The sequence below is a fragment of the Megalops cyprinoides genome, chromosome 12 (genome assembly GCF_013368585.1).
Source record: "Megalops cyprinoides isolate fMegCyp1 chromosome 12, fMegCyp1.pri, whole genome shotgun sequence".
NCBI lineage: Eukaryota > Metazoa > Chordata > Actinopteri > Elopiformes > Megalopidae > Megalops > Megalops cyprinoides.
This window is the reverse complement of record NC_050594.1, coordinates 19,383,435-19,671,792: the sequence shown is the minus strand read 5'-3', so window position 1 is coordinate 19,671,792 and position 288,358 is coordinate 19,383,435. Positions and strand designations below refer to the sequence as shown.

General features: G+C 42.0%; 6 protein-coding genes across 11 annotated transcripts; 4 read left to right on the top strand and 2 right to left on the bottom strand.

The window, feature by feature from the left end:
• Positions 1 to 10,305: 10,305 nt before the first annotated feature.
• zfp36l1a (zinc finger protein 36, C3H type-like 1a) lies at positions 10,306 to 16,608 on the bottom strand. Of its 2 annotated transcripts, none has more exons than XM_036542626.1 (2): positions 16,518 to 16,608; positions 10,306 to 12,714 (listed from the first exon to the last, which is right to left on the bottom strand). In XM_036542626.1, exon 2 carries the CDS (start codon positions 12,703 to 12,705, stop codon positions 11,674 to 11,676), a length of 1,032 nt encoding a protein of 343 aa, XP_036398519.1. In that variant the 5' UTR covers positions 12,706 to 12,714; positions 16,518 to 16,608; the 3' UTR covers positions 10,306 to 11,673. The 2 variants fall into 2 exon arrangements, with proteins under 2 accessions (XP_036398519.1, XP_036398518.1); XM_036542625.1 differs by lacking the exon at positions 16,518 to 16,608 and adding an exon at positions 15,259 to 15,581.
• A 64,262-nt stretch (positions 16,609 to 80,870) lies between these two features.
• plekhh1 (pleckstrin homology domain containing, family H (with MyTH4 domain) member 1) lies at positions 80,871 to 113,448 on the top strand. Its single transcript, XM_036542530.1, has 30 exons — positions 80,871 to 81,039; positions 87,582 to 87,747; positions 95,451 to 95,513; positions 96,619 to 96,768; positions 96,857 to 96,940; positions 97,385 to 97,466; positions 98,434 to 98,610; positions 99,028 to 99,686; positions 99,967 to 100,045; positions 101,610 to 101,701; positions 102,020 to 102,170; positions 102,429 to 102,577; positions 103,192 to 103,302; positions 103,598 to 103,684; positions 104,099 to 104,257; positions 104,756 to 104,836; positions 104,961 to 105,140; positions 105,395 to 105,506; positions 106,052 to 106,164; positions 107,604 to 107,780; positions 107,956 to 108,053; positions 109,706 to 109,883; positions 110,271 to 110,426; positions 110,589 to 110,686; positions 110,826 to 110,967; positions 111,053 to 111,195; positions 111,308 to 111,437; positions 111,686 to 111,772; positions 112,430 to 112,576; positions 113,260 to 113,448. The coding sequence occupies exons 2-30, from the start codon at positions 87,604 to 87,606 to the stop codon at positions 113,446 to 113,448; spliced, it is 4,218 nt and encodes a 1,405-aa protein (XP_036398423.1). The 5' UTR covers positions 80,871 to 81,039; positions 87,582 to 87,603.
• Positions 113,449 to 116,727: 3,279 nt separating this feature from the next.
• On the top strand, positions 116,728 to 223,053 carry slc25a21 (solute carrier family 25 member 21). Of its 4 annotated transcripts, none has more exons than XR_005005365.1 (11): positions 118,595 to 118,864; positions 119,146 to 119,234; positions 178,471 to 178,519; positions 199,337 to 199,420; positions 211,937 to 212,003; positions 213,533 to 213,592; positions 216,030 to 216,137; positions 216,526 to 216,690; positions 220,014 to 220,195; positions 221,340 to 221,657; positions 221,916 to 221,944. XR_005005365.1 is itself a non-coding variant. In XM_036542646.1 (11 exons), exons 2-11 carry the CDS (start codon positions 119,165 to 119,167, stop codon positions 222,167 to 222,169), a joined length of 900 nt encoding a protein of 299 aa, XP_036398539.1. In that variant the 5' UTR covers positions 118,595 to 118,864; positions 119,146 to 119,164; the 3' UTR covers positions 222,170 to 223,053. The 4 variants fall into 4 exon arrangements, 3 of the variants coding, with proteins under 3 accessions (XP_036398538.1, XP_036398539.1, XP_036398537.1); XM_036542646.1 differs by lacking the exon at positions 221,340 to 221,657 and adding an exon at positions 222,108 to 223,053 and having other exon boundaries at positions 221,916 to 221,968; XM_036542645.1 differs by lacking the exons at positions 118,595 to 118,864; positions 221,916 to 221,944 and adding an exon at positions 116,728 to 116,907 and having other exon boundaries at positions 221,340 to 221,730.
• A 6,685-nt stretch (positions 223,054 to 229,738) lies between these two features.
• On the bottom strand, positions 229,739 to 240,553 carry pax9 (paired box 9). Its single transcript, XM_036543070.1, has 4 exons — positions 240,398 to 240,553; positions 239,093 to 239,722; positions 236,306 to 236,445; positions 229,739 to 230,459 (listed from the first exon to the last, which is right to left on the bottom strand). The coding sequence occupies exons 1-4, from the start codon at positions 240,399 to 240,401 to the stop codon at positions 230,205 to 230,207; spliced, it is 1,029 nt and encodes a 342-aa protein (XP_036398963.1). The 5' UTR covers positions 240,402 to 240,553; the 3' UTR covers positions 229,739 to 230,204.
• Positions 240,554 to 258,075: 17,522 nt separating this feature from the next.
• On the top strand, positions 258,076 to 259,170 carry nkx2.9 (NK2 transcription factor related, locus 9 (Drosophila)). The gene is made up of 2 exons (XM_036541530.1): positions 258,076 to 258,235; positions 258,641 to 259,170. Exons 1-2 carry the CDS (start codon positions 258,082 to 258,084, stop codon positions 259,168 to 259,170), a joined length of 684 nt encoding a protein of 227 aa, XP_036397423.1. The 5' UTR covers positions 258,076 to 258,081.
• An 18,367-nt stretch (positions 259,171 to 277,537) lies between these two features.
• nkx2.1 (NK2 homeobox 1) lies at positions 277,538 to 279,488 on the top strand. 2 transcript variants are annotated; one of them, XM_036542971.1, is made up of 3 exons: positions 277,538 to 277,904; positions 278,815 to 279,278; positions 279,348 to 279,488. In XM_036542971.1, the coding sequence occupies exons 1-3, from the start codon at positions 277,538 to 277,540 to the stop codon at positions 279,486 to 279,488; spliced, it is 972 nt and encodes a 323-aa protein (XP_036398864.1). The 2 variants fall into 2 exon arrangements, with proteins under 2 accessions (XP_036398864.1, XP_036398863.1); XM_036542970.1 differs by having other exon boundaries at positions 278,815 to 279,488.
• Positions 279,489 to 288,358: the final 8,870 nt, after the last annotated feature.

Sequence of the window (288,358 nt, the reverse complement as noted above, 5' to 3'; positions counted from 1 at the left end):
AGTACTAATTTTTATTATTTTTATTATTAGCAGTGATATTGATGTTTTGTGTTGATGTTTGTTTTTGTGTATTGATGTGTTCATGCGTGTGTGCATGTGCATGTGTCTGTGTGTGGGTGTGTATGTGTGTGAGCGTGCATGTGTGTGTGAAAGAGAAAAATGGAGAGAGCACAGAATGTTTGAGAGATAGCTGCAGTTTGTTGGGAGCTCCTATAGTCATCAAGGTCATTCTTTTTTCTATTTTTATTTCCTGCTCCAATGTCTCCAATGTGTCTGTTTGTATGTCTGTCTATCTCTTACTGTCTCTCTCTGTATTTGTGTGTGTGTGTGTGTGTGTGTACTAAAACAGTGTGATCTTTCCTGCTGCTCAACCAGTTCTTTCAGTGTCAGTGAAGACATTTTGCAATTGCTAGTGTTAATGTGTTCATACATTTCCACTGCAAGATATAGCAGTACATGAATGTATTAAATACAGCTGCAAGCAGCGATTAAACAGAGGCCTAGCACATGAGCTAAATGACTGTCAAACTATATGACTAACCTTGTAAATGTAAAAGACAAAAATGTCTCATGATGACTTAAACATGTGCATAACATTTAACATTATTCCACATATGAACATAATTAAAATTCCACAGCGATTAAAGACACAGCACTGTTCATATAATCAGGCCTAATGGCTTCAGAAGAGCTGATATTTAAGTGAAAATCCAACATCTGAATTACAGATAAAATAGAAAAGTATCATTATCTACTACTGATTAGTCATACATTTAGTTTATTTAGTTTTTATAACCAGTTGAAACTAGTCTTATTTTATTGAATTTATTATATTAAACTCTATTAAAATTTAAATGTTAAATTTAGTATTTTCATTGGCATGTGGTCAGCACACAGATGAGAAATACAAAAACCCAGAGTATCTCAGCCTTGAGCTTCATGACTAGTTATCACTAAAGAGTTTTATACAAAAATCAAAATGGCCAACAAATATTAAATGTATGTGGTAGACAAAATGAAATTATTTCGAATGCAGGGTGTTCTTGGAAAATACTAATTTTAGATCCCTGACATTTATTGGCTTTCAAAACTAGAGTAAGTATAAAGTAATAATATGTAAATAATTAAATAAAAATGGAGAAAATATCCAACATAGTTGCTGATAATGTAATCCCAAATAGAGAGAACTCGTGCCTTGGCCTTCTCCAGTCTGGAAAGGTTCAAGAGTTTTTAAAATATACAGTCTCAGTTTTATGGCTGTTTTATGGCTGTTTTGGCAGAAAAAATGGGAACAAAAAAGTCATCTGAACAAAAACAATTTCTGGTGCTAGGCTCCCTACTATGAAAGGAGAATTCAGCTAAAACAGAATCATAATTTGTCATGATGTTCCTTCCCTTTAAAATAAATGTAAAAGTAAAAGTTCTCTTACGTCCAAAGCCTATCCCAAAGAAACCCATGTCAGAGACACAGAGTAATGCAACTGCTCTCTGCACTGCTTCCTGTCAGGGGAACTGAGTCTCTGATGCACTGCATCATGGGTATGAAGATGCTATGAATGGACAATGATGCCTCGTAGAGCAATCTATAGCCAAGAGATAAGTACGGTTGGTGCTATTAACATAACCGTGTGGATATTTGTAATATTTTTGTGCTTTAGCTCACTTGAACTTACTGTCCAAATGTGCGCTGTGTGAAGGATGAGTTCTTGCAGATAAAATGGAGTTTGAAAATGGTATTGTTCTGAACACTCTCTGGGCTGGGCTAATATAGACAACAGATCTAGATTCTTTTCAAGCAGTAACTGTGACAAAATGGAAAAAAAACACCCAGACACACAATTCTGTGAAGAAACTGAAAAATATATTTTAGGACCTGAAAGTAAATTCTTGGTTTGGGCAGACATGATCAGGAAACAGATGTAGCACCCAAAACTGACATTGAAAGAATTGTGAAAATAAGCCACACCAGACACTTTCCACATGGTTTAAGAAAATGAAAAACTTAAATTGCAGCGATGAAGGTGTTATTTGGGCTCCTACAGGTCTGAGCTGATGAGGGGAGTCCTTGATCAAACCAGTGGTTGTATTTTTGTCTTGGCAGTGCAGGGTCTTTCTGTATAATGTTGGCAGACATCATCTTGAGAGGGGTGTGACTTGCGCGCACGCACACACACATACACACACACACACACACCAATCATCCCACAGGTGCAGACAAGATGTATTGATTGAGCTGGAACTCAAGGCTCAGGCAGAATCTGGAAGCATTTTTCCAGATCCCCTGAACTGTGGCCCTCACAGGAAACCAGGGTGTCCTTAATTGCAAGGGATCATGCCCTTCAATAGTCTGATCGGCCTGTCGAAATGAAAAGTAATGTTATGAAAGAAATCTAATGCACCATGTTATGTTTCTCTCAGATGTTGAACCGAGTCTACTGTAAGCTCTTAATCGTTGTCTCTAATCAAGTCATGTCTTTTAAGTGTGTTAAGCACCTAACAGGAGTCAGCTGGTCTTCCATCTCTATGATGCCCTGTAACACAAAACATCTGTCGGTAGCTGGCCTGCCTAGCAAAAGGACACCTTTGCCACCAACCACACTGAAATTAAAACAAAAAAAATATAGTTTCATCAAATATATACAGCATGCAACCAGCAAAAATAAAATAAAATGAGGATAAAGTGATGTTGTTGCCAGTTGCTCTGCTGTTAGCTTTAATGGGCTCAGTAAGCTATGAAATGGTAAAAATGGCTTTTTCCATTTTGCTTATTTATATATTATTCTTTTTTCCCTTTTTGGAATTGCCTGTTGTACACTAGGTTAGTTTTATGGCGGCAACCTCAGGAGCACCGAAGGGAGGTGAATACATTCCCCCAATACAGCAGCCAACTGCTCTCTGACACCGCAAATCCCACAGTGCACTACAGTGAAGAAGGAGCCAATTGGAGGATAGATGCTCTAGTGTGGCCCATAGACACATGTCAAGTTGCAAGGTATTTGAGAGTGGAGAGACGAGTAAACCATGCCAACATACCCAACCCTACACAAAGAACAAGAACAACAGTACCAGAACAAATTGGCAGAACAAACAATTTGTTCTGTTACTGTAGGCCCTCAGTCATTGTCAGATGATGACACAACTGGCATCAAACGCAGGCCGTAGGGCTCAGCCTGCACTCATGAAGGGCACCTTATCATCTTTTGTGCAGATTTTAGAAAGAATCTGACATTAAAGACCAAAAAGGGCAGTGCACTGAAGTGGTCACCCCATCCCAGAGAAACAAAGCCAATTTGTCTCACCACTGTGTGCTCCCAGTCGTTGTTGGCTGATGACACAACTGGGATTGAACACAGGCCATAGGGCTCAACCTGCACTTAAGATGAGCGTTTTGCTGACTGAGCCATTTGGGAGCCTGCTTTTTCCATTTCCAAAGAGATGACTGGAGACCAAGATGGGCAGTGCATTGGAGTGGTCCTTGAATGATTGCTCCGATTCCCAGCACTCTATGACTCAGTCTTGCCTTTCTTCCTCTTCTCCCCGGGATGATCTGAGACTTCTGTGGTGGGTGGCTGCTATCACTCTCTCTCTCGTAAATGTGCACACACAGACACACACAGACACACACACACACACACACACACACACACACACACACACACACACAGACATACAGAGTTTTTTATAGTTTGTAAAGGAAGGTGGAGTATTTATCTTAATGCATATATGTAACTTTTTTGCATGTATTTTATCCATTTGTTACATCATCATACCATTACATTGCCATTAATTCAGGGAGGCCCTGCATATGTGTTCATATTATATTCACATGGTACTATCTTGTCAGGTACAGTATATTGTGTTGCATGGCTAGGTGTACATTTGTGGTCTGAGCCTTGGCTGTTTGACACTGGCTATTCATGTGTTGATGATGTTTACCTTGTTTGTGTAATGTTTTGTGTCGTCGTGCTGGATGCCTTTTGTGCTTGACTTCTGGATCAGTGATGAGCAGCGTTTGGGCGCCAACGATGCAAATATAAGTTAAATGCACTCATCTTGTATGTTGCTCTGAATAGGAGTGTCTGCTTGATGTCAGCAATGTAACTATATCGTTAAACGCACACATCTTGTACATCGCTCTGGATAACAGCATCTGCTATGTGACAAAATGTAAATGTAAACGCACGGGTAAAAGGGAAGTGTGAAAGGGGAACTCGGCAACCCATGACGACTGTGATTGCAAAGTGGCTGAGTGACCTTATAGCTGAGCTCAGCTTTGTCTGGCTGCACTCCATCTGGACACTGTGGTGTCATAATGAGTCAGAGCAGAGCACGAAAATCAGAGCGAGAGGGCAAAGATTATCAGCATTAACAGGATATATGCCTCATTATACAATATTTTACAATCGAAGTTCCGTACCTCCCGCTGTTGAACCGTAAGTTCAGCACTCACTTTTAGTTTGGCGACTGAAATAGGAACCTTCACTCCCTAGTCGCACGAGGAAGGAATCTAGTGTGTGCAGTCTCCCTAGTGATAAATGACCTCTGTGTGCTGTGTCCCCTTTAGCCAGTCAGAGTGCACAGAGAGGACATCGTGCTCTTACGCTTGACGTGTGCTGGTGAAGGGAGCACAGGCCATGACTGCTAACGTATTGGATGAGAAACTAAAAAAGTTTAGTTCAGGTCTGTTCTCAGTGTTGCGCACCGTCCTGTGAGAAAATTCCCAAGTGCTGACAAACATCTACAAAGTATCCAACAGCACAAGCTGTCTGCTCTGGTGAAATCTGGAGACACTTCTTGATACAGCAGTGTGAGTCAGTAAAGTGCGTCCAGATACAGTTTATTTTTTTTTCCACACACCACCGCACTAGCCTGGCCATGAGAAACCTGCACCAGACCCATTAAAAAAGACTGCAGTCTGTAAATAAGTATTGTGCTCTGTTTTCTTTGCCAGCGGCAGCATTTGAGGACTGGCCTGTCTCAAGTAGTTTGACAGCAGATCTCACAGGCCAATTGCAGCTGACACACCTTTGCTAGAGGGGGAAAGGAGGACCTCCCAAACCACAGATTTCAATCATTCTGCAGCCTACGTTTACATCTTCTTTTCTTTTTTGTAGGTCAATGGCTGTTCCTCAGCCCTGAAAATATATGGCGCTGGATAGTGCAGGGCGAAGGTTTACACGCATGGCTGGAGAAAAGTATGTCATAATGACTATGTAATAAGAGCATGTTAAAGAAGCAGTGCAGTGGGTGAAGTCCACAAGATTAGCTATGCTCTGCTGACTTATCTGCCCTTAGAAAATATTGTTTCTTTCTTTAAAAAAAAAAAAAAGTAGGAAACAGTTGAACTCAAACTACAAAGGTAAGGTACTGGAATGTGTGGTTGAACCACAGCTTCTACTCCATTACGGAAATCCAAACGCCCTGGAATTCTTCCTTTAGCCTAACTAGTTTGTGCCACTGTTTCACCTTAGGCATTGTACCCACTCTTGACCCTGGCCTTCCCTCTGTGCACCCGCCCACCCCCCCCTCCCCTTGGCCCTGACAGAGCCATCAGCTGGGGCATAAGATAAGACAAAGAGCAGAGTGTGCACTTTTCCCTCTGTTTGCCCTCTGCCTTCTCAAACACAGGGGGAAAGAACCATGATACAACAATTACAAAGTCTACTGCAAAAGCATTGCTCAACTACCCGCGTCTGCGCCTCTGCTGCAGTTAAAGGAGCAGTGTCATAATCCATTCCGAGAGCCATGGCTGTGCCTGAGGAGGGGTAATAATGCCAAACTGCGAAGGACCAAGGACTCCCCTACAGTCTCAACACTCTCTACTGAACAGTGAATAGATAAAGGACTAGGACCTGGGCTCAATTATTAATCTTCCTTAAATTAGACTAGGAACTGAAAACAAGTACATTACATTACATTACATTTTTTTCTTCACAAACATGGTTACAAAATTCATACAAATCCACACCAAGATTAATAAAAAAAATTTGTATTGAAAGAAAATTGCATTTATTAGTTGACGTTGGGGAGAAATATTGATTCCAGGCCTAAATTAATATAAACAACGACTTGTTTATATTCTGTAATATTCTGTGTCCTGTACGGTGTGAACACATGTACTATCATATTCAGGGAGGTTTTACTGTACTTTTTCATACACATAAACATATACTGAAGGTGAAAATCAGTGTTGCTTCTGGAGGCAACTCTGACCACTATAAAAAGATTTTGCACCCTGTCTCCACCCTTCAAGGTCTATAAACCACTTCCTGGTGTGTTAAATACCCTTTAATGCACCAGCGTCACAAACAGGAAGTGGCACATCTTGTGTCACGCAAACTGCATGCTCTTGCTCTTTGATAAGGTGCAAAAGAAAGTGCAGTTCTGGGGCACAGCTCCTCTGTACTCTCCTGATCAAGAGAGAGATCAAGAGGTTCACACCTTTCTGTTCATGTAAAGCAAGCGACATTGCAGATATTACCAATTATTAATCAATATGAAATTCACCCAATATTTACCAATAATTCAGTAGGAAATTAGGTGTGTGTATGTGTATGTCTCTGAGAGAGAGTGATAGCAGCCACCCACCACAGAAGCCTCAGATCATCCCAGGGAAGCAAGAAAGCAAGGCAAGACTGAGTCATAGAATGCTGGGAATTGCAGCAATCATTCAAGGACCACTGCCTGTCTGGGTCTTCTCTTTCAGCCTCTTTCTAAAATGGGAAAATCATTTTACTATTTCTTTTCTCACAGCTCATTCAACTCATTAAAGCTAACAACAGAAACTGCAAGTGACATCACTTTATCCTTATTTTAATTTCCGCTGCCTGCTTGCTTTTTTACATTTTGATTATTTTTGGCAATTTTAATTCATTCGAAGCCTGAGAAGTAGTGCACATGAAACAAAGAAAACAACAGTTTGAACAGAATGACACAGAATGGTATCAGGGAAGGAAGTTCTTCATTATTTTACTTGAGATAATCAGAGTAAAGGGGTCCCCCTCTTAAATGCAGAAAGATATTGTTTTCATATAGGGGTAGGAGAGGTATTAACAGATAGGCCCAAATCCCTGGGCCTAGGGGACCAAAAGCCTCCCAGAGCTGAGAACGAGGTCAACCAGTATAGAGTGACGTAGGAACTGGGCAATTCATCAACAACAGGTCAGATTAAAGAAGGAACAGGTCAAGTGACTAGGGTCAACACTTCTTTTGTGAGGAACTGACAGTTGGGTCTTCTTTCCACTAGCTACTCCATCATCCAATGAATCGCAGAGACAGAAAGCAAACTCAATATATGTCAACTATATTTGTCCATTCTGATGAAAACCAAAAAAGAGAAGCCAAAATCCTAATGGGTAGCAGCTAGAGATACCATGCAGCACATTTTGAGGGCCATTATATAAGTCCAGCAAACCACAATGATTCTGACATGAAGTAATGTCTCTGATGAGAAGCTCAGTACAAACATGAACTTGCCCAAACTTATGCTCTTCATTCTCTGCCTACGTACTCCACCCCCCCTCTGTGTCTTCAGGAAGAGTGCAGATTTCCTGTTCAGGAAAACAAAGCTGTAATTGGGAGTGGGTTATATCAGTGACAAAGCTTGGATGCGTATCTCCTCGTGCTAAAGGAGAGTAGGATTCAGCATTTTTAAACATGAACTTGAACTAAATTATATATTTATTTATGTTTTCCCTTTTGACGTACTGTATGTATCAGGAAAATACTCAAAAGGTTGAACCATTCAGCAGCATACTCCAGAGTTCTTCGATCTCTAGACACGTTAATATTGTGGGTATTTTGAAAGAGTGGACTGCTGTACAGGTTGGCTTATGCTGTCACAGACATCCATGTGATAGCTGAGCTGGTAGGAGTGAATCCTGGCCCTGAAATTACAAGCACCCCATGTGCAGCTAACAAAACGGTGTTTCTTCTCTCTGGGGGGAGGTGGGTACTTCCTGCATCTGCATAGGGCTACTGGCCAAGCGGTCACACAGCTATGCATTATCACCCCCTTCTTTTCTTTCTTCGTTCCTTGGTGCTCCTCTGCTGTCTCCTCCAAATCTGGTAGTGTGTCACCCAAGCCTCAGGGACACAAGGAAGGAAGCGCCAAGTGAGACCCTTCAAAGTTTGCTTGAACAGTCTGCCGATTTGCAAGAGGAAGTACAATGAGAGGAATGTGAAAAGCTTGTGAAAACCCTGTGATTTTTTTTTTTTCCAACATTTCCAACCACAACCATAGTATTTATCTCACATTTAGGAAAGACAGGCACTTCACTCTGTTAATACTGATGTGTTACAAGCCTTGAAGAACAGTGATCCTGTTGGAGGGCTTAAACGCAAGAGTACACACACACACACACACCTACTTCTGTACTGTGCTTGAGGTTCTTCCATGCTCAGTAGCAGCTGTGGAACATTTTCACTCCTACAATCCTCACAGACATTCATACCAACTAGAGTCTTTGAGTAGTGTTTCTCACTCAATATATACCGAGCTGAACGGGTAAAGAATTTTAATATCACAACCATTTACTGGAGAGCTTTTGATCTCTCTTTGGAAGCTACCATTAGAATTCCAATCTGTAGGATAGAGAGAGGCATTGCAGTGTTTTCTATGACACACAGCGTCTACTGCTGTAGGAACTTGAAGGCAATGGACTTTCCCCTATGCTCCAGCAGTACTGCTCATTTGGCAAGGCTTAATATATTTGATCAGCCGTCAGGTCAATACCCCTTCAAGCAATCCCACCAATTGCCACATTTCTCCATGTAACTCCCTCGTCCTCTCATAACCACTCCAGTGTCCTCTTGCCACGCAACTATCTGTACTGGAAACGCTATCTGCAAATCTTATTTCATTCAATATTTCAGCAGAATGACTTCATAACCTCAAAGACAAAAGGAAATGCAGTTTTTTTTTTCAAAAATATGGGGTTTATTGGTTTTAACTGCAATCAGTCGTTACAAAAACTCAATTTTATATAAACTCACATAGAAATTACTGTAGTGAACAGCAACGGCTGTAAAAAAAAAAAAATACATTCAACAGTTTACTTTCTTTGTGTCAGTCCTGTTAACCTCTCCATCCTTAACTACAAGGAAAAACAGAACACGGGATTTTTTTTTTACAACTCAATCTTTATCACAAAAATATAAGGCATAATTCGTCAGCTACCTGGAATGTATTCAAAAAGAGGCACTTGAAAGTTGGGGGGCAAGTGATCCAAACATCCAATCAACATAAGGAATGTGGTGTGCGCTCATTTGGTCAGAGTGCCTGTGATTGGGTGGGTTTGACAGTGTGAACTGGACACCTCCATCAACAGCAAGACCCGACAGCTAAAAACTCTGCCAACCACATTTTCTTTTCCATTTGACATGAATGCAGCATTAAAACTCACTTCAGGGTGATGGGTTTAAAAGAAACAGCATAATGCAGACTCTCCGCATCACCACTAACCCAATCCGTGTGTCATCTTTACAATTCTCTGCTTCTGTCACTTCAAACCCATTGTAAACAGGTAACTTTGTGGAATAAGCAGATTTGTAAGTTATCAGGTGAGCCAACTGGTTTCACGACTGGGCCCATGCTGTTTCGCCAATTATTGCATTTATTTGTTACATCCTCCCCCCTTTTTTCCCCTCTTTTCTGAGCTCAAGAAAACACCTTAAGAGGAAGGCATCCATTCCAGCTTATGAAAATGGGACTCTGGCACTCTGTGTCGATTGTCAGGGTCACCATATGAAAGGCAACTTTAACCTCTGAAATCTCAAAATGTAATGAGAACTCCTGAAGGATCATGGGTAACCAATAAAAAACCAGCTGGCACGTGGGGCTTTAAAACTAGGCATTCCTGTTAAGGATAGCATTTAGAAAAATAACAGGAGAGTACTGTTATCGTCTAGGCAATAGATAGATTTTATGTTCTAAAAGGTCCAGAGAGTAAAGTTGAGGAATGAAACAAGGCAATAATAAAGATCCTGAAATTGCAGTCCAACAATGAGAGGAGCAAAAATAACTAAACAAAAAAAATCTACAATAAATAATCAAAACGCAAAACTTTTTTGCATTTTTTTTTTTTGCTTTAAATTAAGTTTCATTTAAACAATGTGTAGTTGCAAACGAAAGTCATTGTAGTATAATATATTAAACTGTGAAAAAAAGGAAAAATGACAAAAGTCTTCACAATCTTTAGATTAATACGGAAGATCATAATTTAACATAAAAGAAAATATATTCTATCGTTTCATTATCCAGATAAATACAAACAAAATTAACAAAAAATGCATATGATCAGCAATAAATATGTTTTTTGATAAGTTAAATAAGCAGTGACAAGCAAAACCTTCCGTTTTGAAAGTTTTTTCCAAACAATAACAGTAATAATAATAATATAATAATAATAAATCAAAAAAAAGAAAAAGGAGGAGACATGGGGGGATACAAAGTGCTCCACAGACTGGAAACTATGGGAGAGCGAATTGTTCAGTGTTCCGATCTCAGTGTACAGGTTGGCCAACTGCACCATGGGAGTACAGGCCTTACCTGCCAATGACAAATCGGGGGGGCAGACAATCTAAATGTTCTATAACCAGAGTTTACATATCAAGTTTCCCTTCCCAACAAACAGTGACCAGCAACAGGAGGAAAACTACACAAAAAATTTTAAAGGCCTCACATCTTCTTGGGTTGTTGTGGTGATGGAAGAAGGGATTGAGCCCGTAGCACCAAAATAAAGAGAAAGTCTTTTCCTGGCTGATTCCCGAGCCCAACCTTAATCTGTGAAGTCCTTCCTGCAAGCTTTCCACATTCACAATTTCAAAAGACAGGGCAGAGCTCTCAAAGAACAGGGGGAGGGGAATAAGCTACCAAAGAAAAAAAAAAACAAAAAACAGTAGTCCTCTTGCCCCAGCACATGCAGGCTTAGCCCCAGGCACTTTAAATGTTCTTTTTTTTCTTAACATTTTTGCTTTTTAACTGGATTTGTAAATAAGGCTGTAGACGAATGTACATTTCTGAGCACACTTCTTGTGGCTCAGGAATGAAGCCTTGAAGTGGTAATGTCAAGCGCGGCTGGTAGAGAACGTGAAGCATCCCCCAGGCCAGGGCAGCTCCTGCACTGCTACACGTCAAGAAGAAAAGCAGATGGCACCTGGCCCGAGTCACTGTCCAATACCTTTCCAGCAACTCGTGCTCTTTCCATTCTTTTTTGGCACTGTCACACAAAGGATGTGTCAGGGGTCTAGGAAGGCTGGGGTGGTACACTGGGGGAATGAGTGGGTTTGCGATGTAGAAATTTTGTATTTATTGCTTTTTTCAAGACTTTTAATATTTCCCTTAATTCAGTGAGTGTCCTTATATTACTGCAATCTGTGGGGAGGGAAGAGAGTGAGTGTGTGTGTGTGTGTGTGTAGGGGGGACTGATGGGATCTCTCAGGTCCTGACTGCCACTCCTGAGGGAGAAAACTTAGCAAGCCTACCTTTCAACTTATCCTGATTTTTCAAACAACATTTTATGTATAAAAAAAAAATCCATCCCATTTGTCAGCATGTAAACAAGGCCAGGAAAGGGGGGGGGCGAAAGGAAAATGGGGAGGGCTGGAGGTAGAGGGGAGTGCCAATTTCTCATACTTTCATCTCCATCTCAGGTGAGCATGTATGTGTGCGATTTAGTCGTCTGAGATGGAGAGTCTGCTGAAAATGGGGAGCCGGCGGGTGGTGTCCAGGATGGGAGACTCTGACCCGCTCAGGCTCCCCGAGCTGCTCTGGTAGCCCTCCTGGTCGGAGAGAGAGTCTGGGGGGCTAGGGGGCGACTCAAACATCTGAGGCGACTCGGACATGGGCCTGAAGTAGTATGGTGTGGTCGGGGAAGGCGGGGCCGGGGTGGAGGGGTCGGCGCCGGGAGGGCCGCCCAGGCTGGGGCCCAACAGGTTGGCCAGCTCCTGGCTGGAGTAGGTGAAGGGGTTGCTGGGCCACTCAGTGAGGTCCTCGGCGGAGAAGATGGGCGGCGGGGTGACGGAGGTGGGGCTGTCCTGCAGACTGCCCGTGCTGGAGAACCCAGCAAAGCTGTAGCTGTGCTGGAGGCGGGGGCGCTCCAGCTTGTTGGAGGTGGAGAGGGGAGGGGGCCCCCGGCGCTCATCGGCGTTGTGGATGAAGTGGCAGCGCGGGCCGTAGGGGCAGAACCCGATGGTGTGGAACGTGCGGCACAGCTCCGTCTTGTACTTCGGGTGACGGCTCAGGCTGCGCAGCTCGTGGATCCCGTGGGCGAACTGACACTTGTCGCCATACTTGCAGGTGCCGTTCTCCTCGAAGGGCCGGCACAGTTCCGTCTTGTAGCGGCTGGAGTTGACCTGGCTGTTGCTGTTGCCGCTGGCGCTGCTGCCGCACTTCTGCAGTAGACGCTCGCCAGTCTCAGAGTAGGAGCGGTCCCGGAATCGGTTCTCCTTGTTGCTGCCGCCGCCGCCGGAGGTGAGAGAGGGATCCATCTTCAGGCTGTTGAGGAACTGGTTCTGGTTGAACTTGGAGCTGGGCAGAGTGACCGAGTGCCGACGCTGGTACGCCCCTCCCACGGAAGGGGTCCCCACCGCCTTCCTGTCCAGCAGGGCCCCGGTGGAGGTTGAGATCGGGGGGTTGGCACCAGTGCAGGGGACAGACATCAGATGGGGAGCGCCGACTACGTTGTTGTTGTTGTAGTTCAGCATTTTGCTGTTCTAAAAACAGAGACAAAAGGGTACACCGTTAATCAAAGCTATGAATGTAAAAATGCATCCAGCAGGCTCACTCCAAGGAGGCACACTGATCTTGGGGGCTTTGGGGATTCCGTTTTTGAAGAAACAATTGAACGACACAATTCTCATTCGACCACCAATTTGGTGCATTGGAATTCTTAGCCTGCAAAGTAAATGGCACAATAAAGAATGGAAGATTCTCCTTTGGGTGTAGAGAGGGAATTGTGGGATATCACACAATGAAACAGCCCTTAGCGCAGTTTTTCATCCGGTATGAAACTCCTCCTGAGCACCCGCGGGAATTATGGTATGTGACAGCGTGCACGATTATAGCTGCACAATGTGGCCTTGGCAGCTGCAGGTGACGAGGCAAACTCAATTCAGTTAACTATTTCCGAGCTGAGAGAAGGAGGGATGAGAAGTCTATGGCTCACTGCAGGACTCAAAAAAGTCTTTTCGTTTTATATCATAGTATCAACACATCTGATTTTCAGTGTATCATTTCTCCTGCTTTGACGTGAGACAAAAAATATTTTAAACTCGTCCTCTCCACACGCAGTTAATGTGTTTGTGGAAGAGTTCTTGTACAGTTTCTTCAATGCTTCAGTTCATTGGTTTCTCGTTCCTTCGTAACAGACAACATGCTCAATTTGTAATAAAATATCATGCATTTGATGTAGTCAAAATCTGACTCGGAGAAAACCGCCACCCATTTCAAATGTCTGTTTTATCTATACTCATTTGCATGAGCTAAATAACGTTAATCTGCAGCGTATAACAGCGTCGAACGTCCAACGAACACAAACCGTTTTTGCGGTCAGACACAATTGCACTCCTTTAACTTAAAGGTCAAAATGAATGGAGGGTCTTTAATTATTTACAGCAAATTCTGCACGCTTTCCAAAGCAATACAAGCTAGCTACACACTTACTCTCCAGCCATTGAAATCACAAGAGATTTCGTTTAGTACAAGCCACTGACACGCCTGCAAACATATCAGTAACCAGTAATGTTAGCTAACGTTCTGGACTGCGAGCTACTGTCATAATCAGTGCGCAAGAGTCTGCATGTCATGTGTATAACGTAAAACGCTGCCTTTGCTACCATCGATAAAGCAAACGGTTTTTCAGCAAACGGTTCACTATCAAATGAAGTCTGTTTTGCCATGCAAGTTAACTACAACGTAAAATCTAGCAACTGTTTATCTAACTAAGCACGTAAGCTCACCTAGGCAAATTATTATACAAGTGGTTAATATTTACAAACGTAGGTAGCTGGGAATACGAATTGCATAAACCTCAGCTATACAACTAAGGCGAATGCTCAATCTATGTAGCTAATTACAGAGTCTGCTATTGCAGCCCATTAGCAAGCACTGTTCCGAATTCCTGTGCACAGCGGTGACACCATGTTTGCATTTAAATTTCAGCTTTCTAGCTACATGGGACAGAGCAAATACACATATGAATGAGGTCTACTGCATTAAAGCAATTAAATTTCTCAGCTACAACTTTCCAGATATACATACACCATAACGATGTACAGCAACATCTTTAAACTGTACATATGTTAAACTTTGTGATGACCCAGTTTAACGTTAGAAAAATCAAAAGTGCGCCATACGATTCAATCATGTATTTATTCAAGAAGCTAGATCGTTAGCTTCATATCACAACCCGAGTTTGAACTGAAACGGAAAACAACTTAGTTAACGTTATCGACGAATTCGCAATAGATTTCGAATGCCTTAATGCAAGTTAGCTAAACATTCCAGTACATTTTTAAGGTTGAATGCAGAGGTTAGCTGACCAGGTAGCTGCAAACAAAAAAAAGCACTACTCCACAATCGTGGACGTCATCAGATAGATATGTCGCATACCTAAACAGTACAGAACACTACAGCTATAATACATTTTAAAGTGTAGATTGATCAATAAACAATACTGGTGCAACCTAAGCGCAAACTCTTCTGGCTCATTAGCAATCACTGACATAAGCAGAACTAGTTACTTAGAAGTTTAACAGTAATTATATTCTATAGCTGTGTAAACTGTTCCACACTGATACCCAGTTCGTAAAAACACAGTGAAGAAATATTTACATCTAAATCCACTTGCAAGACAGCAACTTAGCAAATTAGGCTAGCTAACCAGCACTATCGGTCAGTCTAACATTACATGGCTACCTTAGCTAATCAGACCAGCACGAGACTTTGATAGCTGGCGCCGGGCTCGCTAGTTGACTATGTAACACTCGCTAGCAGTAGCTAAAAGTTTTCTGGATTGCTAACTACGCTAGCTCGCGAACGCAAAACTATCTAAAAGTTCGGTGCAGATCATCGCGCCTGAGAATGCATAAGACGCAATCCAGGAACATCATCTTATTTGAAAACCCGAATATGTGTCACACAATGAACTGATCCCCGAAATACAACTAAATATTAAAGTTCGAATTCCTTAGCTTGCTAATGTTAGCATAGTAAGCTACCTAGCAAGCTGACAACTTGGAAAAAACTTTGGCAACTACCTTGTTTATCACTTCGCTGAAGTCGAAGAAAGGCGACACCACAGCCGTGGTCATCTTTGCTGCGCCGAAAGATTAAATATAAAAATAATACAAAAAATATAGCTAGCTAAAGTTTGTAACTCACAGATTGACGGGTTCCACCTTTGTGTATTTTGCTGCCCTAACAGAGAACCCCCTCTGTTCTGCTCCAGTTCTGTGCATTTCCTTTATAATCCGCTGCAGGAGGGGCTAATGTTTGATTGGCATTTTTCTTGTGAAGCAATCTTTTTTTCTTTTGCCTTGCACTTTTGTTGCAGTCTATCTCCCTCCTCCCTCCAACCGCACCGAGTGGGAAAGGAAATGCAATACTTATTATTCGAGTGGAAAAAAAGAACTTGGTTCGAGATTTCATAAGTTTAACCGTTGCCGTTTCATTCAAAAAAGTTTGCCCCCATCTGTCCTTTCTCTGCTAACAAGACAACCCTCGTTTTATTGAAAACTTAAATTGAAAAAAGATGTTTGCATATCTATCTGCTAACTGAACCAGCGATTTTGATAGCCTGATTTCTAGGAGGAAGGCGATCGCCATGTTTTCTTCAAATCAGTTTTCCTCGACAAGAAATGCATGCAGAGGAAAGCAGCATTTATTCACTTGCTAGCGCGACATGTGGGTATTTGAAACACCTGGGATTGTTTTTAATATTAAACTGAGTCGTATCATTTGGGGTAAATGATATGGCATAACTTCAAGTAAATTGAATACCTTAAGAAATAATCAAAGACTTCGTCTTTTAAAATGGGAGACGAATAACTTATTTTAGAAATCTGGCGGGCGTGGGCAGGTTGAATTTGGAGCAACGGGCAAGTGCGTGTGTGTGTTGGATTGTTAATTCCTTCACACCGTCTTGGTACTGGGGGTAAATCACAGTCGCTACTATTCGGAATTCCTGGCACGGGACTGTATGTGGGAATACCCCAGATGAATTCGCCAAACCAAGCAACATACTTTACTATTTTACTTCTTCAAAAAAGAAAAGGTTCCAACACAATTTCGTTTAAATTAACCTAGTCAAACGCTGTCCCTGGGATCGCACTATTGTTTTTACGCTGTAACATTTACGTTACTCTCGAAAGTATGAATTTAAACACACCACACGCAGATAAACCCAGCGGTTACGTATGTGAAAATCCACGTTCAAAATCACTGCATGAAAAGTCTCTGGTCGAATACGAAGACTGCCCTACCTAACCACTCATGCCGATTGTAAGAAAGAACCAACCTGTTGTTCGTCAGAGCGAGGTGCCCTGCGGATGGGACTTGTTTACTTGACTCAGTAACTCAACACACAGCTAGCGTTCCTGGAGCTCTGATCCGCTCTATAATTAATATGCTTATAATTGTCAGGCTGAAACGTCATTTATGGGACTTTCCGGTGGGCTCAACAGGAAAGCAAACTTAACCCTCTGCACACCTGCGAATCTGACGTGCGCAGTCCGTGTCCGGAGTTGGGGTCCGTGCGAGATTAGTTATTTGTTGGCCACAGCAACGAGTCGTCTATTTCCGGGCTATGTAGATTTATGTAAACTATTGAAAGATTTCTCTGTGGGATTGGACAAATTCAAGAAGTGTACTCCGGTAATATAATTGCGATGTTTCTGACTGTTTTCACTTTACACTTGGTTAGCGTAGGACTGGAGACCAGAATGAACTGAATTGCCTGAAAAAATGAATAATCAGCCTCAGCGTGTCATTCCTCATAATTGTGATTTGTCCTTAATGTACATGTACTTAATGTTCTCAATGTCTTAATGCCCTGAAAATTCCTGTAATTAGTGACTTACCTGAGGCAAAATAAGATAGGAGTTGCTGCTTAAATTAAGTATTTTCCCCTCAAGTGCTGACTAATCTGCATAAATACAGGAAAAACCTGATAACTGAATGACACTAGACTGTGAAATGTATATCAGGTTGACTAATATTTTTGTATGCATATTTATTTGAACAAGCAATGGAAGTGCAACACATGATTTGGTGCTGTCTCTGCTCATAGCCATTTTCGTATATACTTTGTAAGTCACTCTGAATAAGAGCAGCTGCTAAAGAATGAGACATAAATTTAGGTATATATAACTCCAGCATTGCCAATCTCCATCCCCCTTTAATAATCTGTGACAAAGCATCCACAGGCCATGTGCACAGTCAGTGTCAGGGTTGAGTGGTAAAAGAAAAAAGGAGGATTGGAAAAAAAAGTTGTTAAAAAGTAGTGGAGGGAATGGCGTGAGGGAGAGATTTATGGAGGACATTTATTACAACACAGCAGACCCCTGGGGCTGGAGGGACTAGGGGCAGGGACTGAGGGTGAGAAGGGGCCAAAACATTCCCCTATCTAAAACTCATACCAGAGCCTGGGGAGGTTTTGGCTTTTCGTTGTGCTGAAGCTCAGATGTTTGAGGGTCCATTTTATGACTGACTGGAGTGACTGGAAGGTGGAAGCCTTTGAGACCCTTTTGTGTGCAGTGTGTCGTCATGCACAGCTGTCAGACAGACATAGGCCCTCAGTTTAAACTTGGCCAGCTTTCACTGTTTAACCTCTAATACATGCACAGTCAGTTGAAAAACATAAAGATTAAAAGAGATGAAAATATGTGCGAGCTAGAGAGGTTTTATGACAGACAGTGAAGACATTGATTTAAAGCAGAGTTTTACGAGTTTTAGTTGTATGGAGCATATTTTCCCCTTTAGAGTTTCTTAGCTGCCAGAGTCAAATGACAAATCCCCTGGAAGCCATATCTCCTGTTCAAAGCTCCTGGACCTGATTCATTAATTAGGTCAGAGAGTGAATGATTGTGTCCCCAGGTCAGGGCATTTCTCAGCATCAACAACAATGAAGTGACTTCAAAACATCCGTTAGTCATCACTGTATAGCAAACACTAGTATTACTATATCTACCAGTAATGCCACACAGCCATGCCACAGGTTCCCAGAGGCTGTCCAGGGTACAGTGCTCTGGTACTGAGGTTACTTTAATTCTGGGCTGTTTGAAAGAAGTGCTTTCTGCCCCCCATCACAACCAACAGGCTTCACTTTTGAATGATGAGAAATCTGCAACCTCTGACTCCTGCCTTGAACTTGTAGTTGTGTCAATGCAACATATGAAAACTGTGGCGCTGTTAGCTCTGATGGCTGGTATGAATAGGGGCTTTGGCCTCTTGGTAGTGTTCCTGCCACTGTTAGATGTATTTCTTCCTTCTTCTCAGATTGCTGTGGTGCGGTGGTCACTGTGTGGATCTGAGGATTTATCATTGAAATGCACCCTGAAGTCTTGCATTTCCCCCAAGGCCCTGTGGGTGGTGCTGTGCCTCCCTTTTCCCTGCTCCTGCTGCTCGCTCTCTCAGGGGAAATGTGGGAGAGGAAGGCATGGTCTTGGAGACCTGCACACACAGACAGAGGGCACATAAACACTCGCCAGACATTGATAGATGCACACTTTCATGGTGGGTTTACAGTCACCCCCAATCTATTGTAGTAATGGAGGTGTTTCATATCCTCTTGGATTGAGGGGCTGCGCCAGCTTAATTAACCAGTCAGTACTAACAAGGCAAGGACCAATGCACCGGAGGCCTGGTTAACTTCAGACCCAAACTGCTGTTAATTGCTCCAGCCCCTGTGATCTGCCAGGGGATAACTCACACTGCTGCCGATGAAGATTAGGCTGTGAGTTACAACCTTAAATTAGAACAGAAAAAACAGATCCTTTTTGGGCCACTTGATTATATTATTCCCCTCCAGTTTAACAACAAGAACATAAATCTGTCTCCTCTCATCCCCCACACTCTTTCTTTGGTAGGTTGGGGGTAGGAAGGCAGCTGTGTAACCTGAGCCCAGGTACACATATTATATCTTTATTACGCACATAGAGCTCCTGTAATTGCACAGGTAGACAGCTCTTCCTTCATCTTTTGGTGCTTTGTAGTCCTTGGAGGATTCTCATGTACTGAACATTTACTTGGTGGGGATTTCAGTCCTACTGTGGGCTGGATTTCTCATTCCACTTATTTGTGTGGCAGGAGGATGTTTGAATTATATTAGAATGACCAGTTAAGAGGTCATTGCCATGGATCAGAGGCTGCTTTGTGCCATTATTGTGAGATTGTGTGATCGTCACACACATGACTGCATCTTCCTGACATGTGACAGTCTGCCTTCCTCTCCGTCTAAAACATTGTGCAACGGACCTGTATGACTTCTCTGTTTCTCCATCTACATAGGAGACCTGCATCCACCTCTCACCTCTGTACAATCCTGCACCTTTCATCCTGTGTTTCCTCTTCTCCTTTTTGATCTGATGTTACTTAAAACTTTCTTTAGCTCTCTCACTCTCACCGCACTCCCCCTGTTACCCCTCACCCTCCCTCATTGTTCAGATGCTCCTCAGGCCGATGGTTGCTGTGTGCATGAATCTAATGTGCTGTTTGTTTTGGTTCCACAGAGTGTTTAATACACAACAGGTACTGGGTCTCTGTTCCAGAAAAGTGAGTAGTCAGCCAGGGAAGCAGAGGGAAGCAAAGAATGAGGCTGATGTGCATCTGGCACACTTAGATTAGATGATTACATTGGGGCTGATTGGCCAAGTGTCCCAGAGGAAAATAATACCTAATGAGGGGGATTTAATAATTCCAGCTGATTCATTTGGTTTGAGCTTTTATCCCAGGCAGCGGCCAATCTCAGAAATCCTTTTCTTTGGTAACTTCACTGAGTAAAGCACCTGGCTCTGGGGCACAGCAGCAGTGTCTACACTTGGGATTTAAGCCAGCAGCCCTGACCACTGTCCATGCTGCGGTCAAGCAGACCTGGGGGGTGGCTGTGATGAGGCAACTGGTTTTCTGAGCGCACAGATGTGCAATGTGTCATTACCAGAGGGTACGAGCCACAGTGAGCTCAATCCTGTACGCAAATGAAAGAGAAGCTCTCCAGTTGCTCTCGTCATGTCAGGCAGCAGTGTGCGCCCCGAGGTGCCTGTTGAGACACGGACTGTGTGGCTGACTGTGTCGGCTGTGATTGTGTCTCCGTTTTGTGCAGCGCTCCTGTTAACATTGTTGTTACCCCCTTTTGTGTTACGAGCTTAGGTAGTACGGTTGTTCTCCCGGGACTCTGTTCCCTCAACACTCTCCCCATCTCTGTTTCTCCTCACAGCGGTGGACGACTTCTGCCGGCCCCTCCCAGTGTGTAATGTACTGTACTGTATGTTCATGATCACATAAGAGATCTGGTTTCTGTTGTTTTTTTCTCCTTGCACTGAGGCGGATTTGTTTTCAAGAGGAAAATAAAATTTGAAAAAAATTAATTGACCATAAAAGCTTGCCCACAGGTCGTTAGCGGTATACCGCCAGCTCTCTTCAGTAAAGTTGTTCCTGTGTAAAACTCAAATGACCATGTCCTGTCTCACTGCCCCCTTCCCCCCCCCCCCATCACACAAGGGGGCCGCAGATGCATGAGTCGAGGCAGATGTAGTACCACTCTCTGCACAAGGGAAACTCTAGTTCCCAGGTACTATTCAGCTAGGTAAGCTGAGAAGATGATCATTGTCTGAAGGGCAGTGTGGAAACATATTGGAGCTTTCACCCCTTTGATGAGTCGCAGAGACAGAATATAATTGTAACAAGGGAAAGTAAAGGGTGTCTTGGCAGTTTGTGGTGTGTCAGCTTTTTGACAGTGCAAGCTTTACCGAGGCTTTAGATCAGCAGTAACTGGGCTGTTTGTTTGCAGATGAAGGGGCTTAGCAATGCCTCCTCCTCAAATCACTGCACCTCTGCCCATCTCCTATGCCCTTTTCCTTACCTCTGCCTTTCTGGATCCAGAGCTGACAAAGCACGAGTGAACATAGTGTGAAAAAACTGAAGGGAGACAGAGGGGAGAGAGCCAGGGAAAAATATTGAAAATGGCACTGGTTTTTCAAACTATTGAAAAATTCCTCAACAGGTAAAAAGTAAAAATAGATATCACTTACTCGTTGGCAGAATATGTCCCATTGGGCTTAACACGAAAAATTAAAAAGGCCGTTTCCTCCTGCTGTTTCCTGACCTAGGCTTGGTTTCCTAAAACTTCTGCTCTGCTCAGGAGATTGTACATCATCACATCAACACACACACACACACCACAGACACACACCCACACCCACACACACACAAATATGTGGAGCCTGGGGTGTCCTACAACAGGGACAGGCCAGACCTAGGATCAGGGGTCATAGAAACGGCTGTAGCTGCTGAAATGAGATATTTGCCCCTTTCTCACTTGACATAGAAAATCAATGAGTTTTATGATGAGGAACAGCGGAGGTCTTTCTCTTTTCTCTTTCCCCCCATCTCCAAATATTCACCAGCTCCATCTGTCCCTATGGCCTACAGACCCCCTCTGTGTGGTCACGCTAGGACTAGTGTTACATTGTCCATGTGTCTATTAGTGGATAGCAGACAAGTCAAGATATAGGGAATATTGTCCTTCACTAGCTTACCTGCACATAATTCCTCTCATGATACAGAAGATCACTGACTGCACTGTTTCCACGGCATTATAAACCCAGTTTCCATTAACATTTTGTAAGACCTAAGTGATAACATTAGGCCAGGATAATTTCCCTCTTCACATAAGGCTAAAATGCACATGTCAGCATCATCACTTCAAATCTGGGATAGTTTGTCCATCTAAAGGGCAGCTGGTGAACTTGCGTTTGTTTGGATGGGACACAGAGGTGCGACGGGGGCGTTTTTCAGCTCTCCTCACATGACCTCTGCTGTGGAATGGAAGCTCTCAGTGCCGTCGGTTTGGGAGTGATGATCTGTTTGTTAAACCTGCGGTTTTAGTGTGCTCAGTGCTTCCCAATAGGTGTCTGTCTCCATTCCCAGCACTGCACTTTCAGTCTAATTATAGTCATCTTCAATGTGCCCGAGTGCTCAGCTCCTAAACACGCACTTGTGCTCCACAGTTGCGCATTTGTCCCAATTAAATTCTGAGTGCTGCGGATGGAGGGAGGCCAGGGGCTTTGTTTATTGTTCAGGAGTCACTTTAGGCCATGCTGGTAATTGGTATTTACAGTGAATTCAGTTTTAAAGGAGCAGTGGGCACACAGAAGTGCGTGGAAAATTGCAGTCACCAGCAATGACCCACTGCTTGTTATGTGTTCTGGTTAAAGCAGTGGGGCAGGAGTTTTGGTTTTAGACTGTCCTTCATACATCATTCCTGACAACAGAAAACTGTCCATAACACAGCCAACCAAATGCGTTTTCAGTCTGAGTGCAATCTTAATGTTCGGATGAAATCTTTCTGCTGTTTGAGGCTTGTGTTCCCTGTGAACTGATGTGACTTGTGCTCCTGGGGAGTCATTGTTCTTGTGAAATGTTCTATTTTTCCTCTTTAATGATGATGATGAGGAAACAGCCCAATGAGCAACACCAGAGGTATGCAGGGTGCACTGGGAGCATCCGTACGGAACAGCAATGCCAGAAACTGTTTTCCCTTTTTAACCAGAGACAGAGAGAAAGAGGGAAAAAAAGAATCAAGTTGGGTTTGATTTGCGGCTAATAGCATACTGAATCAAACCCAGGCCAGGCCCAGGGAGGATGAAAGAGAAAGAAGGAAAGCTATAAAAGAAAGAAACAGAAAGTTTAAGAGAGAGAGACTTGGACAGAGAGAGAGAGAGAGAGAGAGAGAGAGAGAGAGAGAGAGAGAGAGAGAAAGAAAGAGAGACTTAGAGAGAAAGAGAGAGTGAGAGGAGAAGTGACTTGCAGTTTTTGCAATGAGAGGGAGTCATACTTTTTTCCCATCAGGAAACAGACTGTCACCAACACACACAAGGAGAGAGAGTACATTTTTTTCTTTTTTTAGAGCAACAACTTCTATTTTCTAAACACTCATTTTCAACATCAGATGAAGCAAAATAGATTCCAGTTTTTTTATTCTGGTTGTGGCTTGAATCAGTTCTATGGTTTGAATCAATCGGTTTCCTTTCCCTCACCTGACTGGAGAGCCCCCCCTGTCCCCCTCTGGATGTGGGAAGTGGGATCACTCATTTTCGCTGCAGCTCTGTCAGGGTCATTCTGGCCCAGGCTGAGACCAGAACAAGCGAGAAATCAGGCCTCCAGCTCCCTTCACTCTCCCTGGAAGAAAATAAAAAGCAGCTGTGTGGAGTCCTTGGGACTGAATTAGGAAAATAATCATCCTGTGTTGTACACTTTCCCGTTCGAAGCAGTAACACGCTTATGCTGCCAAGGCCGCATCCCTTGGCCCAGTGCATCCTGGGAAATTTCTGCATTTGACTTCATTGTGGGGGAGAAGGACTGCTCCTTGGCTTTAAGTAAGTTAACACAGTTAGCACACCCCCTGTGCTTTGTTCATACAATGTTTAAGGCTGTAGTTTGGTAGTGTCTCTCCCCCCTTTGGATACGCTTGTGTCTATGTGTGTGTTTTCTTGTAGCGTAACATCAAGTCTGACATGTAATCCCTGCAAGAAGAAGAGAAGGAGAGAGAGAGGAGGTGGGGGGGCGGTGCGGTGGGGGGACTGGAGTCAATTAAGTCTGTGCAATGTGTCCATTGTGAATATCTCAACAAGATGATGTTTGCATTCCCATACACACACACCACACCCATCCCTCCCCAAATAAACACTGGCCTCCACAGGGGTTCTTTCCTGCAATGCTATTTTTTTTTTGTCAGCAGTTTTTTTTTTTTTTGTTTTCAGGGATTGCTTTGTGTCCCCATTGTGTGACAGTGGAATATGGAAATCCTTTTTGTGCTTTTATTAGTGCCTGGTTTGCATTTTTTATGCCTCAAGCGCTCATGTGCACTGTATAATTATTTAAAACAAAATAGTTACCCAGGACTTATGGTTTATTGCTCCCTCACCACCCCTCCCCTCCAAAAACATTCCCTTAGCTTGAAGCACCCTCCCACCCAAAACTCCATACCCCCAAATTACATACCCCCTCTCTTCACAGACTCCATAGTTGACTACTCTGCCCTGTTCTCCTTTATGGGACAAAAACATTCATCCCAGAGGAGCAGTGATACAGTCAGCCCTGCTGAATGTTGGGTCAGAACTCCATCTACATCTGCTGTGATAGGGTGAGGACCATGGAGGGTGTCTGCCGACACAGTATGGGCTTGAGATGACATCATCGTCATCAACCCTCATAATCTCCAAATAGCTTTTGTTCCATTTATTTGGTTACAAGTGTGCTTATGATTATTTTCTCACAGTTTGGGATCCTTTTCGCATGTGAAATGCATTGTAAAAATGGTGGGTGGATGTGATTTAAGCATACTCACACACTTGCTCCTCTGAATGAATGCACTAAGCCGCCTGCAAAGCTGCGTATGAATTAGAACCGCATATGCCATGGAACTAAATCAGGTACTTTACGACCAGTCAGCTCCACTTATTTCTTCATTTTACTTTTTAAAACTGTTTTCTTTGTGAGTTCACCGTCACACGCGCAGTGTGGTCCAATAAAATCAAGCCTTTTAAAATTATATTTAAAAAATCAGAATTGATTCCAGATGTAAACAATGTCTACAGGGGAAAAAAGCTATTAATAATATGTTTAATATGTTGACCTGGATTATTCACCTTTCATGAATAAAACATTTAGTTGAGCTTGCAGCTATTTGGCCTGCACTTGTGTTTCCAGGAATCAGATGACCTGATGGGGTTTTAGAAGCTCGGAAATTCACTTTCAGTGGTTCTCCATCATCTGGAGCTCCAGCATGTTCTCTTTATGGTATTGAGAAAGATTACAGTTTCATTTTGGTATGATCAGTTAATTGTCCTCATTATCTGTCTGTCAAACTCAATAAGTATATTCCTCCCCTCATATTCTCTGTCTAACTGTGCTTTTACCAATGCGGTCTTCAGCACAGTGACTCCTTTTTGAAATGGTAATCCAGCACATGTGCCTACTGGGACCCTGTAAGTCTGAATACTTCAAACTGATGATGAAGAAAAGGATCAGTGGATGTAAATGAGCACCGAGAAAACAGCAAGGCGCGGACTTCCTCAGGCTTTGGAAGGGCTTTCCGGGAAAAGCCTGTTTGCTCGAGGCCTAAGAAAATATGTGGCTTTTAAACATGCAATTTAATACAATTTCCTTTTTATGTGTTTTCTTTTAATTCCAGCAGTGAAGTGGGACTTCCTCAGTGGAGGTGTGTGTTTTCTTGCTCAGGCTACTGGCGTGTCTGTGCCGCAGCGCACTGATTCGCTGCGTTCCTCGGTCACCTGACTGCAGGGCAGGACTGAGACTGGCTTCGGATCATTTGCAGGGGAAATGGAAGAATGAACCAGGGTGTGGACTGAAAAGAGTAAAAGAAGGTAATCTGATGCTGAAACTGGGAGTAATTACCAGCTCTCTGTATTCTCTGCATATGACCACCCTTGCAGCCCTTTTTTGTTGCTTCATGTCAATAACTGGCCTAGAAAAAAAGCGCTATAAAAAAGATAGCCCTCGATATGGCTGCAATAGAGACTGTCAGCAAATTGACGTCACTCAGAATCTTGCAGACTTTTAGCTGGACCAAAGTATCACAAAGTTTTTATGACCAAGGTTTCTGCTGGTTCTTGCTGATAGTCCCAGTTGATTATAATACTATTGTGCTTGTGAGACTTGTGAACAAAGATCAATACAGAGAAAACTGCTGCTACAGTTGGGACAGTAAATGAATCCATGCAATTACAGACTGTGGTTGGGCCTCAAAACTCCCCCTTTGCTTCAAGGAGAAGAAAAAGCTGTGTCACTTGTGATCGGTAGCTCAGAGACCCCAGGGAGAGTGTTGTTGTCATGTCAGTGAGAAATTTGTGAAGCCAAGGGTCAGTCACGCTCCAGACAGACTGGTGAGAGAGGACACCTAGTATTTATAGTTACAGTTATCACAACTCAGTAGGTGTCATGGCAACAGATGTGGACCCGGTGGTTTCCTTGCGGCGTTGAGGGAGGAGGGAAGGACAGCTTCAGGGACAAGGGCCTCCAGTCGGTCCTGCTTCCAAACCCCAGATAACCTCTCCTTTCTTTCTCACTTTCTTCCTTTTGTCAGTTTCAAAGGAATTTTGGCACTAATTTCTATGAGCGCTCACAGATGTTCTTTTCTTAAGAAAATGTGTAGAATCTCAGAGCTCGTTTAGTGGTTTTTTATTTCCTGTTCTGCTCCCTCTCCTCTGTGTGGTGTGGGTCACTCTATTAGTCTTCAGTGGAGTAGGGGTAAGGCCAAACGATGTTATGAGATAAACGGAATGAGGCTTCTCTCTGAATCCAAAGTGAGAATGATCACTTGCCATGATAACTTTTTCAGGGCAGCTCTTGCTGTGTTTGTCTTTAAACGGTTGAAATTTATTCTGTTGCTTTTTCCTGGCCCTATCCTGGACTAAACACCAACACAGACGCTTGGATTAACACCTGGTCACTCCTATACAGACAGAGGATGAGAGGGCCAGTGAGGGAGGGCAGAACTACAAGGCTTGAATTTGACATGTTGTTGAGAGGTATGTTGTGCATGGCAGAAACACAGGTCTCCCCTTCACTGTCACTGATACAGGGCTGTCAACATGAGAGACAAGGAGAGAAGAGGAGACAGACAGACTGTGTATGTGGGTGTGACTAACAGTAAGAGAGAGGAACGTGGCATATTGAATCACCTTGCGATTAGTTTGCAGTGTGTAAGGTTGGATATATTACTGAGAATGCATATCATAAATGGACACTTTCTCACTCATTCAACACAATGAAAACCACTGAATGACGTAACTATTTGATCTCACGCCTGTTCCTCCTCATTATAGGAACCTCTGGAACCTTTGCTTTTTCTGTAGATATCACCCTCTAGCCCAGGGCTGGTATCTATTAGCACAATTACAGTGCTTCCATTATGACCTCTATGGGCTGTTTTCCAGGTATTGCCATTTGTAGACTTTTACCTGATGGATGTATGTAATGCCAGATCGGGACCAATTGATGCACAAGGGTGGACATCAGAATTTAATCTTGGCCTACTGAATCCCCCTCACTCCCTGAGAATCTCCCTGAGTTTTTGTGCAACTGGCGCGCTGTGTCCCGAGTTGCCGTCTTTCTCCTCCAGGCTTGGCTCTGCCTCTCTGATTTTATCATCCATTTCAAATGTTTTATTAATATGTGTTTTCTGCTGTTCTTGGAAGCTCCTCACTGCCGTTCAGTGTTTCGTGACTCTGAAATCGGTCCCTGTGGTTCTCTTTCCCTCCATCCAGCAGCGAGAGCAGCCCCCCCCGACACTTCATCCACTCACTGGTATGGGAGGGGAGATGGCTGAGTGTCATAAATTATGCAGAGACAGCTGAGAGGCTTCTGAGAAACAACTGAGAAACATTGAGCAATATCAGAGAAAAGAAAGGCAACACAGGAATAGAATGATACACAGCAGCAATGCTGGCAATGAATGTGAGAAAGGATTCTTTTTTTCATCTTGATTTTCACTTTAAAGTGAATATGGCACAAGGACCCCTCACATATACAGCACTTCATAGGGGAACATTTCAAATCAGAGGAGAAGAGCTTTGCTTAGATGTTTAATCATCTCCTAACAGCAGAGACCAGATATGGGTGTCAAATCCAAATGTTCCTCTGCTCAACTTCCCTGAGAAGCAAGGACAGCCATGGTTTCACACACCAACTTATCAGTGAGATAAACACTAGCTGCAGGCCCTGGGGGAGTCCCATGATGATGGCAATGCGCTTGTGTGTAGGTTTTCAACTGTCCCCGGAAGATACAGTGTGTTATCTTCCACTGTGGGCTGCACCCCTGCTCTCTCCACAGATAGAGAGATGGTGGAACATCACTCTTCACTGTACCTTCAGTGTGCTGCATGTAAAAATGACTCACCCTCTGGTAGATGCTGTACCCAGTAATAATGTACAGAGGACAGTGGAAAAAGGGGCTCTAAGAGTTATCTAGTGCATTGAAGTTTTATTCTTTCTGACTTTATTATTTATGAAATTTGGTTAAAATCAGCATGCTGCTGAAATGTTCAAAAAGCTCTGTCTGTGTGAGTGTGTGTATATATGTGCATGAGTGTACAGTATGTGTGTTTAAAAATTGTAGCTGTTACCCTTTTTTAAAAATAAATAGTGCGGCTAAATGGTATGTTATTCATTTAAATGATGTTTTGTTCTCTCATCTGCATGAAATGTGATGCACAGACATGTGGAGCTCTTGGCAGCAGGCTCTTCATTTCATGTGCTGGTGAGAGACACCTTCATACTTTGTGTAAACATGTGTCTGAGTCATCTAGTGAGGGGTAAAACCATTGCCGTGTATGAGCAAATTGCCTCTGCTGGCTTGATTATTCGAAGTGGACATGCTCTATGACATATGTTTGTCAGTTAATGTGCGAGTGTGAGTTTCTTAGCCTGTTTACCGATGAGTGTAGTTGTGGTTTACACCTTATGATGCTCCCCAGAATGGCATTGCTGTTTTCTATACGTGGCAAACCGTGTGCCAATTAGTCAGAGTAGAACAGGGAACTGAGCACTATGATCTCAGCCTTTCTGCTCCTTTTCACAGACAAGACAGGATGTAATTACAACAAAGGCCGATGTTTAAGCTACATAAATAATAGTAAAGACATTTGACGGTAATTTAAGATGATGTTTATTCGTTGTGCTGGAATGTACTGCTCATTTATGATTGTGTTCATGTGTTTTAATCTCTGTGGGGGTTGCTGTGTGTGTGTCTGAGTGTGTGTGCACATGTGTGTGCATGTGCGTGTGTGTGTTTACATTTTTGCTTGGTCATCTGCAGCCTATTTTTTTTAAAGGTCTGGACTGGCTGTTTTCCGCCCACACTGGAAAAACATGGCAGCGCGCCGAAGAAGGGAGTTGAAGGTCCAGACTAAAGAACAGTTCCTGCTCTGTCATTGCTTTAAGGACAGGGGAGAATTGCTCAAATTATTTCTGAGCATCGGACCACAGTACAGTGAAGAGTGGGGAAGGCAATGTTCAGACAGCATGCTCAGGGACTGCGAGATGCTGTGGAAGTTTCAGAACCCCTGTCTGATGTCGTTCAGTTTTAGTGGCAGGCAAGATTTAAGAAACTGAGCTGAACAGACACACGCATCACAGCTGGGCCATTGCTAATCAAAGGTCAGGAGGGTGGGACATTGTGGATGTCCTCAAAATACCTGCAAGGCCACGAGCAAGGGGAGACAAATAAACCCATCAACCCCTGACTCACTGCCCCTGTGTCACTCTCCCATGTCGCGCACCGCACAGCCGGCAAACACTGTGGTTTTCAGCACAAAGGGTCAAGCACCTTGGCATGAATCACTGATTGCTTTGTGCATGTTGACTGAGCGGAATTTTGAAATCAAAGTGCGTTGTTTTTTTCATTTATTTTAATCTTTAAACCGTGATGTTGAAACTGATTTTTCTCTTTTGAGTCCTGTTTTGTTGTGGTGTAATATCAAGCCTGACATGTAATTCCTGAGAGAAGGAGGGAGAATGAGAGGGAGGGAGGGCAAGAAAGAGAGAGATCGGGAAGGAGGGAGGGAGATGAGAAAGGAAAGAGAAGAGAGGGGGAGGACAGAACTTGTTTAAAGAGCACAGCTATGATTTATTTCAGCTGAAATGCTATCAAGGAGGGCGCCCTGAAACTGTCTTTAATTTAACAAGATGCCTTCTGCTGGATAAGAGCTTCCCATTTAATAACATGATTGATGAAAACGTTCTGCCTTGTTTATGATATTTGATGTAAGGCATCTGTTCGCCTTTGAAATGGACTCAGGCCCTATTATTTACACTATTCGCCTTTTTGAGAAATAAAATAATAAGAGTTTAATTTGAATGGCGGATGATTTAGAGGCAGGAAAGAGGTAGTTAAACTAATTTATGAGGAAGTTTTTCTTTCTTTCGAAGAAGAAATTGCCCTTGTGCTCCTTAATAAGGTTGCAATTTTTAAAGCAGGCAAAATATATTGCTCCACTTCGCATGTCCAATCCAAAATGACAACAAACTTCACCAAGCTCCCAAAAAAAATTAAAACTAAACAAAACAATAATATTAATATTGACCTCCGGCATTTTTTTATCGGCAGAGAGAACCAGACACATGTTGCTCGTCTGGAGCAGAGAGCAGTGAGGGTCCAACGTGAGCAGGGGACACTTTGCTTGTTCCTCAGGCAGGCGATGGTTCACTGAAGGTACGGCTAACATCACTGTCTCAAGACACAGCTGGAAAACAAGGGGATGCATCAGAGGCTGCTTGGTGCACAAACCTTCATCCATACTCCCAGTTATTTTTGTTTGGTAAGATGGTGCCAGCTCTCACAAAAAACAGCTTTTTGCCAAGGGATATACATGCACCAGTTAGAAAGATCTGTGAGAACTAACAAACAAATAAATGAAGATGCAAACAACAATAAGAGCTCTCCAGCATGCTGTTATTATTATGAAGGCATTTGATGTGTAGTAAATGTTGCTGTTCTGCAGTGTGGTGTGGGGTGGAGTAGGTGGTGTGCTGGCCAGGCTGGTTCTGTTTGAGGTTCTTCCTCATGGGAAAACAGAAGTGGTGCATTTTTCCGAAGTGGGGGGAGTAGGGAGTAGGGACCAATCCATTTGACCCCCCACTCCCCAGTGTGAGAGCAACCCTCATGGCCTGTCTCTGCAGTGAATGGGTGCTCTCTCACAGTCTCACACCTCTCTCCCCCTACCTCTCCCTCTCTCTCTTTCTTTCTCTTTCTCCCTCTCTTTCTTTCTCTTTCTCTCTCTCTCTCTCTCTCTCTCTCCCTCTCACACACACACATACACACATACCACTATCATTCTTGAGTCTCTCTCTCAAACATATCACTGACACTGATAAAAGAGATGCATGCTTGTGTTTATATGTGTGTGTGTGTGTGTGTGTGTGTGTGTGTGTGAGGGAGAGTGTTTGGATGATTCGTGCAAGTGTGGGTGTGCCTGCATTTTTAACTTAGATTTCAATCCATATTGATGGTGGATTGTATTTTTACATTAATGCTCATTGACATCCAAGCATTCCTGTATATATTACAAAACTGACAAGTTGGTGTAATACATCCATTCATAGATATAAAGTAAATGGAATTAGTAAATAAATATAAGTCATACAAATGCCAGGTAAAACATTTATGCATTCATGGCATGAGGAGTTTTGGCAAGCAGTCTGCTGGACTGACAACAATGTCATAATTCATACAAATACTGATATCATAATAACGTGTGACAGGGATCATAGCAGCGAATGAGAAATTAAGAAGGAAATTTTATCTCTTTGATGTGAGTCCTGCAGGTGTCCATTAGGAAAATGGCAGGGTGAGGCTACTGGCATCCTCATGTACCCCTTTATCTCCATATCACTTAGTGATCACAACAAAGGACAAGGAGAGATACAGAGAGAAAGAAGGAGAGAGTATGAACAGAAGCAGAAAGAATTAGGAAGAGAGAGCCAGAGAGAGAAGGGGGGGGGGGGGGGAGAGACGACTCGAGGAGAGAAAGTGCGCTGTCATGCCTCAGGAATGCTGGAGGGGTGATTGCTGGCGTGACGGCCTCATTTTTCACAGCCGTAATCTGAGACAGCTGTCAGTGTGCGGGCTGGGAGGTTTGAGGGGGAGGGCGGAGGAGAAGGGGGTGTCGTGCTTGGTGGAGACCGAGTTTTTATTTCCGTGTTTCTTTTTTCGGACAGGAGGAAAAAAACAACAAAACAAAAACTTCTGTCCACCCTCCCGATGAAGACCTGAAGTGTTTTAGCCCTGAGGGCTCCACTCTGTTCTTAAGTAGGCTGAGGGCAGCACCTTTCATTTTTGCCTCCTCCTCCTGAGTTGGCTGACACTCATATGACATGCTGAATGTTGCAGGACTGGTGTTTTCTCCACATGTCCACAATGCCCCCTCCGGGCCTAGTGCTGTTGTTGTACCTGGCCAGCTGTCATTGTTGGTCTCATGGGGACACAAAGTCTTTTTTTGTGTGACATCCGTATTCACCCTCCGCTAAAGCCTGTAATCTTCTCAAATACCATTTCAACCTGCAAGGACAAAGTCACTCTGCACATGAGAAATTCAAAAACATTCCTCAAGCATCCAGGATCACAGTTGTGATACATCACGGTAACGTTAAACTAATATACTGGTAATGAATGCGCTTTGCTCTACCTTTGATTTACTTTGCATTGCAGAAGTAGACCCTCCCCAGCTGCTGGAAACGGAGTTGATTAGAAGGTTCCAAATGAACCACGTTGCATGAACCACCGTGGAGGCATGAGATTTGCAGAGATTAGCTTACTCATGCTTTCTTTGTGCTCTTGAGTCTTATGCTCAGACCGAATTTCCTGCCCATGATGGTCCAGTGAAGAAGAAAGTCTGGCAAACAGGATTAGAGCAGAGCATGTACATGGTGTGTGTAATGTGTTTCGGTTATACCTTTTTTGGCAGGAGGGAATGTTCCTAAAAACAATCTCTGCATTCTGGACGAGGCCTTTTGTGTGTGTGTGTGTGTGTGTGTGTGTGTGTGTGCGTGCATACATGTGCACCTGTGTATGTGTGTGTGTCTGTGTGTGTGTGGTTGATTTACGCAGAAAGCATTCATGAGCACTCTTGAGAGTTTATTTTGAGACACAGCCCCCTCCTGTTCCTTTTTGCTGTTTTGTCTGTGCTGGGGTTGGCTTCACCGGGGGTCATCTTACTACTGACAAGCTCTACAGAACCTGCAGCAGATGGCATCAGCTGGTGTTGGTTTGCACGACAATATTTATCATTTCCCCCACTATATAATAGTAACATTAAACCTGCAGGGGGAGAGAGACTAAATCTTTCTCTGGGAAAGAGAGATGCCTCTTGAAAGAGAGAAAAAGATGAGAGGAAGTGAGGTTGGCCACTGATGACAGCCCATAGAAAGCTCAGTGGGACCCGAGATGAGAGAGGAGGGCCTGCAGAGAGCAATTGGTCATGGTTCCCTCAACAATGGGTTGCGGTGTGGAAGACAGAGCACTCTCCCAGTGCTGTCCGGCTGGTCACACAGACACAAAGCTGGCCTATAGAGTGGGCCTACTCATGCTTTGCGCTCTTCTTTGGCGGGAGTCGACAGGATCACAGAGCGAGATGCTACAGGATTATCTGCTATTGTCGGGATTCAATGGCCATCCTGGGCCCATTCAGTGCAAGCCCCCCCCCCACAATCAGAGTTTATCTTCCGCTTTAGGCCCTCTTTCAGCTCGTTCGAAGTCCGTGCTCACTGTGGTGTGCAGCCGGGGTTGTGTGCCAGTGGGTCACTTGTCGTCTGAGCTCTGGATCAGAGTCACATTCACTGAGCGTCACAGTAAAATGTCCTGGATCAAATTAATGAGTTATTTTATTAACTGCTGTTTTATTTTCATTTTAAAATCTGTATTATTCTATCAATCTTTCAATGCAAACCAATTGGAATCTTTTCTGCTGTTTTGTTCGTTTTTTTTTCCCTCCTGCTATTTTCGATTTCAAGAACTCCCCTGGCCACCCACTTCCTTTTCTGAGTCAAAGCGCAGGGTTTTGTTCAGATCTTATCAGACACCATCACGCTGCGTGGCTCCTGCCTCTGTGTGACTTCTTTCTGCTCCTGTCCTGAGCCTAATGTCACAGGGGCACTCCGCGTTGTGTTTACTGTCTGGCTGTTGCTTTGAGAAGCACTACAACACACTTGGCTGCCTGCTCTCTGGTATTGCCAGACGTCTGCCCATAACAGACCCTTGTTATCAGCAGAGGGGTCACGCTGACCCTTTCACGAGGCACTGTGCTTCCTATTAGATGTGAACTGTGACTCACAGTACACTGGCTGTGGGGTGACACTCGAGGTGGGCAGTTCATGTTGGGGACAAGCTCATGTAGGGCGTTTGTCTGATATGAGCATGAAGTCTGGTGACGCATCTTTCTAAACCCCTTCTAAACCCTGATATATGACAGGGATATCGATTCTGGCAAAGGCAGTAACAGGGAAAGTTAACTTGCCTGTTTGCTAACTTGCCAATACTTGTCTTATAAACGATGTAAGTAATGCGTACCGAAACAGGTACTTTCACATTTATTCATGATAAGGGCAGCCCTTGTTATTGTCACATCCTATTTCACTGTGTCAAAGTCTTCATTTTATCAATAGGATGAAGCAAGATAATTTTCCCTCTCGCAGGGGAGGTTCTTGGTACTTTCCAAGACACTTTCTCTCATTGGCAGCACAGCTTCTTGTTTATAAGATGTGATACGGCCAGACGACACACAGCTCTGAGTCAGACTGAGAAACTGGCACTCAGGAGCGGCGCTCAGGTTAAATATTAGGTTTCACAATACGTCTTTTGTTCACGTTCTTTGTTCTGCACCTCTTTCACCTCCAAACGTTTTCATTGTTGCTGCTGTAGCTAGCGTACTTTGTTTTAAAAGTGAGTCAGGCATGGTTGATTCTCAATCTTCACCACTGTACAGTGTCCTGATTTGCCCTGTTTATGACTATAGGTCAATATAAGCAATAGGTCTTGCTTGGGTTGTACACCCAATATGTGACATTATTGTCATTTATCAGATGCTCTTGTCTACAGCAGCTTACATAGCATATAATTTTTATGTTATTCATTTATACAGCTGGATATCTACTGAAAATGTTTACCGAGGAGCAGAGAATTGAACCAGCAACCGTTTGGGTATGAGCCCTGTGCATTATCTTTATGCTACACTGTCACCCTGAAAACTTATTGGCATGATCTGCACCATACATGATGATTGGGTATGTGCCCCCATTGGAACTCCACAATGTGACGGGCATATCAGTATCTGTGGGCCTTTTCTACATTTTAAATTGAAGATCCAAATGCAAACGCGCACACAGCAGCCCCCTGTTGTTCTGTGCTGCATGGAGAATAGACTAGCATGCTCTGAACTTCCTGTGATCTGTGCTCATGCTCCAGCAGGGGCTGACATCACTGACCCGAGTTAGGAAAGCACCCAAAAAACAGAGGCCCAAAGTGGCATGAACATGCAACACGAGGCTAAATGCTGAGTGTTGTCTTTTTATTTATTTTATTTTTATTTATAATCTAAAAATATCAAATAAAGCCAAAGGGCTCATTTCCACTCATGTTTACATATTCCCATGTAAAGGGGTTATATGAGGGGGTTATATGTCTGCCTAGAGATCACAACTAAATTATCAAATGTCAAATGAGAAAGCTTAAAATCAGTATTGATCATTGTGATTTTTATTTTTGCCCTCAGATCATCAAGGTTCCTTGCAGAGTAGATTATATTTGTCAATATGCGCAATATTGAGAAAACCTCTTGTACAACTGTGAGACTATGAGTCATTAGTGGTCCTCCAACTTATTCTTGTCCTTAGTCAGTGTTTTCTGTTTTACTGGAGCTGACAAGTCCATGGGAGTGACACAGGACGTTCTGTCACAACGAAACACACTCTAACAACCGCCCAACGTGTCTGAGCAGACACAGCCATCCCCGCTTAGAGGAGCGCATCTGTGTTTCTGATGTGAGGTGTGGCATCGCAATCCATGATACCATCAGAGATCAAACTGTATGTGGTCATGGGAGACAGGGTGAGAAATGGGTCAGAACATTCTGTTCTTCTTCTTCTTCTTGGAGCCGTCTGGTGCCTGGTACCTGTCTCACCCACCAGAGTTTCAGTACGTCAGGCGCCGCCAGGCCTTCAAAGCGAGCAGTACGGAACATGCAGAGGAGGAGAGAACCGCTCAGCCCTTTAATGTCACACTGTATGTGTGTGTGTGTGTGTGTGTGTGTGTGTGTGTGTGTGTGTGCGCGCGTGCGTATGTGCCAGATATTGTGGGTCATGGCGCAGATGTTTAACCCTTTCCGTGCCCACACAGGAAATTGTTGTCGTTTTGAAAGGAACCGAGTCTGTGTGTTTATTTTAACTGCTGTTTATGGGAAGCCAGGTGACCTTTTTTCTGCTGAACTTCACATTTTCTCAAAAATGATTAAAGTAACTGATGTTTGCAGAGAGCTGGTGAATCCATGTATTCAGAAGTGACTTCTGACTCTATGGGGTCTCCACATCTATAGGCCCAAATGCAGGCCTACTGATTACTAATGCACCCATACTGTATTGCCACAAAACAAATGTATTCCTCACTATCAGATCAAATCCTGTCCAAATTTTATCACACTGCCATTAGAGACAACTTTCTAACGTCAAAGTAAGATTTCTTTCTTCATCAGCACCTCAGATTACTCCGTTTATTGCCTACTTATGTTTAAATTTGTCTGGTTTGATCATTATTCAATTTATAAAAAAACAAATTTAAGAGAGAGGGAGACAAGAAGGGTGTCCTGGGATGACACTTGCAAGTGCCACTTGGAGTTATTGCATCTGTGATGATATTCTGCAGCAAACCATGAAGAGACAGAACACAGACTCAGAAATGCACGCACACAGCAACCAGGGCAGCTGCGAGACTCACACCAAGAGCTACTGGCCACACTGACAATGCAGGCTATTTCTCAGCTATTTCTCTTTAGGCTTGGTGATTCATTAATCTGTGTAATGACAGCTCACTGAAATGTATTTTTTATGTTCTGCCATCAGTAATCACACAGTCGTTTTGAGAACAAGCAGTAAGCATCTGAACCTGAATATGGTCAGATATGTCCCCTTGAGCATGAACCGGGTACAACCAGCTAATCCCCTACCACTATTCACTAACATGCCATCCCAAATCATTTTCACAGAGGTGATTATGGGAAGTAAACAGCATTGGCGCTTCTGTAATGGCCCCCCTTCCCCTGCAAAACACGCCAGGCTGTTTGAGCATTGAGACTCGCCGTTGATGTTTGCCCTGACTCTTGCTTTTCACAGATCCTCCTGAAAGCATTTTTTTAAAAAAAAACTTTGTTTCATTTCATAATTCACCAAAATGAATGAGTGGTCTTAATAGTTATGTTTCATTACTGCTCATCATCATAATCCTCAGCTGAAGGGAGAAAGGGGAGAAAAATTCAGGGATAAAATGTTCAAAAAGTAATGTCCCAAATTATGCAAACAAGTCGAACTCATTTCCTCCAGTGAGGCTTTGAATCAGCTATTTCTGCCTTGCCCTGTTTATTTTTGTATGGAGGGAAGCAGACACACGATCCACCCGGAAAAGTGATTTATTTATGAATCCCAGCTCAACCCTCCTGAGTGAGAGCCTGCCAGAAGTCACTGGCTGTGTTTACAAGGCTGGATTGGCCATTTCCCATGGTGCCGTCTGCCTGCGGTGATATCTTATTTATACAAGGCCTGATATGGGAGAACAGAGCGGTTTATTTTGGGATATTCCCGATGGATGGATCCAATTTCTCCAACTGGAGCTATTTCCTAAGTACGTGCTAGCCTTCAGGTTCTAGAGCATGTCAGCTGCTCACAATCAAGGATTCTAAATTGACAAGATAGAATGCGTCATTGTCTTAATGTCAAAAATTCCTTCACCATTTGAGTAGCGCACTTTGAGATCAAGCATCCCAAAAATGATAATATGCGTTATCTCTCATCCCTTATCTTTACTGACAAAATATTATATTTTGATTTGGTCAGGCCGGATGCTGCTTGTTGTCCAACTTAATTTGCTCTCAGTCATGTTTTGTGGTTGGTGAGAAAATTAATCCTCAAGCTAAAACTAAACCTTCATATCAAAAGGTAGGGATTTACACAGATTCTGTGATTACCTTTTGACAGAGGGTTTTTGTTTGGCTGAAATGACAAAATCCATTAGGCTGCATACTTGTGGTTCTCCTTGTAATATGGTCTCCTTGCACAAGGTTTAATGAAATGCTCTGGAGTAGAAGACTAAGTTTATACTTGAATTGATGATGAAGTTTTTAGTGTTTATGATCTTTGTTATGTATCATAAAATGTTCATCTGCAGAGTTCCTGCCGTTCGTCTATGTGGACTTGGTATGAATAAGCATCAGTGATATCAGAAAATATATTTTCCTACTCAACAGGAATGAATGTTTGAGGTTTTGCATGAATCACAGGATAATATTTTGTTCATGAAAAGTAGGACACATCAAAGTAAGACAAGAGGAACATTCCTGCATGAACTTATTACGAGGAATTTTGGCATCTCACAGCATCTCTTAGCACCCCAGAATCCTTTGTTCTAATGAAGATAGGAAAGACAGCCAAAGTTTCCATTTTGTAGTGTATGTCACTGACTTGGGTGGCAGGTGGAATGGTTGGAGTAATAAAGTAAAAAAATCTGTCTGGAACAGAACAATAGGGCTCAAGTAGCCTGTGGCATGGCTGAATTTACAACATAGAGGCGTGAGCACAAACCTGTCCTACCACTTTGATACACGACCAAGCTACCAACCCAGAGCAGAAAATAGCATTGATCCCTTTTTGTGCTTCATATTTAGGGTGTACCTGACAGAGGAAAACATCTCATTCAGTGTGACCCTGAGTGTTTCTGTCTCCCCATGCTTTCAAAACAGCCACAACATGTTGCACTGAAGTGCAAAAGAGAGCAAAAGAGATAGTGAAGGGGAAAGCGTGGTGCAGAGGAAATTCTGTCTGCACACATATTAACCACAACCATTGGTTGGTATTTTAGCTCTGAAGTGGGTCACATTGTCCAGTAGTAAGAGTGACAACCAGACAACATCCAAGACCAACATCTACTGTGACACTCTTTTCTGTTAAATGACCTGGTCTGCTATAGAATTTCAAAAAGCACGATCATTCCACATAATTTTGAGGTTTATGCTTCCAAAACAAGACAAAAATGGGTTTGAGATGTATTCTGTGAACAGATATAGACTGAGAGGAAATGATTCAAAGCCACGGTGGTGCAAGATGTCTGAATGTGTGTAGGGGCAGCTATAAGCTGTGGGAGCGTAAGCATGAGTGGGCACAAAGTTCAGGGAAGTCCCCTGAGAGTAGGTGCCGAGTACATTGCCGAGTAGGTGGAGACGTTCAGAGCACAGTACTGTGGGGTTTTAGCTTGAATGGTCACCCACTGACTGCTCAGGGAGATTTGAGGGGCTATTTCGCACTGTGGTGTGGACATGTTTCCTGCTGTGTTACAGGGCCACAGTTATGCGCAGTGTTGAGACAATCCACGCACCCCTTCCGTCTGTGACATCATTCATTTCTGCCCACATGCACCTACTATTTTATGCCATAACAGTGTGAAGGTGGGCTGGTTTTCCTGCCCAGCACCTGTATTTCTCAGAGTGTGAGTCATGCATTCGCCAGAATGGCCTGCAGGTCAATCCAAAACTTTCCTGAGCATGAGTTTCTCAACAAATGTGCTTTGTGTGTCTTCCACATTAATTCTGTGTATTCATTGATTACTCAGAGGAACTAGTGATTAATGAATTGACATGGGGGTGGGCTGAGGGAGGGCATGGAAGGTTTCAGGGGAGGTGAGCAGGGGGTGCTCAGGTTCATTGGGTGATGAGAAAGAGGAGGAGAGGAATGATATAGTTCTAAACACTCTTATCCCCCAGTGGTGTCACATTCGGCTCTCCTTACAGAGAGTCTGTCAGAGTCATTGCAGTCCCTCAACATTGAGGACTGCCATGTGTGCACACACTTTCACTGCTTTTCTCATCCATTTATCAGGGGGAATCAGCTGAAACTAGCAACAGCAAAGTATTACATACTGAAAACAAAAATTTTGCACTTAAAAGTACCAAAGTGAGTTATTGTTTATAACAAGTAAATACATTTTACTTGTTATTGTTTATAACAAGTTAAAACACAAGGACTTCAGTTTTCATACCTGATACCAAATTCTTGCAGTATTGATAAAGTTCTCACACTTGCTTCCTGTTTTGTAAATGTAGGACTCAAGCAAAAACAAACAAAAAATATAGTGCATATTTTCAGCAGGAGGCTGACATCTGGGTTTTATAATAATGTATGTCATCCTGTGTATGGGGGTTAGTGGGTGTTACGCTTGACATACTCTGCAGTGTGGATATTCCCATTTCGATCGATTTTGCGACATTCTCTCACAATAATCTTTGACGCAGGGAGAGACCCTCACATGAGACCTCTCAGTGAGATAATGGCAGCAGGAAACGATATGAAGTTATGTTGATCTGCACGCAGCTGTGAGTTCCGATGGCTTCTCTTCATCAGCCTCATCGACAGATGCGCGATGCTGAGTGTTTGTTTTCCGTCCCATTGAAGAATTTTAGAGCGGTCTGCCGAGGACTGGCGGGGCCATAACTGCGTTACCAATTTAGGAAGGAGAAGCCGAGGTGGCAACTCCCCAGCAGCAACATCTGGAGAAAACACACTCCGGTCCAGTGTGTAGATTTATGAGGTCTGGATGGAATATTTACAATCTGCCTGTAACGCAGCTTTCCTAAACATATCATCCAGTGCAATTTGTAACACCCTGGCTCCACAGACCATTAAACAAACTGGATCTAAAACAGTCCCATGGAGAAGGTCTCCATTACAGTATGGTAATAGTATCTGTTGGTTGTGTGATTGTGGCAGGAGTAAACACTATTGTTTCCATGTGGGCCTGCAGTATAATATCATACTCTGTCATCATTGCTTTGTTAGCCTTGGTCCCAGGGTGCTGTGGCTCTCTGGCCATTTATCTGGACCTCACAGTCCCCTGTTTTCTTGGACGAATGTATTCTTAGGTCTTGGCTTCCAGCTGGACGTATGGGTCTGCATCCTCGGCATGCTCAACTCTGTTGTGGGCTGGAACATCATGGCGAGCTCACTGCGTCATTTCACACCTCATTTCCAAGCACATTACACTGTTCCTCTGGACCACACAAGAGCACCCACATGCACATGCTATACACATACACATGCACACGCATGTGTGGGCGCACACACATACACATGCACGCAAACAGGTTTCGATCGGGTCCTGATTTTTCTATCCCACCTTCAAGACACCCGTTAATTTTGCATCACTTCTTTCCTGGAGTAAGACCACAGGAGATATGTTCCTATGCTTGCTGTTCATCTTCTACATGGAAATGCATCATCTGCTCTGTTGAAGAGTCTTACTTCATTAAGGCTGTTGGATGGAGTAGTTAAAAAAAGTGTCCAGATGATTTTGTGTTAAACTGGAGGAGCTGGTTCTCAGAAGACTTGGAACTTGTAACAAATAAGAATGGCTTTATACATCAGTAGGTGCAAATTTTAATGTGGAATTATAAGAAGTTCCTCTCCACTTTTGGCATGACTGAAATTTGTGGTTTCATTTGAATTAGACTTGCTACACAGCATTTTACCTGAATTATTCAAATACAACCTGGCTGTATGAACAGGGACTCAGATGAAGCTCCACAAGTTCTGCTGTTTATAAGCAGCAGTCAGATGTATAAAGGAGTAAATGAATTGAGTTTATCTTATCCTTGGCTTTGGGGTCAAACAAAAGCATTTTGAAGTGGTTTTAACATCAAGACCAATCTTTTCAATAAGTCTTTTTGTTGAAAAAAATAATGCTTTAGGGGGAAAAGGGGTATTTGTGGTGGGAAAAAAACAGTAAGTTTACACAATTCTTTATTGAAGACATACTTTACATCAAATCAGTATGAACCTCTCCATTTCACTGAAGCTTGGGGAATTTTCTGATCATATGCAGTGTGTGTGTGTGTGTGTGTGCGTATGTGTGTCTGTGTCTTTGTGTGTATAGATGTTTTTGTGTTGGCAGTGAAATTTATAAGTTTGAGAGCCTGTGAGATGGAAGATCTCGGTTTGACTTCCTGTCAGTTGCTTCAAACATTGTCTGTGACCTTATAAAACTCACTAACACTAATAGAGCAGGACTTTCCAGCTTTTTAACCTAAGAGTGTTGATCTCTAGAAGAGGAACAGATTAAACACATCAAATTGTGGCCTCATTAACCTCTTGAAACAAAAAAAAATATCACTTCATTCCTTAACTGTGGAAGCACAGTTCTGTCAAAATGAATGCAAAGCAAAATAAAAATAATTTTGCTCACAAAATACATTGTGGGTTTAATAACTCACCCTATAAGTCTGCTTTTACTGAAAGTAATTGCTTGGTATCTGGTATTTCTGATATATATATAGAAATACCAGATACCAAGCCATAAGCTAAAGCAATACAAAGATACCACAGCAACTCACCCAAATGATATGCTGAGTGGTCTAATATGGTACCATGCCATGTACACTGTTTCAAAAAGTTGTTGGAAGCTTTTGTCATGACTCAAGTCCAGTAAGAATACTTGAATTTCCCTACTTTTTTGCCTGGACTTTCCATAGCTATAAAGCCAATAGTTATGTAAGGTAGAAAATTTGTGATATTAATTATGAGGTTAGCAATGTACAGAGAAGTTTGAAGCAAACACTGGGGTATTCATTAATTGAACCCCATTTGGTCCACAGACTTCTGAGAAATCATGTCTCATCAGATCACATTTACTGGAACACAGAACTGTCGGCAACTCTTCCAACCACGGCCAGACTGTAAATGAAATTTGGAACCTGCACTGTGATCAGCAAATGTTAAACAACACGAGTATGAATGAGGCTGACGCATTTAGCTACATCATGGTAAAATTTAACATTAGGAACGATCAGTTGTCAACCTAAATCACACGGCAGCATGTACACACATCCAAAAGTTCTGTGGTCACAGACTAAGAATGAAACTTCAGGCTTGATGATATATAGTGTAAATAAGGTGGCACAAATCTCACTTTTGACTGCTCAGGACGTCTTGTTATTAGATATCCAATCATCTGTGTTTTAAAGCATATTTTAATCTTGTTTTCCAGTCATAATTTTCTGAGTAGTACAGGAAATTGTTTTGATCCCACCATAGACGACACAAAAAAAGACTGAGCATGAATATGAAATGCCAATCAGTCAATGACTCACCAATGAGTTAATGTCAGTTTGTCATATTTGTAAACAAATGAATGAAGCTGCTTTCATGCTGCTGGTACCAGAGCGTGATTCCTTTCCCCCTCCCATGTCCATTAAGCGGATACTTCTGGTGGAGCTAAATCTTTCCCGGAATCTGCTGTCTTTCTCAATCCCCCAGGTTGAGGGTGTGTAAAAGCCCCATGTGGGAGTCTGTTTGTGTTCCCGTAAAGCAGACCCCGCGCACCCTCTGCGTCGGGCTTGGGCCCAGCGCGGAGACGGCATGCTACCCTCCCCCCCATCCCCCCCGACCCCCACACCCCCGCCCTTGTTACTGCCGAGTGCCGAGGCTCTCGATTGCTTCCACATGTCGGGTGGAGGAAGCGCATCTCACTGCACATGCTCCATCCAGAGATTAATCCCTGCAGGAAGTTACATGCGAGAGGCTGACATTTAAAACGTGAAGGCCTTTTTGCGAGGGGATAAGGGGGGAATGGAGATGGATGGAGAAGGAGCCAGAGTGACAGAATGGCCAGACTGGGAACCAAGGGCCTCTCCCCAACCACAGGCTTAGCAGTCATCCGCCGTGCATAACCAGGCCTGGCCCACTGGACACTTTGTTTCTAATTATTATAAATGGGACTCGGCACATTTCAGCATTGCTCTTGAAGTCAAAACATTGTCCATTAAAAATGATGGAGGAGGTACAAATCATGACTTTTATTTATTTTTTGTGCACTTTCCACGACTTTCCCATTGGTTTTGAATTTCCCTTTCATATACCCATAGAAACGCTTATTTTCATTGTCGAAAGATGCACTCATTTCTCTTTTGTTGGTCTATCCTGTTCCACTTTTTTGACCACACATTTCTCTCCCCAGCACTTTGGCCAGCTGTTTTACTTTTGCGTCCTAGTATCAGCTCCACGGTAAAGGATGTGAATCATCACATTATGTCACTCTGTTCTTGTTTGTGATACTGGTATGCTTGTGTTTGTTTAAGATCTGCCTTTGGTTTTGACACCCACTAAAAGCCTTTTGTTTCTCACAGTATCAGTATCAGTGCATTCACCAATCAACATCTCTCTTCGTTGAAAAACTGTGACGATGTCTAAGAAACAGTTTAGTCCCTAAAAGCACGGGTGGTATTAACAGTAAAAGTGCTGTCATCCCTTGCTTTAAAATGCTGTAGTTATGACAAGTTAATAGCACAGGAAAATGTTATGTTAAAATGTTTAACCAGAGGACTTATACATTAACCTAAATATTTTACAGCTCTAGATTAAAAATTAAATCGCATTCTGAAAGATGTCTGGATTTATGTCATAAACAATGGTTTCACTTGTAATGAAACTGACAATATTCTTTGTTCGCCCCTATAAGCATGCTTTCCACCGCATAATGCATGTGAGGATATAGAGTTTTAACTGTAGAAACATTACAGGCTTACTCTGTATATCTTTTCCCGGATCATAGATGCCCAATATATAAACAAGCACACTGCAGCACTGCCCAATGCCAATCAAGTGGCCTTAAAGAATCAAAGTGGAAAAACCCAAAGTAGCTTTAATTTTCCTCGTTTCCTCCCAGCTTGGTCCCACAAAACCATAGAAAGATGGAGAAAGAGATTGCCCCCCACACACACTCACACCGCATCCAGCTTATGATTTGGATTGATTTTTCCTTTTCATTTTTTCTAATTGAGAGAGAATGAAAACTAATTGAGACAGACTGCATGTTTGTTTCAAGGACCGAGACAAACAGTTCTTTTACTTCAGACAGTTTTCTGCAACAGCTGAAACTAATCAGGATTTGTGTCTGTCTTTTATTTTTTTTCTTTTCAGCATCCAAGGATCACATCTTGACCAAACAACACTTTTGAAACCAAAAATATGAGAATGAATCATTCATCTACTCCACAAATGGTCTGTGAGCTGGCAGTGTTTGTGGTGAAGCAGGCATGGATCAAACGTGTTCAGTCCTCTGCACGTAACAACTCCTCCCCCATACACCTCCCTGTATACCGAGCTCTTATCTTAACCAGTGCTAGCCCGTGCCAGGCTCTCCAACCCGCAACAGGAGGTGTAGGAATTCCCTCTGACTATATAAGCATGTGTGTGTGTGTGTGTGTGTGTGTGTGTGTGTGTGTGTGTGTGAGCGTGTGAGCTTGTGTGTCTGTTATTATGGAAATGTGTATTCTGGGTAAGTGGTATGTTGCTTTTTTCACAGATACAAGGAGTGTTTGTCAAAGAACATAAATTACATGGTGTCTCTTCACTGTTTCTGAAGCAAACATTGGAAGTTGTCCAGACTGATGTTGTCAAAGTGGCGTGAGAAGGTCTAGTTGTTACAAGCATATATATAATTAACAGCTGCTATGATGAGAGATGCATATGCATGTCTATACACACAAATTCACATGTGCACACACTTGCTGCCCAAGGTTTTTGTGGTTGGGGGGGGGGGCCTGGGGGGCCACTGGAACACAAAACATATCTCACTGTGATGAAGCCCACACGCTTACACACTCCCCACGAGCCCATCAACACATACAGTACACATCCCTGAGACACACTTTACACTGTGAATGAAACACTGATGGTTGGAATCCAGCTGGAATTATTTGGCAAAATACCTTGGAAAAGATGATAACTGTGATGAAGATAATGATGAAGATAATGATGAATATGACGATGAGGAAGATGAAAATGATAAGATTGATGGTGAAGATAGTGACAAAGACAATGAAGATGAAGATGAGGATGGTGCCTGTTTTCTCTTGTTTGTATCTAGAGCTGCTCCTGAGTTAAGGGGTTTTACCCACATGGTTTCTCATTGGAAAGGTCCAGTTACAGGCACTTAAGCCATGCCCTACTTGGGAGAGGAGCCAGCAAAACGTGTAAGCAGAACAGGTTCTCCTTCTGAGGCTGGTCTCAAAGCTCAACACCAAGGAAATACCTGTATTTACACTCTGAGATAGATGAGTGGACATAGCTGGTGACGAGGACATCTTGTTGTCATAGACCTATAATCACAGGAATGCTCTCTTTCATGCTTTGTCCTGTGGTAAGGAGACAGACTCTCCATAGGCAGCTCCAGCAAGGTGCTTCCGTTGAACTGACAGGCTTATAAACTAATGAACCAATCAGAAGGGAGAGAATTCCGGGCTGAGCTCAGAGAGAGGATGTTGTGACCAGCCACACTGCATGGTTTCCCTAAATGGCCTCCACCAAGCGAGCAGTGGAAAAACTATGTCTTTACTTTATGTCGGTCACCTCACCAGAGAAGCCAGCTTGGCCAAGCTGACTGAGTGAACATGCATTTTCACGGCCACATTTGGGCTCCCTTCAAATCCGCGTTATTTGAATTTGCGGATGAGTAGCCCTGACAGGGTATGTGCTGAGAGGACTGCCAGTCAGCGTGAGTATTCTTCAAGCTGTGCTCTGTAGAGTACAGGATGTACATTGGATTCATAAGGACCGTAAAGGCCCCTTCCCTCCTCCCCATCCCCTGAACCCCAGGTCCAGTCAATGTGTTCCAGCTGTCAGTGCTGGAATACTTCTGGGAGTTTACAATACAAGCAGGGAGGACTGTTTACTGGCGTTGTGCCGAAGTTGTGGCATGTCCAAACGTCTTCCTTCTCCCTCTTTTTTTGTTTAATTTGTGGAAAAAGCCATAAACATTTGTGTATGATTTGTTGAAAGCAGCTAAGCCCAGAGGGTGCGATGACTCGCTGTGGAGTGGGTGTATGTGTGACTGTGTGCGTTAGGCTTGAGCCAGTGTTGAAAAATTCACACTGTCACGGTGTCTTAAGAATAATTGGGATGCGTGGTTGGGATGATGCATTTAACATTACTAGAGTTTCTCTCTGCTGCATCATGAAGTCAATTAACTCGCTAACTTCACTAAAGTTAGTGAGCTACAAAACTGATATCTTTGGTAAAAATGTGCTGGCTAGCAAGATAACTTCAATGACCTGCTCCATTTGTTCCTATGACAGTGTTCCTTTCTTTTCATTTTTGAGGTCGCATGGCTAGGTAGCCAGCTACTGAACTGCACAATTTCTTACTAGCATATGGAAAACAGTTAAATTATACTTTGTACTGTTCCTCATTGCCCAATTGTTGTTGTGACCAGTGCTGCAAATTTGTCCCAGGTACCTCAGAGGATGTTCATTTTCAGAAGTACTAAATTTACAAAATGCGTACAAGTTAAGTGAGCTAAACATCCGGTTATTGTAAACAACCATGAATTTCCTGGCAGATGCACACTGGCCCACTGTATGCATATGCCTATGTGTGTGTGAGAAAGACCAAGAGGGAAAAAGAGACAAAGAAAGAGAGAGTGTTTGTTGATGAGATGCTGAGAGTACATTAGCCTCATTGTAGTTGCAGTGTGAAGACAGAGAGGTTGGTCTGAGGCTCATAAATGGCAGACTGAACTTTAGAGTGGTACTCTGCGTTGGTGAGGATATGTATTGAGTGTGTTGAGGGTGTGGGGCTTTGTGTTGGAGACAAAGAACTCTGTGCTGGAGAGGTGTTGAGCGCTGTGTTGGGTGTGTGTGCAGCTCTGACATGCACTTGGGGAGCTTAGCACTGTAGCCTTGCAGTGTGGAGTGCTATATATAGCTGAGATTGGGTCAGCTGCAGGGCACAACTTGCGTCATCCTCTGGGGTAAATATTTCTCTCTTGGCAGCAGACCGCATCTCTCTTTTTTTCTGAAACTCAGGGACAGTTGACATGGTTGAGTTACAGACAGGGTGAATGTGATGTGGTGACTGAGTTTTGTGGAGCTGGGGGTGGGGTGGGGGGGTTTGGAAGTTTGATACTAAAGGTTTGTGACTCTTATTAGGGACGTCATGACTGGTTTCCATCAACCCGAGGGAAAAAGGAAGAGACCTTATACGGATTTAGCTTTTTCACTGATTGTGTCTCATGTGGCCCATTTTAAAAGATCCAAGCATGTTGTTCCCTGAAAATAGCAAGATGGAGGAGAATTTCAATATGGCTTTGGTGTGTGTGTGTGTGTTTGTGTGTGTGTGTGTGTATGTGTGTGGGTTTGTGTGTGTGTGTGTGTGTGTGTGTGTGTGGTTTGGGGGGGCGGGGGGGGGGGGGGGGGGGTTGGTGTAGTGTCATGCAGACTCTCTGGCAGAGGAAATGCTATAGCTTGGGCAGAAAGGAGAGACCTGTTTCCAATAAGAGTTTGAGAGCTGAGGCAGAACCTCATCCTGTCATGAGTGAAATGAGCCAGCTTCCTCTCTTCTCTCTTGTATGGAATGGAGGGGGTTTAGATGACTGTATGTGGACAGAGTGGGGGTGGCCCTGGCATAATAAGCTGCAGTGTCTGTCTTGAGGAATGCCATGTCAGAGACGAGGGTTTAATGTGTCAAATAACCCTGTACAAAACGCAACAGAGGAAGTGTGAGAACTCTGGCTGGGCTCCAGACTCGATCTCTTTTCATGGGTTTTTTGCCACCTCTTGGCAAGCCCTTGCTTTCTGCTGTCACCCCTTTTGCTGAACTCAAAACATGCTGTGCTATGCAAAGAACCATAACAGCATAGTGGACCCATGTTCATTTTCAATATTACTATTTTACTCAAACTCTAACTCTTCCTAATGTGCAATGTGGCTTAATATGCTATCTCAGCTTCTCCTCATCATACACTATTTCTCACTCTCTCTCTCTCTCTCTTGCTCTCTCCCTCACACATACATACACACACACACACACACACACACACACACACACACACACACACACACACACACACACACACACACACACACACACACACATGCACACACACGCACACATAGAACCCCATCTCTCCTGTCTATCGACTGAGGTTCTTGACCCCTCTGTTTACATGAACCAGGAGTAATTACTATGACAGTGTGTTCTCAGCAGGGTCAAAGGTCGGCGGGGGAGCCGGTAGGATGTGTCTCATGGACGAGTGTTTGCTGTGTGCTGATTGAGTGTGGAGGAGTAGACATGTCAAGCCAGAGAGTGGAGGGTTGGGCTGGGGTTTAGAATCATTGATGGGTTCTTGCTTCTTCTTTTCCAAGACTGATTTTAGTTGACCACTGCACTCTGAAATTTTGCTCACCCTGTTGAACCACTGGATGGAAAAAATCACACATATACCTAGGACATTTTCTAATATTATAAAAATGTGTTTTAGTCAGTGGGCTGGAAACACTATCAGAAACATTGTTGCGTAGCAATTGGATAATTATAGTACATTGTGTTTTTGTTTATGTGTGTGTGCATGCATGTGTAGTTTGTGTGTGTGTGTGTGTGTCTATGACTGTGCACATCCACACTTGTTTGTGAGAGTTTGTGTGAATATCTTGGCTTGTGGCATCTGGCCTGAGGGTGGCCATGCAGTTTGCTGTATATAACCTCACATATGGGTCAGCGTCCTGCTGTCCTCACTCACATGCTATCATAATCACAGGGATCGGGATTCTCCAAGAAACTGGACCCTGTGTTGTGTTGGGTGTGGATTACGTTGTTAATTTGTAGACTTTTACGGTTAATTAAAGTTGCCTTCACACCATGTGTGACTCAGTGTGTATTTCTGTATGTCTGTATGTGCTTGAGTCCCTCTGTTTCTTTTATCCTTCTTTCAGTTATTTTCTGTTCCAGATACGGGGGGATCATTTTTCCCTCATGTTTAGCATACATCGTCATTGCACTCCAAGAGCTCCTCTCACTGCGAGTTTGTCTTAGGGTCTAATTACACCCTCTGCCTGCATATAATTGCAATGTAATATCATGAGAAACCCCCACAGTAAAACCTACCATGCAGAGTTAATGAGTACAAAAGTACACTTCCATAAAATCATACAAAAGTCATACAGGAGCACAGAGGCACTTTTGTAATGGTAATGCTGTTTGAGGCTCGAGGTTTAATTATCAGGTTTAATTTTAATCGCATCCAAGGACAGCCGAGGAGGAGCAGAGTACTGTTAGTGTTGTCAACTCTAGTCATGTGATATTTCCTCTCCCTCTCTGCCCTTTGCTGAGGACCAGCAGTGCTGGACTCTCAGGTGCCCGTGGCTGCTGGCCCAGGAAGAGAGTAGATCCTATCGATTTGCGTAAATTTGGGTAGCAGCTTCAGAGTCTACCAACTGCTGGTGAAAGTGTAGTGCTGCATCTAATATACTGTATTCCATCAGCATGCTGTGTGTGAGTTTTAGTTTTTACTTTAGTTTTTACTGCCCTGAATAACTGTTGAGTACCATCTGATTATCATACAAGTGCTGACTCTGATGTGTGGAGGCCCACCGGTTGGACACCACGCTACTCAAGCTCACCTGAACTGGTGCACTGCTGAACGAGAGTACCACTGACTGGGGACTGTGCTGTGGGGGTACGGATACGGGTCGTAGCTGAGTATGTGTGGGGATTCGGGGGGGGGTTGGGCTGGGAGCGGGGATCGAAGGAGAGAGGGTCAGTATGTACTCTGTCCGTCAGGGTCTTGGCGAGGACAGGTGTCCAGTCGGTTGGGCCGGCAGGCCTGGCTCCGGTGCCATACCGGTCAGGGTCAGAGGTTAATGGAAGAGCCGCAGTGCTGGCTATTCATTCTGCGGGATCCTGTGTGGATTTGGTAAACAGTGAGCCTGTCACAGCAGATTAACACTGACATGGGGGAGGGGGGGGGGGGGGCAGGGGCTTAGAAAAAAAGAAGGGGGGGGAGCAGGATTTCAAGAAAGAAGGGAAAAAGAAAAAGGCACAAATGAAGAAAGGAAAGAAATAAAATGTGTTTCTTACAGTGTTGGCTGCATAGAACTATTGGTGATGGAACTTGTGTTGAGATTGCATCCCACACTCTGAACTGAACTCCTTATCAGCGTCTGTGTGACTTCGGGCTATGTCTGCTTTGCACATGAACATTAGTTTTAAAGATCTATATGCTGTACTCAGGCTTGGTTTTCTGTGTGTGTGTGAGTCTGTTCAGGAATTTTGTAATTTCCCAGACATTTTGGATCACATTTGGCTCAGCGTGACTTTCCATTGTACTCCCCCACAAATACCTGTCAGGGATTACCTGTCTGTGACTAGCAGGGCACAGGGGGCTACTTGCATGTTTGGGTGACACTGGGAAGATCAAATGTCAGCCATTTCACCTCAGTCAAAGCCAACAGGGTTTGGTCAAAACCGAGGTCGAATTTTACCCAAAAATGTAGCCCTGAACTCACTGAATGGATTGAGAGGTCAGGGGTAGAGGGATGTGAGGGTGTGTGTATGTGAGAGCGTGTAAATTGAAGAGCACTGTGTCTGTGGTATTACTTTGCACCAGAAGGAATACTGCTCTTCAGAATGATGCTGGGCTGATCTCGTTAGGCTGCGGTAAGTGTTCCTGTGTCCTCATGGGCCTGTCAAGAGACAAAAAGAGAGAGAGACTGGGAGAGAGATGGAAAAAGAGGGAATTGTGAATATTAAAATGAAAGGCTTACTTAAAAAGCTCAGATTTATGAAGGAAGATTTTGAAATCAGTGCTTTGATGATAAAATTATGCTGAGAGTCTGAACTGAGCGTACACTACTGTGCTACCCAGTGTTCCCCCAAATTAATTCCCCCGTCCTGCACCCCACTCCACAACTCCCAGCAACAGCCCTCATTGTGCTGTCTGCACAATGGCCCGGAGCCTTTGATCTGACAGAACGAGGCTCAAAATACCCAGCGCTCTCTCTCTCTCTCTCTCTCTCTCTCTCTCTCTCTCTCTCTCTCTCTCCTCTCCATGTCTCCATGCCCCTTCCGATCGACTTGACCTTACACTCTGCACAAAGTGTGGAATGATGAGGTAAAAAAGGATGGACTGATGAAAAAACAGATGTATGAACGGCAGAAAGGGCAAGAGAGAAAGAGAGCAAAATGGAGAGAGAGTAAGAGAGCTGGTCAGTTCAGAAATAAATGGAGAGAATAAATGGAATAAATGGAGCACTGTTTTTTGTGTTTGTTTTTTAAAATTTTGCCAGGAATGGTTTCCACATTCTCTTGGGCCCACTATCTCTCAGCCTCTGGAATTCACTCCTGTAGCCCCATGGGGTAGGACAGTTTAGGATGGGAAGTGGAGGGAAGGTATGGATATCGGGGTGGGGTCGGGGCAGGCCTGGGACGACCTGCTTCAGTGATCAGGGCCAATGGCAGCCCAGCCGTGGAGGATGTTGACAGGTTTACAGCCTCAATAGGCCTTGGCTCAGACATAATCCCAAACCCCAACCCCACTCTTCCTCCTCTGCCCTGTCTGTACAAAGATGTAAAAGACTTCAGTCTCCAGCTGCCCCCTTCCCAGCCTCCTGCTTTCGATCACTCCCAATGGCCGAATGCTCCAGTGAACAGCTAAAGACAGAGTCCAGAGCTGGATAGTGTATTATTGTCCCCCTTTTGGCCAGCAGCCAGCACTTTGCCCAGTGTTATAAAAAGTTGTAAAACTCTTCCAGCTTCCACTTTCTTTTCTTCTCTCTTCACTTTTCTTTTTTTCCTCTCCTTTCAAAGTGCAGCCAGTGAATGTTTTACTGATGTGAGGGAAAGGAAAGGCATTGTTCTGGTGAATGGAGAGAGAGGGAGGAAAGGAGGCAGAGGAAAAAAGGAGAGCTGAGTGCTTTTGCTGGAGAATGGCAAGAGGGGAGGTGGGGAGACATGGAGAACAAGAGAGTTCCCAAACTGCAGAGAGGAGGTGTTTTCATGCCTCCCCTCCCCCCCCCCACTCCTTTACATGTGGAATATAGTTCAGCACTGAACCGAGGAAGCCTTGTTCAGTTGTTCAGGCTGAGTCAAACATCCAGGCCTCCCTAATGAATCCCAGGCTTTAAAACATGTAGAAAAATCAGAGGTGTGAGGAGCTTGTTGTCCAGGTGTCTCTGGAGACAGGAAGTGCAGCCTCAGGCCATCAGCAGCCTCTCATGTTGAAACAAAACACACCGAGAAACCCCCTCACAGGGGCTGGGTCGAGACTCATGAGACAAGAGTGAAGTGCAAACAGATCTCCATTTCTCGTCCCCCCCCCCGCCGTTCCCCATCCCACACCTCTGTGTGGGTGGAAAGGCCTTACCCCTCATCTTTTCATCACTGTACCCATCACAGCGGCCAGACAACAACAGCGGGTGTCCTCTCAGACACCCCCTGTCCACACCAGCTCCAAATATGGGTGACAAATGGGATGGGATATCAGGTGTCAGAATGGAAGTGCCACCAAAGATTTATAATGAGGCCAAGAAAGGCCAACACAAAGAGCCCCCATCTACGCCCTAACAAAAAGATCCCCCATTACTGCCGCTCTTATTTCATTAACTGCAGGCAAAATCACTTCCACCGAGGTCTCTCAGGTTCATTGCATGATGCAGGCTTTTACTGTGCTCAGTGTAATTTCATATCATATGTTTTTCTGCATGAATTCCAATATTCCTGCTGCAGAAGCTGCACATTGGTCATCAAAATTTTGAGTTAAAACAGAGGACATGTGGTAAAGTGTTAATGTTGTGGACATTGTTATTAGCCTTCTGGCCTGTGTTGCTGCGGATACAGAGGCACTGTACTGTTGACCATTGTGTCCTTTTGCCACAGGAGATGTTCAGGAGCTGGAGAGTTCTGCTGCAGGGAGGAGGGGATGGTTGGGTTGGTGGTGGTGGGGGGGATGGTGTTGATTGTCTACTTATACCTGCTAGACTTGGCACATATGAGTACAAATATAATAAGGTAATAGGAAAACATCATAAACAACCTGAACATGGCTGTGCTGGCCTGATTTATTTCTTTAGTGTTAGAGAACAAATGTTTTGAAAAGATTTTGGACCAGCATCTACAGTGCACCCTTTAAAAGTGGCATGACGCCCTCCTGTCTGCAATCGACTGTTTTGTTGAAGCTGTAATTGCCCCCAGTCCTTGGAGATAGTGTGAGTGGGTGACCACCATCTTGGCTCTGAATGCTACGGTCGAGTCTGTCCTGACTCAGAGGGCTGAGAAGAAAAGGCTGACGGGAGTTTTGGTCACTGGTCTGACTTCGCCCCGTGGTGTGTGACTCAACTGCTAGCACAGCCAAATTTCTCGCTGGCTTCACAGGAGGATGTTGAGTCAGGGTGGTGCTGTGTAGCATACTCCATTTCTGAAGCTGAGCTTCCCCCTGCCTAGGTCAAAGAGAAGTCCTCTGCATTTCAGCAGTAATAGATATGTACATGTGTGAGGAGGCTTCAGATGGCCAGGCAAACCAGATTCCTCCACTGATTCTCTTGAGTATCCATGGCGAGGGAATGCATACACACACACATTACATTACTGTCATTTGGCTGAAGCTTTTATCCAGACACACGCACACACATACGCATATGCATGAACTCATCTGCCCACACAAACACATGCACATCTATCTGCAGTCACACACGCACCCACACACGCAGATGTGCATGTACAGTGACAGATGCCAAGGCTGTCAAAGGGAAAAAAAGTTAATAAAATTCCGCTTGCATTTAGAAACTGTGCTGGTTCCTCTTTTTGATTCTGTCCTTGTTCTTTTTCCATCCGACGTATTCTCAGCGATTTTCATCTCAGCAGTTGTCACAGACCGAACAAAGTGTACGCTTTGTGGGACTTTCTCCTCCTCTTTGCACAAAGACACCACAGTAACGTTTCGGCCGGAGCGACTCTTACACATCACGTCTGCGCGTGGGTCCGCTCTGCCCCGTCTTCTGATTGGGCTTTGGGTTTCCGTGTGGGAAAAGCCTTGCCTGCCCGAGGAAAGGGGACACTGCGTATCACGGATGCTCCCTCGGTTCCGGGCACGTGAAGGTGCTGCATGCTGCGGCCCGAGCGGGAAGCACAAACAAGAGCACAAAGCCCCCCCGCACCACGGCTCTCTGCGGAGCTGAAATCAGAGCCGTATCCCTGCTCCTCTGCTCCCTCCTTTGTCCTGCCACAATGTACAGTGCACTCTGAAACCTTGCCAGGGAGAGTCAGGGACTCATCTTTCGCTGTCGTTTTTTGTCACACTGCTGGCTGTTTCTCATAAACAGGTTATTTATGGCAGCTTGAAAGTGCCCCTGTTAACCCCACTGTAGCTTTCCCTGAGAGAGAGAAGGAGAGTAAGAGAGAGAGCGAGGGAGAGAGAGGGAGACAGAGTGTTGAGGAGATGTTATAAGAATACATAGAATACACTAGACTTGTTATGGAGAGGCACGGTAAAATTAGTGTCTAAGTCTGTGGCACGTGTGAACAACAACCAGCAGGTTTCTTTGAAAAAAGGAAGCAGGGCACAGCATGGTTTCTAATGCGATCCTCCTGAATCTGTGTGACCTCAAGATAAATCTTAGCTGAATCTGAGCTCTGCACTCGTTTTAGGTGGACAAATAGGAGTAGATGGTAACTGGACATTCACTCATTGTAGGGATTGACTTTTCACTCCTCCTCTTCCTTAGCTACTCTCTTTAGGAAGAGTTTTCATCCTTTACACTATGGCATAAATGACATAAGGAAGTTATGTCACTGACGCACACCATGATCAAATCTGATTTCGGTTGAGTTTTCTTCACACAATTCACATAACTTTACTCCTCACCCATTCTGCCCAGACTCAAATGGTGGTCCGTAAGAGGTCCAAGGAGGTCCATCGACGATGCAGTCTGATTGGCTGTTGAGGACGTGTGTTGGCTGTGAGTGACAAGCTGTCAGGGAATATCTGTCAGTGGACAATGTGCCCAGCGAGAGGTTGAAAGTTCATGCCGACGGCAGGGGTTAATAACTGTTTGATTGGAGGAGTTTTCTTTTCTGTGTGGAGCAGCTCTTTCACATGTGTCACTGTGACCTGACATGTGTCACTGTGACCTGAAGCAAGCGCTCCCAGTGCCAGGAGTGAGAGGCAAACTTCAAACGTATGTGCTGCAAAAACACAAGCAGAGATAATCACAAATCGCTCGCTGACAGATCCTCACCTGTCCGAAAAGGCCTGCCCTAATTGTTCTCTCACAGGGATTATTCAGATGTAATTCCAACTGCCAGAGAAAACTAAAAGGCTTTTTGAATCAGTGCTTATTACTCCCTTCTTCATTATGCTAGACTCTGTAACATATTGCCGGTGTGCCTTTAGGGAACTATTAAGGTAAAAAAAAAATAGGATGATCATTGCATGTGCTCCATCTACCATAACTGCGGCAGTTTTTTGTTTTTGGAAAAGACTCTGTGTTTTGGTTTACTGCCCTTGAAGGCTTTGCATGAACCTGGCAATGATGAACACTGAGCTTGAAAGCTTTTCATTGACTTGGCAACGATGGATTGATCCATTAAGATCAGGTATTTCATGTGTGATTTGTATCCCCAGCCAGTGTTGCATGCCTAAATATGAGCCCGTTCTGTCACGCCAGCAGCTTTGCTGTGCTGATAAGAAAGCGGCTGAAAGACCTGGACGCAAAGGGTGCGGGTATGGGGGGGGTGAGTGCAGTCGGACCAGGGAAGACTTGGTAACGTTCTGATGGGATCAGCAGAAATCATGCTGAGCTGCATGTCGGCATGAGTCACTCTCAGGGTCTGGAACTCACAAATCAGTGGAGTGAGGGACTGAGAGGGAGAGGAGAGGAAAGAGTGAACATGAGGTGTGAGAGGCGAGGAGAATAGAAGAGCAGGAAGATGTAAGCAAGGATGGAGAGAGAGGAAGAGGAGAGGAACGAGTGAGTTTGAGGCGGAAGAGGGACTTGAGCAGGCTGATAGTGGACACAGCTCTCTTGTGTTTCCAGGCTGAGAGCAGGGCTGATCAGGATGGGTTGGTGCTGGCGCTTCTCTGCAGTGACCCAGGTCTCAGGACAGAAGAAAGCGCTCCTGTGTCCGGCTGTCCCAGGCCCTCGTCAAGCCCGGCCTTGTTCTGTGCTACTTGTCCCAGAGATGTTTGTTCAGCTGGCCTGCCACCAGGGATGACAACGACTCAAAGCTCCCTCTCAGTTCGCTGCCCCTGCCCGGGCCGGACACCACCCCCCCCCGCCTGCCCGCGGAGGTCGCAACCTTTGACCCGTCTCCTAGGGTTATTTGTTCTGAGGCGATCATTAAAGAAGGCCGTTTTGTTCTGCCTGCGTTCCCTCTGAAGCCCGGGCTTAGCTCATGTCATCAATGCCATTGATCTGCTCCAAATGAGCTGATTAGGGGCCTGCAATTTGTTCTGTTCAGTGGGGGGAAGGCTTTGAGTCGGGACAGAGGGGTCAGAGCTCACACAGCGCCAGCATTGTGCAGCAACGTCAAATTCATTCTAACAATTTTGTTTTAATTAATTCCACCGAATCGGCGCAACACTGGCCACAATGTCCCCTTTAAGGCCATTCCCAAAGCGGCCTGATTCATGCCCAGTGGTGGCTTATTCCACATCCTCGTTGCATATTTCTGGAGAAAAAGTTTGAGGGTTCTGTTGAGTGAAGTCCAGTGTTGTCGTAAGTGTGGTCTGATTTAGAGTGAACAGTTTGTGCATAAAATTGTTGTACAGCTGGGTCATGTATTTCATCAGGGACTGTGCAGTGTGTGCTTGTACAAGAGCAAGTTCTCATTCTGCTTTGCTGTGTGCTGTTAGTGTATTTTTGAGATTGCTCAAGACCCTTGTCTGGCTGAATTGTGGAGACTTATATTTTTCTGATTAGTACAGTATGTTGCAATGTTTCTCATTGTGTTATGCAACTACAGGATGTTAAATACACAAAAATGGAAAATTCAACAAATATGCCAAGGATTCAGCACAGATAGTAAAAACAAGCCGCTAAACGGTATCTGCAAGAGGAAAAAAATAATGGGTTATTTAGAGGAATAAATGACAGGTTATTAGAAGGATCCTGGAGCTAAGTGAACCAAAGTGATTAAATCAGGCGTGAATAGAAGGAAAATTAGAGGGGAAATGCAGTGGTTTTCTTTAAAGTGGTGTCTCTTTAGGAGTGCCAAAATGTACATGTAATATGAGACTGTGTATTTGTAATGCTGGCAGGCGATCCATTCCGATGCTGGGGAGGTCAAGAAAAGAAAGTATGTGAATCAGGAAGAGGAGAATGAGAATAGAGGAGATGGAAGAGATTGCTTATCACGGTCTGTGATCTCATTAAGATTTGGTTCGAAACTGTGATTTACTGTCTGTGTTTGCTCAGGGCGGCTCTCAGCTGTGCAGTGCTGTGGTCTGCTTGAGTGCGTTTCGTTCAGCCTCTTTCTGTTTATTGCTCTGGGCTGTGTGGTTTTGTGTTGTATGTTTTGGGCTGTGTGGTTTTGTGTTGTATGTTTGAGCTGTGTGGTTTTGTGTTGTATGTTTTGGGCTGTGTGATTTTGTGTTACGTGTGTGGGGCTGTGTGGATTTGTGTCATATGTATTGGGCCGGGCTGTGTTGTATTGCATTGTGTTATATGTGTTGTGTTTTGTTATTTGCGTTATGCTGTGTGTTTGTGTGGGGCACAGCTCTGTTCATAGGGCCCAGATGATTGGGATGAGCCTGTAATGGGAAGGATTTAGTGTACTGATCACTCTCTGATTCTCAAACAAGCTGGGGGCCGGAGGGTGGGGGGGTGGGGGGGGCTCTGTTTAATTACAGACTTGGTGTAACTGAACACTCTCCTCACCCCTCCCTGAATTAACTCTGGATCCTCTTTCCCCTCATTCGTCTGGGATTAGGGGCTGCATGGTCTTGGGTTGGTGCTGAACTGTGTATAATGCTGCTGAAGGTGGGGGAGGGGGTAGAGGGGGTGCCTTTTGTGTTGCGTCAAGGGGAATGTGAGAGCTGAAAGATTATAGATGTCATCTGCTTGGAAGAACCATGACTGTATTTTAATACGCAGTATGACGTAATGGGTCCCTGTGACAAATGCATGGATTTTGAGGCAGTATATGCATGACACTATATAACGAAGAATAGTGTAGCTATGGGCTGTAGTCACAGAGATACATCAAGGAGCCAAAAACATTGTTCTTTCTTATGGGTCCAACAGAATCTACTGTTTACTGTCATTAATCATACCAGCAGAAATGAACAAACAAATGAACTAGATGATCAAAGTTGCAGTTTGTTTATTGGGAAACTACATGGGAACATTTCTGGAGTTAACAAATCTAGTTTGATTAATAGTAACTGTTTTTTTCTTTGCATAGGCATAGTAGCCAGTAAAAACCAAAAGGAAGAACACTTTCTGCCAATGTTCAGCATCTGTTTAAATGCTCTGTTGTAGAAGGAACAGGGGTCAGAGGTTAAAGGTTCAGAGGTGGAGTTCACATATACTGTACAACATCATTCCTGTCTGGAATCTCTCCACTTCTCCACTTTGGAACCCAGCATTCTGGAGTGTCCAACTGCCTCATAAATAAAAATAAAAACATGGGGAGAGAGCATTTCAGCACTGGAAATAAAATTCAAGAGTGGACGGAACTGTAAGCAGGCAACAGCTCATCTCAGCCTCAAGACTTTTTTTTATTAGTGTCATATTCTTTAACCATGTGCGGCCTTGCTGTGAAACACGTAAAACGAACTTCTTTGGCAGTGAAAGCAACATTGTTGCTCTGTGCTTGTTTGTATTTGTGTTCAGGTTTTATTGGTCAAATCCAAGTAACCAAGTGGGTCACAGAAATGGGTTACCTAGTGATATTAAGAGTCTGTTTAACATGCCAGTGGTAAGTGGTAAGTTGTTTTAGTAAAAACAAAACAAACAAGGTGAGAGATTTGAGAGGGCTGTGTTATTAACTGGGTTCCCCTGGACAGTCATGATTTGCGTGCTCACTTCCTGTGGGCACACCTGCTTCTATTTACAGTCCTTCTCCTTCATCCGAGGCTCATGTCTACAGTAAGAGGCTGTCTGCAGGGTCAGAGGTCACTTGAGGCTGATTGCAGTAGCCAAGCGTCAGGACTGGATCAGACAATGGCCACCCCCCTACACAAACACACTTCCCTGCCGCTCTCCTCCATGATTTCATTAGATGTCTGACCTCCGTGGCCCATGAGCCAGCACCGTTAGGCACAGCCTTTGGGCTGGGGAGGTGTGGGGTAAGGTTTGGGGTGGTGGTAGCTGGACACCAGGAGTGCATGAAAGACAAAGTTCATATTTCAGTCCCCCTCGGTGACAAGAGGGAAACCGGAGTGCGGCTGGCAGTGGCCACCCTGAAAGGCCATGTTTACATCGTGGTCTGTACCAGGAGGATGGGGACCAGGCTGGGCGGACCGTGCGCACAGAGACACAGTGGGGTTGAGAAAGCTCTGTGCTGTGGCTTGGCTGAACTCACCATGAACCGAGGCAGATTTATTTTCTCCGAAGCCGTTCCTTTCCAAAGAGAGCCAGATTTACACGCCTCTCTCCCTCGGCCTCGGCGAAACAGTGCGTGGGAGTGGGGAGTGGGGGGTTAGGTGGTGGTTCTGTCTTGTGGTCAGCTGCTGAACTTTTACCTAACCTCTGCCTCTCTCTGTCCCAGCGTCTTTGTTAAATGCGCTGTTTGCCCTCATGTTTTGTTTTAAAATTCTAAATGAATTCTTGTTGAGGAGCTCAGTGCTTTGTGGTCTAGAGGCATTTCCAGCCCCACAAGAGGTGTAGCTTACTGGGACCGCACACCACGGCAACAAATATTTGCCTTTGCCACCCTGACTGAGGAGATGCGTACTGACAGCGTGGATTACAAACTTCAGACAGCAGCGCCTAGCTGCATATGTTTTCAGCAAAACTGGATCACAGAAAAACAGCTTTAAGAAATGTAGGAAATGTCAGATGTTTACTGCTTGAAATGGTTTCTTGTACATGTTCTAAATTTGATTACGATCATATAATATGTATCTTCCTTATGAATCAGTTATGCCGTGTACTGTATGTAGTACACGACCTCCACAAAGTCCAGTCAGAATCAAGAAAGTAAACAGGAAGAGTGCGTCTGTGGAAGAGCTAGAGGGAACAATGCCTGACCATCTGTTAAGTATTTATTTTGTGTATTTTTGATGCAATGTATGATGCGGCCAGGTATGATGTAACACAGGCTGAAGTTACTTGTTTAAACATTTTACTGCTGTTTAAAGAAATTGAACAAAATGGAACTGGCGTGATTCCCTCCTCTTGTACAACACAAACAAATGCAGGGCTCAGATTCTTGCTTGATTTATGACGAGAATGTGAGCCTTCCATTCTTTGTGCAGACAAGGGGGGGGGTTAACGTGGTTGTTCTGAAATTGTAAATCCGTGTTTTGAAGCGAGGCAATTTGCCTTGCTTTCCCTTCGAAGCAAATGGCTGCCATTGTTCATATACGCCACAAAGTCTGGAGGCAAGAGACCAACTGAAGTTCACCTCCAAGCAAATGAGCATATGTGAACATCACCCTAAATCATATAAAATCTTGGTGTTGAAAAAAACTCTTGTGCTCAAAGCATCAGCAACCTTTTCGCTTTCCTTCTGTTATTTTTGGCACTTATGCAAAAGAAAATATTTGCTCATCATTCATGTATTCTCAACATTCCTTGAACACAGCCTCAACAAAATTTTGGAGTGAGTGTCAGACATGATTTGATGCAAAAGGTACAGTAGCCATGTTATGAACGACATAATTATGACTGATAGATACAGTAATCTAAACATACGTACGTATAATATAATTAAAGCACACACACATTTGTTATTCATAAATATGGCATCTTTGTTTTTCTTCTGTGAGATGTTTCCCCCCATGTTCAGAGGAAATATGCTCTGTTAAATTTGCAGAATGGGTGTAAACTTTTTGCAACCCTGCAGAAGCATTGGAATTACCCATTTGATAACTAAGTTTTCATTTCGTGTTGAGATTTTATAAAATGGGTTTATAGAATTTTGCTTTGCAAAAAAAAATAATAAATAAATAAATCCAATAGTCTGGCTTTGCCAGTCTGTGGGACTTTTTAGTTTTAGAGACAAATGAATTATTGTGGTGGACTTTACAGCTATATTTGCAGTCAGAGGGTTTAATGAGATTTTAATGCAGAAGGGATTTTCAAGTCTCTGAAGTCAGAGTGCTCATATGAAGTTCATCACTGAAAGCCTGAACCCACTGTGTGGAAGTCCAGTTCTGACCAACGTGCAGAACGGAGCTAAAATGCAGAGATGGCTTATAAACTTGAGGTCTCTGGGTTGGAGTGTAAATGACATAAATGCTTGTTTCTGATGAACAGTCATTTTTTCTGCCCTTAAAGTAGAGAATTTTGCATTCAGAAACCAGAGTGGTGGACTTGTTGTTGTTGTTGTTCTGAATTGCATATAAATATTCCCACCCCATACTTATTGTGGCATGGAGCAATACAGACCCTCATGATATTACTGGTGAGGGAAAAGCACGCCATTCCACAGCGTTGGCTCACACTCTCTGTGAACTTTGTGTGGAGTGGAGGGTCAGCATTACTGGGTTTCATGCAGCTTCCCCTTGACTCTCATATTCTCCTTGTTTTTCCTGGGAAGTCAATGGACTTAGTGAGGTCTGCCAGGGGTGACCCCTTGGCTCTAGTGATCTTAGCTGCTCTTGCAGCTTGACAGGTAATTCTCAACACCTCTATAAAAGCACTCTGGTGACCCCTGTGACCCCTGGTCAGTATATTTGAGAGGGACTGCAACTCCCTGTTTGGGTCTTGCCAGCGCGCTTGTGTGATTCAAGCTAAAAGATACAAGGGAAAGAAGGAGCACATATTAAAGAACCTGTCATTTACAGCAACTCGGCGCAACAAGCATTCAAACAGGGGATCTCCTTACAGAAAACAGAGGGAGAAAGAAAAGGCTGGCTTTGGGGGGAGGGCAGGAGGATGAGAGGAGCAAGAAAAACACAAAACAAGGAGGAAAAAGGAGAGGAAAATGATTAATTGCTATAATTACAACTTGAATCTTTCACTGTCATTCACAGAGTAGAGAGAAAAGGGGAGAGGGAGGGGAATGTGGGGCCTGTCCCACCCCTCCTCCCCCGCCTCAGTTTGAGGTGCAGCCTCTGAGCAGGGAGGTGTTTAAATGGAACACACACTGGAGCGCTCAGGGCGATGAGCTCCAGCCAGAGAGAGGCCTTTTTTTCCTTCACAGCACTGGTATTCCTTAATTACCATGAATGATGTGGTTTCTGTCTGAGTGAAACTGAAGTATGAAAGCGCGGTGTTATTATCTTTATCTGAGAATGTACTCTCTTCCCTTCCACCAAAGCCACCTCTGTTCCTGGTGCTGCTCCGCGCAGATCCAGAAGCCGCTGCGTCCTTTAATATATTCAGGGACGCCTTTTGAATTTACTGCAGGAGCCAGGTATAACTTACAGAAATGACCCGCTCAGAATACAAGCATATAGACACATATGCAGAGGGGCAGAGGTCCAAACCGCCTCTGACTCTGTGTGGTAGTGAGAAAGCAAATGTATGTGTGTGGTGTACAGATTGTGTAAAGTCTCTCTGCTGTCCAGGACAACTGCTGAATTTAGGGCAAAGAGTAGGCTGACACATGCTGAGACATGCTAAAGAGCTCCAGTCTTCGAACCTGCAGACGATGTCAGCCTTTTTTCTTTTTTTTTCCTTTTGTTGCAGCACCTGTGATGCCTTGAAGATGTTCTGTCACAGTTCTGATGACTGAACATGCATTAATGCAGCTCATTGCAATATGCGTGTGATCAGCTATGAGGTGTCTGATTGTGTCATTAGCCTGGAGGAAAGGAGAGTAAGAAAGGAGAGGGGGTGTGTGTGCCCTGGAGAAAAACACATTATGAGGAAAAGAGGAAATCAGAAAAACAGGTCGATCACCTGACTTACTTGGTAACATTCCCCCACCTGTGTATTTCCCCATCACTCCCTCTAAAGGTGTGATTAATGTCACAGCTCCAGGGCCTTTTTCACCATGCAAACCTCAGGTCTTCTCTGCTCATACAGAACTAATAACAACAAAAGACTGCTCCAGGGCAGCTGCATGAACCCAGAAGCATCTGGAGTGATGGGACGGGCCCCATCGATGGGCCATTATTCAGGCCAGGGTGCGGTCATCTGTGTCTGACTGCTTCATGCGATCAGTTACATGAAACCAGGCGCACGTTTGACCGTCCATGCCTGGACTACGCTCCACCAAACAAGAGCCTTCAGCACACATTAGGCCTTACCCCCATGCCCTGGGTATCCTTCATGGCACTGATTGTCTCTCACTGGACGTCCCACATTGGCATGATGAATTGTGTAGGATGTGGGTGGGTGCGATGCGGTCCACCCCACCATTCAGATGTGGGCTCACTGACGCCTCAGCCTCCTCGGCCTCACCCCAGCGCAGTGCATTGGAGGGGGGGGGTCTATAAACCACAGTCTATGGTACAGCCAGAGGAATGTTAACAGATCGTATACACTGTGGAAACTGAGAATATGACTGTGAAGCCAGTTTTAATCCGCCTGCAGTCAGGAATCTGAAAAACAAGCCCCTGGCCCAAGCCTCCTGCACCCAGTACCTGTGTAAATATGTTTGTGGTATGATTTGTTGAGTTTTTTTTTTCATTTGGTGTACAAGGCGGTTCTACCTCCTTTCTACCTCATGTTGTCAGGTACTTTGTGACACAAACCACACGAAAAAGCTGAACAACTTTGCAACTAAACAGGAAGAGAGCCCCCGTTCCATCTCTCCTCGAGATCTGGCTCTCTCAGAATGCTGTTAATGCAATCAGGGGGTTTTAGGTTGTGGATCAAAGGTGGAGGTGAAGTATTGGTACACGTTACACTATATCTGTCTCATTGTTATGTTACATGCTCTGAAAATACAGTAGTGTAACAGGGTAATATTCAAAGTGTAACAGGGTGAATGTGACCAGCACACCAGCTCATCCCGTGGCAACAGCACATCACTGGCACCTCTCTCTCTTCTGCTTGTTGATTGAGACATCACTCTTTGAACTGGCTCTGGAGAAGGGCCTGGACTGGGGCAGATGTGAGGAGAAATCTTTTGGATGGGCTCCAGGCGAGGCTAGTGCTCCTGATCACCTCCCTCTGGGATTTGTTATCGCTGACCGTATTTATCTGTACCGCTTGCGCAACCCCTCCCCCTCTCGTATTTCACTTGCTGATGGCAAAAACAAATGCTTTCGCCGGTGCCAAAGGGTTTCCTCCTTGTTAATTCCTGTGGGGCTCTGGCAGCTGTGCTGGTGGGCGCGGCGGGTTTGTTCGCCCCTTTGCCTCAGACAGATCCCCTTGGCCCCAGTGTGAGTCAGGCCACGGTTGAGTTGGTCTGGGCAGTTCATGACCCGGCGTGTTGTTGTGAAGTCTTAAGAGCTGATTTGCAGGTTTTGTACTTTGCCAGCACTGAGCATGCTAAAGCTATCAAACTATCTGTCTGCTTCATCTGTCCGCCAGCCTTAAGGGTAAACCAGTATACCAGAGGGGACCGCGGCAGGAAGCCCGAGAGCTGTCTAGCACTGCGCCTGCCGCGTTCCGATTGGCCAGGCTGTGTTGGTTTAACCATGGATTACATAATCTGGGCATGATGAGCGTTCGCTTGGGGTCAGAAGCCATCAAGCCTTGTTTGAACAGAGCTGTGGGAGAGATCTCTCAAAGAGCTCAAGCATTCTCCCCGGGACCCACAATTCATCACTGCTCCATTCATACAGGCCTGCAGTCACACACCGGCCTCCACCAGAGCAGTACCTAATGCCTCAGATTCTGCTCTTCTCTTCAGGCTCATACTATCATTGTTGTAATTTTTTTTTGTGTATTTCAGTGGAGACGCTGTAGGGTGGTCAGGACCTGAACACTGCAGCTCTGAGCAAGCACAGCTGGTCGTTTTCTGTTACAGAGAAACACACAGACCACAAGTGCCACCTACTGGAGAGATTGGAAACAGTGCCTATGGAACAGAAGAAGGGAACAGTGGCACTGAGAGGATTTTCAAAATGTACAAACAAGAAAGAAAGAATGCTAAATGCCAAAAACCCCAATTCCTGTCCTGTACATTGATCTCTTTTGGGCCAAGATTTCATATTATGAGGACAGAGAAGAGTCATTTTTACTGTGATGCCAGTCCTCTTTGTGATTGTAACAGTTGGTTACTGTCACCCTTGGAGAGGTGGTCAGTTTGTAAGAAAGGGGTGGTTATCACTTTGTTCATGGACACAGGGAATGTTACTACTATTGGCTACTGGACCAATCAGCAACTTAATGTGCTAAGAGCTTCAGACTTCAGACAGACATTCTGTAGTAAAATGAGTCATGGTATCACAATGCAACAAAAGTGAATGGCAAGCTTTTAACAGATCTACAGATCTGAGGTTCCCTGAGGCCTTATGTATGGAGGTCAGACTGTAAAGACAGTATTTACAGAGGACTGAAATGCTGAGCCGTCCTCTCAGAATCATCATACGCAATGGTATCTGTTGTGCTAGCCTATCAGAACTCTCCACACAGGACGAGCATGCGTGACAAACCACAGGCCCTATTGCACTGATAGCATCAGCTGCCTCCCGAAGCCTGAAGCAAAGAAGGTCTTACAGTTTGAATGGCTTGCTTTGCCATACAGTATTAATGGGACGCTTCCCTACTCCATGGCAAAGATCACTGGAGCTCCAGGACAGAGAGCCGCTGCAGAGACAGGCCACTCCCTGCCTCCACACCTTCCTCCGATATGCCGGGCACTGTTTGGAGCTTTTCCCCCTCACTAATGAACGCTCTCCGCTCTCCTGAGGGGGCAGCTGTGCTCCAGATGTCAAAAGCGTAGCAAGCGAACGGACGTCTCGTGTTCCCCTAATGAAGAAAACAGCCTACCCCCTTCTCTCTCTCTCTCTCAGATTACTTTGGCTGCATCGCCTGGTGTCACGAGCAGGTTCCTGTTTCCACGCTCTGGAACTGGCAGCACTCTTGCACCCCGAGACAGCGGTAATTCACCGCCGATGAGCGCGCTGAATGGGATTCTCAGAAAGCACACTCGCGGCCCCCGACACATGAGCCGCACATCTGTGGTGACCAGGTCCTCTCCGGCCGCAGCGCTCTCCTAAAGCCATCTCACTTGTCTTGGGTTGCAGGGGATCTGTCCTTGATAAACGAGAGCCTTGTACAAGTTCATTTCTGCTGACATTTACATCTCCTTATGTAACCAGTGAAAAGGACTAGAGGATGAGCCAAGAATTTGTTCAGCAGATGAGGCCAGATGTATACAGAAAGCAATACAATGCGCAGCCTTTTCGCTGTGTCTCCAATGGGGAGATATGACCTTCTCTGTCTGTGAGAGTGCTCAAGCACTCTTGTTAGAAATGCATTTTCTTTGACTGTCAGGAGGTCCTGTTGAAAACTTGATTGATTCAGTCCCAATTGTTGAAACTTGATACAAAATCCCAAACCTCCCTCTAGTAGAAAATGCTCTTAAGACAAAACTGTAATTCAAAAAAAAAATTATTAATATTATTACATCACTGTGAAATTGTTCAGCCAAAATGATACATCACTCCCATTAGGATTATCATATTTATTTTTAATTAATAAAGTGCTCTAATATATGTATAAATGAACTCTGTGAATTCTCAGAAGTCTCATGTGTTTCAAGTTTCTCATTCGTTTGTGGCTGCTATTTGACAACAGCATCATAGCAAATGTTCTCATTTGTGGTGCAGCATGGAAAAAATGTCCCCTGACTAATGATTAATGTGTTTTTTTCCATTGTTCTTGCATAATGTCATGGCATATGTCATCCATTTCTTGCAGACAGACAGATGACAACCAGTTTAACCCAGGTTACAGAATAGCAAGTTTTTCTTTTTTTTTCTTTAGTATAAATTGTCCTGAAAAATACAGAATGCTGAAATTCTTCTTTAATAACTGATTTTGTTTTTAATTGCCATGTTGAACTGTTGTGTAATTATATTACTATTCCCTGCTATTATGAATCATTCACTGTGGGTAACATTCAGACAATTGGTGTTATATGCCTACTTGTATATTATACAAAGTAGGCATACAACACCTTATGACCACAGTGAATGCATTAGACAAACTACAAATATGCAGTACTGGAATCAATACAATAGACTTTGAAAGGCAACTTACCTAATCAAAAGTAACTTCCCCTGAGCTACTTTTAGAATATTCACCTTGCACATATAAATAATTCCCCAGTTTAGATTCTGTAGCCTTTCTTTTAAAAGGCTACAGAACATTTTTTTTTAAATGTTAGAATGAAGTTATACCTGTGTATGCGGGTTTATTTTTCATTTTTCTCACTAAAATCTGAAAGCTGTGAGATTTGTGTATGCTCTCTCTACTTGAGAATATGTAGTTGTTGTGCGATGTCCAGTGCCGAGATTTACGTTACGAGTTTTAAAACATGCACCGGCAGCTCCTGGCGGGAAAGATGGCATGTGGAGCGGCCCAGCCGGGAGGGCAGATACAGCTGCTGCCGTCCAGGTTAAAGCTCCCAGATGAACGTGCTCTCTGTCGGGGCTCTGTGGGGCTGCGGGCTTCCGTTGCGGCGCCTCTGAGGGTCCCCACAGCTGGCTCTGACAGTGACACGTGGAGTAGCGGTGCTTGGGCCACCTGCTGTAGGGTCACGGCGAGGGGACGCGAGATGGAAGCGGAGGGCAGGGACATATGCACTGTTCATTATACCAGAGGCTGCACGACCATAATGCCTCCCTTTATCTGGGAGGGGGAGAGAGGGAGCTTTCATTCCCGTTTGATCAAAGTGTCCGTTACTCAATGAGAAGTGACACGCAGCGAAGCGAGAGAGGGAGAGAGAAAGAGGGGAGAGGGACAGAGAGAGAGAGAGAGAGAGAGAGAAACAAGAGAACTAGAGAGAGAGTGAGATAGTGTTCTTTGTCTGTTTTCTTTCTTTTTTATGATGTGAATATCCCCTGGGAGGTCAACCTGTGAGCCATGACCTTTGACCCCCTCTGTAGTAGGAGCAGTTTGGAGGTTTGCACTTGAAGGACATTGGCAGGCTTGTTAACTGTCAAGCTTGTCTGTAGAGGACTCTATAATTGTCTGTGCCATGGAAGCGCTGGTGTTTCTCTTTCTTCCCTTCTTTGTTCAGGAATGACCTGAAAGAAGGGCCTCCATTCATTCCAAGCTTGCGGAAGAGTGGATTAAAGGAAAATAAAAAGAAAGAAAAAAACGAAAATAACTGCAAGTGTGTGTTTAGGTCTCACAACATCTGTCGTGGAGACACAATACGGAATAAAGGGTCTTTTGATTACAGAGACAATGAACACCCCCTCCCTTTTCGGCGAAGCTCAGGACAGTTTAGTTTTGAAATTATGAAGAGCAGTATGTTAAATATGTGCTTAGCTCCAGGAGGTGAGGTTAAGGCATGGTATTCCTACCCCATTGTTGACCATCTGTGTTGTACACATTTATTTTTGCCGTTTAAGTCCACCCATCACCCACGGGATAGTACAGAAGTGCAAACCATTAGCAAGGATGCACATAGTTATGAAATTAAACTTTTCATTGAAATATTTCAATAGTGTATAACAGATTTTCCCATCCCTCTGGTGTCCTTATCTAGCCTTTTCTCATAACCCCCCACCCTTACCCCCACCAACCGATGATGTAGAGCCTGTCCAGTATTTCTCTCCCCTGCGGTACCCACCCCTCACTATAGCACAGCGTAGAAATAAAATATTCCCCCACTATCCGCACACCATTAATTACTTACTGAGGATGTAATCACAGCATCATGTGTGAAATGTGGAATCATCTGTCTGTCTTGTGGGCTTTGTCTGAAGATAAATGTCAAGATACCCCCAAGTGGATCTGAGTTCATCTATTTGGACTGTTAAGCATGGAGGTTCGCCATTGATTGATTAATTGCTTATTGTCATCCCCAATGGGGAAATTTGTCTTGCATCCCACAAAAAATTAAGCATGGCAATATAACATAGTCCTTATAATTTTAGTTATGGTTAATTGATCCCTTCTATGAATGTACAGTGTTTTCGAATGGCTGTCTTTTCAATTATACAAAGTGATACTTCTATGTGCTTTTGTTCTGCTAACAAATGCTATTCTCAGCTAACCCGCCAAGTGTGTTGGTGGTAGGAGAGAAAGAAAAAAAAATGTTGGCTGTATCTTTCACCAGAAAGTAATGAAGATGAACGCCATTGTTTGGAGTAAACACAACATTTGGTCTGAGCACCCACAGAAAACACCTTGCATTTTCAGCATAATGTTCTTGATGGTTCACCATCCAGACCTCTGCTTGACTGCATTCTGGAGGGGACAGAGAGCTTAACAATGATGCTGCCTCTCCCCAGGTTGCAGTCAGGGCAGGTAACTATTTCTAAAGTTTCTTTCGTGGTGTATGTTTCCCTCCTGAATCCATACTAATTTCTCACAGCTGAATGTGCTGCTATTGAGAAAAAAAGGTAAGCATCTTCTAACAACACCCTTCAACGTACAATTTTGCAATTCATGCTGTGAAGCTGATCAGTCTTAACAAAATCTGAAAGGGAGATACAGTGGTGATTACTGATGAGGTCATGAATTATATGAATACCTGAGAGCTGATTTTCATCTGATGGCATTTGAGTTTCCTGTGAGTGCAGGTTTTTTCCACTCAGGTAGATTAAGTGTCAGATTCTCTAGATGTTAAAGATGCTTCAATTGCAGAACCTGTTTCATTTCTGGGGCATGTTTTGCATGTTACAGTACCCTTCCACTGTGTTGCTGCTGGGTTAATAAACTAGTTCAAGGCAATAAAGGTAAAAATTAGGGATGATCCTGTCCTGTCCTGTAGAAGTGAACTGTTTAATTTCCAGTTTCTTAATTTTAGGAGTTATTGAGGAAATGGACCAAAGTATTTATAGTAAGCTGTGGTCTAGAATGTTTATGTGGCTATGAAAGACATATCTTTGTCTGATGGAATTCCAAAGGCATCTGGGAGATTATAATCATGAGGAAACATATTTAGTGCCAGAATAACCTTGTTAGGAAATGTTGTTGACTTCCCCATCCTATCTTTTTCAGGTTTCATTACTATGTTGAAACCCCTTCCTAAATACATTAATGGTGGTTGTATGTTAGTATTTGGATTATACAGTGACATATTTTTGGTTTTGGTTATGGCCATCAATGTAAAGGTACATTCCCTGTACAAAGGTACATTCCCTTTTAATGGCATGTGTCTGCCCACATTTCTGCCCATGTGCCTTTCAGCATTGCCACTATAAGAATTATAGTCTTAAGTGTATAAATGTTTTCATGGAAAAGAATATCTACCTCACGTATGTATGTATACCCAGTCATGACATAAATTACAGTTATCCCTTCTTAATACTTAAAAAAACAAGTAATAAAACCCATCTATTTTAACTAGTTTTGCTATACTATCTTAAATTTGATTTAAATTGTTTTTATTGTTGTAACTGTTTTGAAAACTTGCTGTGTCTCGTTCCATCACAGTCTAATAATGGCTTTGGTGTGCATGACGTGGAACCCATGTTTTGAGTTTGGTTATTCATTGCTACATGTGTGTAAATGAGGGATAGTGTTCAGCTGAAACTTTACAGGAAACCTACTATGAAATCCCAATCTGATGTTTCTCTACACTTCCCTTGGCCTTTCTCACCCCCACGTTCCCCCCGAAACTTCTCTTCTGTATCATAAGCTTCTCATACCTCCTCCTCTAACCTACCCTGTGTGGTTGCTATTCTACTCCTTCAAGGTGTTCCTATACATGTGTGTTCTTACACAGGTACGGACTCGCTATTTAGAAGTTGCCTGAGGATGTGCAGCACTGATATTCTCAGCCATTTTCTGTCATTACTTCAAAAGGGACTTTGTGAGTAATACTGTTGGTATCATATGTATACTAAAATGAACTCCTTTTAATCCGTACTTCATTATAACCCATACATTTATGATGTTTGAAGAATTGGCCACACACAGCAGAAAAGGAGACAGAGGAACCCATGTATACATATTGGAGGTAATGAGCCCAAGAAAGAAGCTCTTTATTTGATATTTAAACTGGGAATGTACACATAATAATATATAGTTTGTATTATACAGTATACATGAATACATTCACACATGCACAAAACCAGTATATTAGACTTAAAGCTACGTCAACACAATGTACTACACATTCATTCCTTCTTTTGGCTCAGTTGAAGTATCACAGTTCTGATTGGTATTCATTTTAATTCACGTTAACTCAGTATGAACAAGCTATTCTGAACCAAAAGTCTAAACTGTTACCCTTAATAAAAATACCCTCCTCTACTTTACGATGGTAAACTGAACTCTCCTGAAGGACATTTTGTGTAATGTCATGTGTAACAATGACATGTGGAAACTTATTCACTTTACTCATTTGCTTCATATTTTCCATGTTTTTATTTCTGGTGAATCTTGTACAAATTTTGCACTGCAGAATATTGCACATCTTGACTGAGTTAAATTCAAGATGAAACGTGATATTTCCTGTTTTGAATTTTACAACTGTACACATTACAAAACCTTATGGTGATTGCCATGCATTCGGCCAACAACCAATACTTGATCTGGAAAAACTACAAAGCACAGATGAAATAATAAAACTGGGTATTATGTCAATAATGGCAAATAAAGTGCTCATTTAACAGACCAAAGACTTTCAGTTGAATTTTTTGCCTCTCAGAGTCATGATTGTCTGAACCACAAGGGCGTCCTCTTGTGGTAGAATTTGGGCATATGTAATTTCTCATCTGTACAGCAGGTGGCAGCAATCACTTGAAGGGCACATTAACGTCAACATTAAACTTTGCGAGTAGTTTTAGCTTGGCTTGGAATTCTTGCCAATAAAACAAAGTTTGTAAAATTGTTACTGAGTGTGTACCTGTAACACCTGTGTGCACACTATTGTGTACCTGAGTGTGTATCTTTTTTATGTGTATGAGTGATGGTGTGTGTGTGTGTGTGTGTGTGTTGTGGTACACAAACACATATACAATCACTCATACACATACAAATGCACACATAAAAACATGCACATGCATGTACAAATGTAAATGCTCATAAGCGCACATATACAGACACACATCCACATGCTCAATCACACAGATACATATTCAGATACATATTCTCTCTTTCCTTCTGTTGCTCTCACACATACGATCCATGGAATGCGTTCAGCTAAAGCAAAAACTCCTTCTTTCCAATAGGATTGGGTTATGTGAGGCTTTAACCTTGGGCTTGGATTACCTCATAGGGACCCACCCACTAATTACAGCAACAGGCCTGATGCCGATGGCTGCTCCTCTCCTGTCAGAGTTCTGTCTCTGCACGGAGGCCCATTGATCCATCGCACATCAGTGTCAGAGCATTGGATGGCAAGTGAGACACAGCTAGGAATGTCCACAAGCGGAGCACCATTCATTCCATGGAGTAACAAAGAGATCTTACAAAATCAAAAAAAAAAGAGAAAATCTTGGTGCATTTGATCTACTGCTTTAGGCTCTTGATGCTGGAGTTGCAAATGCATGTGGATTTTTTACACAAGCACACACACACACACACACACACACACACACACATACTCACACAAATAAATTGCTCTTGTGAGGTTTACATTAGGGTGGGGAGAAAGTCCTGATTTAGGCTAAACTGTGGTGTGGGTTGAGGTCAGATGCACAGACAAGCACTGAATACACTGTATTTGTGTGTTTGTCTGTAAGCGAGTGAGTGATTTGTGTGTATGTGCATGTACTGTGTGTGTGTGTGTGTGTGTGTGTGTGTGTGCACTCATGAGGCTAGTTGAGGAGGCTGTAGCCGAGTAAGCCTGTCTAGACGTATTGTTGTGTAAACTGAAATGGACGCCACTTTCAGGTTTACTGAGTGTGCTGTTTTTCCCCTCCACTTTCCAGCACTTATTTCTTCCACCCCTCAGTGTCTGGTAAAGCCATCATTTGGCCCGCCCCCCCCCCTCCCCCTCCCTGCCTCTCCTTCCCTTGCTTGCTACATGAAATCCCACTCTGTCGGCTTCAGAGGACAGCAGACGTTGCAGACTGACAGCTGTCCAGATGACTGGCCAGGAGTGAGAGCTTTCCCTTTGTGCAACGTGAGTGTTCTGAGATGAAAGGGACACCTGATAGTTTATAAAGCAGGGCAAGAGGGAAGACTGTTTTACGAGTCCACGTATCCAGTTCCTGGTTACAAACCAGCCCGCGTAAGATTCCAGTTTGGCCTCCGATCACAAAGAGAACTGAGTCTGTATGTGGTAATGCCAGCAGCCTGTGCAATTACCACTCTGGTGTAAGAGTGGAAGCGAACTGGTTGCGCTCCAGTCTCAACAGCTCAGTGATGCTACTGATCAAGTACAGCAATGACTTATTGTTTAGCAAATGCATCACCCCTACCCTCCATGCACACACACACACACACACACACACACACACATACACAAAGGATGCTGAGAGTGTCCAGGTTTCTTACACTGGAAACAGCTACAGAGGACTCTGGACTGGACTTCACTCTTGGCTAGTGGGGCTTGAAATAAAATGCTAGTAAATCTAGCACAAATGGTCACAAAATCAAATTTAGTTTTCTTTTGAACTTTCTTTTCAAGATGGGTGAATTATACTCAGATCCATAAAAACTACAGATCTGAAACCCATTTTAAAAACACAAACCTCTGTATCAGAGTGACGTTTTCACACAGATTCCCTAAATTTGCAACCAGCAGGAAATATTTCCAGTTGGATTTAGCTTCGTATTTCAATTTAGTACATTTTAAAATCATTGATTACATCTTTGCACCTCAAGAGAAAAAATTCACAACACCACAGCTGTTAAGCTTGGTCAGCTTGGATGAAATATCAGTAAGTGCATTCCCATTTCTAGACATGTTGTATCCCATATCTCTATTCTATTCCACTGTAAAACAGCTGAGATACTGGTGTTCCTAGATGCAGTAAAAGAGTGGGTCCTTCCACTACCAGAGGCAGTTTTGACAAGGCATGAGCTGAGTAACTTTGGTCCTGGTATTGCCCCTGTAAACTGGATTAGCACATGCAGGTCCCTCAGTGGTGTCCCACCAACAGTACTGTATTCATTCACTTACAGGCCCCCATAGAGGGCTGTTTCCCCACATGACACTTGCAGGGGAATAGCGGATGGTCCTGACCCCCATACACAGGAAACACTTACCCAGGCCTTGAATGTGGCATGTTGAAAAGGGACAGTTATATTATGTCATGGAGTGACCTGTAACAGGGGCATTCTTTCCTCCATGTATGGCAAGACAGAATATTGTCTATGATGTTGATGAAAAAGTGTGGCCTGACAAAACTCAGGGTGTAAATAATGGCGAGTAGGGCTGGTAAATATTAATTCAATAACAAAGTAAACATAGTGCATCATGGAAACATTTGGAGCTGATATTTTGTTAAGGATAATTTATATTTATACAGATTTTTACATCTTGAAATGAGGTTTTCATTCGATGCCAATATTCAAAATGTATCGTTTAATTTCTTGCTCATAAATATGAATCGATTTGTCTTGCTTGTTTGGTCACACTGTGTTGACGTGACCGTGTCATTTTAAGAACTATCCCTGCAGTTTTCAAACAACAGGGCAAATGTGTTTTACTGCTTTGTGGAAGAAGCGCATTGTTCCAGGAAATATGTTTAAGCAATGGAAAAATACTGTAAGCAGACTCGGGCATGTGTGTGGAATAGACAGATTAAGGCTAGCTACTAATGTAATCTAATCTTACGCTGCGGTACCTTCTCTTGGGGGGTGGCACCATGCACAGTATCTTTTCTGCAGGATACATACACAGAAATGCCCTCACAGCGGCACATTGAAATGCTCTTTCAGGGTGACCTGTCCCAGGGTACAGTATGCAGTTCCCCCTATTTCCTCTGCGATGCTTTGCTGAATGTGTCGCTAATGGAGGCTTACAGTCATACATGCATGCCACTGGGAAAAATACCCTATTGCTTCAGGGCAGATGAAGGCACACTTGGTATAACATCACACACAAAGCTGTGAGGTACAGATTATGCAGTACATTGAACTGGGGAGTTGGTAGGAGGGCCTAACTGTCCACATTGCCTGCAGTATGCTTCTAGATCATGAGGAGACAGCAGGGGAGAGAGAGACAGAGATAGAGCAATGGGGGAGAAAGCGAGGGAACAAAACCAAGTAGGAAAGTCCAGCCATTAGCACACTGCATTATAAATCTTCCCTTATTGTCCATAGTAGGGACTAATAGTGCACAGAGGGAGCCAGAATAAGGCTGATACCTATACATTAATGATCTCAGTGTAAATTGCACCCACCTTGAGCTGTTCCTGAGTGGCTGAAAGGTTTATAGTCCCAGCATAACAGAATTCAGTCAGCATATGCTGTGCAAGACTTACGTGTCTTCAGGCATTTCGTCTCCATTATGCATCTATTGTTTCTGAGGGGGACAATATAACAGTCGCCAATTGTCACAGAGCTAAGGGAGATATCGTCCTCAGGGGTAGTGGGAGGGCTCTACACATTACAGTCTTTGACATTTTTACTGACCAGTTTTATTGTGGACAGGACTAAACTTCAACAAACCCAAAACAGGTGTAGATGGGGGATTGGGGGGGGGGGCTGGGGGTGGGGTTGCAAAGCTCAGCATGAGTCTTAAACCTCAACACTGATATTAACACATGTGCACAAACATACACACACACACACACACACACTACAGACAGCCTAAGAACAGTCCCTGTAGAGAAAAAGCAGAGAAATAAAGAAAATGAACGTTTGTTAAAATTGCTCGTGGCGTCTGAGTAAAAGCACTCGCCAATGGCTGGGTGTCTCCACTGGCGTCTCCACACTGCAGCTGACAGGCATCCATGGGGAGTGATTTATCAGCTCAGGATCTTATCGCCTCTCTGCTACACTTTCTGTCTCGGGGCCCTGACACCACACCCGCAGCAGATAGGCTGCCAAAAACACAGCCCTCCTTTGGAGAGCTCTGCACTGGAGCTGTTACCACGAGATAGAATAAAATTTACTGTCTTTGCTCACACTGTGTAAACTCATACCTACATGGTTATGTCCTCTCCTGTATCTCTGCTCTGCTCTGGGATAAACTGGTGCCAGACCATGGCGGATGTACGTATATGAATCACCCTCTTGGCCACATAAAAGTGAAAAACGTTTGTGCTTGGCGGATTCATCGTGTGCCAGGTGATTCAAGGGCTGGTTGTTGTGGGCCAGGCGTACCGGGGTACTCCATGTGGCACCAGTGGGGTGAGTAGGATGCCTTTGATGCCCAGAAGTGTACCAGCCAAAATGAAGTTTCCAAGTGTGAGGAAGGAGACCCCTCATGGAGATCTTGAGCTCTGCCTCTACCATTCCAACCTTCCCATCCTCCCTCCCTCTCCCTCTGGCTCTTTTCTCATTCTCTCTGCCCCCCACAATTGTTTTCCTCATGGTGTGTCACTGCAGGCCAGACTGGGATTATACAGATGGGAGCTAGCTATCTAAACTGGTAATGGCGGGGGGGGGTGTTATGTCTGTGAGAAAAACAATTGCTAAAGGTCACCAGGATGCCTCTGTATGTAAACACATGTTTCCTCCACGTCCTTCACTCTAATTGGACTATTATGTTTGTATGCCTTTGCAATTTTTTTTTTTTAGCATTTTTTTGTCATCCCAATACATTTTTTGAAAAATTGATTTATTGCATAATTGTGCAACAGCTACGACCAGATGCAGCCCCTGCTGAACCCGGATAATTGATTGTGAACATGGCCAGTTCCTGGTTTCAGCCAAATCAACCAGATGTGAACATCAGGAGCTGCTGGCTGTAGTTGACCTGCCGTCGGTTTTGAAAATGTGCGGGTCTGAGCTGCTGCTTCTGGCTGATCAGTGGCAGACAGGGAAAGAGATGTTCCAGACTGAGGCTCCTTTAGCCACTCTCCACTCAATAAATCCAGAAAATGTAGGTGTTGTGGTAGAGCTAGGATCAGTGCAATCATCAAAATATCTCTCTCCAGAGCCGTCAGGGCCAGGAGACACACAACATGCGGAGGAGACAATAACAGCATCCCAGTAAAATGCAGAGGAGTCTACTGTAATGAATACTTGTGAGAAAGCTAAACAACCTGGAGCTTCTCACCCTCTGATTTAAGGATCACTGGCTCACCACACTCCTGCTGTCTGCATTCAGAGGTGATTGTTTCACTTGGATATGTGTTTTCCCCCCAGAGGAATCCTGCTTAAAGATACAGCATGTGAAGATTAGAAAAGATTTTGGTGATAGACTGAGGCAACTAAGCTACTGCCCTTTGACACTTGTTACAATTGGCTGAGAGTGGATGCTTGAAGCGCATGAGAGTGTGACTAATTTGGGGGGAATATTGTTGTCAATTACATGTACATTAAAAAACAGTGCGTGAGGGACAATGACAGACTGATTTTCAGCTTCAGCACCTACAGCCCCAAAAGCAGTCTCTTAAAACATAAAGTGACTATATCAGCCATGCATTTACCTGGTTTGGAATACGATTGTTAAGACAGAAAGGGAGTAAAGTGAGTTTGGCTTTGTCAAGGGTAGGATGAGGTATGTGATCTATTTTGCCAAGGAGGAACGCACATGTGTATCTTCTCCGCTTTAAATATTTGAATTCTTATTCCACAATACTCACACCTTTGGTTGCCCCCTCCCTTTGTCAGTAGTTTCTGTTATTTACTTTGTGTTGCCTCTTTACGGCAGTTTCCATCATGTTCCACTTACTAGGCGGTTCCAGCAAGACTGGCCAACATGCAATGAAATGCTCAAAGGACTTTCAAAGGAAAGAAAAGCCCATTTGTACCCATGAACAAGCTCCCATCCCCGAATCAAAGCGGCTGAAATGTGAGGCTTGAGATCATTGTGGTACTGTCCAATCATGCTGTGCCCCTTGATATATTGCCAGTTGCGTGACCAATCATGTTTGTCCACACAACACATCAGTAACTGTGCTGCCCAATTCCCCAGCTGGCTGTGCTGGATGTGAAATCACTAATATATCATATTATTCACAACTCCTTTCTCCCCAGGAGGTTTATCTGGCACATAAATAATACATCATATCTTACCAAGTAGTACCATTTGGATTTGCCTCCTCCTATGGACACTCTCTCATGGTGACCAGTGTAAGGTTAGGGGAGAGGTGTCAGAGGTGAGGCGTTTATAAAACACAGCGCTCTTGGCATACAGCCCCTTACCCATTAAGATCAGGCAGCACTGCAGTGAAACAGCCGTGCAAACAACACTGGGCTGACTGGGGCTGTTTTGACGGAGAGCACTGACTCATTCTCCAACATGACCCCCCTAAAGCCCTCCCTAAACTTTGGGCTTGAACAGCCACCGCTGCAACGACTCGGTTCTGCCAAGGCTAAAGAGCAGGGCAGACAGACTCAAAGTCTTTTTCTCTCTCTCTCACTTTCTCTCTGTCTCACTCAATCTCTCTCTCCCTCCGGCACACGCATGCACACACTCACTCATTCGCTCACATTTACCAGCCTATAGAAGTAGGACATAAAAAGTAATGCATATCACTTGGACTGCAGTGAAATTTTACAGGGGGTGAAGGCACAGACAGGAACAGTAATTTTCAGACTAAAAGTCACTACTGCTGCTGGTCATCAGTATCCCTCCATGGTTGAAGCCCTACTGTGGTGAGCATGTTTGTCACAAACTGCCACTGCAATTTCCCATGGCCTTTCTACTCTGACCATAGGCAATGAACATCTGGACAGACCTGCCTGAATGAACTGCCGGCCTTGTTTTTGTACCAGAGTTAAGGGTAGTAAATACAATGGAATTGCCCCACCTTGAAGAGTGTCTTTTTTCAGGCATTTGAACATGCACACCCCCCCCTTACATAGTGACACAGATTATGTCAGATCTGCACTTCACAGATATTTTTGCATATCACTGGGGCAGTGATTGAAATGCTCACATATCATAAGTTGTTCCAGATGCATTTTCAGAAATCTCCACTTGAGTACATTTACCCAATGAATTCACAGTGAGTAACTTTAGCAAACCCCAAATAAATCTCAAAATAACATGTCATAAAACCACAGCGGATTAATGTTCATTATTTTGGCCAGAAACAATGCATATTCGACGTTGCAGCCCTACATGCTTTTATAACTTTTGGAATGTTCTATTTGAAAATGGCAGCTGATGTTTGTACAAACTTGTGGTGACTTAAATTGTTAACCAAGCTGACCTGATGTGTTGAAAGTGGGGGTTCAAGGGATGTTGGGTCTCTCTGTGCTGGAGGTAACACAGCCATGACTTCAGAAATGCAAAGACTGAAAGCTTCTCTTAATTGTCCCCTCACAAAAAGTTTTATTGCCCAGATAATGACTCATTCACACCAAGTGAATGAAAAACAGCTTGAAAATATTTGTGCAAACATGTCCTTCTTTTTGCGCAAAATATCGTGTGGAAAGTAATAATTTTCACATCCATATTCCTTGACTTTGGTAACTTTGGAAGCGTGACGATTACACAGTTTGGAAAATAACACTTCCATCTGATATAAGTTAAATCAAGAAACTCAACTGGTCCGTTGACCTTACTGAATGAAAATTTTAAACATTAAGTAGCATTTCAAACTGAAAACCATTCGATCATTTGTTCAATGAATATCTGTGCAACAAGTGCACTGACACCTTTTGAATGTAATGAAAGCTTAATAGGTAACGCAAACTCTGATGCAATATCCTGTACAGTTTATACACAAGGGGGTTTGGCTCCCGGCGTAACCCGATCCCGATTCTCGCCCTTTAAAGGAATACGAGATGATCCTGCTGAATGGGGATCAGCGGCGCGGCGTAACTGTCCCCTGAACTCTGCATGTAAGGGGAAATAGTGAGAAAGGGGTAGGAAGGAATGGGTGCTTAAAGGAGAGCTTTAGGAAGCAAGGGAGAAAGAAAGCGAAGGAGTGTGTAACGAGGATCCAAGTGCCGTGATGTGATTTGCGGGGAGAAGGTGTTGGCGTGGAAGCAAGCGGTCAGAGAAAACGCAGCAAAACTCACAAGGTAAAGTTAACCAATTTAATGTGTTACAGTCTTTGAACCGAAGAAGTCTTCTACAACCGTGGTGCAGTGCTCTTACTTCTGCGATAGCATGCGAGGCTCTCTTCTCAATCGGGCACGGGATTGTCTGGGAATTTGGGATGGAACTCTTCATCTCACGGCTTCTTGTAATGAAATCAATGGGAATGGTAACACCAGAGTAGCAGATTTACTCCCGAAATGAGCGAGAGGTCTAGCAACTGTGTTGTAATCAGACGCTTTATGGTAGCTATAAAGAGCATGTTTTAGTTAAAGAGCCTGATATCTGATACACCTGTGCACTGTTTAGTATCTTTGCAGAATCAAAATAACAGCAACCGCCTCTCGCGTAACGTTAAGCGCATTTGTGAAGAACTTTGTGCGTGCTTCAGCTTCGTTGCAAAAGTTTCAGGAACAACCCACTGTTTAACTGTCAGAATACAATAATCGTGTAATAAAACTCTTAGATGTAGTTCAGTACTTCAGGTGGAGATTTGTGATTGTACAAACATAATGAAATAACATAACAAATATGGAAGCATAGTGATAAAATATTTTATCTCCATATCTCTTTATGCACATATATCTGGTGTCAAGACTCAAACACTGGTGCAGGGTCATGGGGAAGTTTATAGTTTTGTATTGACTATGTAAGATTACTTTTCCTCCTGAAACATTCTGGTTTAATGTCTGGTTAATGCGGGTTCTTTTAGGTTGTCACAAATGTAAGATAGATGTGGAAACTCTTAAGTGTTTATGTGCAGCATTCTCTTGCAGACCGAGGTGAAGCAGGGCCGGTAACTCCGCCATATACAAGAAGCCTGAGGGTTGGTTACTTATCCAACACCAGTTTCAGCAGTGTAATAAATCACATAAGTTTGTTTTTGTCACTGGTAATGCCTTTATTAAATTAAATTTACAATTTGTCTTTTTTCATGGCACTTATAATTACAAAATAAATCAAACCACAAGACGTGTGATTCTTGCCAGTTTACTTATTTTCTTTCTCCAACGCATAACCCAGCCTTTTATGTGACCCAGTTAATCCTGTCGCTTCAAACCCTTCACCTGCACATCCTCATCTTTTGACGTCCTTTGTCATATTAACAACCAGCTCAGACCAAACACTACTCTGTAGGTAATGCTTCTTGTTCCATACATGCACTTTGTTGCTCATTGTTGACTTGAGGCTGGGTAAGTGTTTCGTGTCTGTGTGGTGGACAGCGTGGAAGATGTTTACACCTCAGCGGAGAGGAATGTCTTAGGCTATATTTACTGCTCAGGCTGATAATGAGTGTGGCCAGTTTACAGAGGCCTGTCATTACCCTGTACGCACAGCTTCCTCTGAGGGGAAGGTGGGGGCTCCCGCCGGCTCCCTCAGCGCATGTTGCTGACAGGCTGCAGCTGCCATCTTTAAAAGAAGCCGTTAGCATTAACTGAGGGACAGTAGTCTGTTATGCTCATGTGTGCAAGCTAGCTCAGTTCACGTTGCTTACATGGCTGGCAGACGCATCTGCGCTGTTCTTAAATGCGACGTTGCAGTGCCACAGTCAGACCAGTGGCTCCAGGGTTGAATGCCACGGCTGCAGGATTGCTGGACCTAGCTGAAATGCAACGGTCTGCCTGTGACGCTGTGATGTTTATACAGCATGGTGACACAGAGAGAGAGAGTGAGAGTGCCATTTGTTAGCAAGTTTTTTTTTTTTTTTTTTTTTTTTTTTTTTGCAAGGGTCAGTCTTATAATGATGGAACGGTGTGTTTGCTTGCAGTATGTGTCCTCTCCATAATGGAGTTAATGTTCATTTATGAAGTCCGTTCATTTATAAATCTGGTACAGAAACAAAATGGAAAACCAGTACTCTGTTGCGGAGTCTCCTCAATGGCTATAACAAACCTACGGTGATGTGTGTGTTGTTGGGGGAGATGAGGGGGGGGGCAGCGGCAGGAGGTTTGGGGGTTGGTTCAGGCTGTTTTTGTGGGACAGGCTCTGTCCCATGTCATGGGTTGCTGTTGTGGGACTGATGGTCATATCCGTCCACGTGTGCACTATTTAACACTATCCAGCTACCCTACTTTTGTACACAGTAACTCAGATTTATGCATGCTTATTAGTCAGTTCTTGACAAAGGTCATAAAATAAGCATTTGAAATGTCTAGTGGGATGATCTCATTGATTTGCTTAATTGCTTACATCACCACAGCTGCAGGCTCGAGTGAGAGAGAGAGAGAGAGAGAGAGAGTGAAAAGTGTGTGTGTCTTTCTCTGTGCGTGTGTGTGTATCATACACCAGAGAGCTCTGTCCGTGCCGTTTCACGGCCCTGGAGATCACCTCTCATCTGACTCACGGCTGGAAAAGCAGGAGGAAAAATCGCCGGCTTTACATCACTTACAGCTGCGCTTCAGATAGCTTGGACATTCATGGAGCGTTACAAGAACGTTATAGTATTTTTTTCAAGAACTGACACTCTTTTCCCTTGTTCTGAGATTTTGAACAGTGAGCATGAGCAAGTTTCTACACATTAACAGTAGTAATGAGGACAACATACTCAACATTAATCTTTTTTGATATTGGTGTTTTGGATATTGTCATGAAGATCCATTTTGACACAGTTTTTATGTTGCTGTTCCAGAGTCTGGTGCTGATGACATCATCCTCCATTATGGTCCTGTTTTACTGCTGCTGTCTTAATGCCCCTGCTGTTAGGGGTGCCGGTCCTGATAAGGGGAGAATGGCCGAGACTCTGTGGACCCTGTGGTTTTCCTCCCAGGATTAGATGAAGGTCACAGTTTCTCTGAAGTTTGCACTGCAAGCTCAGATTTTTGGTGGGAAGGTTTGATGATGAACTAGTCTTCTATGCATATTCGTTGCAAAAGACGTTGTTCACTGGTTTAATTTCTCAATACATAACGGAATAATTTATGATGTGTTAGACTTCCCCTCAGCTGTCACCTAGTATTTTCGCTTGCCACAGAACCTCCTCAGATCTCTCATCACTCAGCTGTTTAAGGGCAATTCTAGCCCCTCTCCCAGAGTGAGAATGAATCACCATTTTCACTCTGTAAGCTTATACCTTGTTTGGTGCTTCGAGGACCTCATTGTGAAACAAAATTCTGACTGTATGAGAAACAGTATGAGAAACAGTCTTCATTTCTGTTTCTACCAATTTCCAAATTTACTGACAGCGGAAAACATATTCAGTGAGTAAAACAGGATACTTGTGCTACAAAAGCAAGGGAGAACGTGAAGGATACCAAAATAATAAAGTGCCATATTTAATGAAATATAAAGTGGAGGTCCATGTTGTAAAATGAGGGGTTTGTATCCACGGCACACCAGTTAAAATGTGTCTGTTGCTTCTGAATATTTCCCTGTCTCATTTTAAACCATTAGTGCAGCATTTTGAAGCTTACAGAGCACGCTGGTGTTTCAGGCCAAGGAAGCTGTAGGAATTGGGGGTAGAGGGCAAGAGTGACATTCAGCTGCTGTGATTTACATCTTTTTGGCTGCTATAGTTCTTATCCTGAACATCAGAGCATGTGTATCTTTGGACACACTGTGGAAAATTTCCCTGCTCATAGCTTCAGCCAAAGGAAGGTGCTTCTGTAGGCATATGAGCAGCGAGGACCAAAACTTCTTCAGCACTGACCCTGGAGCTGGTTGGGACAAAAGAGTTGCCATTTCCCATGTTCTTTCAGCACACAAGTGTGGTGGACTGTGCAGGAAGCATCCCGGGCGAATTAGCACATCCATGCTGAAAGTGTTTAACCAGCGAGTGGTTTGTTTGCACCCAGCTGTCATCTTGGCAGCATGCAGAGGCCTCTGTTGGTGGAGCCAGCCTCCTTTAAGCTTTCCCTCGTCTTTCCCTCTCTCTCATCTGCTCGCTGTCTTCCTCCTCTAGCTCTGTCTTTATTTTCCCAGACTTCTGACTTTAGCACCATGAAGAACAACAAAAAAAATCTGTGGAAAGAGTGGCTTTGCTGTACAAATGGAACCTGTTTGCTTTTTTCAAGCCAGTTTTTTATACCGCTTCTGTAATTTGTTAGCAAGCCTGTAGTTATAACCATGATAATTGCAGAGCAATATGGCAAAATTTATACGCTGCACTTTGAACCTCTGCACTGCTGGACTCTCATGTTTCTGTTTTCTTCGGCGTCATTTCTTCTTTGGAAATGCAGCAGAATGCATCGCAAGTAACTTTATTGTCCCCACTCAAGCAACCAAATTAAACCAGACTTTAAAGGTCTGCTCTCTGTTGTTAAGTTTTAAAATTTTTTTACTCAATTTTTGTTCAAAGTGTCATGCCAAACATTTCCTTTAATATCCCTGTTCAAACACTTTATGAGAGTGGAACTTTGTTTTTGCTTTGTTGTGTATTAATTTCAGACATATGGTTCGTAAATGTGTTTTGTTTGTGGTACGGTGTTGTAAAGGGTATTTATAACTGTTTGGGATCAGCACAGTGGAGTTCAGGCAGCTCAATACAGTTCAACAAGTTCATTCCTGGCTTTGTGCTGCACTCACCAGCCCTGAACATATTTTAAGTATGTGAGGCTGTAGGTATACACACCGCACCGTGTGCAGTATATCTGTGGAATGAGTGAGCGCGAGTGTTCAGTCAGCGAAATGGCTGCCACTTATTCTCTCTCTGGTAAAAATATCTTCCCGCCTCAGGTTCCCACATTCAAAGCTCCACATTCAGTCTCGCACATTCTTCCTCTTTCTTTACCCAGGCTAGCTCACCGCCTCCCTAATACCCATAATGAGACTGTCATGCAGAAAGACACTCACCCCTATTGTGTTGCGTTAGATACCATTTCACCCATGGCTTGTAATTAAGAAGGGATTGGATTGACAGGGATATTTTTTGGGGTGGGGTGCAGTGAGGTGGGGGGATAGTAGCAACAGAACAGAGCTTGACCCCCCCCCCCCACTCCCCACCTCCCTACCTTGAATTTGGCGTCCTGAGGCCATTCTGACATAGGCAAGGCGAATGGGGGATGCCCCCTCTGCCCTGTGGGAATCCCTCTCAGCCTGCCCCAGATACAGTACTCCCCACTGGCCTGGCTGTTCTCTGAAGCTGAGGCCCGAGTTCCCTCTCTGGCCAAGGGAATTGTTCAGTCTTCTGTGTGTTTTACACTCAAACAGGAAGCTTTTGTTTAACTATGTCATCATGATCTCATAGCTGAAAGCTGACTCTTTTGCCATTTCCTAGGTGAGCTGTTAGAAGTCCACTCATTTTGGGGGGGGAAAAAAGGAGTGAAATATAAACCGGCTCTTGTTGCTGTTTTCTGAGATCCAGTACAGAAAAAAATGTGTATTTTTTCTTTAGAACTGACTTGTCAACAGTGTCTACTCTGTTTACTCACATTCATACCCTGGGATGTTTCAACAGAGTTTATGCAGGGTGACAGGGCAGGAAGTGCATTGGCTCTTTGAAATGGAGTGTCAGAAAACAGGAACCTTGTCCTCAGGGAAGCATGGAGAGTCGGAGGTCACAATGGCATTGTTTTCTTACATTTACATTTACATTTATTTATTTAGCAGACGCTTTTATCCAAAGCGACTTACAAAAGTGCATACAGTAGGTACAGCGACAGTACGGGGACAGGATGTGTACAGTTCCACAATGAGACAGTTCTCAGCTGAGAGCAAGGTCTGTTTGAGGACGCAGTACTATCAGATTTGTACAATTACAGCCTAAAGGGTAACTAGTACGATACACTTTCGAACGGCAAACTTCAACAACTTCAAACGGCACAATGAGCGTCAGGGTAAAGGCGGCAACAAGAGACAAATTTAAAAGCACAATTTAAAAAGCACAGCAATTTACGACAGCACTGATGGGCGGGGGGGGGGGGGGGGGCAGCAATTGTGAGCTGGGTCAGTCCAGGTAGAGTCTAAAGAGGTGCGTCTTCAGGCCCCGTCTGAAGGACTGGGGTGAAGAAGCTGTCCGTAGCGAGACCGGGAGTTCGTTCCACCACTGGGGAGCGATGTAGGCGAAACGCCGGTGTCTGGCAGAACGAGCACCTCCTGCCTTGACCATGCAGGGAGCAAGGCGTCCAGTTGCTGCTGAGCGCAGGGGTCGGGCTGGTGTGTAGGGCTGGATGAGTTCTTGGAGATAGGCAGGGGCTGTCCTGTTGACTGCAGAGAAGGCGAGGGTCAGGGTCTTGAATCTGATCCTGGCAGCGACAGGAAGCCAGTGGAGGGATTTCAGCAGGGGAGTAACATGGGAGAATTTGGGGAGGTTGAAGATCAGTCGGGCAGCTGCATTCTGGATGAGCTGGAGAGGGTGGGTGGTGCATGCTGGGAGGCCTGCAAGGAGAGCATTGCAGTAGTCAGTAGTTCTTCCTTTAAATCTGCGGATTTTCCTGAGCTTTCCGTGCTTTTTGTCCTGCGCCCATAAAGGTGGAACTGGAAAGGAGAATGTTGTTGACCTGAACAGTTAGAGCTGGGTATTGGCCTAGTTCTGCCTGCTTTTTCACAACCAGCACAGCTGGTGACCCTGTTCTGTGTGTCTCCACGGTAGTGGACACGGAGGGCTGGACTCGATGGCGGAGGTTGTGGAGAGCGGCGGCGCTGGGATCGGCGGGACTGACAGCGTCGACTGGCAGAAACGATGTGTCACCCTGGAGATGCAGCTGCTGAAGTTCCGTCTGCAGGCCGGGAAGATCCGGGAGCTGCTGGCGGAGAAGGTGAGCCAGCGTGGTGTGCAAATGACATGTGCATGTGATGCCAATAATTCCCCAAAATGCAAGACAGTACCACTGCTCTGTCCTGATTGTTACATCTGAGCCCTGTTGTACTTTTATTCCACATGGGTTATTACATCTGCTTACTGCTGTGTCCTAGTTTAGAGGTTATTCTAAATTGCTACTTGGTTGAACTGATACAGATGACATGACAATTTTGTGATTCAACACTCCCTCCCTCATGCACACGTGCAAATTCTTTACCGTGTCAAGCTGTGTTGACCTCACTGTTGTAAGAAACGGTTAACTGTAAAACTTGGCGGAGAGCCCTGCAGAGAAAAACCACTGACTCGTGCGAATGTGTGTTTGGGTGGAAATACAGCACTTGGCATGTTCTAGTGAAGATGCTGTTGTGTGTATGTGTGTGTGTGTGTGTGTGTGTGTGAGAGAGAGAGAGAGAAAGAGACAGAAAGAGACAGAAAGAGAGAGAGAGCACTATCTGGGAAATTGATTAAAGCTACAACTGATGTGAAATAGCATTAATGGAAAATATAAACATTACTGGCTAAGCACAATCACTAACTGGCTAGGTGGTATTGCTGTTATCTCTTAAACGCCATGTCTAATCATCTGTGTTTTCCATTGCATGATTACAGGATCAAACAAACACTGGCTAGCACACTATTCCTGGTATTAGTTAATGATGGTAAAACATAATTAGCCATGACCACCTGGGTCTAAAGCACTTGCTGTAAAAGAGCAAAATGTCTTTGTTTTTGAGTTAGAGATTTTCCTTGAGAAACAAATAATACAGTTAAAACACTGAGCATTATTGCCACATGAAGTGGTCTAAATGAATTCAGCTAGATGTATGTATGTTTGAGTGGGTGAGCAGACCATGTTACATAACTCCATCATCTAAAATGTTGGTTATTAATTGTTTTCAAAAGTGTTAACATTAGTGTTTTGTGGCTTATTTGTCGGTAAATATGCAGAAAAGATTTAACCGTGTATAATCCAGTGTAAGTGATGATACTATGATTATTTCACCGTTTTATAGACGTTTTCATCATATACTCTGTCTTGTATAGGAGTGCCATAATGTTTTTTAATGTTAAAAGTAAATAAAAAGAAAATAAAAAATTAAGGGTACTCACATTTAACATTGTAATAATCAGTTATTGTTGTGTTATCTAAGAGGTTAGTTAATCCTTCTGATTATTTTTTATAGACTAAATTTTGCTATGTTGAGAAAAATAATATGCTTTTGAGGCTTTGTATGTTTCGCTGGGATGTTAATAATTGAAAAACTGAGTTACTTTCCTGACTGTATTACCATTATAATGGTAACAAACTTTAATTGACCTGATTAAAAAGGTGACATAACCCACTAATTATCATACCACATAGACCAATGTGGCATTAAAGTGCACTCAGAGAGTACCACCACCTATAAAATCCCAATATAACCCCTAGTAACTGTACTGTTTTTTTTCAAGCACAATTTTTGTCTTCTAAGCAGTGACTGTTTTTCTGTGGTTCTAAACCAATTAAAAGTGAATATCAATTAAAATTCAAATAATTTGTGATCCTTGCGTAATTGTGCTGAGCTGACATGTGGAGTAGTTTGCTCCTCTGTTCCTTTGATTAGAGGGATCACCAAAGTAGGATTTAGAATAGAGACATTAGAAAGGTCACGAGGACCGAGTGTGGGCCTTAATATTCTTTACCTTGTGACTGATTTCTGGATCAGGTCACCAGCAGAGTCTGCGGTTCTGCCCATTGTTATTTCAAAGGAGAAATAAAAGACAGCTCTGGGGAAAAGTGCTCAGGCTGGGTCTCTTTCCGCGGAAAACCACAACCATGGGATTAAAACCACAGGTGGGGGCGGAGGAAGGAAGAAAGCTCAGCTAAATTGTGGACCGCTGTGGAATGGAATGGAACGAAACGGTCATTTTCCCGATGACCTGTGTGTGTGTGTGTGTGTGTGTATCTGTGTGTATTTGCATACGCAGTAGGCTGGCGATCCAGCCAGACTGGACTGGCACACTGTAAACAGGCCTGAGCCAGAGAGCAGCCCGGCTTGTAGTGACACGTTGGCCGAGGTGAAGGAGGGAGGCCACTGCAGTCTGGAGAGAGCGCTTTTGTGTTAGCATGTAGCACCATGCACTTTTCTCTCTCAGCATGACCTCTCACTCCTGTGGTGAAGACCAAACTCCAATCTAAAGGGGATTTTCTGTCTGGTCTACAAATGTGGCCCCTCTTGGTGTGTAATTAATGATTGAGCTGTAGCTCACAGTAACCATTAATAGGCTTATCTGGGAGGGTTAATAATTACAGGCCTGTATAGGTAACCCATGATGGGCCTGGTGGAATTCAAAGCAGGACAGCGTGTAGGCTGAGGTGACATGCTTATTACTGAGCAGTCCTTAATTAAAGATTTGCAAAAGAGGCTGACCCCAGGGTGAGATTCATGGCATTCATGGCAAAATGGCTTGCCCAAGCTTCCTGACTCTTTCTGTGCATACATGGTGTGTGGTGGAGCTCTCAGTGTGTGCCTGCTACCAGTGTATAGGCATTATATTGAAGTTGTATTGGTGATGGGTGGTGTCACAGTTCATGACTGACTTTAAGTCTAACTTTAATCTTCACCCTATCCTGCATAGGTCATGTGAGAGCCTGGCCTGATCTAATGGTGCTTCCTGAATGCTGGGGCTAAGCATAGTTTGCAGTTTCTTCAAGTACGGTGCTTGATGCTGGGTGACACCAGGCTGGCATTGAGAACAGTAGGTGCTAGCACTGTGTCTTCTGCCCTGTTATCAGCTGTCACTGGACGCTGTTATCTGCCCTGCGGCTGGGGTGTTATCTCTCCCCGCTGACTGTTATCTCTGGCTGGCTGCCTCCTTCATTCCTTCTGTCTGCTGAGCTCAATGCTCTGGGACGGAAAGCTTACAAAATCCAGCCTGCGGCCAGACATGTCAGAGACCATAGGGCAGAGCACCGGGTTATTGATGCTGTCAGGTCAAAGTAATCAAATGTTTTCATGATTAGTGCACGGCATTGACAAAACCTGATCTGTGTATTGAAGCAAACCACAAGGAAGAGTAATGTGTTGAATTTACAGGAATCAGAAGTTCGTATTCTCTCTTTCCATAGTGTCTGTCATTGAACTGTGTCATTGAGTGGAAAGTTTGCAGAAAGGAGCTGAGCTGAAAGGTTTAGTATTGTCACTTGTACAATGAGCTTGTTTGTGGATTACCTCAGTGAGGTCAACTCCATGGGTGACTGGTGGTGTTTCTCTTTTGTGATGAGGAGTTGACTGTTTTTGATGAAATGAGCCTCATGCTCTTACTGGACAGTGCATGTGGTGCGTTGCTGAATGTTCGTGGTTTGTGTCTCATTTGGGTCTGTAATCCAACCAAAGGACCCCTGATGAACTATTGGCAAAGTATGCAGAATGAACCACACCAGGGCAGACAGGACTTATGTTCTTGTCATGAATCATCTCTGAGTTTGTTTACCAAACAAAAGTTTAAATTTACAGTGATTGCCTCAAAAGATGAATAGAGTTTGCATAAGATGTTTTATCCGCTAATTTCTTGTAACAAGTCAAGCGTACTGGCTCAGTACTGAGAGACTTAATTCTTGCGGCCATCATTTTGACTGCAGGAGGTGTGAGTGACCACACCTGAACCCAAATGGAAGCGCAGTAGAGAAGTCCGATTTGGGGTGCTGGTTAGTTCATGAGTGTTTCTTCTGAGTTTCACAACAGCACGGGCTGTCTGTGTGGTGCTGCAATCTGTGTGACTAATGTGATGTTATTTGGCAGTAGCGTACACCTGTAGATAGTGGGATTTTGGTCTCACGCATAATCTTGTTTGCTGTATTTGCTCTGTGTTTGTTATTTATCTAGTCCTGCAGGCTAGGGTCAAGTCATGTCACCCCTCAGCAGTGTTAGCTAATGCAGCCATGTGCTTACATTGAAAAGGACTGCAGTGGTGCTTACTTACAGAATAATGTCTCTGCAGTGTGCGCTGTTTCCGTGTAAGATAACACCACTCTGCCCCTTCATGGGTTGATATTCAAGCTGAGTTAAAGAGGATCATCCCCTTTCCAAATTTTCTTAGCATGTTGCAACATGTCATTCGATAGCCACATTCTCTGTTCTCTTAAGCAGATGCAACTCATTCACACCCACAGTAATGTGAGACTACTACTATTACTACTGCCACTACTACTAATAATAATGACACAATAAGCACAGGCCACTAGTGTCTGTCTGCAGATAAACCCACTGCTGTTCTGTGACCAGTAGTACCAGCTTACCACATTTTTATGGCTTTGTTTCAGATTTTCTTAGTGGTAAAATCTTATTGTGTGCTCCCATACGAAAACAACCCTCTCCCTGATTATTATTTCTGGGTCTGCATTTGTATTGAAAGGTACAGCATTCACTGCTTTGCAAGAGTACGTCATTGTTTCACTGAGTTCACAGTATGAAATGTGAGACTTGGCACATCAGCGGAGCAGCGCTGTGATATCAGTCATCTCTCTCTCTCTGTCTCCTCTCTCTCGGCTGCATCAGGCCTTTGTGTAAACACTGCGGTGCACTTGGATTGCCCTTTTTACCTCTGTCTCTGTTACCACTGTCGCTGCTTCAGCTCACTCGGGGAGACGTCCATAATGGAGGGCAGTGGAGAGGAGGATCTGGTGTTTTAAACAGTGAGAGGGCCCCTTGCTCGTCTCTCCTCAGTTTTCTGCCCGGTTGGTGGCAGAACTGTAGGATTGTGTCTCACCTGTGGTAAGAGCCCTCACCTCTTGTCTCTTACGTTCTCAGCCAAGGACAAATGCATGTAATCATCAATAAAGTATACCTTCTCATCCTTTGAGTACAATGCCAACCAAACCAAGGCAAAAAAAAAAAAATATATATATATATATATATATATATATAAATAAATACCTATAGTTCAACCAGTGGAAGTGCAACTCCAAAATGCTGTGTGGTCAGAATATGCATCAATAAACACCTGGGTGTGGTTGCTGCTGCGATGCAGTGTCCTCACCTGTTGAGCTTACACCTGACTGTCATGTAACCTGGTTCCCCACAGAGATATGCAGGTAGTGCTGTAGAAATGGAAATGATAAAGCAATATTTTAGGGGGGGAACATCAGCCGTTGAGGGCAGATGATAACCAGGCAGTTATCTAGACACATGCCAGTAGTTTGGGGGAGCATGTACCACAGCTCTGATTATAACTACCATGATGAAAGAAACAACTCTGCAGGTCTGGAGTCCGTGTGCTTTAGAATGCCCAATAGGTTGTTCATGAAAGTGTTATACGTGTTGAATTGACATTAAAGATTTTCCTTGACAAGTTGACAGTATTGCATGGAAGACATTATAGGAGGTTAATTTCCATGCAATGGCATAACAATGTTTCAGCATGAAACAAAGTGCAGGACAGTATATCTGTAGAAATCTGAAATGTATAAAAATGGGAAAAAGAAAAAGTTGCGTGCTGTGTGGTCCTCAGTGGGTTTTCAAAATATATTTAGGAAATTAAAGGAATTTTAACTGTACCATTGTAGAGTATATATTAATTAAATATAGCATTTACTTCATAATAGTCCTTTAGTCCTGATTTCAGATTCTGTAATTAGATGGTATAGCCGTTTTTGCAACAAATACTTCACACTTATTCCTGAATTGCATAATTTTATATTTGATTATTGTTGAACCTACTCAAAATTGATGTGAATTAGATATGCCCAAAACATACAATGTTAATGTGTGCATATATAAAATTTTGAGAGGCAATATACAAGTGAAAATATACAAAATTAAAAAAGAGTATTTTATAGAGTTTGGAATCATTGCATTAGTGAGATACAGTGATGGTTTAGAGATTCATTATGATTTATTAGATTCAGATGTGGTTTTTGTGGTCTCAGCTGTTCACTTTCCATGAAATGTCCTTTTAATGGTGGGGATGGAATGTTATGGGACCATGCTCAGCAGTGTGGATTTGCCGGACCTTGCCCCCAGTGTGTTAATCTGTGTGCGTGTGGCTGTTGATATAGTGAGTCAGTGCCGGGAATCCATGCACACTGCATAATGGGAACAGGGCTGCTGTGCTTCTGAAGAAGGGAAAGAATAGATTCGGAACAAAAGAAGAGGAGGATCTAAGTGCCCAGTCAAGGGCGGGAATCCATCAAAGTCTTTCTCTGTTGTGATCGGGTCATTGAACTTTCACAGGGCACAGTTGGTCAAATATACAAGCTGGAATCTCATTGGTTGTGTGTGTGTGTGTGTGTGTGTGTGTGTGTGTGTCTGTGTGTGTGTGTGTGTGTGTGTGTGTGTGTGTGTGTGAACCTAGCTGACATTGTAAAATGAATGAATTTTGTACTTTGAGTCATGTTCTACTGGCTGCATCTTTTGCTGGCACCTTACTGGCACAAATCGCGTTTTGTGAGGAAGACAGGCCATTTGCTCATTGTAATACCACTCTTAAAGGACTGTTGTACAGCTTTGTTTGAGAGGGTCTAATTACAGCTGGAAGTATGTGTTTACCTTGCCACATTGTGGAGCTCAAGTGCCTGCATTATCGAAATGTGAAAACATCTGATCTGAAGGCAAATGTTTTATCACTTATCACTCATACCAAATACCCTCTGCTGGGAAGTCTCTCTCAGAGCACTTCTTGTCACCTGTTGAGCCTTTTCTGTGATTATTATTTAACTTTGCTCAATGTTGTGGTGGAGAGAGTGCGCTCTTTCACGGCGGGCTGTTTTTCTCTGTGTCTCTCCCCTCCCTTGCACCCTCCTCTATGTGTGGTTGCCCTCCTGACAAAGACACAGAAATTTGACATAAGCCAGGATTCCTCCAAAAGAGGAGTGTGAGGAGAAGGAAGTCAACGCCCCCACTTTGTGGTGTGGTGGTAATGGGGGGGGGGGGGGGGGGGGTGTCGCCTCGCCTCAGAACTCCTATAGTGGCGGATTAACTTGGGGGGTGGGGGGTAGGTTTGATGCACTGTGTGGATTAGACGTGGTTCTCGGGTCCCCTGCCCCCTCAGCTGCCATGGTGGTCTGATGGGGGCGGGAGGCAGATTGCAGAGTGTGTCCTGTCTGAGCCTGTGTGATTGTGGGAACCCTGAGGAAAGGAGGCAGCTCACAGCTGACAGCGCATCACACCACTGCTTTGTCATTACCCGCAGCAGCTGTCAGTCTCCTTCCCATTGTAATAGCACGCTACAGAAGTATAGGCCTATGCATTTTGAATGGAACATTTCTGCACAGTTATGTGCTGTTGTCTTTATCTGTAATTGTGTGCATGTATGCATGCCTAGGGGTGGGTGAGTGAGTGTATTTGCTGCTTTATTGAGTCCACTTAGATTATGGATTTTAGTTTTAATGCAGGGGTGTTTGCAAAGGACTGGTGACTCTGACTTATTGACCCCCTGTGTCAGCTGATCTCTGTCAGCAGAGACAACTGTTAACCATGTTAACAAATGTTAACCATCTCCTGCTCTCTGCCCCCTCTCTATCTCTGCTGTCCCCTGATCCCCTCTCTGCTCTGCACCCTTTCCCTGAAATTCTTTCTCTCACTTTTTGTCCTCTCCACCTTTCTCTCTCACTCTGTCTTCTCTCCTTCCCTTTCCCCCCCTATCCCTCCCTCTGTCTGCACTCCCCCCAACCCCATTCAGATGCAGGAGCTGGAGCAGAGGGTGACAGAGGCCGACCAGAGGGCAGAGAATGCTGAAAAGCAGGTAAATGTTCTCCTCTGTCCTTCCCTCCTTTCTTGCTGCCCCCTTTTCTTTATTGAAGGCATGCAGCTGGGGCTTGTCTTTGGGGTCTGTTTTCTGGTTATCTGTCTGCTGAGTTGTGCACACATTGAATATCACATTGATCATATTGAACAGGATTGGACAAGGTGCACAGTCCTAGATTGAAATAAAATTATATGATTCTTGATATATAATAATAATATAGATTCTGCAGTATATATAATAATATAGATTCTGCAATATATATGCAGAATACTGATAGGCAACCACACCTAGAACGATGAGTTCTTGTTTATGACTATACATTACTGCTTGTACACATAGAATATTGTCTTTCCACTGCCCCAAGGAATCAACTAACAAAAGGACTTTGCCACAAATGGAATTAATTGTAAAATATTATTCACCTAATGCTGGTCTGAGTGGCAATGCTGACCCCAGGGCTCTGTTAGGGATCTGCAGGTTTTATGGGTGCCTGTCAATTAGCAACCAGTTATCAATGGGTGTCACTGAGGTGACTGGTGTTAGGAGCCTAAACCCCCAACAGTAGTGCTGCTCTGACCAGCTCTGCCTGTACTGTCATAGTTTTACAGAGCGTGTCTCTCAGCTGCTGCTACTACTGCCCTGTCTCTTTACTAGAGTACACCACATGCCCTCAATGGCAGTTGCTTTAGAGAGATGATATTTTCCTTGCATAGGATCTTCAGCTCTAGACAGTAAGGGCATTTTGGTCCACTCTTTTTATTGACTATTCAAAGTCATTACCTGGTATTCCAGGTGTTGAGATGCTAATTGAAAGGTGCACTCTGACATTAAAACCTGCTGGATTGCTCCCCCCATGAGCTGGAGTTTCCCCTCACTGATGTGCTGATCCCTCCCTCTGTCTGTTTGTCTGTCTGTCTGTCTCTCTCTCTCTGTCTCTCTTTCACACACACCCTGTGCAAAGGAATGATATGTATAAATATATGCTATGAGGGCATCCAGCTAGCAAATAAATAATGCAATGTAAATTGGATGTTCAATACCTTCCCATCTGTCAGAAATGAGTCATTTGCTATGAGTGATGAATAGCTGACGTGTATTACAGGTACATGTAATGGAGGAGAAGCTGAAATCAGCAAATGTGCAGCCTAGCGAATCAGAAAACTCTTTGTATAGAAGGTACCAAGAGCTGACTAATCAAGTGGAAGAAAAGGATACAGTGATAAAGAGGCTGGAGCTTCAGTTGGAGAAACAGGTATGGAGATGGTTTTTCAGCTCAATACGGGGTTGTATACAGTAGAATAAGATATTCAGTAGATGTTTTTCTCCCTTTTTATTTTCAGAATGTGGCCCGAGCCCAGGAGGCAAAAATCATTGAAGAGAAAGCAGCCAAGATTAAAGAGTGGGTCACCCTTAAATTCAGAGAGGTAACACTGTAAACAGCTTTTTCCCTTTTCAGTCCATGCTCAGAAAAATCAGTTGCAGTTCTGTAAAGGGCATAGAACTATTCTGGACATTAAAATCGCCCTAAACTCAGTTTAGGGTGATTTTAAGTAAAAATATTTCAAGTAAAAAAATATTTTTTTATCAGACAAGAAAAATCAGATCTTTTTCCCCACTCTGGTCTTTTATGCCATTGATCTTTTCTGGCATTTAAATGTTCCCTAAGGGCTCTGGTGGAAGAAATGTATCATCTCTAGCGGTGCCCATTTTTATTACATGATGTAACCGTGATTTTAAGGCAGAAAAAATACTTGAACCGTTCAGAAGTTTTTTTTTTTCTTGTTCTTATCTCTGATCTTTCCATTAGTATTGCAGCCTCTCTCTTTCCCTCCTTTGTCTTACTCTCTGACTTTCTGTCTTTCTACTAGATGGAGATGGAGAACCAGCAGTTGAAGATGGCAAATCTAAAGCAAGCAGAACAGATCCTGGTGCTCCAAGACAAACTGCAAGGTAAGTGAATCTTAATGGCCACATTACGATGACTGCCAGATCATGCAGATTTGCGCTGTACAACATCAGAGAAGCCAGGCCATGCCTATCTGGGTATGCTGCACAGCTCCTTGTCCAGGCTCTTGTCATGTCAGGACTGGACTACTACAATGGCTGGTCTACCTGCATGCACTATTAAGCCTCTGTAGTTGATACAGAATGCAGCTGCACGTCTGGTTTTCAACCAACCAAACAGGGCTCATGTCTCACTCCACTGGCTCCCTGTAGCTGCCTGCATCATGTTCAAGGCCTTGATGCTTGCGCTCAGTACAATCAACAAAACTGCACCCAAGTACCTGAGCTCACTACTACAAGCTTGTGTTCCCTTCTGACCGCTATGCCGGTGTCTGGTGGTCCCGTCGCATCACGGTGCAAAGTCTGCCGTTGTCTCCCAATGGTGGAATGAACTTCTACGCTTCATCTGTTCTGCCGAGTCCCTCTCTGTCTTCAAAAAACATCTGAAGACACAACTCTTCTGCTCTCACCTGAACACCTGAAACACTTCCCCCCTTAAAGGAATTTCTCATGTCTCAATCTGTTTCCTATTAAATTATTTTAAAAAAGTAATCTAATGGTTTAATGCACTCGTTATCTCTACCAGCTAGTTTGTACCTTGCCTGGGCGACCATTGAAACCTGGTCATGCAGCACTTCTAATATTGTGGATTCTCTATGGTTTTCTGCTTGTGTTGTACTCTGCCTCACTTGTAAGTCGTTTTGGATAAAAGCGTCTCCCAAATGAATAAATGTAATGCAAATGAATCAGGTTGAAAGTAGTGTTTTGGGTATTTTCGCTATGGGCAATAACTTCCTAGTGCTTCAACATGATGACTGTTTGTGGTGATTTTTCTATTTGCCCTACAAAGGTTGACACTCTTTACTTGCCCGACTTGAGTGTAACCCCTGGCTCCTCTCTCCTTTCGCCTTAGCTCTGTTAGAGTGCCCTGCATCTCCAGGAACCCCAATGTCTCCTCCTGCTGACTGTCACCTGGTTCCCTGCAGCCCAGTTTACCCCCCAAGTAGTCCCGGTTCCCCAAGCCCCCTAGAGGAGAGCTGGAGACAGCCCAGCCCCCGCCAGCCCCCATCTCTAAACATCAGCAGCTCAGGTATGTATCATCTCATTCAGTTTCTTTATGTTTGTTTGTACACCCTGCCCTTTATGGGTCATGCGTAGTTGTACCTGTTTTATTTCCTTATTGTTATTTTTCAGCATTGCCTCTGAAGAAGCAGCATAATCACAGTTGTTTTTCCTTGATACCACACAACCCTTCTCTTGTCCCATCCAGATGTGAAGAAGAAGGTTTTGGATAATGCTGCCTGTGCATCCCATGGTGTCTCCGTGCCCCCCTCCTTGCTAAGATCCCCATGCCATGAGAGGACAGACCCACTGCTCTGCTCCAGCTGGGACTGTCCTGGCCTGGACAGGGACGACCCCAGCGCCATGGTGGTGATGTCAGACGCCCATGTCCCCGGGGGGCTCAGAGAGGGAGTCCAAGGCAGCTGCATGGCTATGGGAGTGGGAGGGACTGAGGCCATCTGTGGGCTGGAGACAGCAGAGGCTCTGACTCCCAGCAGGCTGCACCCAGAGATGGGCAGGGGCAGGCCGGAGGCAGGGGCATCGCAGAGATCAGACAGGGACCACTCCTCTGACGAGCTCAACAGCAAGTTCCGCTCTCAGCGCCTACATTCTTCCTCCTCCTCCAGTGAAACCACGCCCCCCAGCCCACCAGGAACACCCACTCTTACCCCAAAAAGCCCACCCCCGTCCCAGTCCCCTCCCACCCTCCCCTCAGCACCGCTCGCCTTCCCTTCGGGCACCAGCATGACCCTTCCGAAAGTGCGGACGCCCCTCACTCCCCGGGACAGCATCCAGCTGGTGAAGAAGCACTACAGCCAGCCGCAGCCTGGGCTGGAGAGGCTGCACCACATCAACGTCAGCATCGACATCGGCTCCCCGCCTTTGCTCCGCCCCTGCTGCTCTACAGCCTCCCCGGCCCCCCTGCAAGTGGAGGAGACCGACATCGATGAGATGCCCGACACCATGGAGGTGGTGGAGGAGAGCGATGGAGGCGGGACGCCCTACGACAGGGTCTCCTTCGTTGGACTCCCGGAAGAACTGGAGTTCCTGGACCCGGACATCCTGAAACCACCCACCCCTCCCTTGCATCGCTTCCCTTCCTGGGTGAGGGAGACTGAGGGAGGGATGGGGATGAGAAAGTATAAAGCACAGGTGGAAGAAAATTGATATCTAAACGGTGAACAGATTCAATGAGGCAATGAAGGTTAATGCTTAAGAGATGCAGGTGCTATAAGCCACTAAAATGTTACAGTATGTGAAGTGGAATGGTATGGAGCTGAGAGTTGTAAGAATTGTCTGTGGAACAGTGCATGACTATTAATCTCCTGTTGGTGGGAGAAACCTAAAGCTCTGCACATGCTCAGGCTTACCCTCTTTCTTTCAGGAGAGCCGCATTTACGCTGTTGCCAAGTCTGGCATGAGGGTGTCAGAGGCGACCCCTGGAACATGGTCCCCAAATCGAGGTGAGCCTCCATGCAGATATTGCAGTTTAATTCCTCCTATTGCTAGAGGATTGTTCTACACAGATTAAACCTATTGCTATATGGAAGGTACCTTTTTATATTTGTGCCTAGTGAGTTTGGTTTTTCCAGTTTCAATGTATAAAATCAACTTTGGTGCTTTCCTGAAGGATAACAGTAGTCTGAAAATGGAAAACAAAAGAAGGCGTTGTACCAAATTACACAATTTCAATGAAAAACACTAAACAGTTATTTACTGTATGTACACTTTATGCAAAATTACATGTTTTAAGCATAATTTCACAATTATCACCAAGCTATACTCAGCTCTTATTGATGGGTATGTATCTTCCCGTGCCTTTTTGAGTTTTGTGAAATTAATGTTTTTCAATGTTCAACAATAAAAATCCTGGCTGGCCTAGCTGTTCTACAAGCATGAGCATCTCACTGAAGCAAGAGTACAATACTCATGAACTGAGTTGCAGCCCCCGTGGCATCCTCTACACTTTGAGAGCTGTGGAAACACGCATGTGCATGTACACATTGCCTGCCTGATTAAGAGAGGTGCGCTCTGCTGTGATGTCAGCTGGGATACACTACTCAGGGAAGGGGGGGGTAGGGTTTGAGGTGGGGGGGAGAGGGAATCTCATGTGGACATGTGCTCTTGCATCTGTTATCACTGCTAGCCCAGAGCTGGGGGCCTCAGCTGATGGGGCTACTTTGATGTCACTTCCTCTCACCTGAGGCAGCGCACACCTGTGCAGGTGAGACCCTGGCTCTGGGAAGCTTTTAAGAGCTGTTTAAGAGATCTAAAAACAGGAGGGGAGGTCGAGGGGAATGTAAACTGTGGTCTTTAATCTACTGTGATGAAAGCATGGCAGCCAGGGTGTAATTATCACAGTGCTGTGCATTATCTCCCCACTGAATGAAAGAGAGGGACTAGCCTGAGAAGCTTTGCATTCAGTCCTGATTATGGAAAGCTGCTTTGCTTCCCCTGGCCTAGACAGTGTTAGATCAATCAATCAATCAATCAATGTAAATTAGAGTGTCTCTCTCAATAGCTAGATGCACTGCTAGTATTGGTGTGGAGCTAAAAAAAAAAGACATAGTGAGGTAGAGGCATGTAAATATATCAAGACAATACTACTGATGAAAACAAATGAGAGAATAATTCAAAGCTTACATAGAATTAAAGCACTTTCATTTGAATCATATTGATGCTTCAGATCAAAAGGGATCATTTAAATGGGGATCTGGTTCTAATATAGCCAAACTGAAGGAAATGAAGACCAAATCATAAAGTAAATACAGCATCATTTCAATCAAACATTCCAGTTTGACATAAAGACTTTTTACGCCAAAGGTAGAAAGGTATTTCCTCAAAATGCCATTATATTTGTACTTGCGACAATGATATTTTTGTCAGTTCTGTGTTTCTGTGATGTTGTTTCAATACAGTGAGATGATATGATTTTGAACTATATTATGAACTATATTTGAGTGCAAAAGTGAGTGTAGAATTAACCAGTCATGCTTTTTTTAAATATTTTGCATGTGTTGAATGAAGTCTCCAGTCTGCCCCTATACCCAGCTGCTGGCCCATTCACACACCTGATCTACAAGAATGTCAGTGTGCCAGTCTACACCACACTCAAAGGGGTAAGCTCACACTGGGGCGGGGGTAGGGCAGGGGTAGTTCAAAAACTAAACATATAGTCACCTGGGGTTTCAATGGATATGGATTTGGTCAAGGGTCAAGAATGTAACTGGGGTGGCAAGTATCTCTGTGTGTGAGAGAGAGAGCTGTGTGTGTAAGAGAGAGAGAGAGAGAAAGCATCTTCCAGTTTTGTATAGTGAAAGGTTGCGTATCTTGGGACTGAGAGTTAGGAGAGTAGAAACTTTGGAAAGCAATGGCAGTGGCTTTTATTCACCTGCTATAGAAGTATGAGCTTTGTTTGCCCTGTGGGTTGATATCAGAAAGCCACCCAGATCAGCACTGTGCCCCTCCCTGATGAAGACTCTGGGTCTGAAGATGACAGTGGCTCGCTTGCCAGTCTGCGCACCTCCACAGTGGGGCAGGACGGTAAAAAGGGCAGCACCCCAGGGAGCCCACGTGCTGTGAAAAGAGGTGAGGATGGGCCGATCTCATGGGTGTTTTAAGGTTTGTATAGTGTGAAATTAGTTACTATTAGCGTGACAGTGGTCACACTCCTGTCTAATTCAAAACATTGAAAACATTTACTTTCCATGCCAAATACTGAAGCATAGTCAGCATTTCAACTGAGTCCCATGAAATCCTGTCAAATTTACACACGTGTGTCTGTGCAGACTGACATGATTGTTCCATTGTGTGTGTGTGTGTGTGTGTGTGTGTGTGTTCTGTCAGGCATGTCCATGTCCTCCATCAGCTCAGAGAGTGACTACGCCATCCCGCCTGATGCGTACTCCCTGGACAGTGACTACTCAGAGCCTGAACACAAAGTCCAGCGCACCTCCTCCTACTCCTGCGAGAGTACCGGCCCTGGCAGCGGCCCTGTGAGTGGGCATGACACTACTCTTTCACTATGAAGTTATCTGTAAAACCCTTATTGCTCCCCTTCAGATAAGTCTTTTAGCTCAATTCTCCTGTGACTCAGTTTTTTGTCAGGCTGATGATCCTTCAGATCTGTATCTTATTCTGAGATTATGTACCCTTCACATCAGTTACTTTTAGACCAATTGTGCTACCAGTTACACAATTATTCAATTTTTGTCATTAATTCTGCCTGTACAGGAAGCTCTCACCACTCAGTGAAACTGTTTATACTATTAACATGATAAAATCTGTGAACAGTGTCCCAATAATGAAGACTTACGTGCAAAGGATTTTTTTTTTTTTTTACCAGAGCTACCATTTCTTTAACATAAAAGCAACATAGGAATGTAGTAAACAAGATTAATATGTATGTTTCTGTACTAATGCTATAACCATATGTAATATGTGAGCTAAATGTAACAGAGTGTGGATTGGCACTGTGCTCTGTGGCCCAAAAACAGGGTGTTGCAGGGAAGAGGAAGGGTTGCCTGGTGCAGACTCACTTTGAGGCATTTTACTGAAGTCTGTTCTGTAGGTCTGAGGATCTCACACTGCTTCTCTTATTTCTCTGCAGGAGACCCTGGAGAAGTCGGGGTACTTGCTGAAAATGGGGAGCCAAGTGAAGGCCTGGAAGCGACGCTGGTTCATCCTGAGAAATGGAGAGATCCTCTACTACAAATCTCCTGTGCGTGGCTTTGATATGCTACAGACAGGGACTGCTACAATAAAATATTATTTAACAAAAAAAATTCATACTGAAAACGTGTACAGTATCAATATTGTATCTCATTATGATGATAATGATGATGACTGTCAGTGTTACTACTACAACCAAAACAATGAAAATAGGAATCATAAAATCTTTCTCATGCACACCATTATTGCGCTATTATTCGGATTATCATTATTCATTGATGGCCTCACTTAGTGTAGAGATAAATGGGAGTCAGTGGGCTGAACCCTTGGTGGTATGTTCTCAGAGTGACGTGATCCGGAAGCCCCAGGGTCAGATGGAGCTGAACTCCTCATGTCGGATTGTGCGTGGGGAAGGAGCACAGACTTTCCAGGTGAGTGAATTTCTGTTCCTCTCTCCACATAGACATGATTGACAACCAGGAGTACACATCTAGAGAGAAGATACTACCTGTGATGACACAATCTTAAACCAATTTTTTTTTTAGAAATCTATAGAAAGCTACCAAATACCTTTAAGTTTTCTACGACTGTTGATATAAAATGGAAGCACAATGATATTGTGTCATTTTGTAGCTACTTAGCAAACAGTGAACACAGAACACATACTTTACCATAAATTATGTCTGGATGGTGCTACAGAGGTTACACATGAATAGTATGCCAACTCTTTGTCCTGAAGGTCAGCTTTATGACAATAGAGATATTAAGATGGCTACTCTGTGGTTAAAAGGTGAAGGCTAAAAGGTTCAATTCACCATTCATGGTTTATCCTGTTCTCTTTTTAGCTGATTACAGAGAAGAAAACTTTCTACTTGACTGCTGATTCTCCCAACATTCTAGAAGAATGGATCAGGGTTCTACAAAACATTCTCAAGGTCCAAGCCACCAGTCCTATCGCAGCAGAGACCACAGCTAAACCCACAGTGCGAGGCTGGCTAACTAAGGTCAGTGCTGAGAGAGGGTCATCAGTCAACACAGCACAAAGACCAGGCACTGCCTCTTTTATAGTTCAAGTGGGAGTCCTGCAAGAACTGAATGAACTCTGCCCTCAGTTTAAGTTAAACCGGAGAATGGCTGAAAATTGTTGTCTTAACTTTTCAAACTCCAGGAAACAAAAGAATAAAGCACTTCTTTCTTATGGAGACAGAAGTAAAATAATAGGCAGAATGATGGCTTTGAGTGAGAGGAGGCACTTGGAATAATAGGTCTTGTTTCTTTGAGGGAGAGTGAGAGAGGGGCCTCAACTGATTCCGAACACTCCTTTGGTGTTAGGACAGGGTAGGGGTTTAAGGCCAGTGGAATGTGGGAGAGGCCTCCCTGAGATCTCACAACTAAGGTATATCTGTCAGTGAAGGGATGGAAGACGACCCTGAAATTTTATTTTTAAAAGTTTGATTGATGTTCCTCTGACTACTAATTTAACCTTAATTTCTGTCTCTCAGGTGAAGCATGGACACTCCAAATTGGTATGGTGCGCCCTGATTGGCAAGGTGTTCCACTACTACCGTAACCAGGATGACAAGGTATTCTCACTATAAAATGTACTTGTACCTGTTGGTGACAGGAGCAGAACCTTCATTTATTGCCAGTTGGTCGTTTATGTGTATATTTGTGAGGCAGTGTTTGGCTTTTGGTGTCATGTGACAGTTTGCACTGGGGCAGCTGCGCATGCGGGAAGCAGGGGTGGAGGAAGTGGACCGGTCATGTGACTCTGACGAAGACTACGAAGCAGGGGGGCGGGGCTTCTTGTCTTCTCACTACACTCTGGTGGTTCACCCCAAGGAGCAAAGCCCCACCTACCTTCTCATTGGGACTAAGCAGGAGAAGGTAACATTTCCAAAAAAAACAAAAAAGAAATGGAATCAAGAGCTTTGAAAGCAGGTCACATATGCCATTAGATGGGCCAAACAATGCCAAAAATGTCTTCATTGATCTTGTTCTTGTGCTGTCCTGAAATGTAAAAAATGGTTTAAACTGAAGTTTTCTCTCTGCTGAGATACAACCAAATCAAACTTGTGCCTCCTGTCCTTCTCAACACACACATGCATGCACACTTATGCGCTTATGTGTATCCATACTAGGACACCTGGCTTTACCATCTGACTGTGGCAGCGGGCAGCAATGCCAGCCTCAACGTGGGCACTGAGTATGAGCAGCTCATTGGGAAACTGCTGGACGTGGATGGAGATCCAGGTGAGGCTCCGGGCTTAAATGCCCCTTTGTATGAGGTTGCATTGCAATTAGCCATAACATGTAGACCCAGTAACACAACATGTCCTTCCCCTGGTCCCTGTTGCATGGCAATCTCTTGCTTGTAGCCCATCATAGACCGCTAAAGACCATCCCTCTGGTCACCTGAGTTTCTGGAATTGGTGAACTGATAGATATATTCATGTGTATGATTTTTTTGTTTCTGCTGTACCGTCTTCTAAAAATTTCTATCTGCTGGCTTTTCTTGGGGTCGGGGAATCATTTTCCAGTTTTCTCTAATTGGCACAGGGTTTTTTGGATATTCTGGTCAGCTCCCTTTCGGAGATGCACTCTGTTCAGTGTTTTGTGCTAATGCAAGTTGTAAAACTGTGTAATAAAAAACCCATACTGTTTAATTCATGGTATTAATTTAGATCCTGTATATGGATATGTCTGTATAAAATCTAAATGGATACTGTGTTAGTTTTCAGAATGACTGTGTGTGCCCTGATGTATCACCATGTGTGCCTGCTTTTGTCTGGCTGTAGACTCTGTGCTGTGGAAGAGTGCCCCCTTGTGTTTCAGTAAAGAGGGTCTACACTCACCACTGACCACCCTTCCCTCAGAAGCACTGCAGACAGAGGCCCTGAAGCTGTTCAAGGTGAGTGCAGCAGCCCGCCCCCCCCCCCCCCCCCCCCATACACACACACACACACACACACACACACACACACACACACACACACACACACACATTCCGCGTTCCCAGCCTAACTGAGGCCCAGCCGCCGGGCGGTCTGTCCCGACAGCCCCCCCCCTTCCACTTTGAGAGGCTCTATACACACAGCACTCTGCTGCCGCATGCCAAGGGATTAAAGCTGGATGGACCTTGGTGCAGGCTGGACTAGGGTTGCAGCCTCATTAGTGTGGTAAAAAGATAATGGATTTTTTTCCTTCATTATTTTCTTGAATATGGGGTAAAAAGGGTAAAGGATGGAAAATTAGGGGAGGTGCTAGCATGGGCTGATAGGCTGTCTGGCCCAGGGGGACTGTGGATGGACCTTGACCTTGTCCTGGAAGGAAGATTGTGTTCCACTGATGTAAACACACTCCCGTACTCTCCCTCTGTCCTTCCCCTCCCCTTGACATTTTTCCTTTCCCTCCCACTGTGCACAATTCTGTCTGTTTGGACTTTACAGTTGTTTCTTATTTTCTCCTTAATGACCTGGTTAGGTGCTCTGGACTTAAGAGATACTGTGCACGCATGTTGGGGGGATATCATGGTAAACGTGGGAATAATTTAATGCAAATGGGGCAGAAAAAGACTTATGTCTGTTACCTGAGCATAGATTTTTTTTCCTTGACAAAATGGGCTGACTTGCTCAACAGCCAAACCTTGTATTGATTTGCTTTTAAGGATACCGTTATGAAGACGCTGAAATGTACTGGTGCTGAATAGCATTTACTGTTATGCTCTGAATTTCAGATCTGACAATGGCATAGGGGGTTTTTGCTGCCACCTTCTGGAATGATAGGACATAAAACTCTGGCAAAGTGCTATAGTTTCCCTTTCAATTTGTTTGGAGTGCTGTACAAACCAAAAAGCCTTCTGATCAAACAAAAATCCCAGCCACAAGGCACTGTGACTCACAAGAAAGCTTACTTACAAAATGGCAGCCATTGCTAGACCATCACCCCAAATTATATGTGTAATAGTGGAGGGGTAGTGCACAGCATTCATAAAGTCTCCATATGTGTGTTATGACTCTGAACACTTCAAACTTTGACCTGTACAATAATTACTGATCTACTTCTTGCAGGCATCTTGTCTGAAGAGTTATATTGGCATCCATTCTGGGTTAATGTTTTGTGATTAGTGGGTGGGTCAAGGTTTCATATTTAATTCAGCCTCTCACTTCTCAAGTTTAATTCTGCTCCATGTCAGCCATTTCATAACTAACCAAAACAACCCAAGTAATTTCAAAGTCAATGTGCCTGTATCTAGAATGCTGCTTTTTCCCCCACCGAAAGGCTGACTGTTCAAGTATGGAACTTCAGTATAATTTCAGTTTGAATGATAATGACACTTTCCTCTTTCAGTCATGTCAGCTGTTCATCAATGTCCTGGTGGAGTCGCCTTCCATCGACTACCATGTGTCCCTGGCCCAGAATGCACTGCAGGTGTGCTTGACACACCCTGAGCTGCAGAATGAGATGTACTGTCAACTGATTAAACAGACCAGCTGTAGGACACCTCACAACTATTCACTTACACAGGTGAGTCACTGACACAACTGTTACCCACTGATTTAGAAGTAATATGCTAAGGGTACAATTTATTTCCTCCTGTCTGCAGGTCGGTGTATTTACTACTGCAATGTGAACACGTCCTCTACTGCCTTTCTGTGTGTGAGATCATCTGTAATTAATATCCCTTCTCTCTCCCTCCCAGGGCTGGCAGCTTCTGTCAGTGTGTGTGGCCCTCTTCCTGCCACAGCACCGCTTCCTGTGGTACCTAAGGCAATACCTGCAGCGCCATGCTGACCCAAGGTAACATGACTTCACATTACATTACATTACATTACAGGTAACACTCCTGTCTGACTTCCCTGCCTGTCATACCTGGATACGTTCATCCCCAGACCTGGGTTTCCCTTCAATTTTAGCATGGTCATCAACACTGGCAAGCAACTGACAGTTTATAGCCGTTAGCTCAGTTTTAAAGCAAAGTTGTAATCTCAAATTGTGCTCACCCAGCCTCAAACCAGACGACCCTGAAATAAAAAACTGTTCCAGCACAGCATTGGTCATTTCTATTTACAGCCGTGTGGAGCAGATAGTATTGCAACGTAACTGATGGATTTTATATATTATCCGGTTATACTGACACTGGGGACTAATGTAGAGCAGTGACTTACTTTAATGATCTGAGGTACAACCACAAAGCCTGATAGTGTTAGAGTTTCAAGGAGCTGAAAAATACATAGCCATTTGCCAAAGAACTGGTGGATAACTGCTCTAATTCAGACTTGAAAACTAGAACATCTAAAAATTCAAATGAAACTCTAGCAGTTAAACCACTTAGCAGTGCTGAAGTTAGTCAAGTAAATTTATTTTTGCAATCGTTTTGAGTCTTCTCAACAACATTTTCAAATGTTGTGATCCTGTTCTTGACAGACCTTGAATCTGGACACCACTATGTGGTTTTGTGGGTTTTAACCCTGTTGTCTCTGACATTCTTCTCTGCTGGTCTTCCTCCTTCTTTACTGCCTTACAGTCAGGCTTCTGCCAGCTAATATACTCAACCTTGTCCCAGCTGCTCCTTTGAGGGTCTGTCCTTCCTATTCTGGGTGAAATTGGTCATTGTCATCTGCGAATGTTATTACCATTCAAAGCCAATAGAGTCCCCACAGTTAATGAAGTGGTGCCTAAAAAGTTAGAGTGCAGTCACTGGAAAGACTGAATCAGAGGAGCTGAGGTAAAGGTAAATCACTTCAGCCCATCTTTGGCAGAGAGCTGATTGGATCAGGGGACTGGTAGAATGAACTCATGAAGAGGTAGTTCGGTCCACTTATTTAAATACATCTGTAGTGATGTATGTATTAATTATAAGGATTAAACTACTATTGACTCTGGTTTAGAAAGCTTTCTACTCAAGGTAGTACTGCAATTTATGACCATTGAGAAGTTACGTGTAGTTTGAATAGTTTTTTAAACATTAACATTTTTACTTGGGTGGAGTGAGGGTAGAGCAAAAAGCTGGCTCAAACACTGTTCCAGTGCACATAAAACAGAAAAATAATGCTCAATAATTGTTCAGATCTTATGGATATTTCCTGAATAGTTGAAAGTTATGCTATAATCAGTTTGATCTAATGTAGGATGGACTGTGGTATTAGTTACATTATATTATTTCAGTAAGTATACAATTACTGTTGTCAAGTGTCTCTTCATTACAAAAGGTGAATTAATTGACCTATGCCAAAAAAAAAAGACCAAGAACAGATTTTAAGGACTGAGACCCCTCATTTAGATTTATAGTTTGGGAATGTCTAAGAACAATCATCCTGTTGGTTTGCGATGAGTGACAGGCAAAGCTTGAGTTTAGTTTTCAATCATACTGACCAGTAAATGAGAAGTGAGTGAACTTGCTCTGAGTTGTTTAACTGGACTGATAGATCGTGTGTCTCTGTGCTGCTCAGAAGCGAGGTGGGGAAGTATGCGGTGTACTGTCAGAGGTCTGTGGAGAGGACACTACAGAACGGTGAGAGGGAGGCCAAGCCTTCCCGCATGGAGATCCTGTCCATCCTGCTGAGGAACCCCTACCACCACTCCCTGCCTTTCAGCATTCCTGTGCACTTCATGAATAACACCTACCAGGTACTCTGCTGGCGCCCTCCTCTCTCTCTCTCTCTCTCTCTCTCTCTCTCTCTCACACACACACACACACACACACACACACACACACACACACACACTCATTACCTCTCCTCATGCATCAGAACCCTTGTTTACTTCGAGAGTAACACCTACCAAGTTTTTGGGGTTCGCTGTCTTTTCTCTGAGTAATTCATGCCCTTCTCTAACAAGAGATGAAGAGTTAAGTTTCAGCGATCTTCCTCTTGTCATCTTCTCCATCTGGTCTCCATACTCTCACTGTCTATCTTGTTCTATTTTGTGCGTGGATGTAGGTGGGTTCTGTGTCCTTGAGTGTGATCAGTCAGCCTAGATCCATAGCCATAGTTTTCTTGTCTCCTTTGTGACCAGGTGGTGGGGTTCGATGGATCCACCACTGTGGAGGAGTTTCTGAACACTCTGAACCAGAAGGCGGGGATGAGGAAGCCACTTGTCTCAGGGTTCGCCCTCTTCACCGATGACCCCTCTGGGAAGGACCTTGAGCACTGTCTGCAGTCCAGCGTTAAGGTGAGGGGAGAGCGTGAGGGAAGAGGGAGGGCAGGCCATGAACATTAGGGTCTGACAGGGGTGGGGGTAGATGTGTAAAAAGGATGGGACAGGATTTTGGAATACAGTTTAGTCATATGATACTTGAACGGTGCACTTATTGCCTTTTTTCTTGGGGGACAGATCTGTGATGTAATCTCAAAATGGGAGCAAGCCCTGAAAGAACTGCACCCTGGAAAATATGAGGGAACCCGTATCGTTCGCCTAACCTACAAGAGCCGGTACTCTTTCTCTTTCCCTCTCCCCATGTGTGTTTCTGCTCAGACACCTTCACAGACCAAATCATGATAATGTGTATCCATTTATTGCTAAGGCCTGCTTAGGATTACCTTAACTTATTGTGTGCTTGTGTGTGTCCAGGCTGTGTTTCCGAGCTCAGGTAAAGGGTGAGACTGAGCGGGAGCGCCTCCTGCTGGCTTATCAGGTGAATGATGAGGTCCTGAAAGGTCACTTCCCCGTCAACAAGGAACTGGCCCTGGAGGTGGCAGCCCTCATGGCTCAGGTGTGTGGGTGTGTCTATGGGAGGGTCAGGGTAAGAATGTGTCTGTGTTGGAGAATGTGGTAATGACCATGGACCACATCCACAGGTGGAGTACGGTGATCTGGATCGTTCTGCTTCTTCCAGCCCTAGTAGCTCCTTTCAACCCAAGGTCCAGCAGATCCTGCTGCAGGTTCTTGAGCGGTTTTACCCCAAACGCTACAAACAGGACTGTAACCTGGATCAGCTCAGGTATTGGTACTACTGTATACGCACACACACACACACACACACACATAAGTACTGTCACACACACGCACATGCAGGTACACAGAGTCAGTGCTACTAAACTCTGTCACCTCAGGGACCTTATGGAACGTCTGGCCACGAAGTGGACGGTCCTACGTGGGTGCAGCATATCTGAGTGTGTGAGGATCTACTTGACAGTCGCACGCAAGTGGCCTCTGTTTGGGGCCAAGCTCTTCAGCGCCAAGGTTAGTATGTGTACATTACTGTGTGCTGGGTGTCAAACCAGTGCTTTTTGACACTGTTTGACAAATGTTGCTTGTTCCTATTTTGCTTTACTGTCTTTAGGAGATGTTTTTAAATATAGACCTTCTCATTTTTAATGTCCATGTCACATAACCGTGATACGTCTGAGGTGTATCAGCATTAAAGGCTGAAACTGAAGTCACTTGCTGACCTGATATGGGGTGTTCTTCCTCTGCGCTCCTTTGAATAGCCAGTCCCACCATCCAGTATGGAGGAGACCCAGCTGTGGCTGGCAGTCAATGAGGATGGACTGAGTGTGCTGGAGTACAACACCATGGTAAGTGAGTGTGTGTCTACATTAGTTTGTTAAATGTGAATCACTGTATGATTCATGAAATCCTTAATAGATCTCAATGTGCTCTAAATAATGTCAGATGTTTGTTTTCTGTGTTTTCAACAGTTTTCAGGTTAAAGCTTTTTTTAAATGGAGCATTAAAACATTGGGTTTGTGATTTTTTTCTCCTGGGTAAGGGCTAGCCAGCCCACAGAAATGGCCAGTTGTAGAAATTCTGGTCTGGAATGATTTTTTATTCATACATTTCAAAGGCTGGAACCTCACAAGAAAAAAAAATAGCTCCACTCTGATCTGACATGTTCTCCCCAGGAAGGTCCAAACAGCTCAGAAGAGAAATAAACAATCTCAGCTGGAGCTCTGTAATTTCGGCAAGCCTCACTCCTCCATGTCATTTTTGGTTTGGCCCTCTCGCTCTTTAACTTTCACAAGGTCCGGATAAAAAACACATCCGAAAACGTGTCACACAGATTAAGACACAATTCAAGTTGTTGAACACAAAACAGCAGCAAAATTATCAGTATGCAAAGGCAGACATCTTCAGTGTTTTCCATTAAGAGAGAGTTGTTACACCAGCTGTTCATTGTAATATCAATTTCACACTATCTCTTGACCAATCAAAACTCTCCATCTCTGCCTTAGCACGTGTTGGTGACTTACCCCTACCACTCAGTGATCACCTTTGGTGGTTGCTGTGATGACTTCATGGTGGTAGTAAGCCAAACGAAGGAGCAGGGCTTGGGGAAGAGGACTGTGGACAAGCTGGTCTTTTCCATGGCCAAACCCAAGGTACAGTGAACAGGGTGTCTCCTGGGTCTTTAAGGATTGTCTTTAAGGACAGTTTGGTTGAAAAGGTCAGATGTTTGTGTGTTTATTTTGGACAGACCATGACTGCTAGACCAGGACCTAAACAACACTCCACCAGACCTTTTTCCTATGAGATACCTCACTAATTTATGTGCATGGAACCTTGACAAGGTGTTCACTTGTCTGTGTAGATGAGAGATAGTGCAGACTCTGAATTTATAATCTGCAAGGAGGATCACACAAGCCAGGTGAGAGTGTGCTGTGGTGAGGTGATGCTAGGTAGATGCAGCACAAAGAACTCAGAAAGTAAAAGGCCAATGGCTAGTCTGGGAAAATGCCTTGGATGTAAATCTGTGATTTTTTTATGTGACTTGTGGTGAATTGGGTTACACTGTCTGAGACTGATGTGAATATCAGGTAATTCCAGCACTTTGAATGACCACAGTCAATCTGTGGCTTTGACCTTTGGTTTTGTAATTTTTTCAGGAAGTACTAATAAGATTTACTGTATTTACATCAACTTCTTTAACAAGTTTCCGTTTTCTGTGTTTTTCTCATTAGTGTCAGTACAGTGGGTAGGCCACTTGTTCCCTTGAATCCAGTGAAATACAATAACTTCAAAATGGTAAAATAATTTTCTTCTTTCATGTCTTCTGCTCATGAAGATCCTAGAACTGACGCTCCTGATGGCTAGTTACATTAACTACTGGGCCTCCACCGTCCCACCCTGTGGCACTCAGTCTCCGAGCCCCTGCACACCAGTGAGAGCCCGAGGAGACAGGAAGTTGTGGGACATTGACAGCAGGCACTTCCCTTCCATGACACGTACCACCAAGGGCCCCACACTACTGTGAAACATCAAACCCCAAGGCATCATGGGAACCACAGAATGAGAACTCAGATCCCAGGGTATCATGTCAGCTGCAGCAGATGTTGTTTCCAGCTCAGGTGCTGCTCTTGATGTTACCAAGGATTTGATATGCCTTACTGACAAAAGAAAAGCAGGTTCATCTTCCTGCTGCGAGCCTAGTGTGATTCAGAGCAGAGGAAGTACCACTGAGGGGAAATTCCAGGACATGGTGATCTTGGGAACGTAATATATAGACAAGAAAGTAAAGAAGAACACAGCCTTTGATACTGAGTTGTGGGGACTGCTGTCTCAGCTTGTTAATGTTTGTTTATTGTCTGTTTGTGTGACAACAGAGCAAAAGAGCTACTCTTTCTACTCAGCTTAGAAGTAGGCCACTGTATTGTAGGTCTTGTGGACTTTGAGATCTAGTACTTTTTGACAATGAATTGATTTGATATAAGGGTGGACCTAAGCGACATGACCTTCAGCAATATCTGCTAGGTAGAGCTAATCAGAGATGGGGGCTGGTGGGTTCTCCTCCCCAGCTTTGGCCTTGACTCTCTTCCACTGCTCATCTGTGCCAAACTGCCTCTTTTTTTTCTTGGGAAAGGAATGCAGTAAAAAAGGGAAAATGATTTTGTTTGCTCCCCAGTCCCTTATATGGAGTCAGTGTGCATTAGATATTCCTTAAAAGAGAAGGCCGGTCTGCCTTGGGCCAATGCTAGTGAGTCCGTAAGTGCTGCAGCAGCTGTCAGGCAGCACGCCTCATATTTTACACAAAGTCTAAAGTACCTTTTAACACAGGCTCATTTTCTTACATTTGGATAAATTACATAAGTGTAGGAGTCTGTCAGTCAGATTAATTATATAGCTGTAGGTTGTTTGTTCTTTAAAAGTTATAGGTGTCGTTTTTTATAGGATGCTTGAAACTGTTACATTACTGCTGGTGTGTGTCTATGAGGTCTGTGTGGAATAATTATGAACACGCTACATTGTAACTCATCCCTTGATAGTGAGAAGGAGCACAAATTAATTTATGTGATCGCTTGAGCTCTCCCACTTACTTTCCATATGCACCAGATGTGAACATCTTCCTCCTCCTTTATAAAAGCGCACTCACTAACCTGAGAGGAGAACACTTAGGTCACATGTGCATTTGTAGATATCTGGCTTTAAGAAGGCTATTTTCCATCTGGAGCAAGCATAAATGAGCTATGTTTGTCGGATTTTTTACTATTTAATACCAGTTATCTGTCTTCTCTTGGGTAACATGGAAATGTTCACAGATGTTTGGACACAAGATCTGTAGCCTCCAGTGTTCTGCATTTTTTTTTTTTGCAAGATTTATCTCAAGATGTGCAAAATGGACAATATTGTTAACTACAGAATTGTGATGACTTCATTGGGTTTGAAACACAGATGTATCCATGCACAGTGGAAGTTCTGTCATTCCTAGTATAGTATTATTATTATCAGGTATACTTGTCATCTACATTCTCAAATTCTCTCTGATCTGAGCCAAGTCCATACCTTGAAACTCTCAATTCTCACAGCAAAGGGAGAAAACTGTTTCCTGAGAACAACACGTTATATTCAGTGTAGTTATTAATTAATTAATTCAGTGTAGTAATGCAAGCTGTCAGAATAATCTGTTTTCATCCAATTTATGGAACATTGCCACTGTAAAGATGTAGGGTTCAGACAGCAGCAGTAAAAAGGTCTACTTAATACAAAACAATACAAAGAGTTTTAGACCTGTCTTCAGTCATGCCTGATCTTTAACTTGGAGATGAAACAGATATTTTTTTAGATGGGTTTAGGTCTGTGTTAAATGATGTTTACCTTTACCTTGTGTGTTATCTTTGTCCAGCAATTTCTTGAATTAATGGTACCTGTGTTTTCTTTTGTACTTTATTAAGAGGACGGTTTTTTTTCAGCAGCAGACACGTATATGTAAGTAGGACACGGCCTTGTGGTGGCTGGATGCTAATAGGACGGCTATGGTGGTCCCTGTTGTACACCTAGAACAAAAGACCAACACACAAAAATGGGATTTGCTCCTTCAATGAAGTACAGAGACAGACCAAAAACTGTCATAATGCTATTAGTGACTTGAATCTTTTTTGTTTTTGGGTTCAAACCACTTTTTGTTTCCTCTATTTATTTTATTTCCACTGTTATGCTGTTTTTTGGGAAAAAAAAAATGTTTCCAGTAAGCAAAAATATGTTAGATGAGTCAGTCAGCTTTTTAAATTTAACCTCATCTTGAGTGGCTGGAGTTGTAGCAGCAGAATCCATTAACAAACTGTACTTGATACACATGCTGTGTAGTGTGTGGAAAAGAAACAATGTGTTAATGTGTTGTATTCTGTAGACCTTGTGCATTAAGAGAAAAAATTGTGTGCTGAAAATAAATTTATTACATTTTATTTACTTTTTATCTCCAGTCAGCCATCTCTCTTTATTCCCCCTTTTCGTAAAGGATGTGTCAAATGCTGCTTGGGAACTGGGGTGTGTTCATGTGCTATCATCACCTATTTGATCAACAATCCATGCAGTCAGATGGTCAACCTGCAGCACCAAATACAGGTGCTTAATTCCTGGCCTGTATGGATGGCATCTGCCTGGTGTTCATATAAATTATAACTAAGTACTACTAAAAGCATCACTGGTGGGCTTCTGTGAGCTCTATGTGAATAAAACTGGTCGAAGTAAATATTTTACCTTGTCAATAGCCAGTGAGAAGGAGCATACAGTAATGTACATGATCACCTGTACTCTTTCTCTCTGTACACTCTACTACTTTCTGAAGCACAAGAGGTGAACCATGTCTGTTTATTTATTTATTTATCTCCTTTATTTAGAAAGACATCTCCACTCAACTGGGAGAAGAGTACCCAGGTTAGGCCATGAATAATCACTAGGCAATGGTGTCTTATCCAGAGTAGGACAAATACCCTTGGAACATCTCACTGTCCTCCCTCTCGCCTGATGCACTTTAAACAGGATTAGGGATTAAGAGAAGCAAATGAGTAAACTAAGTGAAGGAGTCCTAATCTGGGATCAAGGCCAGACCCTAATAATTTAGCCATCTACAACATTTCTAATATTTGATTGGTGAGGAGGAAAAAATAATGAACTTATTGCATGAAAAAAGATCAAATGCTTACATTGGAAAGGCTACCTGACAGGGGTAGAAACTGGCGAGAGAGAACATGATCCGACTGATTTATTACACTGGCCTGCCAAGAGCCCTGTGTGTTCATACAGGGACAGAGAGAGATGGGGGTGGAGGGCTGGTTGATTTGACTCACTGAATCCAGGCAGGTCAGAGTGGTTATGGCGGTTTCCTGCCAACAGTGTGCTGTAAATCCCATTTTTATTATATTCTAAGAAGTTCTTTGTTTGCACCTCACACTCCTATGAAGAGAGGGGTCTCGTAATTGGATTCTCTGCTGAACCGGTACGTACTTCTCGCACATCAGGAAAAGTACAGCAGAGTTTTGTTTCCTTCTCTTGAAGGAACACCAATGGCATGCCGCTGGATCAGGTCCTTTGTTGACGTTTTTAAAAATATTTATTTATTTCCATATGAATGTAAATGACAGCTTTTGTTTTATGAGCTGTTTTTCTTCGGATGTGGTGTTAAAAAGGAAGTTTCATGACACAGTTCTTTCCCCTGTAAAACGAGAAAACATTTCTAGAGAAAACACCACACAAATCCATGCTTGCAAGAAAATTAGCCCTGCGCTACACACTGTACAACTATAGAAAAAATTACATGGTGGACTTTGACATTTAGTGTACGACTCAGCTTTATTGTCAACATTTCTGAGAATCTGGATAAACATGGATACGTCACACAACTTTTAATTAAAAACGCGCATCGTGGTGTCTATACAGGTCTACACCTGAACAGCAAATTAATTCTGCCAATAGTTTTACGAAAAACGTACTGTTTGAAATAGACTGCTCTGAAGAGCGCTGCGAAATATATTTACATTTATAGACAAGGCTGCTAAAGCTACAGTGGAAAAATAAAAAACTGTGCCAGAAAAAAAAAACAAATAACTGTGCCAAAAGAAATGGAAAGCTATATAAACGTTGAAATAAAACAAAAACAAAAATACTGGCCAAGCTTAATTTAGTTTCTGAATGCTACGGTTTTCCCAAATGGAAGATATTTTCACGATGTAACCTTGTTGTTATTTTAATGCGGCAATTCAACAAATGGTATATATATATTTTTTTTGCTCAAACTCACAACGCTGGATAATAATACTAGTGGTTAATATGGGATGCATTGTACAGTTACGTTCCACATGCCTAATTCTGCTCATTGATTCATGACACTTCGAAAAGAGTAGACTACATTTTATGTAGTCTACTTAAAATGTACAGTAAGATATTCTTTAAATTATAACACGCGCTGGCGGACGTGAGCAGTTATGCGTCACGTGCTCCGTTAATCGCCCCGGGATTGTGCGATTCAACATTTAACTTTATTTATACTATAACTACACCTTTTTACATTTTAGTATGCTTTCGAGCATCGACATTACTGGTGTTGTGACGATAAAAAAGCCGACAAGTAACTGCTACTAAGTGACAAACAGTATTAACGTCTGTTCTAAAAGTTAGTCAACTGTCAGTCGTTACGAAATTCTCAGAATCGACTTGTTTTGACAGTTGGACAGTGTGTGATGCTTACATAAAGCGGCGATGTTCTGTAAAATTTAGAATATGAATTTAAAATTTTTGCTATATAATATACCATTTGCAGACTATTCAAACGTCAGAATAAGTTACATTTGCATACGTATTCACTTAACACTTTTACTATATTATGCGCAATAATAGTCATCCGTTTTGGGTTTGGATTATCATACCCTAAAATGACCATTTATTTTGTTAGTAATCTGACAATGCAAAATTGAAATGGGCAATGTTAAACGCATACATCCCCAAAAGTAAAATATATTCCCCAATGTTGTTATTATACCCAATTGCCACTGTAAACAGTAGGCCTATGATTTATTTACTCTAATAACCCATTTGCTATTCTTGAGTCTTTTCACGATAACCATGGACCACAGTGTTTTAATTTTTGACAGCTCAAACGTCTACAGGTATTAGTGTTGTGCCGCAGATTTGAAACGAAATAGCTAAACTACTACTCATCTAACTCATCTATGCTTGGACAGACATAGGTTGCTAGCTACTGTAGCTAACGCTGGCTGAGCGCAGCGCCATCCGCTTCTAAGAGCGTTTAACTAGCATAACTAGCAAGCTAGCGGTTTATAACGTTGCAGCAAAGACCAGACACTACTGGCGACTCCAATCCACACAGTTCAATAATCCACCTCCACTGTGATCCATTCCTCGCAGCCGCCGAAAAAAGCAAGTAACCGACTAACAACGTAAGTGTGATCATGGTCTGAGTACCCGCAACTCGACATAAGCATGTGTACATTCTGTGTAATACACAATAAAACACAAATAGTGTGGGTCAATTTATAATATAGCTATCTGGCTAGCTACCCCATATTCACGATTTTCATGAAATTATAGGAAGTTGTTAACTTGCAGGCTAGCTACTGTTCGGCGTGGGTAGCATTAAAAAATGCACTTGACTATGCAGTTGTTTTAGTTGCATTGTCTGCAGAGGTTAGTTATGCTGTAACTTTGTGCTCCTTTGCAGTTGCAACGAAACAAACAAAATGTCTTCTCCGAAACAGCAAAGCTTACTACGGGAGGCTTCACACCAGATCATAGCGGGTGGATCTGCGGGTAAGTCACCCTAGATAAATCCAAGACCGTAACTTTAACTAGCATACCATAGTTAACCAAAAACACGTGTTTGATAGCTGGCTAATGTTGCAGAGTAGCTACAATACTAGTGCAATCACTTTGATCCATTTCGCCGCGGCGTCCTGTTGGTAACTTTTAATCGCATTTGCTAGTTGGATGTTTGATGTCTGGCTGTCAAATGAACAAGCGCTTCGTCATTGGAAATTCTGTATTCGATACCACTTAGATCCTATAAGTGAAATCGAGCAGATCCAAACCGGATGGTCTTCTGCTAAATCGGAGCCTTCTTAAAACACACACTCTGTTGAATTGGTTCCGCGTTCACTACAAGTAGTTGGAGAGAGTAAAGTCGCCTACTGTACTGTATAGTAACACACGCGTTGAAAGTTTTCATTTGTCTTGCATATTTGTAATTTTCACGAGGCTTTCAGGACATGTCAAACTTAGCTATGTCTTTCATTGTAAAATGATAAAGGAAAGAAAACAAGTGGCGAAAATCTCCAGTGGATTCTCTAATGCACAGTGGCTCTTGTGCTTGTCTGAACATGCTGTTCTCACGGGAGGGGGGTTAAACGGCGTGTTTCATATGCTGGGACAGCACTGAAATGGATGAAACTGATGAAAAATGCGCACATGCTTATGTTCCGATAGATAAACATCATTATTATTTCCCGCTGTTTGTGGTGAGCCCTTCCGTTAGCATAAAAGGTCGTTTTCACATTGCGGTCGCTTGCTAAGTATGCTGTCACAAAAGAGACTTGTTTTCTGTGGTACAGAATATATTAGTGTATGTGTAATATTCAAACAACAATACAATATTCAACAATATTCAAACTGATGGCATTAAAACATTTAAAACCTAAAACGCCTTTTAGGAGGACCGTGTTTTTCAGTTGTTATTTTGTAGCGTTTACACTCTCGGGTTGACCTATCGCAATCACCCTTGGAGTTGACCAGCGTTTTGAAATGTAATGTTTGTTGTTACGCTTTATCTTTGCACCCAGTGACACTGAACCACACACGCAGGTCCTCAGGATATATTTGTGCCAATTGTGAAACACTGGGGTTTGATCTGTTCTGAACAGATAAATATCAGGATTTGTAAACCGTATGTCTGGAGATACTTGTCTGCAGCGATACTGTTATGATGCATAAAGGTTGACATCTACACCAGCTTTTAACATTTCCCCCAGGAAACTGCACTGTACAGCATTTCATGTGACCATTTCATTGTAAATAAAAGTTGATTTAGCATATATTAGCATCACCTACCATTTTAATGTGCTTAAAAGAGAGTACCCAGTGGTATCTTTCCCTCTTCCCCATAATAATTCCCCATGAGTTTTAGTCCTCAGATAATTGAGATGATGGACCCATATTTGTATTTTAATGGTCTTAAACCCCAGGAATAACAGGCCTATCTAAAAGTTCTGGGCTCTCCACAGTGCAGGATGTTGGCCATTGTATGTGGCTTAACCATATGGAATTTATGATAGGCTTTTGAGTACAAAATATTTTTAACTTGTTATGTTACAAGTGTTATTATATATATATATATATATATATATATATATATATATTTTTTTTTTTTTTTTTTTTTTTTTTTTTTTGGGGGGGGGGGGGGGGGGGGGGGTGGAACCTTTTATTAGCAATTGATTACATCTGATGTGATGCTGGTAGAGACGTGCCAGTGAGACTACTGCTGGAATTTGTGTTGGTGGTACCACCTGCAAAAGGCACCCTCTTTTGAATACAGTGAAATTTAAATTATGTGAAACGTTCATTTAGAAATCTTGATTAAAGTTATGCTGACTAGTATCTCACTGATGTGTGCATGGTTTGAACAGGCTCACTGTTTAGTTCTGTGTGAGAGGGTGCTTACATTTGCCGCACTCCATGATAGACCTGTATGAGTTTAGATAAAAACTGTCAACACTATAAATGGATTGTCCTACACTGGACTGTGAACTCTGCTGAACTCTGACTGTGAAACCTTATTGCATGTGCTGACTGTTTTATATCCCTGTGTAACCAATCAATTTACTAGTATCTCACAGGGGTGAGACATCCACCTTGTGTTCTGAGTGGAAAGACTCAGATTTTACTTAACCATTCCCTAACAATCTTGATATCAGTGACCTAAAAAATGTTATTAATGTTGTCAATGACACCCACCTACATATAATATTTAAACTAAATATATTCAAGAGCTGTCCAAACATCTCCATTTCTGAAGTAGAATTGGCAGGCCAGAGCCCTCTGGAGAGAAAAACTGCCTTGCTGGCTTGAGGAGTAGTTTCATCAGTTAGTGTGTACCTTCAGACACCTTGACCTGCCCTGTGAAGACAGCCAGACGGTACACTGTAGGTATTGAAATGGCTGAGAAAGCACAGGAGGAAGTGAGCGGAGCCAGGAAAATGGCTGTCAACTCTTAACACGTTACTGTGTTTGGAGGAACCTGTTGCCACTTCAGAGTAAGTGCAGGTGGACCCCAAACTATGTTGCCCAATGAACTGGGTTTGACCATATGTGAAGCTTTTGGGAGAGGTGCTGCATCATTTCTGTCACGTGCTGGTCTGGTGAAACCACACCTCAGTTAGTGCACTCATGGAGTAGTTTCCCTGGTGGTTGAGATCCCTTAAGCCCCACTGTCTCAGTGAATGTCGTGGTGTGATGGTGCCTCGAATGAAGAAGAACTCAACTGGCAGCTTGACAAAATGGAGCTTGGTCTACTTCACCTTTGGTGTGGACAGCATTTTGAGTGGCTAAAGAGATACAGAGATATCTGTGCAGTTTCCTGAGGACTGCTGTTCTTTTCAGTGAAAAGAAAGTACCTGGAGCAAAGCAAAGTCTGTTGTCTCACTCTGTCCACTGTGCTTTTTCTTGCTGGAGAAGTGTTGCTTTCTAATTCTAGCACTGACTGCTGTTGCTGGCTAGGCACTGGCATTGGGGTTTCAGTGATGTTATTTGACATGATAAGTAGATACCCCAGAGGAATATGAGTAATTGTAAGAATTGTAGGCCTGATTACAAATATGCAAATGGTATGTTTAAACCAATTAATGCAAAGTGAACTATGTGACAAGAGCAAAGCATCTGCCATATGAATAAATGTAATGTAAATGTAAAAGATACAAAGACTGACAGGTGCTGGGTTAACCAGCGTAGTATAGACACTCTCAGAAGGGATAGGCTGTCATCAGGACCCGAGGTAAAATACAAAACGTGCGGCCGTGCCCTTCTGCAGTAATATTAAGACAACATTTAACCTTTGGCAGGGCGGGGTCTGTGCTCTATTGCGGTGAGTGAAGAACAGGCAGGATCAGTGCTCTACCACAGTGAGGCAGGAACAGCCCCTGCACTGCTGCAGTGAGAGGTGTGGTGTGCGTTAGACTGCGGCATTCCCTATGTCTCATGGCTGTTTTACTGCACATAGTTTAGGAGCCTGTGGAGGTGTGTCTGCATCGATTTCCATCGAGGTTGATGTTTCATGTCCATAGAGAAACAAGTGAGCCAGCCATCCCAGCCAGTGAGAGCTGCACTTCCCAGCTGGGTGACCTCACTGTTTCTCTTTACTACCCCTTGGCCTGAACCTCGACCCCCTTGGGGTGCCGTTTGCCTCCTAGCTCCTTGTTAACGAGGTGAAGAGAAACATTAGTGTTAATTTATGTGCCATCCGGTCATGGACCAGTGTGTTGTTTGACTTGGTGGATGGTCTTGGGCATTTTTTATATCTGGGCTGAGAAGGGCTGGTCTCTTGGCTCTGTGCTCTAGCCCTGGTTGTATAATTTGTAGTGGTGTCACCTGTACTACTTACGCCCAGCTCTGAAAGAAAGATAGACTAAGGGTCTCCAAGAATGACAGCAGCACAGTAAATATGAGAGTTATATTTGCATACATTTGGCGCTTTTGTTTAGAGGTATAGTGCTTCTTTATACTCAGGAAGATATGATTCATACATGCACTTACTATGGTTAATGGCTGATGAGTTAGAGATGTAGGAGGCAGACATTTCACCTTTAAACATATAATTGCTATATTGCTCTGTATTGCCCAATTGACCAAGCAGTATCCATTATTCATACTGCATATAGAACGTGTTGGATTAGTAAATATGGATCCCTTGAATCATTACTGTCGTTTTAAGGCAGTAGTAAGACAGGCTGCAGGCTGCAACTACAACATAAAATATAATTCCTAATGTCTCCACAAGGGGGAAGCAATGTTCTTTTGTAAGAGTTCTGCTTACAATCTTTTAGGTGAAAGTTGAATTTAATCAGCTTTAATTAGACCCAAGTTATTTTAAATATATATATATATATCTTTTAAAAGGTAATATGACAATTGTTAATACAAACATAGTTTCTCTTTTGATTAAATCTTTAAAACAATATGTTAAGGTATTTAAGTTAGTATTTTAATCATAAAATGGATGTATGTCTTTGAGACCAGTTGTTGACCTCGTGAGAGTGAACATGGTAGTTAGACTACAAACATTTTGCTTGAAGCTGTAGTGTCTGATGACAGAGTCTAATATGAATTACAAAAATCTGTTCATAATTGAATGTGAATTAAAATGTGACAGTGGCATGTTGATAAGGTCCAGCTTTCAATCCTGTGACCAATAATACTTTTGGCAACACTTTTGGCTTGCATTTTTATGAATGAAGGCATGTGATAAATGCTGAATTGGAGAGTCAGGAAAGCCTACTATATTTACTCTGGTTTTTCTGTTGTACATTTTCTTTAATAGGAAAAGGTACAGCAGAAACGTTTGAGTTTCATGACAGTTGTAGACTGGGAACAGGGAATATTTAAATTCCATGAAATAGTAGCACATTTAGATATTCCAGCACATATTTGCACACTTTTCTCTGTCACTTTTTATCCAAAGTGGTGTGTGTCTGCCTCAGAGTGGAAAGCTATCTTTATGAAAATATGAAAACGAAAAACAGTTCGCCTTGCCCAAAGTCCACATAGGCAGAGGTTGTCAATTATGTTTTACTAGATATAAATTTTGTATTGACGTAGAGGTGCGTTACTTATTAATATAAAGTAATGGTAGGCTTTTCTAGTGCTGTGTCGTGTGACTTTGATAAGTCTTCCGGAAAAGTGTGATCAAAGGGCAAGCGCTCAAGGCTCTCATCAGACTAAACGATTGAATCGTCTTGAAAAGTGTTTGAGCAATTAGCTGGGTTTCAGCATGCGCCCCCATTATGCCAATATAATTTGGGCAGATTTACACAGAGGCTTGAGTTCTGATTTGTTGCTTGGAAAACAGATCACATTCCAGTAAATGGGGTTCATCAATATGCGACAGACACCCGTGATTAAGTTCACGCCGTCCTCTGTAAACCGGAATGTCAAAGCCTCCTTCAAAATAAACCCGCTTCCCTCATTTTAATTTGTTTAAAACTGTGAACCTAAGATTAGTCCGCATTGAATAAATAAATCCGCTAAGCTTAAATAAAGAGGGAGAAGAAAAGAAAGAAAATAAAATAAATAAAACAAAGCAAAGTGGAAACTTTATGAGGATTATTCACTGACGGAGATGTCCGTTGCAAATAAGCGTTTCCTTTCAGACCCCCGATGGGCTGCCACAATCAGAGCCGAATTAGGTCTAATATTTATTTCCAGAAACAATTGTACATGCTTAACAGGCTTTGATTGAACTCCTGGCGGACATGTTGTAGACAGATGTTTAGATGACCTCATGTTTGAAGTAATGTTGATTTTGGAAGCGCGCTCCAGCGTTCCTTTAAATCTTTGCCTGTTCACCAGACTCTGTGTCTCAGGCAGAGAGCAGAGATGCAGCTCTCGCGACGTGAACCATGCTCCACGCCACAGGTTTTTTATATTCTCTTTTGCAATGAATATTACTCGTTCTTAGCTCATACGCTCAGTGCATAAAAAATAAATTTGTACAATTGTCTTTCCAAAAGAAATACAGTGGTGTTTGTGTTGTTTACATGTTACTACAGAGTACTGAAATAAGAAAAAGGGGTACATGACAACATGAATATGGCTAGTGAATATGAATCTATATCAGGCAGCTAGTAGAATAGCAATTGAATGCATCAATCTTTGAAAGTGATGTACTAGTATCAGAACATTGTATTGAGGAGTTTGCAGAATTCTTTGGTTTTCTCCATTTCCCAAGTGTCTCTTTTTGAGAGCTGTCATCGGATAAAACTGGATTTTAAGAAATAACTTATTTTCATGCAGCAGAGTGAGTCATAGTTTCATGTAATAGTGTGGACGGGGATGGATATCATGCACACTTAATTATATAATTGACACAGTGCTCACATTTGGGAAAGAAAAAAATATTAAAAATGCAAAATGCTAAAAGTTATGGATAGAGGGAGTATGTTTTTCAAGAAATAATTGTATTTTAAGTCAGAGTGTAAGTATAATGTGTAATAGGAGAATCATGCTTGAAAAAATCTGTTTTGTTTGTACACTTTATGTAGTTTTTACAAAATATCGGAACTTCACTCAAAGTTTCAGCTGTGAAACATATAGACTACAGTATTTCTTTAGGTTGAGACTGGTCTGATTTTCTTCGTAATGGAATTACCATGTTCAGATAATTTTCAGGCAATTTGTTTATTAAATTGAAATTAACTTGTGCAGTGTAAATGTAAATTCTTACCAATTCACAACTAAATTATACAAAATTATAAATCAACCTGATGATGGCTGAATTGCAAATTAATAGCTGTTCCCAGGAGAGTACATATGTTGCACATGGTTAACTGGTCATCTTTTCCCAAAGAGGTAATGTGCTCTGTCATCATATGCTGTGACATTTGACCTTTGTTCCACTTGAAATGTACACTCACCATATATGGAATATGGTATGTTGTATTTAATGTACTATCACCGCACTAATGTAATACCACTGTATGTTTGTAACAGTATTAAAGTTCTCTAGCCATTTTCTGTATAGTTTGTATTGTAAGTTTGACATTAAATGCACACATTTATAACATCCATGAAGGATTAAATGCTAGTGAACTAGTTATATTTAATCTTGGACAATGTTAGACGACAATGATGATGATAATGATGATGACAATCATCATCATCATCATCATCATTATTTTTTTTTTATTATTATTATTTTGGTGTGGTCATTGTAATGGGGTGCTGTGGTGCGGTTAGGACACATGTCTTTGTTCAGACCCTCCAGCTCTCTGTGGTGCTCACTGGCTCTCTTGCTGTTGCGGACTCTTGTAGTGCTTGTAATGTATGACTCTTTCACAGACTGGTGACATTATCTTAATTACATGATTTATAAGATCAGCTCACTGACTGAATGGACTAGGAAGAGAAAGTCCATTTGAGAGGTTTTCCTGCCCTCCCCACAAATCAACGCATGTGCGCGCACACACACACACACACACACACACACACACACACACACAGAGCCCATCTATCATTCCTGTTTGGTTGCTGTAAGCAGTAATGATAATTACCCTGTTATGGTAAGAGCAGAAGTAGGGATAATGGTGATTGTTCAGCATGGGAGGCTGGGCCCTGGACTTTTGCAATCTGTCATTTTCAGGGGGCAATTATTAAAGTTAGTCAATTGCAGCATTGGATTGGGAAAGAAGTGTGGTGTAGTGCATCTGAACCAGCCTGTGTAAACACACCATAAGACACTAGAAGATTGGTCACCGCAATGACAAGTGAAGAATAGTCATTTTCTGATCTCCTCATTTCAGATCTCACTGTAATTTCAATCAGGAAGTGTATCTGATTTTGTTTTGCGAATTCCTTAAAATCTATCTTTATTTTACCCTTAAACTGTGGAGTGGTTGCTTTCCCCTGGAGTGAGCTGTAAAGTCTGTTTGGATGTGGCCTTTTGTGGCATGTAAAACTCTGAAAACCACTAAATAAGAGTTGCTTATTTGCTGGACACAGTTGGCTGTATGCAGTACAGGACGTTCGTAATGTGGCGGCCGTCAGGAACACGTTTTTCATGGCTGGCGTGATGGAGTGAAACATGTGATCCCAGGTTGATTCCCTGGACAGTGTGGACTGTAGCTGGGTTGAAGCAGTGTTGGGACTGGGCCAGGCTTCAGTGCTGTAGTCACAAACGGCCAGCTGTGAGAGTCATTGAGTGAATGTGCTCAGCTGTCCTTTCTCACTGAGTAAGGGTATTTCTCGGAAGAGAGCATGACCCATCCTTGTGCGCAAAAAAGAAATCTTTTGAAATTTGCTGTATGGAACTGCTGTAAAGGTGAGACCACAGGGCAGGTTGGTATTGATACCAAGCATTCAAATCTGAATTCCATTTCTTGCATTTTCCCTCTCTAAAACTCTCATACAGCCTCAATTGTATCACCAAGCAGTGATGCTCATGGCCTCCTCTTTCCCCTGAATTATCCTTCTGTCTGATCGTCTCCATAAGATCCCTCCTACATTAGACATGTGGCTCCCGTCCAGGTGATACCCACAGCTTTGAAGGCTGTTAGGGACAGAGGCACTGACTTGCAGTGGACAGCAGTAGCTGTCGCAAGGCTCGGTGTATCCATCTCATGCGTGTGACCGTCATGCTGACATGCACAATCTTATCAGAACTGTCATCACATGCACAGAATACACACACTAAACATTGTATAAATGTTGTATTGGGACAGTATACAGGCCTGCCTAAAATTCTAGATGAATTCAAACATTCCTGTAAAAAAATGGAAAGAACAGCACATGGCAGCAATAAAATAACTGGGACGGAAATCAGCTAAACAAGCCACGCTTAATTGAGCACTTAGACTAAGTAGTCAGGGCAGAATCAGAGTGACCCCATCACAAAACGAAGGTTTACAGTTCTGAGATATTTCATGCAGTGGTGTGTGTGCCTGTGCCTGTGCCTGTGTGTGTGTGTATACGTGTGTGTGTGTGCGCACGTGTGTGTGTGTGTGTGTGTGTGTGTGTGCGTGTGAGTGTGTGCACTTGCGTGAGTGCACAAGTTTTGCAGCACTCTTCCGTGCGCCCGGCCCTCTTTTCTGTACCCCTTAATTATGTCACAATGAAGAGAGGCTCTTGGCTGCAGTGGAGCTGGTAATTTTCAAAATGGTCCCTGAGCATTCAGTTTCAGACAGATTGTAACATAGTATAACCGTCAGATGTGGATCAATCTCCAAAAATAAGACCTAATCCCTACTTGCATTTTCCTGCTCGCTCTCGTGTAGTTTGTGTTTTGGATAACGCCGCAGCGGCTGATTGAAATTGATACATGCGCTGCGACACAACAAACTGGAACGAACGGCTGCTAATGCGTGTAATTAGCCGGGCTTTGGTGTCTTTTAACTGTGTCATGGTGGACACACTGTAAACACCTTAAATAGTTTTAGTCCCGGGTCTGCTACACAGGCCTGCGAGTCAGGTTAACTCCTGCGAGGACCGTAAACCGCTCTGCACCCTGCGCCTTGGGCTCCGGCTAAATGTGGATGCAATACGAGTGAAAATACATGAACATTTTAGATAATTGCCACTTGCTGAATGCGTTTACTACCGCAAACACAGAAAATATAAATAAATATAATGAGCATCGTCAAACGGATCGATTATAAAAAGAGAGCCCTTCAATTACGCGAGGCAGCCCGTTTTAACAGGATGAGTTGAGAACACAAAGAACACAGGTTTTTACAGTGAGCCCTGCCAGAGAGTAATTCTGTGTCTTCCTCCAACCCGACCACAGCCCTGTGTCTGGAAAACAGGCATTCCCTTTGTTAACTGTCTCAAGATGCACAGCATTAGTCCAGTACAGTAATCATAATGTGATTTGTTGTGCATTGGAGCCAATTTGGTCTTTATGGGGGGAAAAAAATCCTTCTGCATCGTCATAGAGTGAGTGTGGCTCAAGATGGGGTCTAATTGAGGGCTCAGATTTATGGACACTTTGATTATTTCTGATCTAGTGGAAGATGACATATTTGGGAATTTGGCAGAAAAAGAAGCAAATTTGATAATGAGGAACAAAACTGGAAGAGGGTCTTGTTTTGAAAATGTTTACAATTTTATTATCCCTTCAAAAGAGCGAGCCCTGCAATAAAATCAAGACAGGCACACATGCCATATTCATGAATTTCAAAATAAAAAAGGGAGAAAAAAGCGGTGATTTTCTTTATTATGTTTGAAATGAGAACTGTTATACAATGGAATAAAGATATAAAAATGATGTTGGGTCATGGAGAAGGGCAGGAGCCTGACTGCTCGGATCCTCATCTCCTCTGTGCAACTGTTAGGAACTCTATCACAGAGGCCGCTGAAACACAGGGGCTGGTGGGGCTTTTAGGGGTGGGTGGGGGTTAGTGTCAGAGGCCTTTCTCTCTTGCAGAGGGTTTGATGTACAGTTTCCTGTTGCTGGCTTGGTGCAAACATAGTATTGACCATCATGGAGGAAATTGGATTGGATGTATACTGTCCTGATGCTGATCCCTGTGTCACATGAAAGGACTGGATTGTGGAGGGAATTGAGGATTGAGGAGGAGGATTGAAGAGGATTGAAGCTGCCTGTTTTTTTCCAGAATATGTTCACCTGCCAATCTGAATCTAGATCTGGCCCCATTTTTACTCTGTTTTTGAACTGTTGTGAGCTCGTCAGGAAATGGTGGGCTGCCAGATGTTATCTCTCACCAAAACGGGTGCCCAGCCTATTCCTTGACTTACATTTTAATTGTATTGTAATTTTTGTCAAGGGTAAAAATATATACTTAAGTAGAGAATAGAGTAATTATTTGTCAAATTTGATTTAATTCATTTAAAGTGGCAAAAGTCTTTCTCAACAATGTTCACATGCTTCAGAGTGAACAAACAGGTTCTTTTGAAGTATGGAGATTTAAGCATCAAGAGCAGCACATTCGCCAGTTGTTCACCAGTTACCCTGAGAAGCTTCTGTCCACTCTTTATTACTTTATGACTTTATTACTGAATGAACTTTTAAATTAAGGTGGTGTGAAAGTTGAAAATTACAAATAAAAATGTTTATTTTATGTTTTTTTATTTAAATGTTATATTGTGATTTTATTATTTTTTTTTTTCTTTTGTTGTCCTCTCACTGTTGTAGTTTTGGTGTAATTAGAGTGCTTCTCAGTTTGCTTTTTTAAACTATGTTTATAATTAATTATCAATGTGCTGTATATTTTATTCAACAAACCCACAATAGTAAATGATATTAGATTAATGGAAAAATCTTGTGTGCACCCAATTAACCTTTCATCTCTCTACAGCCATAAAATTTGACCAGGGGATGACACTGAATATTAGCACACTAACTGATGAAACTTGAAACCTGAGATGATACTCATTTGTAGATGATGCTCAGTTTTAGACATTTTGTTTACAGAAAAATGCCCCTAGTTTGATACACCAAGGCTGCAGTACCTCTTGGTTTTGACCGGGGGGCAGGAGAGAGCTATGGTAATGTTCTGCATTCTTTTCCCTCTTATCTCATGTTATATGTAGTCTTTTTTTCTTTTTACTGCAGAATAATGAATTACATTTCCTGTAGGATGTTGTGTATCTGTTACATTATCTGCTCAGAAGGACGCTTGTACAGTGTGTAATATTCAAATGGATTTCATCTGAATGTTGAGGTAACAGTGGCAGTTAAGCAGTTGAAGTTAAAATGGAAATTAACAGGTAGAGATATGGTTATGTTAATGTGAGAGATCAATTATGGTAAACAACATTGGTGCAGCACATGTTTTCTTCCTTCTTCTATATTTGAGTAGCAGTTAACTTTAGTAGCACAAGCAATGATTTGGAAATTATCATTGTGGCCTGAAGGTGAAATTTAGCCATGTGATTTACCTGTAGCTGCTGGTTTCAGATTGGTGCACCACAGGGAAAAGCGGGGCCATTTTTGGCTTGACATTGGCAGATTAGAGGCATCCTTTGCAAATCAGCTGTGGCTTTTTTAAATTTGTGTCTTTGGTAAAGAGATAATAGGGTAGCACGTCTGATTAAAGCAAAGCTTCGAGGCCAAAATAAGATCCTGTAACCACTGAGTGGTTCAGATCTGTCTCAGCTAACCAGTCTTGTCCTGTCTCTAATGGTTTTCGGTCCAAATGCTACAAATGTAGCTTTATTTCCAAATGTGTCATACAAGCAATTTGTTTTAAATAGCAATTAAATATATATTTAATGTAGTTTGTGCACATTTTATTTGAAAGTTTGTTTTATGGTTACCCCGTAATTTGTTTTCATAGTTTTAATTTGAAAAAATGAAGTATATTTTGAAAATAGTGTCCAATTTGAAAGTTATTTAATATGGGTGTTATGGCTTGAATAGCTTAGAGCTTTGAGTGTCACAGAGGACAAAATAGACATATGGGTGGAGTCTGTGAGAAGGAGTAGATTTGTTAGGACAGTCTCCTGGATAAAAGCAAACTAGGGCAGAAGCTCATGCTAAAGCGTTCACAAGCGCTGGGGTCCGGAAGTTGAGCATTGTCATGGAAACGATGCACACCCCCACACTGCGCTCTTTTCCATGACAAGACAGCTCTGGGTGGCCGTGACGGTCACACCATCCGGCCGAGTCTGCACATCATCTGCTGTGCGAGTCAGCCGGTTGTTCAGCCAGCTGACTGCAGTTGGGAATGCGTTAACCAAACAGGGGTAAGGAAAGCCTGCAGTCAGTCAGTGCTCGGCACTTCAGGCTCCCATTGTCCAGTGTCAGCCAAGGTCAACGCTCAGATATGACCACCTGAGAAGCCGTAAGTCATCTTTCTCAACAGGCAGGAAATGGGTTACTTTTACGTGAATGATCTCTTCTCCATGCAGGAACTCACAGATGGTGCCTCACCACGGTAGTGGAGCTGCACACAGTGAGTTGCAGAAAAAGGGCTTCCAGGAAAGGACGCCAGTCTCCCATCCTAGACTGGAAATTAATGGCAGACATGACGTGATAAGTCAGCTCTTCAGCAACACCAAAGAGAAAAATAGATATTGAAAACAATGATGCTTTTTGTAAGTGCAATAGCAGTGAATCCCTGTGCCTGGGCTTGTGGCATGTGCTGGGAACATTACAGGTGTATCCATGAGTTAGGGATGTGAACAGATGTTGTCAGCTCCAGTGCTGGGCACCATTGACTGTTCTGGAAAAGCTTTACTGTAGCGAGGCAATTGGTGAATATCTGTCAGGGACAAATGTACTCAGGGCTCTAAATCGTCTTTAAATCCAATGAAGGAAAAGGAAAGTGAGAGAGAGAAAGAGAAAGAGAAAATGAAATTTTTGGTTATCTTTCCTACCTGCCCGAATGAGAAATACTGCATGCTAATAATAACATCACAGCCTGAGCCAGTCAGGGCTGGGTCTACCCCTGAGGCTTGGCCCACACAGGGCGAGAGCGGGGCAGTGTTTCTGAAGTGGGTCCAGAGGGGAGCCAGTAATGACCGCTCTGAGAGAGGCGGCCCGCTTGCTGGCACGGCCTCACAGGTCCACGTGGACAGATGCTTTCTCGATAAGAAGCCCGGGAGCCTCTGCGTCACAGGCAGCTGGAAGGGGGTGTTGGGGGAGGGGGGGGGGGGGGGGGGGGGGGGGGGCGATATGGAAAATAGACTGAGTGAATGTCCAGAGGTAAAAACAAATTGTGCAGTTCACTTGTTGCCATGGCATTTTATGTTGAATGTTTTCCAATTATGTTTCTTTTTAGGGCAGATCCAAGTTCCTTTTGTTTCTACATCAGCTTGAGTCTGATTTACTCGGGTCCACATCTATTTAAATAGCATCCCATTGAATTGTTTAATTCTGCTGACATAGTCTTGCTTTTGCAGCAACATTTACACTCCCTCGAGTGCATTTTATTATGACAACCAGTGATTCTTTGCATATTGTCTTAAACATATTGCATACTCAACTGAGAAATACAATACAAAAAACAGTGATGCAATGTTGCCCGAAGAATAGATGATGCATTATGACATCCTGTGGGTTGGGCTATGGCATGTCAGTGGGACAGTTTGATAACAACGGAGATGAAGAGGGCAGGGATTCTTTGTTATTCTCATAGGAGCCAAGTAGGGATTCTTGCGCAAAACAAAAAGACATGAAACTGTGAAACTCCAGCTCTTTTTGTATCTGAGTCTTTTTTAATAGATTTTATAGATGGTCTCTAACTCAGAACATGGTAATAAACAATGAACGTAGTTGGACTTCACTGCTAATTATATTCCAGATTAAAATAATTACCCATTGAAATTATGCGGTAGCCACCTACCATGACTTTTACTGAGTTTAAACTACGGAAGCCTTTGTGTGTCTGGTCCAACAGCACAAGCTATTTTATTTATTTATTATTTTCAGCTCTCACGTACACACAATATTTTTCCTTTCTGTGATTTCTCCTTTCATGTTGCTTCAATGCTTGAGTGAGATTTTGAAGTTTCAAAGCTCACCTAACTGGCATACATTTCCGAAGGGGCAGGACTCTTCTGACCCCGCTGTTCCTGGTATCTGATGATGCTGCTAGCACAAGGCTACCTGGCTTAGCTGTCATGTATTCCTATGCCTTTCTGTTTATTAAAAGAATATGTAAGATGTATTTGTTGCATTGTTAATTTTTTGAACTTGACACTGACCTCTGTATGGATCTCTGCAGAGAGCTGGAAAGTGGATGTGTGTATCTTCAGGTGACTAGATATTTCAGATCAGAAATTTGCTATATTTAGTGTGCCCCTAGAATTTCTGTTGTTATGGTTGGTTTTTGACAAAGCTCTACAATTTTTTTCTCTTTTTTTTTTTTAATTTCAGCTCAGTCCACATTCCCTTATTAGATCGTTTTGAATTGATTGTATTCGAATCAGCTCAATCATACAAGCCATTGACCCCAGCTCTGGTTTGTGTAGCACATCAGTCAGTGTCAGTGGGGGTGAAGACACCCTGGTTAAAATGTTTCTAAAAGGTGCATTTTCTCATCTACACCTGTGCTTGTTTGAGTCACAGAAGCACCATGAAGACCATGTGACTGTCAGAGGCAGTAAATCTGCCTGCCTGGTGTCAATGAGCCAATTAGGCTCGTTCACATGGTCCATTCAGAAAGAACATGTGGGCTTGAGCTCACGCCAGAGCAGCAGAACAAACTGCAGCACATGTGAACCACTGAGGAATTCACAGCTATTCTCCTCTCAGGTATGTGCTTACTCTTCACACACTGATGAAAAACGAGGCGGCACATTCGCTAGCACTAAGAAAAAGTAGCTTTTTTTCAGACATCTGTTGTCTTACATCATCTTCCAAGTTACAAGTCTCACCCTCATTATTCTTTGTTGGTTCACCTGCTGCACAACTACAGTATACAAGATACAAGACCTTTGTTGGAGTGGGGCCATCTTTCCATGTGTGTCAGTGTGGACACTATACTCCCACTAATATGGCTGTAGGAGCCATTATTGTATTATAGATTATTTGCTTACAAAAATGTACCCATTAAAAATATATTTTAAAAATGTTATATTTTATGTATTTTAGTAAATATACTAAAATGTATTTTAACTCAATATGATTAAAATATGCAGTATATTACAATATATTTCTGAGTTGCTTTTATCATGTTTTAATTGTATTTGCAATCTATTCTTGGGTCGAACAGCAAATATTATATTACAGTATATTTAATTTTTATATGCATCAACAGCACAGGATTGGGCTTTACTTGACTGTGCATGTTTGAGTTTTATATTGATGCTGGGTTGGAACACACAGATGGGACAAAATGATCAGTTGTTCAGAACGCAATATCACCACTTTTCCTCCTCTATCTGTTGCAATAACGATGGCCAGCTGAGAGGAAGTACGGGTATGACATATACAGGGTCCCCGGATTTGGGGCACACCTTCCATCTTTCTCAGCAACCCTGCAGTCTGCTCAGCAGGGAGACACGGTTGAAGTCCAGCTCCCTTTTCTGCCTGTTGATCTTAATGGCCTTCAAGATTCAAGAACTTTATTGTGAAGCACAACGAAATTGCAAGTGTGTCAGCCTCCAACAGTGCATTTATATTCAAGTCCTCACACATATATACAACAAAAAAAGCAATATAAAATATCGTCAAAAAATTCATTTCCTTTGTCTCTTAAACCTCCCAGTTTTGATGCAGTATGTCCTTCCAAAACGCTCATAACACCCTGTCCTTCCCTGTCACTGCCCATGAAGGCTACACAGAACAGAAGTGGTACTTAGTAGCAGCCAAAATGGCCATACTCTGCTGGGCATTAAAATGGTTCTTTGGCCTGCGCACACACAGTGGGTTAGGGGGAAGTGGGTAGCAGGCTCCAATTCATCATCCACATCCAGACAAATCAAAGTTGACATTTTCAGAGCTCTGGTTGTTTGTCCATGATCGTGTTCATACACTACCTTAAGTTGACTGCAAATGTTTATTTTAGGGAAATGTCTCAATATGATTATCTTCTGGTTCTAACAGTTTTCGTCCTTGAATTTTTTCTCCAAATATTGACAGTATTTTATGACTAAATTCCTTTTTAATTTTTTGGTGTAAGTTTTTTTTTTACTCTTTATTGTATTTTAAAACAAAACACTTTTGTTTTTTGTGAGAATATTGGCCCTCAATAAATCACTGCATGACAGATCGTTTTCTATGAGTTTAAAAAATGGCTAGAAGGGCCTCTGGCACAGTTTAGTATAATCTCAGTGAACACTCGGCAGTGGACTAACTGTGTTGTTCTTAGCGAACGAACAGGTTACAAATGTGATTATTATTGTATATTTATTATTATTATTACTCTACCGCTCTAAGACTTTAATAACATCGCTGTTGGTTTTCTGAATAAGTGAAAAGGGGCAGGGTAATTACCCCGGGGCAATTAGCGAGTTGAGTTGAGAGCACGGCAAAGTCATTTTGTAACCCAAACATCCTGGTCCTGGGGCTGTGCCGGTCGGGCAGCCTGCTGGAGGCCGGCTTCAGAAAGCTGTTTGTGGGGAAGTGGATCAGGGTTTGTTTTCTTTGCTGGAAGTCTGCCCCTGAAAGTTCTGCCAGATGAGCAACACCTGAACCCCAGCTCCCCCCCAACCCCCACCCCACCCCCCATCAGTCCCCATCAGACTAAGGCATAGGGCAGAGAGTCTGACTCGTCCTAAATAGACGTGATCAGTAGCATTTTTGTCCGTTAATCTGAGCATGGTTTGAATGCATTTATAATGTTTTTTTTTGTTTTACTCCTATTGGATGGCCTGTTGTCGGTTAGTTGTTGGCAGTTTCAGTTTTGCCAAAAGCTAAAAAAAAAGAAAAAGCCTGCAATTGGCTGTCTGCTTTCCCTTTAATCTGCAGGGGGTCTGCAGACAGGCTGAGGGCTCAGTGATCAGTGGTATCAGTGAATATTTGAGATTTCCTATGTGTGTATTTATTACAAGGCTTATTTAAGCTTTCCTGCAGTGGACGTGTCTCAGAGGTAAATTTGCACTGTCCACTTTATGAATGACAGCTAAATCAGGAGTAAATCTTGTACATTTAACATAAGGATTGTCTTGAAAATGTCTAAAGCAGAATTTTATTTCTGTACAATGTGAGAAGCTGTATTTTCTGACGCTTTGGATGCTGAAGGACAATTAAGAATCATTAAAAACATACACAGGATTTATACATAATGTATGTAAATATAGGGTCTGTCCTTCAACCTCATGGCAGCCATGTTGCTGAACTAGAAAGCCACAAGCTTCCAGGGGGACATACTGTCAACACGTGGTGAAGCCTTTTATTCTGTATCCTTCACGTGAAACAGGGTTAAACTGTACTGCATCAAAAAGATAATGAAGATGCACAGATAATGAAGCTTTCAAGGAGGTTTCATTCACCTTTTTAAAATACACAGTTGAAATAAGGTACACTATGTTTTGTCATTTTGATTAGTGGTAGTGAGTAAATGAATAAGTGAATTATTGATTAATGGATTGTAACAGTACTCTTTAAACTCTTAAATTCTGTTGGGTTCAATCTGGACAGAGTCTGAGAGACCAAAACATTGATGCTTTTGATAATGAAGATGTAATTTTAAGTCAGCTCTGCAGTAGGCCTATATACCTTTTACACTTTTTGTGTTCATTGCCATTTTCTTTGCTGGAAATGCTACCTATGTGACGGACGGTCAAAAGTCAAAGGCCAAAGTTCAGCAAGTCAGCAGTTCAGTCAGTGTTACAACATTACACGAGTATACAATTTGAACTCCAAAGGTCACTTAGGACACTTTGCAAGTGATATTTACGGTTAATAAGAGCACTGTTCTGTGTCTGTGTACAGCTCCATTTTTGAACAACACTGGGCATTTCAGAATGGACTGAAATAATTTTGTCAACCAAGATTATTACACTGCAGTTAGCATAATGTGAATTAAATAAGTCTGCTCAATATTTTATTAAAATAAGGGGTATACATGCAAAAAATACATTTTTTGAATGGCTGCCTGAACAGGTGAGAACTAGCTTGAGAACAGCGGGTTATGGGCAAATCATGCGTTCATCACTTACTGCTTATTTGTAGTCATTTCATTTTGCCCTGAAATTTTTTTATGCAACTTGACAAATCATGTTAGAAGGTTAGATGGGGAAAGTAGTTAAACAAAATAAAACAAACAAGAACAAAGAAAAAAAGAACAAGGAAAAAAGAAAAATTAATAGAAAATTCAAGATGAAAAAAAGAAATGGAAAAAAAGTGAATTTGAAAAGTGAAACAAATGATAAACTGTGGTCTTGTAATGCTTTAAATTCAATACCGAGTGACAAATATGTCAATGTCAATGTGAGACGAGATTCAATAGCGTTACCATAACTGTGTCAATGGCTTTCATCAAATCCCGTTCTATTATTTAAATAGATAGTTGAAAGTCTCGTTCTGCTTTTAGCTGATTGTAAAACTGTAAATTTCACACTACTATAAAATTAGAGGTATGTTTTTAAATAAATGTACATTTATAATTCCTTTTTAATTGCTTTTTATTTCACGGAATCTTGATAAATTCGTGATGTGCTTGGTATGAAACTGAAATTTCATATTTTTGAGATCATATTTTTGTCATTTTTTTACATATAAGCTTGCTTTGTTGGTTCGTTATATAATTCAATGGTATAACTCATAAATTTAGTAATGTTATTTATAAAAAGGACATGCAAAGCAATGTTGTGTCTGTTGTTTCCCATCCACATTCAGATAAGCCTGCACAGCAGAGTGGAAGAGCTGGGCCATCTGACAGGGTGATATTCAGTCACACAGCATCCCAGCCCTTTTTTCAGACATTTCTTTTCCAGCATTTTTTTTCAAGGACTAAGGAATGAACAGAAACTCACTGTTCATTGATATTTTGTGTAGGATGACAAACGAGCAGTGAGAAGGAGAGAAAGAGGGAGAGAGAAAGGTGCTGCCCATGAAAAAGAGGGAAAAACAGAGAGTCCGGTCCCTTTGCTTTCTTCCCGTATCAGCCACGCCGTCGAGCTGACGGTTATTCCATTTCCCTCTGCCAGTGTGTTCATTAGCATTGAGATGTACTTGCCGGGGTCAGATCGTTTGGGAATGGCACCCATCAAAGATGTGGAGAAAATAGATACTTAAAAAAAAGGGAGAGAGAAATGTGTGATTATGTGTGGTTGAATCCAGCGTTAGTCCAACTGGAGCAGCAATCACAGAGAGCCGAGCAAATGACGACTCCTTGCCCTTATTAGCCCTGCCAAGACGCAGATTAATTTTTTCCCCTTTTCTTATTTCACATTTCACCAATTTGAATGTTATTCCTTCTAAAAGAAAAGGCTCGTATTTGCACTCATGACTGAATGAAAATTAGTGTTGGACTGACACCAGGAATGGCTAATGAGCAAACAGTCGATGACATCATGCTAGGGTGGAGAGAATTAGCTTGATTACCACCCCCCATTCCAACTGGAATCCTACTTTTCTGTACTGTAGATTCTGTTGAATTTTTTTGGCTGTTTAAAGCTCGCCTCTGTGGTGTGTTTAATGTGGAATAAAAACTTTGCGGAAAAGTAAACTCTGTGTTGTCGTTTTGTTTAGTTTAGTCCTGTTTTAGTTTAGTTTTTGGTTTTATTTGTCACTGTGAGTTTGTGCAGCTCTTCGCTGGCATCGACGGGTGAGGTTTGCCATTGCTCTCTAAAAACAACAACCCTCCCTGCCAAACATCCTAGTTAATTAGCAGAGCATTTCACACGCTGCATAACATCAAAAAGGAAACGGAAAATCGACAAATTAACCATGGCTCAACAGCAGGGGGGTGGGGGTGCTGTTTTGGGGGGGGGGGGGGGGGGGGGTTGGGCAGGTCTGTGCAGGCTGTTACCTGAACTACATTTAGAAGTCTCCCAGGTGCTGCCTGAGATTTCTTTTTGCTGCAAAACAGCGTTTCATTCCATCACTTGAGATTCATTTGGTCTGAATGATCATTGAGTCCATTATCTCCAATGGGTTTCTTTGTTTACCAATTAAGTCTGTAACTGATTGTGTGAATTGGAAGAAAAGAAAAAAAGAACGTGTTGAATTGAAATTTAATTCACCCACAAGTGTTTGAAGTCAGCCGCTAAACGGCTTGTGTGTTTAACTTCATTGTTTCATTTGACTGTCTGCTGGAATGTCCGATAGCATTTTAATATGGAATAAAATAAAAACTTCTTAAACTTGATTAAACAATGGCTCACTTTTAAATGTTTTTGGGGCAGCTCCTAATTCTCTAAATGTTGTGAGTCAGTCCACATTTGCACCACACACATTAACATGGAACAGTCATTTCTTCTGTAATGGGAACTTCAAAGTGCCTCTCTCAAAGTCATTGAATATTTAGAAAATCTGGGATTCACTGTGCTAATATGCACATACAAGGGAGTCTGCGAATACATAGCTGAACCCTGACTACATGCTGGCCTTACTGGCAAGCACACACTTGTTCAGCACAGACCTTCATACAATCTGTCACATAGCAAAAACCAGCTGCTTTGAGCCATTAATGTGATAGCTAATGTAATTAGTATTTGGGGACGATTTGTGCCCTTTTGTTTTAGGGGGTCTCCATGACGCCCGGTTCGGGGACCCACGTGCCCACTCGCTTGCCTTCCTGCTCACTTGCCGAGGCTCTACCTCAGCAGCCGCCCTGCGTTGCTTGGCGCTCTCGCCGACGGGAAACTGTCACCACGGCAGCCACAGCAGTCTGGGGAGTTGAACTTGACTGGAACATATGTCTTCAATTTTAATAGCTTTCAGTTCCCCCAGATGCCCCGGAGGGGAACGTTGCCTGAGAAGGAGCGTTTCATGTAAGAATAATTTGTGTTAAGTAGCTGGGTGATCTGTTTGTTACGCTAGAGCTGACAGTTTGTTTATATTTCTTAAGGAGTATGATGGATGGGGCGGGAGTTGATGCTAATTAGCCTAAATTGTTGCGAAGAATGCGGCGCACTCGGCCAGTTCGCATTGTTCCTGCTTCTTCGCACATTCGCCGTAATTGAATGGAGCTCACGCCATTCATCATCATTTTGGGCAAGACGGAAATAAACGGGTGAATTTTGGGGGGGGGGGGGGGGGGGGGGGTTGGTTGGGTAGAGGCGGGGGGTCATGTTTAGGTGGGGGGTGGTGCATGGGCTGGACCGGGTATGGGTGATGGGAGATGTCACTTTTTTCAGACCGATTAGGACAGACTCAAGCTAAGTCCAACAGGCCATGAAATTAATGTTTATCCAGTGAGTAGCCCAGGGAAGATTAGCAAGTCTTCCCTCCCTCCCCTCTCTGCTGACATACTTCCTTTTCCTGTGAAAAAAGAAGAAAGACAGGAAGAAAGTGTCTGTACCTGATGCATCCTCAGTCTGCCTGCTGTCTCACGGGGGGCTGAGAGCTGGTGTGTTTACCCCATAGCTCCATGGCTTTGTTTACTGCAACGCTCTGAAAGAACAGAGCACCATTGTGGAGCAGGCACATCTGACCGTGCTGTTACGTCTACTGTTTTTTGGATGGTTTGTGTGTCAAGCATGTTTCTGCTGTGACTCAATGAAAACTTAGTGTCATGCCCCCCCTCACACCCCCCACTCTGCACTGTGTCGTTCACGCTAATTTGTTTTGCTCATTTTTCCATTTGTTTTCCCTGGTCTGCTATTTTTCCTGCAGCAGGAACCTCTGGAAAAAAATGAGGAAATGAGTTTCTGAAACGTTTAGACCCATAAACTGTACCAGCCACGTATCTACTCACGTCTCCATCAACCTCCACACGCACACGTGCTCTGGTGAAATGGGGGTTCTGTGTGAGTTAGGAGCTAACCCCCTCGTAAGGGGAGCTCGTTCTTTACTCCGCCAAGCTGCGTTGAGTCGGCCGAGCCACGTGAGTGTATGTGTGTGTGTGTGTGTGTGTGTGCGCGCGCGCATGCGTGTATGTGTGTGTAAATATCACTCCGGACCCCTTCGATAAATCATGGCTGTCTTGTCTTAAAAACCTAGTGTTTGGCACGTTGCGTTGAACCCTGCAGAACAACAGGGGGTAATCACGCCGTGCCGAAAACCTTGTTTTTAGAGTATCTGTATGGCTGTGCTGGACCCAGCTGAACGTATGGCTCAGCTGTGCAGAATTAACCTTGATAGTTAGGGTACAGTAATGAGATCAACACATGAGGAGTGTCCCGCTCACTTCCAATAAATTACAAAGTGGAGAGGTGGAACTGATTCCAGATCTCGCAAGACATAAAGCAGCTGCAGTTTCTCAGTTTGGGCCCAGCAGATAGCCCTCAGAGCAGAACAGGTTAAGACGGTGACATGTCCCTGAACTTGTGATCTAAATTTCCCTGTTTTTCTTGAACTCTTGGCACAAAGTTCAACTTTGGCCTCCAGCCAAATGATTTCCCTGCACCCTTTAAAGTCCGGCCACTTTACGGCCTGGATCGAAATCTGCAGTGTAGGACCTCCAGGTTGTGGAAGTTGCTCTTTCATGTCCTTTTAGCGTACAGCACTGTGGATGGATGTGGACGATTTGGCCAATACAAAAAAATTAAAGTGGTGGGAAGTCGGGGTGGGGGGGTTGGGTGGATACAAGAGGAAGCAAATTCTCCGTGGATGGGCGAGAGTGAAACTTGAGCATGATTGAGTTAGGAAAAGGAACGGAGAGCCTAGGGGCTGAAGTCAGAGGCTGTGTATACATGGGAGGCTTGTTCTGATACCCATTTAGTACAGGGACAAATTGCAAAGGAGTCTGTGCAACCCCAAACAGCATGTTTTGCCTGGCTCTGAGGCGTAGAAGAGGGACCTTAAGAGGATATCTGTAGGGGAGAGGGGTAGTTTTGGTTGCTTTTGTTTGGAACTGATGTTCATGCGATGTTTCCTGAATCAGCATATTGACGTTGTAACAGATTTGCCCAGCATTCTAGTTTACCCTCATCATTGAACGTAAAGCTTGAGCTCTTTTTAAGGAGCAGTTTCACGTTGTAAATTACGGTATAATGACCGCAGTGTATACTGGTTTGCTTTTTAAAATGCAGCGCATAGTCTTGATGTTCAGCGTTGTCTGTAGGGAAGGAGCAGAGATGCTGCATCGGAGTAGTTTTAATCTGCTTGGCTAATGCCAGCTCTAGCAATCTTTAACGGAATCGCGTATAAAGGCCTGCGATTTTTACTGTGAGAGAATGTGTCTTTGAGACCCTCCTGTGAAAGCAAGGTCGTCGTGATCCCTTTTTTCCTAATGAAGTTCAAGTTGCTGGTTCTGAGGTTGCGTTCGTTTTTTTGTCCACAGTGTGTGAGGTGATTTTTAAACTGTGGGAAAATGCACAGAGAAGAAAGCATCACGGAGACGCTCTATGCTGGGGCACTAAGTAAAAGCAGATGGCGTAAAGTTTACAAAATCAGAACATTATTTTCCTGTTTCCATTGCATTTTTCTAAACACTTTGTAAATAAGCTTTGAAGTCACCCAAGAAATCCAGTCTGCGAGGACGATAGGATCTCCTGGTGTAGAGGGAGGGAGAGAGAGGGGGAGGGAAGGGTGGGGGGTTGGGGGAGGGGGCCGGGGGAGAAGAAGACAGGAGTTATCAGTGCTTGTTTTAGATTCAGACGGACTGATAGCTGGCCACGGTTTACCTTGCCATCAGAATCGGAGCGATCGGACCGGGTAGGATTGTGCGCTGTTAATCTGGCCCTTCCCACCGGAGAGATTAGGAGCAGTGCGGTCTGATACGTGTAATGGCTCACAAAGATAACCCTCTCTCAGAGAGCGATAACAGGGGGCAGCACTGCCAAGATGAACACAGGACGCTGTTTTCATGTGTCCCAGTGGTCCTTGGGTATTCAGGAGTGCACATGCTAGTTAGGTTTAATGGTAAACAATATGGTATCCATTTACTTTGTTGCATACTTCGTTAGGTTAAAGCATGTGTTAATGTAAGTGTACAGTACAAATGTACTTTTATTTTATAAGTCTCCTAATTTTCATTTGCAGATACGTCTTTTTTTGTCAAAATGTTATAAAAGATACTATTCGTTACGGTTTTGTGTAAATGACTTTTATCTTTAATTGAGTTGTACAAATCACCCTTATTATCTTGAAATGGGACAAAAGAAAAATTAACATTGAGTTGTTTGTTTTTTTCCTTTTTCTTTTCTGCAAAGTCTGTCTGCTATCAAGCTGTGTGGTACAGTGATCTAATGTGACGTATGAATTGCGCAGAGGAGGCTTGCTTGTTTGCCTGCTGAAGCTTTGAGCTGGTCTGTTTCAAGCAGTGCTTTAAAGGGTGTATCTCTGTGTCCCATCATCCTATTCATTATTGGAGCAAAAAAGACATTATGCACTTCAGTTCCAAATTATTTACAGTTTTAAAAATGAAGTATATAAAAAGTAAACTATGATGAAGAGACTCAGGCCAGAGCGAGACCAGTGAGGGCAGAAATAAGCACAAATGTGTCATTGTTTTTTTTTTCCTCCTCACAAACCTGATAAAGCCACTAGAGGTCAGAGCAGGAAGCTGTGTGGTGCAGCTTCCGTTGGGCAAGAAACCAATTTGATGAGTGGTGAGAAAACGGCATCCACAGTAGCCTGATCCTTTTAGCAGCCTTTTTGGGAGGGAGAGAAGGGGGCAGCATTTGAGTCTCTGTGTGAAAGTGTGGTAGACCGACAGGGCGCTGCTCTTGGCTGGCGATGGAGAGAGATGATGTATAATGTAAGGCTTAGGCATTTCCGCCAAAGCAGGGTTTTGTTTGGATTGCTTCTCTCGTGTTCGGTGTTATCATTGGCCGCGTTGTCCGCAGCGCTACGCTGGAAACTGGTGTGAATTTTATTGGAGGACAGGGAGCGTGGATCATAAAATATTTCTCAATTTTCCATCTCTGGGCGAAAAAAAAAAAACGTAGGTCCATGTGTTTCATCCCTCACTTTCTCTTCCAAAATATGAGCTCTAGGGGGCTGGGACTGTGGGACATTCGGGCAGAGATGGGGAGAAGAGAATACTGCGAGTGTGGCGATCCTACCTCACACGTGGGCATAGGGGTATATTTTGACTCCAAGCACTATAAAACGATCCTCTGTGCTGGTGGTACATGACATCATGACCCAAATATGTTTTTAAAAAATCATTTATTGCTGTACATAAACAGCGAGGGAAGCACAGGGGAAGATAAAACAACAGAGTTAATTCCTGTGCCGGCTGGGAACCATCGCTGGACCATTAGGAGACCAGATGCAGATTCTCCAGGCTCGTTCATCTCCCAGAGTCCTCTGCTCCAGTGACGGTGGTGGAACCTGGAGCACCTTGGCCAGAGCTGTTGCCTTAGTAGTGGGAGGTCTCTTCCTGTAGGGGCGGGATCCCGTGCCCATGAAGCCTCTCATTGTCTTGGGGTCAGGCAGGGTAGGGAGCTTGTCGGTCACTAGGGGGGCTGAAAGGTTGTGACCCCAGCTTGACCGGGGGTCAGTTGCAGGAAAGCCTTTCCGCTGCGTGCTGTTTGGGTGTGAAGGGGGAAAAACAAGGAGTGAAAGATGGCCCAGGAGATCTTTGCCAAACCGTGAAAGTTTAAACAAATATGGAAGAGAAAATCGTGCTGGTGGTCTGTGGATTCCCAAGTTAACGTTTCTTCTTCCTGTCCTCCCTCGGGTTTTGAGAAGTGCAGGGAAACTCTGAGCCATACCTTGAAGATGCCAGTTTGCGAAATGGTAGATGTTGCTGGTTCTGTCAGCGTTATTCCAATTATGTGTTGTAGTATTTTGGTATTAAAGTATTGTTATTTTATTTAATTAAGCTAATGAGTATTTTAAACATTTGGCTACATGCTGATGAGATGATATCAATTATATTTGACACAAACCATGTACTTGTTTATGTGCTTAGTCATACTGAATTCATTCAGTTGCATTTATGTGTACAGTGCATTCTAGTAATAAATGACCTTTAACCTAATTGTGGATGAAAACAGACTTAATTATGAGCATTGGTGGTAACAACCTTTAAGATGGAGTCTGTTAGCAGCTTAAGGGGAAAAAGTAAGAATAACATACAACAGTAACATAAAAAATGTACAGTAATTATACATAAATTGATAATGCTGTTGTCTAGCTGCCTCCATACTGACTAATCCAAGTGTTGCATCAGCCAATGTATTTGCTTTACTGCGAGCCTCTCACATAACTGCTTAGCAGGGGGCCTTCATTTTCCAGCGCCATTTTAAGAGCGTTGTGCTGGCATCAGAGACTGTTTAGGCAAATGAGTGTGTGCACAGTGACAAAAAGAGCAATACAACAGAAACGGGAAGGAAGACGAGCAAGTGAAAGGAGTAAGGACATTGCTGGGAAACGGGAGGGATGAAAGGAAGGAAAAGGTGCATGAGTATGACCGCTGCAAATGACGGGGGGAGCGCGGTGAGCTGGTGACATGGATGGGAGGGTTCTGCAATCCTGTCACCTTTGTTCTGTGTCTCTTAGGACATGGTGGACCTTCCGATGGTCTTCATGGCTCCGAATCGCGCCCCAGGCGTACACTCATGAGACAGTGGGAAATCTTGCCAAGGATGCTGAAAATAGCTTGCCTCAGGCCAAGCTTTTAGGGACCATTTAGAGTATGACCCATCCATATTACAGCAGTGTGTCTGATGAACTGGTGACATGATGCATTGGAAACACTGACAGGCAGCTACGTGCTCGACCACACACACACACACACACACACACACACACACACACACACACACACACACACACACACACTCAGATCTTCCACAGACCCCAGCACTGTACCCATAATGTAGTGATGATTTGTGTGCATGGCGACAGATCATGGCTTTGTTTTTTGTTGGGTTCGTGTATGAGTGGTGATATGTGGATGGATGACACAGCAGGCTTTAAATTACAAACCACAGGCAGCCTTACCTGTGCTCACAATTAAGAAATATGGTTTTCAAAAAAACAAATTGTTATTATGAGCCAGATTGTTTAGAGAGGCCTGGCAAAGATAAAATTGGATTCAAATGTTTGTGATTAAGTGGTGTCTTCTGCTGGTAATTTCAGTATGTCGCAAGTACTATAGCAATCAGAGACATTTGCTGTATCACTGTGGTTGGGGTGGAGAGAATGCTGTACACAGAATTAAGACCACACTGGATCATCAAACTTGTGTGTTATTCAGTGACATGTCCTACTGCCTTTTAGATCATTTAATTGAAAAAATGTCTCATTGCAAAGCATTCATTATCCTGTGTGTGCAATGCTTTGTGACAGTGACAGTGAAGAAGGCAGCTCATTGGTGACATTTTTAACAGTGGCAGCCATTAAATAAATGTTTTTTATTACCACTTACTTTGTAAGAGCAATATTTTGATGATTTTGGTATTCGTAACAAGCAAAGCCCAAGTATACCTTAGTCCCTTACTAGGCTGATTATTACACGCATGAGAAGTCCAACCAAACACTTTCCCTGGGAGTTTTTTTTTTTTTTTCAAGAAACCCTTGGTGCCCTTGGAATAACATGAATGTATATAACATGAATATTACATTTTCTCAGTAGAAGTGATAAAACATTTGTGCTTTCTCTAAATCATTGGAGTTTATGCAGGGAGAGAAAAATGATAGAATAATTGACTGTGCGCTCTGTTCACCCTGGTCAGCAGTAACTTCAGACTGAGGGGACGTTTCTGCTGGTCATAAATATTGTAGCAGTTCTGTTCCTGTCCTACACCCCTCTCTGTTCCTGTGAGACTGATTGTGCTCTGACTGACTGTCAGAGCGCAGATGAGGCTGTGATTTTATGGATAAGCGGTGGTGTGTGTGTGTGTGTGTGTGTGTGTGTGTGTGTGTGTGTGTGTGTGTGTCAGAGAAAGACATAGAGAGAGGGAAAGGGAGAGACGCTGCGATCTTGTTTCAAGTCTCTTGTAACGGCCCTTCCCAAACCGCACCAGGGCAATAATCACTTAACCCAAATCAGAGGCAATCAGATGCAGGGGGAGCAGCTGTACACTCCCTGGCTGGTTGGTGGGGTATCAGGCAGGGTGGGGTGGGTGGGAGTGAGAGATAAATGGAGAATAAGAAAAATTCAGCCAAGTACAGCACGTTTGTTTTTACTGGTTGGTGATGGAGATTTCATCACGCTTCACTGTTAGATGGACCTACTGAATGTGCACTAAGGACACTTTTTAATTCATATGTATTCCCAGTGGGGAACCACAGTGATATTACTTGTGTTTAAGAAACTGCGTTTATTGAACTGTATTAACTGTAATGGTAAAGTGTTCAATAACTTCTTCTTGTTCGGGAGATTCTCAGTAGTTGTCTTTTTTTATAACATTGGAAACCTCAGAAATGTTGTTTTACTTGTTTAACTGAAGTATTGAAGAGAATGTGTACTTATGTCTGGGTATTTTGTAGATTGTCGTCATAGACGGTGACAGTTGTAAACATAAGGGTAATGTGATTTGTCGTAGCAAACAACAACAATTATTGTTATCATTATAATGGTATTCCTCCAAGGTAGATAGCTGGATCTCCAGTCTCGCTGTGGTTTGGGTTTCTGTTCCCAGCCCTTGATCTGGCTGTTGGGAACGGGCTGACGAGGATGACGATGAGGACGGTGATGAGGCTCAGCCCTGAGCTGGAAAATTTAAATGGAATCAGAGATGCTGCCGCGATACCGATCTCCCCGCCTGACGAGGTCGGAGAAATGTTTACGGGGCGGTTGTCCGCCACCCGAGAGACGGGATGCGAGGGGTCCTCGCCTCAAAGCAAACCATCAGCTCCTCGAAATTACACTCTCATCAGTCTGAGTACTTCCATTTCAGACATCGCAGACCTTAATATCCATCTCATGGTTTTAATTAGTGCCCTAATCAAGTCTTTTTTTTCCCCTTCTTCTTCTCTTCTTCTCCTCCACTTCCTTGCATTATCAAAGTTGAGCATGATTTTCGTGTCCGTTTTCCTGCTCCCTGCGGATTCCCTCCCGCTCTCTCCGCAGGCAGATTTATGGTGCCTCCGGGCGCTTGCATCGCTGCGCTAACGGGATGGAGCGACTCCCCCGTGTTTGCTTTTGCGATGTGGTTGTGTCATCGCTGTTGTCACGTCTCGCTGTCAGGAGAGGCGAGGGAGGAGTGACCCCGAAGAAGCACTCTGTCTTCGTGGCAGAAAAGAGGGGGAAAATAAAGAAACCTCTAAATTAGAAATCAAATCATTTGTCTAGGGCCGCGTACCGCCAAGACCTCCAAGCGTTCGGACTGCTTCAATTACCATCCCCGTGTCCTTCCGCCCCTGCGACTTTATCTCCGTAACCTGCGGTTAGCAGGCCGGCCTGCTCCCAATCAGCTGGAGATTGTAGCAATAATATATCTGGGAGAAAAAGATATGTTTTTTTTCCCCCCCCTTTTCTTTCGTTCTCATGTGCTTTTGTTCTCAGCGCTTTGCTGCTGCCCCTTGTCCCTCCTCCCTCAGCATCTGACATTCATTTGGGGTGGAAGACAAACACACTGATGAAAATGCCTTGGACCACAGGACCGCGTCCCGCTCCAAGAGGGAGGGGGGGAGGGCGAGAGGGGCATTTCCACCCCCTTTTTGTATATATTTAGAACATTATATGTTGCTTTGCAGATGGGCCAAATTTGGGAATTAAATGTAGAGAATTGAATTTTACATTGTTTAAACACAAGCCCATTGAGGAGGCATGTATAGTTTAGTCTCACTCCTGTTGGGGTTTCTGCGGAGTCGCCGCTCTGTGTGTGTGTGTGCGTGCGTGTGTGTGCGCGCGTGCTTGTGTGTACGCACATACCTACATGTGTGCATGGCTGCACTGTGTGTGGTTTCGTGTCTCTATGACACATTAAGGCAGATTAAGATATAGATTGAGGGTTCTAATGTCGACCGCCACTCCGGGCGTGCGGCTCAGAGCTCGTTTAAGATACCGCAACACATGGGATCGCAACTGCCAGGTTCAAAGACCATTCTGTTCTGGTTTTAAATATTTTCTAGCTCTTGATAAAAACATATGCCGTGCGTGTATTTATATATCGTGAGCTGATTTTGCACGGAGGCTTACGTGTAAAGCACAAATCAATAAAATGGCCGGCGGCGGAGGATAATTATGTCCACTCAGCCTCCCGGACCATAACTAATGCTGTAGGCGTGAGTGTAAAATAGTGATCCGGTGTCAGCCGTCCAAAATGAGTCCATCATCTGAGCGGACTCCCATCATCGCAAACAACACAGCTGCACGGCCATTCTCATGGACTTTGTGTGTTGATGCCCTTCAGAGATCGTCTGAGTGATGAATGGCGGTCATTATTTTTGTTCTGCAGGACTTCATTAATTACCCCTCTGTTCCCGCTAATTAACCTTACAGTTACATGCACAAAATCTGAAGTCCAAATTCAATAGATGGGGCTGGGAGAGGCGGAGAGAGGCTTGTGAAATGCCGGGTGGTGCTGAGTCACAAAGCACGCTGGAGGTTTTTTTTTGTTCCTCATTTCAAAAGACTTTTTACTCACCCTTGCCCTTTTATTCCTCCCATGCTCTCTGTGTGTTACTTGCGATTCGTTGTTGTTTTGTGTTTTTTTTTTTTTTCAGTCATATTTTCGAATTTCTTTCATGGCCTGTTCTGAGAAGAAGGGAGCTTTCCCAGCTTGTCCCACGTGGTGACGGAGATGAGTGGGGTGTCATTAGAGTAATAGGGGGGGTTTTCAGTACATACACACGCGTATCAATGAGGACACCTGCGCTTCTCTGAGCTGACCCCAAATCTTCCGAATCCCCGCTGATGCACGGTAATGTGAGACTAACAGAGGGGCAGAGTCTACACACACAGACACAGACGCACGTGTATGCACACACGCACACATCCAAACGTGCACACCTCAAAGCCGCATAACGTCAGTTGGCTTGCGTACACGTGGACACCCCAAAGAATCTCATGGCCTTTTAATTTCAGACTGCTTTTCTCTTTGGTGTTGCTCTGGCAGAATTTTGATAAGATAATGGGGACAGTTTTCCTGCCTGTCAGAGACACCTGACCTGTAAATAGTTGCTAAGTGGGGGCTCCCTGGGGTTAGTTTTCTCCGGATGACGAGGACGTGCTCGCGCTGTGTTGACTTAAGCGATCTTTGCTTTCAAATCCAGCCATCAATCATTCGGCGTGTGACGTGCAGCTTGTGAACCCCGCCGCAGTCTGTCTGCAGCGGAGGGACATTTACATACGTCCTGCCTGCGAGAACACAGCGGCGCGGCAACAAAAACTCTCTGTCTTTTTTCCGTCTCTTCAGAAGACAAAGATTTGGTTATAAGTCCTTCGTTGCCCTAACTCCGAAAACCACCGGGGCATTTGGAAAACGTTTTTTTGCAATTATATTTAATCATACGCGGGCGTCCCAATCAGGAGAGGCCTGACTGATCACATTTGCATGGGTTTCAGGTTTTCCACTGCACGTCACTTCAATGCCCGCCGCTCCCAGCGGAGTGGGCCGCAGAGACGGGACCACCTGGGCGATCCTCTGAGACTGCATCGTCCCCCTCCCCCCTCCCCTGCCCCCGCCCCAGTTCGCTCTCTCCTCTGCCCTCCTCCTCCTGACTCTCCCCCTCTCCCTCCCTCTCAGGGGAGCGAAGGAGCGGAGGATGACAGTCTGAGAAAAGATCCGTTTCAGTCCCCCACACGCAGAAGTAATCCCCTCAACTGTGAAAGGGTGCAAACTCTTGAAGACTGAATGCGCTGCTTTGTATTAAAACCCACTCTGTAGTTTACACAGACTAACTATGGTAATGAAATATTTGATGCGGGCAAAAAAATTTCTTTGGAGTTGTTCTGAAAAGCTCTGGGCAAGTTTACTATTGAAAAAATAAGCAACAAAGACCAAAGATGTTTTTTTCTTCATTTGTTACATTGTATTTATTTATGATAGATAATCATCACTATGCAATTTTTTCAAAGACAATTAAATCCTAACAAAGGCAAGATAAATTACAAATCATATCATAGTAAATTCGCTTATGACTGGGTATGTACTGTAAGTGTGTAGGGCATGAATACATATGTGTATTATGTTTGCGTTCCTTGTGCTGGTGTGTGTTTGTGTGAGTAGAACTCCCTCTCTGATACTCAGCCCATTACGGACCAGCTGACCGGCCCACCCAGCTCGTGTGGGAGCGCAGCACCATTTTTCTTCCCCCGGTGGACCATTAAGGCCTGCGTGTGTGTGAGCCTGGCCCAGGAGGAGAGGGGAGAGAGGGGAGAGGACCCGGGCCGATCCCCTTCTCCTCTCCCGTGGTGAAAGGCCGCATTATAACTGCTTTCCATGACCTCAAGCCAGGGCCGGGGCTGCCTCTCGGCAGCCTGTCTCGGAGCGCTTGTTTAGACAACAGTGGTGCACATGTTGGCTGAAATATGGGCGCTGTGCTCGCTTGCTCGGGTGAATTAAGCTACGGCATGTGTGCTTAAACCTCGACAGCAGGCTGATTTATTCATATATTTAAATGATTGATTTAAGAGCGAGGCAGAGCTTGGATCAGCGGCAGCAGCTCCGTCAGGAGGGGAGAGGGGGGGGAAGTTCAATCCAGAAAATATACAGGCTTTTGCCCCGGGATGTTTTATTTACCTCAAATTCAGCAGCACTGGAGGGCCTTTTTTCGGAACCCAGTCCCCAGGGTAGATTATGAAGTTTTTCTGCCATCTGAGGGTGCTAGATTCCTGGCTGTGGTAGATTTTAATTAATGTGATTTATTCTTTGACTTTGATGTGCTCACAGATGGCAAATATGTTAACTGCCAGTATGATCATGGTTAAAAAAATTTAAGTGGCAGTTTAGTATGATACTCCTACCACTAATAGATGATGATGATGATGATGACGATGGTTATTATTATTATTATCATTTATCTGAATGAAAAACATTTTTTCTTTATTTACTGGCCTGTGTGAATATCTCTATTGTATTAGCCTGAGGATGAGGTTTTATTACTGAAGGTGCTTTAGACTTAGCAGATTAAGACCACTCCTTTTGTCCTGCCCAGGCAAGTGATTTTGTTACCATTTTCTTATACAGTCCATAAAACAGGTAATTAAAAAAAAAAATAAAAAACATTCTGCCTACTATTTATCTTGTCTTTTTCAAAGACCTGTCCTACTTTTAAAACAAATTGCACTGGGAAGCCAATTTCATTTTTTTATGTTCCAAAATACTGGAAAAGATAAATGAAATGGGGCGGCAAAGCTGTGTTGCACGCTTTTATTGTTACAGCAATAAACAAGTGTGTTTCTGGCAACCATACCATAATGTATTAAGTATCAAATTTTTTTGTCTGTTTAATCAAAACTAAGGGCTTTTCAGTGAAAAGGACTTAAAAAATGAAAGTTGAAGGGAATGACTGTACTGGATAGTTTAGGTCCTCTCTCGTTCTCTCTTTGGTACAGGGCCTGGGAGGCATAAGCCAATAATTAGGTAATTGCCCTCTTGATTGAGCTCAATAGGAAACGTTTCAATTAGGCTAAAACTGCACAAGGAGGAAGTAGGCTTTTACAAAGGGAAACATTCCTTGTCATGCAACTGTCAACTAGAGCCCACACCACGAGCCAGGATTAACTGGATATGAGGAAAGGAAACTGCTGAAAAAAAAATGAAGCCATTTAAAAAAAAAAAGGAAAAAAAAGACAGCAAGAAATGATTGCTGTAATTATGGCTATATTTAAACACTGCTTCTTCTGATATGATTTGCTCATGATCCCTCGTCCAGATAACATGGACCTCTCAGTCCGCCCAAACGCCTGTAACAAATTACAGCCTTCCAGCCATGGAAGAGACACGGTTCCTGGAAGAAAAAAGCAGAAAATCTGGAGATGTAGGGAAAAAGAAAACCGGATCCCTGGCACAGGCAGAAAATGAATGAAGGAGGCTTTGAAAGTGATGTGTAACATCAGAACAGGGAGTGACAAAGCGATTTGTTTCCGGGGTCTTTTTGGATATAGTGCAGTGAAGTGCTGTGGGGGCTCCGGGTGCCTCTGCCAGGGAACAGGGTACGAGTATCTGCCAGTGAGATTTCCCTGTAATTCACCGCGTAGGTCACGTTTAGTCGAAACAAGAATATAGGAGCCCCCATAATCTAGGATCGTAAGCGATGTTAGCATGATTGAACATTCTGCTTTTCAGTGTTTGTCTTATCTGTCCCACAAGAGGGAATAAATTGCGCTGTGTGTACTGTATAGGAGTAACTGGGAGTTCTTCACCAAAGAACAAGCACTGAGAGGCAAGGTCTGCCTTTTGCAGTTAAAATTTATTTTCACCTGAACCATTCAGATACCCCGTGATGGGAGTCATTTAGCTCACGTATTAATTTTAGTCTTCATTTAGCGGAACTGCGTCTTGCTGAAATGACCCGTGTCACCATCCCCCCCCCCCGGTGTGTCTAGGCCCGGCTCTGAAACAGGAGCAACGTGGCGCGTCTGCTCCACACAGCCACCCCACTAATGTCACTTCCTGTTCTGATGTTTGGGGAGACTTCAATACATGGGGCATGAAATTGAGGACCTCTCATGACTTTTAAATCAGCACCCCCCTATGTCGGCACTCCTGGTCAAGCCAGGCCTACTGAGCTGAGTTAGTAAAATAACCTGCTGTCAGGATTTCAGAAAGTATGATAAATATTCATTAGTATAGTGATTTTTTTTAAATGAAACATTTGAATGAATTTGCTCTCGCAAAGGAACAGACAGCGTTTTGATATGTATCTATTTGCACTGCAAACCCCTGTGACCAAAGTGACTTGGAGAGGTTTCATTTTACACAGTATTCTTTTATACAGCTGGATATTTGCTGAAGTAATTCAGGTTAAGTACTTTGCTCGAGGGCACAGAAGCAGTGCCCCTTTTAATTTTGAACTTGCAACACTCTGGGCATCAGTCAGTTTCCCTAACCATCCAGCTCACCACAGCCCAGTCATAAGGTTAGGCTGATCTTTTTTATCTAACAAGATATAATTCTGCTTAAAGGCATTTAGGTTTAAGATTTAGGTGTTTTATGTAAAATGGATTTTTTTAGACTTCAACATCCATTTTAACAGGCAGTAGTATGATGAACTTAGGGAACATTTCTGTGCGCTGTGTGTTTTAGAAAGCTCTCCAGCTCTGTCCCAGTGGGCCTGAGTGCGGTTAGAGGAGTAAACTGTGGTCACTTTTAATATGCAGCCTACGTCTGAGCAGACTTACCTGTTCTGCTCATTTTGACAGTGTCACATTTTGACCAAAGATTTTGGTCTTTCTTTCTTTCTTTCTCTCTCTCTCTCACACACACATACACACACACACACACACTGAATCTGTTCCCTCAATCAGTTTTGATACAGGAGTGTTCAGTAAAAAGCTAACTCCTGTTGACAGGCGACAGCCCAGCGAGCTCTGGGTGCAGGGCCCGTTTGACCCAGGCTGACCCGGGACATGCAGCCTGGAAGCGCGTCTCTAGCCTCAGGTATAGCGTGTGGGAAGGCGCACACATCCGCAGTTATAATTCAGTAATGTGTGTTTGTGTGCCATGTGACAAAGTGACTAATGAGTGCCCTGGAGTCAAATGCCAGCCTGGGACCCCCCCCCCCCCTTTTTAAAACTGCTGCTGTGCTCTGACTCAGGTGCGCTTGCTGTTGGCTGTGATCAGGATTCAGGAAGTGTGTATATGTGTATGTATGAGTGTGTGTGTGTGTGTCTGTGTCTGTGTATGTCTGTGCACATGCATGACTGTGTGTATGCACGGTTACCTGTGCACCTGTGCTTCTATATCTATGTCTATATGTAGAGAGTTACATTCATGGGTGCATGCATGGTTGCCTTTGCGAGTGCTTGTATCTGTGTTTGTTTGTGTGGGTGTGTGTGTTTTGCATGCAGTTGGGAGGATCTCTGGATGTATGTTATGTTTATATTTTTGTAAATAAGGTAAAGAAATTGACACCACATCTAGATCCTTTTCAGGGTGGCAAATATTTGCATTCACCCACGCTGGTATGAAGAACATGTTGTGGTCTGTTTGAGCACGCATGTCGTAATCTTCTCATTTTCCTCTTCTCTCATTTACATCTTCCTGCACATTCTTCATAATAAATGTGCTCTGTCATCGACAGAGTGAGAGCGGGAGTGAGACACAGATCACATTGGAGCAGGACTTAGCGGAATGTGGCCAGCATTACAGAGAGAGGCAGGAGAATGAATCCTGGTAATATTTCACAGAAATGACTTCCATTCGCAGGGAGTTTTTGCATGGAGTGGATCAGTTCCATTTGCAGGGAGTTTTGCACAGAGCAGGGAGTGGGGACGTAACGCTCATATGGTGTAGTTTATTAGGATTAAGAAGTTTTATTTAGTCTACGCAACTGGGCTTTTTTTTTTTCCTCTTTACATTTTTACTGTTTTATAGCCTTTGGATGGAAAAGCAATAGTAGTCGTTATAGAGTATTACTCAGGGGAACAATGCTGTTGATGTGTTGTTTGACTCTGCATAGGGCTCATTACAGCCCTCCTTTTTGGATCATGATTATCTGGAAGTGGCTTGTCGCAGGGGATTATGGGACTTACTAGGAGGAGCTACAAGCTGCAGCACCATCACACCCAATTTATGTTAAGTGCCAACTAATCTAGTCTAGTGGTGGCCTCCTGACACTTCCAGATCTTCCACATTTTGTGCATGGCATTTTGGTGCTAGTATGTTTGCATGTGTGTGAGAGAGAGAGACAAATGAGAGTTAAGGGGTTGGAAGAGTTTTTCTTGGTGTGTGTGAGAGAGATAATGATTGTGTGGGTGTGAGTGAGAGATAAAATGTGTTTGGTACATGTTTTTGAACAAGAAAGTGTGTGTGTGTGTGTGCGCGCACGCGTCTGTGTGTGTGTGAGTGTGTGTGTGTGTGTGTGGCTTTTTCTTTGTTTCCCAGAAGGAAAAGTCTCATGTTCTTTCCCTAACTCGTCCCTGTAGAGGGTCAATTGCAACCAGTTGGCCGACAGTCTGGTCCAAAATAAACATTTAGAGAGAGGGGACTGCACAGGCAGGTACCGGGGGCCTCCGCGCGCTGTCTGACATGCTTTCCTTTCTTCCTCTCACCCCTCCCCTCTTCGCTCCCTTTCTCACGTCAGATTGTCCCCTGCCCTCGGGGTGGGGACCTGCCAAAACCGTGCCTGGCTGATCTGCATGACTGCGTCCCCATGGGGCCAGCAGTCTGCCGGCTTGTAGCGCTGGGCTTGCCTGTGGGGACCGGGTCCACTTTACATTCAAAGACGTCACCTGTCTGTTGCATACATAATGCCAATCTGGGCAAAGCTCAATACTAAAACACAGTAAAACCATACAATAGTGGGAGATGGAAAAAGTCTCTATTTCCACTTCCTTATTCAGCTTCTTCTCACCGCTGCTGTTGCATAACTTTTAAGTGCTACTAATGCGACTGTCCCGAGTCCTTAGCAGTGGGGTGTTGTTTGATCAGGATCTGCAGCAAAGTGATAAAGTCAGCTCTCTTTATACTTGAAGCTGATGTGAGGCGACTCTTTTAACTCGTGCTGGGACTGCTCAGCGCTGCCCAGTATTACTCGTATTAATCACTCTCACATTCCTCTCTCTTAACTCCCACTCTTTTCGCAGAAAGACTTTTATCATTATGAATTAATGTGATTTTAAAAGAGATGAATGTATCTCTAACAGGGAAAGATTTAGGAGCTGTTTGGGGACGGCCGTGTGTAAATAAATCTCCCTCCTTCCTCCGTCTACAGGAATTGTGCTTCATTAAGGAGTTATGATGCAGCCAAAGATCATGACAGACAGATAGTTTTACTCTCCTTACAGTGTCTCCAACACCCAAAATGGCCTAAAGCAGTACAATATGCCCTGTGGCTGCTACAACATCAGAGCACATTGACCAATTGGCTAAACAGCCTGTATGGCTTTCAGCCCTTCATGAAGCTACTCATCACCCCATTATAACCACCACAGTGCCAAAGTAAGGACACACCATATGTCTTAAAGTGGGCTCTGTAGTTACGCTTTGCACTTACACCGTGGAAGCAGGCCTTCCCTATGTGTGAGCACTCTGCTGGGGGTAGGAGTGGGTGGTACAGTAGTTTGAAGAAGGTGAAATGGTGCAGTGATTTGGTTCTGTCCTCCATTAGCACAGAGCTCCCTTGTGTTGGGGAGGGGGGGTGTTCTCCTCTCTGCTGGGTGAGGGGAGAAACATCTTAAATATGCACTGCAAAGCTGAATGGAGCTTTCATGTCCTCTTTAGAAGGACATTGACGGAATGACTAATGGCGTGCGGAACATACCTGTCCCCTGCACGCTGAAGGCCAGCACAGCGATGAGTGCCCCGTCCCAGTCAATGCAGAGGTGCTGATAGGGCAGACTGCTCTGTGTGGCGGGAAACGAGACAGCCTGTAGATTGCTCACAGGGACATGGGGAGGGGTGTGTGGGGGGACATGCGTACTGTACCCACCCAGGCGCCTGGAGCTACTGTACCCGGGGGGGGGTGTCAGCGCAGTGGAAGTGCAGGGGCCGGGGGGCTGCTCTCTCTGCGCCTGTCCGTGTGCTCTCAGGGGGAGATCTCTGAGTCACAGCCTCTAATAGGTGATAAATACTCCACACTCTGGGATGCGGATGCAGAGCTGTTCACGCTTAGTTTAGTTGTTCTTCTGCACACTGCAGGGTGGGTTTTCCAGAGGCAATGACTAACCCCATCTGGCCTGGAGCCATTCCACCCTCTCCACCTCCCCGTTCTCCCCCTCTCTCGCTCTTTCACTTTTCCTCTCTTCCTGTTCTCTTTGCTCTCCCTCCCTCCCTCTCTCTTATTCCGCCCACAGAGAGGGAAACTGCTGAGGCCTGGCTCTGTTGCTTTCTTCCTGATTTGTCACGTGAAATCCAGCCATTAAATTAAGCCCATCGAGAGGTGCAGTTTAGTTAATCGTATTTGTTCCCGCTCTTTTTTTTTTAACCTGAAACAAAATGGCTGTGTGGGCATATGTGCATGTAGCGTTCACTTGGGAATTCCCCCGTCTCTGTGTCGGTCGGTGGGGGGAAATGGAGAGAGAGAGCGAGAGGGAGCGAGAGAGAGGGGAGGGGAGGGTGTCTCGACACTCTTACAGGTGCTTATAATTTGCTGTGTGTGATTAATCATTGTTGTGTTTGGGGGTGACATGTTGTTTAAACAGCTCTGTCTATTGTCCCTTTGTATTTATCCTGTGGAAGCAGGTCGTGGCTTGCTACGCGTCAGCAAGGGGTTACCGCACAGAGACGCCCATCTTCTCTGATCCTACGCCACGGCCATTGAATCTGCCCGGCACAGCTGGTGGCGGCTGAGTTCGTGGCGCTGCGGTGTCTTGCAAGCACGCACACGTGCGCGCACACACACACACACACACACACGCATTCGCGCACACAGAGCTCCTCTTCGTGTGGATGTTTGGTTTGGGGAATGGCCTTCGCGCAGCCATGGCGGTCAGGCAGGCTGTTCAGCAGAGCTGTAAATCTAGCTCTTCCCCGATGAAACTCTGATGGACAGCGGAGCAGATCTGTCCCTCGTGAGTCATTATGTCCAACCTCCCAGATCGCTGGAGATCCTGCTGGCCTGCTGCTTTTCCCAGACAGATTCACATGTGTAGGATGGAATTTCGCTGTGGCGCTGCTCACAGAGAGCTCACCGCGTTTGTGTCCCATATGAAGACATTCGGTATCACACACACCTGTAGTGTCGTGTGCCTTATTTGAAATCCCTGAGCCGACATCCTTATACAGCAACGTTTATTTTTATTTATTTTTGTTTCCACAGTTCTTGTTTCTTGCCATTTTCAGAATGGCTCTTTTCACTCTCTGTTGGGTGGTGTGATGTTTTTGTTTCCCCTCTCTTTTCACAGTTCGAGCAGTCACATGCACGATTTAGGGCCAGAGTTGAGTAGGGGACTGGGGGAGAGCAGTAGTTTCAGAGCTGTCCCAGAATGCAGGCTTCTGGAGTCCAGAGACAGTAAAGGACACACATGTTGAACATAAAGTCCTGCCTGAGCCAGGCCGTGTCAAGAGTTCAGCCACAACATCTGTCATAGCAGAGCTGGCACTTCAACAACAATACCCTTCACCCTTACCAGAAGCATGAGGGATCTACCTCCTGCTCCTTTTAGCCTCTCCTATGGCACTGTGTGTTTGCCTGTGCGTGTGTGTGTGTGTATGTATGTGTGTGTGTGTGTGTGTGTGTGTGTGTGTGTGAGAGAGAGAGTTTATGTGTGTGCAAGTCCCTATATGTGTGTGTGTGTGTTGAGGTAGAAAGAGAGACTGTATCAGTTCAGCAAAAACCTATCTTGCCATGCTAACCGCTTTTCTACTTTCTCCCACAACCCCCTTGGTTTCGCTGTTGTGCTGCGTTTTGTTAGCTTGTTTATTTTAGCGCTGGAAACACGATGCCTCTTGCATAACAATTTGAGACATTCCAGATTGCAGGAGCTACTCCTCAGCTTCGAGAGCCAGAGGCCGGTGACTCTGCCCCCGTCTCCCGTAGATGCGAACTGCGGAAGGCCTGCGAGGGCCTGCAGAGCTACAAACATTTCCCTGAACCTGAACCTGCTCCTGCGCTATGATATCCGCTGGAGCTGCCGGAGAGTCTCCGAGCTGCGGAGTAACTGGAGTCCCGTCTCCATTTTTAGTGTTGTTTGTTTGATCTGGTCATCGCAGTGAAACCCATCCCGCACACATGTGCTACCTGCTGTTGAAGCACTGCTAATCACATTTAATGGGAGGAACACATGAACAGTTTGATTTTGACATTGAGCGATTTCAGATTTTTGTGAGGAGTTGCTGCGTGTAAAAGACGAATGGACAGATCACTCATCTGGACTGTTTCCAGCCTTGGGAAGGTGACCCTGACATTATGTAATTATGTTAGCACTTTTCATACGTGGCGGTGAATTTCATTAAAGGCTTACTGCGCACTGTAGTCAACCTTCCAGTGCTGTAATATCTTGCTGTTAAATGGTGTGTGTGTTGGATCTGTGCACCGAACATGATGAATCCATTACAGCTCTGCCTCCCTTCTGTCATGGAGAGAAGGAATCAGATCACCTGCAGCTGAGTGCAGTGTATAGCACTGTCTACCTGGCCAGAGTCAGGCTAGTGTTGTGGATTTCTCTGCGTGTTATTGTGTATGCGTTTGCCTCTTACCCACCCTTTTCTGGCTTAATCAAGCCCATGTTTGACTGCAGCCTGCTTCCTAGTGCGCCATTTCCTGTACAGTGCGTAATGAGCGTGTAGCCAGCGGTGTCCCATCTGCCAAACACCAACCTTGAGTGTTGTGGCACGGAGCCGCCACATCAGCTCATTTCAGCCACGAGCGATTAATTACCCCGATTCGAATAATGATAATCAATCACAAGAAAGCCACGATGTTGATTACATAATTATTGCATTAAGCTACCACATATGTAACATAATCGCACAAACTCATCAGCCTAAAACCACCATGCATGTGGAAGGGAGGGTTATGCAATATTGGGAAAGGGCTCCTCAGCACCCCTCTGAAGCTGCAGATGATAAGCATTTCCCAACTGTTTTTGGCCACTGATTGCAGTAGCTCAGTATGTGCACACTGATGGCTTTGAAGAATGCTTTTTTTGTGATACTGTATGACCATTTTGCAAAGAAGAAGACTTGAAGACTAGCTATTTTGTATTTGCCATATTTGTCTCATACACATGGAATATAATTTCTGTGTCTCTGTACATTCCTGACTTATCACTACCCACTCGCTGTACAAAAGAAGAACTCTGACTGAGACCAGTACCAGCACCCACAGGTTCCTCCAGCCCCGCCTCTGGAGTGACTCTGATACATGACTGTGCCCTTGGCCCTGGTTTGGGTATCTTACCACATTTAGTGGGGGTTATTCGGATGAGTCTCTTGGGATGTCCCAAGCAAGAGCGTGTGTCTCCCTGTCCGGAGAGACACAGGGTGTTAACAAGTAATTAAAGAATTTACTACCCTACTAAAACTTCATTATTGCTGCTCCCCGCCAATAATTGGGTCCATTATCACCTTTTATGGACCCAGGTATGTTTTAACAGTGGTCTGGACTTCCTCAGCCCAACGCCCGCTTTCAGCATCAGCCAAGCAGGACCAGTGCTGATACAAGGGCAGTGGCAGGTTCTGGTTCTCTGCAGGAGTGAGCAGGTTCTACATCGTCATGGGGAAGCCCATGCTTCTGGAGGTTCTCCTGGCTGCTGTTGGTTTTTTGTTGTGTCTCGCCACTTAGTAGATTATCTTAAATCAGTAACTGGATGAAAAGTCATCTCATTTGGTTTCCTGGAATAAACCAGCCTCTGCTTTGATGGTAGCTCTGTTGGCAACTATTCCATACCTGGAACAGCTGTTGAGATGACTCCTGCTTCAAAAAAACAAGCAGACTCTGAGGCCCTCCAGGAACCAAAAACCAAAACTCGTCTATAGTTCACCAGAAAGTAGTACAGCTCCTGCATCAAACAGCACCTGGTACATACAGCGTTTTCTCTAATTTACTGAAGGCACTGTGTCTTCTTAAAATAGTGATTAAAAAGACTTGTGGAGCACCATCACAGGGATGTACTGACGTACTGAGAAGTACAGAGACATACAGACATACAGCGAGCTGACCTACAGTCCACATCATGGTCCAGCATCTTGTCCCTGAGGTTACATTTCTGTCTTGTTTAATTGCTCATACCAAATTTGGACAGGTTTTTGTTGGCCGACCACTGTCCTTTTTTCTTCTACTCTCTGTCTTCTCTCCTTCTCCCCACGCTCCCTCTCTCTCCCTCCCTGCAGCATCTCTCTCTTTCTCAGCTGTCCACTAGGTGACAGTAACAGTACAGCTCTTCCCACACAAGTGAATGGTATTGTATGATGTCTGTTCAGGGTGGACAAAGGGATGTTGATAAAGGGATTGTGGGTCTCTCGGAGGGTCCTGACAGGAGGTGAACTGGGCTGATGCAGTGGCTATACCTGCATATAGAACTCACCCAGGACTGAATGGATACAGTCTAGACTGCAGGCAGTCTTGATTCAACTGAAGGAAGGAGAGAGAGCAAAGAAATATTTACAAGTGAATGTGACAGGAGAGAAGTTTGATTGTGTGTGTGTGTGTGTGTGTGTCTTCCCCTTTCTGCATGCTTGGTATCAATATTTTGGAAGGGAAACAATTAGGGCTGCTGCTACAGGCATGAGTTTCAAAACCTTTTTCCTGTATCAATTTTGCAAGAAAAAATGGAGCCTAGACTGGTTAGATATTGTTTGTTCCCCTTTTATATGAAAAAAACAAACACTTTGACTGTTACAAATGTTGTATAGAATTACACATTCTCCCAGTAAGTCCTCTTTGCACTCTATCTCTGTCAGCTTGAACATTTCTCTTTAAGAAACACACACAGACACACCTACTCACACAGTGCTAAAGAACAAAGGAACAGGCCAACATAGCACAAAGCTATATCACTGCAACATTTGGATGATCGTGGTGTTCTTTACAGTCCGATAACTAGAATGTTATGACAACTCTAATAACAATGACTGGCCATTATCAATGACAGTTAATGTTTTATCAATGACCGTTAATGTTCAGTCTTCTTTGGAAATGGGAATGTAAATTGTAATGCTATAACCACACACAGTATCACTGTTCAACTGCAGAACACGCCTCTGCTTTTGTTGGAACATACTGTATCTTTCCTACCAGATAACACACTGAATGGAAAACAGCATCTTCTCCACAGAGGTGTTCAAAGGAAATCCTGAAAAAAACAAAACAAAAAAAAAAAACACACCATCTTAATCAGTACTGCCTGGGAGAGCTTTATGCAGTCTTCTAACTTGCAAAGATGCAGTTTCTCTGTGAATAAATAATTGATGCTCATCTGTCATAATTGACTCTATAAACATACCATCTATTTATGTTTTTTCTTCAGTCCACCATTAAACCGTATCTAGTCATCTCATTTACAAATACAGTACTCCTATGTCCTAAAGTCTCTTTTTCAACTGCAGTACTAAACTCGTGCCTCAGTTAAATCATCTTGTTGTTAGTGTATAAAAGTGTTGTTGGATTATAAAGATAATACATTTGGAAACCATTGTATTTGATTTATTATGACAGGTAGAAATTTAGGCAAAAAACATTGCTCGAAGGCATGAGAGCAGTGCTCCCCTGCCACTTTGTGGTTAAATTTCCAGTGCCGAATAATTAAACCACACTGAAGCACCTATAACTGTGCCTGTATCAGACCAATGGTCTACCAGTCTGCTAATCGCCACTTAACCACTGAAATTTTTACTCTATTCAAATAGTGATGGCATCATAAACAGTGAGTGCTTATTTTCCAATGAACAGTAATTTGTTTGTTCATATGTATTAAAAAGAGCTCATTGAATGAATTAGTAAATTCATATACCATGCTGGTGTAATTAACTGTTGTAGGTTGCATTTACCCTGCTTTTTGCATGATTGTTGGTAGTGGAACATGGACTTACATGGAACATGTATTACTGTAGCAGAAATGCTAGTATTACTGGAATGCTTGCTGCAAGTACAGTAGTTCACTGGTGAGCATACAGTGTAGTGTTCAGCCATCCAACATTTAACATTTAAAAGTTTTAGCTCATTTTAACTTTAGATGTAGGATGGGTTGGAAAATGGAAGCATAATGCGAGAGGGAAAAGGTTCAGTCCAAGTTGTCAGAGAGTGTCCATTGATAGCTGGAGTCATTTTACTTTGGGTGGATTGTTCTGCTGATGGTATTGAAGGATTACCTGGACATAGTCTTTTTTGTGTAATTCTGATCTTGGTTCTCTGCTCCCAGGCCAAAGTAAACCATGCAGCCTTACTGTACATTTACATCTAACAAACATTTACGTAATGTGAATATATATGTTATTATCTGATTTATTGCATTATTATATGGTTTCTCAGACCATTTTGTGTTGGGAACAAATCCCCTCTATCGTTATCACTGGTACTCGTCAGCACTGGCAGATTTCCGCAGGGGTCTTTAGAACCTGAACCTGTCCCCTGCAAATGGGGAGGGTCTCCTGTGATTATTTTGCTGCTTGTTTAAGCAAAGAATGAGAATAGGGGAAGAGCATCCTGTCAAACATCAGTTTGAATAGAAATTTGCATCCTCTCATTTTTTGTCTTTTTTATTCTCCTCCGCTCTGCCCCAGTGTGGCAGCCACTTCCAATTTGCATCTTTTCTGAGAGCCTTTTTGTAAAATACTGCTTCAGCAATGAGGTGCAGGTTTGAAGATCACATCCTGTTTTTTACCAAATAGCGATGGAAGCAGGAAGGTTTAGACACATCTCAGGCTCAAGTCCCAGAAAATGTCTTCCTTTTGCTTGATCCCACAGTGTGTATGTTTATCTCTTAATTTTTAAGTTGTTTTGTTTTGGAGAATTTTCTCCTCACTTTCAGATGTGATTTTGCACGATTTCATATGAACAGGAGGTAGAGTTCATGTTCCTACTTATCAGAGAAAGGATATAAAGATTCTCCAATTCTTGGCTTTTTTGGAGGTGTCCACTATCACTGAAAGGCAGTAACAGATTCCTTGTCCTTACAGTTAATGGTGATTCATTTTGTCCTGCAAGAAGAAAGAAAGAGGATGATTCTTTTTTCCGTCAAGTTCCCTTTCTGTCTTATTATCCCCCCTCTCCCCACCTCCTCCTGCCCCCCCTGCCTCCAGAAAAGCTATCCTTTCATCTGATTTGATTCATGGCAGGTGACCTGAGAAGAGGGGAATACTGGCTTTGGAAACTGACACCGCTGAGGCGATAACAGACGAAGCTGCAATACCAGTAGCTCGGGCAGGTTGTGGAATGCTGGGTGTTTGCAAAGCGCGCAGATAGCGCAAACTTGATGGGCCCTGGGTAAAGCCTCATTGTCATCAGAGACGGCCCCGTTGTTTTTCTAAGCACCTCTGAGCTTTGTGAGCGCGGAATTAAGGGCTATTTGGAAGTTGCTCCGAAGACAGGAAGCCTGATTGTGAGCCGGGTGATTAATAGCGCTGTCTGTATACACGCCTCTCCGTGATGCATCGTCTCCCCTCACCGCCAGTGTTTATCCCCGGCATTTTCCCAGATACCGCGGGCTGCTTTAATGCCTCATTTTTTTATATGTAAATTCCTACATAATCAGCACCTTAGTGCCTGTATTTGTTTTAGAGGTTGAAGGTTTTTCAAATGGTTATTTTTTTTCCCACTAATATATGCTGAGAAAGACATGATCTATGTGCCCGAAGCTGGAGCAAGCTGGATGGCAGCATAAATCATGGTTATTAATGGCTGCTTGCTGTGGAGGTAATGAACGTTGTTTCCCTTTTTCGAAAAGGTTTTAATTGCTTTTTAATATGAAATAAAATTTAGTGAATTTTTCACCCAAAATATAGCCTCGTTATTGTTTGTGTGTTTGTGTGCAGACATTCGTTCTGTCTTGTGGTATTCCAAATACAGGATCGTAGTGTGAAATGAGCTTTAGCTGTGCTCATCTTGAGCGTACAGATTGCTCTTGGCCTGCTCTCTTCCGCGCAAGGTATATGATGTCACAGTAGTCCCATTCCCTCTGTCTCAGTACCCTCTGAATGTAATCCCTTACATGCATATGGTTCCTCAGCAACATAGCTGAGGACTTGGGTGGTGCTCTCCAAATCTGCATCGTTCATACTTTCCTAATTGGTGTGATTAAGAGAAGATTGACATGATGCATTCTTGTGTTGCAGGCTGTCGGGTGCTGCTTTACACCTCTGATCTTTGTTATCTTGTTATATTTACTTGAAACAAGAAAATGTGCCCAGAAATGATGATCGACACTATCTGAATGGTGCCAAACCACATAAGCATTGAAGATGAGAAGTCATATAATGAATGTGCTTTGCTCTAGGGTTGAACTTTGTATTTTCCACAGTGCTCCTCTGGTGTTCAAAGATCCATTAGTATCACATCTCTCTCTTTCTCTTCTCCTTTTCTCTCTCTCTTCTCCTTCTCTCTCTCTCTTCCTCTCTGTATTACAGATGCAGCTCAACCTGTTTTGAAGGGTGTGAACAAAGCAGGTTTAGGTGTTATTGTGTCCGTGACATTTACTTTGTAATCCACTGTAAACATGAAATGAGAATAGAATAGAAAGAATGAGAATGAAATAAGAATTATAGGAAATAATTATTATAGAGAGAACTCATACTGTGATAATCTGAGAACTAAACCAAGGTTACTGTTTGTGCTGTCAAAAGGTCTCATTATTCTGTGTTAATAAATGTTTTTGCAATAGTTTCACTTTTTAAATATTTTAAGTATACAAAAGTTATATTAAATACACTTCCGCTTCATGTTCATGATTTATTCAAACTTTGAGGTGTCAGACGTGGTATCGTTCACTTAATTCTCACATCAGTGTTCTGAATGTTGGCACCAGCTTTCACAAATCCACACCTACTTGAACCAGAGGGCGAATCAATATGTTTTGACGTGCCTACACAACACCCACTGAGATAATATTAAAATGGTGTGATTGTAGTGGCTCCAGACTTAAGCCTCTATTTTCATAGTGTCAGAATGTCAGATCAGATCCCTAAATTATTTGCATACCTTTATCGTTTTACTTCAGAAATAAAACTTATGAAGGTAGTTTAGTTATCAGCCAAACTACAATGAGGTTATAGAACAATGCATAGGAACTTTTTAATGGATTTCTTTTGCACTATGCACTTTAATTAAATTATTGTCATTTAGCAGATGTTTTTATCCAGAGCAACTTACAAAGTGCCACTAATGAAGCTAATTAAAAGTTGTGCACAACAGACAACACTAACCACATTTGAACAAGCATCAGTTCCGGCTGATACTGATTTAGTGTTTTTTTTTTTTTTTTTACAAAACCAATTCATAGTAGCAGACATATAAAAGATCTGTTCTCTCTCTGATATAACACCCAGACACACAGCCAACTGTTGCAGAAGCCCAGGCTCTCTCTCTCTCACTCATTCAGTGGTGAACAGTGATGTCTATTCTTAAAATATGGTTGGCCCAACAAGTTTTGACAGTTTGGGAACATTCTGTTTATCTACTGCTGACTGTGATAGATAGATCAGATTAGATTTATTGTACAGGAGAACAAATTGAGGTATGGTTCTACGTGTTTGCTTTGAATTCCAGAATTAGTGTGTTTTGAAATGTGTATTCCTAAGGGTGAGGCAGGAGGCAAGCGGGCTGATGAGGGTTGCACAACTGTTACTGGTTTATCCAGGGGTTTACCAGAGAGAGTTCATCATGGTAGGTGCGCTGTCCTGTGTCTCCCCATTTAGCAGATTCCCTTTTCCAGAGAACCTAAGCTATGTAAATTACCTTTAAAAGTGACTGACAGGTATATATTGTTTTCACTGGTGCAATCCAGGAAAAGGTGTCCTGTTGAAGGACACAACAGCGCTGTTCCAGTTGCTATTGAAATCCACATGGCCTTAGCCTGTCTGTGCACAGCATATCAAGCAGGACCTATGTTCTACTGGAGTTGGTGAAGCTGATGCTGTTCACTCTAGATCAGCAGTTCTTTGTGTATATTCTACCTGTTCACACTGTTACAGTATGTGCACAGAGCAAGTCCAAGCAACGCACAGCACTAACATGAGAGTGAACATTTTAGGTCACGTTTATTTCTTTTGCTGATTTATGAAAAGATGCTTGATTTCTTACCTGGTAACAAAAACTTTAATCAGCAGCACAGGGAACCCTGTATTTATGAAAATATTGTATTCTTAGCAAGTGCTGTGTGTATAAATATATATCATATATTGTCAAATAAATGACAAGGGTGAAAGTTAGTGGTATTGTTTGTATCACATTTGTGGTATGTTTTAAATGTAATTAATGTTTTAAGTTTGTCAGGCAATGATAACTAATTCAGTGTGTTTGGCTTGGGTAATGCAGTAGCCCATAAATGGTTTAAAGTACTGTTTGGTGGAATAGTGTGAGAGTGGTCTGTTGAACTGGATGGTTGAGATGACAGTCAGTAATACACAGTGGTTTGGCCTCATCACTCGAGGAGTCAGAGAGGTGGCTAATTCCACAGCTAAACAGTATTTGTACCGCAGTCATTCAATCATGATTTAAGAGAGCTACTATCTAGATTAGAAGCTATATTAGAAGACCTTGATGCAAAACTTTCTTTTCACTGAACCGCTTTTAAAGAATCTGACATCGTGTACTCTAATACACGTTCATATACATGTATTGATTTACAGACACCCATTTTGGTTGTGTTGAATGTATGAAAATGTATGCATGTCTGTGCACTGTACCGCTGAGTAGTCCCTTGGTTTCTCTGGGTTGATGGATGACACCTGTGAACATTACACAATCACATGCTGTTTGAGACCCATTTTTCCCTTTCACTTTGCATGGGAGCAAACTTGGTACTTTCCCAGCCAAAACCAACCCAGATCTTAATCTGAAGCTATTGATTTATGATACGCATTTAGGCAGTTATCAGGCTTAATAGGAATGTTCAGCTGAGGGTATAGGGCTATATTTAATGCACCTCTGCTCTCCACAGGACTGAGAACTGAAGAGCAACCCTCAGCAAACCTGCACAGAGCGTCGGTAGTTTTATCTGTCGGAGAACAAGATCCAGATGGAGTGATGTAGCACTTGGTGGGGAGAATGTTACACTATTGGCTTTCTTGTCCCGTATGAATGTGTTTCCATATGTTGATCTCAGGCTTTTCCAAAGTCCTGTTCTCGTGCCAAAATTCCATGTGTGTTAAAACCCACACATGATGGAAACTTATGGTAATAAACATGCAAGAAAAGGGGGCATCTGGTCAAGTGTAGTCGCAGGAGCTATATTGTTCATAATCAATATGATTTTAAAAAAAAAGGCTTTTCAGTTTAATTGTTACTTCGTCACGATTTGATGATCCTGTGAAGGATAATCAGTGATGAATGACAATGATAATGACATTGATCACGTTTAGTGTCTTTCCTTGTAAGTACTTCTGTTGACATAATTATCATTGTCTCCGTGTCTGCATACACAGCCACTCTGGCTGACAGCTGCTGTCAGTGCTCTTGCAGTTGTGAAACAAAAGTAATGTTAAATAATGGACTCGTCCAATATTTTGTTTGGTGAAGCAGAACCAGTTACAAACGCCAACCAGATGGCAGCTCAGACTTGGCCACAATGCGCATTATCACTGAATTTCTGCATTATCACCGTGAGGGAGAGGGCTGGCTGTGACTGCAGGAGTGAGTGCTGTAAGATGTCTTCACTGAAAACAGTGTGAAAGGGGAGATGGACACCGAGGTTGTAATCTCCCATCACCTCTGTGTTGCCATTATCTGCAGTGCTGATAACAGTGACTTTGTCTGTCTGTGTGTTGTTGTTTGTCCGTCTGTCTGTCGAGTGACATCCAGAAGCAGGAAGACTAGAAAAATAAGAAAATGTCTCCAATCTTTTCTGTGATATATTTAGTGAATTTCTATTCCTGAGAGAACATAGTGATCATAATTGATTTTCTTCTTTTTTGTCCAGTTATCACTATTTACATTACATTTTATTACATTTTTTTCAGCTGGCCTACTTATTTGATGAAAAATAGGAAATGTTTATTTATTGATTTATTTATTTATTGTATATAATATAAAGCTTATGTATGTATTAATGTGTTAAGTATTTACTAATATCCAGTCAGACATGGGACCGCCTGAGTTTTGACAGACATTTTTAACTGTATCTCCAGACCTGGTTTCAAGGGTTTCCTTGAATATTACTTTATGAATCCATAGTGTACCACATTAATGTAAATTTGCTCTGCAGATTCAAGAATTGAACATCATTTCTAATAGATCTGACTCGTTACACAAGGGCTTAGTATTTAGGAGGAGGAGTGTGCAGGGATGAATTTTGAATAAAGACTCAGGTTTCAGATTCATTAGCATATGATATAAAGATCATGAAGATAGCATAATCTGTTGATATTGTTATCATAACTGTTCTATTTTGTACCTATCTCTGAGAACATGTTTGTCTACCTAGCCCTTAGTCTGATGGTATGAGAGAATGAATGTTTGTATCCTTTGTATGTATGTGCTTGTGTGTGAGAGAGTGCGTTTGGGGTCAAGGTTATGCTAAGGGTGTGTTCTGCTTATGATGGTGATAAGCATATTTTTGTTTAGCTGATTGCCTATGTATAGGCCTGAGGGGAAGCTCTCTGGGAGGGCCATTTTGGTTTGTTCCCAGAGGGCCGTGTCACTGATGGCCCCTGGGAGAAGAGAAGGAAATGAAAGAGTTGTGAGGGACAGCAGAGCTGGTGGAGCTCTGCTATGTGCTGAATAGGCGATGTCATCACTAGGGTGAGGGTGGGTCATTAGGGGTGTGGGGGTTGTTTTGGTTCAGTGAGGGCTTCAGCAACAACCAGCTCTGATTATGAACCTGTACATTTACCTTTGAAAGCATTCTATGATCCTTTAAAATCCGTACTTATAATGCCATACTATAACTTATCCAGTTATTGTTTTAAGAAATTCACTGAGCTGTCTGTCTTTTAAAATGTAATCTCTTTGGGAGAAAAGGAACATATATACACAAAACTTTGTTTGATTTTCAAGAGAGCATGGTTAAATCCTACATCTTGTTATTAAATGGATTTAACTTGTTGTTGTAGTCAAGTTTTATGAATAATATAGTATGTCTTAGCTAATTAAACAAAAATCTGACTTTGTTTGCAATCATCAACACATCACATTGGCTTACTGAAAGAAGGAAAATCCCTGAAGGTCTACCCACGATGCACTGGGCTTGTATTCAAATAGTAGTCCATGCTGACAGCTGAAGAAGCCCATGATGTAACAGGGGTTACTCAGGGGCAGAAAGACCACTCCTTTTGGGCTGCAGTGTTGAGTCCTGGTTACTTGGTAACGGGCGTAACCATAACAGCTGTGTCCCTTGGCTGCTACTGGGCCCAACGACAGGTAATGTCATCTGGGCTGCTTCAGTGCAGTGTCAAGTACAAGCTTTTCTACAGCAAACCTCTCATCTGAGGATGTTCAGTAACACAATTCATCTAAATTAATAGCCTATCCTTCCTTTCCTGCATGTCATATATGACTTGATGCTACCTGCAGCCTGTCCCCATTTACAGTCAACTTCTCAGACCCTTGGATTGGTAGATGGACTATAGATCACTAGCCTAATACTGTAACAAGTGCAATTATGTTTTAATGTAATCTGTTTAAGAAAATAACTGAGCTTTCTAGTTCCTATTATGCAGACTATGTACTGCCAGTGAAGAAGAAGGCTATTTCTGGTGTAACAATCATCATCAGCCGATTCAAATGTTCATGTTCATGTATTTGTCAAAGTTGGGAACCTCACATTAGTACCATGTCTCCAGCAAAGGTGTTGACAAAATTTTTACCACTGCCTACGGGTTGCAACTCAGTGCAGGATCTGATTCTGAGGAGAAACAGGCTTGTAAGAGTGGCGTATAAAGGTAAAACACTATATCACATTAATCAGGAAGTACTTGGATTTAAGGAGATTGTTACTTTCATTTATGGATTCTGTATTCTGAAAGCAGGATTTTTTTTTGTGTAAAAGCAGGATTTCAGCTCACATGTATAAGGGTTTTGGGGACTCCAGAAACATTGGGTTGGAGTTTTTGCATCTGTGGTGCTTTTCTGTGCAGTCTGAGCAGGATGTGTACATTTATTCCTATGGCTTATGGGAGAAGGAAAGCGCACATGAATAGCTGGTGTTTGTTTGACTAGGGATTACTGACAGATCACTCTTTCATCTGGTTCCTCTGTGTCCACCTCCCTTCTGTTGCCCGATGTCTGCTTTTGTCCCACTGTCTCCTCTTACCTCACCTGCCAGATCGGGAGCCATAAACAGAGTTTTGCTTATCCTCACAAAGAGCTGATCGTGTTTCTGTTTACCTCTTATATCCAACGTGTCAGAACTGGAGGCTTTTCTCCAAGCGATCTGTCTTTGGGTTTTAACATGTGGATTTTTGTCTATTTCACACAAGTGTTTTCTGGTTTCTCGAGAGGACGGTCTTCTTTCTTTGTCAAGTGAAATTGCTATGGCTTCAGTAAATGACACACCATCCTGAAATATGGTCATTTGACAAGAAATAAAAAAAAAACTTCACTGTTGGAATGAAAATGAAAGTTACAGTATTTCACTCGGCATAACGATTTTTAAGATTAAGTGACACAACGTCTCACAATCAAGGGTGAAATTACAGATTCACCACGGTTTATTGTGTGAGTGGGAAATGGGGTTTGACTCGAGCACGGCACAGTAAACCACGGAAACCAAAGGCATTTGTTCTTTCTTTCCTTCCCCTCTCTCATTTTTTTTTTTTGCCTTTTTTTCGATGGGACAGTCATGCTGAAAGGTGACAGCCCGAGTGGAGGCTTGAAGATGTAGTTAATTAGAAGCAAATGAATGACAGCTGCTCTTTCTCTCCATGGCACAGCCCTTTGATCTGCGGCCAGCCTCAAACCCAGCAAGGACAAGGCCCTTAAACGCTGCCCATGGGGCCTGGGTTAACTACCTTACAGGGCCCTGTGGGGTAGAGCATCGGGCGAGGGGGAGAGAGAGGTGCTCCCGCTCACATCACCATTGCCATTATGTCTGAGGGTGACAAGCAGAGCGTGTGAGTTAGTGCATGGCAGTTTGTATCTTCGGTGATTGAGTGCATGGAGCAGTAAGTTTCAGTGCATAAGTGGCAGTTTGGTGTGTTTCCTATGACAAAGATTAGTTCAGCATGAACTGAATGTGGAGCAGATGCTGTAGTCTTCCCAGAAAACAAAAAAAAAAAAAAAACTACGCCCTGAGTTTCTGTGGTTGGTTGGTTACACCATGGCTATGACCATCTGTTTGAACAAGGACTCACACTGTTGCAATGTTTTTTGCATATTCTTGTGGTCCACTTCTTTGTGTGCTATCTTTGTGGTTATCTGCTGACTGCAGTGTTTGTAGGTGTCTGAAGTTGACATTCTTGTGGTGATCCCACACTCATTCAAAATCTTCAGTTACTCTGGAAGCCACTGTTTTTCCAATAAGGTAATTGGTGATACCAATAAGTCACTGTACATGAAAGCTATTAGAAATAACATTAACAATCAACAATCATCAATTATTGTCGCACACTCATTGGCTATGATGTCATTGTTAGTGTCTGCGATGAGACTTGGACTATTTTTGCATATTTTTAAACAAATGTTAAATAATGACTGCTGACTGCATACTGCAGTTTCATGTATGCTCCGAAAATCTACACATAATATACACATTATCTAAGGCTAGCGTGTCTGAGCATGGGTGTACTGTTTTAACACACAGGTACAGTGTGTTTGCTTTGCTTGGTAAGCCATGGCTGTGGGCTGGGGTACTGAGGGCTCCTGTTTCAACCTTACTGGCTTCATGGTCTTTTACAGTAGTGAGCTGCAGGAGAGGCTGGGGACACCAATGCACAGCCAGACCCAAAGGGGCACTGCTGAGCTGCTGTGATATCAAGGTCTCCTGCAGTGAGAAGTGTTAACAGCCATCTATAGTTGGCAGTCAGTGAATTGCACTGAGTTTTGCAGGTATTTCTCTGCTGGGGTAAATCATTATAGGCCCTAAGTTACAGCATGAGCGATCTTGGGAACCCTGACAGCCAGGCTCACTGGGGCCTCTTGGGTTTTGTAGGGCTAAGTTCATCAGAGTGGCACCACTGCTGTCTGACTGCATCAGTATGCCTTTGCCAGTGTAATGAGAGATGCTGCTCTCTGGCCCGCTGTTCTGTAGACCATATTCTTAGCACTGAGTGGCTACCATGCGCAAGTGACATGACACTCATGTTGCAAGCTGATTTCACTTTGTCTGAGCCAAGCTGATGAGCACGGTCCTGCTCCACAGCTTTTCTTTCACCTTGCACTACCAAACTTTGTTAACCGGTAAAATTACATCATGACACAAGGTGTGTGGGAAGGGCACGGAGGATTGGCGCTAAAGATATTTGTTCACACAACTATGAGGATACGCTCAACATGGAACATGAATCACACCCTGGCAGAGCTCAGGGGTTCTGCAGAAAGGGATGAGACATTTTTCCAGAGCAGCCTATCAGCCACATGCCCGAACCCGAAAAAAAAAAAAAAAACACCAAATAAACAGAACAACATCACAAGTGCGAGCCATTTGATCAGTCAGGTTTGAACTCGTATTGAACTGTCATAAACTCCTCTGTGGTATCACTGTTAGAGGCCTTCTAGAATTCTTTTAAAATGCTCAGCACATTTACACACCAGGCACTGGATAATGCTACTGACATGTGTCAGTGTGAGGTGACTGAAGTGAGGAGTATCTGTCAGTCAGACACATTTAGTGTCACCTATCTGGTATTCATCAGTCATACAGTATGATCTAATTACTGTAATCCTTATTTTCCTGTTTTCGTTTTGTTCGTTACAGACTATGCAAATATATATCTTTTTGCCAAACCACAAGCTGTGGGCAATTTCTTGCTATTTGAAAGCATGCATGGCAATATTTCCCTGGCATATTTATTTAGGGCTTTTCTTCCAAGGACCTCAAAGCGCATTACAGCTAGGGTACAGTGAGCGGGTGCGTGGCAAACTTTCGTTTACACCACCGGCTGGATGGCTGTTAAAAACGATCATTTCTGACATCCACAACAACATCCTGCTATGCTGCACAGGTTTATACGACACTAAAGAAGGACTTTTTTGGGCACTTTCTTTCATTGTCTTTTACACGTTGTGCATCAGAAGATTTTATTCCTTTGGAAGGAATATCTTGTTACGAAACTGTGCTTTTAATCTTCTCTGGGGGCGCCAATGTTTGATGTGCCCCAGTCCGGCTCCAACCCGGGAGAAGCCTCCTCTCCTCCTTCCCCCCTTCCCCATCCCAGCCATGCTTTCCATTGAGTCGTCACAGGTCCACTGTCATTGCTGCTGAAGGAAAACATGTTTTACCCAAAGCGGGATTAATTCCCCAGAACCACTGGCAGCCATGATTAATTAATAGATGTTCTCCAAATGTTATTGCTGCCTGACACGACCATGAGAGAGAGAGAAAATGGATGGACCCCAGGATGTCATTTTTAATAAACGATCCTGATGCACTGTTCGCAAAACAAGGGCAGTTGTTGCTCTTGGAAGTAGTCCAGATCTCACAGGATCTGCCATTTTTTGGGGATCACCTGCTGTGGAGGTTTTTGCACCCAGCCACCCCACCCCTGGCTGTGTGCACTCATTGGGCGCTGATGCAGGCTGGTAGCAGGAATGTGGCTCTGTTTAGGTGTGGCGTCACCATCTGCAAGTACCAGCAGTAGCATGACACTATCAGATTTCAGTTTATTATCTCTCAGATTAGAGATATTTCTCAGGGCTTGTCAGTCTATGATTCTTTTCTCAGCACAAACTTGAAGTAGTGTTTTTTAACCCTTATGATGTAACCATGAGAGTAAAGGTGCTAATAACACCTAGTGATAGTATTTATGAATGTACTGTTGTCTTTGTCCCTGGACCCAGCTGGACAGGTTAAATGTTGTAGTGTGGAGTGTGCTGAGCTCTGTGGCTTGGGACAGTGTCATGATGGAGTGGACATTCCTCCTGACGTGACCTACTTTTGGCCCAAGGTCAGTTTGATGAGGTGGATAAGATCTGCTCTGCTCACCTGACAGTGGTCCAAGGCTGGAGACTGTGCAGTGAAGCATGTCTGTAATCCCCTCCCTAGGGGTTTATCAGTTAGGGTGTTGTACTTCTCGCTCAGAGAGAATGGAGGCGTTTAGGATCTCAGATGCTTCTGCTGAAGTTCACTCATCCGCCGCCCTCTTGAACCTGCTCGCTGTGAATGACATTTGGAATTGTGTTGTCTCTGCTGAGCACTCAATCTGATACTGCAGATGATCTTTATTTTTCCATATTTTCTCTCTGGTATTTCACTCTAAAAATAACTTGTCTGGTTGAGCCCCTAGGAGCCACTGTTTTGTTTATAGACAATACATTTAAACTGGAGCAAATTAAAATGAAACCATATTGGGCAGCAGCTGTGTACACAAGTGGAATCTGTGAAGGAAATCATTATTAAAGTCAATAGCAGGGAATGCAGTGAGAATCTGACCTTAAAATTCTGATTTAGTCTGGGTGGCTCCAAAAATATGGGATTTACAGGGCAACAAATTTAAGATATGGGACAGTGAGAACATTTAAGATCTGAAGGATTACTGACACTGTTAAATTACAAATGTGGCAGCCAGTAATGTCTCTTCCTTTTATAATACCCAGAGATGTAAATGGAACTCATTGGTTACAACCCTATAATTGATCAAGATTCCTGGTTTACTACATTGCATTTTGCAGCCACCAAGAACTTTTTAGAAAACTAATGGCTTGTGAAATCGTTTGTCATGTCTTGTGACGTCACGGTAATGTACAGTGTAAACACTGACCAGGAAGTCCGTTCCATCCAACATTCTCTTCCAGGGAGGGGCTGTACCTTCTTTGTCACCTCCAGTGGGAGGAGCTATAAGCTGCCACCCAAACACCCCCTCCTCCAGCCCTCTCCGTGATCATGTCCACAATCAGATGTGACATTTGTTGTCACCAAAAACTTATTATGTATGCTCACATCGTTTTATAGAAACCATATCAACTGACAGGAGCAGTGTTTAGGAGTTGTGTGTCTTCCCTGGGTGTACAACAGGAAGGTTGTTATCGGATAACTTATTGAGACCTGGATACAAGCATAGACTAAGCAAATGTAATGAGATTGGCCCACTTTTGTCAGACTACAACAAATAATACCAATATGAATAACAATAATAATGACCATGGTAATAATAAACATGGTAACAAGAAGAAGATGGCAAAAAGAATAATAATGTGAATTCAGCATACACTATCCAAGAAACTCAAAAGGATTTTACAATGAGCGAATGCCATATCTCACTGGCCACCAATCCATTTTATCCACATTCTTCATGGTAGGCCCTAAATCTGGAAAGACCCCACATACAATTCAGGGGGAGGCAAGGACATAACAGGCAGGACAGTGTGAGGTAATGCTGATTGTAAGAGTGTGTGACAGTTGTGCAGGGAGCTACAACAAACCACAAAACAATAAAACCCAACGCAGGAATGAGCACACACACACAGAGCCCATCTATCATGCCTGTTTGGTTGCTGTAAGCAGTAATCATAATTACCCTGTTATGGTAAGAGCAGAATTAGTGGATGATTATGATTGCTCAGCATGGGAGGCTGGGCCCTGCGCTGTTGTTTTGGTCTCAAACTTTTGAAATATCAAACTTCCACTCGTTTCAATGTGATAAGCCAGCACGCTGTGTGGTTTACTGACTGGTCATGGTTTAGCTGCAGAGGTTTCATCAAGGGCTTCGAGTCTGGATTATGGGTTAGTGTGTGGGATACATGACTAAATGACTGTCAGTGCTTCCAGAACAGGCTGTCCCCACAACTTTCTCACTATTCCCCTGTGTCCTTAATGGCTGCTTTGAGCCCTTTTGGAGAATAAAGTCATCCAGCATGAGACTCCTCTGTAAATCCTGTTACTTCGTCCCACAAATGGTGTCCAGTGCTACTCCACTCAAATCTTGACTGAAATATTGCTACTGCACCCCCCCAACCCCCCCCCCCCCCCCCAAAAAAAATATCCCCAGGGTGCATTACTGTAACCCAGAATATGGTAAATTGTGAATGACAGTATTACGTACGGGAAGATGAACTTTCATTGTGATCTGTCTTCTCCAGGTCTGGTGGAGATCTGTCTCATGCACCCTCTGGACGTGGTGAAGACCAGGTAAGTCACTGCACCTGCTCACCTTCCCCCCACTTCAAAGGCTGGACAGTCATCACCTCCTTGACGTAATCACTCTCAGCCCTTCTTAAAGTCCCAGAATTAATCCTCATGGAGACAGATGGGAAGTGGAGGAGTATGTTTATGTAGATTGTGTCCTAAACCACATAGTCAGTCTGTCCACCCACTTTTGTCTGAGGAGGAGGGCAGACCACTGCTCCACCTTGCCAGGCCCCTAGCTTTACCCCTCACCCCCACACTCAGTCCCCCATCCCGAATCCCTGTGCACCCCTGGCAGGAGAGAAGAGTGTTTGCTGATTTACTTAGGAAAAGAGTAGAGAGAGAGCTGCTCTGAGCTCCGATGCTTTTGTTTGTAATCTGAGAATGCTGGCCTGTGAGAAAGTAAAGCTTTCAGGACAGTTTACAAAGGCCACACTCCTTTAAATCTAACACAGACAGGTGAATCCAACAGATCCCCACCATGCAAGGGATTCTATACAAATTTCTCACATCAGACAGCATTAAAACAAAAAAAACCTGGACTGACCAACTCTTCCCCTCCACAGCAGATGGACTAGCAAATTGGCACATACATTTGAAAATCTGCATACATATCATGCAGATTTTAGTAAAAAAAAAAAAAAAATCACAATTAAAGCATACAAGCAAATTAGAACGTGGCTCTTCAGACACAAAGCTGAAAGCTTTAAAAGACTGTGTACTGTTTTATCACCGTTGACAGACGGGATCCTGCAGATTACTCACCAGGTGGTTTGAGGTCAGGGCTGTGACACCAGGTGCTCTGCAGGTGAAGAGTACAGCGTATGAGAAGGCTCAGCTGAAGTGGAAGTGTTTGAACACTGCCCCACACTGTGAATGGTTTCTTTTCTTGTGCCTGGAAGATTGATAGCCCTGTGGGTGACCAAAAGCAGCATACCGTTTACCTATAACCACCTGTAACCAGAGAGAACCTACTGTGTACTGTACAAAACCAGTTTTTCTGGAATGCACAGCTAAAACCAATTTGCCCATCACAACTTGCTGGCTTGTCCAGGCCACGGTCATGTAATGCAATACTGTAGAACATGTTCTTTTTGATGGTACATTATTGTACATAAAACATACAGGTAGCCCTTGTCCAGCCCGACATGCCCATGACTTTTCCTTAAGGTGTTGAAAAAGTGTAGAAAAGGATGTTTAGAAAAGACAGAGGATGGAAGAGATGGGAGAGCCTGTTATTTGCTTGTAGTTCCTTCAAGAACACAAAAAATAGATCAAACCAGCATTTTTGTGAATTTTTTTTCTGATAAAAAAAATATCATTCTCTCAAAACCTAAAAAACCAGAGCACATTGGGTGGCTGTGTTGACTGTGACAGTAGACCGTAGCTCTTCATAGAGTCCTTGGAAGGACCTGTCTTGGCTTTTGTTTTCTCATGTTCTCTCACTTTTGAGCAGGGATTTTTGACGATTCATCTTGGCAGAATTGCACTTAGCTCCTTCAGATCTTTTGGCTTTCTTTTGTGAACTGCTGTCTTGACTTCAAACCACAAATGTTCGATTAGATTGAGATCCTGAGCTTGAAATGAGCAGTTGAGAACATTTATTTTGTGCTCAGTTAATGATTTCTTTGTAGATTTGGATCTATATTTTTTGGATAACTGTCATGCCGAAATGCCCATTTTTAACAAATGCTGGAGGGAATCAAGTTAAGAGTTCATGACTCCCTCTGTCTTAACAAGGGCAAAACCAGCCTAAAAAATAATAACCCATCAACCATATTTCACAGTGGCTGTGGATTCTTTCAGTACATAAGCTTCACCTCTCAATGCCAAGCATAAAGCTGAAGAGCATGTCCAAACAGCTCAATTTTCATTTAATCTGACCAGGCCTGGCTCCTGGCATAGGCAGCTACAGTTGGCCCAGCACCCACTGGGATCCTCCTGATGGCATTTATTTTATCATTCATAAAATGTTTATTTTTTATTATTTTTTGTGGTACATTATCCTACAACAGCAAAAGAAAAAAATGAGGAAAAAGAAGGAAAAACTTCTAGAAATAGAGACATACTCTTACTTTCTGCAGTTAACAACTGACCGAGGATCAGTTCTGTGAACACCAGCTGTAGTTTTATTCGTGATGAATTATCAGCTATGAAAAATAAAATGTGGGTCGGTTAAGGACTAAAGGTAACTGTAGCACCCTTCTCCTGGCACAAACTCAAATTATGGTATTCATCTTTCACATCCTAAAAAATGCACATATTTACCTCCACAACAGCTCTGCTTCCATTGTTAAAAACTAGTGTGGTCCATGTGAGTGTTGTGCCACTGAATGTCACTATCATATGAGCTAACCAGCCACGGAATGGTAGATAATTAGTGAGTAATAAAAAAGATAGAAAACAGTAATGTCAGAGCCAGTTTCCAAGCACAAGAGATTGAGAAAGAGAGAATGAATGAGAGACAAAACCGTGGCCTGAAGATTCCTGTTTGTTTAGATTTCTAACTTTCACCTCAAGGTCCATGGTGACAAGGCAGACATGTATCCTCTTCCTGACAGGGTTACCACTGTACTGGTTGCACTCACTTTCTTAATAACATACACTACAGTGCAAAGTGTTAAATTCATGGAGGTCAATGTCTATTTACCTGCAGTCTTCAGAGAGCTTTCTGACCTTTTCTGACCTTAACCATATGACCTTCATGTTTTCTGGAATAAGATGTAGTATTTGGGAACAATGTGCGATTGTAATGATCTGCTGAAATTTTCTAAATGTCCAATATGCCCTTTTTTCTTATTGAGTTTTTGTTCCTATTTATTCATGGGTATGAATAAATATGGAAGGCACGAGTTATATGAATTTTCTAAGGAATGTTACAAAGTTAATGTTAAATGTTAGTTAGACATATCTGTAGAACACAGGTGACATCTCCATTGAGGTACTGACACTGGTGTTTTCTTCACTGTTTGAATACTATAAATTATGGCTGTGTGGGTCTGCTACCCTTTGTGCCGCCAAGTATCAAACATCAACTTCACCATACAGCCACATGTACAGAAAATGTTGGGAGGATTGAGCAATGTTTTCAACCTGGGAATGTGGCATAGCTCTAATGTAGCTTTGACACAACATTAGCTATTTTTCCCTAGTATTGTTGATAACGGTTTCAGTTGCTTTTTAGGTAGAAGTCCTAAAATGTCTGTTTTATGCTTTTAAATACAAGCACAGCATTACTGCCTTGGAATTAAGATATATTTGCCCTTTTTAGAAATAAGTATCACAATTGGCATATGGCCTATGGCAAATTATCTTTATTTTATTTCTATTTAATAGTCACCTTTTTCCAAAGAGCACCCTTTCGGGGTCACTATCACTCCCAGATGTGCCCTTGATTCATTTCCTTATTTTAAATTTCTTTCTGGTGGAGGGATTATGAGTAATATGAATTATGGAATGGCATTGATACATCTAACCATAGTGTAACCATAAAGCATATACCATAAAGTTTTCTCAATAAAATAGCAAGATGAACTTAAAAAAACAAATTATTCATCATATGCTTCATATTCTGAAATACATCAAATGCTAAATACACAAATGATTTTAAAACAAAATATTTTCCCACTACATACAATTTTTTGTTGATGTCAGTACTAACCTTGTCTCTCTTTGAAGGAGGACAGTGTCTTCAATAACAGTCCTGTGATTCAGGTATCCATAGCCATGCAACAGACTGCGTTCAGTCCAACTAAAATACTTATATGTAAAACTGACTCACACCACAAAAATAGGGAAGCCTATAAGCCTGCATGTGGTTTCCAGAAACTTCAGCAGCGGCAAGTGATATTTTAACTGAAACTTTTCATCTTGCAATGCTTTTCATTTCATAATATTTTCATCTCCATCCGAAAAGTGAAAATGAGCTACATGGTGAGATAATCTGACCTCTGGGAAGCCATGTACCGTATGTCTTGTTCCTTTGCTATGCTTATTCCTTGGGGTCTCTTCATCTTCCATTTTTCAAATTTGTCTTCATCTTCAATATTTCAAAGCTGAAAAAAAAATGTCCAGAGAATTCACTTTGTCAACCACTGAAACCACACAGATTAGGGGATGTATTTTTCAGCAGTAGTTGACATTGTTGCTGTGCCCCAGCATTAATGCTGTCAAATTTAGCTCTGTTTTTTTCCTCTTGAACAAGCCTGGCCGCTCTGTATTTTCTGCTGCGGGCACGGATGCCAAAAGCCTAAACCATTTTGCGGAAAATGAAATGCATCATTTACCCATTTTCCTCAATGTTTAAAGTAATACATTTTTATGTTTTCAAATCAGTCAAATTTTTACCTCATTATTTAATTTAATTCCATCCTTTTTCACAGCCTGTGGTTGTAAAAAAAAAAAAAAAGAAAGAAAGAAACATGAAAAAGAAATCAGAGCGTGTGTATTTTTTCAAGTTTTTTCCCTTTTTTCCCCACTCTGCCTCTGACTCTTACGCAAGCGTCAGCGTGACTTAGGGAAGAGAATGATTAAGGCCTTTGCACCCCACCCATTCAGCCGCAGTAAACAGATCATGGCCCGCTACTAAAGCTTTACGGTCTCTGGCAAGCCACGCCAGGACCTTTGGCTCGACTCCAGAGCGACCCCCTCTATAAATCCCCCCGTTTGTCAATAAATTCTGCTGCTTGTCTGTCATTTACAGCAGCAGTTTCTTGGTAAATAAACTTCTTGGCGTGCCTTTTAAAGTGGGCCAGTGGTGCTTTGAAGGGAAGGCACCACCAAAGAGAGGAAACGCCAGGATAAAGGGGGGGACACATCAGCAGATATCAGATACCCCGAAGTGGTGGAGCAGGATTTATGAGCCTCAGTAGAAGGTATGGGGTTTATTACAGATAGAGCCTGAACGCTGTCTCTCCTCATATGAGGTCAGGGTTAAAAGTGCACTTTCTATTTTCTTTGTAATGCTCCTCCTAAAAGAGTGATAAAACCAGCCCTAAAACACAGCAGCTTTTTTTTTTTTTTTTTTTTTGTGCATGTGTGAGCGTGTGTTTGTGCATGCAATTATGTTTGTGCAACTGTGTCAGTGAGCTCATGTGTGCACAGCCATGCTGTTCATTTCACTTTCACTTCAGGTACTGACAATTTGTCAGTGATTTCAGGAAACACTTCACTGCAAAGCATATTCATAATAGAAAGAATTTCAATAGAAGGTTAATAGAAATCCTTGCTGTTTGAGCTTTTTTTGGAAAGTTATGATGACTTCATTTTCATTTTTTTTAATTTTCATCAGCAAATTCAAACTACTATCTATTGTGAAAGCCATGAATATTTGAGTATTCAAACGTTAAAGATTGTGGCAGATGAACTGAAATTTATGGCCAAAATTTCTTTGCAACTGAGTTAGATTGCTGCCTTTGAATTACACAGTGGAATTTTGAAGGTCTTGGCTAATTTGATTTGGAAAAAAAAAACAAAGTTACATGGAAAAAAGAAAGCCACAAGAAGAGGCTTTCAGTCACACTCATTTGCACAGTGCCTTTCACACTGGCTTGGAAGTCTAACTACAATAATACAACTTTTCCCAATATCATATTAGTCATGTGTTTTTATTTTATTTGGCATATCAAAGAAATGTAATCAGTGGGCTTTAATTAATTACACCTGATAAAACACATCTAACGTATGTTATTAGCTTGTGAAAATAAAGACTGTAAATTTTAAGTGGATGTTTGTGTAACCATCCCCTCTCATGCCCAGTGTAGCTCCTATCCCCCAGCACATTGATCTGAGCTCTTTTACCAGCAGACCTATGTCAGACCTTAGGTCTTAGGGATGCCATGCAGTCATTTTTATGTCTCTTTTGTAGTGTAGTACTAATAACTTCATCCGCATATTTTTCATTGTAAACATGCACAAAACAGCTGTGAAACTTCCCAGTCTAAAAATAATTCTTGAGTAAATACACGCTTTGCTTCCCAAAGTATATGTTCCTTTTTGTGTAAGGCTGGGAGGTACCATGAAGTAGCCCTACATCACTAACATACCGAGCTAGCTGGGTCTGGACATCCATCTTAGATTCAGAATGCTTTTATTGGGTCAGATTGATCATATGTGGATCGGGGTCAATCAATTAAAAAAATTAAAATGCGTTTAGTGATCATTGAATTAATAATCCACCCACAGCAAGCTGATCATAAGCAAGGGTAACACAGGTTATTTTCTCAAATATATTTGCATTTCTGACATGGCAAGACCTTTGACATCTCACTGTGAATAGGTCACTTCGCTTGTTTAATTTTTTTTTTTATTATTTTTTGTCAGGGGATCAAGCTTCCCTTCATCCTCCCCCTCCCCCTCCCCAGATATGGGCTGTCTGATTCAGTGTCCATTTACACTCTTGTCTTACTGCATCATTCATATGCCATGTATATAATAGAAATGCTTTGTAATGACTATATTGATCATGTAGTATTCTTACTGAATCTTCAACCTGGTAGGGCCAGGTGAAGTCTCACAGCTAAGTTCTCCACACCTTTGGTAATGAAAAGTTTTTGATATGAGTTTCTGCAAGTGAATGCACAAAATGAGTTTACATGAAGAATAGTCAGAATCAAAACCAGGCATAATTGCAGAGACAGATACATAGACATACAATAACTAAGGTGAATTCTAAGACCATTTTGTGGTTTGCTTTAATGAAATGGGAAAATAGATCTCTTCTCACTTGTAGGGTTATTTAGGTAGCTGGAAGACTTGGAAAGTTAGGGGTCTCTGGGTCTTTGGGTAACCCCCTAAGAGCCGGGACAGGAGAGTTGAGATCATGTTTTAACCTTAGAGCTCAAGCTGTAGAGATTGTGAATGGAGTGAATGTACTCTGGGAATATACAAAGGAAATACAATATTTGTACTGTATAGTTACACATGTTGTGTGTATATTTCCTTGGAATTATTGTAGGTAAGTAAACATAATAACCTGTCTGGCGCTTTGTGTTTCTTTTGGGTTGGTCACTAAGTGCTAATATGCATATCTGAGCCTTGAGCAGGTACAGTTTCATTCAGTTCTGTTATGCTGACATGAACATCTGGGCCTTTTTATAATCATTAATCTCATCGTTATTATTATTGTTATTATTATGTGTTTTTTATGAAACTCAATACTGATACCAGTATTTAATTACCTTGAGAACAAGCAAGCTAGCTGTAGTCTTCACTTTATTGAGAAAGTGTTTTCAAATTTGTTTGTTAGACTTGTCAAACTGTCACATGACTGCTGAAATGTAGCAAACAAACTTCAGCCAGCAAGAGCTGGCAGATTTTTGCAGTGTTCTAAGGCTGGTAAGGTAATGCCTGTCTCTTCCCATCAAACGATTCTTAGTCGTTGGATGTGAACACTGTCATTGTGGACTATGATAATGACTACAAAAATGGTGTGAGTAACATAGAAAGTATTCATTTTTGTCTGTTATTAACTACTGTTAGGTTTGGTCTAGCTTTATGTATTTTTTACTGCATTCATAAATAAGACGAAATGTCTGTTTAATTCATTTTCTTATTTGTGTGCTCGGTTATTAAAGCAATTGAAACAGGAGTGACAGTGCATATCAATACCAAATTGTCAGGCTTGTGGGGCAACCCTCAAATACAAACTGTAAGGTTTCAAATGTAATGTGTACATCTGCAACCTGTGAAACACACACATACGACATCGATAATGACTCCTTAATATGTTACACCTTTTGAAACTAAAGCAAACCCTGAAACTAAAATCCCTAAAAACACCTTTGTCATTCCCTGAGTGAGTTTTAAACAGGAGACTTTCCTATCAGCTTTCAGTCTAAGACCCAAAGCAGCAGAACAGTGCACTGGTAAGCTGATAATTCATTTTATAGATGCCACAGCTTGTTAGCAAAGACAGAAAGTGGCAAGTTGTGGTAGTTTTGTGTTTGGTGATTAAAAAATCACTGACTGTGAATAAAACAATGTAAAACTATCCTCAAATCTGACACCTGAAGGGCAGTTGAGGAAATGTTTAGACATATTTCAAACATGTGTTGTTTCAAACAACACATTTGCTTGCTAGAAAATTGCATAATTACAATGGGATTATTGTGGAATTTTTGTGTTGTTTTAGGAGTGGCTTCATGGTGCTTTCAAGTTTCAGTCTTATGACACAAGACAAAAGCAGGACTGATGTCAATGTAATGGCTTAGTTAAGAGGCACAAAGAACAGTCAGTAGTGAAATGTTTTGCATGATACAATTCCCACTTGGTAAAGTGGTGAACATTTCAGATTCTGGTCCCAGGAAGTGCATACTTGTAGATGCGGAAGCTACTGTATTGATAACATTGGACATCACAGTGTGGGTGTTCCTGCTATACCTGCCATTAGTTCCTTGTGGGATTTTGGTGGTGACAGATTGACTTAATAATATGGTATTTAAAAGATAAGAAATATGTAGTGTATTGGTTGTGCCAGTAAGCAGTCACTTATGTTATTTATACTTGATAATGGTAGCTATCAAGACATGTTTAAAGCTAGTTTGCTTAATGGTTCATTGATAAACTGGATTTGTTATTCTTTGTAAATTATCTTTAATGCATGCTATCATAATTATTTACACTTGTATATAATGATACTTCTATGACACAGGTCTAAAAGCATTCACTCCTGCTTTCTCCATGCCCTTGAGTCTTTTCTCTTGCTCTCTCCCAATCTCCTTTTCACCTACTCCCTCTCTCTGTCTCTCTGTCTCTCTCTGTCTCTCTCTGTCTCTCTCTCTCTCTCTCTCTCTCTCTCTCTGTCTCTCTCTCTCTCTCTCAGACACATACAGTACACACACACACACACACACACACACACACACACAAACAATACACACAGGCTACACAGCTAATTGGGATACAGAAAGGGAGCTGAAATCTATTAGTGAGAGGCTTGGAGCCGGACGCTGAAGGAGTCAGACACAAGCACACCTCCACTCAGGCGGGTACTGGAGGAATGGCTCTTATTAAGACCTGGCTCCCACTTTAATGTCCACTGCCTAAATTGGAAGCCAACTGGAGTAAATTGATTTTTTTTTTCCACAGAGCCGCCAAGGAATCAAAGGCTTTCTCCAAAGGGGAATGCAGTGAAATATATAAATATATTTATGTTTTTCAATTAGACTATGACTGCTTGTCTGGAAACAGAGAGAAACGGGGTGGGGTGAGGGCTGGAGGAGAGAAGACGAAAGAGAGAGGAATTTTTGGTAGAAAGGTCACTGCTGCACTATATTGCAAATTAAAGAAATACCAAGCCAAGAAATGCTGCTGATTCTTGGACTTGTTTAGTTCAGCAGCTTGTGCTATTTACCTCTTTTCCAAGCTCTGACCTCATGAGCTGATTTACAAAATGCCCATCTAATAACTGTATTCCTAATAAAAATCAAAGGCCACATACCTTTCATCTTCATAAAATCGTCCACATTCACAGCTGTCTGACTGTAAATGACGGTCCTTCAGTGCCTATTCTTGTGTTTTATTGTTGAGCTTATAACAAGCAACATGTGCTATGTGTGTTGTATTCTTCATCATTGTTTAGTGTGAGATGGAAAAAAAAAAACAATTAGCGAGCTCCTCTGTGCTCAGCGTAAGTCTTGAACCCCCCACCCCCCTCAACCCTTCCTTTGGTCCTCGTTAGAGGAGTAGGGCAGGAATGTGGCCCTTGTCACATGTGCAAGGGGCATGGGGGGACCTCGGGCTTCTATGGAGACAGTGAGACTGGAGTTACAACTTTTCATTAACCTGGAAACCACCTAGTTACATGGTTCATGGGCTGGTCTCAGCTCACTTGGAGGTAACAAAGGGTGTCGGGCGGTTCTTTCGGCAGGGGGCTCCCTGCTCCGGGCGCTCCATCTGACTCTCATCAGGTCGGCGGCCAGTGCTCCACACTCATTAGGGGGAGTAAAGTGGAGATTATGGTTTATGTCGGGATCATGTTACACCGTGCCCCCGTACACCCCCCCCTCCCAACCCTCTATGCCCTGGTCCAGACACATATGACCAGTTCCACCCCTCTCTGAATGGGACCTGACTGTCCCTTCACCTCTGTCTGATGGGGACCTCTCTGTCTTCTCTGTCTTGCATGTGTTCTTTCCATTCTCCCCAGTACTCTTCTTTCTTCTCTTTCTCCCCTCTGTCTCATATTTGTATCCTTTTTAGAGAAAGCAATGTTTTGCCTGATCTTATTATATTACTTAAAATGCTTATATTAATAGATGCAAGCTTCCTCTGATGAAACATGGGATCAAATTGTACAGTTGCTGATGGCTGTTAATGAATATTGGCTGTGATTCACAGGTTAGTGCATGTTTGCACTCTTTTCTTTTGATGCAAATAGACCCCATGTAAATGCAGATGTACAAAGGCTCTGAACAGGGAAAGGAAGCTGTCTCTGATTGAGACATTTGTTATCACCGGGAACAGCTGGGTATGAATTTGCTGCCCCGTAGTATGATCCTTATTTAATCCTGCATCCCTGTGTGGAGGTGGAGGGGCTGTATTTCACTGTAGGTGCTCACAGCGAAGTGTCTATGGTCCTCCCGTCGGCGGGTGATTAGAAAAAGCTGTAGCTTCTGTAGCCATGACAACTCTACTTGCACTTGATCACAGCAAACGTTAAAGTGCAACGTTTTTGGGGGGCTTGAAAGTGACCGCTGACGAGGGCTTGACAGATGACGTCCTGCCCATCGGGGCTGGGTGACTGCGTGATGGCAATTTTAGCGCCCCCCTCCGAAATTTCTTACCCCTAGCTGTTCCCTGAACCCCGGTGCACTCCTGGGAGAATCCCAGAAGCAGCCCTTAAACAGCAGGGCGGAAAGGCAATATTGCTAGCTGATAGCTGATCCCCCATTTAAGTGCCATGTTGGCCTGCTGTGCAGCGCTGATCTCTTAATCCAGCTGCTCTGAATGTGTGTGCAGCATAGTTAAGCTCCACACGCTCCCCGTCCAACATATCTCTCTCTCTCTGTGGAGCTGTAGTAGGAAGTGCAGGCCAGTGTGTCCCTGCCAGTTCACATACTCCATTTCAGTTTCTGCTGGTTGTGCCCAGGGCTTGGACAGCTTTCCTCACCACATTTGTTTTGCCAAGTCGAAATGCTTTTAGAATTACAAGCGGCCGCACAAAAAGACATTTAAAAAAATTCTGTGTGCAGTGTGTTTCAGGTTAGCACTGAGTGGTTTGAGCTTTTATAGTGGACTGGTCCTGAATGGCAGTGTGCTCATTGCGTGAAGCGTTTCTGTTTATTTTGCACTGTCTTTTGTTATTTCAGCTTGTTAAGTTTAGATCAACCTGAAGGGAATACGTCCACGTCTCTGAGGGGGGAAGTGCTTCATGGGTATTAGCTCAAGATCTGCAGTTCTGTGTGTGTGGAAGGAAAAAGAAACTCTCATTTCGCGCACGTGTGTGTGTGTGTGTGTGTGTGTGCACGCGTGTGTGTGTGTGTGTGTGTGTGTGTGTGTGTGTGTGTGTGTGTGTGTGTGCGCGTGCGTGCGCGTAAGTGTGTGTGTGTGTTTGTGTGTATGTCTTTTTGTGCTTTTTGTATGTCTTCAAGCATGCAAGTCTAAACACATTTGTGTGTGTGTATGTGTGTGTGTGTGTTCACATTCTTATATGTACACATGAAATAGCTCCATTGACATGTGTCTGAGTGTGCAAGCGTGTGTGTGTGTGTACGTGTGCGTGTGCGTATGTCTGTATCTGTATGTCTGTATGTATGACTGTATGTCTGTGCTCACATTCTTATATGTACACATGAAATACCTCCATTGACGTGTCTGAGTGTGCAAGTGTGTATGTGTGTGTGTTCACATGCTTATATGTATGTGTGTGCCTACATGCATGAAATACCACCGCTGACATGTGTCTGAGTGTGCAAGTATGTGTGCTCGTGCATGTCTGTGAGTGCTTGTTTTGCTGTGGGTATGTGTGGATCTGTTTGAGAGTATGTGTATAACCAACCATTATTGTGGAAGGTACACATTTTCTGTAATTAGTGGGGGGCTGAGGTGTTGTTCTGGGATTCCAGCAGGCATCATGCTTCAAAGCTCACCTCAGCAACCCCCCCTCCCTGTATAACCCCAGATACCCCCAAAGCCACCCAGACATCCAGGAAAACATTGCTGCACTTGATATTCAGCCACATAATATGTATGTTGCAAATCCTGTGTTTCCACACTGCTGTGTAGAGAGCGGGAGCCAGTGAAAGTGTTGCATGCGTGTTCCACTGGAGGCCTGCAGGAAAGGGGAGGCTGTGGCTGCGCCTGCTTGCATCGGAGAGACAGAGACACTGGGAGCACTGACACAACTCCTAATGGATATCGAACTGATGAAACTCAATATGAGTAATATATAAAAAGAAACAAAAGTATTTGTAAATGACACCAGGGATTCACTTATGATGTAGGAGTAGTCAATGACTAACATACAGCCGGTAACTTTAGGCATATACATGTATCTGACTAGTCTGTTAGGAGAATAGCCAGTCGCCAGGCTACCAGAAGTGTATTTAAATATATATTTAGAAAAGATTGCTAAATGCATCATGTTCATTTCTAAATAATGACAAAAATGCTGTCATGTTATGGAAAAAATAGTATTGGTAGTAAGAAATGTATCACCGCTCAGGCTAACCAGCTAGCTGGCTAGCTTTAGAAATGAAAAGAAAATGCTGTATCAGATTGATAATTTCCCATTACAACAGTTTGGCTAGTTGCTGCCTACTCTTTGAGTTTTCTGTGGAGGAAAATAGTAGCTAACAAGCTGGCTTGTGAGGTCACACTAGTAGACAAGAAGCTAGCTGGCTTCAGTTGTATTCCGTTAATGTTGTACTTTGTTTGATTTCTGTTTTTTTTTTTTCCAAAAAATATTTTGATCAGGATCTTCTTCCTCTTCTTCCCTGGAGAAACTCCAGAGATATGGTCATTTTTTTCATGGAGAACTGTGAATAGAGTGAGCAATAAATGTACAGTTTGGTGTTATTTTTGTAACACAGAGTGGAGGAAATGTGAGATTTCAAGCATGGCAGATGTCTGTCCAGGAGGAGGGTTCGCATGAACATGGGCTACAGCCCTGTTGGTCCGAGTGTATGTGGTACGAGCTCCTTGTCAGAAGAGCGTGTCCAGGCTGTGTCAGCGCTGCTCTCCCTCCCAGCGTCTGCCTGCCATGCTACATTATGGAGTGGTATTAAACGGGTCTAATGGAAGTAGGTGTCACAAAAATGGGCCGCATCAAGTTACAAACTTAGGGATAACGTTTAAAAACATCCCAGGGAGTTGAAACGACCCATTTTAAAGAAGTTGTAAAGGGCTTGATGAAAACTCATTTGTTTCTTGTTGGACGCCTGCGCCTCCTGTATTTTCGCTTGCTTTTTGAGTTGTTTTTCTCAGCTGAAGTAAAGGCATGAGGGGTGACTGAGTGGGCTAATTCAGCGTCTCAGGTTTCTGAGTGAAATGCAACCGCTAGTTCCCCCGATCAGTGCTGTGCGGGGCAGTCGCCTGCCAGCAGTGGAGATGTCTCCACAACCCTGGAGTGTTTCCTCAGATCAAAGCGTCCCGCATTGTCTAACATGAGATCTGCATTACCTACCATGCTTCACTCTAGTCATACTATGGGCCCTACTCAATCTAACCGGCATGCGCTTTGGCACTAACCTTAAATAAAATTTTCTCTCTCTCTTACCAACTACTATGTGTATGTGTGTATATATATATTGTATATACACACTATATATATATATATATATATATATATATATATATATATATATATATATATATATTAGATTTTTTTTTTTTTTTTGATTTCTTAACTTCCTAAAACAAACGTCAGTGGAAAAGACATTTGATTTTTATATTCCTCCTCCAAGACTTCATCATGACAGGAATAATGGCACCTCCCCAGCTCCCTCTAAGCACACTATTATCCTGGTTCCTTCAGATGTTTATGTTGGATAAAAGTGCCATCAGGCCCTCTACCCCTGCTCCAACTATTTCAGCAATGTACAGTATCCTGCTCCCAGCTTACAGCGCGTGGCTCTTAGAGTGTTGCTTCCCCTTTGCTTTTGTGGGCAGAGTTAGTGGTCGATGTCCCGGGGTTGGGGGTCAAGCAGAAGTCCTGCACTGGGGCAGGTGAGAGGCCAGTCATTTGTATCTGTCAGGTGAGACGGGTGACGTCCTGGTGGGGAGCAGACAGGCTCTGTGATATTGGACATGTTTCTACCCACACATGCTGCGTCATTACCCATGCCCCCCCCTCCCCTCAAGCTCAGTGGGCCTGCGGAGCCAGTGAAACCAGATCTGGGCCGAGCCCAGACCTGACTTTGCAGCCTGCAGTGTCATAAGCGCCAGGGCTTTATCGCCTTCCTGTTTGCATCCCCTTCATCTCTCATCCCCCTCTCCGCTCCTCCTTCTCTATCTCCCTCACTTCCAATGCTGAGCTTTATTGGCTCCCTCTGGTCATCCTCTGACCCTTTACCCCAGCTCGTATGAACAGCAGGGATCACATTTTCCTATACTATTTGTGAGAATAAACATTTGCAAACCAGCATTAAAGTTTCTTTTTAATAAAGATGGGTGATGGCAGCAGCTGGGTGCAAGTTATGACCTGTTTACATCTTACAGTAAAGCTGCAATAAGTTGCTTCTGGTTGTTAAGGTTGGCAACACTACACAGAGCGGAGTTTCACACATTTTCAAAGAAACACTCAGTGCTGACACATCCTAGGGTCTATGAGCAATTTTTTGATAATAAAAAAATACTTAAAAAATAATATATCAATTCAATTAAGGTAATGTAGTCCAGTGAAATTAACCCATTGCACATTACTGGGGTAGTAGTGTGTGGCTGGTGGGCACTGTAAATTTTCCCGTCTCTTACAATTTTCAGCTTGTGACATAACCCCATTTTTAAAGATGTCTCCATGGGGAGATGCCCCAGAATGTTCTGTGTTTGTGTATTTCTTAATGTAACCTGTGGTCATGTTAGCAGAACTGCTTGGCTCTGAATTTGGTTGCGCAGTCAAAACTTGTATTGCTGACTCTAGCAAAAAAACCTGTGGACTCCTGCTATAGTATATAGTGTCATATATATTTCAATATTTCATATGTATGTCAGATTTTCAGGATTATGGGGAATGGGAGGGGTCAGGTATGAAGATAGTGTGAGGCACTGGGAGAGATTGCCGTGGCATAGTTGATACCATCCACAACTGGCATTAATCACAGTATAAATGGTGCCAGGAATGTTCCAGACCTTCATTGTACAGTTAGACAGGTGTGATTTTAGACAGTTGCTATCCAGTGATTGACCGTTCTTACATAGTCCTCATTCCATGACTGGACTTTCCCTCTTAGCCCGTCTTTGCTCTGAGAATGATTGTTCTGACTGTGATTAGCCTCTTTTTGTCTGCCATGCTGGATCAGTTAGGTTAGAGTGCTCCTGCCTACACTCTCTGTCTCTGGACCGATGCAATGGATTTCTGCCATCTTTATGATCCCGCTCATTAAAATTAACTGTCAGGCTGTAAAAAATAGATTTTGTTTTAATGCTGCCTTCTGGATTTCCTTATGCACTCCAGATCGTGTGTGTGAGGGAAGCCTAGCTTTGTGTCCTTAATGAAGTCTGTCTTCAGGTGCTGCCAGCACAATGGAGGATTTAGGTGGAGATGAGCTGGAGTTCCTGCGGTGAAGTGTGTGGCAGCATGGTTTGGTCAGGCTGTTAAGGCAGGAGTGGTCTTTAATTAACATAGTAGAAATAAATGTGAAAAAAACTTTAATTTGACGCTGTGAATTTTTATATTTCACTTTTTTTGCAAAATTGTCCACTACCTGGATGTCAAAGGAGAGCGAGGGTTAGATGAATGAACAATAAAAAAAAAAAAAAAAACTTGCTTTGAAAATGATGGGTGTAAATCTATGTCAAGGGTGGACAGATTTTCAATGCTGTGCAGCTCTTTGCTGCAGCAGGGGAATACCCCATATTTAACAAGGTAAATTAAGAGACCCTTTAAAATATCGGCCTGCCCCTTCAACTAGACCCATCAACCCCAGCCTTTTGATCAGCCCAGTAACCCCCTCCCGTCGCCTGCTTTTACACCGTCATTATTGGGCCTCGCCCAACGGCATGTCCTCATAGACTCATGTCCTACTCCCAGCAAGCCCCAGTCCGAGCCCATTACTGCCAGGGGTCTGTGTGAGGACACAACTCTGCTGCTCTCGGGGCCTTAAAACACTGCGCTCCTGTCTATAAAAGGCAGAAAGGGGGCCGCCCCGTGCTCATTTGGCCGCTTTGTGGACCCCTAGAATCAAATCTTTATAGGGGAGACTCCAGGATTATTTGCCCTGAGTGCTTGTCTCACTCACAGAAGCACCGGCCTGCCCTCACCCTCACCTTCCCCTGGTCATCCTGCGGCAGCACTGGGCCAGTAAAGCGCTTCATACAGGGGCCTTGGGTGAGCCTGTGGATCTCAGCACCTGATGGTAGATCTCCCCAGACACCGGCAGAGCACAGGGGATGCTGCTCTGAAGCTTTTAAAGAAGCACACCTTTATAAAGAAGCTTCCTCTGTCCGAATTTTACGGCCTGACCCATGCTCCATACACGCCCAGATAAATCAGCAGAGCTGGAGCATCTTCTTTTAATCCTACTTCAGCTTGGCTCCCTTTGTTTTAGCTTGTAGAACTTCATGATCCTGAGTATTGAAAAGGTGCTCCTGCTGGAGCTATGGGTACTTATGTCCGCGTCCTATCCATGAAATACACAGGCTATTCCAGTGTTCTACTGTGGCAGAGAGCCTGTGATACACAATGAAGGCCAGGGATCCTCCATCACCATCAGCTCCTCGGGTGCTAGCTACGTCTTATCTGGTCCCGGACATGCCATTGGTCCTTGGTTTTACGGCAGGGTAGGAAACGGGCATGAGGAAATGAGTTGACCCTGAGGTCAGATGTGGAGTCAGGAGCCGGAGCAGGAGCGTGGCCCAGCTGCCCTGCTCTCACGGGGCGAGGGGAAGGGTGAGGACGGGTCGGGCCAGTGCTGCAGAGGGGAGGAGAGGAGAGAGGAATGGCCTCAATCCTTGACCCTGGAGTCATGTGCCTTTAATTAAGGTAGATTTAAATTTGTTTACAGGCCCCACCGGTCTTAAATCTTCTAGAGCTTCGGCCCCTCCCTGGCCCCTTTCTCTACTGTTTAATATGTGTCGGCCGTCCATTTATGACACTGTGTTAACGGTTTTCTGGTGCGGGTTACAAGCTATTTGGGAATCCACAAAACTGAATTTCAGGGGACACCCCTCTAAGATGTTAATCTGTGGCGATATGAATGGCCATTCACCTCCCCTGGATGGGACCTGGGCGCTTTATGGCCCCGTCAGGCACCCGGCTGGACGACTAACTGCTGACCTCTTGGCCCAGCAGTCAAAGCCATATGAGGAAAATCTATGCTCTTCCCATACCTTTCACCCTCTTCTCTTTCTCTTTCCCAATCATGTGGATGTATCGCAAGATATCCTGTATTGGACTCTTTGAATGTTACAGTATGCAAGGAAAAAACACTCCTCCGGAGACAAAAAATGGTATACACCTTCAGACACTTTCTCAACTGTTTACAATTTTTGAAAACAGACAAAAAAAAGACAAATCAAAACATTACTTTATGACAGTATCAACTTCAGCAATCTCTTTTTCTAGAATGATAAAGAATACGTCCATAAAAATGTGAAAGCGCATTTTACATTCTATAAGTGTTCACAGCGTTATGCTGATTTGCCCTTTCTGTCAGCGAGAAATGGCAGTGGCCAGAGGCTTGGGCTGTAAAACACCATGAAGCAGCTTTTGCTCTCCTCCCTGAGCCGGCCACTGCTCCTATCGCTCGCCTCTACCCGTAATTTCTTATTAAACATTTACACGTAACCGTAGAGCTGTTACTAGCATGTTGGGCACAACCAGTTTGCAACAAAACCCAGCAGTAAAAAGGACAGCTAATTGGTAACGGTGGGTTAAGTAAATGTTTAAATTCTCCTCGGTGCAGGGGATGTGTCGAAGAGACTCCTGTAAAAGAGGAAGGGTTTGGAGAAAGGCGAGGGGCTCTGTAAGACTGCTACTGAAAGGAGCTCCAGTCTGCGCAAGACATTGCCGTCCTCTCCGCTGGGCTGTAATTGACATCATATGGCCAAGCACTCAAGGGAGAGCCCTATTGGGTGTCCTCATTGACAAAGAAAATAGAGGAGGGAGAGAGCAAGAGAGAGAGAGGGAGGAAGGGGGCGAATGGAAAAAAGGGAGGTCACAAATGAGAGAAGGAAGGGCTTATGTGTAACGTTCAACGAGAAGGGGCAACCACAAGTCAGTTCTAAAGAAAATGAATCACGCATTTGCTGGTGTTTGAGCAGAGCCAAGCTGCCACTTCAGAGTGTAGCCCACAGAGGACGTGTCTTTGAGGACTTCGGGAGGTGTGACCATATGCTTGGAAATGAAAAATGGAGCGCTGAGGGAGGTAGCAGAGAGGGAGGGAAGGGAGGTAGCAGAAAGGGGGAGATGAACACAGAGAGGGACTAGGAGAGAGTGGAGGGACTTAAATAAATTGCCTGGCTTCTTACTGCAATTTCAGCCTGAAATGCGAGGATACGCATAAGTAAGAGTGCTTTAGCATCACAGATAGTTTTGCACATGCAAGTGCATAGGCACATGTTAACAAACATGACACAGCAATAAAATAAATGACAGTGTACAGGGCTGTTGCATATGTAACAGTCAGTAATGTTAAAATCGTGTAGCCATTGACAACATACTAAGCATCAAAGAAATTTCACTTAAAAGGGATTGTCAGTTCATTAATTCAAGAGCCTGTATACATGAGGCATTTAACAATAGTAACCAGAAGACCGGGTAGTGTACTCACAATATAAAGGGTGAAAGGGATCAGTAGTTGTTTTCTTAGAAAGTCAGAGAATTTAATGAACAAATAAGGCTATAATATTCATCAAGGGAAAGCCTGAGATTTTGTGACCAATATTTATTATTCCATGAAGCTTGTTTCTGTTTTGTATAGAGAGAGCCTCTCCCCAGCACTTAATATTAAAGGTCAATACAGTTTGTATGTGGGGTTTTAGAATAAGTTCTGCATTGTTTTGTCCTCAAACTCCTCAACTTGACCATAAAGTATCAGTATTGGCATTCCATATCAATTTTATACCAGTTATAGTGTCTCTGTATTTGTCCCCTGAGACACTGCCCATGTGTTCTCCCTGTATGATCACTGGAGTAAAATCCTGAGTCTTGGTTGTAAAGTCAATGACCATCTCTTTGGTTTTCTTTTTGTTTATGAGAATGGAGTTCTTGGTGCACCACCATGTGAAATGGTCTTTGTTCTCCCTGTAATTGTCCTCACTTTCACTTACAAGGCCTAACAGGGCTGCGTCATCGGCAAATCTGACCAATGAGCTCATTTATGTTGACTTTTGTTTGTATACAACTTAAAGAGCAGTGGGGATGACGCTCAGCTTTGGAGAACTTCCCATAGGCATGAGACAAATTATTGTAATTTTGAATCAGAGACTAAATTTGGCCCTGAGAAAGTATCTTGAAATTAAATTACCACATGCCTTAGATTAAAAGTGAATAGAGTGAAATTTACATTTTTTCCAAAAAATGTCAGGACAGTGGAGTCTTTACTTGCTTTTGGAATTTGTACTTGTATCCATTAGTCCTTAGTAGCACTATAAAAAAGTACTTTATAAGACAGTTAATTTCCGATCCATTGTTCCTGTTAGTCAGTTTGTGTTCCAGTTCTGACACTCTCTGACAAATCCACTGATGTACCATGGGTAAATAGAATTTTCATACATTGTCTTAATATCATTTCTCATTGACAAACATAAAGATTGTAACTTATTTAGCTAAGTTACCGAAAATGGAACCATTTACCACCTCTTTCAAGAAGTAGTTCTTGTAGTAAGCCAGCAACTAAACTGTACTGTGTAACATTAATAGTCTATGAAATAAACAAAGATGTCTGATAAGCCATCTTGTTAGCTAGCTTGTTCACTGGCTAACTAGTGAATCCAGCAGAATTGTTTAGATCATGGCAGGAAGGTTACTATTGTCATTTCATCTAATCAATACACAGCTGGTTAATTTTGGTCTTTTATTACTTTGTGTAGACACTATCTAAGTGTGGAATCCTTTTTTAATAAAAGCTCAAACCAATGGTACATCATAGATGTTGGTATAGATGGGGTTTGATATCTGAAGAAACTAAAAAAGAAATGAAAACTTGTTCACAAAGAAAAAGGGGAGTTAGGGAAAGATTATTTAGAGAAAGTTTCAGCTACTGAATACCATTTTGCATAATGCAACATCTCACGCCTAACACTCCAGTTTGGGGTAATTGAAAAGGATTGCCCCAAATCAACATGAACATGCTGTGATAGTTGTCAGGAAATTATTGATCCACAAGATAAGATGTTTTTTTACACTCGTAAAAATGAGTTATTACACCAATAAATTATCAACAGAGTCTCTCTGTTTCAGGTGAGTTGAGTTCTGTTCTTTTCATTTCAGTTGTGAGTAATTTGTTGGCTTGATATACACGGTAGATGGCGGGAAGAAACAATGTAGACACTTTCCTTTTTCCATGGAACTCATTTCTGCATCTGCATCTGCTTGCAGCAGGGCGTGGGCCCGCTTTCCCTCTTGTGTTCCGCCTTCTGACAGGGTAGGTGTAGTGGGTGCACTCGTTCAGGGGAATCCATTCACATTGTCTGTCTCATACCTGTATGCTCTTCCTGCAGGTTTCAGATCCAGCAAGGGAAGAGTGACCCCAACAGCTACAAAGGCCTGGGTGACTGCTTCAGAACCATATTCCGGAATGAAGGGTACAGTCATGTTCTCACGTCCTCACTGTTCCAAAACTGTGTGTTCCATGCATCATTTTAAAAGTTTTTGCACCACACTTTCAAATTAAGTGTTTTTTCCTACCATTCAGTAAAGGAACTCTTTCAGATTGTATATGTAGGTGCATGTAGTGTTGTCAGTGAATGTGTTTTTTTCGAATTTCGCCTTGATGGCACTGTCTGTGTCCTTCAGCCAAGCTGTTTGTGTTCACTTTGTAGTCAGCACTGGAAAAGCACAACTCAGGCCTTTCTCTCACACCCTCATGCCCTTTCTCTTATGTTACCTCTCTCAGCAGGTATATAACGTGTGTCATGTGTTTGTATGTGTCATGTGTTTGTGTTCAGCAATAACATGAGACACATTTGTAGCTGGAAGGTTAACATCTGTCTCTGTGTGTGAGAGAGAGCAAGACACACACACACACACACACAAAGAGATAGAATAATGATGTCATTATCATAACACATCTGATGCTGTAACTGACAGTTGCTATCTGTCCATCACCAGCCTTTTCTTTTGCACCTTTTCCTGTATTAGTCTGGAGTTCAGATTTCCCCCTGTAGGATTTCATTTGTTGCATACCACTGGTTTTACCTGAGAAGCAGTGAATGTTGCATTCTCAGTACCTTCTCAACCTGTCATGTGAAGATTTAAAAAGTGAATCTAGATTTTTTTATTACATATTTTTGCAGTAGCACAGCAGACATCCAATACACACAAATGCAGTTTTGTACCACTGATATAATTATTTCCTCTAAACAATAATAATAATAATATAGTGGTAATAAAGTAGTGGTGATGCATGTATATTAAAGAAATCTGCTGTAACAGTGTGTCCCTGTCTCCCTTTGCTCCCTCTGATTCTATGCCCCTCCCATTCTCCTGTCCCGGCCCTCCTCGACACTGTGCAGGCCGGAGTGAAAGTGCTTGCGACCCCATCTGTTTATTGAGAGCCGACAGCTTTATAGTGGATATAAACATGATCTGGTGTGAGGTGTGTGTGACTGCACTTGGAAGCAGCCTGGTGACAGTTGGGGAATTCCTCAGCTGACGTAAGTCCCACCAGCCATGCAGCCCTCATTGCCCCCCCCCCCTACACTTTGGCCCATGTCCCTGAATACCCAGGGGCCTAATGTTGTAAAAATGCCCAAAGTGGAAGCAGAGGATTCAGTGCAGGGGCAGACCTCTGTATAGTGGTGAGATGACAAAGTTGCATCTGAAAATATATGATTTGTGAAGCATGATTAAGCAAAGAGTCCTGAACTCTGGTTGCTTCTGACATGCACATATCCGCGCACACACGCACACACGCGCACACACACACACACACACACACACACACACACACAGACAGACAGACACGGGTGGGCAAGTGCACCCTCAACTAAGACTGTCGGCCTGAAAATCAACAGACCGTGGTGAACTTATTTCACTTGTTAATATCAACAAAGGTAAAACAAACAAGCCTGGGGCTGAGATCAATCAGTCTCATTCAAGATGACACACAGATGACACCTGCCTTCAGCCTTCCCTCTAACTGCCTTTCTTTAGAATTCTGTTTGTTGAAGGTGTGATGGTTGTTTTAAATGGCAACATTGGGTCCCCTGTAAGGTTTGAGTGACATTGATAAATGCATCAGAAATCAGTTACTGCTAAGGTATCACTAAACCACTTTTAATATATTTTGTCATGACTTGCAAATTGTTCTATAGATTATGCAAGTTGATTCAAAATCTGAAATCAACTGAACAATTTTGGCCGTAGATGATTTTGTATTTAGCATGTAGAAAAATCAAATATTCATAGTCACGTAACAATGACTGAAAGTGTGGAGAGACTTTGTGGCATGTTGGTGAGTCAATAAAAATAAGATGTGCTGCCCACTGTGATGTCACAGTAAGGGAAGTGGTCAGACAAGGCTCTCCCAGCTGATTCCCAGTTAATAATGAATGGGAACATTTGTGAAAGAAAAGAACTTCCACCATTCAGCTTTCTGATTCCACCCTCAACATGTGTGTGGGTGAAAGCTGTTGGATAAACTGCTGCTGATGCAGTTAAACTTGCTTATCAAAGCTGTCACCATGTGATTACCAGCCAGTCCATGGGAACTGGGAGTGGAGGAGGGTTTGTTTTCCTTTAAAACTTCAGTAAAAGCTTTTTTCAAAGGTTATTCTGAGGCAGATAAAATTTCTTCAGGTTTTGTCTGAAGAATAAACTACCATGTTTGAAGGGGACATTCACGTTTGCTTAAAAAACAAACACCAACAGCCATGAAATGCACTGCACACAATGTTTTCAAACTTTTAAATGGACAAAACCCTACTGTTTTTAGTGGAAATACTGCATATTATACTCACATATGCATGTTAAATGACATACATCAGGAGGATATATGTCATTGGATAAAAGCTTCTGCCAAATGAATAAATGTAAATGTAAATGTAAGATACATCATGGACAACGGTCACCACTGAAGTCAGCTTCAGTTATGGTTTGTACACACAAATCATTACAAGATAGATGTAATGTCACTTGTAGTCTACTCCAGTATACTGTCTCAGGGTGTGTTGTTGCAAACTGTATGTGTTGCAGGCTCAGGGTTTGGTTAGTGTAGCGGTATTTTGAAAGACTGCATTCAGCGTGTGCATCTGCAGGAACATTTCCTTTTTCAGCCCTTGCCAGGACTTAAGCATCATCAGCGGCTTCTGTTTCTGCCCCATTGTACCAGCAAGGGTTTCACACTTCATTATTTATAGTGACCAAAATGATTACTGTGAAAAATTCAGAGTGAAATGAACAGGCTTGTATTTTGGATAGTTGCCAGCCCACGCCCCTGTTCTTACCTGTATGGTGAGCTACCTGAATACCTCCATGATAAAAGGAGCACTTCTTCTCTGAAAAGAGAAGAATGAGCCAACTTCCGGTGCTGTGGAATGGTGACCTTTGGAAAAAAAAAATGATGGGAACAGAACAGGCCATTCATTCCATTTGAGCCCGTCATTTGCCAGTAAGATGAAGTGAATTGTGCTTGAGGTATCTACAAATTAGAGATCTCATTTGACACCCAGAATGAAAGGAGTCCTTTCATTTGCAACAGAATAACTGTTGGGTGGCAGAAGTATGGGCTCTATGTGGTTAGTAGTTTATAATGTGAAGTCTGAAACTTGATGTCTTAATCAACACTGATTTCCTTACTTTATCTAAGTTACTACATAATTTTAAGATAACCATCTCTGACTTGTTCTGTTTTTACCTAAATACCACAGCAATCCATATCCCTTTTTACTGTTTCAGCACAATGTCAGTCTTATCTACTTCATCTGCTGTATTTTTATTATTGTGCTCACTCACAACTTTGTGCCCCCATCACCCCTATGTTTCTGCAGAATTCTTTGTCGTACATTATAGTTATATTTCTTTTGTTAGCTGTCTGCCTTACTGAATTTGATTTAAGTCTACCTATCATTTTGTAGTAGCTTCCACTGTATTAGTCATTTCTTGCCTATTTTCAACTTTTTCAACTGGTTTGGGATTATGAACTAATTTACAAACAATATACAGTATGTGTATAGAGAGAGGGGTGTGAACAGGCATCCTTTGGGGCCTCCTTCCTATGCAGCCTGGTTCTAACATAATCCCATTTATTGTTACACTTTATATCCATCCCTTGGTAGATAATTCCCACAGACTTTAATTTAATAATGACTCACTCATGTCATACTTTGTTAAAAGCTTTTTGTAAATCCAAATGCATTATGTCATAGGCCCAGTCTCTTATAGGCCTACTCAAAAGAGATTCATGTTAAAATGATTGGCTTGCCAATATCAGGATCAGATTTGAATTGATACTTATATATTAATACTAATAATATTTTACAGAAATTTACAATATTTGGAAATTTCTGTAAATTGTATGGAGTGGACAAAGTCTAATGTAAATTCTGTTTTGTTGTAAATTAGTTTGGTATAGTATATTGTATGTATTACACGTAATTACACTAATTTCTCTAAGAATGCTAGTATATATTTCATGAGTACATGCTGATTTATGCCTAATCTCTATATTTTTTTCAATTGTTCTGTGTCCCTTGTTTTGTCTTCTACATTCTGATTATTAGTTCTTCATTTTTGAAGCTGTCAATGAAATAATTGTTCAGTGTATCTGCAGTTTCTTGTCTGTTAGAAAGCAGAACCCGCTTCTGATTTTTAATACACCTGAGATAATCTTTTACTTCCCTTTTTTACCACAATGCTGATAAACACATTTAGGATTGTTGTTCAGCTTTCTTTTCAAGAAGCCTTTTCAGCTCATGTGATTTTCATCCGTGGAGTGCACAATAGCCTGGCTTATTGCTCTCTGACCTGCCTTTTTATTTGCTTTGTGAAATTGCTTCTTCCTTTTTAAACATTTGCATAGATTTATTTATCCGCAGTGGAGATGTCCCATTTTTCTTGGTTTTGGTGCATGTTCTGTGTTTTGTCAATAATGCCTTGAATTTATAACATTTCTCATTCACCGCCTCATTGTATCTGAGTTATTCAAAGTCTGTAGTACTCAGATTCCCACTTACTGTACTGAAATCCACCCATCTGAAATGAAAAAGTGGCTTTAGATGAGTTGGCTTTCACTTCCCAGGCTACCTCAAAGGGCTTACTGTAAAGGGAGCTTGGGGACCACATAGCCTAACTCTTCACCATAATGCTCGCTCACCTTTCCCCTTTCCTCAGAAGGGCCAGACCCTCCTTCTGTACAATCCAATTGTGAAATATTGTTCCAGTGCCTCCACCTGTCCTCTGATGCTATGAAGATAAGTGAACCCAGCCATCCAAAACACACTTTGATATATGAACAAACTTGTTTTCGTGGTTAGAAGTTATATAGTTTTTATTATATAGTTTCTATGAGCGGTTCATACGGTTTACATAATATTAGCTGAGAGTCAGGCATAAACATACAGGAGACAGTCAGTAAAAAATCATGTAGGTTATAGATCCCAAACCTGACTGAATTCTCTTCGTTGTATGCTTATATCATTAGCTTCTGTTTCATTGAGAGTTGCTCTCCATTTTCATAGAACGCATTACTTACAGTCTATTTTTGCCGAGGCTGTAATCAGTCTCCGGTAGCCAGTAACAGATTACCTCCAGGCCGAACCACTTAACCATATTTTATACAAATAGTGGTAGGGCCACCTATTGTGGAATTATTATTGAAAATAAACTTCTCTACGTCCGTAGGGCCCCAAACTAGCTGGCCGCTTACACTCTGGGCGGCTCAGGAGAAACTCGAACCTTCATCTCAATGTGGCAGACAGACCACAAAAGAAAAAATGGAAATATTACCATCTGCAGTGTGAATGCTAGAACCACATTACGCTGCTTTTCAAATCTACATTACCCCAGAGAAACAGAGACAGAATGCAATTTACCTTATTATTTAAAAAAAAAATTATTAGTTTTTATTTTTATTATTTTTTCCATTTTTCCATATTATTTTAAACACTACTTCTTGCATATCAGTATGTGTATGACATATACCACAATATTCCACATTACATATTAACACTGAAATTACCAAGTTTTACTCATGCAGAAAGTAACAACCCTACAGATATTCCTACAGTGTTTTGTCTTGGCAGTGCTAGAGGAAATAGTTTTGAACGTCACAGTAGTGTGAAATATGCTTAATCTAGCCGTGTTTTAGCTCGGTAGGAATGTTCTGACTTGAGGCAGGTGACACCATGTTTTGATTGCAAAAAAGAATACGCCGTGTGTGTGTGTGTGTTTTGCACATCATGTATCAGCATGTAAAACACTCCACTGGCATCCAGTTCTCTCCTCCGCTCCCTGGCTGACGACAGCCATATGAGTTTAAAGAGAATGACATGCTTCATCAGCTAACTGTTCACGTCAGGAGGCAAAAAACACCTTGTGGCATTTCCAGTTCTCTCGCATTAATATGTGTGTCAGTCTATATGAATAGTATTATCTTTTGAGGATTAAATATTACCAAAGGCCTGTCATCTACATCATCTTAATGCTATTTTTCCATGTAATCATTTGACATATTTTTCTGTCGATGTATATGAACAGACAGGCTGATCCTCTTGATCCACCCTGTCTGCTGCTGATAATTGGACTAATCAGTCTGTTCCATGTGGTGTCTTCCTGCCATGGAGTCAGTGGGCACTGTAAGAGTGTCATGTGCAGGAGTTGTGCTACTTGTGGTGTAGTGGACTGAAGGTCATTCTTTCCATAAACTGTACTTTCTGCAGATGCCCCTGTCCAGGGTTACATTTTCATAGGTTATCCACAACTATGGGAGAATGTCGCTTATGCTGCCTACAATCTGTCTACATACTGGGGGCGGCAGTGTAGCATAGTGGTTAAGGAGCAGGACTCATAACCGAAAGGTGGCAGGTTCGACCCACAATTGCCTCAGTAAATATCCAGCTGTATAAATGGATAACATTGTAAAACAACTGTAACCTATGTAAGTCGCTTTGGATAAAAGCGTCTGCTAAATGAATAAATGTAAATGTAAATGTACTATCGTAAGACAATTTTCTTGACATGCAGGCAGCTGTGTCATACCCAGTGTTTGAGCTTGCAACCCTCTGGGGCCATGTCAGAGCAAAGGTTGCTGTTTCATGGTTTCTGGTCAAGTCTCCAGGTGACTAGAATCCATGGAATGCAGGCAATGACAGTTACAACAGTTATAGGCACGATACAATATGCTTTGCTCAGTAAGTTCACAATATGAAATAACCATGAAACGATGAGATGAGAAATAATGCTGACCAAAATAAAAATATAACATGATTGAAAAGGTTTTTTCTTTCTCTCTTTCTTCAGATATGAAACCCTTAGATGTGCCATATCTTGAGTGCCATATCGCTTTTATCCATAATTATCTCAACTCCACTTGGCTACATTAAGTAAGAGGAGAGCCAGTTTTAATCTAAATGATATGGTAATTTGATTTTGTGGTATGTTCTCAGGGGCACAAAGCATTTTTGAAATGTGAAAGTCACTTTCTGATTTTTTGAAGTTCAAAAATATGATACTTTTTCTCATGCCTTAGTGGCAGTGGACGTTCTCCAGCCAAATAAAGTTGCACGTTTGCCATTCAGGTTTGAAGATGTGACTGAGTGTCACAGGAATGCATTTCTCCCACTAGTATTTGCAGGCAATATCAAAATCACAGCAAGCAGAGTTAAAATAATAGTGTTCATAGAGTAAGCATGCAGGTTGTTTATAAGAGGCTTTGTGCCGTGTTTGTACAAACTCACAGTACAGCCATCATTCTAATTCACCTCAGGCGTGAAGGAGCACATGTATTAAATCGTTAATGTGTTTTCAGGATTATGGAAGTTCAATACTGTATCTGCACTTCAGACAAGTGTATGTTCTTGCCTTGGTTAAAAAAAGAAAAATCATTTTCTTTGAACATGGCTGCTCAGCATCTGTCCTGAGTATATTTTAGACCAGATCTCATTATATCATTACATTTCAGTTTCATAATTTAAACAGAAATCTTATCTAATGATTACAAGCCATTACCTAAATTTGTTAATTTCTAGTTTCCTGTCAAGTTCTTTCTTGTTGTAGTGGGTATGCTTTACATTGATGTGTGGAGTTGGTTTGTGTGTGTGTGTGTGTGTGTGGGGGGGGGGGTGGAAGGAAAGAAAAATGAGTTTTATGAAAATCAGAGACAAATGAGGTAGCCCAGAGCGGGCAGCGGGTGTAGTCCTCACACACAGCTGAGTCTACAGCAGCTCTCAATCACGACAGGGGATTTGTTTAGGAAAGCTGAGTGTGGATCTGTGTGTACTTTACATTTAAAATCAAATAATGATTCAAATGAAGTATATTCAAAAGGTCCCTGGTTACCCCCAGAGTCTTTCTGTAACAAATTTAAGGTGTATTTTCTCACCCGGCCCAACCGCACCCAGGAAATCTGTGGGCACAATTTGCATGGGGGGCTTCCGCCCTTGAGAGACATCCCTTCCGCTTGACCTGAGAGCTATTCCTTGTGGTTTCTGTGGAGGATGTTACTCAGTGTGGATTCTGCTCTGTCATAGTGATGGAGTCTATAACCACCTCAAGCTGCGTAGCTTATATAAGTCTTTTGTGTGTTGTTGATTAAGAAAACGGTTTGTCATCAACTGTGATGTCTTTCATAATGAGCTGTGGGTCAGAGCTTTGATGTGGTGCCGTCCCAGGTAAGCATAGAGCAAGAAAATACTTATCTGTCCTGGGTAATCACCAGATCTCTGTTGCCAGCAACAGTAGTATTTACCCCCAGCTGCAATCAGCCGAGAACATCTCTATTGACTTCTGAGACGTGTTTCCACAATAAAGCAGTAGGAGTTCACACGCAGGGGTCACGCCACAGTGTCTCCTCTATCCTCGTGCGTGTGTCCTGTATCAATATGCACAACACAACACACACATGCGCACACAGACATACTGACTGATACACATATTGACAGAGCGTCTCCTAAATGCCAGTAATGTAAATGCCAGTAATGACAGACACACAGATATATATGTATATATATATAAAAATATGGACAGAAAAATGCACACACAAATACATATAGACAGACACACACATACACAGACAAGAGAAGAAAAACACAGAGACATACACTTGCATGTGTGCACCTGTGTTTAATATAAGTACATGCTACTGTATTACTGCTGAACAGTGAACATTCTGTGTATATACAACACTATCCTTTATTCTGTCACACTACTCTATCCTATATGGATGCAAGAAGAGAGATGACCTAGGTGGATGTACAAAAACTCAAGTGTAGTATCTGTAGTTTGACGATACTGGATAAGTCATTTCTAGAGACAATATTTGCAAGAGGATGCATTTTTAACAAAACAAGACCGTGATGAAAACTGTAATTTTTTTTTTCTGTCATATGTCAAACCAGCCTCATTCTCTGCAACAGTCAATTAGAAAGCAATGTTTTTATTTTGGCAACATAGTTGTCACTTATGTCACTTAGCATTGACTGAGATGTTTGAGGAGTATATTTCTCTCCATAAAGAATGGAATATTAACACAAATAAACATACATGTAGGTAAATCAACTAGACCTGCTGATGTGCCTTAATAGCTCAATCAGCTTTGCTTTCTAGAGGGCAAGAATGAAATGGATATAACTTAGTTACACTCCGAAATAGCTGTTTTGGTAGGCAAAATTGTATTCATTTTTTCCTGTTTGAACAAGGTTTGCTGTTTACATTGGCAGATTTTTCGACATAACACAATATTGTTTACCTTTTCTTTCATTTGAAAATGGATCAGGTTTCTTTCAAAGTAGCTCTGTGGCATTGCCCACCTGTTGCAGAAGCATGCTCTTATCAAACTCCTGAATACCACTCTGAAATATGATAAGCTTTACTTTTCTCTTCTTTTTGTGTGAAATTCTCGGAAGCACTCAATGTTTTTTTAAACCCACTATTTCCAAGCTGCCACTGTGGAGATGTGTTTAAATAATGCATATACTAATAAGACCGAGAAACAGTCATCCAGTTCAGCAATACTAACTAAATATATAGAGTTGTTAATCTAGTGTTCATGTAATTAAATGTTGTTTTACATGCGTAATTGCAGAAGTTGTAGGATTCTTTTATGTTTTAGGCATGAGGATTTTACCTTGCTTCAGTTTACCAAAGTCTCTCTATAAGTCAGAGGATTCAGACATCAGCAGTGAAGCTCATGTCATGTTCACATACGCATATTTGCTTTGAGTGAAACATCAGTCTCTTATCTTCAAAGGCTGTGAACAATATCTGAACCCTTATGCTTTTCAAAGAAGAAGTGCGTAAGTTTAGTTCAGTGTGAAAGGTGGGTTATGGTTCAGTCACAACTGTGCCACACCCCTGCCAATCATCTCTTTGTATGCCTCAGATTCAACATGATAAATGTGTAATTTGTAAAATGAAATCAGACACGCATGAAATCCACTGCTTGATTCAGATGATTTCAGTCTTGGTCACATGCTGCAAAGCCAAGCCCGGATTTTCTGTTGCCACCCTGATCTATATTGGCCCATATGTTGCAAAGCATAATACAAGGTTGACTTGTGGAAATGTACTTTTCAGAAAGTCAAAAATAGCTTTAACCTAGGAAAGCAGTATGTAAATATTTATGCATGAAAGAGGGTGATTGTCAATAGACATACAATTTATGCAATGCACAGTTATCTTGAAGTAGTAAAAAGGACATCCCATATACAGAATTGCAGTTGTTAAAATGTCTATATCTGACACACTCTCTGCAATATAGCATTTTGCCTGCCAGTGAAAGGCCATGAGAATGATCGTTAGCAGTGGTAATAGCTGTTGTCTCTACCACAGAAATGCCACAGACTTCTCAGACACATTTAAACTTAGACAGCAATGCTGACAACAGTAGTGGATTTTGCACAGCCCTCGTGGTTGTTCATAAATAACTTTTTTGACAGAATAATGCATGACAAGTATAATCAAGTAATGAAGAAAATACATCTGACACATCAACTACATTAACATTAAAATGTGATATATGGAGATTAGACTAACATACCATCTTTTATAAACTTGAATTGTCACTTTTGAAAACTGAAAATTCTTTCCAGTTTGTGTGCTCATAAAATTTACATATATGGGGACATTTGCACAAGGAATATATGGAATATATTGAATGACTCTGTTATGGTATGGTCATTTTAAAAGTAAATATAATGCTAAATATGTTGTAGATTACACTGCCATGTTTATAAAAGCCCCTCTGTCCACTTTCAATCATCACATATATTAAATATCTCTTTATGTATTTATTCCTATTTCCTTATATCTACTTTTTTATTTTGTTTATCGTTTTCCTCTGGCAGTGTATTTATTTGGTGTTATGCATCAGTGGAATATTATCTGCAGAAGCTCATACTGCAATGTTTTGAAAGATTTTGCCATGCATTTTTGTTGGATTGTTTTTGATTACAGCATGCTCCCCTAATCATACAGCAGGTCATGCTAAAAATACCAGTGATTCCACATGTAATACTGTAAAGCAGTTTATCAAAAAAAAAGAAAAGCAAGTATTTTTGTACAGTAAAATACTCTCTGCAGTTGACAGCTGAATGCATTTGTACATATAAAAAAATCAAACAAGCATGCAATATATTGGGGCACCTTAAGATATTTCTGATGATGCTCAGTGTGTCTGTCTCATGTAGATGAAATGTTAATGCTCAGATTTAATCTCACTGCACTGTGCACTTTTTCTGTGGGTATCAGCAGCCTCTGAACTCCTACTGTGCCATTTAGAAAAAAATAACAGTTAATTTGTTATTCAAGGGTAAGGAGAAATCATGTTGTGTTCAGGTTGCGTCTTGGCACACGTCTGGTGATTTGCTTTTGTGAATGAAACAATGCCAAGAGGTAGCTCCAAATAATCATGTCAAACCAGTTGTGCCAGTTTTCATAGACACACAAGCGATTTATACATAACCTACTAATGACAAAAAACAAAAGTCAGAATAGTGATTAAAAGAACCTGTGTGCAGAGTGAAAGTAGTTTCTAAATGATGAAAGTAGTGTCTAAATAATGACTGAAGCCAGAAAACCTCTTCTGAGTTTTGAAAACGCAAGCACGCCTTCACCACGGATACCTCCTCAGTCTCCTCCTTTAACATTAAATGCCAGTTCCGCTGTGCAAGTGCTGTCCAAGAACGAGGAAAAAGAGAAGGGCATTAAGCAATGCAAATGTGGGCATCTATCATGCGTGAATTATCTCATCAGCTCCAAGAAGCAAATGCGCTAGACGATACAATGGCCCTCCTCATGGATCATCTCACACTGGTGCAGCTTAATATCTTAGTATCCTCAAATGAAGATGCACTATACATCTACCAGTCAAAACCTTTCCCTGTGACAACAAGCCTATTTTGGCTTTTCTCCCTCTCTACTAGATAATGAAATGAGTCTTCCATTTTCTTTTCCCGCCAGCAGCAGAGAGCGAAGTAGGTTTAGGCAGCAGCTGACCAGTTTAACCTGTTCCATCAGTGGCAGTCCCTAGAACAGCAGTTAGAGAATGTTTGCATTTTATTTCGTTGTTTGGTGCCATGGACAGGAAAGCAGGGCAAGGTGGTGGAATGTGACTGCCTATTGGCCTTTTGCCATGGTGCAGCTGTTGGTGAAGTCTGAAATGTTACTTGTCACACATTATTTATGTTCTCAGGGGTGTCATAATAAAATTAATTGCAGCTTTACTTCTGTACAAAATCCAACGTTTGACTGATAATCTTCCCATTTGTCAATGATTCACATTTGTTTAAGCTGAACTACTTCTTCTGCAAAGTGATTTTGACATACCCCTGTTAATGTTCTCACTCTCTGTAATGGTAATTTCAGTGGAGATCGAGGACATACTCTGCATTGAGCTACATGTTTATAGTAAGATATAGCATGAGTTTCCTGTTTTTTCCCAACAGGGTGTATGGGTTCTACAAGGGTATCCTGCCCCCAATCCTTGCTGAGACCCCAAAGAGAGCAGTTAAGGTAAGTCTGTCTTTACTTCCTGTCCTGGAAGTGTCCCTTATCACGGGCATCGCTGGCTATGCCTCCTTCATCTCTGCTCGCAGTCAGCATGAGACACGCTGTGCGCTGGGATGGAAGACCAGAGTTTCCTGCCTGTTTTGTGGCTTGTGATGTAAAGATCAGCCACTGACAGGGAACACATGGGGAGCAAACACAAGGCAGACTGAGCCGTGTTTGTCTTCCTGTGGCTCTTGAAAACTTTATCTCTAGACTGACCTACAAGGCACTGGAATTTATCAAGATCTCTGTGCATCGTACAGCTCTGATGACGTCAAGGACATCAGAAACTGTTGAGGAGCCTCAACACCTTAAACATTAGCAGACAGTTAGTAACCACGGCGAGTTCTTTCTTAACACGTTGCTGCAGAGAGCCATGTGGAAATAAACACCCTGGAACAAGAGGAGTAATTACTTTCATACTGTTTCTCTAGAAGTGAGATTGAGAATAAAGCAGATTAATCCACAGGATGACACATGATCTCTGTCCGTGATCTCATGCCTGAAGGCTCTCAGCATTTAGGGGCGAGCTGATGGGTTAAGGTGTGGAACACTTTATGGGAACACTTTATGGGACATTACAGTCTTAGTTTTTTTCTGATTACATTTTGCTTAGTAGCTGCTTTTATCCAGAGCAGTTTACACATCCTGACATTTATACAGCCAGATATTAACTGAGGCAGTTTGGGTTAAGTACCTTGTTCAAGGGTACAACAGCAGTGACCCACCTGGCAATTGAATCAGAAACCTTTAGGTTACAATTCCTAATATCTGCCACTATGCCATACTCCTGGAATCCCCCGTCCAGACTGCATAACAACTATCATGTTCCAGAATGTTGGGAGCTCTCTCAGTTACTGTACTCAGAAGGGTGCGGTAATATGAAAGGTGATTAGCAGCTTTGTGAAGGTCACAGCATGCCATTTTTGTCAATACTGGGTCACAGACATGCAGTCTCAGTTCTGTGGTAATTTTTGAGGCCGTTGTTTTGTGGTTTTCAGCAACTATCATACTGGTGAGCTTCAACTTACAACCACTGTTCCTGATGTAATTTTTCCTTCTTTGGTGTTTGCTGTCATGATTTTCAACTATGTTCCTCATGACAAATTAAATAATTTTGCTGTTTCTGTGACGGGAGCACTTGCATGTGACTTCTTTCAAAATCATTTTACATCTTGTGTTTTACATCTCATGCATTAGAAATTCACATATTAAAGTACTGGTTTTGTATTTGATTATTGACATTAATATATGAAACATGTGTAGACTCTTTGGTGTTTCCATAATTTTGTCTACCCTTTATATGTATATAGGGTCTAGGGAATGCATATGCATGTTATGGGGGTATGTGTGGACCTTAGTGATAAGTCATCTTCCCATCTGATCCTGGCCTCCTTCAGACAGGTCCTGGAGTAGTCTGTTTGTGCATGTTTGCCATCTTTTCAGTAGTAAAGCGTCCTATCACTGAGAGTCTGTCCTGCTTTTGCCCACAGTTTTTCACCTTCGAACAGTACAAGAAGCTTCTTGGTTTAACCCCGTTGTCCCCGGGTCTGGTGAGTGACGCATATCTCCCTGCTTTTCAGTGTGCATACACATACACACAGCCACACAGAAACACTCACGTAAGAGCTATGACACACACATATTCACACTCACTCACACACGTAGACCTGCAGGCATACACATGCATGTGTGTAAATGCAAAGTGCAGTGCATATACACGCATGCAGTTATGCACACTTGCATGCATATGTAAGTGACCACACACATACATTGTGTACGCACATTGAACAGTTGCACCTACACAGTCTTACAGACAAACAGACTCAAACTTCTCTTCACTGCAACTCCTGGTTCAACATTTGTTCTTGATCAGACCTGAGGACCAGATCTACAAGAGGACTCCACTCCTCCCCCCATCCCCTCCATGGTATCTTAAACACAACCGATTTTACCACATAAGTCTATTAGGAGTGCTCCAGCCAGGCAGTGCCAAATATTCCTTGTCTGTTTGAACTGCCAGGGGATGAGAATGGAGTGAGGAGTGTTAACCTGTCCCATCCATCATTCTCCCTGTCACATTACATCTCATTCCTGCCTTCACTAGAGGGGTTGCACCCTAAAGTATTGAGCATCTGTAAGATCATTAATGTTCAACGTGTACTCTAAAGACAGTGTTTAAGTGCCCGGAGCAATCAGTCGACATTCATTACTTTTGTTCAGAATTTACGATCAGATGGATGTTTGATTAATGGGAGCATCAGTTCAAGAATTAAAAAACTAATGGCTGTGTAAATAGTGGATATTTTAGAGATGGTTCCTTCAGCTATGCCACAAGGATAAAGGTCCAGGAAGAGTAATTGAGTTCAGACACATTTATGGCATTTCCCATTACATAGTGCCATGTTTGCACATGTAAACTTACTACACCATCACTGTTTTCTTATGATCTACAGTTGCAATGATTGGTTTTAGTGAATGCTTTCTTCTGAACTTAGTAACAATGGAGAGGCTGTTCACCATCACAGTCTTTCAGTTTTGGACAAATATTGACCTACTTTGGTAAAACATGCACTCATACCACACAGTCATACATTTCAGCTCTGTGGTTGCATTTGGCTGTGTGTGACACCGAATCCCAGGTCTGGCCTCTTTCTTTATAGTTTGTCCAATTCCATATTCTTTCTCCCCCAGGGGAAAAAATACACGTTTTTACTAACTGAGACAAAACAATTGTTTCATGGCACAGAAAGAACTGGATGAAGTAATCATTACTATGACCTCTTAACAATGCATATGGTAAATTACTGACTATAATAAAATTTATTTCTCCCAAATGGAAGCTGTGGATCCTGAGAATAACTCTTTCACAGTGGTAGGTCTCCCAAGATGACAAACTTCAAGTGGCTCTTTATTTTATTTCATGATATATATTAAACCATAAAATCTTGATACTGTGTCTCCAAAGACGTCGATCAATCTCCATATTAAAATTACTTCACTAGCAAAATGCAAGTATGAACGTTTTGCTTAGACTTGTTAGACTTGTCTTTACATCATTAATATAATCACATGCTGTTACTCTGACTTTCATGTTGGGATTACTTAAATATACAGTGAGTGGTGGTTTGTATTGAATTCGACAGCCTACAAAATTGGTATACTTTTCCAGCACCTTTTTAAGACTTACAGTGACCTGAATTGTGCAATCTGCAGTCACCATCTTGTAAGGACATACCTCTACAAACAACATTTCTAAACCTACCATGTTAATTTGTTCACTCCATATCTGATTTGTAAGTATTTTGTCATTTGTGAATCCAGTGTCATAGAGCCTAAAATGATCCTGCTATCTCCCTGTGGTGTCAGCTAACTGCTCAGTGCTGTTGACTAAAGGATTATCCCATTGATTTAAACAATGAATCTGGTATTTGGTCGAACCCATCTTGGCCAAGAGCAATATTCAGCCACCTGAAAGAGCTTTCAGAAAGCGGAGATTCCATTTTGGCAGCCTCTTGTTCTGCTTCTTCTCCTGTGCACACTTCTCCCTCTGGTCCTTCTGTTTAAATGACTTCCTCTTGATGGACTTCTTCCCTTTTTTATTTTCAAGTGGAGCAAAGCAACAATGGCTGGTCATTCATGATCCCCAGGGAATTGAAAAGGCCCCCTTTGTGATTGAGGATTCCAGTTTCATGAGGAATCAATAAGACTTTGTTCTATTTGTCATTGATGCTGGATTCCTATTTAGATAAGTAATTATTTCAGTCCTACAGTGTGTGTTTATCCTAGCCATGTCATGTCAGCTTGAGCTTTCTATTCCTTGTTTTCATTCCTCTGTCTCTTATATTCTTCCTCCTTTTTTTCTCCACCTCCTTTGTACATATTGTTATTTAATTTGTTTGAAATACCTTTTGCTCCATGTCTGCTCTGCTTGCTTCCTGCCTGCACAGAAGTCTCCTGTTGACCGTCCACGTCCTGTCTCTATCCTAGGCACTGTCAGTGGCTGGGCTGGGGTCAGGCCTGACTGAGGCAGTAGTGGTCAATCCGTTTGAGGTGGTCAAAGTCAGCCTCCAGGCTAACAGAGACTCCTTCAAAGTGGTAAGATAAATAGGTTGGATAAGCCCTTTTGTAAAGGTTAAGGAATACATTACAGCACTAAGTGCCCCCTAAAGGTAACTTCATAGACCTTGATCGTGTGTTTGCTTTAACAGCACACATTAAGAGCTCTTTATTCCCTGTAGAAGCTGACTTAAGTCTGCTCCACATGAAAATAGATCCTTGCCCCATAGTAAAAATGGAAAAGAATTTGAATGTTGTTTTATTCTGAGATGTTTGTACTTGCTGCTGTTTATGTATTCATCATCCAGATCTGACTGTTCATTCCAGTGGCTTATTCACAGTTGGTACTGTATGAATTTGTGTTTCTGTGAGATCCTGCTGTATTGGCTGATTCTCTGATACGGCTCCTGACCATGTCCCCATGCAGCAGCCCTCCACCTTTGCACAGGCACGTTACATCATCAGGTCAGGGGGCCTGGGCCTGAGGGGTCTGAACAAGGGGCTGACGTCCACCCTGGGGCGTCACGGTGTCTTCAACATGATCTACTTTGGCTTCTACTTCAATGTCAAGGACTCCATCCCTGCCAGCCAGGTACCACACTTCTCAGGAGCGGGCAATTGGCTCAGACTTAGTAATCTGTTCATTTTTTCATTGAGTGTGTGTGTGTGTGTGTGTGTGTTTGTGTGTGCGGGTGACGCCAGGCCAGGGGTCAGTGGGGTCTGTGGAACCAACAGATAGAAGCTACCCTGGAGCATTTCTATACAAGTGAACTTCATTCACCTCCATTCTCGTCATGCAGAGCAGTAATTCTCTTTTTGAACACTGTACCTCTTGTTACATGTCAAATACCTCCTAATCAGACATGACAAATGAGAGACAAAAGAAATATTTTTAGAAGATTTTTTGCATCCATTTTTTTGTATATTCCATTACTTTTTTCTTCTTTATAATACTAATTCTGGATTTATAACAGCAAATTTCTGTTTGATTATTTGAATATGATTGTTTACTGTGTCTTTTGTGAATTTTTTTATTACGGTTATTACGGTATTCACCGTTTAGTCATCACCCCATCTACCCCCTGGAACATACCAAAGTACCCCTAGGAGTACCCATATCCCAGTCTGAGTACTACTGATGTAAAACAAACCCTCTCCCATTGAAATGCTATAGCAGAGAACTCCACAAACAGGGGGGAAACTCAGTGGAGAGGTACTTGTAAAGTCACAGTCACTCTAATACCTTTCTGTTTGTTCTTCTTAACATCCTCAAAGGTTTGGGTTACACATCCGGTGCAGCCCGACTCCTAAACAAAAGTTAATTTTGTTTAATGGAAACGTTACCATACGCTGCTCTGTACGTATAAACCAGAGCATTGAATTAACTCAAATGAACTAATTGGAAGCAGACACTGCCTTTATTTTTGGGATGGTGGATTACAGTGAAGGCATGAGTGGAGCTATTATTCTTCTGTCTTTAATAAAAAAAACTGTAATTTACTGGAAGAGTACATACCACACATTCAAGAAAAGGCAAAAATGAACTGGTTTTAAGGTAAAGTCTGGTCACCAGGCAGTTATGAAAGTGACACAGACACTGTTAAAAAACTGTAAGTAATATTGCTTTATTTGTTAAGTTAAGGTTTTTGATAATTTGGAGAAACAAATTCCTGCTTGTCATGAGATTTTTTTTCAGGTCCATCAATGGCCTTGCTGCCTATCTGAATATTGGTCTCTTTTGGTATTACAGGGGCACTGAGTTGTACCCTTAGGCAAAGTACTTAACCCAGATTTGCCTCAGCAAATATCTGGCTGTATAAATGGGTAACATGCAAAAAATTGTAACCTATGTAAGTCGCTCTGGATAAGAGTGTCTGCTAAATGCCAATAATGTAATGTAATGCAATGTACCGCCTTGCTTGGTAATCCATTCACCACAGGATTTTCAAAATCATCTATTCAGAACAGCACGCGACAGAGAAGCCACGCTCCTGAGGTTATGTTCCCTCAGCGTGCTGAAGTTCCTCTGACTGTTTTCTGAGGCGCAAGACAAACAAACGGCACAAAGTTGATTTATTTAAGCCACGTCCTCCTTGTTGAAGTGAAGATGCGGTGGCTGCTTGATGCTGTGATCTCTGTCCTCTGTGCTGTCCAAACCGTCGGCTCAGGAATGACAGATACAAGTGGAAGGCTTCTCTCTTATCTGCCGATGCGCCGGTGCGCAGCATCATAGCAACAGCAGAACTTTATTTAGGCCAATGCCAGCTGCATAAATTGTTTAATGTATTGCTCATCTTTCCTTAGTCCCTAGTACCCACTAGTGCCCTAGCTCTTCTTGCTTCTTCCTTTCGCTTTCACTTCTCATTCTGACACATGGTTCCTCTGCTACCAAAAAGGTCAGATGACCTCTGCCTTGACCAGGCTACTTTTTCTGAGGAGTTGAAGCAGATGAGGCTGGTTCTGTTTGTCTGTGAATTGCATTGTGGGACACATGGAAAGGGACTAGAGGTGTCAGCCACAGGACGCAACACAGCCTAGGTTGTGCAGTAAAACAAGAAGGAGGTACTGATGAGAATGGTGTGCATATCCCTAACCAGTTATTCTTCCAGTTTATCGTGAGGGGCTATGCGTGTGTATGGCAGCAGTATGGAGCAGAGTTATGGAAAGGGCACCAAAGGCCACCCCAACCCCCAGTGAAAATTTGGGATTAGCTGTTGATTTACTCTGCCATTCAGGGTGTTCGGGGATCTGGTCCGTGGGCTGGCTCTCGGAAAAGGCAGGGCTGTGGAGGCTGCTGTCATTTGTAAAATATTCTGGCCAATTAGCTGTCAGAGGGCTCTGGATCTGGGCTGTTTCGATACAGTAATACCCCTGTACTGAGCTGAGCCCAATTACCCAAATTATCCCCATATGCCTCCCCAGTCTGCCTGCGTGTTTATAAATCCGCTCTAAGGCAGCTCTACCCATGTGTTCAGGCTTGGCCAATCACAGAGCTATGCCACATCTAGGAAGCTGAAATGCGCCCCCGCTACCATTAAAATGATCAGAGCTTTCATGCCGACTTTGCGGGCAAATCCACCTCTCTCTCTCTCTTTCTCTCTCTCTCTTTTTCTCTCTTTCTCTCCCTTTCCTCTCCCCTTTTCGTTGGTGGCAGCTTGCTTGGTGAGCATCTCGGTGAGTGTGACTGTGGCTAGCCAGCTCAGGATTCTGTGAGCACCGTCATTCCCTCTGTACCCCACACTGTTTGTCCCTCATTTAAAAGGAATCTTCCTGCAACCCAGAAGAAATGCTCCTTTTAGGCATGCAACAGTCTAGCTATATTGCGTGGTTATGATTTTAAATGTTTGCAATGTGCATTTTTATACGTCCATATTTAGAGCGTTTGAGGTAATCATACGTGTAATTTTGCGTAGCATATTTCCTAAAACAGATTTGCATTCAGTGTGTTCATTTTACTGGCTCTGCGGTTTCAGAGCACATTTCTCGTCTTGATAAACACATTCAGTGTATGTTCAGTGTCCCTGTTTAACTCAGTTTTAATCTTTGAAGGGTGTGGATCTATGCAAATTGAACCACAAAGTCCTCTCTGTTTATACAAGAACAGACACAATCTCCCATTTACAGAACTTTTGTATGGATTCACATAGTCATAATAATTATCTTGAACTGGTTGTTTTGCTTTTGTCATCATATGAATCAATAATTAACATTGCGATTGTACATGTTTGTCATGTGTCATTGATAATGGCTTATGCTTTTGGCGTAGTTGTGAAAACGGACAACATAACATCAGCTTTCCAGACCATGCTTCTCTGTCATTAAGCCAAGGATGAGCCCTGTGGTCACACACAGTGACACAAACCTTTCCCGTTTGTAAGAGCTGTGGTAATGTTCTCTCTCTGTCCTCTTCTTCAGGACCCAACTTTGGAGTTTCTGCGAAAGTTTGCCATCGGCCTGACATCGGGGACCATCTCCTCCTGTGTGAATATCCCCTTTGACGTGGCCAAGAGCCGCATTCAGGGCCCTCAGCCGGTCCCGGGGGAGATCAAGTACCGCAGCTGCTTCCAAACCATGGGCCTGGTCTACTGGGAGGAGGGGTGAGGAACCAGGCCACACCGCAAGGCGCACAGGCTTACAAAGACTCAGCAGAGGCAGAGCAGAGCACATAAGCAGGCACGGTTTGGCATGCGCTCCGAACGCAGCTTCAGCGCGGGAGCATTCCCGCCCTGAGCCTACAGGCACCTGCACCCTAGTCGCTGTCGCCGTTGCCCTGCAGATTAATGACCGCAGACGCCCACACGCCCTCTCTTTCAGCGCTCTCTCTCCCCGCCTTGCAGTTCCTGCCTGCTCTGTCAGGGAGAGTCAGGCGCTGCGCGTGGTGTTCTGGGGTAACACAGCGCTGTTTTAAATGTCTGGACTGAATTACAAGCGCAGCCCCAAGAGGCACGGCTCGGTGATCTGATAACACTGAATATAAGCATCTGAGATGTAATTGAATATTTGGTGACATGTTGAATTTATTTGATGTGAGACCTGGGAGGCTTGAGTCTGGAGGAAAGCATTCCCTGGCAGATTGATTCATCAGCAGACTGGCTTCCTTTCGCGTGATTAATATTTGCCCAGTGTGGGTTTACTCAATTTATTGCAGGTTTTATTCAATCCCACAACATGATTTCTTTGAGTTGTTCTTTTTTTCTCTCTCAGAACGCTGAGATTTAGAACGTGTCTGGTGTGAGTAGGGTTCCACTGGAAGGTCAGCCTGCTCCACAGACAGTGCCAGTCTGGGTGTTCTGATTCATATCCTCATTCCAATCTCGATCGCTTCCCATCACAGCAGATAACATGGCCCCGCACTTTTTTTTCTTTTTTTTTTTTTACCCGATTTGCCACAGCCTCCCGTCTGGACCAGTCTCTTCAGCAGGCACGCCTGAGGAAAGCAAACACGAAATGCAACATGATTTGCGGCATGCTGCAATGATCGATTTACACTTTTGGACAAAGGCCGTTTTGTGTCAAACTCTGTGATCGCCTTACGCGTGATGTGAGGCATTAGGGATCTGAGTCATGCAGGTCTTGTTTTCCAAGATGGATTTCCATTGTTTAACCTGAAACCATCGGCGTACTGTAGTGTAATTGTTGCTGCGGCCCAGCTTCTCGTATTTGATGGGCCACAGGGGAGGGTTTAGGGAAATTCTATTTTATGGTTGTAAGAAGTCTTGATTTGCTCCCTTCTCTTTGCAGGAGGAGCCGAGCGGCGTGCGTCACGAAAGGCCCGAGGCTCAGGGCTGCTTTTAGAGTGGCACTGAAGCCATTTCTAGGGTGCAGGCAATGTCCCTCCACCCTAACGCAACACAGTCTGTGTTAATTAGTGCTCCCCGTGGGAGCCATCGTTAAGCGGGCCCTAACGAGCTGCGCGGTGCTCTGCGGGTCAGTCTAATCAGAGAGAGGGGTGAGGAGGAAGTGGGTCGAGGCTTATTAACACCATCAGAGGGGGAACCACAAGACGGGGAGAAGGGGAGAGCGCTTCAAAATGAGATCAGCTTGAACACATTAGAGCAGGTATGGAACACGGGACACGGGCAGCCATTAAAGCCCCGTACCTGCTCCGTCATCAGAGACAGGGCCTGGAACCAATGCTTGTGCCAAGAGTAGCCAGAGATCATACAGTACACTCATGGTCACAAAGAGAGACACCGTCTAAATGGCTGGAGGGAATTTTGGTTAGGGATACATTTGGAAAGAGGTACAGAAATGAAGGTCAAACAGTGTCACCAAAAAGTTGGTAGTCTTAACTTTTTTGTTTTTGTTTTTTTGTAGATACTTGGCATTGTACAAAGGACTTGTTCCCAAGATAATGAGACTTGGTCCAGGTAATGTGGTGATTTTTGAAAGTTTAAAGACAGATGAATTGATACAGTAAAGATCAATGCAGTACCTTCTCTGTGGGGGAATTCATCAAAGTGTTCCAGCAGAAAGTAGCAGTTTGTGTTTTCTCTCTCACTTGTCCAGGTGGAGCCGTGATGCTTCTTGTGTATGAATATGTCTCTGACTGGCTACAGAGGAACTGGTGAGGAAGGACTCACCTGTCAATCCTCCCCCTTTCCCCCTTTCAATAACATTCAGGACCCATGGTCTCATGAACAACCGTTCTCTATACTCCATGCTAGATCTGTCTATCTCCTGGCTGGGCCAGTCTATGTGGAACCTCATTTCACTGACACTTCAACCAATCTGCACCACACCACTGTGGACCCCTCCAGTTCACGCAAATCCCTCCATACACTCAGCCACAAACCCAGACCCACATCACCTGTGGACTGCAAATACATCCTTCTCTGAAGGTCCGGGATCGCTTCACCTGACAACACAGTCCCACTGCCCATACCCCATTTTTTGCAATGCATTTTGGATTTGAAGTTAAAGCAAAAACATGTGTGTCCAAAACAGGTGTCAAATTAGGTGTATATTGTAGGCTTGAACTGAACTGAGGAAACTGGAGAAATTGTCTGTGTTGATGTGTTTTGACAAATATCATTTTAGAACAGTGTTGTGTTATGAGTAAAATCAAAATATGTAGATGATCACACACAAGCCTTGAATATGTATTTTGTAAGTGGTCTATGCATGGCCACTTGGTCTTTCACAACTTCAGCTTTGTCTATAGAGAATACATCAATAACAGTCAACTCAGGGCATCTGTGCTAGCAAGACTGTTAGCTGGACCAGTGTCCACCATGTGTTTGTATTATGACTGCCTTTTCCCCTGACAATTGATTTGTGAAATTACTTCTTGTTCCTTGCCTTGACCTAAAGGTTGTTTTGTGCAGTAGCACAGTCCTTTTGTCCAGCTCTCTCCAAGTGAGCTGACACGTCAAGGAATCATGAAGCCCTCTGGTTTAGTGTGTCAATCCCACAATGCAGTGCCTTACTATCTGTTTTATTAAAGCAAGGATCGGCAAACCTGCTACGAAAATCTGTGTATTTATTGTGTTTTGATCATTGCTCTCAGATAGTGGACGCTTGTGAACAGAGCAACAACACGCCTTGATGCTCCTGTTCTTGATGCTCTCTGCTGGTCACAGGGAGAGTGGGTGGAGGACCTGCAAGAAGCACTCTTAGGAGTGGTCTCCCCAGGGTTCTCTGGCTCAGTGTGTACACCACAATGTCGCTCGTGGCAGTGCAGGTTTACATTATGCTTTGATTAAAGCCACTTACTTCGACTTCTCGCCTTTTAGGTACTCCTCCCACCTTTTTATCTCTTCCCTTCTCTCCCCCTTCTTTTCTCTTATCTCTGGTTATTGCACATATCTTGTTTGTATACCTTATTCTATGATTGCAGTCATGTGACTGTCACGTTCCCAAAGCTTCCCTGTTTGTTGTAGGCTAACGCCAAGCAATCAGCCTTCAGTAGTAATATGATTCACATATGTTACTAATTGTAATCATTTACCAATTTGCATGTAGATTTAAGTGATTCTCATTGCAGCCCTAGAAATTGTAGCATCCCCCCCTACTCATTCACTCACTGAGTTCCAGATCCCCCAAAGTAATGCAGACCACAAACTGGCAAAAAGGCCAGATAGCAGTCACAGCCTCTGAATAGTGTCTGTTTAATCTTGTTTTTGGTTTGGATAAACAAATGTGCCTTTTGAAATCTCTCAGGATCACATGATTACATGATCTTTCCTGGCTTTTCTATTTCCCTCACATTTTCTTTTGACTGATATTTTACGTCCGTGTGCTGTTTAGTTACTGACCAAATGAATGAAAGCTGGTGAAATGGGGTGCGAAGGGAGGATTTGAGAGGGATTACAGTGCTGTTTCATTTATTCAGTACAAATAACCTGACATACATCATGACAACATTTGTTTGTATTTAGCTAAACCACAATTATGAGATAAATTTCTTCAAGTGTCCTTCATACATTGTTTAGAACAATAATGAATGGTTATGTATGTGAAGTTACAGTCCTGTTTCTGATATTATATCATATATTATTTGAAGGGTCAGAATTCAGAAATAAAGGGGTCTGATACTAAACAAATTTTTGAAACCTGTCTAAATTATATATATGTATATATATATATATATATATATATATATATATATATATATATATATATATATATATATATATATATATATATATATATATATATGTATAGATAGGTTTAAAAAATAGGTTTAAAAAATATCTTCACATACTTTAGCTTTCTGATTTTTAGAACTGCCTGAAAGTTGTGAGGAAATGTGGCAGAATTCACATATTTACTACATTTCCTGTGCATCTAGCTGTACAGATGTGTAGCTCTCCATAAGAGGGAAGAGATGACTGTAATGTATCCTCATGGTGCTTTAATTATAAACCAGATATTCAACTAATTAACCATTCAGGCTCTGTTCATTCTGCACATGTAGGTAGGCTTTAGATATGTATGTGCTCAAATGCTGAAAAACTGGATATGGCCCCAACAATACTGAAAGACACAGTGAGACTGGAATCTGCTGAGTCAAGAGGTGTGCACAGGTGGGGTTTTATTCTGAAATGTGACTTAACTGGGTGTTATTCTTGGCATGACTCTGATCTCGGTGCTGGTAATACCAGTGTTGAAGATTGGAGAGTATGTGCACGGCTTGTGATGGTAGGGTCAGTTTAGCTCCAGAGAGGAACACTTGCAGCTGAACACTTGCAGCCTCAAGAAGAGGGTCCACTATGGAGTATGCCTTCTTTCTGCTCTGGTTGCCTGTGCCTGGCAGGGTCTGAGACTGTCGCTGGTGTTTTATTCTTGGGGTCATCGTTCATGGTCAGAGTGAGGCTTATAGCAAAACTGTCCAGAAGGGCCAGCCTCTAAAGACAGAAGATCTAAAGACTTCTGAAGAAAAGTTGTTTTACAGCTTACTGTTGATTTTATAATTTAATGTTGATGTGACTGAATTGATATTAGGGCAACACAAAAACCCTTTAATCTTAGCACTTACTGTGTAGTTAATATGGCTCTGAGCCAGATCCATTTGTTTCATCACCTTGTGGCACAGATTATTTGGAGAACTCTCCTGTACTCTCTCTTCCCACTCCTCCTCCCCTCACCGCTACTGTTCTCCGAACACAGATCTGCCATCAGGAGAGCGCTAGCCAAAAATGAGCTGTCATTCTCCTTTCTCGGAGCCAGGGTGAGTCACAGAGCGAATAGCTCAGCACATGTTAAAATAACAAGCAGGAAAAAATGCAAATATGTGTGCGAGGCATGGAGGGCACCCCCCACGCGCTCGCACCTGTGACCTAGTCGAATATACTGTGCCTCCCCCCCCTCCTAAACTGTGCACAGTCATGCGGGCCCACGTCTGTTGACAGCTTTCGAAGTCCTGGAAACAGATTTATTCTTTCTTTCTCTTTCTCTCTCTGTCTCTTTCACTGTCAGTATTGGCAGTCAGCAGCTGCCAAGCAGCTTGTGGCTTTCCATTAGCTCTGTGTTGAGTCAGATTTCCAGTTGACAGAATACCACACAGATATTATGAATGTGTAGGTTGTTCTCTTTCTCTGCAGAAAAAAAATCCTTTTAGCCAAGAGTGCCATGGTGAAAACCTAATGACAAGGGCCTGTGGATTGATGGTTTTGTAAACAATTTGTCTGCCTTCATGGTAAAGGACAGAAAGGTGAGTCATGTCTCCGCAGATATACTCCAACCACGGGGAGAAGCGATCGGTGCATTCCTCTGCTGTGGACCCCTTTCAGCCATAATCCTGGGGACTCAAGCTCTTGAAAGGTCAAGTGTCCTTATCTGATGATAATCCCCTAGCATTAGCCTCTCTCTGTTCCCATTTCCTGCCCTGCTCTCACACCAAGGACAGAGGACCTGAGCGGCGTTTCGGAATTTCATGTTTCCTCTCTGCTCTTCCTTCATTTATACGTCTACTATTATGGATAAATAGGATTTAACATAATTTCAGGGAAAAAGAGTGTACACTATTTTCATATATATATTTACTTTTCTAGCCTCTTAATGCAATACATTTATTTAACAAATATTTCAAATCACAGATGCAGCTCTATGTGCATATGTAAGTAGCCAGGGCATTAGTCAGGTAAATAAATAGTGATCATTGGAATTCAATTGTGGAAACAATTTTTGGCAACAGACTCACAGATTTTGGTTTCAGCAGCCCATGGTGTTTGTGTTGGGATCAGGTATGCCTTTCCATGCTTCTCCTTGTTTAATTTTGCAACCCAGGGATGGGTGGACTCACAGATGTGTTGTGGTTTCTCTGATTGAATCAGCTCATACACTGAGGTTTTCTCACCTGTGCAAAACCACCTCAGGTCTAACACTCCAAGGCAGCGTCTGGCTTAGGTCTCCCTCCCTTTTGATTCCACCCGAGCAAGCACGTAACATAGTATTTCCAGGAAGTTGGGCAACTCTGCTCAGCATCACCATTGTAGAGGCAGTCGTTTTTGTAATTGGCTGAACTGTAAAAGATAACCATATGACATGTGACTGGGTCTACACTTTCGCTTAATTAATTAGAAACAGGTGTCTTCCCATGATGTATTTTTTTTGTACATACATGATGAATGGAGTTTGAAGATAGGATTAAATTTAGCAAATGCCCCTTTCCAGGGAGACTTTGCTTACATTTTGAACATCTGTTCATTTATGTAGCTGAATATTTTACTTAATCCAAATGTTGGGCTTCAACAGCAGGGTTCTTCTCTCAAACATTGATACATGCAGCCATTGTTTCTTTGATATTTGGTGGAGAAACTTGACAATCAGTGGTTATTTACTACATTTCAGTTTGTGGTGAGATGTGTATAGCCCCTCAGGTATATCTCTCATTTAAAAGTGATCCACGCTGGTTAAAGCTCATGAGTAAGCAGGCCCCACCCCGAAGCAGGCAGTGCCAGAAAGTCTTGTGCTGTGTGCTGCCTTCCCGCTTTTCTGGCTAATGGAGATGCACTAATGTGTTTGTGCCTTTCTGCCCTCAGTTTCTGCAGGGGAGACCATGAAGGCTGCAGTGCCACGACCTTTTAAAGAGAGCAACACAGGCCCTCACGGAGGGTAATCTAGACTACAGAGCAAGTGGGTACATGCTAGGGGCTACTCTAGAAGTACACAGTGATACAGAGATCACGTTAGCGCTATTCTGGAAATCATCTTAAGGATATTTTAATTTATATTTGTTAAACCAAACACCCCAAAAATGAATGTCTTCTTCCACTTTATTGAGCAGTGTTTTTCAGCCTGTAACTGACTTACTACCCACTGCATTTCAACCTTTTTCCTCGAAAAGGAGCTAATTTGGATGCAGATATTTTTGGGGGGGCCGCTTCCTTGGAGTATGGGTTACAGATACAGTATGCGATGGGTGTAAATATCTATGCTACGGTTCAGTTACTGTTGAAAGAGCGCCGTGATCTGGGAGCAACGGTCCGTGACCGCGGGGCACGCTCAAAGTGTTTTCCAAGTCAAATCAGCATCAGCGTAGGGACTGTTTACGCGTTAGCACATGGAGTTTATTCGGCAGCGGACACTAGGGCGCCACATTAAGTAGCATCTAAGGCTAGTTTCTCTTTTAACCGCTGTGATGTTGTACATATTGCGGACAATTTATGGCAGCACTCCGTGTAAAAATGTCATAACCGGTAAGATTAAATACCTCAAATCACTTGTCCAGAGCGCTGACTCTCGACTGCGCGCTGCAGACCCTGACTTTGTAGGAGTGAGATTCTCTGTACCTTACGCAGTGACCTTGACCTCTGCAATCAAATTAAATCTTGGATAGGACAAAGAACTGATTGGTAGATAATCAAAAGTCTAGATATTTTGAGATAACTGAAAAATCGTTTGCACGACGTCCTAATTCTGACCACAAATATCATTGTAGGCCACTTTTAATTTGTTTGACAGCTGTGAGTGATTTCAGAGTATTTTCGTAAAGCACGACTAGGCTGCAGTCAAATAAATAAACCAGATATCATTATGATAATCGGGCAGATGCGTCAGTTTTCTCATAAGGGTTACTTAGCTAACCAACAATTTAATATAGATTTTATCCACTTAGGTATCTAGCCATTGTTTTTATATGTGTAAAATATGAAAGCAGTAATTCATCAAATGCGAGAATTCGGTACCACCCTGTAATACAGGAATTCAAGTTCACGCCATGTGTGCTCTTAATTAATAGGTCATTAGTAGGCTAAACAAATAGGCCTTTCAATATATTAGCAACGCAAAATATTTATTATCGACTGTAAGGAACAGAAATGCCATGCTAAACAACACAAAGATTCATTTGAATTTGTCTAGCTGATGTGACCTGTTAGATGGTTAGAACTAATTTTTTGTACAGATTTATTTCCACTTTGCTAGCTTTTTTAAAATTCAACTCAAATTCCTCGCGGCTAATGACCTCATTATTAATAAGAGTATTACAAAAATATTTACCGCCGGATCAAGCCCGAGACAACCGTACCTGGACAGACCAGGTTACAGCCGTACTCTCCTGGGCTCCTGCCCCGTAGGTGTGTGGAAAAAGTGCCGACTGTAATGTGTCCATTTTATCTCTGTATAAAACGAATAGAAATTCCATGCTTTGGTCATCTTAACCTTATTTCCATAGATTAATAATAATAATAATAATAATAATAATAATAATGGGTTACACCAAGGTGCATATATTTAGCATATTCCCGAGTCTCGTCAGAGACTGCAGAGTCTGGAAAGTAAGCAACGGAAATGCCAGTGACGGAGTTCAGGTCGCTGGTCGTAAGATTATCAAGAGCAAAGACTAATGGGAGACCAAAAAGAATGAAAACATAATAGTCAAGACTGGGTCAGTTTAGGAAAATAAATTCGATCCTTTGTATTTACAGACAACAACTGGACAAGTCCCTTCCATGTAACAATCTTCACAATTATTGCTGGTATTTATACATAGATAGACCAGTATGATTATCACTACCATGGGCATTGTTCACTGCTGTTACTCAAATCGCTGTTTTTACTGCCCCAATTTAAATGCATCACAATTGGACCACATTGTCGGTTATGGATTTTGAATAGGCTATAATAGGCAAACTATGGAACTCTTGCAGTATAAATGACTTATTTAAGTGACGCAACAAAAAATTTATTATAACGAGAGGGAAAATAACAGATGCAAGTTTGGAAACTGTCCCATTATTCATCTACAAACAGCTGTCTGTCAAGTGTTTCTAACAAGATACATTCAACTTCGCAACGCAATGTTTGGAACTGTGCAGGTTTGCTATTCTTTATGTAGCTTGAAACACCAAAGAAAACAAATGGTGGTGACAATGTGCACTTAAATCCCTTACTGTAGCAAATGGTGTCACTGTTATAATTGCACTTTGTTCAACGTACCGCATACAGTCCAATAAATAAAAGTAAGGATAACTTCTCTCAGAAGCTCTGGAATACATTTAGAAGTTTTTTTTTTTTTAAAAAAATGATGTCCAAAAGACTTTCTATTTTCAAAAACATAACCAACAAACAAAAGCCAAAAACATATTAAAACATTGATAATTACTATCCTGCAAACATGTAAATCCAAGCTGACTTGACCATCATATTTTAAATGACTCTTTATTCACTTTAAGTCTAATTTTGCAAGGCTCCTTTTCACAAAATAACTTGTAGAGAAGTGCACACAAATAAAAGAGAAAGGCTTGCATTTTTCCATACACTGAGTTTTTTCCCCCCAAAGGGCATGTCGTGGAGAAGATGGGCCGGAGTGATCACAGTGCCAGTGCACACCAGGGTCATTCGTGCTCTGTCACCCTGTCACTGCTGATGGCTGAAGGCCCACTGATGTTCATCAAGCTGGACGGAGAGGCATTTCCCATTCTATATCAATCTGTCCTTGGAAAAACAATGAGGTGGGGGTGCTGGGGACTTAAAACACATTTTCACACTATGTGAAGGCTGGAAGAGAAAAATGGGGCCTTGGGTAGGTCCGTATAAATAAGGCAGAGGTGACGATGCACTGGCGTAAGACTACTCTCAGGAGCACACTCGGTGAGAGTCCCCTCTCCCTGATCTTCTGCGTACGCGGCGGTGCCTACTGTCTGTGCTGGGAGGAGACTGTTAGAGCGCAGAGGCAGTAACCGGGTGGATGGTGTCGCGGGACCCGGCCACACTCTTGAAGGCCAGCGGTGCAGCGATGTCACAGCTGTGGGGAGAGAGGGCACTGCCACTGGGTGGCTGCCATGTGGGGCCGGTCACATAGCCCGACGTGGTGGCGCTGTACCCCATGTAGGGCGACACTTGGGTGGGAGGGTGGTAAGGAGGGATGCTGGGAGCTGTGACATAGCTGTTCACTGTGGGCAATCCATTCGGCGTCTGCACAGATGGAGAGGGAGAGAGGAAGAGGTGGGGGGGGGGGGGCAAGAGATAGAGGAGGTTGGGGAGGTAAGGAGCAAGTTAGGAGTTGAAAGAGCAAGGCAGCACAGAGAGATGCAAAAAGGAAAAGACAAGAGTGGGAAGGGGATGTGAGTGATTTTTTGGCAGAATATCAATACGTAACTTCAAGAATCCGCTTAATTGCCTCAATATAAAAAAGAAAAAAATAATTAGTGGGTGGTCTGAAACATTTCAGCAACATTTCAACTTTTAGTTTTTGAAAAAAGAAATCCTTTTTTGATTTTTTTATTCACTCTACCTGAGCTGCTGTCCTGACCCATTACCCCCAGCATTGCCCAGCACTGATACACACACATCTAAACTCACGCACGCACAAGTTAGAGAATTACCACTGTGACTCTATTACCACCATGACTCTATTTTCACTGTACTTACCCCTATTGGAAATTATGGAACATATACTGTAATGTACTATTGATGATTTAGTTTAATATAAAAAATAATGCCTTTTTAAGCAAATCACTCTTTTTAATTACTCTGACCCGTTTCCTTCATAAGTTTAATGTTTTCTTATATATGTTACTGTACGTAATCCATTATTAAAGAAGTAGTTCCTTTAATTCACATTTAGAGTCAAGTTTCCTTTCATTCCGGAGATGGAAAAGTCATGCCTAAAAACGGTGGAATATGGGCTCGTCAAACGCTGGGCATGTAATTGACGTTTGCTGAGAATGAGATTCTGAACCACTGAAGCGCAATTATTCCATTATAAAAAAATAACAGAAGTCTGGTTATTTATTTTATATTTCTCTTGGTGCAATCTATCAACGTTTTTGAGAGACAACATTTGAAAGGAATGGTATATATTTACTTTGCTAATAAAATAATTTCCCGTTTTGTACTCCCTTATGCATTTTAGAGTGAAGAGATAAGGTAAAATGTTTAGCATATTGTTAAATGCTACCTTGCCTAAAAAGTTTATATTGCCTGTTGAAGAAAATACTGAAAGATAATGAATGCATTTTCGTGTGTTCTCTCCATTTATTTCTAAAACTAGTTATACAAGCTGTTGCGCTGTTTTTAAAGAAAATTATCAATAACTAACGATTACAGAGGTAAAGAGTCTACCTTTTTCCTACTACAAACAAAGTGTGTGTAGTCATCGCTGCGCGTTGCGTGCGTGTAATTTTGAATTCAATGTAAACATATCCTCGGCGAACATTTGACGCTAACTATAGACGTATTGAGACCACTTCCTAGAAAGTGTTTCTTTCAGTTTACATAGCTGCCAGCTATGTAAACGCTTATATAGATTTTTCATATTCACATACAATATTCGTTAGCAGGATGTGTATAGCTTTTGGCACTTCTTTAAATTTGAATAAATGGCCTAATCATTGAAATAGGATAAAAACTACGGAACGGTTTTAATCAAAGAACCGCATCTTAATCGTTCTGTGTAAATTAATAACGGGTTTCGCTTCCCTGTTAAAATTGATTGATCATGCTTTTGCTTTAAATTGAAACGTTTCTTTGTGGGGTCTCTGAATTTCATTGATTGCATTACTTGTGGCTGTAAGGGTTGTCTTGTGGCTAAAATATAGGAAGTGGATATGTTGTATCACCCAGAAAGAACCAGACTATTCAGTCCCCCGCTTCGCGGTGTATCCTTAACTAAGATGGATGCATAGCAGGCATTACTTTATTTACACAACATTTCCCATTAATCTGAACGATAACCGAGCTCATAGCGTTATGTAAGTTAATGAATATAGTGGCATGTTTGTAACGTAATGATGTAACGCAATAATATTTAAACCATAAAGATAGACGTACGAATGTAAAATGTAAAATTGGAGTGGTGTCGACATCACCAGCATGAAGCTACTAGTGCTTTTTCAGGTTAAACAGTTTTCTGCTGCAAATGAAGATTGTAAAAAAAAAAAAAAAAAAAGAAAAGAAAAAGAGTCACCGGGGGGGGAAATAGTTCTGTGGAGGACTGAAACGGATGGAGGGCAAATTATACCACACATCCGAGCCGCTGGCCTTGTTTATATTTGTGTTAGTAGTTACCTCAAATCGAGCTTTAATGACCCCTGTTCCTCTGGGAATGAGAGCACGATATATCCTCGGCATATTGACTGTACAAAATGGAAGTTATTTGATCCGTTTCATTAATGTGCTATTGATGACACAGTCCAGTGACTTACATCACAAGCAACAATGCTATAGTAATGCAATACATATTTCATGCATTACCCCGTAGGCTATAATAATCAACAGCAGCCCTGCACAGCAATTGTAGTTTCTCAGATACATATATAGAGCTAGGCTACTTAAAGTAATAGCGTAAGCTACTACTAATTTGCCTGGCTGTGTGTTAACATACAGGCTTTGGCAGTCCGAACATTTCGTGTGCATTTGTGGGGAAATTATATACTGGAAATTATATACTGGAAGTTATATGTTCCATTTAATGTACAGTGATAGGCTACTGCTGACATAGATTTTATATTATTATTATATTATGTATCTATATTATAGCATGGTGCTTTTTAAATTTAAATTTACAGTAAAATGAAAACAGTTGAAAAACAAAGACTGGCTGCCTAGGCCGCACAACTGAATGTGCGCAATGCGTGGACTATTTGTGCCACCGTCCACCTGCTCGCATCGCTTTCAGGATTCTAGTTTACACCCGAATGGACGTCACAATAATGCAACCTTTCCGCCAAAACCGGTAAGTGTGTCTAAATCGTAATATGTTGTTCTTACTAATGGGCCGTGAATCATTATCGGAATGGTCGGTTAAAAAGAACAGAGAAGGGGCTATTTGCTATTGGACTATGATTTATTCGCTCCATTGGTGGAGAAGAAAACGCACGCGAAGCTCTCTACACTTCAAAAGTATCCAGATACTATGCGTCGCTTTATTGCGCATCCAGTTTTGACAGCACGTCCAAATTTATCAGACATGGGCAAGAGCGGTCTTCCCTTAATTAGGTGTAATAGGCAGACCATTACATTACACATTACATATCTATCTATCTATCTATCTATCTATCTATCTATCTATCATCTCTCACTGTGCTGGAGAGTATCCCGCGCGCACACGTGTGTCATGTTGTTCGTAGTCGACCTACATTTAGTTGTGAGTATATTTAGGTGAATAGTTAATACTACAGCTAAACCAAAAACAAAAACGAAACAAGCAACGCACTGTGAACTGAGGAAGGAAACTCATTAGCGGCCCGATTAATTGCGAATTCGGAATGGGAATAATAAATCACGGACGCGTATTATGTCCCTAAGGACAAATCAGCAATAAGCACGGAACGGAAAAACCCATCATTGACAATGGAAGTGAAGAGAGGTGTGTGTATACGAGAGGGGGAGAGGGAGGGAGGGAGGGAGAATAACGAAAGGAAAACAAAATGTAATCTCGCAATTTGAACATCAATGCATAAATATACAGTCGTTACTACAGCAGTGTTCTTTAGCTAGATCCAAAAACGTATTGTCTTGTTATATGCCATACTGATTTATTCAGCACAAATAAGGTTGATCTCGTTTTCGCAGTATTGTTTTTACATTGAAAACACAACCCTTAAAAAATGTTACTCCTTTATGTGGATATTCGAGGGATAAAAGGGATAGAAAAATGGCGGCAATTGATCGTTTTTATAAATGGTATTGTTCAAGAACATAGGATTGAACCATTTCCTTCTGCGTATTAAAAGTATTATACAGTGTGTATTTGTAAACGTGGAATTGTTTATGTTTATGGATTCCAAACACCATAAAACTGAACTATTGATGCTACATATTTAAAGTAAGCGACGTATTCAAAAATAAAAAATGAACAGCTGCTTTCGAAATTGCTTTCGGACTTAATACAGCTGTTTGTGTAATATATCTGAATAAAGAAAAATGTCAAAAAGTAGTGTTTAAGTAGTGACTTGAAAATAGAAGAGGTGGCCACACGGGGACGAGGTCTCCTGTTCTGAAACACCGACAGGCCAATGATTTGATATTGGATTCCCTTGAGGAATTTTAAAACGTTTTGCTAATTTCTCGCCTTTAAAAGGCTAGTTGTATTTGGTAATTATATTTCAAAAGGATATTGTTCTGAACGGTAAAGGAATCTGTGTTTCGTACAGTCTAACAATCTTTTTTGCAAAGGCACGTGTATAGAATAATCAAAAGGCCTTCTACCTTGGCCTCCGCTTTCGCTGGATCACGGCCTTGTGGGTAATGCCTACGTGCGCGCCTGAACCTGTACTCAGCGTATCGTGCCACCATGTGCCATTGCCGTTCTCTGTATTGCTGCACTTTACCTGCCCCCTCCCCTTCTCTTTCGTAGACAGTTGAAGAATATCATGTGACATTATAAATGGACAAATCTCTGACCCAAATACCGCATATGATGCATTTTATTTTAAAAAAATACAAGGAGAAGTTTTCTCTGAATAATATATAGGCGTCTATGGTATTTATTTATTTTTAACAAGATAAGCGTTAAAATCTGCTGTACAGCATAACTGTGGAAAAAAACTGAAAATGCTCACAAATATTTTATTTCAGAAAGTCGTTCCACATATTAAGTGAACCCCTTTTGAATAAAAAGGAGAAAGAACTTACTGTATCTGTTTATATAACTTTAACTGGTAAGAGAGACGTTTTTTACCATTTAATCGCGCATTATGTATAAAACTGTACATACAACTCTATAGATTGTTAAAGCAAACGGTCTCTGACAAATAATTTTTTGACGTTCGTGTTAATAAGTCATATGAACTAGTTGAGAGTAAAATCCTCGGTCAGATAATATATTTGCCTGCTGAAGGTGTGTCTTTAGATAGAAAGTATGTACATTAAATGTACATGTATGTAATTATAAATACACAAACCAATAATAAATATATTGTTGGATATACCCACTAGCAATTCACTGCCTATCGTTTATTTCAGAAGCCAAATGAACATCCACTGACCTAGTCTTTATAAGAAAAAATAATAAACATGTATGCGTTTTGTTGCTGTACTCGTTGTTAGTTGAACGATACGAATGTACAGGTCTTTGACATGTATTCATAATCGAATCAAAAGATTACTGAGTGTGTAATCGATAACGTAACGATTCACCACACAGGCACTTGGCTTTTTCGTGCTCCTTTCATGTACTGAGAATGTCAATTTAGCAACAAAAGCATTAGCTACATAGACCTAAAGGAGAGCATTTGCCATTGGAATCAGGACGAATTCCGTTAAATTAATCCATGAATATATATAATGAACAAAAACGAATTGGGCCTAATTAATTGACGAATTAATTAGGCAATCGGAATCCCATCTCTTGTAATGTTATTGAAACTATTGTGTCAGATCGAAAATGTAGATTAATTGGCAAATTATTAAATAAGAGACAATGCATCCAAGCACGCATGCAACAAACCTGAATCTAGAGGTGAGGCCTATTCAAACGCTCCCTCTCACTCACTCACTCACTCACTTTCTCTTTCTCTCCCTCTCACACACACGCGCGCACACAATCGAGATTTCCTTTATCCATGATGACACTTGGGAAATACTGTCACGTTTCCCCTTGCAACACACACAAGAGAAATCTGACACATTAAAAATGTAATTAATTTTAAAGGGGTATTTAGTGCATGTTGTCAAGATGAGAGACAGTTTAAGGTAGTATCTAGTTGTTTAAGCAAAAACGAGTTTAGGATCGCTACTGCTGCGTTGGAGGGAAGAATATAAAATTAATGTATTAAGTATGTTAAGTGGAAATATATTTCTTTGTAAATGTAGTTTACCTGTGTGTATTTTGCCTCTGGTTCTAAGTGCGGCTTATCCACGCCATTGACTAGTGCAGAACTTGCTGGAGGAAAATTACTCCTGTTTATAGCGCTCCATTCTTCTAGTTTGGCACTGGGAAAGGAGGGACTGTCACTAACTGGGGGGCAAAACAGAGACAGAGGAGAGCGAAGTCAGAGAGAATAAAATCTGATAACAGTGCCGACACAGTAGCAGACCCCACATCGCCACACTGTATGGGCCTATATCAAAACAGCCAACTCTTACAGGGGCCGCATACACGAAACAATTTCAGGAGACGTATATTTCACACACTAAAATCAACAGTCAGTTGAAAATGACGACTGTCATTTTCCGTGTGATTCACCCATGATCTGGCCATTTGACAGTGTTACAGCTGCGGTGGATTTCTGCGAAAATACTTAAAAAACTCAGCAGTACAGACTGTCCTTAAATCACCTTATCAACTGGAACATTACACGGCGCTTCTTACTGTCTGGACGGTCAAATCTGAAATGCTCACTTGACTGTAGGTAAACTGACTATGTATGTGTGTATCTCAGCTACCATTTAAGTTGTAGTTGAAAGCAAATGTGGTTCTAAAAAATATGTTCTTTCCGTGCACCGACGAGAAACATAACCCGTCTTCTTGTTGGGACAAATTAGATTTACTTGAACCGATTCCCCTTTGTGCGCAATGCATATTATATTATACACGGTTCCCAGGGCTTAGAACTGGGGAATGTGAGCCCACCGGTGTTGTAATGCGAGATGGCCATTTGGTCAGTTATTTCTCCCGTCAAATCCAGGTTTCAGTGTTTATGCTTTTAAAGCAAACGAACGATCAAAGCGGTTTTGTTTTCTGTTCTGTTTGTCTAATATGCACAGAATGTATTTCACTGTGGCCCTCAACAGCAGCGCAGTGAATACATATAACAAACATACACAGGCAATTGCATGTCATATCAACTTTCTGATAAAGTTAAAGTGTAATTTAAGATATGTAAAACTGATGGTTAAGCAATTTCTGTACTGATGGCACTGTGGCTATTTCGATTGATGTCATGGAAAACGTCCCGTATTTAGTAGTAGACTGTGTTGCTAGTGTTATTTTTTCCTTTCGGCTATAGGGACTTACAGCGAGAAAAGCTAAGCAGTAGGCCGATATGCCTTATAACAACAGCCATTGTCGACGTGGAGAGCGCAGTACTAACGAGTAATCATTTTAAGTGAGTTTAGCAAGAAACAATCAGTTAGCCTTTTAATAGTCGATGTGCCTTATAATTTAAAACCACCGCCTACGTTAAAGGTCAAGTGTTAAAATAGCGCGGGACATTTCGAACAGGCCTAGCTCACTTTCTTTTAGTTTCTCGCATGATTTTTGGCGAATATGCTTAGAGCATGTTTTAAGTAGAATAACAGAAACGCCGTTTCTCAAATAAATTATGGAGAGGGTGTGTTAAGAAAAACTCGACTGGAAGATGGAGAAGCGACTGCTGTGCTAAAAGGCCTCACGAAATTGGGTGTACATTATACTTTGTTTCGGCTTTCAAAACCTGCCACAAACATCTGCTAATAATTTGGAATTGCATAAATTGTTTATAAAGGCAACATTTGAGAACGCATTCCTCTCCAGGATTTCTTGTTCGGTACGAATATCTGCATTGCTTTTAAATAGAAGCAAAACATTGTTGTTTGGATTGTCTGAGTGAAATTGGAACGTGAATTGACCGGGGCCTCCCAAAGTCTGAGAAGAGGGGCATGTTTCGGCACGGCTGTGTGAGTGGTATATTCCCAACACTCGGACGAGCGCAATCAGAACCTATAGGCTTCTCAGTCGGTTGACTCCGAGGGCTCGTCGCAGGTCCAGCAAAACCATGGTCAAATAGTATGCATGTAGATCGAAACAAATTAAATATTAGCGGGCAGCTTTCTTTCATAACGTTCGTCTTTACATACAGTGATGTCATGGCAATAACCACTTATGTGATATTTCTTAGAAGTTTTTAATTTTATATCTGCAGCAGGTAGCCTAATTCAGCTTTCTGTGTGCTGCGTTTGTTTTAGTAAAAAAAAAAAAAAAAACAATGTATGGCAGTCCAGCTTGCAGAGAAAAGGGCGTTGTAGGCCAAGCTAATGACACAATTCATATGCTAACGGCAGACGTCCAGCCATGAAAGCTGAAAAAACTGCGTTTTCGGATGTGTGTACTTTTTAAGTAGGGCAAACAGAAAATGGTTGGCTGTAAGCAATGGCAGTTTTGAACACCTCATTTTGATTTTCAGTTCATCTCATCTCTGCTGCGCCTTCCCTTCGTTACCCCGCTAATATTCTACATCCGCTCCTTAATTATAACTGCGAGCCCTAAACCATCTGTTTTAATGCAGCTGTTTGAACTACAGTTATGTTACTCCGGCCCAGCTTTGAAATAACACGCAACATATAAAACCAATTAATTTTCACAATTTGTGCCGTATAGACTCTTACTTACACTCTTACTTGCTACGAATTGTGCTATTGAAATACAACTACATTTCAATTATTGTTCTGATCCTCATCATCGTTCTTACGATCTCTATGAATCATAATAGTAATGACTATCATGACAACAATTAAGTTATCGTTGTAGCCCTCAATAGTTGATAAACTGAATCATGCACTGACAAATATTAAAAAAAACTCTCAGCATTAGATGCATGCTTAAATTAGACCGACACCAACTCATACAGTCGTACGCTAAGCCATTTTTTGCATTCCATTTACATTCGGCCAGGTCGGTAGCTTACTTTGTTGTTCTGTTATTGATCGAATGCCCAGAATGTCGGTGACCGAGTGCGAGGACGGCCATATCCTATGCATAGCCATGTGTCCGGGAAGGGTGGGCATGCCGGGGGGAGTTGGTACTTTGGCGCCGGTGGCCGTGATGGGAGTCGGGTACGAGTAGATGTGGTTGTACGGAAGCGTAGGCTGCGGTGCAGGATGAGGTGTCTGTTTCGACTCGTACTGGTTCTGCTGCGACAGATTCCCGATCTTGTTGCGAAGGATCCGGCTGATCGAGCTGACCGAGGGTAGATTGAATTTGTCGCACACCCCATCGGCCAGTAGTCTATCCCGAATTTCCCAAGCGAAAATACCAGGATCCCTTTGCTTGTAAGTCCTGATGTGTTTGACCACGGTAGGGGTAGTTACCCGCGGCTTGCTGCCACCAATGGCCCCCGGGAGAATAGAGCCAGTCTCGTTGTAACGGGCCAGAATCTTGCTGACACAACCGTGAGACACCCGAAGTTGTCTGCTGATGTCGCAAGGTCTTATGCCCAGCTGGGCGAGTTCTACAATCCTGAGCCGGATGGCGTTTGGAAGTGGTCTGCCGTTCACAAATACACCACCTAGCTGATTCACCTCCCCAAAGGCAGGCTCTGGTGTGGGAGACAGGCAGACAAAGCAAGCAAAAATGATATCACCAGAGAGAAAAACGAACACATTTATGACAATTATTATACCCATTATAGCAGTTAATATGACACAGATGTTCATTCAGTAGCCTATACAGCTGTGGTGTCCCTATTGGCTATATTTTAACGTCATATTCTACCAATATGTTAATGGATTCATACAAGTAAATTGTTGCGAATATGTAATAAAAATTTTAGATTTCAATAGAAAATGTATCAAGATAAACAGTTCAATACTACTTCACTGCATGTTTTAAATGGTACAGAAATTAAACTACCCAACATTTCCCGATTACATTTCTCTTCATAAAATGCACAAGTGAAAACTAAAGTAAAATGCGTTGTAAATAACAGCAGGACGATTCAAAAAAGTCCCCACATATGAAACGTGTTAATGTTGTTGCTGTATGTTTTGAACAAAACGTTTGAAGTAAAGACACACAAAGCAATCGACGCTTAAAACATGACATGACATGTCAATGAACACAGTTGTTTGCAAACCTGCAGAATCTTATGTTATGTTTCCTTTTTCAGCTCATTGAAAATATATTTCTAAACGCCTCTGGCGTGATGTAATCCGGGCCAGCCGAACGGTTATGATTCCTGTCGATATCTTCGCATTTCTCTTACTTTACTTACCCATTGCGTTAAGTCCACCAATGAGTATGGAGATCGCAATATTGCCTCTTCTGTCAGGTTCCGAGTCCAGCTCTGTCTCCAAGGCTCCTGTCGAAGAGAGGGGAAATTCACTCTTTCAATGTCGGCAGCACTAATGATTGTAGCAAGAGGGGCAAAATCGGGTTCTGTTTCCTGATGGCAGGGAGGACAAGCTTACATTTCAATCTAATACAACCATGGGCTGGACTTACAAAGCTTTTCCCTCATTGAAAAACCAGAGAACCAATCATGTTCCGGTTTCTGCAAAAGGTGTCTCGCTATTGGTCAGGGGAATTGACATGACAGGCAGTTGCGGTCGCTTGGGTTTTCCAGTTCGCATTCGAACTGAGAGGCAAGGTTGCCATCATGTATTGAAATGTTTTAACAACATAGACACATAGACATGGTAAGTTCATATATAATAGTAGAACAATTATATAGATCGCATTGTATTATTTCAGCCATTTTAAATGAGAAATGGCAGAGAAGTTATGAACAATACCTGACGTTAGTTTTTTTCATTTTGATAGGAATGAAAGAAAGCAAATCTTTACTAGTTGCCGCTTGTACGTGGACGATTTTGATATATGTTTGACAAGGCTGCATACGTGATTTCATGAAAATATGTAACTTAAATTCGTTATTGTCTGAGGAAAATGATGAAGTAATGTACTTGTAACCGTTGAAAGTGATTATAATGTAAAGACAAAATTTAAAACATCACAAGCGGGATGCACTTGCAACTCATGCATTGAGAATAGAGTTTCAATTAAATTAAAAATTTGAATGTAATGATCATGAGTCCAACACTGCATAGGACCTCCTAATCATTATGAAATATTTCTACTACTTTAGTTTGTAATGGTGATTCACGTATATTACATTAAAAAGGAAATTGGTCGTGGATAAAAATGCGCTTTAAAATGCGTGTTTACCGACTCTAATTTACAGCTCATGTATGCCTTCATGTAACAGATGGCATAAAATAAATCATGGTTGAGGTCATTTAAACGTTTTTTATTTTGTAATTCACATTATTCATAAAATATGTTTATTTAACATATACTTGTTTCAAAGTTTTGTCACCCTATATTTTTACAGTTAAATTTAGCCGCGGCATCTGAAGCGCCCTGACCACTGGGCTAACTGGATTAAATAGTTCATTATTTTAAAAGCTGTGAAAAGGGGTAAGCATATACTATATATTGCAATAACATTAACAAAACGACCTGAAATAGTGACTATCGATCTAGTTAAGTCTTCTTAAGCATTTATTTTGCTTTTTAGTTTGGTGGTATACATTGTTGTGTATGCCAGATCGCAGGTAACATATTGATGTCGGAGTCTTCTAATTATATTCTCTTATTTATTGTAACACACGCAGTGCAGATATTGTACAATAGTTTCATTCTGCTGCAAGACTAGGGCTCGGATGGGGCAACGCATTATAGGTTGGCGCTTGTTTAACTTCTTGATAATCATTGTAGAAATCTTAATATAGTTGTGTGGCATTGACGTCTTTCTTTCCTGTTTACACTACAGACTTGTACTCGGCCTTGCTTGAAGCTCTCATTACGATATTTTAGCTTCCTTTCATGCTCTTTTGAGCGAGGCTTCCCGTTTTCCTCGTGCAAGGTTCGTATCACCGGGTTTACGTCGCAAGTCCACTAGCAGATTTCCACCCGACCGGCGCTGTGTAAACTGTTCATGTTTTTCTTCTCTATATGAAATATATTCTGTCTTGTCACTTCTTTCAGAAAAGCTATGGGTTTTGTGGTGTGCCACGTGCATTGGCCTGTGTACGTCTGTACTTTCATAATTATGGAAGTTTGCGTTTACCCTCCCGCCCATTCACAGACTCAGCTGCTGTGAGATAGCAAATCATAACGTGGACCGTGACAAAACGCTGTCTTAATATTTGTCTTTTCTCTACCCTGTCTCACCTTTGCCCCTCCCCCTCTCTTTCTCTTCTCTCCTGCTCGATGGGTGTTCCCGATGTGTTTCTGTCGGAAGAGCTCGTTTTCCAGGCCCCTGTTTCCCTCGGTCTCTAGTGGATAAAGGATAATGTTTGTCAGTAGTGAACGTGCTCAACGTGTTTCCATTGAGGTGCTCCTGGGGTCTGAAATAACAAAGGTCACATCCAGGAGAACAGGGGTCTCGGCTTGGCTATTCAAAACAACCCCAGTTTTCATACCGAGGATACGTTTTTCATCAGTTTTCCCTGGTGTTCTCGTTTTCCTTGTTGGTGGTCACGGTGTTGGCTAATGTAGCTTACATAATGCCATTACTCTAAGACCTAAATCCTATCGCGTGCCTTGCGACGCAAATTGCGCTCAGGTGCGGTGTATCTTAGGGCGCACAGAGGGGGAGTGAATGAGGGTACGGGCGAACACGCGTGTCATTCATCCTTAAAATCGCTGGATGGCCTATCTCGGGTGTTCGATATCCTAAATACCCTATTCCCTTTCAAATGGTACTTTTTTTGTAATCTAACTAATGTTCACGTGTATAAATGGCTTAAATCCAACCGTAATAGACCACTGAAAAACAGGAGAGTCCGTACTTAACGTGAGTTTTAAAAGTAGTCACAATGAAATAGATTTCTTATTGTTTTATCCACAACAGAATTAAGTGACGCGATTTATTTTAGGTTGCAGTGTCTGATCCACAAATTTATATTTACAAAATATGCCTAATTAAACTTACAGTTAGTCTGCATTCAAATTTATAACAACAACCACCACAATAATAATAATAATAATGATAACAATAATAACAATAATAACAATAATAATAATAATAATAATAAAAGACGCAGGTGCAATCTTACGAATTTAAACAAATTATGGGCGATTCAATCTTCCGTTTTTCGATTGCCATGTCAGAAATATAGGCTAAACTATATTTACAGTGGGTCGCAATCTGGCAAGGGTGGGGGTGGAGGTGAGGGTGGTAGTTAGTTCCTTGCTATATTCTAATATATTTTCAAATTCTTGGCTATTTGTACACAGAACGTTGTTATACTTATGCGAGCTCGACTGTCCCTGTGGTTTGCTATGTATCATCTTGTGAAGTGTGATATTTATGTAAATTGCATGTAAAAAACGGTTTTCGAGAACAAACACGTGTAGTAACGTAAAATACTCCAGAAAACAACGCGCTACCTTCCAAAGAAACCGTTGACATAGGCATTGTTTTTAGAAATACTGATTCCAAATAATGCTCACAACAATTTAAGACATTTTAATATAAATGCCAGAGAACGAGGAATGACTTTTAACATTCGACTGGGAGTGTACTTGCAAACTGTCTTTTAGGAAATAAAATGCAATTTTATTCTACCGCGTTCCGGGCGAGACTTTTCACCGAAGACTTTAGCTGTGCCCGCTTCTCAGCAGAAACTTCAGAGAGACTGCGTCGCCTAAGACACACCGAACACCGGCCGTGAAGCAAGACATTTATTACATTTGGTGGAAGCAAAGATAGGAGACAAGCAGCACAAGGGCTGTGACAGAACTCAGGTACAACTTTCGCTATTATTGTTGTTGTTGCGGTGTTGCGAATGCATTTCCCAAGCATCATTTGTATTATTTAAATATTATCAAATTATATCGCTACATATTTCATTGAAATAGTCTTGGTTAGATAGGGTCCCACAGCAGCACCTCCTGGTATTCGAACCCACAACCTTCAGATAGAGATTCTCCGACCACTATGCCACACTGCCGCCTCGCCACTATCATTTGACAATGAATGAATGAATGTATAGATAGATAGATAGATAGATAGATAGATAGATAGATAGATAGATAGATAGATAGATAGATAGATAGATAGATAGATAGAAAGAAAGAAATTTGCATCACATAACTAAAAGTCAGCCATGTGGTACAAAAAAACAATAGCATGCAGGTAATAAATAAATACACAATTAACTCATTTATTCCTCTGTCCAAAGATTTGGTAGATGGAGCATATAGGAAAGGTAATAACAGTAACAGAATTTAATGCTCCAACATAATACAACAAAGTGTCAACAAATACCGTGGTGGTGCATCAGTTGGATTAGAGGTAGGTGATTTATCGGATTCTGCTCTGTTTATCTTAAATATAATTTCTTAGTCTAAGTGTCATTCTATGGTGAAACTATTTATCATTTATTGTTATTCATATCATTAAGATTGATGACAGTTGTAAACATTTCGCAACATAATGTAAATTTTGCTGGATCCTTAAAGTCACGTATTACCTTAGCTAAATGCTTTAATCACGGTTCAACACTGTCGGGAATTATTTAAGGGACCAACACTCTTGATTTACACGGCTTACGGATCAATTTGCCCTTGTCTCCCGGTGCTTGTTTTTAAAAGAATGATGGTGCCCCGTTTCCAATTTGAAGCGCTGGCCATTTAAGCAGGATCGTTGACTCAATCAAAATGATCCGTATCGAATTATTCAGACCACAATTCAACGCGTCGCATCACTTTAAATCAGCTGAATGTGCCCGGACAAGCCTATCTTGGTTCCGGAATGTGAAGAGTATTTGAAGTACAAGTCATTTAAAAATGTTTTCTCTTCTGTGAGATCGGACTTAACCCGCACGGATATCCTTCATTTGACGCTCATGATCACGTGAAAATAATTTGCTCTAATCTACTCCGAATCCATTTCTAAACTTTCAGGAAATTTTGGATTTCCTCAAGACTTACGACTCGCACCAATGGGGACATAACGAGTGATACCAGAGGCGCATGTACAAAATATAAATAAATACCTGTAATGCTATAACGAAGGCCTCCAGCATTGTCCCGTGTGTTTGTCTGACTTTTCATATGAATTCAGGTACCGGTCAGCCACAGAGTTCATTTCTTTTTCAGGCGAACAGTATCATCAGCACATGCAGTCTAACTGCATCGAGTGTCATCACAAATTATAACAACCTGCTTTACACGAAGATACGTAAGCAATGACCACAGGGCCCAATTCAAGCTCACCGCTATGCGACTTCACTTTCACCCTGAGCTGCAAATTTAAGCAAATGTTACATTCTATGCATTTAGACTGCCATAGTGCAGAGGAAAACTGCTTGTGTATAAATCTAAAATGTGTAACAATTTATTTAATTTGTTATTCGAAGTGACGAACAAAACACATCGTCTAAAGATTGAATATTAACCTTGTGAATTTCACCACATTGATACCACATTTTTCAGACCACTCTTTTATAGTTTCATCTACACTTTTTGCGACATGATGCACATTCTAGTTAATTTCTGCAGTTTCTGAACTGATAAAACCCTGTAGGTAAGGACAAGAAACCAATTTGTTAATCCGAATTAAGGCCAAGACGCAAATGAATTAGCATGCAGACCTCTATCTTTAGCATTTAATACACGCATTATTTTATTCGTGACGGTGTTGCGGTTATTTCATTTTATCTTATTTTAATTACAGGTATAAAAAAGGCCAGCTTGCTCAGCATCATTTCAGTTCAAAGTCTGTTTATTTGTATGACGTCTATTTGGGGGCAATATTGCATTTAGCTGAAAAAATTATGAATGCAAGTGATAAATTATTCATGAGTATTACCATTCCTTTTCTTGTCTTCTGTGTGTCGCAGCCACAGAGATCCCAACTTCTGCCTCCGGAGAGACTCATCACCTTGCAAGAAGCCTTAGACAGCTTCTTTGGTACGCCCCTTTCCCCAATTAGCAGCTGTTTCTGTCACATGTATTTAAGTAACAGGAGATAAAATAAAATAAAACAGTTTGTTGTGATGAATTATATGTTTTAGGAGACAATGAATACACCGTTACAGGACCGCGTGCCTGTATAACGCAGTCTGTGTCTCGCTAGGTGGATTCTCTCCGTGCGCGTTGTCAATAAGGTCACGTTTTGACAGCGCATCTCAGTTTCATATTACATTCACTAGACTTTCGTGTAGTCTCTCCCTTCAGTACAACTTCTGTCCTGTATCAGGAGGGAGAATTTACTCTCGTGTCATGACCACTTACCCGCTTTTATTCTGCGCCGTAATTGTAACGGTCTTCTTGTTCCGAAGTTACCGTGCAAATTAATAAAGCTATTTTGAGCTTTAAAGCGTGTATTGTTTCTTTTTTTCCTGATTGGCAAACGACACTCGCATCCGCTTCCCCACCCCGCTACACTGACCCAATGGAATTAGTGGTAAAGCCAACTAAACAAAAACATTTTGTTATTTTAGTTGGCGAGCATTAATATGTACGGCGCGACCACACAATCCCTCATTAAATATATGCTTTTGTCCTTTGACGCGATCCTGGCATCTATATGCGACATCAGGTGTTCAATGGTCTCTGAAATTAACGGGCAATAAAGTAGCCTATATATATATATATATATATATATATATATATATATATATATATATAATTGTTTTAACATAGTTGTTATTATTATGGGCATAACAGATTTTGTTGGGTGTTACGAACTGATATATTGTACCCATCGACAAAATTAAAGACAAAGATCAAAACGTTTAGATTGAATATGGGTCTATGCCTTGAAAATGAAAAAAAAAATGTTTTGAAAGACAGCATTTTGTCCAGTACCATTAGTACCATTATATTTGTTTGTTACATCTGACCAAAAATAAATACACGTGTGCAGTTACGCCGTTCATAAATAGCAGATGCCAAATCGGAAGTGCAGTGTGGTTTCCGTCGCATGTATCTAGTCTGCCTGGCAAGCTGTGAGCATTGCCTGAGCTCAATCTAAAATACACTTTCAAAGAAAGGTTAACACGTTTCAAGCGGGTTTCTTGGCCACGAATCTATGTTTTTATAAGGCGCTGAAACAAAATACAATCCTATCATGCATCGTACAGAACACACAATTGTAATACATTATTATTATTATTATTATTATTATTATTACTTTTATTGTTGTTGTTGTTTTTGATGTTGCTGTTGTTGTTATATATAATATGTGTGTCAGATATCTATGTCCTCCTAAAGATACGCATGAAATAGTAAACTCGAAGAAAAGTGTATCATTATGAGGGACGTGTTCCATGACGTAAATTCCTTCATTTTCTGCACTACATTGCATCAGTGTTTACCGATATGAACAAGGAGGAACATAACATCATGTCATAGACTCGCCTTTAAAAATTCTGGTGAGCTGTGTGCATTAATTGAATGATTGATTCAGTTTTAATCCAACTCATTATTACAGCCTTTGGAATAAAGCACCATTGGAAATTATGTTCTGCCCATTCAGCTTCTAACAGATGCGCCTTTTCCAACAATACAGCCCTTAACCGCTTTTGCACGCACACAGAAACTCTTTAGGAAGTATTTGGACAAGTGTTGTTTCAGAGGGGCGCGCTCTGGCGCTCTGTCAACATGACCCACATTATCAATGACCAACGACCAAACCCGTAAATAGTAACTACATAAGACACACATGAAACGGGAAATATTTTATTCGTTTTTCATTGTTCGTGAAGTGGCAATAGGGGGAAGTGAAGGCAATAATAATAATAATAATAATAATAATAATAATAATAGTGGTAGTAATAGTAGTAGTAGTATTCATCGCAACAAACTACGACATAATTAGGAATAAAATGAGTCCACAAAATGCGTTTTTCACAATGTGACTGTAATGCTTACGTCCAATTTATGAATGCTAGCAGTACAACTCAGGAGGAAAAAGACTACAACTTACTTTCAAATGGAAAACCGGGGATGGGTGGAATTAAGAATTCCATTAAGGATTATAGAAAGAATGTCTGAAAAGTTAATGGAGGGGAGCGATGCTTTTTCCCCGAAACGCGTATTCCATTTCAACTCCGTCTGTTTTTTGTCGTCCGACTATCAACAAGAATAATACATTGGGGCATTCTTTAAGACTTTCATAGTATGGCACAACAGATTCACTTACCCGCCAATTAAATTTCGTTTGTAAAGTCGAATCTTTGTCCATAAACATGTATTTTGCTACCGTCTATATTTCATCCTTAGGGAGTGGGGTAATGATAAATAAACACGAGGCTGGCGACCTAACTTGTTGATTTATTACCAATTTTACTACACTTGAGCCGCCGTAGATTTCCAACGATCATCAATAAACTTTTACCATGATACGGACGCCCTGGGTCTGAAGGCCGTTTTCGCATATTAAAGAGTTACTGCCTTTTTTGCGCGAAACCATCAGGCCGACAGCGCGTGGCTTTCCCATAAGCCAGACGCGCGCTATTGAAAGGCTTTAAACCATCTCCACCGTAATAGAGTGCTGTTATAGACTGTTATACACATTGTTAAGCAACGGATAGACAAATCACCGAATTGATGAGCACAGCGAACAGCGCCACACGGCTAGGTAAGCACTCAGGTTGGTTTCCTCTCAGCAGCCGATGCGACAGAACGGTCAGACATCTCATCACAGAAACATGAGCACCAGCACAACAGCCGTGCAATAGACACACGGGACGTAGAAGACTTATTTTCCATGTCCAGGTTACAAAATATCAGTCTCTCTGCGTAATCAATCAGAAATTCGGATAAAAAGTTCATTATCATGCAGGTGGCTCTGTGTGTCTGTATGGAAGGGAATCAATCCAGTCACAATAATAATAATAATAATAATAATAATAATAATAATAATAATAATAATAAACACTACTTTTTATTGCAACACATTTTATATGGCCATTTGGAAACATTTGTTGAGCAGATAGACGTTAACAACATTCCTATCTTTGCAAATGAGTTTGGGGGCGGTTTCAGTTTAAATGTTTATCCTCTGATGTGATTAATCTGAGACGCATTAGGTCAGTAGATTGTCTTTGCACTAGAAATAAAAATCTAACGACAGCTATCAAAGTTTTCCGCCATTAAAGCCGTGACTATGAAAAGCAGATCTGTAACTATACTGTAACTGTAACTATATCAATGCTGTTGCTGTTTTAACTTTGCATTCTTGAATAAAGTATTTCGTCTGAATTGGTACGCTATGTTAAAATACAATTAATATATACTACGATTTTAACCCACTGAGGACTCCATTGTAGTGTTTCGTTTTTTTTTTTTTTGTATTATTCACGTTTTAACGGAAGACAATTTAACGGGAAAAGCTGGCAATTATAAAAACCTATGAACCCAATGCGACTTTATCGGCTGAATTCAATCATTGCTCCTCATATCGCCACAAAGCTGACTGAGATGCTGATTTCTGATCACCATGTTTGGAAACCTTCAAATGTCCTGTTTTTAAACATGAAGCGCCGGCCCACCGATCGTTTCCGTTTTAGAGACGAGGTCTAAATGAAGATGCACACGAGCATCACCTGCGTTCAGGCAGACACAGCGGCATAGCCACCGCATCCATTCTGAACCCATATTACGATTCAGATAACGGTGGCAGTGATTTGATGAGGTTAATGTCTGATGAGTGAATGAACTGGAAGCGCTTTCTTTGGTTATACAGAGGTATTAAAACACCTCGAGTGAAGATCCTTCTTGTCGCATGAGCTATGGCTTTTTGAAGCGGATCTCTACGGGTTTTAAACATCCTTCGAGGCTGGAGCAAAGACATTATTTTGGCTGAGCTGAGCAGAAATAAGGTGTCGTAATTTAATTTACAAAAGTTTTACATTTTTGCCAAATGAGAAGAATACTCGATTGTGACTTTTCAGTATCCAGTATGGAGTGTTCTAGGAGAAAAAAATCCTGGATTATAATTTTTCCGAATTGTTCTGAAAGGTAAAGACCAGAAACAGTTGAACAGTTTGCAATCAGTTACAAAAGTCGCCATACGTATGTCCAGAAATGGGTTTTCGTTTTCAAACCATCGCTATTCATCTAACAAAATTCTACCTAAAAATCACTTGAAGTGTTGAATACATTTAGTGATTAAAATAACTTTTGAATGCAGACAAAATTGCCACCATTAAACTCTGTTTCAGGTTAACACACTTCTAAAGGTTGCAGCCTGTGACATAATTCCACCGTAATGAGGACGAACCTAGGTTAACGACATGTGTATTCATGTTTCAGAGGGCCGAGAGGGTTTCACGCTAGTAGGACAAAGCAACAATGTTTACGACGTTTTTAAGTATCCATCACACTGACGGTTGTTAGCCCGTCACCTGGCATTGATTAGCATTAAATATTACATTCCTGTATAATTTAGAGTGGAATTTTCCTAATCCAGACTTGAAACGTCTTAAACGACTAAGTTTAGGGAAAATAAAAAACGAACGTACGTACGTTAGGTCATAATTGGACAATATACGTGCATATATGCTTCAGAACAAGAGTTAGCTGTTATACGTAAGTCGCAACAAAACTCACAAAATCAACTATATGATTCAAAAAAGCATCTTAGTTATTTATGTATTCATTTAATTAATCATTGGAATTTTTGCTAAGAACTATACTAACCTGAATCTGACACGAGCCAGTGCTCAGTTAAAGATCCTTCTTGATTGGTGTGATTATCTTTTTCTAATTTTAATTTAATATGCACCTTTATTCAGTAATAGTGGTGAGGAGTTGATACAGAATTGGAACCGGGGGCAAGTTGTGACAAGCATTGTGGGACACAGGGTAATGGGGATTATTGTGGAATATTTCATCAATTTACTTTTCTACACCTGATTTAGTTCTGATACAGTCTTGCCACATGTACCTATATATTGATATCATTTACTTGTCTGTAAAAATGGAAGCTCCAAGTTCAAAGCTCAAATCCCAATTTCTTCCTGTGTGTGACAATTAAGTAATCCGTAATCAACTCTTTTTAGTCACACAAGTCATACTGGGCTTGTGTTAAAATGCGAAAAAAAATTCTATGGATAATTTAGATTTAGATTAATTTTTAAGATTGCATTGTATACATATTGCATCTTGCTGAATATAGGCACCTAAAACATACGCTCTATATACTTTTTTTCTATTACAACTCAAATTATACAACAATTAAGCTAATCATCTTGTTGTGCATTTTTACTGTGTGCAGCACAAGATCCCATCTCAGGCAACTCGCCCACCTTATCACAATCATCAGAAAACAGCGCCACTCGCTGGTAAAAAAAAAAAAAAAAAAAAAAAAAAAATGTGCCCAGCGCTTACAGTGCATGCGTTTTATGTATTATTTTGGTTTTCAGAGGAAATCGAGCATTACATAAGTGCATACGCACAAATCTGGTAAATTGTTTAAGAGGGGGTTCTTCATTAGTTTGTCCTGGAAAACAGACTGAAGAAAACAATGAACGGATAAGCAACATGTAAATGTGTATCAACAACACAAAGGCACTCTTATAATATGCACAGCTCTTATTTGGCGCATTCAGAATGGAAGAAAACAAGCGTTTCCCGCGTGTGGTAAATGATGAAAACAAGCAGATGGTCATTGTACAAATAACACGCCGAGAATCAAAACAAAATAAATACCTCAGGTCTGCAATATGTAACGGGTTAGGAAACCTAGCAATCAGGGAAAACAGCGAATCTGAACAAGTGAAAATGGATTCATACAACTGAGCCAGTATCCGTGCCCAATATTCGTTATGCTGCAGTTAGAGTTGTCATAGGATTTGATGCATCTTCGTAAGCATTTTGTTTATTTTGTTACTCAATGATTACAGAGCCAAAGGGAAGTCCGCATTTGCTTCCCATCCGCTAGCTTAGCAGCTCTCATGTAAGCTGTAGTCAGTGTCGCGCTAACTGGAAAAGAAAAAGAACTAGCGTTGGTTTAGTTCAACCATTTGCTTTTTCCATCATTATCGCTCATAATTACATTCATTTTGATATCGCGTAAGACTTAATGCCGTGAAGCTTCTAAAATTGCGACCTGCTCGCTGGTTTGAATGGACGTAGGACGAGGATGTGAGCAATGACTGCGGGTTCCTGCGTGAAAGGTGGTGAATGGTTTTCCAAAAAATATAGTTTTCAAAAAAAAAAGGTAAGTACAATATTGTTATCTTTGCCACATATTGCTTTGATTGCGGATAAATTATTAATTATAAATTAATTCGAGGTTTTGTGAAACAAGACAGGATGAATTTTGATGAATTCTTACATACATCCACTAGAGGGTAGTGTTGGACCGTAGTAGCCTTACGGAGAGGGGCATTTACGCTGCATTAAATTGTTTTTATTTGCCTATTATAATCTTTTAGCCCAGGGCTACTTAGCTGACACAGCGTACTTTTTAAAATAAATTCATATCAGTTTAGACGGCCGAGCAGTGACCAAAGGAATCCAGAGTACGTACATTGCTCAAGGGCAAAATTGCTGTCTTCCAGGGAACCATGTCACTTTCAAGCCCAATTCCTTAACGTTAACTGCTAACATTCTGTCCACCAAACAGCTTGTTGCTTCTGGAATTACCAGTAACTACTGGACTGGGTACAACTTGTATATATTTGCCATAACAGCTTTCCTTGTGTAAGTAAATATCTGTTGTGTGTAATTATTTTAGATCCCGAAGAGCTGACAAGGTACATCTTTTTTATATTTTAAACATTTTAACTCTATTGATTCTATCAACATGATAACTTTTATTCGAACAGAATAAAAGCCTGTCCCCTAACACGAATCAATACACACAAAACAAGTAATATACTTTTACATTTTATATACATAGACTGATCATTGCATAATTAGTAAATTTTATGTGAGTTATGATTTAATCTAGCTTAATCTTGTGATAAAATATGTCCTCTGCAAATACACATTTTATGTACATTTAGAGGATATGAAAAAGCAATACATTACTGTACATTACCTTGCTAATTTGCTATTTGCTATACCTTGCTAATTATTTTTAATATAATTTTGAAGCAATAAATTGGGGAAGGAAGTGTATCATACTTAAGTAATACTGAGAAATAGATCCATCTTATAATACCAATATGAACTGAACTCAGCTGTTATGATCTTCAATATAGCAACATGAGAGATAACTAAAAACAGTTTTAAATGTTACTGCTTGATGTAATTGAACAGGTTTTACGAACTGCAATGCTGTGCTTCTGTGAAATTTTTAAGACGCGAGTGTTAGAGAGCAGCAAAGATAATTTACACATGGTGTAAGTTCATTGTCATTTTCTTACTCATCTTTGCCCCCAAAGCAATCTCTTTGTCCACTGAGGAGCACTTCAACGAAATGATTACCTACTGTCCCCTAGGCTGTGGCAGGTGTATGTACATTACATCATTTAGCAGACGCTCTTACCCAGAGCGACTTCCAAATAAGTGCATCGCTATGCTATGTACTCTGCTGTTAGTTTTGAAGCTTTGCTTCACCCCTCATTTTCCCCAGCTAAAGAAATGTTTTTTGAAAACAGGACTAACATTTGAATTTGAATCCGGATACAATATCCACATTTCATACACATTTTTGAAATGTAATGGGTTGCTTCGTTCTGTATATATATAATAAACTCGAAATACAAACAGTAAGAGAAGTATAACTTTGTTAAATTCTCTACCAAAAAAAAAAAAAAAAAAAAAAAAAAAAATGATGAATATGCTAATAGCATTTAGACTGGGTTTTCTGAAGGTTTTATCAGCTATTCAGATTCAATTACTTTTTTCTCTGCGTTTTTACGGACAGGCTTACATTAATATGTATTCTGCAAATTCAATCAATTTACGACGCTTCAAATTCTTTTGCAGATTCATATTTACTTTTCGATGCTGGCAGTATTATTTCTCCCATTCCCTCTCTTTCAAACACACACACACACACACTCACACACACACACACAGGAAGAGAAAAAACATTGTGAATGTGTTCAACCGATTCAAATTCGAATTATCTGCATTCGTGTTTTTGGAAATATTTCTAACATATTCAAACCACAGGCAATCAGATTTAGAAAAAAACTTCCTTTTGGCATTTCGGTGTTGTTCTTGCATAGTTCTTGTTTAAAGGACTTTAAGTGGTGCCGAGAATGAGCCCAAGGAACTTGTGCCTGCCTACTTGGCTGCACTGGGGTCAGAGGTGACACTTGGTCCCCAAAGTAAATACTGTGGTCACCAAGGGGATGGCTTTGTATCAAAGGCTTAAATTGATTAGGGACATGCAGATGCAACATCAGTGATGCTAGTGTGATGTATAATACAATTTCGGTATTTGCTTACTAAATATGTATGTTAAAACAATCAGGGTATAGGTGCACAAAACTGAATTTGTGAAGCACAGTAGTGTGTAATAGGATTAGATAATATTACTTATATTTCAGAATTGTAATTCCAGTTAGGCTGCAGTATTTTGAATTGGTATACGTACATGAACAATACTGGCCGGAGAACAACAAACAGGACAAACAAAATCATAAAAGTTTTATTTAATAAACAATAGTCAAGTAAATTGGAGACATTTAATTATCTCTGCTGAATTTGTAACGCAGAGTCAAATGTTCACAACGAATGATTTTTTTTTCATCTTACAAAACAATTATTTAAACGGAATGATGTGCTGGTTAGTGCTGAAAGATAGTTTACACATTTAGGATCACGGTAGAAAACAATCTATGGTATCACTCATCGAAACATCCTGCCAAGTTTAGCCCATGTCATGCTATCACACGCTTCGCTCTCTCGATCACAGTGGGAATCGTCAAGCGAGATGAACAACATGTTAAGGCAACATGTTAAGGTTTTAGGAATTATTTTCCACATGTGTTTTCACTTAGACACACAACTGAATATTGGAGGGTGTTATCACGTGGCTTTCGGTGAGACTCATGTACAGAGGTCAAAAAGATTATTTAAAGGTACCATTGACTTTTTCAACAACAATAAGTATAAAAGACGCATAAAAATAAACCACAGAGGCATTGGAATTAAATTTGCTAGAAAAATCTTACTAGAAAGTACTAGGTTACGAAATACATGCACGTCCCAACGGTTACCCTCCTTGCAATCATTTTGGTGTCATGTGGGAAAGCTAGTATGTTACAAATAACCCCTCCTAATATTTCAGGCTACGCCGTATAAGCCTCTGTTGCATCTAGACTCACCAAAGTAGCTTTTCCGACATTCTTTAAAATATATATTTACAGTCGATTGTCATTCCAATGCAGTGATGTGAATGATATTTAGCGTATGGTAAAGCCTTGGTCCGTTTACCAATGCTTTGGTCCGTTTACCAACTCGTGCACGTATAAGTGATTCTCAAGGAATTCCCTCAGCTCTTGCGCTTCTGTTAAGATGTGGCCCAGAAAGTAGATTTTGAGTATGGAGACATTTTAGATTCGAATAAATATATATTTGGATGATACATTTCTGGTTAGCAATTCATCAGTCGTGCGCATTTTGCGCATTGTTATTACAGCAGATAGAGTTTAATATTTTCTCTTTGTGGTATGAGAAGAGATATTCGTTTTGTGTTGAAAGAGTCTAATAACGAAAGCAAATATTTGGTGGTGAAGAGGCCTTGCTCGTTCGAAAGTACCCCCTCTCGGTGAAGCACACTTCTGCCTGTGGGTGTTTAATAGATTAAGAGGCTATGAGGGGTCATTGTAGTGAGGAATTCTCCAGTCTGGACATGACTTCTCTTTGCCTTGTCGGGTTTTGCACTTAAATTAAGAGTCCTCTGTAAACTAAAAGCACTTGTGGTACCTTGCATACAGTAATCTGTGTGCCAACCAAACGAAGTCTCAGATGAATAAAGTGTGTGTGTGTTTGTCCTCTTGACCAGAGCAGAATGTGCATCCATCGAGTCTGGCGTGTTTTTGGTGTTGGGCGCGCGCCGTAATTGTTTTCAAATGCAATGCCAATCATAAACATGACTGCTGCTTAGAAGTTCCCTGTAAGCTATAGTTCATATTTTCCACCGAAGACCTTCATATCGACCTTTCAGTGGTTACAGTAAAGCCAACACTGATGTGAAAGTCATTTATTTAATCACATGTCTTAAAAATATTATTTTAAAAATGATGTAATGATTATTTTGATTTGCCATTCATAAAGTCAGCTTCTCGAAGCCAACGACTTCGTTTGATAGTGGAAACTAAAAGGCTTTTAATTCAGTTTCGAAACGCATAACTAATAACTCTGGATAGACTTGGCGGCAGTAGACGTGAAGCAGTAGATAGTGGCCCAAATCCTATTCAGCCCCATTCAAAACCATGACAACAAGGAACAAGCTCGGATTTATCCCAGAAAGTTAAAGCACATTGTGCCGGGGCGTCAATCACGTATTATTTCAGGGCTGAACAAATGCAAAATCTTGACTGGAACAAATGCTTCCAACGGGTCCAGGACGTAGGGCTACATTTCCCCCCTTTGTTCTCTGGCTCTGGTTGGCATGTATTTGTGTTCCTTTTCGTTCGACCACCCAGGACGCTTGGGAGGCAGATCCTTCGCCTTGGACGAATAGCTGCTGTCACCAAGGCGCGCTACAGATGTGGCTGACTGGAACACTGCATGGGAACGCCAAAGAACTGCCTCGTGCACTGAAGTGCACGCAGGGCGTAAGGCAACATCAGAGTCCCACGCAAACAACGCGGTTCCATCCAGAACTACACCAGCACTACTTTCAAGCATATATTTATTTGAATTATGCAGGTGTCTTCATGCAGAACTCTTACTCTGTCACACTTGTTAACGGGCGTAATTACCTGTACAGAGGTGGCGTTCACATTGAAAACCTACTGTCCATTATCACTTACTTTGTTTTTCATATCATTCCATTTAAATACTCACGAGCGCTTTTACACTCCTTCTTTTCAGCACCAGGTTCACTGGACATTTATTTGCCACTTAAAATTAAGTATCACGATATCCGCCTCATTACAAAACATAACCCCCCATAACAATCAAAAGCAAATATTCAGCAGAAGTTAATTTGGGTGTTGTTGATTGATATGGATTCATCTGACAGTTGATTTTGTTTCCATTTTCTTCTAATTACTAAACGGAAACTACAGTTTCTGTTTAAATTGATTGTGGTATCTTTCCCAAATAAATTAGCCAAACAAACAGTCCAAATGTTTTCCATGTGAACACTCGTTGTCCAAAATAAGAAACGCTGATGCACCATCAAGAAAGCAAAACATTACGTGCAATAATATAAAATGGTTGGAAATTTAGTATGCAATTTCGAATGTTTGCTGTGTCAATACCTGCAATTAGTAGACAAAACATCTATTAATGCATTAGCTAAAACAACTCTGAGCACCGCGCTAATGGTTTACTTTGTATGCAAATATAGGAGATGTTAGTTGGGGAGGGAGGGGGGTCGCTTGTTGTCGCTTGCCACCCAAGACGTAATTCAGCTGCAACAATCACCATTATCTGTTTCCCCACTTTTGGCAAATCGGACAGAATATGTAATGATGAGGAGTGTTTCCTTCGGCCATTGTGTAGGTAACGGGGTATTCTTCTTCGCATTTACACCTACCCTCACTGGGATTTCGCCACTTGAGTCATTCAGGTACTTAGCATCTTAGGGACGGACGATTCTCAAAGCGCCCAGTATCTCCAGCACTGATAGCTGTTTATATAAGCACCCCGCCTCTGGTGTCCACACGGCTATTTGAGGTCGCGTTTCAACGGCGTGCACTTCGCCCCGGTCCTCTCCTCTGGATAAATTACTTTCTGCGCTCATTCTTCTCTCACAGAATTTTTGGACTCTTTACACCCTCAACGCCTGTTTTTTCTTTAACGATGGCTATTTCTGCTAAAATCAGTTTTACCGTGCGGAGTATTTTGGATTTGCCGGAGCATGACGGTGACTCGCCCCCTCATCACTCTCCGGGGCACTCCTGCTCCAGTTCCACCTACTCTTCCTGGATGGAGAGCGACAGAAGCCACTGCCTGTGTGAGTTTTTTAAAATAACACCCCCAGTACATTGACTGAAATCATGCATGTTTCTGATAATTTCAAGTGGAAGATGAATGCTTAGTAAAATGCTATGGACACAAAATAAACTAATATTGAGATATCAGTTGCCATACTGGGTATTTCTGTACTATACTGACGTCACATAGCAGGCGAATGGTATTATCTATAAAATGGGCGAATACGGCTGTTTTATCACGTGGTTCATTTTATATTTGTTATTCAAATCTCAAAGGTCGAAACTTATTTATTTATTGTTTGGGATAACATGGTGCAGTATAATATTTAAGATGCATATAGTTATTGATATCATTACATTTTAGATCTGAAAAGTATTTTGCTAAATTCATTTCATTTAACGTACCTTTGTGTTATACTCACCAGCATCTGACGAGAGCAGTCCTGAGACATTACCAGATTCGACCAAGAATGCGGATCCATCCTCTGATGTTGAGGTTGAGGAGAAGAAGAAGAAGCGTCGTGTGTTGTTTTCCAAGGCCCAGACCTTTGAGCTTGAGCGGCGCTTTCGGCAGCAACGTTACTTGTCAGCCCCAGAGCGAGAGCACCTCGCGCACCTCCTCAGCCTCACACCGACGCAAGTGAAGATCTGGTTTCAGAACCACAGATACAAAATGAAGAGAGCCCGGACGGAGGGATCACAAGACATCAATCAGCCCCCCATGGTGCGTAGAGTCGTGGTGCCTATTTTGGTTCGGGATGGCAAACCCTATACCTGTGTCATCGACCCAGATAAAGCAGGTTGCGGCATCCCGTTAGCATCGTCCGCAGCATCCACAGCATCCTTTAACCACAACGGGTACCAGTCCTTTCAGCATACATCGCCGCTTGCACTTTTCCCCAGATACCAGCACTTAACAAGCCCGGTGGCCTCCAGGCACCATTGGGCTTGGTGAAACAGACTGTATGAACACGTGAGTGTAGAGCACATTTTACGAACTATGTTAAAACAGAACCGAGGCCTCTACAAGGGACAACACCTGGTTCATCAAAGCTCCCATCTCCTGCTTGAGAATTTGCTTTTGAAAGTAAATTTTGTTGGGGGCGCAGATATGAAAATCGTGAAAGTCTAAGCACCGAAATTTAGAGAATGAGAACAATTTTGCACATGCTTAACTAAATTCTTTAACAGAAGTTACTTTTCGCGAACGTCTTTATTATCATTAGCCCTTAGATAATTGTATGTATGCTATCATGAAACATAAAATATGTTATACATACCTACTGTCTAATTTTTTCTTTTATTGAGTTTTTGTATGTGTGTGTCCGCACGCTCGCATGAAATCGAATTCTCCAAGTGGTGCATCACTCCTTTAGAATTAGGCAAAATCGGAAATTACTTATTTCGACAGCATGTTTAAAAACCAAATGACAGACTTTTTAGCAGGAAAACTTGATATTCGAGATATTTAGTATTGTTCTCGGTGTTCTCTAATGTCAGTGTTTTCCCTCTTCACTTGAGACCCAAAGTTAAACTTGAAATATGTAAGGCAAATGTTTTAAATTAATTTTGTAAGACGAATGTTTGTTTCCATTTTGTACATACATACGAATAATCCGAGATTTCCCTCATGTTGTTCAATTCCTCAATGTATTCACGTTGTTGTAAGATTGAATAAAAACGGTCGCTCAAACAACACTCCGTGTTTCTGTTTGTTTTTACATGTAATACACTACACCATAGCGACAGTGCCAGAAAAAGGAAAAAAAAATCACCAGCTTTTCACTCATCTTCATTTCTTTGATCCCGCTGGTGTGCATATTTCACGATGGTGCGTGAATTATTTTTTATTCTTCAAGTGTTCTATCTGCCATATTTTGAATCTCCCGAGCTTCAAATAATATAACCAACTTTACCGCCTTTTATGTGTTAAAATGGTTAATACAGGCCCTACATTAAATTATGAGTACAACTAAGGCCTAAGTCTTTAATATTAAGGCAGGTCAACAGTTATGTTTCATAATTCAAATACTGCAAATTCAACCCATGGAGGAAGACAAGTACTGTGTGCAAAGGGGTAAATTGATTTTGCTAAGGACATTTGGCCTGCCCTGTGAAGGTTTCTTAAGCAACTTCACTGCTTATGCTTCTTAAATAAATAAATAAACAAATGATTCTGAATTTTTCCTTGGAAATGAAAGATGCGGCTACACACCCAGTCCAGGAACTAGTGCATGTATGTGACAAGTTTTTAATGTAAAAAGAGATGAGCACACAATACCCAGACTGCATTTTACCCACAGAAACTTTATTGTTTATTGTCTTTATTGTCCCATGTAAATTCGTATTTGAGAAAAATTATTTGATAAATTGTCATTCTCATTTCATACACTGGCACAAATAAATAGAATTTAACAAACAAGCTCAAGTGCACTGTTTTGAATGGACATATGGAGAATTTTATAATATATTCTGTGTTAAAATGCATGTATGTGTGTTTGACATATTCATGGAAAGCTAGGCGAGTGGTGAGTTGGATGTCACATTAGTATATTTTGTCAAGATCTGTGAATAGATATAGAATCAACAACAGAATTTTGGTCGTCCGTCTCAGAATTTTGACACAACATGGCAGAGCTGGAGGTTAAGCACTGTGTACATTATTCTGCTTTTATGCATTAAATGCCATGCATTGTAAAGAGAGTTGTGGGGGAAGCCAGGAAAAATGTGGGAGGCGTGAATTTTTCAAGAAGGGTTTCATGCTTTCCCCACCCTCAAGTTGTTGTTTGCTTGTGCTGGGACAGAGAATGGCATCATCGCTGTCACCTGGTCCTTTGTCCATGCCCACGGGCCACCTTGTATCCCATATGGAAGGGACTGTCCAGACCCCTCTGCTCGCAGCATCTCCCCTTAAACACCCTTTTTTGTGTCTCCCATTGAAAGGACCATTGTCTGCTCCCTAAAGGGACCTAGACAAATCCTCACTGTTTCAGTTCTGGTGATGTTTAATCAGTCTCTGGTGACAAATTTATGGGTTTTAACAACACAATGGTGTTTTAAAACATCATGGGTTTTAGGGATGACAAAGACTGGCTTTTAGAGGTTGCCACTGGTTATTTAGACCGGGTAGTGGAATAGCCAGCCCAGTGAATAGGATGGTTTAATGTCTCCCTTTCTTCGTTTTCTTTTAATTAATTCTGTATAAATGGCCAGTGCAGTTTAATAGAGGCTAGATAAGTTCGCTCCATTCCTTTCTGTAAACAAGCACTCACCTTTTATCCAGATTTATGAAACTAAAAGTTGCAGACATGGCAAGGGACACATAAGTCGGCTATTGAACTTCATGCAGCCAAATGTGCAAAATCACTAATAGAAGGATAGGGAAGCTATCTGTACAAAAATCTTCAATTTTCTATTTATTTTTTACATTAGCACCAACTTGGAATTATTAAAATGTGCATGGGAATTCTGTTCACATCTCATTTTTTCAAGATTTCCATCTACTAAAAATATAATATTCTGTGGCTAGATTTAGTATAATTCCATGTTTAACATTGCTGGCTGAAGTGCTGACATATAAAGCTATTTAGAGTTTATACTTCACTGTGTTGACACCACAATTATTAAGCTCACCATCAGCTGAAAATACATTTTGCATTTCAATATGGCTGATTTAAAACTTGTACTACCACAGGGCTGCTTTGAAAAATTTCCCATTTCAATTACATTATTTCTGTAAGTAATTACAATATTAACATAATCAGTTTAAAACAGGGGCTTAATTAGTTATAGGACCTGTGAACACATAGCCAATTCGATACAGAAAGTCATTGTTGCCAAGAGAAGTAATTGTCTCCATGAGACAAAATATGTGTATCAGTATTTAAAATAATTCATTTGTGCAGGCTGTGCTCATAAAAGGTTCTATGAAACTCCTACTCCCCTGTTTCATCCTAATCAGGCAGACAAAAAAGTTTGTGCAGAGAATTATTCCTCCCTTACACAGTGGAATCTAAACACGACAGCTTGTAAATGAAAATGTTCATCAGCATGCCAAATAAGTGCAGAGACCGTTGAGGGATGGCTGTCAGTTGGATAAGGGGACCTATGGATGAGGTTCCCCCTCTACCAGTGACTGAGGGAGGCATATCAGAGTCTTCACATTCAATGATCACCTGACCCTCCTTTCCAGAGATTAGATCCTGGGTGGATGCTGTTCATGGTGGCTTGGGGGCTGGACTGCAGGTGCACTTACTGCTCAGATGGCATGAAGGAGAGAGAGAAGAGGGGGTGGTCAGAACAGGAGGGAAAGGAGAATTGTGCACAGTGCTTAATGGTTAGGGGGACACTTTGTAGCCTCAGTATGGGTAAACAATGGCAGCGCAGAAAAGACGTGAGAAGCATAGATAGGACGTGTAGTCAATGAGACCGTCCCACTGAAATAACAGAAGGATCTGGCTGAATCAGGGGACATGCCCGCTAATGACGAGTTGACAGCAAGGACACTTCTTAGGACCTGAATTTTGTTACTCTCCATCTTTGCACCCAGACTATAGAGCGTACTAAACAGATCAGCTAGGCTTGATGTTTAAGATTCTGTGTGATTCCCAGATAAAAAAAAATGGCATATTCTTCCATAGTAGAGAAAGGGTCTGTTAAGTCGTTATCCTCAGAGCTAATTTCCTTCTGGTTGTGGAACAAACAAATATCTATCCCCTTCTGAGTGAAGCAGTCTAGCACGGTTGTATTAGAACGTTGATTAGAAGGTCTCTCAAAAGAAGGCTCAAACCAATTGGCTTATGGCTTATAGGTTAAAAGCGGCTATCTGAAATTAAGCCAGTATTTTATTTGTAGCTAGAGAGGCGATGATAAAACCGGAGCAATGTCGCCATTTTTTATTTGGTCAGAATCCTAGCAGTAGTATTTTCTTGATCTACAGTGACACTCAAGCAGCTTGATTGACCTTGAAGTTGTATAATCTCGATATGACAAGTGCTTTTGCCATTCTGTAAATTTTAGATCCCAAAAGAGACATTTGGACCAGTTGTATGCCTGTGATAAGTATGCTTGATAACATCGGGGAGCTGAATAGTTTTAGCACAGAATTTTCATTATGTCTGTGTTTAGCAACAGAATATCATCTAAAGTTTTACATCTTGAAGAGACATAGAGGGATCTGTTGATCATCAGTAATTTCACTGACACATAATTTCAGTTGTATTGTGTATCATCATCATCATCATGTTGTGTGTTGTGACAATGAAAATTAATTCCATTTACAAATTTATGTTTCATAGACAAAACAAGACTTGAATAACCAGGTTTTGTACAAGCATGTCCATTTTAAAATGTCAGTTAGTGGATTAATACAGAAAGTGAGTATGTGGCTGACTGGTACAATAACTTTCTTACCCAGGAGGATGGGAGCTTAACCCCATAATGCAAACACCTGGGTGAGAACCTAACTCTAAAGGAAAAAGTCTTTCATTGGTTCAGACACACTGGTGTGCAATAAATCTACCAGCAGGGGTGTACATTCCATTACATGATGTGCCAGGGATGTCCAACAAGCCAAAGGTCATGACTGTTGAAGACAAAGGTGGAATGGGGCACATGTTAACTAACTGCCACATTATGGCAATAGCCCATGCCTACAGCGCACAAAAGCAATTAAAACTAAAGCCGTCTGGTGAGCATAATACAAACTGATAACCTGGGAAGGCAAGGCAGAGACAAACTGTATCATGTATAACTCGTTAGCTACACATTTAGGTGACCAGCAGAAACTACATTTCCCATATTAGCAGCCAGCATCTTTGTCATGTATGTTCAATTGTACAGCCAAAACCATGCCAGCAGACTGAATGATACAGGGCTGCCAGAGGGCGAACACATGTCTAATGGAAGATTAGCAGATGCATTAGGGAATCATTGTGTGGAGAATCTACTGTATTCCCTGGATGCCTGTGACATATCAAAACAGTAAAAAAATTATTGTGTATATTGCAGCCATGGTTCTAGGGGCACACTGTACATTCAGTTCATTTTGGTCAGGCTTAGTTCCTAATTAGCTATTCTTAATTGAGCTCACTAGTTTGCAGTTACCCCTCACCTCAAAAACAAACTGAATAATAAAGGTTGAAAAGGGAAGCTAAGATACTTGGTCTTCCTCCAAGGCTAATTACCACATTCATGTAACAGTAATATGTAACAGTAAAATTAATGAGTGATCATTAATAAAAATGAGTATATGACAGAGATAAATAAACAACTGGCACACAATTAGTTTTTCTCCCAATCGGTTTGAACACCAGTTTCTTTATCTCAATATGAGGCTGCGGTCTTGACTGAACTTTTGATCTGTACTTGGACAGTTAATTATGTTTCCCTGGTGTATCCCACAATTACTCTGCATTAATTGTGGACCTATAGGTTTCATTTGGCATAGTGGCACAAGCTGTATGGCACCTTATCTTTTTCTGCTGTTTCTCCACCCCTAACCAGCTTGCTTCATCAGTATCTGCCTGTGCATCGACCTTAATATCAATATATCTTGATGTTTCAATCACTGGTACATCAATCTTCATCCATTAAAATATATTATTAACCTGTCCAGTTTCAAACCAGTTTCACTGACTGTATTTGACTAAACCAATTTCACCAAAAATGACTTGTATATGCTACTTTATGAAAGCAAAACCTTTTCAAGAAAGCCTCACTGGTTTTTGATGCATGCCTTCTTGATATTGAAGATGGTGGTAATCATGAAAAAATTAATTATTAATTATTATTAATTGCATATAGTATTTATGTAATAGCTCAAATGTAAGTGTAGTATGATCTGTGTTCTTGGGGCTCACAAACTTTTAAAAGACAGAGTTTAAAAGACAGAAGGGTGACCATATGTCCTCATTTTCCCGGACATGTCCTCGTTTTGGGACCTAAAACATCCGTCCCTAAACGAGGACATGTCCGAGAAAAAGAGGATGTATGGTCACCCTCAAAGACAGGTCCAGGATGTCCAGGAGGTCCAGGACCTCAAAGGTAAGCAGGTCAAGGGTAAAGTAATGCCTGCTTTGGAGGTTAAGTAATTCCACGCTTGCTTCCTGCATGTTCAATTCTTTTCTTAAAAAGCGAGAATGAACACTTGCACATCATCAGCTTTTTCAAAACAACTGCAAGTTGACAACAAGTTCAGTCTTCTGACTTTAAATTTCTTGCGATTACAGCAGTTACATACATACAGACTGAAAAATCTGCTTCTGTACCCACAATGTTCCTACTACTAAAAGGCAAAAGTGATTATAGATTTCAAGTCCACATTTTACTTCTTTATGCTACCATAGCATATTTGAAAATAAAACTAACACTAACCGTTAGATTGATAATGTAACAGTCGGTTACCCGTTTTCATTCCACTTTTAAAACTTCGAAACCTGTGGACTTCTCAATGGCCCGTGTTTTATATTAGCCGTGTCAACAGCTGACAATGCACGGGAGCGCGCACTGACGGAACATCCTGGCCTTTATTATGCCGGCATAGGGGTAGGTTTGTTGGTAGAGTCTCTCCGTTGTCAGGCATCCTGCGACTCGTCAAGAATGTACGGGCTGCTCAGACGACTGCAGAGAAGCTGTGCATATCCTCCAAACGATACCTACTCCTCTGTAATGCACTGTGCGGCTTTTAGTGTGAAAAAATGTCATTGGCTGCACGCAAGCGTAGTAGACGATTGCAATCGTCTCAAACGCTCCTTCTCAAGTGCACAGCCTGTTACGATGTGGCAATCTAATGTAAAATCAGCAATCCAGAAAAAGCTTTTTATAAAGGGGAACACTGAAAACATCAAGACCTCGCGCGTGGAAGTGAAAAAAAGGTAAAGAGTCCTTGAAACACACAACCACGTTCAATGTATTAATCTTACTTCTTCACTCGGAAGTGAAAAGGTGCGCGTGCGTACAGGTCTGCTTGTAACCATAATACCCAATTCTCTGTTTAGGCTATATCTCTGAAGGTACTTAAAATATAGTCATGCTTAATACTGAAATGGCTTATGGCTGGCGTAATCACAAGGGAGAGTTAAAGTGGGAACTGCGACATAATGTTGCCTGTAATGCCGCCCTCTTCGCAAGGCCTGTCTTTGCTAAAGGGAGCGGAAAACTCGGAGTCGAAATAAATAATAGCCTACATTGCAGTTGTCATTCGCATTTATTTCTGTATTAGCTGATATAACATTAACACAAATATTAAGCCTAGGGATAGCATATGTAGACACCTCATTTAATCTAATCCCCTTTAATACATTTAACCAAGTCCCACCTGGATTTTGAACCAGCATTATGGAATTGTACGATTCATTGCTTGATTACTCAAATGCACCTGTATGAACATAAAATTTGTGAAATGCTGCTTCGATGGACTCTTTATTAGCTTGTGGAACTCTGTGATTGAAGCTTTTTATGAATGCCTGGATTTAATGGTTATTTCATGATGTGTGTATGACCTTCAACATGGCAAGCACTGAATGCATTCTTTTATATAGCTATCCACTAATACCTGTTCCTTACTTTCCTTTTTTGCCAGTAAACCCATTCACCTGTCATCAACAAGGTAAGCTGTTCTTACCATGACTTCAAATTATCTTGACCATCAGGTGAGTTATTTCCATCTGTGGTCTTATTGGGTCAATTTGAAGAATACAGATCCTGCTTCTTCAGCTGGCTCATAAACCCTGTGCTGGTGAGATACTGTCACACCAAATTATTGGTTCAATTGCCACAGCTGTCCTCTAGGCTCCTTATATTTGCTCAACATTTGTATTAAATTCATATCGCTTTGTCAAAAGACCATTGTGTGACATACTGTGACATATTCTTAGCTCATCTTTTTTGGCTATCTCGCATCTAACATCCCTGACTGCAGACTCCCCTTGGCAGGCAAATGTACGCGGTGTATTAAGCAGTATGACACTAATACCAACCAGAACTATATCCCTAAAACGTGTGCACTTGTCAATTGTCTGTAGTTTTCCTTTGAGTAGAACTAAACCAGTTTCTCTTCAATTGTCTGTGACATGATATTGCTTATTTGACTGACATCATTAAGATCTACTTGTGGCATTAACATGAGTGTTGGAAGGGTCTAAATCAATGTTCAGAGATACAGTTTTTGCAACCACTTGGTGTGTGCTACAAGCAAATATTTACTTAAGTGACTTTAATACCATTTTTTGTGTTATCCTATGCAACAGATACTTTTCTGTAAGATAAGTCTTTCTGGGATTTTGCTTCCCTCCAAAGTAAACAGTTTGATAATTACAGAGACAGTCTAACAAAATTAAACAGCCAATGATGCAACCAAATGTCCAATCATGTGGTTTCAAGATAAACTCCAGTCAGGGGAGATCCATGTACAATCTAAAATAAGTCTTCAGAGATGGTAGTAGATGTTGAAGGATGCTTTTGGTCCCGTGGTGATGCTGTAGCCTATTCCACCAATGAGAAAGCAGAGCTGTCTAGTGTGAGCTGTGCTGCATCTTACCTGAGGGAAGCAGAAGGCACAGACATGACATGACATGACATAACCAGACATGCAGAGAATAGATGAGAAGGAGAGAATGTACAGCATGTATTCCACACTCTAAAATGGAGTCCTTTCTTAATTAATATTCTTTTTTACCACAGCTTATTGGAATATATGATTTTTTTCAAATTTGATGATGATATATGGATGAGGATAGATGGTTAGATAGAGGAAAGTATGAACCTATGATGTTATGGCATTCCAATTTTCCTCATGAGTTGAAAACCTTTAATTTTTTTTAACCTTTAATTGTTTCCTTATGGTGAATTCTATTGGACATCGGGAGGATAATATCCCGCATGTAAAGGCTGGCTATTTGGAGTTTATTGCATAACATTCTCAGACTTTAACTTGTGATTATAACTATGAACTTTTAGAGATAATATTTCTAACATTCCAAAATCCTACTGTCAAAAAGTATCACTGCAAAGAGGCTTTCACAATCAAGGTATGGTTAAGCATGAACCTTGCAGTGAAATTATTCAGTTAATTAACTTTGTCGACCTCTGCCCATGCCTGGGGGTGTGTGAAAGAACCCCTCCCATATGTTTTATTCAAATTTCCCTTATTGAGATACATCTTCATATATGGCAAGTCTTTGTAAGAAAGTGAAGTAATGTTAAATCCAGATTTGGCTCCTCTTTAGTGTTGGTCTTTAAACAGTCCCCTGAAATGGAAAGTTTATGAATACCTGCCAAGAAGTACGATAATTCTACCACTAGATGTCAGCATAAGACATGCTATAAGTCAATTCATCTAAACTGTCATATTCAAATTCACTCACAGAACTAGACTAAATATCACGACAATGTTTTGTGGTTCTTCACTCTTGGCTTGCTTCAGTTCCATAAATTACTTTGCTTAAACAGTTTCTACCAATATTAAATTGAATTACGTGCAGTTCTCTCCTTTTGAAACATTTGCCTGAATTGTCTGACTAAGAGCACTTGATAACGCACAAATTCGTAATTGTTAAAGCGATTCGAAAGGTTTAAACTCAGACCTTTATTCACATATGTATCACATCAGCTAAATGAATATAGCCTATTCATGGTAGCTGCGATCAGCATTTTGTCGCTCAAATACTTTATGCCTTTAACCCCCTTCCAAAACCTGTTGCGGAAGCTTGCATCCCATTACAACAATTCCTGTTGTAAAACAGTTTGTTTCAATGAACAAATAATGTTGAAATAAAAAGAAAAGAAACATGATCCGTTAACGTGACCGCATTTGTTTATTGTGCATGATATCAAATACAAATATTATTTTGTTGTCTGTCTGTTCTATTTCTTGTTGTATGCTCGTGTTACACGTTTGTCAGCATGTCAACTCAATATCTATAAACACCATTAATATGTCTTCATCAGGATTTCAGAGAGATTTTCCGTTGTAGAGGTCAGTTGCGAAAAATACAACAAAGCTTCGATACCACGCTTCTAAAAGTCTCTTACTGAAGTGCTATATTCTGAAGAATTAGCAAAAGCATCCTGACTAATTAACGTTAATTGACCATAATAGCCATGTACCAGAACAGAAAAGAGGTCCTGATTTAGATAATTAAGAAAGCTTTTGAATTTCAGTAATTAAGGAAGAGACATCCCCCGGAGAAAACATGTTATGAATCTAATTGCATGTACCTTGCGCACTGTAATTTTTCTTAATTATCGCTGTAAGGTGCGATCACCTATAGACGGGGGAAGGGGGGGGGGTGTAGTTAATTTGGTCTGTAAGCATTTCAGAACTCATTATCATTCGTATAACAGTGCTAAAAAACTGAACGTCAATACCTGCATAACTTTGGTCTAAAACGGTGCAGTTAGTTTTTAAGGGCAGATGGATATCCAGATGGATAATATAGCTACAGAGGCCAAACTGCCCAGTGTGTAACTGTATGCAAGGTCTCCTGGCATATTAAAAATCCAATGTATGCACGGTTTCGAACGCCATGTATGTTTTAAACACTTGGTTTAAAGCATTCGAATGATTGTTTTGTATTTTTCTAACACGTGTCAGTTTAAATTAAATAATATTTCGTTATAGTTGCATGGAAGCTAAGAGTACTGCTATGGACTCGACTAATCCTGATGTTTGTAACTAAATCAATTTAAACTGATGCATTTAGGTTTTCTTTTAAACTACGGAGTTGTTCGCGGTAGAGAATCAGTCAGCTGGGGTTTCAAAGCCGGTTGATTTTACATTTTAACCGTCCCTTCCTGGCTTATTGAACTCATATGTGGGAACGATTCTGCTCAAGTGAAATAAAACAGTAGGCTATGTATAAACCCGGCCGTGTAGACTCGCTGTGCAGCTCGCACCGACTCAAATAAAAAAAAAAACTATTAGTACCGTGCATTGTTTTACGAAACACTCATACATTTACTGTAAACGTGAAAGGTTTTTCATTTTGCAACAGACAAAATAGTATTCGATGCGGTCCACGAAGGGACACTTCGCACTGTCGCCACCAGAAGACGCTCTCATTCTCAAATGGTGAGGCCAAAGGTATGCAGTGTAAGCATTGCTCTGAGCAAACGGAATGTGCATGCACACCTATTTTTTCTTATGAATAATTTCTAGAGGGCATCTGTCAGGGATTACAATGCCATATGATTAAACCAATAATATACATTGTTATTTTTTGTAATTATTTTGCATATGAATAGCAAGTCAGATATTGTAATTGGTCTGGATTTTTCCTTTAATTTAATGTGAACACGTTTAAGAAATGTAAATCAACTAGTTATAGGCTGGCTACATCTGTTAAGATAGTCATGTTAACGTTATTCCATATTATGACACCCCATGTGCAGATGTGGAATTTTCAGGAATTTTAAATTCAGGTTATTCGTATTTAGAAGACTTGGAAAAATGCCATAAGAATCTGTCATCAGTCACATGATTCCCTCACCAAGGCTCAACACAATACATAATCAAACGCAGGTCTTTACAGCTGCGGTAGCTTTAGGACAAAAACATTGACTTAAGGTCTGCACACCACTCTCTTGCTCCGAAGTGGTTTTTACTTTCTTTGTATACGCAAGTAACACGGACAAGGTTTAGAGCCCTAATCTTCCTTGGAACAGTAACCATCTGTGCAAATAACTTGAAGTTTACCCAGAATGATCGACGTAATTGTTCCCGGCTCAATTAGTTAAGCGACATGTAATTATAACAATTTTAAAATATTCAAAAAATAACACACATAAGATGTCCTACAACAAAAGTGAAACTTTGGACCACAATTATCACATAGACAAAAGCATCAGACAAACTTTTGACAGAAAGTTAGACGTTTTCAAACTATATGTTATGAATAATGACTGGGCAAATGGTAATATTTAAATTAAAATAAATGGGTGAACTGGATTTTGCTTACATAAGCGAGGTATCAATTTTCTTTGTCAGGACGCAGATCTTTAGGGATCTAAATATAGTCCGTGTTAGTTGTACGTACATGATTTGCCCCCTCACCCACCAAAAAAAAAAAAAAAAAAAAAAAGGTAACCAACAGTTTAAGGACAATACTGCTCGTTTTTCGTTACCAAGATGACCACGAAACAATTCTGTGTACCTTCCGGTCAGGATGTTCAGGTGTTCGATGTTAAGCCAATAAGACAACGCAAACACCAATATGTTAATAACTGTCATGCATTTTTGCGTCTAATAGGGATCGCTGGTTAACTAAACAGATAGCTAACTAGCTGGCTGGGTCGGTAATAGAGGATTTTAATATTACATTGCCTGGTAATCTCAAAAGAAAGCGAAATAATAGTAATGATACGAAGGAGAGGAAGAGGAGGGGGAATAGTTATAATTGGAACCCATTGTATATAAATTTCTCAAATAGCAAATGCAAATAGCATTGTTTTCGGAAAATAATTAGGCCGGTAGTCCATTGGCGAAATCCAAGAAAATATAGCTCATCAAACAGACAGTTTTTTTTAATCACCTAGCCCATTTCCTCTTAACAATTTCTTTATATGCCATTAACGTGTTGCTATAACCTAAGTATTTACCGGTTTAATTTCTAGCATTTCATTGACAGGTATGGTTTAACACTTAACCTGTCTTTCATGTATAACCTACTGTAGTCTACAGGGTTGCTAACCATCCTGCTCTACAGATATTATCTGAGTAATGCTAAAATATGCAATTACAACACATTTTGTTGAATAAGGAGCTATCCAGATATTTTAATTATTAGACCTCACAATCCATGGCCTAAAGGTCCATAAAACCAGCTATTTAAAAACATAAGGAAAACTTACCCAGTTTGAGGAGCACTCACTGTGGCACATTACCCATGGCACAGTGTAAGCTAAGGTCTATTTCTATCTGGCTAGCTAGCCAGATACATTGCAGTTGCTGTTTCAAGGGAGTTTTATCACATTTTTAAAATTATACTTTATTTCCTGCAGGTAACTATCTTATCTAACTAGCTAAGTATACAAGATAACCACAAACTAGGGAAACCTGCCTGTCAATATTGTACTACAGACGGGGATGCTGAGTCATCTCAAGGAATATGCGTGGCATTTCTCCTAAACTTGTATGAACAGCTACTGTACTGCTGGGAAGGGAAAGTGGTTTGAATCTTTTTCTCTACACTTTTCTTAATATCTCTCAGAGTAATCATAATCTGATAGCTAAGCAGCGAGTCTTAAAGTGTGGTGTTTACGCCAGCTATGTTAGTATTCTAATTTCCTAATTTTGCACTTTTGCACAGTTTCATAGAAACTGACAACCTAAGAATTAAGTAGTGACATGAATTAATATTAAGGCACAGTAGTCTCCTTTTCTGCACACAGATGTATATTCTGTCTATTCTAAGATAAGCTACTTCTTTACTTGTTGGTTCACATGTAACTGCTGCCTAACATTAGGTAGGTTTAGGCTTTAGGCTAGTTAGTTCAATTATAATTATTACAAATTGCAAGTGACTAGCCATAGCTAACATTAACAAACTGTTTTCACAGTACAATAGATGCATGCACAAACCGTTTGGAGGCAACATGGGTTTGTCTTCAACATTGCTTCAGTAGGTCACTAAATTACCCTATAACATCAACAGAAATGAATGTTGCATCACTTACAACACACACTGTTAGAATGTTTGATTTCCCAAGATGAAGCATTATAAGATCCATACCCAAGCTGTTTAAGATACTCACAAATGGACAGATAGATGAGAACTGACACTTTCAGCACAAACAACAAAACACTAGCTAGAATTAAGTAAAATCAAATAACCACATTAACTAAGAACCTACCTACTCTATTACCATTCTCTCCTGATATTATGAACCCTCTAAAAAACCTATTAATCCTATACATCCTTATCTTACATGACTACTCTATTGTCATATTCACCTCTACATACCCAGTATAGCCTAAAATATAGTATTTACCGTACAGTAATATAAACTTTACTATACCTTGAAACATACAATACCGTACCCAATAATACAAGATTAATACTTTTTTTAATATGGAATTTGTATGAAAAGTGCCGAACATTAATCTGTTTCCTGAAATGTTACAGTTCTTGTTGTTGTTGTTTGATGAAACTCTAAAACGGCAGTGATCACAGAAGAGTAGTAGTCATAGTAGTGCTCCTAGTGTTGTCTGCGTCCTTAATATGGTGTGCTATACATTCTCATTTATGAAAAGCAAATTGTAGAGCTGCATTTTATTTATTTCTCAAGAAAGGCCGTTTCCCAAGCTGAAGTACGTTTTTATTTCTAGGTCTAAGTATACCTATGTATAATAAAATGGCAATTAACAGTCAATGACAAATTTCAACTCTTTCCTGTATTGTTGAAGATGGCCTAATTTATATTTGCTCTTAAGAGCTAAAGAACAGCAATAAAACAAGTCTGTATTTGAAAAAAATATTTGCATGGTAAAACTGATATATGAATACAGTGAAGAGTATTTTGTAATGTTTTAAATTAATTTCCCTGCAATTTTCCGTTCAGACAACAGTAGTAAGTCTGTTACACATGTCTCTTACTGCTTACAAATTATTGATATGTATTTTGTCAGTCAAAGGAATATGCAGCCCAGTATGGTGTTGTGCTGCTATTTCATTCAGGGTTAACTTTTTAATCAGCTCATTGTAACCCAATTATGCGCTCAGGGGATGTCAGACAGCGGCGAAATTAAAATGCACTAACTGTTAGATAATTAACAGTGAATTTAGATATTATTATTTTACTATGTTTTTTGTCATTTGTAGTCTTATTGGTGAAATTAATATGGCTGTCTTTGTTACTGATTTAGGTTGACATTTTTCCTATCATAAAGCTTTTTTTTTCATTACTCACATGCATGTAAAGTGTTTTTCTTTAGATCAGAAATGGATACGATGTTTCATTTTATGATATAATCGATGTGTGTGTATGGTCATTAGATAATATCTACCTACTTGGACATTACAAGACCAAAGACTGGGAAGAGCACAAACGTCTTATTCAGCGTGACCCTCTTGCGTCTCTAGTACCGAGAGTGGACTGTGTGGTAAAGTAGCCGGGTATGAGCTGAGCTGAAACGTGATGGCGGACTTTAGTCAGCCTGCTGTCAGCGCGCTTCCTCCGCGTTAACACTCCCCCCTTCTCGGAGGAGTTTCTCAAATTAATGCTTTCCCTACAAGGAGCGTGATATTTTACATGCTTCTGGTTCTCCTTTCGTTGAAATCACCCAGTAATTTATTCGAACAGTTTTACAGACCTTCACACTTGCAGTATTAAATGTAGTTTGCCCTGTATTTGCATTGTATTTAATACACAGGTGGAACAATTTGGTATTCATGTTCAGCATAAGCAGAACCAGCGATTGATGTTTTGGCTTGCTGGGCTCTTGAACTTGCAGTTTTTGAAGATGAGTACTGACTGCTGTGCGCTAATAATATGCATGATAAAAACAGTATTACAAGGCTACAACTACTATAAACTACAGTTACGACAATTAACCACTATAAGAAGTACTACCACTGCAGCTACCAATACCACTGTTAGCAGTCTTGATAATGACAATAAGTTTAGCAAATACGGACACCGCAATGTCCATTTTCTGTTAGTTAGCCTGTTGTGGCACATGTATCGTTAAGCAATTTTCTGTGGTGTCGGTTCAATCCTAGTTAATTTCGGTTAAATGAAAGTAGTTTCTTTTTTTACTTCCCTTTAAAGCGTTAATTAGCACACTAAAACATCATGGTTTTTCTATTGAATTGATTGTCGTGAGGAAAAAGATACTTTGTTCATAAACCTATAACGCATTGGATACATTTAGGATACTGTTACAGGTGGAGGCAATGGCGAAAAGTCATCCCGTCAGTGGTTCCTTTAAAATTAAGTAATTCGTCTTTAAGGGCACTTTGAGGTCTGCACTGAAGAAAAAAGAAGTGTTTTGTTTTACGTGCCAAGAACGACTTTGCCGTATACTCAGTGCGCGCTTGGAGTTAAAGGGCTTCATTTGTTAATATTTACCAGTTGTTCAGAGGAACCTCCAGGCATAATCTACTACGACAATGCGTTTTGTTATTATTACTATTAATTTTTTTTGAAAATATTTAAGCAACTGTCCCTTTTTGTAGTACATACATAATAAGCAGGGCTGTGAGCAACTTTAAAAATTGCTTACATTCGTCAATCATAGTTGAGGACAGAACTTATTGGGTACTTAATAGCTACTCGCAAGTAAACCCGTACCATTTTCCAAGAAATATAGCCAGGGAGTATTCTGATGTTCCAAAAGTAGCCTGATCAATCAAGTATAGATTTATTATAGAATCGTATAGGCCCATATAAATCTTTAAGATCATTCCCTTGGCTTTAAGAGGAGATACTGTAGCCTGTACAAATGGCATTTTAATTTCAAACTGAGTAACATCATATAGGCAGTATTTTATTTTCCTTCACCTCATAAAATAGCAATGACCTTAAGATCAGCAGACTAAGGGAAGCACTGTATGTTGAGACGAGAAGAATAGACAGATGGTTGCAGTAACCAAGGTGGTTGTAACTGCTGTAGAAGTGGCCTATTTCAAGGGTGTATCAAGTCTAGCTTCCTCGCAGGGTGACATGGAGACCCTGCGACGTAAAATTATTAATTATGTTCTATAGAGGGGAGGCAAAGATTGAAAATATTTCCACTTTCACATCATCGCTGTGTGACTTCACCATATCTAGCCAATCGTGCGGAAATAAGACGAATCAAATTCCTTTAATATGATGACTGACAATCGACCAAAAAAAAAAAAAAAACAGAAAAGTAAATAGCTGTTCTAGGAGATATCTGCTCTTATGTTGATTACAGTATGAAGTACTTTATCTTTTTAGCTTCAATTTATCATCTGATTCGCCAGCTCGAACATGTGCTCACAGCTTGTTAGACGAGGTAAACAGTTGTTTGCCAGAAAGTTTATTGCTCTAGCTTGCCACAGACAGCAGTGGCAGACCGCTGCCAGTTTAGCCTTCACTCGCCAGTTCTCAATGTAGTCTAATACCACTTTCAAAATGAGAGCGAAAACGCACATAGGCGAAGTGGAGATCATTGTGTCCAGTGAGAAGACGGTGCAGAAATAGCAAACCTATGCGACCGCAGTAGAGATGCATTATGCTGTAGTGGTGGCAAAATGCATATAATTTGAACTTTCCCTATTGAGCTATATGACGTTGACAAGCACCATCATTCAGGGCAAATTATGGTCTGACAAATACGACAAGTAGCACTGAGCGTTTTGTATTTGCTTAATTATCCCTTTAGCTAACTCGCACACCTGCACATAACTTCTTATGTTATACAGCCTCTATGACCGGCTCTCCTGCATAGTTCTGTCAGAGAATACCTTGAGCTTTGTATTGGCTCAACAGAGCTAGCTGGTGGCCGGGCCAAACTCATTTCTACCAGCGCAGCAATTAAATTGGATTAACATTATCTTCCTTGCGACCCCTTTTCTCCAAAGGTTATGGTGGGTTTTTTAACCGAGGATTTTTAAGATAATTATTCACAAGTCTGTGTAATATCGGGTGTAACTTGAATTCGCTTTCATAGTCACTTTACAAATGAATATTTATTAATTGATTTTGGTAACAAATCACATTGTAAACAAGCGCACTCACTATATGCATCCCACAACCGCAAGAGATCAGTTGAGCAGTTAGTATGTAGTTGTTATGCAGTTAATATTCATTAATTTGTTGTTGTTGTTGTTGTTGTTGTTAATGATAATGATGACGACGACGATGATGATGATGATCATAATAATAATAATAATAATAATAATAATCATAATAAATTATAGGAGTAGTAGTAAAAACATTGGGATTATAAATATTATTATTGTTCTTGACAGAAGGATTTTTGCTATGAATTGCGCGTAAATGTTAACTTTGAATCGGCAGAACAGCATTCATGACAGGGGGCAACTCAAAGGTACCTTGCGATCAACACGTAAGACAAATTATGCCGGGGTGTGAGATGGATAGGGCTGCTTTGTATTGTTGCCCTGACTGCCGATGCCCCGCCTCTGATGGCAGCCTTAAACCTGGCGCCCAGCTGAAACAAACGAAAGCCAGCCCTGAGCCTCCACTCAATCCAATTAAGGCGGACTTCAGCCACTCTCATAGGTGTTCATCCAGAAGCATCGACGCTGAGACAACGGGTACAGAGGGCTTTTACCAAAAAAAGAGGGAGAGAATTTGCCCTGCCTTTTAATTTCCCTCTCTCCAGCCGCTGAACAATGTCGATGAGCCCCAAGCATACGACTCCTTTTTCTGTTTCCGATATCTTGAGTCCCCTTGAGGAGAGCTACAAGAAAGTAAGTATGGAGGGTAACAACTTGGGGGCTCCTCTCGCCACGTATCGACAGCCGCAGGTCTCACAGGCGGCAATGCAACAGCATCATATGGGCCACAACGGGACGGTGTCCGCCACTTACCACATGACCGCAGCTGGGGTATCACAGTTGTCACACACCGCAATGGGAAGCTACTGTAACGGCAATCTGGCAAACATGAGCGAGCTTCCGCCTTACCAGGACAGCATGAGGAACAGCACCCCGGCCACCGGCTGGTACGGAGCCAATCCAGACCCTCGCTTTTCTACAAGTAAGTGGTGTTTAGGTGTCGCCAATTATTTAATGCATGTGAGTGTCGCTAAATAAAACGATTTGTGAGATTTCAGTACAGAGCCAGGAGTGAAGGAAAAATACTACGGAGTTAACAAGTTTTCTTTGTTTATTTTTCCAAAAACAATGTCAGATTTTTTTTCTCATTAAAAACGGATTCTCGATGTATTCACGAATAACCAAGTTTGAATTATTATTATTATTATTATTGTTATTAATAACCTCTGCTGAAAGTATCACCTCCTCCATAACCACCTTTTCACGTATATGTTGAAGGGTATTGTTTGCGCTTCTGTCACACTAATGCGTCAGTAACAAACCGAAATACTATCATTGCTCATTGAATGGAACGTGCTCCAGTCGTTCATAATCAGGTGGGCTAGATCTAATGATTTTAGTGAAGTTACTTTTAGCAGACAGACCTACCTCAGCTCCACATTGACTTAAAATAATTTCATCAAGAGCACGTCGACGATGATGTTAAATCATTTACAGCGTCACTTGAATTTCAAATTGTGTGAATAGTTATATTTTTAATGGGTCTATCATACATGTCAGCGTGCGTTGCATTATAAACACCTGCGCGAGTATTGCACATGTATGTTCGCGTGTGGGTGTGCATGAGAGAGGGAGAGAGATTAAAGCTGCATTTTGTTTAGAATTAAATTCCACGATGCATACAAATGGGGTTGTTTTGCTTTGAAAATCTGCATTAAAGGTATCAACGTATTCTCACTCAAATGTTACAGCTTTGCTTACGTTCTTCTTTTCAAGTTGATATACACCCAGATTTCATGACGATAGAATACTTCTTATTATTCGTACTATTATTGTTATTATTGTCATTGCGTCTAGCACTTCCAGTAATTAGACATTCTCTCTTCTTACAGTCTCTCGTTTCATGGGTTCATCTTCAAGCATGAACATGAGCAGTATGGGCAGTCTAGGGTCCCTGGCGGACGTGGGGAAAAGTATGGGCCCACTGTCCAGCACCCCGCGGAGGAAGCGGCGGGTGTTGTTCTCACAAGCTCAGGTTTACGAGCTAGAGCGACGGTTCAAGCAACAGAAATACCTCTCTGCGCCAGAGCGAGAACACTTGGCCAGCATGATTCACCTCACTCCGACCCAGGTTAAAATCTGGTTCCAGAACCACAGATACAAAATGAAGAGGCAGGCCAAAGACAAGGTGTCCCAGCAACAAATGCAACAGGACAGTGGTTCGTGTCAGCAGCAACAGCAGTCGCCCCGGCGGGTGGCCGTGCCCGTGCTGGTAAAAGACGGCAAGCCGTGTCAAGGGGGTACCCACACGCCAACCTCTGCCATGCAGAACCACCACCAACAGGCCAGCAATGCGATGATCGTATCTAGTAACAGTTCGACGATGGGTCAACATCAGAGTCAACAGGTGGTAAGCGCGGCCCACTCTCCAGATTTAGTCCAGCACTCCACTACCCCGCCGTCTCTTCAGACGCAGGTGTCCGGGCTGTCCCACCTAAACTCTTCGAGCACTGAGTACGGCGCGGCCCTTCCGTGCTCCGCTCTGTTATACGGCAGGACGTGGTGACAAAAGCAACAGCATTTATATATCAGAAAACATTGACCGTGCGTTTCCCACCATCCTAAAGTTTGCTTCTTTTTTATTTGAAGAAAAATTGGTTTACTTTCAGCTGGATATGTAGACGACTGTCAGGGAACCGAGAAGAAACTGAATAAACCAAGAAATAAGTGTTGCCAAATGGAGGCGCAAATCCATGATCATCCGGGATGGAAGTATTTATTTTGATTTAAACCGAGGGCGGGTTTATCCCCCAGACTAAATGTTTCAGAGGAACAGTACAATACTTAAAATGCATTTCTGTGTGTATGTTGGGGAACAAAACGAACGAATCCCATTCGAAGCGGAGGACTCAGTTGGGCTTTCTCAAAACTATTTAAGAGAGACAATATGTCTCCGATTTCTAATAGATTTTTATGTAACACGTAGCTTGTATATTTCTGTAAAAGGTTTCAATTGGATACATAGTTTTTAGTAATCTGTATATTGTACAAAGTTTTTATCGACATTGAAGGTTGCTTGTATTATATTTAGGTTTCATCGTCATTTGTACGTTTCATTTCCTTGTAACTTATATAGTTATTTGCCATAAATATAGTCATACAAACATATTAATAAATTATGAAAATAAAACTGATATCCCTTTATTGAACCTGGTTGTAAGCTTAAAGTTTTTCATATCGATTTACGTACGAGGACGATTTAAAACGGCTAAACGTAACTAGGTGAATATAGCAGTGATAATGACTTACTAATAATCATAATAATAATACACTTACGCTATTAATATTAAAAGCAGGGGTTTATACATTTCGGTGCTGGCGAAATAATACAGAGGGGGGAATATTGCATATGGCGTAACATTTTGAGTAGAAATGATAAAATGATAGACCATAATCTCATTCTAAAATCTCATAGTATGAAAACAGACATATGTCGTGTCGGATGCTTCGTCAAAGTTGTGTTTATGTTTTGGAAAACAAAGCATGTAAGAGTTCTGTTCATATCCATCTTTTGGAGAATATATTGTTTCTAAACAATTCCAGACAGTAATTCAGTTTTCATTTGTCGTAGTTAGCTCCTGTTAGAAATGAAAACATATTATGTCAAACAGTGTAGACCAGCTTTTGCACCACCTGCGAGTTCAAAGTCCAATCACGATGGAGTCTATTGTTTGAGGTTAGGTAACTCGGCCCACAAATGCCATATCAATGTCGTAATGTCGGTGCTGTACATGCCACAAAATGTATTTTTGTCCAAGAGTCATTAGTAAATTCTCACCACTCTAGTTTTTCAATAAGCAAAATCTGTTCCCAACGCGAAATAGGTCTCTCAAATCACATAAACCACATACTTATATGAATGGGATATTGTGTACATAATCTTATCTCGTTTAGATCAAGATAGGTAAACTCCGCGCACGGGCTTTTGTAAAGTAGGCGCCTCTTTGTGTGTGTGTGTGTGTGTGTGTGTGTGTGTGTGTGTGTGTGTGTGTGTGTGTATTTGGTCTCTATTTGGGTGTGCATGCGCGCACATTTCGCGTGTGTATGACTCAGTAAGAGTGAGTTATGGGTTCCTTTTTTGAGCAATTGAGGTAAAATAAACATTACTAAAAGAACATTTATCAGTGAAATTCTTGACTAAACAAACCCATTATTTTTAATAATTCCAATCCCACTCTTATCGCGGTTGTCATTATCAATAACTGGGAGGAAAATGAGGTCTGACTGTTGACTAGGCGATTCTATAAATCACAGTTGCTGTCCTCACTGATTACCGTTGACGCCCGCCATCCAGTTCAATGGTGTTTTAGTAATAAATCCAACGGCGCTATGCTTTATATCTCTGCATTCTTTCGGATAATCATCTTTTACCAAAAAGCGAAGGTAACGCAAGTTATACCAGTGTGTGATTGCTAATATTAATTTACATATTACATTGCTGCTGTGGTATTTGCTTAAATGAATGGCTTGAAAGTTCTACATGTTTCTTCATTGATTTCCCCAGTACCGGTACTGAGTGATCTGTGAAAAAAAACTGACACATAAGTTTGCCTGCATTCGTTGCAGTTATATCAAGACATTGTTTTCATCTCTTGGCTGACATATTTCATGAGAGTACGCACAGGCACTGGCCTTGGCTGACACTCGAGCTGAATATCCACCGTGAGAGTAAATAAATCCTCAATTGGCAGCGTCGACGTTATGTCACAGCATTTCAGACATGGTCAGAATCTCAAGTGTTAAAAGATAATTAACATTGGAAAGGCATAATTCACCGCTGTTTAATTGAAATGGGTGTTTCACGCCATTCTCGAAAATAAATCCCACAGTTAACAGCCAAGGTGAAATAAATTATAGCTACCATTGGGATATATGTATTCCATATATATACACACACACATATATATATATATATATATATATATATATATATATATATATATATATATATATATATATATATATACACACACACACAACACGCAAAGCATGTAATGTATATATGCGTACATACACGATGTGTATATGTACATAACATAACATGCTTTGCATACGCTGTATATTTGAGACACATGATTTATGCATTTGCTGCCATTAAATTGAATTATACGGAATCTAACAAATACTATGCATCGTTGTAGCCTCTAAAGTTATTCACTGCGTGACGATTACTGTTCTTTTTTTCAGCCGTATCGTAACAGCTTATATATATATATATATATATATATATATATATATATATATATATATATATATATATATATATATGTATATAATATGTGTGTGTGTGTGTGTGTGTGACTTTAATTTCTTGTTTAAAGTCGATGTTGATTATCGTACATAGATGATCGTGGTCAGTGAAGAAACCACGACATTTACTTACTTAAGACGCTATTATGTCAGGAATTTCCATCATGTTCTTGTCCAGTCCTAACTCCCATGCACGGGGACAGAGAACTATCCATATCTGTGAACAAACGCGAAAGTAGGTAAAAGCTAAACAAGGAAATTCCATTGTAAGCAGGAAGAATGGCAATTCCTTGCCATTTTCCCATTTACCAAGGCCTGGTTTTAATCCTACTGAAATCCACTTTATACTAATTCTTGTATTGCAACTGGAGTGAGTGCTACTCTTTTTGATTGGTACAAATCATGGTGAGTTCGGAAATTGCTCAAATGAGCTGAATATTCACAAATCGGAAAAGATATAATACTTCTACATAACATCTAACTCTGAGGACAAACTACATTGTTTATGGTACTTTATTGAAGTATAAGAAAGGAGTGTGGTTCAAAAAAATCCAAATAGAATTCAAAGAGAACAGCCACTCCATTTTAAACTGTCCTTCGTTTTGTGCTGCCCTTTTTGGAGGGTAGGCTATGTGTAAAAATGAGTAAATATATCTATGTATGAGCACTGACATTACATTGCCTAATACACAGTATGATTCAATGATACAATACATATTTATCTGTACCGATTTTTGGTGTGGCGGTAGGGCATTATTATTATTATTATTATTATTATTATTGTGGATGTTGTTATTGTTACTGATGTTGTTGTTTTTGTTGTTGTCACCATCGTTTTTGATATTGTTGCTACGTCAAAAAGCATTAGTAAAACGGGTCGCTAACTTTGTGGTTTTTGAAAGCGTGATTTCCGTAGGCACTGTTCTTGCTTTTTAAAAATTTTGCTCATATTTTTTGTATTTTTGTATTTTTTGTAAAAATATGTACTCATATTTTTAAAAAAAAACTTCAGCTTAATTTGTATTTTAAAAACCGATGAAATATTACAGTGTGGTGGAGGGTTAGAAGAAATGTATTGATAAATGGAAGCCTGATGGGCCTTATTTTATGGCCACCATATTGGCTAGTGTGTTTACTTTGCAACGAGCTTGAGTTTCACTTTGCATAATGCAGGCTTTAGATATAGCCTACTGCTCCTTGGAGAAATGTAATTCTGTGTTAAAATTGCTAAAACATCAAATACTTTTGTTTTTTTACATAGTTTTCAATATTGAATCTTTGTACATCTTTATGTTCAGTACAGCCGAAAAATATAAACATATAGCAGACATGGGCAATCATCTCAGAGCTTCTGTAGATTTATGAAAGCTACACACAGCAGTAGTTATCGATTGTATTTATAAATATCAAGGCGTTTAGGCAGTTATAAATGTTATACCCTCCTTCTTGGACAAAAGAGTTGGCTCCCCTTTCTTATATGCTATTCAGGTGGCAATTCTTACAGTTGACCGGGGTAAAATTGTCACAACAGATGGCAAGGAAACTGGTGGTTTATAATTATCGAATATCCTTCAGTCATGCTTTGTCACATTTATTTTCTTTTTTTGCCGATTGCGAAGTTATTACATTTTCCATTACATACTATATAGTTTTGATTGTACGTACATATGTATGTGTGTGATTGTTTGTGTGTATGAGTGATAGAGTATAGCAGAATATTTAAGCATACATATGAATGCCAAACCGTTTAAATTTGTACTCATGGGCGCCTAAAGCCGATGGTTTAGTGACGTTTTACTTATGAAATAATGTTTCTCACAAGTCGCGAAATCCCCAGATCCACTGTTTGTGAAGAAAAAAATAAAAATTTAAAAATCCTGTCAGCGGCTTAACGGCAATTAGACAGAGCTCAGGAGTACACAGGCTGCAGGCTCGACCTTGCGCCACTGTAAGCGCTGGAGTGCGCGGATTTTAATGAGGCGGCTGATTGTAATGGCTCTCCTTTGGGTCTCAGGCATTTCAATCAGTATTACCTTTTGTAGATTTCATCCAATAAAGTATTGCTATAGCTGCGCAGATAGCTGGCGTGTGTCCGTGTGTGAACGGTAGACGTGCGCGTATGGTGCTTGCATTCTGTGTACTTTAATTATTCATGTGTCACCGTCACACTCACTAGCCTACTTGTCCGCGTCCTTCGCGTTACATATTGCCGGAAATACTTTCTTACATTATTTTTGCGCACGTCCACGGGCGCGATTCTTTGGAAAACGGAAAGTGCAATCTGTTTATTTCGACAGGTATAGAGGTCATACATTTTTGTTGGTACTCACGCAACATCTTGAGTACGGAGTTTGCATACATTATCGGAACATGTGTAAATGACAGGAAAAAAGTGTCACTTGCCTGGTCACGTTAATCAACAATCGCAAAGCAAAGGATTGGATCTGGGCCAAAACTCATTATGGATATCCGCCAAAAAAGACCTGCGTTGTTTTGCCTACTTTTTCCCCTAACCGTGTTTTTGCTCAGGTTAGGTTTGCCGCTGTCGCCGATGCTAGCGCTGAGTATGCGCATTGATCTGTAAGAGGTTGGAACAAGCTGGCCCGCGGCTCGTCTGTAGCAAAGCTATGGAGAAACCCCCGCCCCACCATCCTACGTGCACTTCAATCACTTTGCTTTCCACTGCGCAGAACTGAAATCTGCACAGCACTTGCAGTGAAGAAAATAGACCATTTAATTCCCGCCCTTCTGAGGCTGAGAGTTTCTGAGCCTCAGTTCATCTAAATTTTAAGACTTTTATAGAAGTAGGCTGAAAAAACATAAACTAAAGTACCAATTATATCACAACTTCGTGTACATAATCAAGCATTGATTAACAATTTAAAAAATGTTAATTAACCCTTGAACAAAACCTCCACGCTTTGGTACAAATGCACTTGATCTAAATGCCATATTCCTGAAATTGCTTTAATTAGATCAAATATGTTTCACCGGTAGGCATCCTCTCGGCTTTTCACCTGCTGTAATGGAGACTATGATGTAGGGAGGCTTTTTGTTTGGCCCGGCCATCTACAGTTATTTGAGGATCTTACTTTGTACCTCATAATGCTACAAGCCTCCTCTCTCTCTCTCTCTCTCTCTCTCTCTCTCTCTCTCTCTCTCTCTCTCTCTGTGTGTGTGTGTCTGTGCGCGCGCGTTCAAAGTGTGCTCAAAGGTCAAAACAGAGGGACAGTGTTATAATAAAGTTGTCAAATTCGAGTTTCGGCTACGTGGGCTTATAGCATGATGTGAAGTGACAAAATCCACCAGTTCAGCAACACTTGTCCTACAAAATTCGTTTGGAAGTGTGGTAATCTGCATGGCAAGTCATGATCAGTGAAGCGGGGTTCAAGATCACTGTGACCTGACAGAATCATACCACACTCTCTCGTGGGACTCACCGGCTCTACAACCTACTATTAAACGTTCCCGGAACCAAATAATATAGCCTATGTTATATAAGGTTGTTATTTGTAAGTGGTAAAAACAAGAGCAAATAAATCAACAAAATAAACAAAAACCAACACTTCTTAAAATGTTACGGTTGAGAAAGTCGTTTTGTGTAGCAATATTTTATAATTGTCTTTGGTATTGCTCAGTTTATAGTAGTAAATAACATTGTAGTGGCGTACATACTAGACAGTGACTGTTTTTACTCTTCTAAAAACATCAGCGACTAAAAATCAAGGGGCTACCTGTCACGGTAAAACAGGGACACTTAATTTTTTTCAAGAAAACGGCAGCGTGGTTGTACTTATTTAAACCCTGTAACCACAAGGAAACGATTCACCGTTAACATATGCGTTAAAACACTTTTTGGGCTCTTTGAAGGTCACTTCAGAATTAGTTTTTTAAAAATAGGCTTGTTTAACATAACGAGCCTACAAGTGAGCTGAGTAGGCTACGACATGACTTCCAACAGAGAAGTCGCGAACATTACTTTTTTCAAATGTACCTAACATTAAGGGAACCACTGCTAAAGCCAGACAAAGACATATCTTGGATCCTATAGTTCTTTCATTCAGCTTCATTACTGTACAAAAACGCACACCCGCTTCCACGAAACAAACGGAAAGTTAAAACGGGCATGCTTGCTAACCACTGGAGGAGATGCGACAATAGTGTGTTCTTGCGATTTTGTTTCGTTACGTTGTCCAGAAAAGACTTGTCATTTACCTTAAAACCTAGTGTAAATTCAGTCATTCTCTAATGTAATCTTACAGACACCAGTGACTGAGATTCTATTAGGTTTTAGTAATGGTTTTGTTCGAAGCCGCTCTGAATGACCGCGGATTAAATTTGCATGTCTTAGACTCGGTGTGTGGTCTTTGTGTGGAGCTTGTAGCTGTTGAGAATGACTTGTTGGAAGCGTGTGTGCTCTCATCTATCTCCTTTAACAGACACATTGTGAAACTGGGGCCAGTCCTTCTGGCTTCTTTCGTACAATTCTGTGTGAACCCGTAGCAATTAGACCCGAATCGTAGGACAATCATATTTGAGTTCGGGATTGCAAGGTTTGTTTCCCTTGTGTACTCTCATTTAAAATTAAACAATATATTTTAGGGTTTAAGGCAGACCTGTGTTGGAATCTAATTATTAGTGGCATTAAGACCTGGCTTTTTTGTTGAACCAATATGTTAGACCACCTAGTATTCCGAGAAAGAGATTTGTTAAATGTTTTTTTTTTCCTTTTTGTGACTACATCAAGGGTTTTCTGTTAAATTTCCCTTTACCTTTGATTAACGCAATAATTAGGAAAATAAATCTGAGATAGATCTATATTTATTCATAATTAAAATTCAGGTTTATAATAAAACATTACAAAACGTCCGTATAATGACAGTGGACTGATACTGTAGTTAGGCCTAGTAATTCTCATCGATAAACGCATCAGTATAATTTTTCACAATAAATTTCACAATAAATGCCTATGTAATGATATCAGCCTTAAAAGCGTTCATACTCCCAAGCATACTCCTTACTGACGCCCAGATCGGGTGATAAGTTATGACAAGTAACTTCTGCGTAATTGCTACCTGATAAAGTAGATGAAATAAAGAACAATCAAATCCGCAACCATGGTCAGAAGGCATTTTCATACAGAACACGACTGCGTAATGGAAATTATATTATTGATATAAAAAAAACCTTTAAATACATTCAGCCTGGTTTAATAGCACAATTAAGGTTCAGCTTTCACAGTTTTTCGAACACCAAATCTTTAAAGGATTTATGAAATTTTCATCGAGTGGAAAACTTTCTCTAGAAACCTTTCTCTTCGTTGTATCAAGGTGACATGTAAGGAAAGATGTGTATGCAGTAACTGCCTGCCGATGAACAGGTACAGTGCATACACGTCATTGAAAACATTTTAGAGTAACCCTATCTGTATGTTTTAAGTTAATCTGCTGTCCTTTATCTTATTATCCGTATTACGGTGAAGTACGCCCCCCCAGGAATATGAAAAAAGGATTACACCAATGGGGCGTTCCTCGTTTGTTATCCGAAGGTTTGGTAGTATCTCTACCCTTGATGTAGTTGTAGAAGTTACGTTAACATATGAGCACTTGCAGTTAGAACGCACGCTCTAGTAATTACATATATTACTGATAGATTATGTTGCAATGGAGTTGAAAGTGACTGATTAATTCAATCCATCAGTTCAGTATTTGATAGGTGGTAGATATTAATAATAATAATTGAAAAAATGAAGTAGACGTGTTTGTCTCGCTGTCCAAGGTGCTGAAATATGTTCTCAAAATATACCAGTTGATGTGGCAACCTGTGAAAGCACAGCATCCCATGTTTCTGTCTACAGTTGCATATTTACTCAAAATTAATTATTTGACGTAATTGCTGTCAAATGTTTAGATGTACACTCTTAAAAAAATTGCTACTGGAAAGAACGTAACTGATACGCCAATAAGGCAGCGATTCAGTATACTTTTTCTTTTTCCTGAACGTGATCCCTATTTTCCAGACAAGAATAAACAGCCTTCATGTAACGAGGTTCGTATTAGCACAAAGCGCTTTACAGTCACCTGGTGTCTCACATGAATCATCATCAAAGTGTAGATCACACCCGGG

Bases quoted from the DNA above. Each gene is read 5' to 3' on its own strand.
- zfp36l1a (XM_036542625.1), bottom strand. From the start codon at position 15,312: ATGACCACGGCTGTGGTGTCGCCTTTCTTCGACTTCAGCGAAGTGATA. The intron at 12,715-15,258 runs GTAGTTGCCAAA...CTCTGTTTTTAG, and splicing joins TCAGCGAAGTGATAAACAAG to AACAGCAAAATGCTGAACTA.
- plekhh1 (XM_036542530.1), top strand. From the start codon at position 87,604: ATGGCGGAGGTTGTGGAGAGCGGCGGCGCTGGGATCGGCGGGACTGAC. The intron at 104,837-104,960 runs GTATTCTCACTA...GTCATGTGACAG, and splicing joins ACCGTAACCAGGATGACAAG to TTTGCACTGGGGCAGCTGCG. The intron at 112,577-113,259 runs GTACAGTGAACA...CTGCTCATGAAG, and splicing joins TTTCCATGGCCAAACCCAAG to ATCCTAGAACTGACGCTCCT.
- slc25a21 (XM_036542645.1), top strand. From the start codon at position 119,165: ATGTCTTCTCCGAAACAGCAAAGCTTACTACGGGAGGCTTCACACCAG. The intron at 178,520-199,336 runs GTAAGTCACTGC...CTCTTCCTGCAG, and splicing joins CTGGACGTGGTGAAGACCAG to GTTTCAGATCCAGCAAGGGA. The intron at 212,004-213,532 runs GTAAGTCTGTCT...TTTTGCCCACAG, and splicing joins CCCCAAAGAGAGCAGTTAAG to TTTTTCACCTTCGAACAGTA.
- pax9 (XM_036543070.1), bottom strand. The intron at 236,446-239,092 runs GTAAGCTACCGA...TTTGCCCCCCAG, and splicing joins ATCAATAACAGAACAACAAA to TTAGTGACAGTCCCTCCTTT. The intron at 230,460-236,305 runs GTAAACTACATT...CCATCTGTGCAG, and splicing joins CAGAGGCAAAATACACACAG to ACGCCGAATGGATTGCCCAC.
- nkx2.9 (XM_036541530.1), top strand. From the start codon at position 258,082: ATGGCTATTTCTGCTAAAATCAGTTTTACCGTGCGGAGTATTTTGGAT. The intron at 258,236-258,640 runs GTGAGTTTTTTA...TATACTCACCAG, and splicing joins CGACAGAAGCCACTGCCTGT to CATCTGACGAGAGCAGTCCT.
- nkx2.1 (XM_036542970.1), top strand. From the start codon at position 277,538: ATGTCGATGAGCCCCAAGCATACGACTCCTTTTTCTGTTTCCGATATC. The intron at 277,905-278,814 runs GTAAGTGGTGTT...CTCTTCTTACAG, and splicing joins AGACCCTCGCTTTTCTACAA to TCTCTCGTTTCATGGGTTCA.